Source organism: Herpailurus yagouaroundi, unplaced genomic scaffold (genome assembly GCF_014898765.1).
Source record: "Herpailurus yagouaroundi ecotype Mexico unplaced genomic scaffold, PumYag 28, whole genome shotgun sequence".
Taxonomy (NCBI): domain Eukaryota; kingdom Metazoa; phylum Chordata; class Mammalia; order Carnivora; family Felidae; genus Herpailurus; species Herpailurus yagouaroundi.
In genome coordinates this window covers 95,189,773-95,432,887 of record NW_024412376.1, presented here as the reverse complement: position 1 = coordinate 95,432,887, position 243,115 = coordinate 95,189,773, and the positions used below count along the sequence as shown (strand labels likewise).

The following is a 243,115-nucleotide window of genomic DNA, read 5'->3' as shown; positions in this document are numbered from 1 at the left end:
ATTGAAGCATATAAAGACATGTTTAATTGTTACATGCCTAAAAGTCCATCCTTTCCACCATCATCCTCCGTCTGATGATAGAGATGCCCCTTTGAAATCTCAGTTAAGTGATGCATTATCCTATCAGGGTGCCCTTTTCTGTTACCCTACTTCTTGGCCACTATTCTCCCCCAGCCCCCAGCAATCAAAAATTTGTTTGGGCTTTGTGAAGCATTTACATCAAGTCATTATCAGATCATCACTAGAATTAGTTGGCAAAATAGGGAAAAATATTTTCTGAAATATGTTATTAATATGTTTTAAACATAGAAAAAAATCCTCATTTGAATAAAAGAATGCTTAAGACATTGAAAAGAACTATATAGATATATACTGCACAAATGTTAACACGAGCAATAATAATCATCATCATCACTAACACTTTAGAAGTTATGTGTGTCAGACACAGTTCCCGGTGCTTTTCATATACAGAAGTATGTTTAATCCTCACAATAACCCTCTTAGCCACTCTTCTATTGCCTCTCAAGCTACATGCATGTGCTCTTCATAAAGAGTTTTTACTTAAAATAAGAATTCCTCCAGAATACTGTGTGGAAGCCATTCAACCTTGATGCACAATGGCTTGTGTCACATCACACAATTCCTGTAGGTAAGCTCTTGATCCCCAGATTCTCAATACATTAATAATAACAGAGTAACAAAGACATTTCGCTATTTAAGGAGGGAGGAAAGGCCATGAGACTGGAAGAATTTTTCAAAATATTTCTGTACTACATGATGGAAGAGTGCAGTCCATCTACATTGAAAACTATTCTAGAAAACAATTATTGTTTGGGACTCCAAGCTTGCAAACCCTGCTTTTTTAGTTTATATGGGTATATTTATAGTTTAGGTCATTGAGAATAATGGTAAAAGTGTGATAGTATGCTGGTTAGTGGCAGGTTTGTTTGGGTTTTAACCAAATACCTTTAATACCAACAAAAGACTAGTCAGTGGCAATGAACCTTTTTGATTATGTACACCTATACGTGAGAACTTTGACAACACACCCTAATGTATTCCATATATTTATAGCGTGTGTGTGTGTATACACTTGTACAAACATACACAACATAAAATTTGAAAGATTTGGTTAAAAATAAATACAAATAGAATTCTAGCACTTTCTTTTCACTTGGATAGAAGTTTTAATATTTTATTCCCACACCTCAGTGAATCGCCTTGTACCTGCTTTGGAGAAAATAACTGATGATGTCATGGAAATTAAGGATAGTTTCTTTGGCTCAGCAGCCACAAGATTTTGCAAGTATTTCTTTGAAAACTTGCTTCACTGTGCTATTCTTTTTTTTTTTTTTTAACTCTTAGTACTGCCAAGACAACAATTCAGACAGTGTGCTTTTGTAAAGAACAAGGAAGGGCTACTGGAATCCTACTTCTCCTTTGAAACCTTCTCTGACCTTGCAGAAATAAGGGCATGCTTTCTGCTCATCCCCAAAACAAGTCCTGTGCTCCACTGGACCTTCAACCCCATGAAAAAAGCAAAGGTGTTTTTATTTTATCTGGCCCAAATATGCTAAAGCACACCCGAAACTTGAAAAGTAATTATGTGATAAATATAATTACAACATCTTGGAACCACTCTGAAATCATTTTTTGTATTTTCCTTTTGTTTCTTCCAACAAAGACTTCTAAATCTGTAGACTTAATTTAGTCAACCATTTGACCTAAACAATGATCTTTCAAAACTAGTGGAATTACTGAAAAAAGAAGACTGTTAAAAAGTCTAAATTCAAATAATTTTGTTGATTGGTAGGTTTCAAGGGTGATAATTATTAATTTATTTATTCAACAAGGATTTTCTGAGCACCTGCTATGTGTCTGGCATTGTTCTAGGCATTGGGGATATAGGAAAGAACCAAACAGCCCAAACTCCTGCCCTTATGAAGTTTATGTTAAGGAAAGAAAGTTCTTTCGTAGATAAGGATGACAATCCCAAAGAAAACCCAGGACATAACTCAAATGCTTACAAAATCTCTTTTCTCATCTTTTCTCTCATTCTCTATTTTGAAGAAAACATCTCAAGGAAATTTAGTATATTGATATGATATTGATATTGTATAAATGACCAAAGCAACTATACCTAGTGAGAGCTGGGTAAAGGGTTATTGTTATTCAGTCAGTCAACCCTTCCCTCTCAACTAAGTCAACATAGAGAAACATTTTCAGTGTATTCAGAGAGCTCAAAGAAAATAATCCTACCACCAGCACAAAAATACAAGATTTGCTCTGGAAGTTCTTCACAGAAAACAAAAGATGGTAAAGATTGGCATCCAGGCAGGTTTCTGCTATGATAATCACCTGGAGTCATGATCAAGAAGCCATTTCAAGAAGGGCTAATGAAGTGGTCTTTGACCATCATTCATGAGAAGAGAGAAGGAATGGACAGCAAAGGTCTCAGCACCTAGGACAGCACACCTGCTGTGGATTCAGATCCCATTAGGAAGCCCAGGTTGTGATGGTTAACCCCTAGCACTTTCCATACATATACCTTAATCCAGTGATGATGGATGCACGTAGGGACCAATGTTGTCGGTCCGGAACTGAAGCAAATGTGGAAAGTTGCATGGTCGTGGGGTAAGGAACAGAAACAAGAGGGAAACCCTTGGCTCACACATATTCCCACTGCAAGCCTTCTGGAGCCCTCTCTGACCATCATTCCCACCATCCTTTAAGACCAAGCATATTCTTTTTCCTTCGACCACCCCTTTTAGAATGTCTTGTTTCACCCTTCACCTTATGTTGTACAATGCCAACTCCTTAGTAGGCTTTTGGGTTGCTTATTTTTGTGTGTGTACCTGGTCTTGAACCAGAGTGTAAGTTTCTTAAGAACAGAGTTTGTGCATTTTACTTCTGTTTGTTCCTCTTAGCCCCTGGCACAGTGCTGTATACATAGATGTCCACTACGTATTTGTTAAATAGTAGAAGGAATGGATGGCTGGCAACTGAAAAAAAAAAAAAAAAAAGCAAGATGAGGCTGAGAAAGCAGAAGGGTGGAAAGTGATTTAAATGAGAGTGGCAGAAAAAACAAGGCATCCTATTTGAATTTGATTTTGTAATACAGCAACATCTCTCATGTGTTTGTGCACATGGACACGTGCATTTATTGGGTTTCTGTTCCTAGCAAAGGGAATGCAAGCAGCTTATTGTTTTACTTGTATTATGGCTGTGCTCAGCATTTAACATTTGTATGAGTGATTTGGATAAGTAGATTGCTGAGCCCTAGGAGTAATACATGGGTAAGAAAAAATAGTCATTTTAAGGTAAGTTGCATATTTCTAAAACACTGTAATAACATATAAATCTTTTGTTTTCCAGCTGTCAGTGGTAGCTATAGGAATTAACATATATAGAACATCAAATGTGGAGGTGCTACTACAGTTTCTAGAAGATCAAAATACTTTTCCCAACTTTGAACATCTGGCATACTGGCAAATACAGTTCAACAATATAGCTGCTGTCATAGTATTTTTTGTCTGGATTAAGGTAATTTACAAACTTCATGTTCTGATTTTCAATAATATTTTTCCCTTTCTTTTTTTATTTAAAATAAATTTTAATGTTTATTTATTTTTGAGTGAGAAGGGGAGGGAGAGTGGGGGCGGGGGTAAGGCAGAGAGAATGGGAGATACAGAATCTGAAGCAGGCTCCAGGCTCCGAGCTATCAGCACAAAGCCCCACATGGGACTCGAACTCATGATCTGTGAGCTCATGACCTGAGCCAAAGTCGGACGTTTAACCGACTGAGCCATCCAGGCGCCCCTTTCCCTTCTTTTTATTAACATGAGTCACACAAAATGTTGGAGGACTTGAGTGTGCTTTTGTGGTTAAATTCAAATGCCAGCCAGAGCTGCTTCATATTTTACAAGTAAGCTAGCAGGATTCATGTGATCTTTCATCTAACTGTGTATGATGCTTCCTACTACCTGCAGTTTTGCAAAACCAGTCCCTGCAGATTTGTTTCACAAATGCAATAAGACACCTCTCAGTGTCCTTTGGGTCTGTGGCCCTCAGCTACACTAACACAGGGACAGGTTGAGTTTTACCTGATATCGGGTGACCAGGTGAAGGAAAGGGAACTAAGAACAAGTTGGGGAGGATGGAGAGGGACAGAGAGATGCACTATAAATGATCTGTGGAAGGACTGTCTCTTTCCCAGGTGGAGGCCATATAGCCATATGGCTTTACCTAGAATTGAGGTTGGGACAAATACATACACTTCTGAGTAGTACCTTTATGACTCATCTCCTTTTCCAAAACAGTGTGCATTTCCATGTGTGTGAAAGGTTAGGGCATTTCATACACAAATGAGCCTCAATTCTGGAGATGCAGAAAATTTTAGTAATAATGGGGGTAGCTCCCCAGCTGTCACTTGTCAAATTCTATGATTCTGCTATCAAGATAGTAGCTACTAGCCACAAGTGGCTATTGAAATTTAAATTTTAATTAATTAAAATTACATACAGTTAAACATTCAGTTCATCAGTCACTCTGGCCACATTTTAAGATCTCAATGTCTGTATATAGCTGATGGCTACTATATAGGGCAATGGAAATAAAGAACATTTCCATCATGTCAGAAAGTTTGATTGAACAGCACTGTTCTAAAAAGTAAAGTTATTTATTTTCCTGAATTGGTATTCACACCTGAAAGGCCTGAGATTTGTCAGAGGATATAGATCTCATCCTCTCTTCCTATTTAGTTAGTTACATGCTTGTTCAGGAAAAACCACCACTAATACACCAAACCTTTATCATAAAATAGTAATAATAGTCCAAATCTAATAGGAATTACATAAAGAAATGTGATTACCACAACCCTCAAAAAAATTTTACTGTGGCCAGAAACAATTTGTAAGAGTTCTTTAAGTAAAATTCTAGAGATTCCCTTCAATGTGTCCCTCAGGTTGAGCATTTTATTTAGTGTTTTGCTTGTAAACATTCTCCCAAAACTTTAAGAACCATTAAGTTCTTTAAGGCAGGGATGGCAACTTGACTTCTGATGTGTCCTCCCAGCGTTCTTCCCCCAAGACTTATGCCACAGGTTGTCATGCCCCTGGGCTGTGAGGAACATCCTGAACAGCCATCCTTAGTGTCTCATTTACAGAAATGCTCAATATGATTTGGCAGTCAGATAGCGCTGGGCTAGACGGCTGGATCTGAGCCCTGGCTGACACCTGGGGGTAGAATACCAGTATTTAAATCATGGCAAAGACCTGAGGCAGTGTACATTGCTCTTTCCACCGTACCTGGCACATCATTGCTAAACAATAAATGACAGTTAATAACATGCGATGAATATTTCCTGGAGGGATTTTTTTTAACTAGTTTTCACTTGTGGGGTTTTTTCCCTCTTTTAATTTATTTTCTTAAATATTTATTTATTTACTTAGAGACAGCAAGGAGGGGAGGGGCAGAGAGAGAGGGAAAGAGAGAGAAGCCCAAGTAGGCTGTGTGCTGTCAGCACAGAGCCCAATGTGGGGCTCAATCACGTGAACCTTGAGATCATGATCTGAGCTGAAATCAAGAGTCAGATGCTCAACTGACTGAGCCATCCAGGTGCCCCTCCCCATTCCTCTTTTATTTCAATCTTTCTTGGGGTAAAAATATCACTAATCATCTTAATTATGATTTAAACCTATTTTTACTGTATTGTAACCATCATGTAAAATGTAAGCAACATCAGGGGAGGAGCTTTGTTCTGTGCACTGCTGTTTGCAACTCCAAGAATAGTGCCTGGCACATGGTAGGCATTCAGCAAGTACTTTTTGAATGAGAAAATAGAAGTTGCTGGGTTTGGGGACAAAAGCAAGTCATTATTCTCTCTCTTAAAAAAATGTTGGGAAGCTTGGGATTTTCTCTTCCTCTCTCTCTGCCCATCCCCCCACTCATGCTCGTTCTCTCTTTCTCAAAATAAATAATGAACTTTTTAAAAAAATGTTGTAAAATACACATTAACATAAAATTTATCACTTTAACCATTTTTCAGTGTACAATTCAGTGGCATTAGTTACATTCACAATGTTGTGCAACCATCATATATATTTCCAGAACTTTTTCAGCATTCCAGCTGAAACTATCTAGTAAACACTAACTCCCAATTCCCGCCTCACCGCAGCCCCTGGTAACCTCTATTCTACTTTCTGTCTCTATGAATTTTCATATTCTAGCTACCCCATGTTACTGGGGTCATACAATATTTGTCTTTTTATGTCTGGCTTATTTCACTTTAGCATAATGTTTTCAAGGTTCATCCATGTTGTGGCATGGATCAAAACTTTATCCCTTTGTAAGGCTGGGTAATATTCCACTGTGTGTATATACTATATTTGTTTACCCATTCATCTGTTGATATCTTCCCTCTCTTACAGCTCTTCAAATTCATCAACTTTAACAGGACCATGAGTCAGCTCTCCACAACCATGTCTCGATGTGCCAAAGACCTCTTTGGCTTTGCAATTATGTTCTTCATCATCTTCTTAGCATATGCTCAGTTGGCATACCTTGTCTTTGGCAGTCAGGTTGATGACTTCAGTACCTTCCAAGAGTGTATGTAAGTATATATGAAATTATAAAAGAAAAATTTAATCAGAGCTGTCCTTGCCTCCTCAAGGATAAAGAAATCTTTATGGTTGCTATTTAACCACCAAGTAGTTTTAAATAGTTATTTAAAAATAAGAATTAATTATCTTTCCCAGAAGCAATTACCCACCAATGTAAAGATGACAATGTATAATACTGATAAACTTAAGGTAGCAACTCTAAAGTCATAAGAGATAGTAGAACAGCTACAGTAAACCAATATGATTACAAAGACAGAGGTCTTCTTAGCACCAAATGCCGATGGTAGCTTTTAAGAGACCATTTGCCTCGATTTTCATTCTTATTCAATATTGTTGCCACGTATTTTAAACTTCAGGTTATTTTCTAGAAAAAAAATAGTATTTCTAATATTCTACGAGAAACTCAAACTGATGTAGGAATTTTCTGTCCTTTTCCAAAGTTCTCGTATATGATATTAAGACTAAAAAAAAAAAAAATAAATAACCAATATTACATTTCCATGCCATTTGGAAAGAAGTCAGTCAGGAAAGGAGAAGAGGATTATGATAATAGAAGTTAAAAGGGCTTTTTGTGCTGGGAGATACCAAATTAATGTTGCTGATCAATGGAAGTCGGAAAGGGAAATTATTTTACTGATTAAGACCCCAGCATTGGCAACACACCGCCACTCAACACCACTTTGAGAGCGTGTGAGGATATTGGATCTTTGAATGCATACAATTTTGGCTATCTTTCAAAGTCTTTTTTTTAAAGAGGTTTTAAATTCAGACCCAGGGTGACCATGGTGAAGTTTAGAGTTAACCATCCATGTTTTAGCCAGATTATGGATTAAATTCTTGTAACCGGTTGCTTTATGAGTCATCTAATAATCATTGTATTTTCTTTTTAACCAAATGGAAATAATGTATTTAGCACAAAAGTATATGATTTTTATTCCAGAAAGCTTCAATTGCTTGAATAGTTAGCAAGAGTTTTCCAAGGAGGCTGACAATTTTCTATTATCTGGCAGCTGTGCACACTGATAAAGAGGTCCAAAAGTGTGAAATCATCTTTAGGAAATGTTACATCAATGCTGAACAGTCTTTGTTTTTGTATTGTAGTGTTTTGTTTTGTTTTGTTTTGTTTTTATAGCTTCACTCAATTCCGTATCATTTTGGGTGATATCAACTTCGCAGAGATTGAGGAAGCTAATCGAGTTTTGGGACCAATTTATTTCACTACATTTGTGTTCTTTATGTTCTTCATTCTTTTGGTATGTACACTTTTGTTTACAGTGAGGTGATTTAAACTTCATAAATCACCATCTTCCTTTTTCTCTCATGCTCTAGAGTCCTTATTTTTTAAAAGACTCAGGAAAAACTGTAGATGAGAATACATATTTTATTTTACTTCTCATTGATTCAGTTTTAAGTCGTCACCAAATAATCTTTTGCATTGTCTTTCATTTATCCATATATATGTCTATTCAATGTTAAAAAAAATTAGGTCACATGCAAATTGATAAAGTCACCTAAAATAATGCTTTGCCTAAAAAGTAGACTACTTACATATTTACAGCCTTTTTTTAACACAGATGTCAGCACTTTCATGATCACTTGCTAGCATGACTTTTCATTCCTCTTTTTCCTCTTTTCTTTAAAAAAAAAGAAATAGGAACTGACAAAGCAAGCTAGATCCAGGATGTCAAGAGTAATATATCAGTTAATTATTGCTTGTCAAGCTTAAGATACTTTGTCTTGAATTACTTATATTTAACACATCTAGAGACTGCCCACAGAGAGTATTCAAATTTTAAATTTAAAACTAGATCTAACAATGGATGGAAATTGCTTTAAAAGTCACTTTCAAAAATAACTTTTCATTCTCTTGATTTGGTACAAATGAACATTTTTAACATTTTGACCCTAAGTTAATTAATATTTTTTAAAAGGCATTTTGTTCTTCATCTTAACATTTACACATTTTACTGAGTAATTATTCATTTAAGTTAGCTTAACCTAGGCAGTGGGTGGTTTTTTTTTTAAGTTTATTTATTTGGGGCGCCTGAGTGGCTCAGTCGGTTGAGCATCCGACTTTGGCTCAGGTCATGATCCCGCCATCCGTGAGTTCGAGCCCTGCATCAGGCTCTGTGCTGACAGCACAGAACCTGAAGCCTGCTTCGGATTCTGTGCCTTCCTCTCTCTCTGCACCTCCCCTGCTTGCACTCCATCTTTCTCTCAAAAATAACCATTGAAAAAAATATTTATTTATTTATTTATTTTGAGAGACAGAGAGAGAAGGAGGGAGGGGCAGAGAGAGGGAGAGACAGAATTCCAAACAGGCTCCAGGCTATCAGCACAGAGCCTAACGCACGGCTTTGAACTCAGTAACCATGAGATCATGACCTGAGCTGAGATCAAGAGTATGGTGCTTAACCGACTGAGCCATCCAGGCACCCCAGCGGTGGGTGTTCTTTATCCAAACACTAATACTTAAGTCTTTCCTTACATTAATCATCATCATAAGAAAACAACAAAATTGTCTCCGTTTTCAATAAATTTTATAAGATCCTTTGTGTAAAGTTCAGTAATTCAGCGTAGTATTCCCAAAGTTGGTCCAAGCATTTAGTGGTTATTTACAGATTGAGTATTAGATCTACCTTGGTAGGATTGAAAGAGTCAGCAATATCACGCAAGTCCATTTGTATCTTGCATAAATGTGTTATTAGTTTTAAAGTTAAGCCTCTCTAGTTTCTTTTTTCTATCATATGTTAAAGAAAAAAATGGAACAGTAAGCCTTTTTCATCTCTAATATTGGTAGTACTTTGGATTCTGGAGCATCTGAATCCCCGAATCTCTACTAGGAAAACAAAAACCAGGAATTGAGAGCTCTGCAGTGGACCCTTTAGTTAACTGCTGGCCACCTAAGTTTTCTTTGTGTGTCCTTCTGCCAAATGAGGAACATACCTGTGGCAATTTGAAATGGTCAAGTGTGGACTTGTTTGAATGTTGTCTTCAGGTAGGCGGTGCCCTGCAATTTTTCAGTCATTTCGTCAAATCAGTCACTAGAACATGAAAAGAAGCGTTCAGCTTCTGTCTTTATACTAATTTTTTGTGCTGTTACACAAAAAGGAATTGCTCTCCCTGAACTCCACTCCTCTACCCCTCACTCCCCCAGAGAGAGGTGGGGAGTTACAGTCAATACAGATCTTTCTTTAAAGAAATGACAAGCTGAGTGCAGGGTCGGCCATTTTTCTGTGATGACTGCCGGGTGTTAATTTATTGCCCTGGCTGTAAAAGAAGCTACCGTGGTGAGAGGTGGCCCAAATGAGCCAGGAAGCAAAATCCTGTCATCACCAGGAAAAGACCTCTGATTGCACAATTAAGCAAACCTTCTGAGACAGGGTGGAGAGGAGGGGGGCTTCCTCTCCCCACACTTTCAGTAGTCTTTCTCAGCCACTTTCAGTTTTTTAAAAATCTCTTCAGAGGACCCACCCTTTAACCCTACACCTAAGATATTTGCAGGCATTAGCTAACAGCCATTTGGAAACTTTTAAAAAGAGAACATTAGTTGCCTGGGTTGGGAGGGAGAAGGTGGGAATGTTGCTCCAACTGCAACAGTCTGTACTCGGAATTAAACATTAAGCCACGAACTTACATGCATTTTATATTTTATTCTCATTTCTGCTACAGAATCTTAAGTAGTGTTCCTGCTTAACTTGCAATGATTTAGTAGCCCATTAAAATAATAGAGCTCCCATTTGTTCATTCATCCATTATTCAATAAATATTTGCTGAGGCACTATTTCCAGGCAAGCTGCTATGTACTGGGGGTACAGTGGTAAGGAAAATAAGAGACCAGCTCTGCCCTCATGAAAATTCCACAGATTTGTGGGGAAAACAGACATAATCAAATACACAACTCTGAGTTCAAACCATAGTTATGTGTCAAAACGGAAAAGTGAAGGAAGAGCGTGTTAAAGAAGGACTGGATCAGTTGGGTGTGGTGCTTCAAGAAAAACCTGTTGGAAATACAAACCATTATCCTGGGGAGAGGAAAAGTTAGGAAAATGAACTAACCGTCACTGAATAATAATAGCTATAAATATGTAGCACTTACCATGCGTTAGGTCCTGTCCTAAGTACTTTTACATAGATTATCTCATTAATTCTTATAAAAATCTGTACTATTATTTCTTCCACTTTATTAATGCAAGAACAAATAAATTTTAAAATAAAGATTAGAAAAAAATTTTTAATGTTTTTATTCATTTTTGAGAGACAGAGAGAGACAGAGCATGAGCAGGGGAGGGGCAGACAAAAGAGGGAGTCACAGAATCAGAAGCAGGCTCCAGGCTCGGAGCTGTCAGCACAGAGCCCGAGGCAGGGCTCAAACTCACAAACCAGGAGATCATGACCTGAGCTGAAGTTGGTCGCTTAACTGACTGAGCCACCCAGGCACCCCTAAAGATTAGAAAATTTGAACAATATCGTCTTGGCAGTGCTAAGACTGAAACCCTAATGTGCTTGACTCCAAAGTCTTTGTCTTTTTCACTAAGCTTTTCTTAAAGCCTCTTCTGTGAAGCCTACTGTATTTCTATTTGGAGAGATCTTTTTTTAACTCTTCAAAACATGGTCTGTAAATCTCAAGTAATATATAACAACATTTGGAATAAGCATAGGATTCCACTTGTCTGTATTGACAGACTATGTAGAGTTCTAGATTTCTAATAATTCATGTCAAATGAAAAAAATGTAGAGAACATAGACAAGCAAAAATAATAAAATAGAGTAATACCACCATCCATAAGTAAATACATCAATATTTTGTTGTATTTCGTTCTTATCTTTTTTTGCAAAATGTATCACAATATATGGTTTGTAAGTAAGAAAATATATTGTATTTTCCTCTGGCATGACTTAATGGAAAAAATAATTTTCCCAAAGAATATAACAGCAAAACTATTAATTTATGACTTCTTAAGACATCAGATTACTTAAAAAAAAAACTGAACAAAAATACATATGTCAAATTTTGGATTGATGTTTAGAAACTATATTTAGGTTTCTTCTTTAATCTCAACTTTCCTTCGATTTACAAACAGAATATGTTTTTGGCCATCATCAATGATACTTACTCCGAAGTTAAATCTGATTTGGCCCAGCAGAAAGCTGAAATGGAACTCTCAGATCTTATCAGAAAGGTATGACAAGCCCTAAGTCTCAGAATTGTTTTCATCCCCTACATATAATGAGCATTGTTTCAGCCAGATTTCCACAGCAACACTGATCCATTGTCATTGTTAACATAAAGAGTAGATTGCTACATTTCAGGAATAATTTAAAAGTTCTCTGTCTCAGAGCTAGAGATGGGTATGCTGTTAACTTGGACTTAAATTCTGGGAACCCGTAAATGCCCTAGAATTAAATTCTCAACAATCTCTTTCGACTCTTGAGAGCTGAGCTGCTGGCTTCATCACCTTCACTTATTTTGACAATACCTCCAGGTGGCTCTCACTTGCAGTTCCAGAATTCAGAATAAATTGGAAGAGAAAAATATAAAGACATCTCTGCTTTTTTCTATCTCAAATGCAATTTAAAAGGAGAAAGAAAAAGTTTAGAAACAAATATTTTGTAGTCCACCCTTTACCCTTGATCTTCCAGAGAAGTTTTTAAATAGTCAAAGGAAAACTGTCCATGGCATCAGGCCACAGCCTAAGGGTCTGAGGACTTTCACTTAAGCACGCACCCTCTCAGGAAGTTAATTGTTAAATGGAAGGGCAGGACAGGAAAGCTGGGTAACTTTGTTCTTTTCAATGTGACTTCTTTATTTGGTCTAAAGTATAAAACTTAAGCAACAACAAATAACTACATCTGAAGTACACAGCTTGTTCCCTAACATCATTTTGCTAAGATACCAGTGGCTCCTTGACTGATCTTTTTCTGTTGGTTCAAGTCATAGGACTATGTTGTCTGTCCTGTTTGAACAGAGAACTTCCAGTTCTTAAAACAAAGTCCCTTCCATGGGACCTAAGATGTGTGTTATCCTGAATTTTGCAATGACAGCTTATTACACGTTAGCAAATCTCCAACGTATATACAAGAAGTCCTTACTTTGCGCTCTGGTTCTGGTATGCACAGATTTCAATTAGTTCAGTTAAATAACACCAGCCTCTCAACGCAGTTCATATATCAGTTATCACAGTATATTGACTGTGAATAATAGTATAGAAGTACAAACTTGCAATTCTCACAGAATATCTTAGTTATCACAGTATATTAACTGTAATAGCATGACTATAAACTTCACTGCTGGCTCTTCAGTCTACAAATCATTACATAAGTAACAGATGTGTATCATAACCGGTGAGCATAACATCACTTCTTACAAAGTCTAGGATTGGTCCCTGAGCATCTGCTGTTCAGTTCAGGCACAGAACATGTGGTTGTGTTGCTTCTGTATCTCCCTGTGAAAAACCCATGTGACATTTTGCAAGAATGTGTGATGGAAAAGGAGAATGGGCCCGCAAAGATGAAAGCATAGCAAAGAAACAAAGAATGACAACACTGAAAGTGAAATTCAAAGCCAGTGTAACAGATTTCTAGGCTACATAGCTGGGCGTGGAAATGTTGACATTACTACCCTTCAAGGTCTTGAATATCAATGGATAGACAGATATACAGTCAAAGAGCTTAGTGAAGCACATTTATCAACATGAATGAGGGCAGTGGTTATGAGGAAAAGGCTGACAATGTCTTCAAGGAAGTGACACTGACAAACAACTTCACATTAAAGGAATTCTTGGAGATATGTTATGACATGGAAAATGCAAAGGATAAAATGTTGGGAGCTGACCCATATTAAGAAAAGATTATGAAAGCTCCCCAAGACATGGAAAAGATGCTTACTCCATATCCTACATTACACAGGAAGAAAGCAAGCGCTGTTCAGACTACTCTGGATAAATTTTTTACAAAGAAATAAAACATTTTAATTTTCAGTGTTTCTGAGGTTTTAAATTTCAGTGTACCAAATAAATATTCACCTTACTGTTTTTAAATTTTTCCTAATGAGTTTATAACCAACACCAAGAAAATTTTAATGCTTTGATAAAAAGTTGTTTTTTTAAGTTTGTTTGTTTAATTAATCCCCACACCCAACACAGGGCTTAAACACATGACCCCACAATCAAAAGTTGCAAGCTCTTCTGACTGAGACAGCAAGGTGCCCCTCATAAAAGGTTTTAAGGGTCACGGAGCAATCATAATTTTTCCTGTTGATTATTAACATCACTTCACATAGTTCAGGCTTGCATGGTCATTTTTATAATCCTGCAACTACCATGCAAAGCAAGGTCTGCACAGGTAGTTAGTTACTACTGTAAATGGATGGTAAAGCGCATGTAAAAAGAGAATAATCTAAACCAAATCTTTTCAACAGGGCTACCATAAAGCCTTGGTCAAACTAAAACTGAAAAAAAATACTGTGGATGACATTTCTGAGAGTCTGAGGCAAGGCGGAGGCAAGTTAAACTTTGATGAACTTCGACAAGATCTCAAAGGGTAAGAATCACTCTTTCTGAGGCCCAGGGAAATTCTTAATGGAAAGATAAGTTCTTGGTGATAAGGATATTTTTGGCCCAACCACTTACTCATAGAGATGCTCTTTTTTCAGAGTAGGTGTCTTTCTGGCACATATTAATAAGAGAAGGGCTGGCCCTGATTCAGCAATTTCTCCTTTATTCCTGCATTTTGGTGTCCCTTTGTTTTCACTGTACTATGTACACAAGTGACTTCATCTGTAACCTCTCAATAATTTCAGGAAGGGCCATACTGATGCAGAGATTGAGGCAATATTCACAAAATATGACCAAGATGGAGACCAAGAACTGACCGAACATGAACATCAACAGATGAGAGACGACTTGGAAAAAGAGAGGGTGGGTCTCATTTAGGAGAACATGATTTGATTCAGTACCCACAGTGTTTCAGACACCATGCTAAGTCATGGATTACTGAGAGCCTGTCTTTCTCCTCTCTCTGTCTCAATTTATGTTGTAATACCCAGCTTGTTCCAAAAAGGATATGTAACATAATAATACGTAAAAATGCAGTAAGTTGGCATCAGTGTAAAACAATCAAAATGAAAAAATGAAGTAAAACAAAAGTGAAATATAAAACTAGACTAGGAGGCTAAAAATGCTTCCATAAAAATACACGTATGTTGATTAAAGATTGGGCTATAAATCTGGCCCTAAGTTTTCTGGCCATCAGCTTCAAAAGGGAAACCTGAATAGTCACACACCTCACTGTGTCCATGAGAGTGGAGGAAAAAAGATTCCTCAGGAGATGTAAAGCTAATTGTTCTTTAACATTTATAATGGAACAAAAAATAACTACTGCCTTCCATTTGAATACTTCTTATGAAACTGTTAGAAGTAAATTCCCATGGTCTTTTATAATCAGAAAGGATAACTAAAAGCTTTAACATTAACATTAAAAATAAATGGTTAAACGAACCAAAAAATATCCATTGTAATTGAGGTACAGAGAATGCAGGTGAATACTATATACCAAAGTTCCTTCTCTATGAGGAGTAGTTTCTAAACTCTGCCTCACCGAATGGTGCCAGCAAGTGAAAAACTTCCCCAGGCATAGTGAAATCACCTTTCACAAGGCTGCATTTAGTCAAAATTTTTACTGTAAGATTATATCCTTCCAACTTTGTAGCTATTAAATGTGTTATCTTTTATGAAAAGGTGATAATATATTTCTTCCTCTACCTTTTTTTCTCTGCTTTGTTCTATTTTTAATGTTCTTTCTTGTCCAAACAAGTTAGCAGTCCCTTGCTGGTCATTAAGACCTGTTTTGAAAATTTGCCAATCCATGAAATTTACAAGTGTGGGAATCACAGTCTGGTGTTAGCCACAAAGAAATCCTAGGTAATTGGTACATATCCATTTGCCATTTGCCCAAGCCCTCAGTGAAGCTCTGTGGGAACTGGGTGTTCTTGCTCCTCACCCAGTGATCCAATGTTTCTTCAGGAGGATCTGGATCTGGATCACAGCTCTTTACCACGTCCCATGAGCAGCCGAAGTTTCCCAAGAAGCCTGGATGACTCTGAGGAGGATGATGATGAAGACAGTGGGCATAGTTCCAGAAGGAGGGGAAGCATCTCCAGTGGGGTTTCTTATGAAGAGTTTCAAGTGTAAGTATAAAGGAATTGGCAGGATTTGTGTTGACAAGAGTTTAAATGAGATAAAGCAGTTTCTCCCACCTCTCTCAGTTTAATTCTTTCCATTACTAATCATCAGTTCTTTTTTTTTTTTATAACCTTTAATGTTTTTTTTTCAATAGAAGTAATATATTTAAGTTAGCAAATAAATAGAAGAAAACATTACGATCTCTCCTATTCCCGCTAACCCAAAATGTAATTTTGGTGTTTGTATCTCCATTTACATGTTTTTTGTTTTTCATGTGTTTTTTGTTTTTATGGCGTAGCACAAGGTATATCCCAAAGAATGTTCCATGAGCACCTGAGAAGAATGTATGTACTACTGTTGTTAAGTGGAGTGTTCTATAGGCGTTTTTTAGGTCTAGTTGGTTTGTAGTGTTACTTAAATCTCCTATTTCCTGTTGTTCTGCCTAGTTTCATCTACTTTTTGAAAGTGGGGTATTAAAGTCTCCAACTATTATTATTAAATTGTTCCTTCATTTCTGTAAGGTTTTGCTTTGTGTATTTTGGAACTCTGTTGTTAGGTGTATAAATGTTTATAACTGGTATATCTTTCTAATAGATTGACCCCGTTTTCATTAAAAAATGTCCTACTTTATCTCTAGTAATTTTTTTTTGTTTTAAAGTCTTTTTTGTCTGATATTACTATAGCAACTCCAATTTTCTTATCATCGCTTTTTGCATGATACACCTTTTTCTGTTCTCATTTCCAGTCTGTTTGTATCTTTGAATCTTAGGTGTGTCACCTGTAGACAGCATATAGTTGGACCTGGTCTTTTCATCCAGTCTGGTAATCTTTGCCTTTTGATTAGAATATTTACTTCATTTACATTTAATGTTATCATTAATATAGTTGGACTTACAACTACCATTTTTCTTCTTCTTGTTTTTTAAATGTTTATTTTTGAGAGACAGGATGTGTACACACACGTGAGCAGAGGAGGGTTAGAGAGAGAGGGGAACCAAGGATCCAAAGTGGGCTCTGTGCTTACAGCAGACAGCTGGATGCAGGGCTTGAACCCATGAACTGTGAGATCATGACCTGAGCCAGAGTTGGATGCCCAACGGACTGAGCCCACTCAGGGGTCCCTTATTTTTCATTTTCTGTAGGTGTCATATCTTTTTTTGTCCCTCTTTTTCTCCTTTGTTGCTTTCTTTTACATAAAGTAATATTTTCTAGAGCAACAGTTTAATTCCTTTAATAATTTTTTTCCTACATTTTTTAGTTATTTTTTTAGTAGTTTCTCTAGGACGTAATATATACAAATTGATTTATCAGGATCTACTTCAGATTTATATTAACTTAATCCAAGGCGATATAGAAATATCATTCCTATATAACTCCTCCCCTGTTTTGTGCCATATTATACATATTAATCTATGTTACAAATCCAATACAACATTGTCATAATGATCTCTTAAAGGAGACAAGAAAGAAGAGAAAGTATGTATTTATAGAGTTTGTTATATTCTTTTTCCTACTTACCATTTCTGGTTCCCTTCATTCGTTCCTGTGGGTTCAAGTTACCATCTGGTGTTATTTCCATATTCCAGTACAACTTTGCTCTTACCCCCCTTTTGTTCTGCTACTGTCAAATATATTATTATATTTCTGTATGTTATGGGCCCAACAATACAATTGTGTACATATTGTCTTACACAATTGCTTTTTAAAATTTTTTTTTTTCAACATTTATTTATTTTTGGGACAGAGAGAGACAGAGCATGAACGGGGGAGGGGCAGAGAGAGAGGGAGACACAGAATCGGAAACAGGCTCCAGGCTCTGAGCCGTCAGCTCAGAGCCTGACGCGGGGCTCGAACTCACGGACCGCGAGATCGTGACCTGGCTGAAGTCGGACGCTCAACCGACTGCGCCACCCAGGCGCCCCACACAATTGCTTTTTAAATCAGTTAAGAGGGAAAAAAGGAAAAGAAATATGAATTTATACTGCCTTTTATAGTCACATAATTACCTGTAGCCAGTGCTCTTCGTTTTTTCATGTGGCTTCTGATTACTATCTGGATCACTTAATGTCAGCCTAAAGAACTTCCTTTAGTATCTATTCTAAAGCAGGCCTGCTAGCATGAATTCCCTCAGTTTTTTTTTTAATCTGGGAATATTTTTATTTCCCCTTCATTTTGTTCTGGTCTCCATTGTTTCTGATGAGAAGATAGCTGTTAATCTTACTGCTAAGATTAGCAGTAAGATCTTAGCAGTCTTAACCTCAGCAATCTAACCTTAGCAATCTTACCTCAGTGTTATACATAATGAGTCACTTTTCTCTGATACTTTCAAGATTTTTTCTTTGTCTTTGTCTTTCAGTATTTTGACTGATCCGAGTGTGGATCTCTTTGCAGTTCTCCTATTTGGCGTTCATTAAGCTGCTACAATGTGTAATATTTTCATCACATTTAGGAAGTTTTCAACCATTATGTCTTAAAATAGTTTTTTGCTGTTTTCTCTCCTTTCCTTCTGGGATTCCTACCCTGTGTTTGTTGGGGTGCTTACAGGTATCCTACATTTTTCTTCACTTTTTGCCTCTTCGGCCCTTCAGATTACATAGTTTCTATCCATCTATCTTCAAGTGTGCTGATTCTTTCTACTGCCAGCTCAGATCTACTGTGGAGACCCTTAAGTGACTTTTTCATCTCATTTATTGTACTTTTCAACTCCAGAATTTATATTTGGTTCCTTAAAATAATCTGTATCTCTTTGTTGATATTTTCCAGAGCAGACCAGCCTCATCTTAACTGTTTATCACCATAATCTCCATTGTTTTCAAAAGCACTCTTAGGCTTAGCACTTTGTTCCAAATAAAGCCAGTTCTCTTGGGGGGAAGCTTTGGAGCTCTCTGTTCTGTGGCCTGACTATCCCCTGGGCAAAACCCCTGTGCTACTGCTTCAGAGAGAGGAGCAGGAACAGTGGTCTACTTCCCAGAGTGATACCCCTGTTTCATGAATCAAGCACTGGGCTGGGATGGCAGCCTTCGGTCTTCTCAGCTTGCCTCTCCGGGCGTGGAAACTCCACCCTATAGTTGACAGATGAGTGGAGGAAGAGAGCCTCATAGCTCGCTGCCACTCTTGTCTGGATTAGATCCTCTGCAATATGGATTCGGGGATGGAGGCACAGGGATGAGAACTGTGCAGCCCACCCCTTCCTGTGAGATACCAGAGCCCCCCACTGGGAGTAGAAGGGAGTGGGAGCCCTGTGTTCATTGCCTAACCCAACTGGAGTGGCACTTCTGTCACACTGAACTGGGGGAGAAAGAGAGGGAGCAGACTCTCTGAAATTCAGTGGATTTTCTTAAATAAATGCTTCTTCATTTGCTGTGTACCCTTAAGAAAATGTCCAGAGTTTTGAAAAAAAAATTTTTTTTGATAATTTTCAACAGTTGCAGTTGTTTCACTGGGAGAGGGCTTACAAAGCCCTCCTGTCACCATTCCAGAAGTTGTCTCCTATTTCTATGTTTTTAAAGCATTTACATAATTTTTTTTATTCAAAATAATGGGATCACTAGTGAACAGTGTTTTCTAACTGCTTTATTTACTTAATATATTGTGAATACCACTATTCCGTTAAATATTCTATCACCATACAATTTCTGGTATCTCCATAGAATTCCATTGTATAGATGAAAATAACATATTTGAAAATTTTTCTATTAATTATTTAATGTAACCATTTTTCAGTGAACCACTATTAATAAGCAGAACTCTAATGAATATGCTGGTAGCCCAAAAAATCACACATATACTTACTTCCTTCCTTCGGAAAATTTTCAAGAAATGGAATACCTGAATAAAAGCTAAACATACATTTATAAGACTTCTAATACAATGTTGACTTGCAGAGAAGTTGTGCCAGTTAGCATTCCCATCAGCAATATATGAGTTTATAGCTAAAGTTTGAGACTGCTGATTATCGTCTTGTTTAAGAAAAATATCTTAGCACTTCCATTTGAAAAGCCAGCTGGAGAGCACCTGGGTGGCTCAGTTGGTTAAGTGTCCAACTCAGCTCAGGTCACGATCTCACGGTTTGTGGGTTTGAGCCCCGTGTTGGACTCTGTGCTGGCAGCTCAGAGCCTGGACTCTGCTTCAGATTCTGTGTCTCCTCTCTCTGCCCCTCCCCCACTCATGCACTGTCTCACTGTGTCTCTCAAAAATAAATAAATGTAAAAAAAATTGTTTAAAAAAAATTTTTTTTAAATGAAAAGCCAGCTGGGCTGAAAAGGCAGCCCACCACACGAGGTGGCTTTCCCCCTCTCACCTGTGGTTTCCTGCAGCCTGGTGAGACGAGTGGATCGAATGGAGCATTCCATCGGCAGCATCGTGTCCAAGATTGATGCTGTGATCGTGAAGCTGGAGATCATGGAGCGGGCCAAACTGAAGAGAAGGGAGGTTCTGGGAAGGCTTCTGGATGGGGTGGCGGAGGTAAGTGGTCATCTGACACAGAAACACTGATTCTAGGAAATATCAGGGTAGTCATATTTTGTAGTGTTTCATCTGAGAGGGTTTCTGAGATGTCTGTAACTGCAGATCAGTGCAGATCAGATGATAGTCTGGAGGTGTTACTTTCTTAATACCGTTCTGATGGTTCTGCCTTCACTGAATGGTAGAATTAAGTCAAAAAGTCACTCCAGTAGCTCAGAGAATTGCTATATATGCTATACATCGCCAGTGTTATTTAATGTTATTTAATGTTGACAGATTATTTGGCCCCCTGATTTCCTAAGGCAATTTCTAAGTACAAAAGTGTGCATCCCCAACCCCCAACATCCTGATCGCTTTTTCCTTTGTTAGGATGAAAGACTGGGTCGTGACAGTGAAATCCACAGGGAGCAGATGGAACGACTAGTGCGGGAAGAGTTGGAACGCTGGGAGTCTGACGATGCAGCTTCCCAGATAAGTCATGGCTTAGGCACGCCAGTGGGACTGAATGGTCAGCCGCGCCCCAGAAGCTCCCGCCCTTCTTCCTCCCAGTCTGCAGATGGAATAGAAGGCGCAGGTGCAAATGGGAGTTCCAATATCCAAGTCTAAGATGTGTGTTAGTGTGTGTTCCTAATAGGGGAGAAAGGGCTGTCCTGAATGGCCAGAGCAAGTACACTATTTATATGCCCTGACCACCATATGATGCTGGTCTTTGTGACCAAATGTTAATTCTTCTGCACTTTAATTTATTTTAGATAAACTTTGCCCATGGATCAAAGAAGATTTTTTTTTTCTCATATAAGAAACCTAGGTGTAAATATTGAGTACAGAAAAAAAAAATCTTTGTAAAGTACATGGAGTGGTCTGCCCACTTGCCACCATGGATGAGTCTTCTCAGTGGACAACAATGTAGCCTTTAAAGCTAGGAGAGAATTGTCAAAAGCCTTCTGAGTTTTATTTCCAGTCACAAAAATCAGTATTGTCATTTTTGCCCAGTGCGTGAAGGGAAAGTAGGGGCATTCTTTCCCACTCGGGCTTGGTTTATGGACGTAAAACATAGCTTGCTTTAAAGAAAGGAACCCTTTGTTTCAACTACCTTCCTGGGGCAAACATTTCCAAAAGATGAGCTGGAAAAGAACTATGAACCATGGAATGGGTATGTAGTCATTATGCTAGAATGTGTATGAATGGTGAAGATACCTGTTGAATACTGTGCTTTTTTATCATTGTATTATATAGTTCATGTCCGTGGGAATAACTGTTTCATTTATTCATACTGTTTTCACTCTCATTTAAAATGAGCTGTGTGAAACCACCAGATTGATTGTAGGTTAAAATGTCATCTCTAGGGCGCCTGGATGGCGCAGTCAGTTAAGCGTCCTACTTCAGCCAGGTCATGATCTCGCGGTCCGTGAGTTCGAGCCCCGCGTCGGGCTCTGGGCTGATGGCTCAGAGCCTGGAGCCTGTTTCCAATTCTGTGTCTCCCTCTCTCTCTGCCCCTCCCCCGTTCATGCTCTGTCTCTCTCTGTCCCAAAAATGAATAAACGTTGAAAAAAAATTAAAAAAAAAAATGTCATCTCTAGCCATGACATAGGAAAATTAGAAGGAGCCCTGTCACTCAGTTTGACTTTTTCTTTCTTTCTTTCTTTCTTTCTTTCTTTCTTTCTTTCTTTTTATGTTTATTTTTGAGAGAGAGAGACAGACAATGAGCGGGGGAGGGGCAGAGAGAGAGAGAGAGAGAGAGAGAGACAGAATCTGAAGCAAGTTCTAGGCTCCGAGCTATTAGCACAGGAGCAAGTTCCAGGCTCTGAGCTGTTGTTAGCACAGAGCCTGACATGGGTCTTGAACCCACAAACCCTGAGATCATGACCTGAGCCGAAGTCAGACGCTTAACTGACTGAGCCACCCAGGTGCCCCATCAGTTTGACTTTTTCTTATAATTAGTTTAGTATAAAGATTCGTCCATATATTCTCTTCCCGCATGGCTCAACTTACTTGCAACTGAAAGGAACGTTGTAACTAATCTGGGAAAGCCGACTTCCTAAATGTTTTCATTATGTACTGAGGGTTTTAACTCAGCAGATATGTTCGTTTGAAACAAAAATTTACAGGAGTTTAGAAATTCATATGCAAACATTATAAAACTGAAGTTTGAGTTTTATGCTGTTTTAAGAATATGGAACTCAAATAGTCTGATTCAGCGGTTCAAAACTAGAATGTATAATCTAAATGGAGCTCAATTTTAATGAGAAGGAATTTCTGGTATTGAAAATTCATTCATGATCAGAACATATCAGCCACAGTTTGAGTTTGCAGCAGTTTTTGGTTTGTTTGTTTGTGTTTTCATTAGGAGAGGGTCCCACCAAATTTATAGAGAAGAGATTATTTCTCAATGAAAAATAAAAAAATCTTATTTTTCAAAAGTGTTGAATGAGGTGACCTTTTGAGAGAGCTAATGGGACAAGCAAGAGAGAATGCGTTGCTGGTGAATTAACTCTGACTTGGAGAACAACAGAAGGGAGGTCTGTGTTTGAATGCCTGGCTTTAAGTCGTTTACGTGATTGATAGAATAGGTCAGTCAAATCTTCAGTGAAAACCTGAGCAAACAAACCTGCCTAAGCTGGCTTCTATAGAAGTGATACACATCGGGTTTCTTTAATAGTTATTTCTCATGCTTTATTTCCATCTTTACTTTCTTTTGAATATGCTACATGAAGTTCTTTATTACTAGGTACTGAAGTTTGCATTCCAGGGATATTGAGTGTACGTATTTATGTGTGTGTACCATGTTGTTACATGTAAACAAACTTCAATTTGAAGTGCAGCCATTATGTGGTATCCATGTGTATTGACCACGTGCCATATATTAATTATGGTCACTAGAAAATCTTTTTATGTACTTATTATCATCTTGTTTCTCATTTCACCTGTACGATTTTACAAAATTCTTTCTTTTTACCCATAAGTTACATACTTTTTTTCTCTTTAGTCATGGAGAATTCCCTCCTTTTCCCTCTCCTATCATCTTCCCCTCTATATCTGTGATTTTAAGAAGATGTTACATCTGCAAGTCTCTCAACAATTGAGAATTTCATTAATGTGTAATATTGAGCACTTTACTTCTTAATAAAGACTTGGTATAATAACAGATGTAATAGTTGTCTGTTTCCTAAGTAGAAGCAGCTGGGTAATTTGCCTTGTATCATGAGACTAATTACCAAACGTTTAGACTTTGAAACAGGCATCTTCTCTTTTATGTCCAAAAAATGATTGACACATTACTTCTTCAGCAGTATGTACCTTCATTAAGTTATTCTGATGACCGTATAGTATTCCCTAATGTGCAACCACATTTTACTTATGCATTTCTGTAGTGAATAGTTGGTTTTAATATTTCTGTTATTTCAAAATCTTTGAACGTCAATGTTAATTCCCTCGTTGACTTTTCATGAGTTCCCCCATGGGTATATAACAGGAGTCAGACTGCTGAGTGCCAGGCCTATAAATATTTAATTTTATTCGGAACTCTCAGGTTGCCCTCTGGAATGACTGCATCCGTCCATGATTCCACTACATGCATGAGATTCCCAGTTTTATACATCCCCTCACCAGCATCGGTCCCATCCAGCTTCCTGCTTTTTGTTAATGGCATGGTTTTAAAGTGAGGTCTCATTTTATTTTTTATTTCTCTGATTCCTAATTCCTAAAGAACATCCCCTCATATAAATGTTCAACATTTGGATTTCCCTTTTGCTAAGCTGCCAATTCAAACCTTGAAACTCTTACACTTTGATCTGATGGGAAACAAGTATGTTTTTGTTCATTGCTTATTTTTCTACTGGGTCATGGTCTTTTTTTGTTGATTTGCAGAAGTTCCTTGCATGGTTTAAATATTAATACCTTATCAGTATTGGACTCTTGTTAATATTTGCTTGTTAGTGTCTCTCAACTGACAACTTTGTCAATATTTCCTTAATTTTTATATAGTAAAATCAATTTTTTTTTTTGCTTTATTGTGTTTGGGGTTTTAAAGAGACCTTTGTAAGATCAAAAACTTTTATTTATTAAACTTAGTTTTATCTTTCACATTTAATACATCCCAAGAGTAAATTTGTATAAGGCCCACAGGTATTTTTCTCCAAATAATGAGCCAGTTTTTTATTAAATAAGTCACTTTACCTTACTGGCTCATGATGTCATTTCAGGGTCATGTATAAACTCTTTAGCCTTTTGCAAACTGATCTATGGATATTCTTGCACAACAAGTTTTTTTTTTTTTTTTTTTGGTAAGGTCTTTTTTTTATTATGAAATTGACTGAGCTACTTTTGTGAAACTTTATTTTTCCATGCAAGTGTTCGAGCAAGTTTGGTGGGCTCCTATTAGAGGGCGGACAGAGAAAAAGTTCCCACTGGAATTTAATTCGAATTGCATTGAATTTATTGTTTAGTTTGGGGACAGCTGACATCTTAACACTATCAGAAACAATTCTTCACTTATTCGGAACTTCTTTAATGTCCTTTAAGTGTTTCTTAAAATTTCTTAATGATCCTATGTATTTATAATATGGTTTTATTGGTACTGTGAACAGAATCTTCTATTATATTTTCTAGTTGGTTACTGCTGATATAAAGGGAAATTACTAATGTTCTATAAATTAATCTTACATGTAGCACATGTGTTGAACTCCTTCACTAGTTCTAATAGATTCTGTATTGATTCTTTGGGTTTTCTGGGGGGTAAGGCTAGCTCATTTGTAAGGACAGTATTATGTTGGAGAATAGCAGTAAGACTACACATGCTTGTTTTGTTTCTGGTATTAATGGGAATGTGTTTTAGTGTCCTAAAATAAAAGTCAAGACAAGGACTTGAGTCCACGTAGTTTATTTGGGAGGTGATACTAGGAAACAGGAGCAGGAAACAGAATGAGCCAGGAAAGGAGGAGATGCAAGCGTACTGGTATGTTAATGAGGTAGGCAGCAGAAGCTCAGTTCCGCCTCTGGGAACCCTACAGAATGCCTCTCATAATTCCCCGTCTGAAGAACACTGGGCTGGGGCTTTGTCCTGATCCCTACTGGTGGAGGGGTGAACACCCCACACTTTTAGGCTACACTTGCACTGGGGCTGAAGAGTTTCTTTCAGCTTTGGAGGCCTCACAGCAGGAAAGTGAAGAGATTTGTAGTGCAGGTTTGAGGTGGGATGCTATCGACGTGATCTGAGCTCACTTGAGCTGTCCACTACAGCTGCAGCTGAAATCAGAGGTGCCAAGGAGGTATGCCACAGAGCACCAAAAACATCTCCTTCATCCACCCCTTGCACCACTCAGATCCACTTGTGTTCACGTAAAGTCCACTCTGGACTTTTTGAGGGAGCCCAGCTATGATCTCTAGAAAACATACTACAGGAGGGTTAGTGGAACTGACTCGTCCCCATTGTTGCTCACAAGGCCATAGTTACTCCTTATCTCCTCTACCACCCTTCCTAGAGTTCCTCATTCTTGGCCAACACTTCAGCTCTACAGCATTGCTTGTTTGGTGCAGTGATCCACACCCTCATTGCTGAGGGCTCAAAGTCCTTGTCCTTTACCAGGCTGTTATTGCCTGTTTAGCATACCAGGTTACCTCTGTGAATTCTCTGCCCCATTATACAGCAGTAAAGTCTAGCTTCTCCTAACAGAGTTGACCAATGTGATACCTGCTTTCTTTGCCTACTGATGACCAGTGTACAAATCTCAAAGTGTCTAAGTGGCAGACAGTTTGAGGTTCAGTGGAACCCTCACTGTATTCCCAGGTGAAAGTGTGCTCGCTTCATGAGGATTTAGGAGCTCCAAAAGAGCAGAGCCTCCAGCTGCAGACAGGGAAGCACAAATCCTGCAAATGGGCTGAAGGAAATGATACTGAGAGAGGCCAATATCACTAGTATGTAGACCCGTATAGTGTGACTATACTATAAATGCTGGGAACAGGAACTCTTGGTCTAATACAGGGACCAGCAAACTTTCCATAAAGAGCCAGATAGTAAATATTTTAGGCATTATGGGCCACAATAGTCTCTGTCATAACTCCTGTGCCATCATAGTGCAAAAGCAGCCATGGACAATACTAATACAAATGAGCGTGACTGTGTTTCAATGAAGTTTTATTTACAAAAACAGGCAGTGGGCGGGATTTGGCCTGCAGGCCATAGTTTGCCAACTCCTGGTTTAGTGCATAGAACATGTCCTGGAGAATGGTGCTCTTGTCCCTGTGCAGGGTGTCATCCATGAACTGGCACTAGCATGACGCTAATAACCAGTGTGATGTCCTATGGGATGTAGCACTAATAGCAAAAATGTATTGAGGACATCCTATGAGCCAAGTACTTCTAGGCACTTTACATGCATTACCTTATTTGATCTTCATACCTCTAGAGAGATAGAAACTATTAGAATCCCTATTTTATGGATAGGAAAGATACAGACTGGGGCACCTGGGTGGCTCAGTCAGTTTAGCACCGATTTCAGCTCAGGTCATGATCTCACAGTTTGTGGGTTCAAGCTCCACGTCAGGCTCCATGCTGACAGCTCAGAGCCCAGAGGCTACAGCCTGCTTCAGATTCTGTGTGTGTGTGTGTGTGTGTGTGTCTGTCCCTCTCCTGCTCACACTCTGTCTCTCAAAAATGAAAACATTAAAAAAAAATAAAAAGAGAAAGATACACATTAAGCTAAATAAGTCCATCAAGGTCACAAACCTGGGTGACACATGAGTAACTGTAGAGAGGCGGCCAAATCATCACCAGCTGTCACTTATGAGAGTCCCATAGGTGCTGTTCTTGGGGGATTTTCCAGGTGCAAGAATGATTCCTCAGCTTAAAAAAAGTTTGAAGATCAGGTGATGTTAATGAGCTCACTTAGTTCTAGATGTGAGTCCAGTATTTAGGTGGATACAAAATATATGCCTTTAAAGGCAATTGCCACACCGATTAGATCAAGATCAAATTATAATGAATGTAGGGTTAAATGACCTTAACTGGTTATTACAATCCTAAATCAGTATAATCCCAAAGAATCACCTGGAATTCCTATGCTCACTCCTCAGAGATTTCTCAACAGATGGGGAAAAAATACCTTTTTATTTCTTTCCTTCCTTCCATAAGCATCCGGATGACCATTGATTCTTACCAGGCAAGCTTGGGAAACCCTGGGTAACCACAAAGAAATGTGGACTCTCACAGTCAAAGAGTTACTCCAATTTAGAATAGAGGTATCTTATAGTCATATTGTTCAATGGGGACAGAAAGTAGGCTGCAACATGTGAGTCAACCATTTTTTTAAATGTGTATAACAAGAGACAGAAGGCCAGCAGGTATAGCAAGACAGTAGCTATGTTTGGTGGGGTTCCAGGTTTTCTTTGGGATCTTTATTCCACTGAGAATAAGCACAAACCTCGGACGGTGAGGCAGTTACGGATTACCTCCTGCATGGACTTGGTGAGGATGAGCTCTTGCAATGATTCAGGTTTGCTTGACACACAAATTCCTATGGATGTAGTGGACATTGTCTAAATTAGCCTTAAATCCTAAGCCCAAAGAATCCTCTGATTTCAGTTTCACACCTGAGAGAAGAATGTCACAGGTAAATGACTATGTAACATTTTACTGTTTAAATCAGTAAACTGGTGCTCTGGTTTACCAATCCCCTTCTGAGGATGGCTCATGTGAATTAATTCCTCAGAGCATAATGCCCCTTGCATACACTGAAAAAAAAAGTCCCAATTCCTAAACATGCAAAACAGAGTTTCCCACAAACCCAGTGAGGCCTCCCTCATCTCACTGGTAGCCAAATCTCTTATGGAAGAGTAAATTATTAGGAGGCAACATATTTGTTCTGTAATACAGAAACAAGGTTTCAATAGAATATCTTGAAAAGTATCTTAGTAAAATTACCAGCAGCTGAGGCATCAGGAGTGGCCATCAGGACATCAGCATTGGCGAGAGCCCAAGCTTTTGGACCCAGGAATGGCATCTGTCCCAGCTCTGCTAGTCTGATCTGGGGCACACTGAGCAGGCACTGGGGAGGCCTAAAGATTTCATATAAATATGAGTAATGCTGCTTTTCAAATATATGTAAACATTGAGGTATTGAGGTTAATATAATTCAAATCTAAAAACCATGAAGAATGGCTTTCAAGACGAAGAAACAGAGGAGTATGTCCACTGCCCCTTCAACAACTCTTTTCAAGCCACCCATTTTCCTTTCCTTTGTTGCTGCCTCACCTAACACACCATGGAGCCTTGCACAATGAGTCTTCCTGCACTCTTTTGTAAAAGCCCCACGACAGCAATGGAAAGAGTATAAACAGTAGCTAACACTTTTCATTTATTCCTGAGATTTCTTTTCCTTTCTTTTTTTAAAATTTTTAACATTTTATTTTTTGAGAGACAGAGAGAGACAGACTGTGAACAGGGGAGGGGAAGAGAGAGAAGAGACACAGAATCTGAAGCAGGCTCCAGGCTCCAAGCTGTCAGCACAGAGCCCAACTTTGGGCTTGAACCAAAGAACCACGAGATCATGACCTGAGACAAAGTCAGATGCCCCATCAACGGAGCTACCCAGGTGCCCCAGGTTCCTTTTATTTTAAACCAAATTAATATATCTTCTCCCATTACAGATTAGTTCTTCTGACATCCAAGAAAATAAAAACAAAATTCAAAAGGATATAGACATAGTCTGATTTCTAAATTTCTATAAATTAGTATGTTCTTTTATACTTTATAGGATATACGCTTTTATGTTACTTTTAAAAATGGTCCTTAATTTAAAAACCGTTAAGATGGCAAATTTTATGTTATAGGTTTACCATAATAATTAAAAACAGAATTATATAAAAAGGATATAAGAAAATTGCACTACAAAAGGATGATAGGTATAAGAGGATACATTTAAATTCTTTTTTATTTCATTTTTTAAATGTTTGTTTATTTTTGACAGAATACCAGTGGGGGAGGGGCAGACAGAGGCGGACAGAAGATCCAATGTGGGCTCTGCTCTGACAGGCTGACAGCAGCAAGCTGGATGTGGGGCTCGAACTCAATAACCACGAGATCATGACCTGAGCTGATGTCAGACACTGAACCATGACCCTCTTTCTTATTTAAAAAAAAATTTTTTTTTAACGCTTATTTATTTTTGAGACAGAAAGAGACAGAGCATGAACGGGGGAGGGTCAGAGAGAGAGGGAGACACGGAATCTGAAACAGGCTCCAGGCTCTGAGCGGTCAGCACAGAGCCCGACGCGGGGCTCGAACTCATGGAGTGTGAGATCGTGACCTGAGCCGAAGTCGGCCGCCCAACCGACTGAGCCACCCAGGCGCCCCTACCCTCTTTCTTATTTTAAAAGTGAGTGTTAATATATTGGGCTGTTTTGTTTCTTCTGTTAAGTGTATTTTGTGTGTGAAGCACAGATATTACTCTCTGTATAATGGGAGAAGAGTGTATACAGAGAACTATGAGGAAGCCAGAGTTATACACCAAGAACAGGAAAAACTGATTAACCCTAATGGTCACATAATAGGGTAAAAAGAGTGTGTGACAACATGTTACAAGACAGTGCATTAATGAAACATCATTTAAAAAAGTTTCTGATGGGGCGCCTGGGTGGTGCAGTCGGTTAAGCGTCCAACTTCAGCCAGGTCACGATCTCACGGTCCGTGAGTTCGAGCCCCGCGTCAGGCTCTGGGCTGATGGCTCAGAGCCTGGAGCCTGTTTCCGATTCTGTGTCTCCCTCTCTCTCTGCCCCTCCCCCGTTCATGCTCTGTCTCTCTCTGTCCCAAAAATAAATGTTGAAAAAAAAATTAAAAAAAAAAGTTTCTGAAAAATACAATGTTATGAAATATATATATATATATATATATATATATATATATATATATATAATGTTATGTGCCTCCCTGGACTGATATTGTGACAATATGGCAGGGCACCCAATGACAGTGATACTCCAAGATGACCAGTTGCAAAGGGTCCACACTGGTGATCCTCAACCTCACTTAATTCTGAAAAATGTTTACTTTCATAAAAAGGAGGATTCATTGCAATCCGATCCCCTGAAGTGGATCCTGGAATGACTAAGCATGTTAGTGTAATCTGAATAAAGTGTGTAGTTTAATAATAATGTACCAATGTTAACTTCTTCTGACATGTACCATGATATATAAAATGTTAGTAAGGAAAGTTGGGTAAAGTGTATCTGGGAATTTTTCCATACTATCTTTGCAACTCTTCTGTTAAATCTAAAATTATTCCAAAATTAATACTTCATTAAAAGGGGGAGGAAAGGACTTAAGTAAGGCTGGACCTATGCACACAGGAACACAAAACATGAGAACAGCAACAAAGAGGAGTATACAAGCATCATTTCAGAAATAGCACAGAGAGAAGGAAGTAGTGATCAGGAGGGGGCACGCAGGGGGCATCCATGTGCTGCTAACATCCTGTTTCTTTGCCTAGATTGGTAGTTCCACCAGCATGTTCCTTTTTTGAAACTTCACTGGATTATACTTTTCCCCACATAACCCCTCAATAAAAAAGAAGTTAAGGGGCGCCTGGGTGGCTCACTAGGTTAAGCGTCCGACTTCAGCTCAAGTCATGATCTCACAGCTCATGAGTTTGAGCCCCATGTCGTACTCTGTGCTGACAGCTCAGAGCCTGAAGCCTGCTTCAGATTCTGTGTCTCCCTCTCTCTCTGCCCCTCTCCTGCTCCCGTGCTCTGTCTCAAAAATAAATAAACATTAAAAAAAATTATATATAAAAAAAAGAAGTTAAGAAATAGTTCCCTATTACTGATAAGGGTTAGAACAAAGAGAAGATCCACGAATAAGAGATGTATATGTAGGAATGAAAAAGTCTATACGGGGGCAGTTATGACAGGTAGTGTATCATAACTAAGTTTTCAGAGGCAGAGAGGATCTTGGAAATGACCAGGTCCTGGCATGGGCGGGGCTTTCTGGAGTAACCCTGGAGATGCTGATGCATGGCTCACAGGGCCTGGCCATCTGTATTTGAGCAAAGTGCCCCAGGAGGCTCTGATCCTTGCGCTGATCACAGGCCACTGAACTGCCCCAGCAAGGGTCACAACTCCCAGTCCGCCACACCTACAAAGGCCAGCAGAGACCCCTGAGGTGCTCTGATTCCACTAGAGAAATCTCAATATGTTCTAATAATCTTAAAAGGCTCATCAAAGCTTTTTCTATCACAGTGGGGGTTTTTTTGCCTTGTAAATAACACTGGGTTTTTCCAACATAGATTAGATTTCGTACTTCCACCACTGCATCTGTACATTTGTTATTATGATTTATTAAATAATGGCAAATCACAGATTCATCTAATACTGGAGCTGGAGGGCAATGAACCCTCTATTCATTTTAAAGATGAGGAAACTAATACCAGAAATATTAATAACTTGTCACAAGTTCCCAGTATTCAATTCTGTTTTAGGTTGATAAACTAGATGTCTTCCCCATGGTTACTGTATGACCAGATGAACTAATACACAGTCCATAATATCACTAGTTTATGACTTGAGTTCTTTCATGTATAAATCAGTTCGCTGTGGTTTCTGGAAAAATAATTCTTGCTGAACAGTATGATGCCAAATGAAGAGACGACAAAAACACTTCATTGAATGCTTAAAATAAATCAAGACACTCCCTATTTAATGTGCACATAAATCATGTAAATTCAAGAAGAATTTAAGAAAAAAAATTTTTTTAATTTTTTTTTTCAACGTTTATTTATTTTTGGGACAGAGAGAGACAGAGCATGAACGGGGGAGGGGCAGAGAGAGAGGGAGACACAGAATCGGAAACAGGCTCCAGGTTCTGAGCCATCAGCCCAGAGCCTGACGCGGGGCTCGAACTCACGGACCGCGAGATCGTGACCTGGCTGAAGTCGGACGCTTAACTGACTGCGCCACCCAGGCGCCCCTAAGAAAATTTTTTAAGAAATAACAATTTTAGGTAGGCAATTATAAGGAAGATAACAATCATGCATGCCAAGGCTACGTGATTCTTCCACAGGCCCCAAGGGGAGATATCGATGCCCTGGTTTACCAAAAATTCTTCGCCAGTACATCTGAAATTCAACAGAAAAAGAATATAACTTTATCCTTAGTTATCTGTCAAGTTTTACTCTCAATGTATTCACAGTTCCCATAGGTTCCAAGTCTTAAAGAACTATGCCTTTACATATAATGGGTAACAATGAGGGCTTACAATTCTGCTGGATACTATGCTAAGCAGTCCATATGTAACAGTTTAGTTAATCCCTGAAACAACCCAGTGAAGTAAATATTATACCCATTTAAAAAGATGAAGAGACTAAGGTTTAAGGAACTTGGCCAAGTCCACCGATTCACACTTTGAACCCAGTCGCTAATCTCTCCAAATTCATTTGTTTTCAGATTTCTGATGCTGCTCTCACTCCTGACAGGGAAAACCTCAGTTTTAACAGATGACATCTAAGGCCCCTACCAAGTTGATCAAAGCTCTTTACAGAGCTCACTACCCACCAGCCAGATGTACAAAGAAACACACGCTAAGAATTCTAAAGCTAGGAAAAGAGGTGAGCGAGGGCTTCCTGCCCCCACTGCTCTCGCAGCAGGGCTGGAATGAGCACTGCAGATACTCAGCAGCAGGACATCACCAGCAGGCCCACCTAATCAGGTGTAAGCCTCGGTGGGGGCTGAGCTAGAGCAGGATGGAGCGGCCCTGCCACAGTTTAGAAAAGCGCCTGGTCCTAAAACTACCTGGTGCAGCCATACTGACTACCTGGTACGCCATGTGTGTGCAGCTCCTCCAAAAATGTTATACCCAGACAAAAGAGAGTGGGCAGAAAACTTCTCTTCATACAAGTTTTTCAGAAATACTTCAAAATAACAATTTGCCCTATTACTAAGAATTATTTCTATTCTACTTGAGAATAGTTCATGAGATTCTGGATACCAGCATTCTCTTTTCTTTCATTGATCGATGTAGCAAAATCAAACCATTAACAACAATCATCGACAAGAAAAGGGTTATTCAATTTTTAAAACAACATCCTCTGATTTTGTCAAAATCTGCATTTCTGTTTGACATTATGCAAAAAAATGGGACTTCTTTCTCAGCTTACTGAAAGGTGTTTCCTCCTTTGGAGGCTACATCCCTCAAAAAGGATGTTCTGGGTCGGTTCAAAAGAAAAAAAGATAGTCATGTAGACCTGGATTTCATAATGTCTCCTAGTAAATGCAGGAGGAAGAGGCAAGTGCCAACAGCACGGCAGGACAATGATCCTCCCCTCTGCTGCCCTCTTAGCTCTTGCTCCTGGCCTTGGGTTGGGCTTACAGGAAGCCATAAATTTATGGATCCGTACACTTCACACACTCCATACAACTCCAATATTCCAAGGCTTTGGTAAAATATCAAAGCAGCTCATTTCAAACTCAAGTGTTCAGAAAGTCAAAACTAAAACTCACAATCAAAACAGCCAATGAATCTTTTTTAAAGGCCCCCAATGAACGTATCAGAAACATTTCTCCATCTGAAGTACAATTTTCACTGAAGCAAATGCCAAGGAGATGGGCACTGGTGTACAACCCAGAGAAGTCAGTGAAAGGACTTACACCAGCCAAGCGGCCCAGTGGGCTTTCTACATACACCACAATAGTAAACAAATCCACTACGACACTGAATATGAACTTACGTCGCATAACTACAGGTATTATTTGTTGTTATGTTGAGTCCTGGGCAGAAGTTTTGTCCCAAAAATTCATTATGCTGCAAAGCCTATAACACAAGGGGAATGGGGCAAGGTAAACAGTTTTAAATTTCAAAAAACTTCAAAGAATTATCATGTCCTCCTAGTTTAATCTTTATTGCTATTTCTACAAACAAACCAAGCTTCACGTTCACAGTCTCTGCCACACCAGAGCAACTAAAATTCTTTTCCTTGGCAACTGAGTAGTCTAAGGTTGAGATTTTAGCTTCCAAAACAAAGGGAAGTAAAGTAGTTGGCAAAGAGGGGAGACCTCTGGCTCCTTCCTTCTTCTCTCCCCAATTTTATAATCCCACAGTGTACTCAAAATCATACAGCAGTACTCAGTGACTATCGTTCATTTATGGTGAGAATCTTTTGTATTATTCTTGTTTATTTTCATCAAAACCAGTGCTAATTCTTGGGAGTTAGAAACCCAATTATACTATATTAAGACAGTTTTCTTTGGAGTTGATTAGCTTTCTAAAACCAAGATAGTGGCTGTATTATATGCTCTTTGTTTTGGGGGTTTTTTTGTTTGTTTGTTTTTTTCTGAATTCAATATAAAATACGTATTCTAGGCCCCCCATCCTCTATTTTCATAGTGAACTGAAACACAACTATATTTCTTTATACCAATTAGTCAATCTTTCTCCCTCATGAGGAGTTATCTCCCCACCCTTCACCTCCTTCAGACAACTGGGTAACTGGGGAAACCTCAGGTGATTATCAAGGTGATCTAAGGCTTAATAGAAAACTCTCCTTCATTGCTCCTAAAAAAGAAACCCCTGGAGACCTTCACAGTTCACAGCGGGAGACAAGGTTGTTAGGCTTTATTCTGGTTGTCCCTAGCTTGGGAATTCTAATCCTAGAATTAATCCTGTGCTAGGATCACAGAGACAGATGAGGAAAACTCACCGCAAAGCCATATCGAGGAATGCTGAAGTACTGAAGCCATGATAGCCAAGGCTGGATGGTTGTGAGATTTACCAACAGCCCTGAAAATATCTACAAAAAGAAAGTACCAAGAATCAGACCTGGTGAGGGGATTTCATGAAGAATTACAGAGAATACCTCCTTTAAGTGCCCTACAACCTTTATAAACATTTCTGTTAAGACCAACTCTGGACATTCCTTCCATTCCTCTTTGCATGAGTATGCCCCTCTATCACTGAGGCTGTTTATGGTTCTCAGGGAATGACAATATATAATATATGTGCCATTTAATTGGAAGACCCTTAAATTTCAAGGCTTTTACTTTCTTTCTGTAACTGCACACAATGAAAGGTCAAGAAGTACTGACTGTTCTCACGATACAGACACTGTATGTTCCCACCAATACATACACCAGATCATATCCTGAACATCTCATTCCTCTATTTCCAAAACACAGTATGATTTGTCATTTAAAAACGTTTGCATTCTATCTCTGCATGACTATAGAAATAGTTTGGGGGTCAGGATGCATACTTAACCTACAGCCTGGAACTGGTATATAGCACAATGTGGTGAAGTGAGGCATAAAATATGGTGAATACCTTCATTTAAAGCTACCAAAAACCAGGTGACGGGGTGGCTCAGTTAAGCATCCAATTTCAGCTCAGCTCATGATCTCATGGTTCATGAGTTCAAGCCCTGCATTGGGCTCTATGCTGACAGCCTGCTCTAGATTCTGTGTCTCCCTCCCTCTCTGCCCCACCCCTGCTCTGTCTCTCTCTCAAAAATAAACAAACATTAAAAAAAAAAATTTAAAGCTACCGTAAAACAGTATGACAATGAAGATCCCAGGAAGGATTACTCCAGCAACAGATGGCTACATGAGAAGAGGTTCATATAAAATTTCTAACTGGCCCTAGGAATGCTGGGATAGACATTAACCTGATGTCACTGAGGGACTACATATTTTTGAACTCCACCTAACCAGGTGCTTAATATACCACACACTGCGTCTCTAAGCAACATGGTTTTATGACTGGTTTTAAAAGTTCTATATACAAACATTTAAATAATAAGACGAAGCATCTAATATAAAACACAAGACATTTTTATATATTGATGACATGTTATTTATTGGATAATATAGAAAATATATGCAAGGTTTATCAATTTCTCAATAATGTTTAGATTTCAAACTCACAAAGTTTGCCAAAGTTTGTGCTGATTATTTTCCTTTTTTTTTTTAATTTTTTTAACATTTTTATTTTATTTTTGAGAGAGAGACAGACAGAGCATGAACAGGGGAGGAGCAGAGAGAGAGGGAGACACAGAATCTGAAACAGGCTCCAGGCTCTGAGCTGTCAGCACAGAGCCCGACGCGGGGCTCGAACTCACGGACCGCGAGATCATGACCTGAGCCGAAGTCGGACGCTTAACCGACCAAGCCACCCAGGCACCCCATGATTATTTTCCTTTTAAAGACATCTATTCCTATTCTAGCAGAAAGAACATGTATATTAATAGACTAAGCATTCCTGTTTACTTCATGTCGTAGGGGGCAATGTGGTAACTAGTTGATTCATGTATTGATTCATCTATGTGCATGTAAAATTAAGGGACATGTAAGATTAGGATTCAGTAACTACTTAAAAAAAAAAAAAAGGTAAGTAGAAATATATTCATATAAGGGAATGTCAAGAACCCAGAAAGGCAGAGACACAGTAACTAATTAACTAACATACACTGTAATATTAGTTTCAGGTATGCAATTTAGTGATGCAACACTTGCATATACCTGGTCCTCATCACAAGTACACTCCATAATTGCCATCACCTATTTAACCCATCTGCCCACCCACCTCCCCTCTGGTAACCATCACATTTTCTATGGTTAAGAGTCTGTTTCTCTGATTGCCTCTCTCTCTTTCGTTTCCCTTTCCTTGTTCATTCTGTTTCTTAAATTCCACATATAAGTGAAATCATATGGAATTTGTCTTTCTCTAACTTCTTTCACTTAACGCTCTCTAGCTCCATCCATGTCATTAAAAATGGCAAGATTTTATTCTTTTTTATGACTGAGTAATATTCCATTGTGTATATATACCACCTCCTCTTTATCCATTCATCAGTTGATAGACATTTGGGATCTTTCCATAATTTGGCTATTGTTGATAATGTGGCTATAAACACAGAGGTGCATGTATCCCTTCAAATCTGTATTTTTATATCCTTTGGGTAAATACCTAGGAGTACAATTATTGGATCATAGAGTAGTTCCATTCTTAACTTTCTGAGAACCTCCATACTGTTTTCCAAGTGGCTGCACCAGTTTGCATTCCCACCAACAATCTAAGAGGGGTCCCCTTTCTCCACATCCCTACCAATAACTGTTGTTTCTTTCGTTGTTAATTTTAGCCATTCTGACAGCCATTTAGACATTCTTCACAAGATGAAAAGGAAAATTCATTTTGAATTTGTTTTTGTGTATGGTGTACGAAAAAGGTCCAGTTTCATTCTTTTGCATGCAGCTGTCCAGTTTTCCCAGCACCATTTGTTGAAGAGACGGTCTTTTTTCCATTGGATATTCTTTCCTGCTTTGCCAAAGATTAATTGGCCATATACTTGTGGGTTCATTTCTGGATTTTCTATTCTGTTCCATTAACCTTTGTGTCTGTTTTTGTGCCAGTACTATGCTGTCTTGATCACTACCGTTTTGTATTATAACTTGAAGTCCAGAATTGTGATGCCTCCAGCTTTGCTTTGCTTTTTCAAGATTGCTTTGGCTATTCGGGGTCTTTTGTGGTCCCACACAAATTTTAAGATTGTTAGTTTTAGCTCTGTGAAAAATGTTGGTGGCATTTTGATGGGGATTGCATTAAATGTGTAGATTGCTTTGGGTAGTATAGACAGTTTAACAATATGTATTCTTCAAATTGATGAGCATGGGATGTTTTTCCATTTCTTTGTGTCCTCTTCAATTTCTTTCATCAGCGTTCTATAGTTTTCAGAGTACAGATGTTTTTACCTTTTTGGTTAAGTTTATTCCTACATATCTCATGGTTTTTGGTGCAATTTTAAATGGGATTGGTTGCTTGATTTCTCTTTCTGCTGCTTCATTATTGGTGTATAGAAATGCAACAGATTTCTGTATGATGATTTTGTATCCTGTGACTTTACTGAATTCATGTATCAGTTCTAGTAAAATTTTTTGGAGTCTTTCAAACTTCCTATATAGAGTATCATGTCATCTGCAAATAGTGACACTTTTACTTCTTCCTTATCAATTTGGATGACTTTTATTTCTTTTTGTTGTCTGATTGCTGTGGCTGGGACTTCCAGTACTATGTTGAAAAAAAAGTGGTGAGAGTGGACATCCCTGTCTAATTTCTGACCTTAGAGGAAAACCTCTGTTTCCCCCATTGAGGATGTGGGGTTTATGTGGCCTTTATTATGTTGAAGTATATTCTCTCCAACCCTACTTTGTTGAGAATTTTTATCATGAATGGATGTAATACTTTGTCAAATGCTTTTTCTGCATCAATTGAAAGGATATGGTTCTTATCCATTCTTTTATTAATGTGGTGCATCATGTTGATTGATTTGCAAATACTGAACCACCCTTGCAACCTAGGAATAAATCCCACTTGATTGTGGTGAATGATTCTTTTAATGCACTGTTGGATTCAGTTTGCTAGTATTTTATTGAGAATTTTTGCATCCATGTTCATCAGGGATATTGGCCTATAGTTGTCTTTTTTAGTGGAGTCTTTGTCTGGTTTTGGAATCAGGGTAATGCTAGTCTCTTGGAATGAGACTCTTAGAAGTTTTCTTTCCTTTTCTATTTTTTAGAATAGTTTAATAAGAATAGATATTAACTCTTCTTTAAGTGTTTGGTAGATTTCTCCTAGGAAACTATCTGGCCCTGGACTTTTGTTTGTTGGGAGACTTTTTATAACTGATTTAATTTCTTTGCTGGTTATTGATCTGTTCAAGTCTTCTATTTCTTCCTTTTTAAGTTTTGGTAGTGTATATGTTTCTAGAAATTTATCCATTTCTTCCAGGTTGTCCAATTTGTTAGTATATAGTTTTTCATAATGTTCTCTTATAATTGTTATTTCTGTGCTGTTGGTTGTGACCTCTCCACTCTTTTTAAATTTTATTTATTTGGGCCCTTTCTCTTTTCTTTTTGATAAGTCTGGCTAGATGTTTATCAATTTTATTCTTTGAAAGATTCAGCCCCTGGTTTCATTTATCTGCTATATGGTTCTTTCTTTCTTTCTTTCTTTCTTTCTTTCTTTCTTTCTTTCTTTCTTTCTTTCTTCTGTATCATTTATTTCTGCTCTAATCTTTATTATTTCTCTCCTTCTGCTGGCTTTAGGCTTCATTTGTTGTTCTTCTACCTCCTTTAGTATAAAGTTAGGTAGTTTATTTGAGATTTTTCTTGCTTCTTGAGGTAATATACTTTCCTCTTAGAATTACTTTTGCTTCATCCCAAAGGTTTTGGACCATTGTGTTTTCATTTTCATTTGTTTCCATGTATTTTTTTTAACTTGTTCTTTGGTTTATTGGTTGACCCATTCATTGTTTAGTAGCATGTTATTTAACTTCCATGTATTTGTGGTCTTTCCAAATTTTTTTTTGTAGCTGACTTTCAAGTTTCATAGGGTTGTGATATGAAAATATCCATGGTATGATCTTAATCTTTTTTATTTGTTGACCCATTTGTGATCTATTCTGGAGAATGGCCCATGGGCACTTGAAAAGAAAGTGCATTCTGCTGCTCTAAGATGGAATGTTCTGAATATATCTGTTAAGTCTATCTGGTCCAGTGTGTCATTCAAAGCCATTGCTTCCTTGTTGATTTTCTGCTTGGATGATCTGTCCATTGCTGTAAGTGAGGTGTTAAAGTTCCCTACTATTATTGTATTATTATCAATGGGTTCCTTTATGTCTCATTAATAGTTATATATTTTTGGGTACTTTCATGTTGGGGGCATAAATATCTACAATTGTTAGATCTTCTTGTTGGATTGTCCCCTTTATTATGATATAGTGCCCTTCTGCATCTTAGTCTTTTGTTTAAAGTCTAGTTTGGTTTTTGAAGTTCCAGTTTATCAAGGTTTCACTATACGTCACCAAGAAGAATCTTTTAAAAACTCATTTGCAACAAAATGCTAACTAAATTTATAGCAATAATATTAGAACAGTAGCCAAAAAGGCTAGGGAATGTCAAGAAAAAGCTGTACATTCTCTAATATAAGCTATCCTTCAATACATGGCCTCCTTAAAGCAGAGAATCTAATTTACAGAATCCTCCAAGCTGGTTTTAGGTAACAGGTAAATTTTCAGGAAAGAATAAGGGGAAATAATTTATTCTTAGCGAAGCACAGTTTCTACTCACCATCATAAACACAAAGGAGATGGTCATGAGAAGTGTTGCTATGGATACCACACTCTGGCCTGCTGCTATGGCCAGTGCCATAGAACTGGCTGAATAAGCCACCATCATAAGGGTAAACATCATGATGAAGAAAGCCTCCACAACTGGTTTCAATCCTTGGTTGGGAAGAAAAGAGGGGGTTGAATCCAACCACCTAGATAACAGTGTATTTGAGATTGCTTTGTGCAAATGGCACTATAATATTTTGAGAAACAAATATCAGAATGAAGAAAATTCATCCTCTATCCGACCACCCCATCCTACTGTATAAAGTTATCATACACTTTCTTTTTATACTTACTGTATAAGTACATTTCTATGTAACATCTATGCTTCTTTATGTGTAATTATTAACAATTTCTGAGTGCCTGAGATGGATAGCTGTAGGCAACACAAGTGGTCACAATTCTACAGCCATTTCTTCTAAGAAGGAAACTTGTCAAGAGCACATTCGTTCTACCCAGACATCACCACATGACTACTGGCTATAACTGCGTTGTGTGAAGAAACTGGGAAGATGAAGATTATGTGACCTTCCAGTGGTTTCACTATCTGGGGTAGTGTCTTCAAAAGCCAAGTCTCCCAAGACAAATCACCATATAACTCTGGGATTGAGGGTGGGGCTAAATAAATTTCATAAGACTACTTTACAAATCATAATGGACTAATATTATGGGTCATACAATCTGAAGATTTTGGAAGGAGCCTGAGGATCTAGGTTCTATGCCTAAATACTTGACACACCTCTTATTTGTAAAATGGAAGTTTAATTCAATCAGTGAATCTTCTTAGTGCTTTAGTTATATATATATATTTTTTTTTAATTAAAATATATATTTCTGATGTGTATGTGTTTATGTGTATCAGTAAAATACATGGAAATTCTGATGCAGTGAGCCTGGGGTAAAGCCTAAACACAATGCACAAATGAATCTAATAACCACACCTATCAAACAAGTATTTGTATTAAACTAAGAAGCCTCAAAAGTCACATCTTTCACTATCTTCACACACAAACACATGCATACACACAAAAATATAAATGGTACTAAATATTCCAGCTCCTCCAGCATAGTGTCAAATACTCTTGTGACTTCTTTCCATGTTTGTAAATGATACATAGCATCTCACAGTAAAATACAGTTTTATAAAAAGTTTTAAAAGTTAGTTTGGGACAAGTCTTGAAAAAATGTCCTCAGAGAAATTATTGAGAGTGTGCACAATGGATAGATGTCTCCTTATCTCACTGGCGTGGTTTAGAGTTTGAGAACCAAAAATATGCTGGTATAAACAAATTGGCCTCATATCCAAGACTAAAGACACACATACCTTTTGTCATGTTGCTTACCTAACAAGAAGTATATTATACAAGTAAATATAATACTTGGTAATATCCTCATGGGTAGTAAATCAGATATCAGTTTTCCAAAGAAATAAGATGACACTCTGTAGTATCCACTGATATATTCATGTCTGAAAAAGAAAAACTCATCCTACATTAGTTTAGGAAGGCAGAGAACAGATTAGATTGCTCACTGTACAGACTTCTGCTGCCACCAGGGGTCTAACAACTACAGCTTCTCACATCCTGGAGGTGAACACCCAGCCTCCATCCTTGTCAGCATCAGGCACCATCTAAGGTGGGGGCCTCTCCTGGGATGTCACCTCCATGCAGGTCTGTGCAACACCCTTCTTCTCATTATAGAACTCCCTCCGAGTGCCGCCCATTCTGCTCCCTGAGCACCTGCTCCCAGCGAGCAGATCTGTCTCTTCCCTCTCTCCCAGCACTGGAGCTCAGCTGTGGTATCAGCTTTACTTTCTCCCCACTTTTGATTATGAAGAAGGTGACACTGCTATCCTCTGAACTTCCTAATGCAGTCTTGGATCACTTCTTCCAACCTCATGATAAAAAAGAAAATGGCACTTCTTCCTTCAATGATCATATCCTCCAACCATACATCCCTGTCAGCTATGAAATCCTGTTTTCTTTCCTCTCCACTTCTAGATCCCTTCCTCTTCCTGACATCTTCCTCCTATAATTCCAAACTCCTCCACCAACATCTTTATTCTTTCCCTCTGGAAGGATTCCTTTCCTTAGCATGTAAATATGGGCAAATTTCTTCCAACTTTAAAAAACACAAGAAACAAAACAGCCCATACCTTCTTTTAAGGCTGCCCTTTGCCTTCTTCTAGTCCCCCTCCCATTGAGGGCTAAGCTGGGTTCACATTCTTTGTCAACTTTACCTCCTTACCTTATATTTACTGGCTCAATCCACTACTTTCTCTCTACCAAGCCCCTCTAACTTTTCTTGTGAAAGGCCATTAAGACTTATCATTTGCTAAAAACAAAAGCTCCTTTTCAGCCCCTTTATTGCTGGCTTTATCTGCAGCATTTGGATTTGCTGGCTCTGCCCTAATCTTGAACTCCTTTTTCCCCTGGTATCAGGTCCCACAGGTTCATGACTGCCTTTTCAGTCTCTGGATGCTTTTTCTCAACATTGGCAATCCCTAGGAACCACCCTGCAGCCCAATACAGGATATGACCAGTTTGACCAACACCCCCTGATACCAGACAGCCCCCTTCCTGGAACAGAGACCTACTCACATAAAGAGCTTCTTCTCAACCACAAAAAGCTCCACAGCTGAGATACTGCTGAAACACTGGTTGGTCGTGAGGAAGAAGAGCACCCCTGATCTGCAATGAGAGAAAGGGGAAAAAAAAGCACTGTAGTCGATTAAACATTCTTAGATCAATTTTCTACCCATGAAATTCTCTCCTCAAATGATACCTTATAACATTAAATAGAACACTGTTCTGGTTTAAACAGAGGGAACTATGAGCTCCATCAGCTCTCTCCCTACCATCTCTCTGTACACACGGTGGTACCCCTGGGACTCCACAGAGCACAGTTTGGAAGTCACAGTCCTGGATTGCTATGGATTGAATTGTGTCCTCCCCAAATTCCTATGTTGAAGCCTAAACCTTCAATGAGATGATATTTAGAGACAATTCTGTCTTTGGGAGGTAATGAGATTTAGATGAGACCATGAGGGTAGAGTCCCCATGACAGGATTAGTGTCCTTAAAAGAAAGGGAGAGACACCAGAGTGTGCTCTCTCTCTCTGCCATGTGAGGACACAGCAAAAAGGTGGCCATCTGTTAGCCAGGAAGAGAGCTCTCATCAGAACCTGACAACGGAAGCACCCTGATCTCCTCAACTGTAAGAAGTTGTTGTTTAAACTGTTGTTGAAGCCACCAGACTATGGTTCTTTCTGATGGCAGCCTGTGCTGATGAATACACAGGTCATAAAAATATTATCTTGAATTTTACCTAACAAAAACAACAAGTATCATTCCTAATGTATGAACAAAGAAATAGTGAACCAAATAAAGTCTGTAGAGCTTAAAAAAAAAGCCTCTATTAGCCACATTTTTAAAGTAAAGAAGAAACTAGGATATGAAGAGGCAAAATGATGGGGGAGGAAAACCTCAGTCGACACCTTATTATAGACCTCCACCACACAATCGTCAGTACAGCCTTGATATTATCCTTGGTAGGCCATCACCAAAATGGCTTCAAACGTGCTCAGAAAACAAAATGATGCTTATAAAGGAAAAATTTATTTTTGCATCTGTAAGAAAAGGAAGACTACTAATGCTTGTTTCTCAGTAAAATAACGAAGGCTCAAAAAGGAAAGACACTTGGATAGACCTATGCATCTTACAAAAGCATGCTAACATCCCTCAGACAGTGTTGGGCTGCCCTTCATAACCAAACCATTTAATTGACATGAGGATGTGAGCTGAAACTGAAAGAGCTGAAGTGACCCATCATTTAAATGATGCAAAAATAAGAGAGAACAAATAGAAACTCAAGTGTACATCCTCTCAAAAAAAGAAAGAAAGAAAGAAGTCCAGATACTCAGTAATTGTTTTCAATGCCAAAAATAAATAAAACAGAAGACAGAAAACAGACTGTTTTAAAAGTAAATGTTTAACTTATAATTAATAAATAGGAAATAGCCAGACCTAGTACAAAGGCAGCTATGCAACCTTCTCCACACAAATAAGCCTACTATCAGAATAAAAGCTAATTTCAGAAATATGGGACATGCAACAATTCAGCTCAATTTGTCAGATCTTATATCTAATAATACTGTTTGTTCATCAGGATTCTGAACTAGTAGATAGTGACATTACTTCTAAATCATAAGATGATTTATTTAACAGTAAATACAGCTTTTATTACTAAAAAATTTAAGGTTTTCTAATACTTTTCAATCGGGTAATCCATGTCTGTAATATCTCCTTATTATCCAAATATTTTTAAAACTATCTTTTTTCTTAATATGCATTAATTTGTTTAGCTATCACCACAACCCTGTAAGGTAACTATTAGGTCAAAGAAGCTCATACTCCGGGAGCCTAGGTGGCTCACTAAGTTAAGCATCTGGCTCTTACCTTCAGTTCAGGTCATGATCTCATGGTTCATGGGTTCGAGCCCTGCATCGGGCTGTACAGAGTGCTGGCAGTGCAGAGCCTGCTTGGGATTCTCTCTGTCTCTGCCCCTCCCCCGTTTATGTGCTCTATCTCTCAGAAAATAAATAAACATTAAAAAAAAAAAAGCTTAAACTCTATATACTAATAAAACCCAGCTTGTCAGTTACACATGTAAGAGAGCAGAGAGCGCCTCTCTGGGATAATTCATTCCCAAAGAAGAGAACCAAACCCCCAGCCTCCTGAGCAATTTCAAATGATGAAAAAGTGGCAGCAAGTTTAAGTCAAAAAACACAAATTAAGGGGTGCCTGGGTGGCTCAATCAGTTGAGCATCTGACTTCAGCTCAGATTGTGATCTTGTGGTTCACGAGTTCAAGCCCCATGTCAGGCTTGACAGCTCAGAGTCTGGAGCCTGCTTTGGATTCTGTGTCTCCCTCTCTCTTTTCCCCTCCCCTACTCATACTCTGTCTTTATCAAAAATAAATAAAATATTTTTAAAATACCACACAAATTAAAATAAATCCAATGCCCTATTTCTCCAGAATAAATTTGAAGAAACTGCTAAAGCTCTTCTTTATTTCTCTGGATTCTTCTATCAAGAATTTTAATGGTTAGATTTCCAGTTTCCCTTTAAAATGCCAGTTAAGGACAGGTTTTCCAATATTTATTCCAAAAGCTTCCAACTGCACAACACAAAAGGTCCACAGGTTCTATAGATCTTGTGACCTATACTCTGTGCTTGGTAAAAATATGGCATTTACAAAAGGTACAAATCATCAATTACTAGCAAGCCTGGAAGTGAGAGAACACTGTCTTCAGGGAAGAGGTAAAGAGAAAAACAATGACATAACTCTGTAAATGAGCTGCCATAATAATCTCAACGTAGAGTAACACTACTTAATTCCATTTATTTTGGAGATCATTTATTTTACTTGAGTGAAGAATTGACTTTTATGCTTATTCTTTCTTTCATAAACAATCAGCTTTCTCCAGACATCAAAACAGATTCAACTTAAGCTACTGCACCTTCTTCATATCCTTATGGTAAAATGGGGATAATATCACCCATCCCTCTGGGCAGAAGGGTAACCAGAGTCTGTGATTTAAAGCGTAGAGCACAATGCCTGGCACAGGACAGTTTTACACATGAAGTATAAAGAGAACTCTACAGTCCTGGACATCACTGAGCATCTACATTTGGAGCAAGCTAGACCTCATTACAAAGTCTCATTATGAAAAACTATTTTTAAGGGCACATAATGACTAAAACTCGCTAAGGTAGAGTGCTAACCATATAACAGAAAAACCTAAGTCTCATCCACCTCCTCATGGCAAACAAATCAAAAAATAGAGAAAAAAATTACTCACAAGCAACAAAAGAAAAAAACAGATGGGGTGTCTGGGTGGCTCAGTCAGTTGAGTGTCAGACTCCTGACTTCAGCTCAGGTCAGGATCTCAGGGTCATGAGATAGAGCCGTGCATTGAGCTCTGCAGTGACAGTGCAGAGGCTGCTTGAGATTCTCTCTCCCAGTCTCTCTACCCCTCTCCCGCTTGCACACATACACATCTCTCCCCTCTCTCAAAATAAATAAATAAAAATTTAAAAAAAGACAAAAAAAAACCCAGACAAACTGGACTACATCAAAATTTAAAACTCATGTGCATCAAAGGACACACTCAATAGTGAAGACAACCCACAGAATATCAGAAAATATTTGCAAATTTATACACAATAAGGGGTTAATATCCAAAATATAAAAAGAACACATACAATTCAACAATAAAAAGAATCCAAATAAAAAAAATGGGCAAAGGATTTGAATAGCCATTTCTCCAAAGAAGATACACATGGCAATAAGCATATTAAAAATGCTTAACATCACTAATCATTAGGAGAACGCTAATCAAAACCGCATGAGATATCACTCGACACCAATCAGGATGGTTATTATTATTATAAAAAAGCAAAAGAAAAAAACAGAAAATAACAAGTTTGGTGAGGTTGCAGAGGAATTGAAACCTTGGGCACTGCTGGTAGGAATGCAAAATAATACAGCTGCTGTGGAAGACAGGATACTTGATAGAATTACCAAACGATCCAGTAATTCTACTTCTGAGTATAAACCCAAAAGAATTTAAAGCAGAGACTTAAACAGATATTTACTTGTAAATCCTCACTCACAGCAGCATTACTCAATGAAGGGCAAAGGGCGGGTCACTCCAACTTGGGTTACTTTGACATGAAGACTATTTTGAGCTAAAAGCAATCAATTACCTGCAGATTCTGGAAAAGCTTTTTACCGCTCCCTCAACTGCCTAAATTTACATTGGAAAGGAGAGCCTATACCAGGAAGCAAGTTACTAAGAAAGATTGTCTTTACCTAAGAAACTTATTTGCATAAGAGGCAACTTTAGTTTTCCAAATATCATCTCTCAACTTCCTAAGATCTTTCTCCCAGTGTATCCTCAGACCTTACCCACCCCTCTCCTTAGCTCACATAGGCATCATGTTGCCTGTTTTTGGAATTTCATGTCTGTGTGGATTCACATGCTACTGAATTTGATTTTCTCCTGTTAATCTGTCTTATATCAACGTGATTCTTAGTCCTACTAGAGGAACTCTGAAGAGCAGACTATTCTTCCTCCCCAAAATTCACAACAGCCAAAAGGTAGAAATAATCCAAGTGTCCAAGACAGATAAATGCATAAACAAAATATGATATATCCATACATTGGAATATTACTCAGTCTTTAAAAGGAAGGAAATTCTGACATGTGCCACAACATGGATGAACCTTGAAGATACTATGTAAAGGAAATAAGTGAGTTACCAAAGGACAAATACTGTAGGATTCCACTTATATCAGTACCTAGAGTAATCAAATTGGGAGACAGAAAGTATAAATGTGGATTATATGGAATAATGGAAATATGCAATAATGGAAAATAATTAATGCCACTGAACTGTATACTTAAAACTGTTTAAGAAGGTAAATTTTATGTACTATGTAAATTACCACTATATATGTATACATATACACACATACACACATATATATAATTACCACTATATGTATACATATGCATGCACACACACACACACACACACACACACACACACACACATATCCCTCCAGCTTTCAATTCACTGACTTACCCTACTCTTCAGTTTACCTTGTCTCAAATTTAAATTCTTTTTTTTTTAATTTTATTTATTTTGAGAGAGAGTGTGTGTGTGTGCCCACAAGCGAGCACAAACAGGGAGGGGGCAGAGAGCCATGGAAAGAGAGAATCCCAAGCAGGCCTGCACTGTCAACACTGAGAGCCCAACATGGGGCTCAATCTCATGAACTGTGAGATCATGACCTGCCGAAATCAAGAATCAGACATTTAACTGACTGAGCCACCCAGGCACCCCTCAAATTTAAATTCTTAATGGATTTTCATAAGCTTGAAAGAAGTAACAACACTTTCTCAAAATCAAGATCCAAATTTACTTACCTATTCTGGATTCCTGCAGAATCATTTTTTAAATCATAGAAAATGGCACCTATAACCAATCCCAGGATGATTGTTACAATTATCTTTTCGAAAAGAAAAAGAAGAAAAGTCTTAATTAAAGGCAAAAACAACACGCCACTTATGATTATTATATGGCTACATAACCAAATTTCTCCATTGAGATAGATACTTCAAATCGTTCAGCCAAAGCCCTTGGGAGAATATGGAACAGTGTATGTTATTAGACCGCTTTCTAAATTAAAAAATAATTTATCTGTGTGTTGGGGAGGCTGACAGTAGAACACAGTAAACTCCTAGAACTCTAAGGATCCCCCCACTGATTCACCAGGCCAGTTCAAGGTCTAGTTCAAACTACCAGGCCTGGGAAGGCCATATAGAGTAGGGAAGCAATGCAAGTGCATGGCTAAGTCATTGAGAAATAAAATAAAGTCCAAGTGGCTCAAGAGTTCTGACCTGAACTTTCAACCTTTGTGCTAGTGAACATGCAGTTTTATATTTGAAGAGGCTCAAGTAAAAACAGGATATCTTTACTCTTTTTTTAAAATGACTTTTTAAAAAATGTTTATTTTGAGAGAATATGTGCGTGTGTGTGTGTGAGAGAGAGAGAGAGAGAGAGCGAGAGCAGGGTAGAGGGGCAGAGGGAGAGAGAGAGAAAGAGAGACAGAGAGAGAGAGAATCCCAAGCAGACTCCACACTCAGCACAGAGCCTGACACGGGGCTCAGTCTCACAACTGTGAGATCAAGGACCCGAGCCAAAATCAAGAGTTGAACACTTAACCGACAGCCACGCAGGCACCCGAGGATATTTTTACTTTTAACATTAAAAATAAATAAAATGTTTCAAGCACATATAAAACAATTCTAACAATGTTATTTCATGTGATAAGGAAGCAGCGTTAAGCTGGGGCCCGCCTATCTGACCCAGGGGACAGTCTATGCCTGCACTGGAAAAGTGCACTGTCACTGCCACCAAAGCATTCAACCAGCTCTCTCTGAGGGTACCCAAGTACTTTCACTACCCATTCTCTTGTCACTGCTTCTCCAGCCACCTCAGCCCAAGGGCCTGCAGCCAAACGAGTAGAACTAAGCTGCCAGTTTTTTGCCACTCTTACCTACCTTCACTTACTCGGTCTGTTTGAGGACTCAAGTAGACTGGATAAATATCACTTTTGTTTTTAAGATTGACAAAATATCTCTTAAAGACACTTCTATAAGCAAAGGATTAAGGGTTATACTATGACACAATTTATTTAGGAAAGTTCTACGTATTGTACTTTTATGTTGTATTAAATTTAAAAAATGTAAGAAATGGTAATCTGAAGAAAACAAAATATCCCACCATGTATCTTGGAACCTTCAAAGTTAAAAAATAAAATAAAAAAATCTCAGTACTACTACAGTACAATGGTATCAAGACTTGAAGGAATTTTTTAAAGCATATTTTGGCATGAAGCAAACCAAACGGGTAAACAGGATCATGATCTGTGGAGGCTAGTTTGTGAAAACCACAGTCTGGAAAAAGTATGATCTGAGATGTCTTTAAAATTCCCTTGTTAATAAGACAGTCAGAAATTTGGAGAAAAAAATCTATTACCCTGGTATATTTTCATTACCCTCAGAATATACTGTACTTCATGCCAACAGATAAGCTTCCAAAATAAATGATGATGGCTCCATTACCATGTGTGCATGTGTATATATACAAGTCTCTATGTTCACCCAGTATAGCTTTAAGAATGTCTGGACTTTTGGGGCGCCTGGGTGGCGCAGTCGGTTGAGCGTCCGACTTCAGCCAGGTCACGATCTCGCGGTCCCTGAGTTCGAGCCCCGCATCGGGCTCTGGGCTGATGGCTCAGAGCCTGGAGCCTGTTTCCGATTCTGTGTCTCCCTCTCTCTCTGCCCCTCCCCCATTCATACTCTGTCTCTCTCTGTCCCAAAAATAAACATTGAAAAAAAAAAAAAAAGAATGTCTGGACTTTTTAATCTGGACACTCTACATGCTTGTTTCTTTTGCATATAAAAGATACTGTCAATATTACCATTAGGATGTTCGCTAAAGGTTCGATAGTCAATATTACCAAAGGATGTTCGCTATGATCAGTCTCATAATTTTGTCATGCTTTTTACAAGGTGAATCCACGTTATTCTTTCTTGGATTACAGAAAAGAGAAAAAAAATAGCCAAACTAAGCATTGCTCAACAGAGCACACAAAGAGGAGATACTGTAAGTCTTGTGCACCTGGGCTCTGTTCTGAACAGAAGGAAAAAAAAAAAAAAAAAAGAAATTCCCTAAATATGTTATTCTGTCTTATTCAGCTGTGTTTAGCAATATATCTCAAGGTGAGTTCTGAGGGATAATTATGGCCATTACTCAAAAAACATCCCTAGTCAAATGTAAAATGTGCCAGTAGAAAAAATGAATCTTTAGGAGATACGATAGTGTTTTCCAAATTAATTTGATCAGAAAAACCCATGGCACATTAAATGAACATTAAATCCTTCTATACAGATGATCCATTCACTCCCAGATCATTCAAATACAACCTTTGGTTAAAGGGCATTATTAGAAGCAAAGTCTGAATCATGGAAGTGACTAGTTGAAATCTAGGTATGGCTGTAATACAACTGATACAGGATTTATCAGCGGGAAGCCATAAAACAGTTTAACAGCTTCATGTTCAAATACTTTAAAAAGTAAACAACATACATGAGTTTGAAACCACTAAACTGAAGGTCAGCAAGCTAGGATCTATAGGTCAAACATGGCCTGTCACCTATTTCTGTTCAGCCCTCTAGCTAAGAACAGTTTTTACCACTTTTTTAATGGTTGGTAGAAAAGAAAAGTGAGAGAAGAATATTTCTTGCCACATGAAATTTAAATGAAATTCAAGTTTCAGTATCCATCAATAAAGTTTTATTGGAACACAACTATGTTCATTTGTTTATATATTATCTATGGCTCCTTTCAAGCTAAAATGGGAAAGGCTAGAGACAAAGACCACATGGCCCACAAAGCCCAAAGTATTTACTACCTAGCCCCTTACAATAAAGGTTTGCCTGCTCCTGTTCTAAGCAAACATTCCAGTATCTACAAATCTGAACAGCAGATACTCAGAGAGATGCAATGTTCTATCTTTGTTCTAGGAGACTGCCACTACTCTGAACACTGTTGGGACTCCTTTAGTGGAACTGAGTTCATTGAGGAAGCAAGTAGGCTGAATATGCAACCTGGAGGCACTAGGCCTGGGTCTACATCTGAAGTAAGCCTAGCAACAAAAGATGCAGAGTCATGGTGTATTAGAAATAGTTCCACATTTTAGAAAAGGGAACCCTCTTACACTTTTGATGGGAATACAAACTGGTGCAGCCACACTGCAAAACAGTATGGAGATTCCTCAAAAAGTTAAAAATAGAACTACCCTATGATCCAGCAATTGCAGACCAGGTATTCACCCAAAGAATACAAAAACACGAATTCAAAGGGACACATGCACCCCTATGTTTACAGCAGCATTGCCTACCATAGCTAAATTATGGAAAGATTCCCAAATGTCCACTGACTGATGAAGGGATAAAGAAGATGTGGTATATATACATGTAATTGGATATTACTCAGCCAAAAAAATGAAATCTTTCCATTTGCAATAACGTGGATGGAGCTAGAGTACTGTGCTATGCAAAATAAGTGAGGGAGAGAAAGACATGATTTCACTCATATGTGGAATTTAAGAAACAAAACAAACAAGAAAAGGAGAAAAAAAAGAGAGAGAGAGGCAAGTCAAGAAACAGACTTTTAACTATAGAGAACAAACTGATGGTTACCAGAGCAGAGGTGGGGGGTGAGGGGTTGGGTTAAATAGGTGAGGGGGATTAAAGAGTGCAGTTGTGGTGATGAGCACCAGGTGTTGTATGGAAGTGTTGAATCACTAAATTGTACACCTGAAACTAATATTACACTAAATGTTAACTGATTGGAATTTAAATAAAAACTTTTAAAAAAATAAAAAAAGAAATACCTCCACATTCTAATCATATTCTTCTCAGACTACCATATTGTGACTTGGACAAGACACTTGTAAATCACTTTCAGAGGCAAGAGAAATTTAAGTTATTTTCCAAGTAAAAAAAAAATCTATAAATCACACTAAAGAACCAACTCCATCACATTCCAATAGTGATGTTGGAACAATGGGTAACCAGGTTGACTTTGTTTACCAGACTTGTACTCAAAAGACATCAAATATACTATAAAAGAATAAAAATTTAACCTTGATTGCTAGTACACAGAAGTGTGCATATTCTGACAGAAATGTCAAATAACAAGTAGCAAAAATGTTTGGAGCAACTGGCAGGGTATCTCAAAAAGGGATACAGATTCTTGGTATTAATACTTACAAAGCAATTGTACTGAAGTATGAAAATTATGGTGCACGTGGTAAGAAGTCAGTAATATCTTATTAGTGCCAACAGCACATCATCTTTTAGTACTTGACAGAAATTCAACGATTGACAGTAAAATCAATAACCCCCAAAATAACTAGCTAAACTGACTTCCTTGAAAAGAATGGTCCAATAAACTGGGAATACTAGAGTTTTATATGACAGAGCACCTGAGAATTACAGAAAAATAAGAGTAATAATCAACAACTCTGAACAGAGCCAGCCAAAATAGAAAAAGAACAGGATTTCATCATTATTAAAAGAAAGTCAATCTGACAGTGAATACCCTTGTTTAACAGAATTAAAGTCTGCTTACTACACTGTGGTAACTACAAACTGTTGTAGGTATCTTAGTGCTCTCCTAAGATTCAAATCCCAAAAGGAAGAAGGTCAATTATAAGGAACAACATTTGTACACAGGCTCTTCCCTCAGAAAGCAGCTGGCCCCCATGACCTTCTAAGGCATTCAGTGACTTCCAGATCCAGGCTTCCCCGGCCAACCGATTTCAAATGCAATCAACTCCTTTCCACTCTCCCTCTTTCCCCCTCCCTGTTCCTTCTACCTTTTTCTCTTCCTTTCTCTGCTTTTCTGCTTAAAAGTTCCCCACAGACACTTTTACCACCTGACTTGCTATATAGTTAATTTCTGTATGAATTTGTCATCTGTTTGCCTCATTGGAAAGTAGGCTCCATGAGAACAGAGGTTTTATTTTTGCCCATTTTGTTCACTGCTGTATATAAGCTCCCAAAATGCCATATGTGATCAGTAAGAACTTTTGTTGAGTGGATCAGGAAATGAATGCATGCAGCTATCAGAAAACTATAGATGTGGCTAAACATCTCCTTTACTTCACAATTTTGGAGAAAACAAATTTCTATAAAGATTATCCATTACAGCTTGTCTAAATCAACAAAAATTCTGAGTTAGGTAGTAAAAAAAAAAAAACCCATAAAAAAAGAAAATATTTTCCTTAAGTAAAAATTTCATTGTGTTTTACTTGTTCTGTTGGCTGTTTCTATATCCCAAATGGAGTGGGGATAAATAAATAGAATGTTGAGTAGAAGATAAGCATAATCCTAAAATAGGTTATATTACAACCTAATATTCCCACATGATATGTCTGAGCATAATCAGAAGAATCTGTCAGGTTACCTGAGCTATAGAGGCCTGAGGGTTACCCAGTAAGTTTTTGAATGAACGCTTGGAAATCCATCTGAGTTGATGACAGAAGGAGGTGGCATAGGTGATCTCCCCAAAGGCTGAGCTCTTCTTTTTCTGACCCTCTGAGAGTTGATTTAATTCATCTTTTGTTTTTCTGGAGAAGGCAGAGTTGGCATAAAACTCAGCTATTTTTTCAATGAGTGGAATATCTCTCTTGGAAGGTTCTTCAGTCTCCTTGGCTTTGGAATAAAAGTAGATAAAGAAGGGAAACTTTATTAATAGAGTAACAACTGATTTAGCCCATTTTTCGGCAACCCTTTTCTTAGATTCTTCCCTAATACCTTAATTCTAATGCTTGAGTATAAAAAATTGTTAGATCTGTCATTGCTCTACAACATTAGAAAAATAGAGTTAATTGGGGTGCCTGGGTGGCTCAGTCGGTTGAGCGTCTGACTTTGGCTCAGGTCATGATCTCATGGCTCATGAGTTAGAGCCCCACATCGGGCATCGGGCTCTGTGCTGACAGCTCGGAGCCCGAAGCCTGCTTCGGATTCTGTGTCTCCCTTTCTCTCTGTCCCTCCCCCGCTCATGCTCTGTCTCTCTCTCTCTCTCAAAAATAAACATTCAAAAAAAAATTAAAAAAAAAAGAAAAATACAGTTAATTGACTGACTACTCCCATAAACTTATGAATACAGCAAACCTACTGACCTTTTCCTAACTATAATATTTGAACCCTAATTCTTTTAAAATAGACATCTTATCGTAGCAAGTTATAATTCCTAATAGAAAAATCTTGCCTTTGTTTTCTTCTATATGCAAATACATAAATTGCCAAGTTTCTTATTTCAAAACACTATAGAATCCATGGGCATTTTTTAAATAAAAATTCCCCTTAGAACTGATACTATCATATAAATGCTTATTTATAAATTAAATCAAAAATATTCTCAACAGTCAAGGAACACAAAATCTGTGTTGACCAGTGCCATAGAGTGAATGTTTGTGATCCCTCAAGATTCATATGCTAAAACTCAATCCCCAATGTGATGATATTTGAAGGCGGGACCTCTGAGGGGTTATTAAGTCATGAGGGTGTTGTCCTCATTAATGGGATTGGTAAACTTATAAAAGAGGCCTCAGAGAGCTCCCTCCCTACTTCCACCATGTGAGGAGGCAATGAGAAGATGGTGACCCATCTCTGAACCAGGAAGCGGGTCCTCAACAATGAATCTGCAGATACCTTCATCTTGGACTTCCCACTCCAGAACTGTGAAAAATAAATGTTTATTGTTTAAGCCACCTGTCTATGGTATTGTTGTCATGGTAGCCCAAGTGGACTAAGACAACGGTTATCAGAGGACAGTATTAATATAAATTCACAAAGCCATGATTTAATGAGTTGCCACATTGCTAAACTTCAGCTAATGCAGTGAAGCAATAACCTGTGACTCTCAACAGATTTTCATACCTTCACCCGCCTGGTCCTGTCTGTTTAATACCACAGCAGAGGAGTCTCCATTAATGACATCCAGGAAGAAGTCTGCAGGGTTATTATAGGGCTCACACTGGTAACCTACAAAAGAAGGCAACTCAGGTACACAAACTTGATGGTCTTGGAAAACAGAAACTCACTTACAGGGGTGAGAGAGGTGAGGGAGAGGGAGAGAATCTGACAACTTCTCCCTCACTTTTTTTTTTCTCTTCTCCCTTCACTAATTTACCTTTTCTTTTTATACATTCAATCACACAACATTTCAGCAATGCTCTGTCTCCCAGAAAAATACACACTTAAAACCAACCTAGGACTCTCAGAAAGTTCATACTAGGTCCTTACCCATCTTAGTTCATGAGACCTGAAACAGCTATCCTCAGTATGCTCTGAGGCTTATCAGAACTTCTTCAAAAATAGAAATATAGGTGCAAATAAAAATAAGTTAAAAAAAAAAGCTGTAGCTGGAACTAATGCTCTTCAAAGCAAGGCCACAAGAAAAGAATGCTACAGCACAGCAGGACTGTCCTTGGGAGAGGCCAGGGGTGTGTTCTGCTCTCCAAGTTCACCTGGGGATGGCCAAATATGCATTCATTGTGCTGTCATAATTCCAATAGGGAGAACAAATCACCAGAGCAGCACTCCCAAGAGAATGTGACTGGCACAACACAGCTGAATGCTTATCTCAGCTTCTGTGGCACAATCCTCTGGACTCAACTTGGCCTCCAGTTTGACTCTAGGTTCATCTCCCCTAAACTCCTTAGACCTGTGTGTGCTTATTAACTTTAAATGATGGACATTAAATGGAAATTTTTAAAACTGGCTAGTGAATATTTAAAACTATATTTGGAGTCATGGAGCATCATCTATAATCGTATCCAAATATCTCTAAAATGAAGCAGCGGCGCCTGGGTGGCTCGGTTGGTTGAGTGTACGACTTCGGCTCAGGTCCTAATCTCACGGTTTGTGAGTTCGAGCCACATGTCAGGCTTTGTGCAGATAGCATGGAGCCTGCTTCAGATTCTCTGTCTCCCTCTCTCTCTGCCCCTCCCTGGCTCATATGTGCACTATCTCTCTAAAAAATAAACATTTAAAAATGTTTAATAAAATAAAGCAGACAACGTGAGTCGTAAAAAAACAATTACATACTTCCATTCTAAATAGAACCAAGCAGTCCAAAACTGTCAGAAATGTCGGTCCCTCAAAGACAACTAGTCATTCTATTAACTGGCAAGTCACTCACACCCCCTCAAGGCCTAAATCTGCAATCTAACGTTACTAGAAAATTTTAAGTAGCATCTTATGAACCTCCACCAAAGGAGACTAACATCTTCTACGAGGGAATACAGTGATAAAGCCTGATCCATAATACAGTCAAGAAGATAATTGGAGGATACTATTAGGCCTTTCCCAAAATGTTCAACAGACATAACTGGCTATGAAGCCAACATATATCCTGAACTGAAGTGGGAAGCAGATCAGGTAAGGCCCAGTAGAAATACTCCTGCACACGCATGCAGACATACTCAACCAGGTCAGGAAAAAGACCCAAAGAACAGGCTAGTGCTACAAAGTGAAGAAAAATTCTAGCACCAAACTACCAAAGTTGTGTTGGAATGGGGGAAGCCATGGTATGTCTACTCAAAAATCAACAGCATTCCTATAGATCCCTTTTACTCTCTTTAGGATTCTCTTAATAAAGGATCTTACTACATGAAAAAGTCAAGCATACCCATTAATGCAAAGTAACCCAAGGCCTCCTGGGCAGGCCCATGGAACATTAGTCTTCCTGAGGCCAACAAGGTGAGGCTATCAAACAACTTGAAGATAGAGTAACGAGGCTGATGAATGGAGAAAATGATTGTTCGTCCCTGTTCAGACATCCTAAATTAAAAGTGAAAAAAATAAAAGTCATTAAATGTCTGAGTCATTAAACATGTGAAATGTGAACATCGTGGCAACTTTATTCCTGCCTCTAGGTTATCTATTCTTAGTTCGACTTGATTTTCTCTTACTAACTTCTCATTTCATATTATCTATCTGATAGTTAGGAGACCTCAATTTGGTGCTTCTATGAAGCACTAGGGTTTCTAAAGTGTGTTCCATGGGCAGTCTACATCAACCAGAAGAGTAATTAAAAATACAAATCTCCAGGGTCACCTGGGAGGCTCAGTCAGTTAAGCGACCTACTTCAGCTCAGGTCATGATCTCATGGCTCATGAGTTCATGCCCCGCATTGGGCTCTCTGCTGTTAGGACAGAGCCCGCTTGAGATCCTCTGTCCCCCTCTTTCTGCCCCTCCCCAACTAGTGCATGCACACTCTCTCTTTCTCTCTCTCTCAAAAATAAAGAACCATTTAAAAATGCAGATCCCTGAACATTCTCAGACCTATCGGGCCTAGTGAATCCATACATCTAACAAGCACCCAGGTAGTCCTGTAAGTACACTCAAGTTTGAAAACATATTATAGACTAAATATTAAAACAATGACTGCATGCCCCATTCTCACTGATCATTTAAATCTCTTGGCTCTTTAGGAATTGGGTTTCATTCTTTTCCCTTAATGATACAATTAACATTACTGAGTACTTACTATGTCTTTGCTACTACATACTTTATAGATAGCCTTATCTAAATTTTCACAATATTGTTACAAGGCAGTACCAATATTACCATTACCTTTATTTACAGGTAAGACTTAAGAGAGCTGAGCAACTGGCCCTAAGTGTCACAGTTACTTAAGGGGTGGGGTTGGGAATTGATCTAATTCCATGGCCAAAACATTGTTAAACTACCTTTACACAGGAGTTACTACTTACGGGTAGAAAAAAAAAAAACAAAGGCCAAATAACTGTTAAAAATCTGTCATTATTGGAAATATTTTATGGGAGGTATCATGTCAATTTAGGCATTTTCTAAGTACCTACCTACTATATGCTAGCAGTGTCTATAAGTTCCTTCCGCCCCAAATAGGAACGGGCCAGTAGATCAATCATTTCAATACAGTGTGGAATAAAAGAAGCTGAGGGTTTCTTATAAGCAAAATAGAAGACTATAACCCAGTCTGAAGATAATATAAGTAGTGTATCAAAGGGGCCAACCAGAGTAAGCCAAGAAGAGAAAGTGTAGTCAGGTGGAAGGAACATGACAAAAAAAGTATGCAATAACAAGGTCTACTAAGGAAACTACAAGTAGTTCAATGCCATTGCAGAGCCCAGAGGTATGTGCAGGAGTTGGGACTGGGGGAGGGGAAAAAGTTAGTAAGAGAGACTGCATCAAAAAATAAGCCCATGATGAATCCCTTCACTCAGAAGCTGCAGCTTTAGTCAGACGGTAAGAAAGGGCTGGTGAAGCACTGGAAGCAGGAAAGTGGATTGGTGTGAAAGCCTTGTGGTCTGAGGCCCAATGACATCAATATCTGTATCTCCTATTAGACATGTAGACTCTTGGACTCTATGCTGTAGAAACAGAATCTGATTTTAACATGACCCTAGTGATTAGTGTGCACAGTGGAGTATGAAAAGGACCAGGTTAGAGCCCTCCAACAGGGGGAACGATGCTTGTGTGCTAACTAGAACAAAACATGATAAAACATAACACAGTCAAGTATGCCACATCAATTCACCATTCTCTAATGAATGCTGTTAACATACTTACAGATGACAAAAATATCATGCATTCTCTAACTGAACCCGAACCCCAGACCCATTAGTTGGCATCTTCACTTATATGTGCAACTGACATCTCAAACTTAAGATATCTAAGATCTTCCTGTTGCTTCTTATCCTAGCATAGAGACTTGCTTATGAGGGCATGGGCATCAGAGGAAGCAAGGTAATGACAAGGAGGGGATGTCATTAAAGGTGATGTGTTTGGTAGCTTTTAAAAAAGTGGGGGTTAGGGAGCAGTCCCAGAGGTAGTGGGCAGAGGAAATGGCCAGAGTGACTAAGAGATTAGTAATATTTAACAGTTAAGTTACTTGGCTGAGCAAGTAAGTAAATATATTGAGATAATGACAGCTAAGACTTTGTCTGTCTAAAAAATCATTTACAAACATGGAAAGGGTAGGGCACCTGGGTGGTTCAGTCAGTTAAGTGTCTGACTCTTGATCTCAGCTCAGTCATGATCTCACAGTTCCTGAGTTCAAGTGCTACACCAGGTTCTGCGCTGACAGCACGAAGCCTGCTTGGGATTCTCTCTCTCCTGCTCTCTCTGCCCCTTCCCCACTCATGTGCTCACTCTCGCTTTCTATCTCAAAATAAATAAACATTTTAAAAAACAAACAAACATGAAAAGGGAAAAGACTAAAAAGAGGACTCATGTTAGACGAGATTGGAAATTTTACACATTCTTGAGTTTTTTAATACACACATACTAACAGAGCAATAGTTACAGATGTATGTTTGTATCTATCATTCTATTCAAAATATATACATGTATACACATATGTAATTAATATTCCATATATTTTCCAAATAGAAATAGGTGCCTGGCTGGCTCAGTCAGTGGAGCATATAACTCTGGATCTCAGGGTTATGAGTTTGAGGGCCATGATGAGCGTAGAGATTACTTAAAAATAAAATCTTTGATAAAAACAATATAAAAATATATTTCTGTGTTATATATATACACATACATAACGCACATGTGCACAAATATTTCCTAGGTATGTCTGCTAAGTGGGTCTGGAAGCAATGAAACTTCCAGTGTAGTAGCAGCAAGCACACTACACTAAGTAAGCAGATCTTGGTTTCTAAATTCTGACTATACCAGAAGGTACCGGGGCTCCTTAGAGAAACATCTGACACAGGAAAAGGACAAGACAAGCCTGGATCATCTTGTTGACCAGGAAGTAGAGAAATGCTTGAAGAATGATTAGGGAGCATGTCAAAAGGACACAAAGCCAGACTGAAGGGGCTTCCAATGGCCAAATCAGGGCTAATTGAATCACAGAAAATAAGTAATAGCAGATTATAATCTATTGACTAAAATAATATGAGTAAAATGAATAGAGAAGGAGGAAAAGTTCTTGGTAGTAGAATGCCAACTAATATATGTAGAAAGAATGATGTAAATAGAAGATCACTTGGCAACCATAACACCAATAATTGATCGAGGCAGAAGTTGTGAGTACATGCTAAAACTGGTGGGTAGAGATTTGATGAGAAACAGGATATGGACATAATAACCAGTTATCTCCCCTGACAAAATATTAATCAATTACAAAGGGAAAAATAATTACTTCACAGCAGGTACACCCAGCAGACACCAACATGACCAGCTGATGGTCGTGAACATCACCCATGGAAAAGTCAAAACCATGCAGCCCCTCTCCTCGTTAGGGAAATACAAATCAAAACCACACTGAGACACCACCCCACACTGGTCAGAGTGGCTAAAATGAACAAATCAGGAGACTACAGATGCTGGTGAGGATGTGGAGAAATGGGAACCCTTTTGCCCTGTTGGTGAGAATGCAAACTGATGCATCCACTCTGGACCACAGTGTGGAGGTTCCTCAAAAAAATTAAAAATAGAACTACCCTATGACCTAGCAATAGCACTACTAGGAATTTACCCAAGGGATACAGGAGTGCTAATGTATAGGGGCACATGTACCACAATGTTTATAGCAGTGCTTTCAACAATACCAAATTATGGAAAGAGCCTAAATGTCCAACAACTGATGAATGGATAAGGAAGATGTGGTTTATAGATACAATGGAATACTACTTAGCAATGAGAAGGAATGAAATCTGGCCATTTGCAGCAACGTGGATGGACCTGGAGGGTATTATGCTAAGTGAAATGAGTCAGAGAAAGACAGATACCTTATATTTTCACCCATATGTAGATCTTGAGAAACTTAACAGAAGACTATGGGGGAGTGGAAGGGGGAGAAAAAGCTATAGAGAGGAAGGGAGGCAAATCATAAGAGACTCTTGGATACTGAGAACAAACTGAGGGTTGATGGGGGGTGGGGGAGAGGGGAAAATGGGTGATGGGCACTAAGGAGGGCACTTGTTGGGATGAGCACTGGGTGTTGTATGGAAACCAATTTGACAATAAATATACAATAAAATAAATATAAAATGAAATAAAATAAAATAAAATAAAATAAAATAAAATAAAATAAAATAAAATAAAATAAATCACACAGCCCCTGATTTTTGCACAAGAATACAACATCATTTCTGTGGTATCCCTACCAAGAATTCATGGCCTGAGTCTAGTCATAGAGAAACACTGGATGCATCCAGGTTGAGGGCCACTCTACAAAATGTACTCTTGAAGACAGATAAGGACATGAGAGCCAGAAAAGACTAAAGAACTGTTCAGAATTAGAAAATATTTTAAAAATCATTCCTGGAGAAAATTCTAAGCCAGAAAGGAGAAAGAGACACTTTTGGGACAACTGGTGAAGTCCAGCTGGAGTTCATGGGTTGGATGGTGGTGCTGGCAGCAATGTGGACTCCTTGGATGGGAGGTGTGTAAGATGGAATTGTAGGAGGAGTGTCCTTGTTTCTTAGAGATATACTCCAGAGTATCTAGGGGTGATGGTACATGATGTCAGAAAAAGACGATGTGGGGTGGAGGGACGGAGGGAGAGCAAATGCACATAAATGGTAATAGTTGGGGAATCTAGGTAAGAGGACATGAGATTTCTTTGTACTACTCTCGTAACTTTTCTGTTAGGTTAAAATTTATTTTTAATTTTTTTTAATGTCCAAAACTTACTTTTGAAATTTCTCCTACAAACATATTCTTCCCACTGGAGGAATAAATATAAATGCAATTCTTTTCTCCATTCTTCCATTTTTCAGGTCCCAAATTTTAGAAACTCATTCTTTCAATAATCACTTCCCATGTCCAATTCATGAACTAATTCTGTTGGTTCTACCTTTAAAATTGATCCAGAATCCATGACTTCTCACCAACTCACCACTACCATCCTAGTCAAAACCAGCATCATATCTCCACTGAGCTAATACAGCCTCCTGACTGCTTTCCTTATACTCACCTTGCACTACAGTCTTTTCTCTACACAGCTGCCACTCTTCTGTTCTAGAACTTTCTAAAAGTTTCCCATGTAACCTAGAGACAATAAAAGCCACAGTTCTTACAGTGGCCTACAAAGCCTTTGTAATCTGCCACCCACTCAATTCCATCTCATGTCCTATTCTGTTGTGGACTGAATTATGTCCCCCACCCAAAATTCATGTTGAAGTTCTAACCCCTATGACCTCAGAATATACCTGTATTTGCAGACAGGGTCTTTACAGAGGGACTTATGGTTAAACAAGGTCATATGTGGGCCTTAATCTAAGGACGCAGATTGAAGATGACTACGGACAAGCCAAGCCAGGGAGAAAGGCCTCAGAAAAAACAACTCTACTGACCCTCTTATCTTGGGCTTTTAGATTCCCAAGAATATGAAAAACTAAACTTCTGTTGTTTAAGTCACCCAGTCCATTCATACCACGTTATGGCAGCCCTAGCAAACTAATCGATAAGCAATCCCCATTCTACCTAGTTCACCAGCATCCAGTCCCTCTGGCCTCCTTGATATTCTAAACACATCAGGCACACTCTGCCTCAGGACCCACTGGCTCTTCCCTCCAAGGAGGACTCTCTTCTCCCAGACATCCAGGTCCTGCTTACTTGCTCGCAGCTCACATATCACATCATTGAGGTCTTCTCTGACCATCCTGATGTTTAACATAGCACCCCCACCCCCACTACAGCCATCTTTTGCTATGCTTTTACCGTGCTTCATTTTTCTTGAAACGCTTATATTTGTCGATCAACTGTTTCCCTTGAACAAAGACAGAAGAAATTGCGCTCACTGCTGAATTCCCTATACCAAGAAGAACACCTGATATACAGCAGGTGATCAGATATTCTCTCAACATGGATGAGAGAATAATGTTCCTATAGCATTTACCTCTTCAGGAGCAAAAGGACAGCATTTGCTGTGCTTGAGTCTAAGCCAGTTGTGGGCTCATCTAGGAACAGGATGGCTGGATCAGTAATAAGCTCCATTCCTATACTAGTCCTTTTTCTTTCTCCTCCAGACACACCACGGATAAACTGAGTTCCAACCTAAAACACAAATATCATTATTAACAATTACAACCACAGCCACTATTGTTTGTGGAGGTCCTACAATGAGCTGACCCTGTAAGAGGCAATATCTCATCCCTTGCTTATTCAAAATAGTAAGTAAATAAAAATATGGGAAAAGAGGTAGGTTTCTCTTTAACAAAATGAGTAAACTGAGGCTCAAATCAGCTAAGTGGCCAAGCCTGATGTGAAAGCCATGCTTAACAGTACTATATATTCCTTACCAAGTCAAATTAGAATAGTAAAAGATTTGGCCCTGGCATACTGCAATCACAAACCAAAAGGGAGATAAAGGTAGGAAAGGAGAAGGGGAAAGCATCTATAATTTATTAATCTTCTTACACTCTCCCTCCTCACCCCTCCAAAAGTCCTCAGTGTGGTTTGGGAAACAGAAAGTTCACTTTCTATTATACCACATTAGCACCTCTTAAATCACCATAAGGCTTCCCAAATTGACCCTGCATATATCCCAACTCACTGCAGAATTCCTCACTCATTCTTTCAGACAAATCCAGAAGACAGAACATTCTACAGGGCAACTGTAGTCTTTTCTTTTGGCTCAGTCTTTTCAACTAGTCGATGTCATTGTATGTAGTGGGGTTGGAGAGGACAAGAAGGTTTGGGGGGAGGTAGGAAGCATTTCCTACATTAAGAGTCTTCAAAGAGATAATCAAGTGCTACTGATGCCCTTGGCTGGATCTTGTAACAATTGAGCCATAACAGACATTTTGGAGACAATTGGGAAAATGTGAATGAATAGGGGCTTAACGTAACTGATATTAAGACACTGTTAATTTTGTTAGTTTATAATGGTATTGTGGTAATGTAGGCAAATGTCTTTTTTTTAAGATGCATAATCAGTTTTCAGGAGTGAAATATGATATTTATAACTTTCTCTAAAATACTTCAAAAAAATACTTCAGAAGAAAAGCTGAAGCACATATGGGATAAGATGTCAACAACTGGGAGATCTAGGTGAATGTTATTAGTATCATACCATTATATTAATTATACTATAATCATACAATTAGGATAGTAATCAGACTATTCTATGTTTAAAATTTCATAAAAAGTAAAAGAATGTTGAAAGTATTTTCAATCAATTAGATAAATAAATTCTAAGAAGTGAACAACTACCTTCAGCTCATTTCCCAGGAATTCTATGCAAATAAGTTAGGGCAATGGCTGTCTATTTGTAAAGAAGTTTTACCTAAAAATAAAGATTGGAAAGCACCTTACTAAAAAGACAAAATGAAAAACAGAGCCAAAGCAAAGGAAACCCAAACCCATAAACTCATAAAACAAAAGTAGTAAATGGTGGCATCCCAGAGTGCTGCTTCCAAGCAAAATACACTTAACCTTTTTTTTTAAATGTCAGTATCACATGAAGCAGCAGCCAGCAGAATGCCCCCTTTCTTCATTATCTCTAAGTCGAGGATAGATTTCACAGGGGGATTAAACTATTGCCACCACAGGCTCAGTTAGTAGAGGGTACAATTCTCGATCCCAGGGTTGTAAGTTCGAGCCCAAAATTGGGTGTAGAGATTACTTAAAAATAAAATCTTTAAAATAATAAAGAATGCTAAACTACAGCCACCACAATCTAAAAAGCTCCTCTTCACCCAAAGCTTCAAATGTCTTCCCAGCAAATCTTTCATCTCTAGTCATCAACTGTAAAGTTCTCTCATTCATTTCATTTCTTCCTCCTGACTCTGCACAACCACAAAAGGAGTTATTTTTGTCTCTCTGGCCCCAAACTGTTATCTCTAAAACCTAAGAACCCAGCACATAACAGACAATATGTAAGTAAATATTGGCAGAAGAAAGGAAGATATGAAGAGGAGAGGGGAATAAGAGACAAAAGTACCAAAAGAGAGGCTATAGAAAAACGACTGGGATGCTACACAAATTAGAAATAAACCCTAAGTTAGGGGTGCCTGGATGGCTCAATTAGTTAAGCATCTGGCTCTTGATTTCAGCTCAGGTCATGGTCTCACGGGTTCGTGAGTTTGAGCCTCACATTGGGCTCCTTGCACTGACAGTGTGGAGCCTGCTTGGGATTCTCTTTCTCCCTCTCTCTCTGCCCCTCCCGTGCACACGCTCTCTCTCAAAATAAATAAGCTTAAAAAACAGGAAGAAAACTCTACTTTGACTAAATATAATTTTGAAAGCCAAATTATATGGGGCGCCTGGGTGGCTCAGTCGGTTAAGCGTCCGACTTCAGCCAGGTCACGATCTCGCGGTCCGTGAGTTCGAGCCCCGCGTCAGGCTCTGGGCTGATGGCTCAGAGCCTGGAGCCTGCTTCCGATTCTGTGTCTCCCTCTCTCTCTGCCCCTCCCCATTCATGCTCTGTCTCTCTCTGTCGCAAAAATAAATAAAAACGTTAAAAAAAATTTTTTTAAATGAAAGCCAAATTATAGCAAAGTGAAACGTAGAGCCAGAACCCTTGGATTTTTGCCATTTAAGAATTCCAGAAATATACCTCAAAAGCAATGGAACAAAGTCTCCTGGAGGAAGAGGAAGAAGAGCTAAAAGGGGAAAGAAAACAGGAAGAAGGAAAGTTAGTGTAAAGACAGTGGATGACCCATGACAAACGGTGTGGGAAAGCGTCAAGAGCTATCATCACATGGAAAGGGCCTCATGCTCTTTGCAAAGACACTTCTATATACTAGAGCACACTGCCACACTTCATTTGCAGGGTTCAAACACTTTTAGTTTTTTTCTGGCTAATTTCCATCTCCATATTATGTTTTTCTCATCTTTACACAAAGCAGTCACTTTTGACCACACATATTATAGAAAACTTCTGAATAAGAGTTACTACTGTCTACACAGGTAAGATCCTATTTGCCAGCTACGATCCTGTCTGTTTTTTCCACATTACCTTGGAATCCGCCACTTTATCCAGACCTAACTCCTGAATGACCCTGTTAATCCGCATATTTTTTTCATTAGTCGTCATAGTTGTTGGAAGCCGTAGAGCTGCTGAGAACTGTAAATTTTCTCTCACTGTCAGAGTGCCCATCACGACATCATCCTTAAAGCAAAATGGCATTTGAATAACACATATTAGGTCTTTTCTAATACCATCACACTTAAGTACATGTAATGTAATCCACAAGAATAACACACTCAATTTAAAGTCCTAGCTAATGATGTATTTGCAATTATAAAAATGACAACAACTTCACATATAGACAGCTGAAAAAGCCTGATGGCATAATTTTCATTCTGTATCAGTACACCCAAAGAGACACAGGTCATTATGATTATTACCAGCAGACATGTCAGACTACTTTATACAGGATTTACCAGAACATCTTTCTAAGCTCGAAGAAGGACAGGGGTGAAGGTAGGGCCAAAAGGGAATTCAGTAGTGTCTTATGGAAATGATAACTAGAATGGATACCATTGCCCTTACCATGGTTATATTCCAGATTCTCCCTGCCTTTTCATTTCACACTACTCTGAATCTTACGGGGGATTATGAAAAGCTGGTGGAAAGAAAACTGGTTCTATGAGTATGTCATATAGTCAGTTGGAAGTACACTAAACTATCAGCCAAGGTACTTGCCCACATAGAAATAGAAACAAGCTAAAAAAAAAAATGCATAAATACTTACTTGTACCACATAACCTGAATTACATTTGAAATTGGCAGGTCGAGGTGCTCCATTTATCAAAACATCCCCAGATAATCCATGTGGATCTTTCCTTGCAGCTAAGACATCTAACAACCTATGAGAGGACATATACGTTGTGATTTTTCTCCAACTCAGGCTATATCTCTCGGCTCCACTGAATCCAAATTCTGCTCAAGTTAGAAAATTAACTGATCAAGAAATTCTATAGATTACCTAAAATTATATTTTTAAATTCTTACCTTCCCTTTTTTAGTATATGCTACAATAAAGCCCAAAGACATGAAACTGAGGCACTGTTGGCTGATCCAGCACAGACTTCCGAAAGAACCTTCCAGGCTGTGACCTTGGGGGGTCTCAAGGCAAGCAATGTGCTCCTTTGTCTAAGACACAGGCCTTAACTTATGCCTTTGGCTCCATCTCCCCACTTTCTATTTTCTCCCTCCTTTCTCTCCCCATAGCTCAAATCATAGCCAATAGCTGTATGCCAATCATGTCCTGTTGTCATGTCCTGTTAGTAAGCTGACCAAATAAGATTTCCCGGTCCTTGAGACAACCACAAGCTAGCACTATTGCACGTTACCCACAGAGCCTAGAACCAGACTAGGTAGGCTGCAAATGCTCAACAAATACATGCTCACGTAAAAATAATCTTGAAAAGCACATTTAAGCTGCAAAGAAAAAGCTGACTTATATTATTATACTCACGAAGATTTGCCTCCACCTGTGGGTCCCAGAATGGCATTGAGGCCAGGTCTCATGATGCCACTGTAAACACAGAGACATACCAATTTAATGGCTTGTTTCGAAACTGGTTCTATTAATTTAGGGTCTGCATTTAATACACTCAATGAAAGTGATTAACAAAAAACAAGCACAAACCAACTCTTAAAAGAAAAAGACACCAAACTGTCAATTAACATAAGTCCCACATATAAACGATGTTAATCAATACTCAAGACATCTAAGAAAAATGGCTTGGGTCCCTCTAAATTCCTTTCACTTCTTCTCTAAATCATTTATATTTTTTGAAAAAGGACACAAGGAAGTTCAAGTTTCCTCAAAGTAGCAGAGTCTAGTGAAACATCTCTGTTAACATTTATCCCCCAAACACAGTGTAAAGAGCTTCAGTCTTAACTAATGTTCAGTGACATTAATTATCTTCAAGTCACCTCATTTGCTACTTAGTCAAGTTCTACACAATTAACGAGTCAATGGACTTCTAGAATCCCCAGTAAGAGTGTTCTCACTCTTACTTAAATCTACTCAGACTAAAAAACAATATATCTGAAGTAGAAAGTCAATGGCTAGAATAAAGCACCTCACAGGTAAAACAAAAAACACATCACCCGTTCTTAACCCTCACAAATTTTTTACTAAATTAGAAATAGTAAAATATATATTCTCAATATGTATCATTTTCTTCCTTATAAAGTTTCAGGTAATTGGACTGGGAAATTCTCAGTGTGGAAGTGATAAATGCCACTTTCTGTAGGGGACAACTTAAGTTGTCACAACTGTAAAATGGCTGGTGGATGCTAGGGTGAAATGTAGCTTTCACTCTGTTACTCAACTGTGGTGCCTCGCACAGAAACACTGCACAAATACAATGAGTTTGGTAAACTAGGAACAAGCTGTAGAACAGAAAAATCTCTTATTCTTTCAATGACCTCTTCTCCTCCCCCCATCCCCGAAAGTAAAAAGACATACTGGCTGAGTGAACTTTCAAGATGCATTTATCTGTAGCTCTTGATTCATCTTCTTTATTAATAGCTACCTAGTAACTGTTTCTAAAATGACCAGAAATAAGCTTGTCATTCACTAAGATTTCATTATCAGAAAAAATCTCCAGGTTTTTAAAACATTTACTCAAGTAAAGACCAACTAATCCTAAATGATTAGCCCAAAATTGAATGTGAATGCTCTAGGACAATTTTATAGGTCCCCAAGCTGGGCTTACTTTGGCACTAAACCCTAGCATTACAGAAAACAACAATAACATACAACCACAAATGCAAGAAAGAGTTCCAGTTGGGAGCAGTGGCTAATTCTCCCTCCATTCATTCAACACAATTATCCAGTGACTACTACGTATGTACAAGACACTCTTCTAGGACATGGGACAGAGAATAAAACAAAGTCCTAGGCCTCCTGGAGTTTACAGTCCAAGGTCCAGCAAAAGAGAGCTGGTCACCTGTTTTCTGTTTTCATAAACAAAGTATCGTTGAAACAGAGCCACACTCATTCATTTACGTCCATGGCTGCTTTCACACTACAGTGACAGAATTGACTAGTTGCAACACAGATGTGTGGCCCATAAAGATGAAAATATTTACTATAAGGCCCTTTATAGAAAGTCTGTTGACGCTTGTTCTGGTTTATGGTCTACAATCCCCTTGTTTCCCCACCCTGCCCTCCACTCTACTATCATCCCTCCAAACTCATTTCCCACCCTTATTTACTGCTTTACAGCATGTACATGCAGGAAAATCTCCCTCACTGTATTGTAAAACTTTGTCAACAAGATGGTGCAATCTTGTGTCACCCCCCACCCCACCATAGCATGCAGCACAGTGGTACAATGGGTAGATCATTGAATACATCAAATGAAACCTAGCTAAAGGATTCATGTCACATCTACCACATTTTAGTGCATAATGGTTAATCCTCTGGTCTCATTTTATGAAGAGGTCCATGCCATTCCCACTGCTTGGAGCTACCTTCCCTCCCTACCTTGTTCTACACACACACTCTTCACTCTCTCTCTCATTCCCCCGGGCCTCCAATTTAGGATTAGGGACTTCCATGGTATCTTCTAATCCCCCTATCTGTCCCTCTAAACAGTAAAGTCCTCTACTTGTATGAATCCACCATTAGACTAGAAAGTTTCTGGAACAGAGGACATAACTGTGTCACTAACATCTTATACAATGTCAAGCACCTCATAGACACTTAAAATTTATTGAATAAATGAGTCTCTACATTTTTATAAATGACAGTTACTTACAGGAAAGCTAAAAAAAAGTTTTCAATAAAAACAAATGTCAAAAGACACCTGGGAAGCTCAGTTGGTTAAGCGTCTGACTTTTGATTTCAGCTCAGGTCATGATCTCACAGTTCGTGAGACTGAGCCCCATGTCGGGCTCTGCATTGTCAGTTTGGGATTGTCTCTTTCACTCTCTTTGCCCCTCCCCCGCCCCCCACACATGTGCTCTTTCTCTTTTTTCTCTTGCAAAAATAAAAATAAACTTTAAAAAAATGTCAAGAAGTAGGAAAAACTTCTTGACAGCTGTAACAGAACACAGGCTGTGAAGGGAGATGGAAGGAACAGAGGTGACAGCTAGAGGGCAGGGTAATTACTTATATTAAGGAATAAGAAAAGTAAGCAAATCAGTAAGTATATTAAGGATAATGAGAACCAGGTTTTTTACTTTTTGAGATATTTTATAAAAATAGAAATGTAGAAAGAACCCTAGGTATAAGATTAGAATTGAAGGTATTACTGAGAAGTCATGAGTTTTAATCTATATACACAAATAGATATAGAAAGCTTTAGGTACATGTATAAGCGTGTGTGTGTGTGTGTGTGTGTGTGTGTGTGTGTGTGTGTGTATTCCCTAGGTCTACCCACTGAGAAGGCCTAGAAGCTATGACATCCCAATGGCAACGAACATTCCAAACACCCAGATCTTGGTTTATAAATACCATCCTCCATGAAAAGGAACAACAGCTAGTTCCAGGTCTGAAGCAGGGTAAGTATTCAGGGAGTCTGAAACTTCTTGCTGTGCCAAGAAAATACTCAAATGAGAAAATATATCAAAAGAACAAGGTAAAAAAAGCAAAGGTCTCCCACTGACCCAATCAGGAACAGTAAGATTATCAAGAAGAATAATGATAATAATGCAATACTATTGAATGGTATTGAATATGAAATCCATGAGTCTATACTGATATAAAGAAATGAATGAAGAAAGGAAGAATAGAGCTTTTTTTTCTTTTAGTAGACTACAATCTAATCCATCCTGAAGAGTTGGATGAAAACAGAAAAATCACCTTTTGATAACTATCATAGTGATTGTTACTGCTGACTTGGGAAGGAGGAATCAATGGGGGCTAAAGCTGGTGGGCTGAAGATTAATGAGGACTACAGTTTTGGAATAATGTCAGAGTATCTCCCCTCATAGTATTTATCAGTTACAAAGTAGAAATGGTAACATTACGGTGGAAAAGGCTGGTAGACACCAACATGACCAAGTAATCAAGGTTCAAGGGTGAGACAGAAAAATACCAGGTTGGATGAGACAAAAGAGACATGATGTGGTGGTTAGTTAAGTATGTTAAGGGCGTGGTTGACTGACAGTCCCTTAGCACCCACCACTGCATTCACTATGAGGCTGCACTTCCCCTGGGCTGCTCCAAAACAATGACTGAGTCGCTATATAAAAGAGGATCCTTATTTCTGGAAAACATACACCAAAGGAGTTAAGGATAATAAAACACCATATGGACAGCTTGCTTTTAGAAAAATACTAATGATAATGGGTATATAAAGAGTAAAAGTAACAAGCAAATGCAGTGAAATGTTGACAGGTGGGGCATCTGAGTAAAAAGTGCAAGGTTTAAGTTTAAAATTATGTCAAAATAGGGTCACCTGAGTGGCTCAGTCAGTTAAGCATCTGACTTTGGCTCAGGCCATGATCTCACAGTTCATGAGTTCAAGCCCCACATCAGTCTCTTTGTTGACAGCTCAGAGCCTGCAACCTGCTTTGGATTCTGTTTCCCTCTCTCTCCGCCTCTCCCCCACTCAAGTTCTGTCTCTCTCTGTCTCTGAAAAATAAACCTCAAAACTTTTTAAAATTATGTCAAAATAAATCATAAATTTAAAAAAATCCTGAAACAGTATAACAAATTTCCCTGGAGATTAAAAAATATCCACGGGCTCTGGGCTGATGGCTCAGAGCCTGGAGCCTGTTTCCGATTCTGTGTCTCCCTCTCTCTCTGCCCCTCCCCCGTTCATGCTCTGTCTCTCTCTGTCCCAAAAATAAATAAACGTTGAAAAAAAAAAATTAAAAAAATATCCACACATCTACTGGTATGGACCATTTTTTCCATAGATCTTCAACCTTCGTGAAGGAAAGCCCAAATACTGGGTATGGGGACAAACTAAGTGTAACAAAAAGGTTTTTCATGAGGAAGTAAAATCTTACCTTTTTCAATGCTAATAGTCAGATTTTGTTTTGTCTTCTTCCCCCGACAGAGGAAATCAGGTTCTAGTTACTTAGATCTACAAATGAGATTACAAAATGTCCAAAGGAAAAACAAAAATCAAGATTCTCATCAGATTTCTTGAAATACAGTTACTACTGTGAATGCGGGCAGTGCTATCAAACACAAATCAAAAATTAGGTTTATGGAAGCAATCTTTCCCCATCCCAGAAACTCTACTTAGTTGAAATCAACAGATAGGGGAAACATAAGAATCAGCGAAGCAAAAACAGGGATGACCCTTCTCAGTGATCCCTAAACCAGACATGTGAGTAAACAAGGAAACCAATCCCACCTGTCCTCTTAACTATAAAATTATAAAGAATTACAAGATTTGACTGAGTTTTTATGAACCTAGTTCTGCACGCAAAGATGAACTCATCCATTGCTGAAATGCATACCAGTGAACCATAAAACTTTATGAAGCCTTGAACAGATGACACTTTTACAGTACCAAGTTACTAAATCTAGTAGTTTTAAAACATAAGCAAGATAAATATATGCTTGCACAGCACGCATTTTAAATCTATTCAACTTGCACATATTCAGGTCCTTTGTTACCTTCCACTTAGCACAAAATCTGAAGTGACCAACATTTTCTTTTTTGAGTATTAATTCTTTTAAGTTTATTTATTTTTGAGAGAGAGAGAGCACAAGTGAGGGAGGGACAGAGACAGCGAGAGAGAGAATCCCAAGGAGGCTCCACATTGTCAGTGCAGAGCCGGTCATGTGGCTCAAACCCACAAACAGTGAGATCGTGGGCTGAGCTGAAATCAAGAGTTAGACACTCAACTGACTGAGCCATCCAGGCACCACATGACCAACATTTTCTTGATTATGATGTTCCACAAAAAAATTATCAGCTTTTCAGAAAGGAAACTTTGCATCTACCATTCCTCTCCTATTTTCCTACTCAGGGTTTCTCAACTAACACACAAAAGCAACAAGGAAGTAAGCTTGACAGTAGGTATTACTCCATGGACAAAGTTCTATCTAATCCTACAAAGCACCTGGCCTCCTGGTAACCCAGTCGATCTCAGATCCCCAGAGTCTCCCTGCCCACAGATAAAAGAGCCCGAAAAAGTTACTTTGTCTAGGAGTAGTTATTGCCCCTATTAAACAAACAAACAGACTATGCTGTCTGAGCATACCTAGACTCACTCCCCCCTCCACAGACAGGAAAAAATCAAGCTCACTTCTGTAGACATCAGAAAAACATTAAAACCCTGATGGCTATCATTTGTGAAAGAGTAGAGATATCTGGGACCAACTAGATTCTACATAAATGCTCATTTTTCTCTCCCCACTCTACTGCCCACTCCACAAAACATGATGCATTCGCCCTGGATGAAGAGAATGAAAACCATAGTTTTGTACTGATTTGGATTCTAAAATACAGTTAAATGTATTGATTTGGTTCCTAATTTCTCTAATCACTTTGGAATTCCACTGCATCACTTAAGCTAAGCCATAGTTGTCTTATATTTAAATAGACTCTGTCTGCCTGTGTAATGGGGAGAAGCATTAAGTAAATGGTACAAATTACTGTATAAATGGAACACTCATTTAAAACAAGTGTATTTGAAAACCAAAGTACTTTTACAATATACTGTCATTTCCACTACCTGGCTCTTGCATCTAGGACATAAAGGACATAAGTACCGAAAAGTGTCTGGCTCATAAGGTACAATAGCAGGTCTTCTCTCTGTTCCACAGATGAGAAAACTAAAGTTCAGAGATGATAATTATATCCCCACAACCAAGAACCAGTAAATTATACAGCCATTCGCATTCAGTAAACCACAGGGTGTACCCAGAAATAATTAAACGACACATTCATTGTTCAGTTTCTCAAACAAAAGTTGATGCACATAGAGCAACCACTTTCCCAATTTGGCAGTTCCTTTAAAGTTAACCACACACCTAATATGTGATCCAACCACTTCACTCCAAGTTCAGCCACAAGAAATAAAAGCACGTGTCTGTATGTCTGTATAGAGTTGTACACAAACGTAATTCCTTTATTTGCAATAAGCAAAACTGTCAAGCTCACTGTAGGTCAATAAAGCTGTTTTAATACAAGTTCATGAACATACTTGATATTTGTTAATATTTCTTTCTCAACTGTTTTTCGACCAAGAAGAAAGCCACTCGTCACTTTTACTCGATAGTTGATGTTATGAAAACTTAACACAGCTACTTCGGTAAATGTCTTCAGGTCATTGGAGGTTGTCCTGGGGAGGTCACTGGTGTTTCTTCGTGACATTGGGATAAAAACTTCGTCATTACCGGAAGACATCTGGAGAGTTTCTGCCTTTCTGTAGAGGGAAAAGCAACAATAAGTTGATAGTCCAGATAAATCAGATTGTAAATACCAGTTAATAGTACACTTAAAACAAGTCATTTTGGTACACATTTCCAATTACAAAATAAATAAATCCTGGAAATGTAATATACAGCATGGTGTCTACAGATGATAACACTGCACTGCATGTTTGAAAGTTGTTAACATGGCAGATCTTGAAAGTTCTCATCACAAGAAAAAAAATTGTGACTGTGATAGATGTTAACTAGACTTACAGTGATCATTTCACAATATAAATAAATATTAAATCAGGGGCGCCTGGGTGGCGCAGTCGGTTAAGCGTCCGACTTCAGCCAGGTCACGATCTCGCGGTCCGTGAGTTCGAGCCCCGCATCGGGCTCTGGGCTGATGGCTCAGAGCCTGGAGCCTGTTTCCGATTCTGTGTCTCCCTCTCTCTCTGCCCCTCGCCCGTTCATGCTCTGCCTCTCTCTGTCCCAAAAATAAATAAACGTTGGGAAAAAAAATTTTTTTAAAAAATAAATATTAAACCATTATATTGTACACCTGAAACTAATGTAATGGTATTTGTCAATTTTATCTCTATTCAGAAAAATTAAAAATAGAGATCTAAATTTTTTAAAAGAATGTAAAATACCCGATTAGTCCTTTTTTTACATGCTTAAGTAAAAATATTTTAGGTACAGTGGGTTCAATAAAATACACTATTAAACATGTTTTAAAAACAAGTCGATTTTAAACTACAATGCAATAAATAGTTCAATTTCCAATGAACAGGCTATATTGTGACAAGAACAACCATGGGACCTATATTAGGGGGGCATATGCATAAACTTCAATTAGTTGTTAATTAAACATCTAATAAGTAAATACAGACAATAAAAATTAATCAAAACTCATAAAACAGGAAAAAGAGAAGTGGGAGTTAAACTTGCCTGGTTTGAAAATCATATTACGATACATCTCAAGATTAGGGGCAGACCACATGATTACCATCACCTGTTTTTGTTGTTTCATTTTGGGGTTCTTGACATAGTTATTATTATAAAAAGGGAGTTAATCCAGGCAGTCAGGGATAAGAGAAATTTCTCTGAATTTATTGCTCCAGACTCTATATCCCTGACTGTTATGCTCCCTCAATCAGCCAAGAAGAGAAGCTCCAAAACCATTTGAGATGACATAATCATTTCCATGATGGGTGAACATATTTAAATTCTAGGAAGTTTTAGAATTAAGTATAAAAACTATTAATAAAATAAAACCAATAATGAAGCAGGTATAGAATTTAGAACAAAAACAGAGTATTAAGTTTATAAATGGAGTTTAGGGGCGCCTATGTGGCTCAGTTGGCTAAGCACCCAACTTTGGCCCAGGTCTTGATCTCGTGGTTTGTGGGTCTGAGCCTCACATTGGGCTCCTGTACTGACAGCTCAGAACCTGGAACCTGCTTCAGATTCTGTGTCTCCCTCTCTCTCTGCCCCTCCCCTGTTCATGCTCTGTCTCTCTCTGTCTCAAAAATAAATAAACGTTAAAAAATAAATAAATAAAAGATTTAGACTAAGAGTTAAGATGAACGTAACAGCTTGTGAACTAGGTTTGAAATGTCAAATGACCATCAACTTAGTGTTCTGTTTTGTTTTGTTAGAGTATAGTTGACATCCCGGTTTTAATTTTTAAAAATCAAAGTTATCAGGGCACCCGGGTGGCTCAGTCTCTTGAGCATCTGACTCTTGATTTCGGGTCAGGTTATGATTCTAGGGTTGTGGGACGGAGCCCCACATCAGGCTCCATGCTGAGCATAGAGCCTGCTTAGGATTCTCAATCTCTCTCTCTCTCCCCACCCCACCTGCCCCTCTCCCCTGCTCACGCGCACTCTCTCTCTAAAAGAAAAATAAATTTAATTAATTAAATTTAAAAAAAAAAAATGAAAGTTATCCATGAAGAACTTTCTCTCTGGCTATGATGGAGCAGCTGTTCCAAACCAAGCATCCTCCAAAGAGAACATTGTAAAAGTAGATAAAATGTAACATGCAACTATTTGAAGAGCTCTGTGTGATGAGAGTAACCAAAGCAGCCAGGACTTGCAGAACCAAAATCCTGGAAAGGAGAGAATGCAAAGGCAAACCCAGCATTCTGTGCCCTTTCCTCTCAAGGCAAATTGCAGACACATGGGAAACTTTCAGAAAAAAAAAAAAAAAACAACTAAAAAACAGGCAGAAAGAAACTGCTAGAGGCTAAAAACCTGAGCGAATATTTAAGCAGCCTGCTCCTGGGCTTTCAGGGGAAGTTATACTTTACATTTCCCACCAAGGTCAAAATGACTTGGCAAAACCTCAAAGTATAGGCTCTATCTTTGCCTGGAGCACACATTGCATGTCTGCTTCATTGAAAAAACAACCAAAAAGGAACATCAAACATACAGATGGGAAAAACAAAAGAAACCTCTTGGTTCCCATAAGATTAAAATCATACAGCCTTGCACATGCTGAAAACATAAAGCAAAGTCTGTAACTTTCTGGAATGCCCTTCATCATCATGATGTGTAACTCTTCATGTAAAAAAACATGTATAACACTGCACCAAATGTTCCTTCCCCAAAGCACTCTCTTCTTTGTCAAGATTATGTATCCTGGGCTATTGTGCTAACTTGGGCTCGTCTTTCCTTTTCTCTTTAAAAATTTTAAAAAGATTTGTTCATTTTGCATCAGTGTTACTTGGCATAGAAGGACAGGATATTAGAGAAACTCTCGCAAGACCTCCGAGCAACTCAGGCGCTGGGTACCAGCACAGGTACCCCTGTGAACCCCCAGCACCTCATAGATATATTGGGTGAGTTCTCCTGATATCTGCACCTCCTCAATTTGAGTTGATGATCCTAACTTTTATTCAAGCTGTTGAGAGTTACAGGAATGATCTCCAGGTGGGAATAACCTACACGGGTTGGAATTGATGGGCTGGATGTCTTAATTTGGCATTATACTAATTGCTATACCTTCAGTGTAAGGCTTGAGTAAATTTTCTGGTTAGAAATATGAGACACTGAATCACTCAGCTCTAAGCAGCAAGGGACATTTGCTACTTCTGGCCAAATGATCCTTTCAGATGACCGAAAGCCTGTAACGGAAGTGTCAGAGGATATTCCTCAAGACCTGCAGGGGTCCCACAGGAATGTTCCATCTAATAAGGTAATTAATGATTGGATGGTCCAGGGGCACAGACATAAATAAACACAGATCATCCAGTGCTCCCAGCCCCTTCGATGGTTTTTACCTCACTGAGAGAAATCCAGAGACATCAGAAGGTGTATCACGGTCCTTGGAAGTAACTCTCACAAGCAGCACCCTCTCAACCCACCACACTGGATAGCCTTAGATCTTAGTCAAGCCTTATTCTACAAATAAAACTGAAACTAAAACGAATGGGGAACCATGCTTCAAAAGCCTAACACTGCTAGAAAACCAACAACCACCCACAGGAAACTCTCGCAGGCTGTACATACAATACATGTGGAGCCTACACATGCAAGTGCTTACTAATGGGGAAATTTAAGGATAGCCTGAGTCTCAAATCCCAAATGGGGTTCTTCGACATGTCTGGATTAGTTTTCTTGTGTACACTATTAGAGAAAGCCAGCTATCAGACTAAGCAGCTAGAAACTAAGAAGCCATTTGGTGTAATCAGTGAACCCCTGGCTTTGGGGGAGGACCCAACGCTCACAAAGGTACTCTGGGCTTCATTCGGTTTGTTCGTTGCTGTAGCTTTTCATGTCTTTGGACAAAACCAAAACCATTTTGGTTTGGACAAAACCAAAACCATTTCTTACTGGAAATGGAAAATAACTAGTTAATGGATCCAGAAATTATCCTGCTGTCTTGCAATCAGATTTGTTTTAATAAAAGGAGGATATTTGGAAGTTGGGTCTTAGATGTCCTCTCCACAAATATTACTGAAACAGAGGCTAATTATGTGTGTACCTTGTTTGTGTAAATGTCTATACGCGTTACAGATGAGGTATTTTCACTACCTCCAGTTGGTATTGCTAAAATTAATCTGTAAAGGAGTTCTATTTAATTAGTTTAAAAGCAAGAGCTCTAGAAACTGGGCATTCTAAAACTCAGAAAGATAAAAATAACTCAAATGTTTTTCAAGTTCACATGATCTGGAATAAAATTCCCTACACTCTGTCTTTTACATTACTCCATAATAAAGATGCCTCACAGCAAGGAACCCAAGTGATGGGCCAAAGAAATAAGGATAGACAAAGACTTAAGACACCTGACCCACTTCTCAATAGTCAAAAAAATGAAGAAAAAGGGAGCAAGACAGGCAGACACCGCAAATCCTAAAAACACCTCTTAAACACAAACACCAGGACCAATGCCCAACCAACCCACTGCCTGCTCCTCCACCTCCTCCAGTGGCCTGAAAAGCAACCAGAGAAAAAAAGCCGGTTTTGCAGGAGGAAAATACAGGAGACGGAGATAAAGTAACGTTAGTCCAAACTTTGACTATGCGTCTGACCTTGCCAGCAGCACTCCTGCCGCCTCCGCCCCGTCCTGTTACTGTACCACCATCCGGGTCTCTCACATAGGCGGCTCCTATACCACGGCCTCGTGCGCTATCCACTCCTGCTCATCCTACCGTCACTGTCGAGGGGCACAAAGCACCGCAAGCTATTGGGCCCCCTCCTTATGAAGGTCCAAACTGGAGCAGCTCCCAAATCAGCATGAAGAGGCGCGAGGGCTCCCTTGGACTTAAACCACTCACTTGAGACTTCCCCACAGGAGCCCCAGGTAAAACTGACAGTGGGGAACAGGAACAAACTGATTGACTTTTAAGTGAACACAGGTGCAACGTATTCGGTATTAAAGCTAACTCAAGGTGGCTGCTTTAATTAAAATAGACACGTTTTTGCAGTTATCAATATAAAATGTAATAATCAGCTTTTATTCTACCTGAATTTATTCAATTCGTGTTCTATCTGTTGCAATTTGTCAGCAAAAATAACTTAAAATGCTATTGGATTTTGTCTCATGAAGTTCTCATGGGTAATTGTTAAAAGCAAATAGGTTAAATACATAAAAAGGTTTATAGCTTTCAAAATCTCTGGTAAGTTAAAACTTTTGCTAGGCTAAATGAAAAATTGGGTTGAATTCATTGGGTATCTAATTTTCCAAATAAGATAAAATCCAGAAACATTTATTACTAAACAAGGCTTTTCTGCTTTTGTATTATTACCGAGAAACTAAAAATACTTAGATCTGCTGCTAAATGATTTTATCCTTTATTGAAAATTATACTATGAAAAAAACACGTTTCCAAAAACTATGAAATGTGTTCATAAATTTGCCAATGTAAAGAATTCTAGTGTAACAGTTCAAAATCCTAACTACTTAGTTTTCACTGAAGACTAAGGTTTCTAAGAGTGAAAATTCTGCTAAATGTAATGGAGACTGCTGGAAATGACAAAGAAAGCAACTCTGTATGTAGGAAAGTAGAAGATGTGCAAGAAAGATATAAGGAATGAGAATACATTTTTGTTGAGGAAAAAAAATAATTTTGTCCTAAAATAAGACTGATTGTTTTACAGAGGGAAAGCTTACGACAAAGTCTAAAAGAAAAGGAAAGTTGGGGGCGCCTGGGTGGCGCAGTCGGTTAAGCGTCCGACTTCAGCCAGGTCACGATCTCGCGGTCCGTGAGTTCGAGCCCCGCGTCGGGCTCTGGGCTGATGGCTCACAGCCTGGAGCCTGTTTCCGATTCTGTGCCTCCCTCTCTCTCTGCCCCTCCCCCGTTCATGCTCTGTCTCTCTCTGTCCCAAAAATAAATAAACGTTGAAAAAAAAAATTAAAAAAAAAAAAGAAAAGGAAAGTTGTAGAAGGTCTGTGAAGGGGAAAAGAATTTGATGCATGGTCAGGAATGACTATGATCAGAATAAACAAGTTTAAAAGTAAACTTGTATAGAAAATGAACAACAAACAAAACCTAAAAACAGCAGAAGGAAGAACATAATAAAGATTAGAGCAGACAGAAATGATATAGAAACTAAAAAAACAATAGAATGAGCTGATTCTTTAAAAAAAATAATAAAATTGGTAAACCTCTAGCCACACTTATCAACAAAAAAAGAGAAAGGACTCAAATAAATAAAATCACAAATGAGAGAGGAGAAATAACAACCAACACCACATAAATACAATTATAAGAGAACATTATGAAAAATTGTATGCCAACAAATTGGACTACCTAGAAGAAATGGATAAATTCCTAGAAATGCATAAACTACCAAAATGGAACAGGAAGAAATAGAAAATTTGAACAGACCTGATAACCAGCAAAGAAACTGCATCAGTAATCAAAAATCTCCCAACAAACAAAAGTCCCAGATCAGGCTTCACAGGCAAATACTACCAAACATTCAAAGAAGAGTTAATACCTATTCTTCTCAAACTATTCCAAAAAATAGAAAAGGAAAGAAAACTTCCAAATTCATTCTATGAGGCCAGCATGACCCTGAAACCAAAACCAGATAAAGGCACCACACAAAAAAGAGAACTACAGGACAATTTCCCTGATGAACATAGATGCAAAAATATTCAACAAAATACTATCAAACCAAATTCAACAATACATTAAAAAAATCATTCCCACGATCAAGTGGGATTTATTCCTGGTGGTTCACTATTTGCAGATCAATCAACATGATACATCACATCAATAAAAGATAAGAACCGTATAATCATTTTAATAGGCACAGAAAAAGCATTTGGCAAAGTACAACAGCCATTCATGAGAAAAACTCCCAACAAAGTATAGGGATAGTGGGAACATACCTCAACATCGTAAAGGCAATATACAAAAAACCCACAGCTAACATACTCAATGGAGAAAAACTGAGACCTTTTCCCCTATGATCAATAACAAGACAAGGATGTCCAACTCTCACCACTTTTTTTTCAACATAGTACTGGAAATCCTTGCCACAACAGCAGACAACAAAAAGAAATAAAAGGCATCCAAATCTGTAAGGAAGAAGTTAAACTTTTACTATTGTCAGATGACATGATGCTGTATATAGAAAAACAAAAGACTCTACCAAAAAAACTGCTAGAAGTAGTACATGAATTCAGTAAAATCACAGGACACAAAACCAATGTGCAGAAATCTGTTGCATTTCTATACACCAATAATTAAGCAACAGAAAGAGAAATTTAAAAAACAATGCTATTTACAAGTATCCATTAATTGGTGAATGGATAAAGATGTTTTATACACACACACACACACACACACACACACACACACACTGGAATATTATTCAGCCATAAAAAGAATGAAATCTTACCATTTGCAATGACATGGTGAAACTAGAGAGTTTCATGCTAAGCAAAATAAGTCCAAAAAAGACAAATACCATAGGTTTTCACTCATATGTGGAATTTAAGAAACCAAACAAAGGAGCAACGGGGAAAAAGAGAGAGACAAATCAAGAAACAGACTCTTCACTAGAGAGAACAAACTGATTATTGACCAGAGGAGAGAAGGCTAGGGAGGATGGATTAAATAGGTGATGGGCACTTGTGATGAGCAGTGGGTGATGTATGGAATTGTTGAATCACTACACTGTATACTTGAAACTAATATAATACTAGATGCTTAGCTAACTGGAATTGAAATAAAAACCTAAAATGAAAAAAAGTATACCAGTATAAAATTAAAATTTGGTTTTTCTCTCTATTAAAAAGATAAGACTTACTTAGATTATTGATCTGCTCTTGATAAGAAATTACAACATTTTTTTTCTTTATCTGCTTAGAAAAACAAGGGTTTCTATATTTGTTTTTATCGGGTCTCTAATTACCTAAGAAAACTAAAACTTGTCAATACTAAAGGAGCTGAGTTTTGCTAAGAATTATATAACCTTCTATAGAATCTCTTAGTGCCATTTTGGTTAAAACTTAAAACTTAAGTTTTGTAATGATCTGTAATCCTATTTAGGCATGTGTTTTCGAACTTTTTGATATTTTTAACAAACTTCCCAAAACTTTAAATTCTAAATAAAGTTTTTCACAAAAACTTTAGCCTTGTTTATTTGGTATGTTAAGTTACATGGGAAGCACTGGCAAACAAATAATGATAAACCTTCTTAGATTGTATTATGTGGGTAAATGCTATATAACTGTTCCAGAAATTATAGAAAATTCCTAAAGTTTTAATATGTCCTGGTATAATGTCAACACTTCAAATTCCAATTATTGAAACATTAAACTGTTATGTGTCACAGAAATAACTGGATTTCCTTGTCAACTGTATTATAATGAACTTTCATCAGATCTTTAACCATCTCCATCTTTGAGTCTTTTGTCATTTATAGTTATTGTCTGATGCTCTTACAAAATTTGTTTCATCTTCAAGGAGATTCATGAAAAGGACTTTTGACAAATATAGTTTTCTGATACCCTTAAGATCACAAAACTAAACTAAGAATTTCCAGGACTAACCAAAAAAACTGCACTCAAACAAAACAGAAATTAATAACATGGGACTAAGTGAATTAAGAAAAAATGATTATAGTTTTTACAACTCTAGTTTAAAACTGCTGGTTCTTGGGGCACCTGGGTGGCGCAGTCGGTTAAGCGTCCGACTTCAGCCAGGTCACGATCTCGCGGTCCGTGAGTTCGAGCCCCGCGTCGGGCTCTGGGCTGATGGCTCAGAGCCTGGAGCCTGTTTCTGATTCTGTGTCTCCCTCTCTCTCTGCCCCTCCCCCGTTCATGCTCTGTCTCTCTCTGTCCCAAAAAAATAAATAAACGTTAAAAAAAAAAAAAATTTTAAACTGCTGGTTCTCTGCTCTTCCAGATTTAAGGAAACTTCTTCTCTTAAAATATCTATGATTTACAAAAATATGATAAAATATTCCTTTGTGAACACATAAAAACATTTATCTTTTCTCCCTACTTGAACCCTCCAGAATTTAGAAACTCTCAATAATTATTCTTGCTTTCATGGCAATTATAATTATTTGCAAAAGTACAATAAGAATCTGTTCTTCTTGTTACAGGACACCATTGGAAACACTGGTTATATTACCAAGGCTCTGACTGGAATGTCATATTTGAGAGACACATGTGTAGACTCAGATATGACCAGACAGCTTTAAGGAACTGAAATTGACTTTATGGAGCCAAAAAGCCCCTAGGAGGTGTTGGCCTGATACCGTGCTTACAGAGTTCCCAACAGCTTTACCAGGTGAGTAAAGAATATCACTTCCTGACAGAAGCACAAACCTCAGGAAATGTGGGGGACCTCAAGAAGACAGGAATTCACCCAAATCTATAGGTATTATAGTAGAATCTTACGGCAAGTATTTGGTTTCACTCTTGGCCTTAAAAAATGTTAAAGGTTCAAACTGAAATTCATTACAAAAGTTCCAACAAAACAGGTTTAAAAGAATCTATATATTCAATTACTATTCCTGCTATAAATACCTATGTAAATACTTAGGTAAATAATTAGGCCAAGTTTGTTAAAACTGGACTTACTTTACAAACAAATTAGTCTTTATTGGGCTATTTCTGACAGGAATGAAGGTGACTTTAGAGAAAAAGGTTATATTTCAAAAACACACCTTTATAGATGTTAGATTCTAGTTCTGATTAATTATCTTTGAGGGTTTGCTGTTTGCCTATAAAACTGGGCTGGATCCTGAATTCTGGTTTCTTTGACTATCTGGCTATTTGGAGCTATCTCTCCAAACTAAGGTTTCCTATCTTCTCCCATTCTTTTATCTTAAAATCATTAAGAACTAAAACTGCCCTTCTTCCTGAAGTCCTGCAAACTGAAGCTGAACAACTTATGATAAACTTTAGAGAAATTGCCATATATATATAGAGAGAGAGACAATATTAGTGCCTTTGCTCTATGGGCCACTCAAAAGGATCACCAGAGACATGTTAACTATAAAGCAGAAAAACCCATTAGGTTTCTGCTGCCTGCTTTCATTCCATTTCTGTATGTTGATTTTGTATCCTGTGACTTTATTGAATTTGTGTATCAGTTCTGGCAAATTTTTATCAGAATCTTTTGGATTTTCTATATAGTGTCATGCCATCTGCAAATAGTGACAGTTGTACTTCTTCCTTATCAATCTGGATGCCTGTTATATCTTTTTGTTGCCTGATTGATGAGACTAGGACTTCCAGGACTAAGTAACAGTGATGAGAGTGGACATCCCTGTCTTGTTCCTGACCTTAGAGGAAAAGCTCTCAGTATTTTTCCATTGAGTATGATATTAGCTGTGGGTTTTTTGTATATGGCCTTTATGATGTTAAGGTATGTTCCCTCTATCCCTACTTTGCTGAGGGTTTTTATCAAGAATGGATGCTGTACTGTATCAGATGCCTTTTCTGCATCACTTGAGAGGATCATATGGTTCTTATCCTTTCTTTTATTAATGTGGTATATCCAGTTGATTTATTTGCAAAAATTGAACCACTTTGCAACCCAGGAATAAATCCCACTTGATTGTGGTGAATGATTCTTTTAATGTACTGTCAGATTCAATTTGCTAGTATTTTGTTGAGAATTTTTGCATCCATGTTAATCAGGGATATTGGCCTGTAGTTCTCTCTTTTAGTGGACAAATTAGATTTTAAACTAAAGACTGTCACAAGAGATGAAAAAGGGCATTATATCATAATAAAGGGGACAATCCAAGAAGATCTAACAATGATAAATATTTATGCCCCCATCTTGAAAGAACCCAAATATATAAAACAATTAATAACAAACATAAAGGAATTCACTGATTATAATACAATAATAGTAGGGGACTTTCACACCCAACTTACAGCAATGGATCATCTAAGCAGAAAATCAACAAGGAAACAATGGCTTTGAATGACACACCAGACCAGATGGACTTAACAGATACATTTAGAACATTCCCTCCTAAAGCAGCAGAATACACATTCTTTTCAAAAGCACATGGGACATTCTCCAAAATAGATCATATATTAACTTCCAAATCAGGCCTCAACAAAAAGATTGAGATCATACCATAGATATTTTCTAACCATAACGCCATGAAACTTGAAGTCAACCACGTGAAAAATTTTGGAAAGACCACAAACACATACAGGTTAACAACATCCTACTAAATAATGAATGGGTTAGCCAGGAAATTAAAGAAGAAATTTTTTAAAAATGCATGGAAACAAATGAAAATGAAAACACAATGGTCCAAAACTTTTGGAATGCAGCAAAGGAGGTCATTAGAGGGAAGTACATAGCAATACAAGCCTACCTCACAAAGTAAGAAAAATCTCAAACAACCTGACCTTACATCTAAAGCTAGAAAAGAACAACAAATTAAGCCCAAAACCAGCAGAATAAGGGAAAAAATAAAGATTAGAGCATAGGTGATATTTAGAAACCAAAAACAAACAAAAAACAGTAGAACAGTTCAATGAAACCAGGAGCTGATTCTTTGAAAAAATTAATAAAATTGATAAACACATATCAAAAAGAAGAGAAAGGACCCAAATAAATAAAATCATGAATGAGAGAGAAATCACAACCAATACCACAGAAATACAAACAATTATAAGAAAATATTATGAAAATTATATGCCAACAAATTGGGCAATCTGGAAGAAATGGGTAAATTCCTAGAAACATATAAACTACCAAAACTGAAACAGGAAGAAATAGAAATATTTGAACAGACCGATAACCAGCAAAGAAATTGTATCAGTAATCAAAAATCTTCTAACAAACAAAAGTCCAGGGTCAGATGACTTCACAGAGGAATTCTACCAAGCATTTAAAAAAGAATCAATACCTATTCTTCTCAAACTAGTCCAAAAAATATAAATGGAGGAAAACTTCCAAACTCATTCTATGAGGCCAGCATTACCCTGATTCCAAAGCCAAATGAAGACTCTCTGAAATTTTTAAAAAGGTTTGTTCATTTTGTGTTAATAGCTCCCAGGGCTAAGAAGGTAAACTTTGGAGTTGCAAGTTATCAGCTGGAATCCCCAAGCTTTTCAGGTCCCAGGAAGGCTATGCCGCAGGAATACAGGCAACCCAGAAATAGACCAACTTCTCCTGATCCATTCATACTTGATTTGTCTGCAAGGAGAAAGTTAAATCCGCTCTGAAAGACATCATCATCCAAATTTTCAATAAAAAATTACCAGACATGCCAGTAAACAGAACCTAATGTTCTAACAACAAGAAAATAGAAATAGACCCACAGGTAATGCAGACTAGAATCATCAGATGGTGACATTAAAATAACTGAGTAATATGTTTGAGAAAATGAATAAAAAGATATTATCACCAAAGAACCAGAATCTATATCAAAAACAAAAAAATCAATAGATGAGTTTAATAACAGTTTAGACACAGATTAGAAATGAGAATTAGTGGAATTGGTAGACTCATGCAGCAAACATCTAGTTTGAAACATGGATGAAAATTATCAATATGGTGTGTGTGTGTGTGGAGGGGGGGGGGTCCTCCAGACTGAAAAAGATGAAACCTACATAAAAGAGTCTAAGAAATATATGGGATATGATGAAAACGGTCTGGCATACATGTAACTAGAGACCTCAAAGTGGAAAAACTGTAGTAGAATCAACATTTTAAGAAATACTAACCATGTATTTTCTAAAACTGATGAGGTTCTCAAGCCACAAACTGAAGAAGCTCGAGGAACATCAAAGCAGGATAAATAAAAGAAAACCAACCTGGGCATATCATAGTAAAGCAGCTAAAAAACAAAGGAATAGCTGAGTAATTGTTTCTGCACCCAGAATCTGCTCTACTGTCATCACATTAAAACACTCCATTCAATTTTGGTAACTGGTAAAGTAGGAAAACACCTAAAGACTGACACTCAGGAAATTAAAGGTAAATAGCTTAGTTTTAATCTATGAACACAATGAATGGTAATAATTAGCCAAAATCCTATTCTCTTAAAGCAGTGAAAGCAAAGGTATAAGGTACAAGTAATCTATAAATTTTACATCTTGACTTTATAAACTTCTTAAGCTATCTCCCCATGTCTTCAGAAGCCAAAATATGCCAGTTCTAATGCCAGCAATCACTTCTACAGTCGTCCTCATTTAATGTTTAGCACTGAGGAAGCCGCTAATCCTTTCCTAAGACTCATTAAGACAATCAAATAACATACCAAATCTAAATAGGACATTGGCTCAAGATGGAAATTTGTAAGAGATTTTTTGAGATTTTTCTACTAATAAAAGGCACCAACTGGAACTAAAGTGCCCAAGAAAGATCATCTATGCCCATACAAGGCAGATGGTTAAAACTTATCAATACAATCACATTTTAGAAGGGTGTGCATACAGAGCGCCTTCATTGTGATAGGATTAAGTTTGTGATTCACACTGTCTAGAAGCTGCTCGGTTCCTCATTAGGATTCCAACAATCTTCCTCAGAGAGACGGCTTGGCTTCAGAAATTCTCCTGAGTCACAAATCAAGAGATTAGACAGGTATAACCTAGGCATACCATCCAGCTAAAGCACATCACACACACACACACACACACACACACACACACACACACACACACACAAAACAACAAACTTTTTATTTCTAACACCATTTGGAACAATGCATTACTCCAAGATGAAACAAAAAATGTATAGTAGTGATCATAAAATAAAGAAAATACAACAACCTCAGTACCATATTAACTTCAAAGTGCTGGGTCTCCAGTTAATATCATATACTGAGTTTAGATGGGTCACCAAAAGAAACTGCTTCCAAGTAAACATTAATATTTCCCTATGTTCAGAAGCTTTCTGAGCATATGTGTTGCTACCAGTGAATTAGCCTTATCTTCTTTTATATACAAAAAACAACCTAAATCACCTCTAGATATCCTTATCACAAAAATCGTCTTCTCAACTTGCTGCTGCTTCCTTTCTTCCAGAGCATCTGCTGGTCCTAATTGGGTTCTTATCCCTTTCTGTGTCCTAGACCCACTGCAAAAACATTTATTAAGCTGCAATTTTAACAATATTTTAATTCTGTTCTGAAATTCGTCTGCAAATACCTTAACGTAACATTGAAACCAGTGATTTAATAAACAAGAGGCATGTATATATTACTGTGCAAAAAAATAAGCCTGACACATTTATGTCTATATATGATATTTGTAAAGTCAGTTTCCCAAGGCCCATAGAACTAAAGTGTGCACACAGCACATACACACACATCACCATATTCAAATCAAATGGATTTATATTAAGTGTGAAATTAGATGATATAAAATTTACAACCAGATACACAAAATATGAATTGAATTATAAATACACTGTTGATAATGGGTATAACAATATAATAAAAATAAAAGAAGTATCCAAATGGCTTAAAAATTCACCTGAACCCAGCCTACTCTGTTATCTGGCTTGATTATGTCCCTTAGCCAGGTGGAAAAGCTCTTTCACACATGACTGAGGGGCTTTAATGAGATTCTTTCCCACTTTTCAGCTGTCCCTTTTCTGGCGGTTTACCTATGTCATCTTTACTCTCTTCTTATGGTTTTCCAACTAGTGAAGCCACATTTTTACTTTTTTAAAAAGTTTAAACAGTGTCCTGCCATAGATGCTGGCATATCTATTATAAGAATGATAACCTGCATTTAAAATACCATTCTTCTCTATTTTACTCTTCACTACACTCATAATCTGATAGTCTACTATAAGCGGAATGCATATCACAATGGAAACTGCACATAGATAAGAAAAGCACACAAGTTAATTCTAAAGTTCTCAGCCAGACACCTGTCCACAGTCATAACTATTGCTCATGCTGGGAAGAGCCAGAGTAGCCTCAGGTCAAGAATTCAGTGCTGTCCTCTTACATTTTTTTCCTAGGGATAATACTAGTAAATGGAGAGTTTTCAACTCTGCCTCACAGGCATAAGGACATGCTATCTAAGCACATACCTCCTGCAAACATTTACTATAATGCCAAGAGATTAAATCCTGACAAGGAGTTAGGAGTCTCAAGTCACTGTCAGGTGAACATTACAAAACTTATGAATGGACAGAAAGCAGAAGCTAGCAGAGTATTGAGCACTGTGAGAAAAGGAACTTAAAAATCTGAATTTTAACTTCCATAAATTATCCCTTGCATTTCAAAAGTATCAATCAATGGATTTTAATGTTATCTGATTTGACACATCCACTTTGAACCATCCAATGTTGACACTATATTCAGGTCCAAAGGCTACTCAGTAACAGAGAGTTAGAATCAGATCGCTGAAGTCTTCAGGACAAGGAAACAATCCCAGTCTGGCACCCTAGGCCCCCACAGCATCACAGCGGAGTGATCTGGGAAACATGGCATGAAGGACAAGATCAGCCAGAGAGGAAGAGACCCCATCATGGAAGGTCTGTACAACCAATTAGACCCCACTGAGGCCTTAGAAGCAGGACTACAGATCTAACTATGTTTTTAAATGACCACTCTGGCAGCGCTGTGTGGCAAATGCAGCAGCAAGGGCCATTCGGTGGCTAGTGCAGAAACTAGGTAAGACATAGTTGGACAAGGAGATGAGCTGGGCAATGACAGAGGGGACATCAAAAACTCAAAGACTCGGGGCGCCTGCGTGGCTCAGTCAGTTAAGTTTCCACCTTGGGCTCAGCTCATGATCTCGTGGTTTGTGGGTTTGAGCCCCACATCAGGCTCCATGCTGGCCGCTCACAGCCTGGAGCCTGCTTCAGATTCTGTGTCTCCCTCTCTCTCTGCCCCTCCGCCACTCACACTCTGTCTCTCTCTCTCAAAAATAAATAAACATTAAAATTTTTTTTAAAAATTTAAAAAAACCTCAAAGACTCTGTTCCAATGCAGTTAAGTTTTAGGTGTCTGTGAGATATCTGAGAGAGAGATAGCTACCTTTGGTTAAAAACAGAGCCAGGAGCACCTGGCTGGGTCAGCTGGATCTCAGAGTTATGGGTTTGAGCCCCACATTGGGTATAGAGATTATTTAAAAATAAAATCTTTAAAAAAAACCCTGAGAACCATAAATAAGACTTGTGGATGACAACCCCCCACCCCCAGTGTCTTGGGGTCTTCATCATGCAATAATGTATTATTCTTTTATTTTTTAACAAAACGCTACAGACCCACATTTGACTGAGCATTCAAATATAAACTGTTTTCCAAGAGGCATTTATGCATTGACACTGTCATACACTATTGTAAAGTTTAGGATATTGGCAGCCACAGTGAATTTTTAGCCCCTTGACCTTCTCTCCCCTGATGATCTTGTCCTTCCTACTATCTTAGTCCTGCATGCTCCCAACACTGGCAGTGTCTTCACATCCACCTATCTTTCTCATCTTTTATCCATCTCCTATCTTTCTGGCGCACTGCCTTTACTTATCACAGGACAACACCCCTAGGACTCCTCTGATCCCACTGAAAGTTAACCCTCTACTCTCTTCATAATTTCTTTAAAGACATTTGCACATCACAAAGATATGACCTATGCATATCTTTAAGCTACAGAGCTAAAAAAACAAAACAAACAAACAAAAAAAAATCCTGCTTTCTTACCAGACCCTAATAAATAAAAGTTCACGTGTTCACTGTGTTTGTTTTCTAAGCACTTACAGGTCATCATTTGAGAAAAACTGGGAACTTTTAAAAAACTCTGAACCCTAAAAATTGTATGTATTTCCCATGAGACTAAACCCAAACTGGCAACTACAGTGAGGTCTTCTATAATGTTTGAAATTGAAGGCATTATTCTTTTTGTAAACATGCACTTCTAGGTCACAAATCTATTAAACTTAAAAAGCCCAGAGTAACCCCAATAACATAGCTAGTGCCCAGATGGTGGTTTCTAATAACATTCTCCAAAAAAGGAACCCATGTCTCGGAGAAATGATTGATTCCAGGGTTGAGACATGGAGAATACAAATTGAGCCTGCAGCATTCTGTAGTATCAGAAAGTAAGGATAGGGGTGCCTGGGTGACTCAGTCAGTTAAGCGTCTGACTTCAGTTCAGGGCATGATCTTGCGGTTTGTGAGTTCGAGCCCCACATTGGGCTCTCTGCTGTCAGTTTGGAGCCCACTTCAGATCTTCTGTCTCCCTCTCTCTCTGCCCCTTCTCTTCCCTTCTCTTCCTCTCTCTCTCTCTCAAAAACAAATAAACATTTTTAAAAAAAAAGTAAGGATAAAGCTTTAAAGTTGGGGCAAGGAGGCAGGGGGAATGGTGGTATGTCAAAAGGGCACATAGGCCAACCTGAAAGAAAGTTCTAGTGGCCAAGGCTGGAACAGGTTGAGCAGCAAATTAAATAATGACAATATTGAATTATAATCCATAAAATAACAAAATAGCCATGAATTTTTACTGATACAAATAGTTGAGTAACTAAATGGGTAAGAATTAGTAAACTTAGAAGGAGAAAAAAATTTTAAATCACTATTAGAACAACACAGTACAATGTACATCAAGTTCCACCAATGGATGTTAAAATTAGTGAACAAAGTTTAAAGAGAAAGAAGATATTTGCATAGTCCAAATTTAAGTCTAAGGAGAAACCGGGTATTCGCATAGTCCAGGTTTCTCTCCCAAGATACCTAATAATTACAAAGAGAAAAATAACTTTCCACTGGGGACCTGGCGAATAGCACCTTAACCAAGGTTTACGTCTGCAATAAGATGTCATGTACCTCTAACAAAATGTACTGAGATTCCTTCTGGTATTTTTTTCCCCAAAATGCATAACCTCAATCTAATCATGAGAAAACATCAAGTACTAACTGAGGAGCATTCTATAAAATATCTGACCAGTACTCTTCACAAGTTCCTGGAACTGGATCCTGAATGGAAAAAGGATAATGAAAAGCCAGTGAAATCCAAATAAGTCTATAGTTTTGTTAATAGTATTACAGTATTGTCCCAATGTTAATCTATCAGTTTTGACAATTTTACTATAGTTATACAAGATGTTACAGAAACTCTCTGTGCCATATTTTTTTGCAACTTTTCAGTAAGCCTAAAAATTATTTCAAAACAACAAATTAAAATCAATAATGAAATAACCCCCAATTTTTTCAATGTTTATAATGGAAGCATGATGTCAGGCTTAAAATCCCATCTTTGTTCTTGAAAACCTCATCAAGAGCTATGCAAACCCAATCACAGCTTTTCAATGCATTCTCAAAAGCATTGTTTTATAAAGGATAACACATCAATAACATCTTTTTCTTGTTACCCTGTCATAATTATGATTAGCTGAAATTCATGATATGAGAGTAATGAGATCCACCTAAAAACCAAGCTTTAAGGGCTATCTCTATCGCACTGAGAAGGGAAGTAAGAGCAGGAAACTTACCTTTTCTAAACTATTCTCCAGAAGTGATTTGTGCCTCTTCCTTATTTAGGTGGAAATTGTGGAGGGAGAGAAGCATAGCAATTTGCCTTTTGTGGAAAAATTCAAACCACTTCAATTTGCCTCTGGGATAGGGTAGCATTCTACCAGGTAAGATGGAATATATCTCCCTGGGGGTGGGGTGGGGTGGAGAGATATGTATCTACATCTGAGGTCAGAACACAATGAGTGGTCCGTAGCTCCAGGGAACAGCTAAGTAGCAAGACCAGATCTATACTGTAGCAACTGGAGTGGGTCAACTGGCCCTAGATTGCTGGTAATATCCGCAAAAATCAATGCTGCATGTGTCAAATGGATTCTACTCCTAACTTAGATTTGATATGGAAGTGGTGAGTGATTTGGCATGATATCAATAGTACTATTAGATTTAGGTATGAGGGAATTGATATCATTAGATTTTTAACTATAATTAGCCTACTGCTTTATGATTTCTGAAGTACACGTTTTATTTGAGGTAACTATTATGAGGTACACTGGGAAGACATACAGTATCCCCATATGATGGAACAGGATAAAGGGATCAGAAAGGTTATAAATCAAAGTCAGGTGGTAGGTTTGCAGAACCAAGACTCCAGTCTCTAGACTTCCTTGCACAGAGTACGTATGCACTAACATAATGGACAAGTATTATTTCCTGGATTCCTGCATTTCCTGCAGTTTTATTCCTTCTGTTTTTATTAGTAACAGGTAGGTGTTAGGAACAAGTTATTAGTTACTAAAAGCATTATTTTCAGAATAGAAAAGGCATCACCCAAACCAGCTTCTACCAACGTATTAATTAATGCTGCAGACTTGTGCCACCCAATATGGCAGCCACTAGCCACATGTGGCTACTAAATACTTGAAATGTGCATAGTCAGAATTGAGATGTGCTGTACATGTAGGATACCCACCAGATTTCAAAGATTTAATATGACAAAAAGAATGTAAAATATCTCAGTAAGTTTATATTGATTGCATACTGAAATTCTATCTTGAAGATATTGTTTATATAGAAAGAGAGACAGATATAGACAGTGTTTAACAGTTTCCAAATAATAGTAAGCTTTATAAGGATCATTTGACCCTCACAAATTGGGCAGTTATTCCCATTTTACAGAAGAAGCTATGCTGGGGTGACTACGTGGCTCAGTAGGTTAAGTGTCAAACTTAACTTGGTTTGGCTCTTGGTTACGGCTCAGGTCATGACATCACAGCTGTGAGTTTGAGCCCTGTGTCAGGCTCTGTGCTGACAGTGCAGAGCCAGCTTGGGATTCTCTCTTTCTCCCTCTCTCTCTCAAAATAAATAAACTTAAAAAAAAATTTTTATAAGAGGCTATGAGCTAGTATTGACGTACCAGATGCTAGGTCTTTAGACTTTTACTGAGTAATGATTCCACTGGCAGAACACTTAGGTTGTAAAATATAGCTTGAACATTATTTAAAAATAATAGGATAATAATGGGAATACCTTTAGCATTCGCAGTGATGGGCCACATAGGAATATGAAATGTCCTCAGGATGCTTGATACTCTGCACTACCACTCTGGCAATGTCAGCTGACCCCACATTCCACTTCTAGACTCCTGAAATAAAATATAGATCCCTCCCATCCCAATCCACATGTTCTCTGGTCCCATAAAGAAACTGTGGTCCAGAGAGATGAAGTGCTTTCATCAAAGGTAGAAAATGAAGGAATGACATTTATCAGACCCTAATAAGATCTGGCCTCCCTACTCCCTAACAATTTATGCCCCCACATGACTTACAGTGAGCTGCTCTGTAAACATGTAAGTAAACTGTGAAACAAATTACCAGATGAGACAGAGAGAGGAGAAAGAAAGAAAGAAAGAGAAAGAAAGAAAGAAAGAAAGAGAAAGAAAGAAAGAGAAAGAAAGAAGGAAAGAAAAAAGAAAAGAAAGATAAAAGGAGAAGAAAAAAGAAATGAAAAGAAAGAAAAGGAGGGAAACAAAAAGAAAGGGAAACAGAAGGCAGGCATGCTAAACTTTAATAAAGTTCAATATGGTCTTTTTGTCCCCACTATGAGTAACCCAGTGAACTCTCAGCTTCCTCCTCTATAAATATGGGATTGAAATATTCCCTGGAAGGTTTAGTCTGAGCATCAAATGAGAACGAATATAAAAACACTTGCACAGAGAAAGCACTCAACCACCCATTGATGGCCACTTCCTTTTATCCAGAAGATAATGATCTTGTCTTAAGGCATTCCAAATTAATACAGGATGGTTGAATAAAAGGGGCAAAATGAAGTATTTTCTTCTCCCTTTCTAAGTATTCTTTTGTCCCTCCAACTTTTCTATCCCTTCTCTCCCCTGTCCTAGGATACAGTAAGCGTGGAGCCAGGGTTGGGCTGTGCAGGTCAGGAAGCAGATAGGGCAGGACCTCCTGTGTGAAAGTATCCAAACTTTGGGTACCTGTCAGAGAGTTTTTCTTCTTACCTTGTAAGACGCTCCACTCAAATGGCCCCAGAGGGAGATCATAGGCTTATTACTTTCTAGAGGCTTCCGGTTTTGCCTTTCCAGATAACTCTAAGAACATAATACCAGAGAAATGACAGAGAGCTACCTAATGCTACCTGGCCCTAAATACTGATTTCCAGCCAGCTCTTGTCTAAAGTGTAAAATTTTTTTCTAGTTGCAAACCCAAAGAGATTGGGCTAGTGATCAGCAAAAGTGTAAGAAACTTTGTTCAATGGGGTTTCAGACACTGCCAAGATTTGACTGTACCCTTCTGTCAAAATCAAAACTTCTTCATTGAAATCAGTACGTTTGCTTTACTCACATCCACTCACCTTGGGTTTCAACAACCAGTGTGCTACTAACTTTCAATGTTATGATTCTCTGAACGGGCATTTTATTTATCTCTATAAATAAGCTAACTGTGTGGCTCAAAAAATAGATAGCCACTTTGTAACAGTCACTGAGTGAAACAGAATATCTTGCTTCAAAAAACAAAAAAAAACTATGCTGGGGGGTATCATGAGAAGGGGGAGTAACTGCTAATGGGTTTCTAGGGGAGGGGATGATGAAAATGATTCCACACACTGTGCACTTTAAATAGGTGAACTGTGTAGGATATGTGAATTATTTCTCATAAAGCTGTGGGGGGGGGTGGGAAATGAGGCTCAAACCACCAAGACAATTTATCATTACTTGTTCACAACCTACTGTGAACGGAGAATGGATATTTTGTGTGTGTGTGTGTGTGTGTGTGTGTGTGTGTGTGTGTGTTTTAATGTTTATTTATTTTTGAGACAGAGAGAGACAGAGCATGAACAGGGGAGGGTCAGAGAGAGAGGGAGACACAGAATCGGAAACAGGCTCCAGGCTCTAAGCAGTCAGCACAGAGCCTGACGCGGGGCTCGAACTCACCGACCACGAGATCATGACCTGAGCCAAAGTCAGACGCTTAACCGACTGAGCCACCCAGGCGCCCCGAGAATGGATATTTTAAAGGATAAACTTTAGCTTTCTGTAGGCAGACCCACAGATCCTATATCCTATAGAGATGACAGCCATTCGGTTTTTTAAGTTTTCACTAAAAAATCGCAACCCTATCCCATAACCCCAGAAAGCAACACAGAATAAGCCTTCCCTCTTGATATAACCTGTATCTGCTGCCAAACTTCTATCAAAAACTCCTGACATAGAAATACAGGGTACTTGAAGAACATTAGGTCCATCTATCCCTCTAAAAAGTCTAGACTCATCCCTGAATAAACCCCAAACCATCAAACAGCAGCATGTATGACCATAAGGTCTCAGCATCCAACAAGGGCTTCTCACAACACTTACGGCAAGGAAAACTGCAACTACAGCTAGGAAATGTACTACAGCATGGACTACTAGGATGGGCACACGGATGCTCTCCCACTGCTGTTCTTCAATCCCCTCTGCATCTTCTGTAACACAAGACATTTCCCTCAGAAATGAATGCCAAGAAAAGCTTTTCTAAGGAGCTGGTAGGTTTCTGCCTTTATCCTCATTGAATTGTGTGACTATTCGTCCCTTTTTATTGTGGCTCCCAGGAGGCAATTTTAATTTGCATAGCATCTGTCCAAGTCCATTTTAACCTGCTTCCCTTTACTCTTGATTGTATTTTATTTTCCACTTGTAATACTTATGCTCACCTCAAATGCTTCATGGAAGCTTAATAAAAATAAATGCAGAGACAGATTTGGGCTCTAAGTGTATTTTAATAGCATCTTAATACAAAAGAATGTGTTTCCTAATCTTGCTGAATACTCAGGGTTTGGAACAAAGATAACCAATACATATTTGTTACTATAAATCTATTTTTTTCTAAAAGTGGAACAAGCTTTTGTATTTTTACTATTAGGCAAGAAAATAAAACTAGGCAACATTACAGTTCTTGTTTTTAACTGCTATATTTACATTTTGGTCTTGAATTTTTCTGTATTGTTCTAACTTCTTCAGTACTATTTCTAATAAGTATTGTAATAAGCTGGTTAATTTTTTGAAGTTAATCATTAAAAATCAACTATCCACAGAAAGAAAATTACAAAAGGGAACTCAATAGCTCTTTAACAAGCCAGCCATCCAAAGTTAAAGTTAGGGACAAAAATTTATGCCCTGAAGATAAGAAAAATACATAAAGTATATTGGTTAATCCCTTTAAAAATACTAATATCAACAAATTTCTCTTCCCACCTTGTAGTAACTTCCATGTTCAGTAAGTTTTTATCCATCTTATATCAACTCTTGTTTCGTACATTCGGAGAAAGACAAGAGTTTCACCCACCGGCTCTTAACACACACCACTAGACACAAAATCCGTTTGCACCAAGACATGGATTTCTGAAAAACCGATGTGAATTCTCAATTGGTATTTCACACTCGTTTTTTCAAACGAAAGTGGGAGGGGCTAACTCAAACCTAGTCATCTCAACTGAACAGTTTTCTATTTTCAACCAAATATACGTGCAATACCCACGGACCACTCAAGCCACACAACATCCCCAGTAGCTTTCGCCATTTACTCACTCGGGTTAATAGTGGTTCAGCTGAACCGAGGGCTTCGATCTCAGGGTCCGTGTGCTCAGAGGAGGAGCACTAACAGTCATTTATATAAACGCCGAGCTGAGTGAGCCAGACCTTCCTGCACACCCTAGGGAAGCAGCTCCTAACAATGGCATCAAGCATCTGTCCTGCGCTTTCTAAATCCTGAAGAGCTTTTCCAAAATCTCCCCGGCTCCTTTCCAGGTTGCTTCCTTCCTGTGACTCCGAAACTCTGCGGGATGGTCCAGGACTCCCACTTCCCTCCTGCGGGCTCTCGACTCCTTGTGTAACGACGGAGGACTCAGGACACAGCTGGAGCGCGCGGCAGACCCCCTTCCCCTCCCCCCTCCCCCTCTCCGCGGGACTACTTTCCGCGCTCTCGGACCTCAGGCAGCCCACCGATGGTGTCGGCGCGCTGGCGGTGGGCCGCGCACTCACACGCGCCGCTGCTGGCCTGGAGAGGCGCCTGCCGTGAGGCACGATGCGGGTCCGGGGCTGCTGGCAGCGGGTCCGGCGAGGTGGAGGGATTGCGAAGAGGCGAGCGCAGGCTGCGCGGACGCGGGCTCTACCTCGCTATCTTTGGACTGCAGGCGGGGAGAGTGCTGGGCGGTGGCTCCCTCGGGGTAAGTGCCCGCAGGCGGGCAGGAGGAGTGGCACCGCCTGCCTGGATGTCCTAACCGCCCGGCGCCCGAGCGGAGGGCGCGAACGGGTTCCGTGTGCTCTGAGCCGGACATTGGATCGGACCGCCACCCTCCCGCAGGGCCGGGTCACGGAGATGACACTCCTGGAGAGCGCAGAGTTGAACCCAAAACTCCCCAGGGCTTGTACCAAAGGGACAGTGTCAGTTAGCCCTGGTGATCACAGGACGCTACGCAAGCTGATCAATACCTTTTCTGGATTGGGTCACTGTCTGTCCCGCGCCCCTAAGCACCAGGGGACGCTAACACCGTGGTTTTTTTCTCTCACACCCGTTGCTCACCCAGAGAGCAAGTAGGTCGCTATTGAAAGAGTTTATGAGAAATTAGGTGCCTGCGCCCCAGGACAGTAAGTTCAGGAACTGAATCTAAGGGGGAGAGGAGCAGATTTTTGAATAAAAATATTACTATGAACAGTTCAATTGTATTCTTCACACTCCTGTAATAAATACTTCTCTGCAGCAGTGTTCGTGTGGAAAAGCCGGAAAGTGTGCATATTCGAGAAAAAGTTTGGTTATCAGGCTTTATGAATGTATAAGATTATCCCAAAATTTGCCTACTGCATCTACCCTTGGAAATTAGTACTTTCATCTGTTTTCTGGTTTGTATTTAGAAACAAAAATCGTTATTGAAAGCAACACTAGGAATTACTGCTAATTCTTCACCCGTTGCTAGAAATCTTTAGCTATGGGGCACCTGGCTGGCTCTGTTGGTGGAGTGTGCGACCCTTGATCTTAAGGTTGTGAGTTCAGGCCCTGTGTTGGGTGTGGATTCTATTTTTAAAAAGACAAGTTTTAGCCAGGAAGCCTATATAAGAAATCGATTTGGGGCGCCTGGGTGGCTCAGCCAGTTGAGCCAGGACTCTTCTTTTTTTTTTTTTTTTAAATATGAAATTTATTGTCAGATTGTTTTCCATACAACACCTAGTGCTCATCCCAACAGGTGCCCTCCTCAATGCCCATCACCCACTTTGCCCTCCCTCCCATCCTCCATCAACCCTGTTTATTCTCAGTTTTTAAGAGTCTCTTATGGTTTGCCTCCCTCCCTCTCTTTTTTCCCCCCCTTTCCCTCCCCCATGGTCTTCTGTTAAGTTTCTCAGGATCCATATAGGAGTGAAAACATGGTATCTGTCTTTCTCTGTAGGACTTATTTCACTTAGCATAACACTCTCCAGTTCCATCCACGTTACTACAAATGGCCAGATTTCATTCTTTCTCATTGCCAAGTAGTATTCCATTGTATATATAAACCACAACTTCTTTATCCATTCATCAATTGATGAACATTTAGGCTCTGGACAACCTGGAAGAAATGGACGAACTCCTAAGCACCCACACACTTCCAAAACTCAAACAGGAAGAAATAGAAAATTTGAACAGACCCATAACCAGTGAAGAAATTGAATCAGTTATCAAAAATCTCCCAACAAATGAGTCCAGGACCAGATGGCTTCCCTGGGGAATTCTACCAGACATTTAAAGCAGAGATAATACCTATTCTCAAGCTGTTTCAAAAAATAGAAAGGGAAAGAAAACTTCCAGACTCATTCTATGAAGCCAGTATTACTTTGATTCCCAAACCAGAGAGAGACCCAGCAAAAAGAGAACTACAGGCCAATATCCCTGATGAATATGGATGCAAAAATTGTCAACAAGATACTAGCAAATCGAATTCAACAGCACATAAAAAGAATTATTCACCATGATCAAGTGGGATTCATTCCTGGGCTGCAGGGTTGGTTCAATATTCGCAAATCAATCAATGTGATACATCACATTAATAAAAGAAAAGATAAGAACCATATGATCCTGTCAATCGATGCAGAAAAAGCATTTGACAAAATTCAGCATCCTTTCTTAATAAAAGCCCTCGAGAAAGTCGGGATAGAAGGAACATACTTAAAATCATAAAAGCCATTTATGAAAAGCCCACAGCTAATATCCTCCTCAGTGGGGAAAAACTGAGAGCTCTCCGCCTGAGATCAGGAACACGACAGGGATGTCCACTCTCACTGCTGTTGTTTAACACAGTGTTGGAGCCAGGACTCTTAATATCAGTTCAGGTCATGATCTCTCAGTGGTGGGGCTCTGTGGGTGGAGCTGTTTAAGATTCTCTCTCCCTCTCCCGCTGTTCCTCCCCAGCTTGCTCTCTTTCTTTCAGAAGGAAAGAGAGAAAGAGAAGGAGGGAGGAATTGATTATACATAATTTTTTAGAATATTAAAAATACCATACCGTATACTTTTAAAGGATTTTAAAGTATATATCCATGATGTGCTCAAACATTTGGGTGAAATTGTTTTTTTTTTTTTTTTGATTAATTTTGAGACCGTTTAAAGATGTTTAAAGACCCATATACAAATATATTTGTCACTTTAAGCCAAGGCTGAGTAAAATTTTTCAAAGCTGGCTCTTGATAACTGCAAAATTTAAAAATGCCCTCTGAAGAATAAAGCTTTACTGGTATCAGTAAAGATTTTAAAAGTTGCCAGCAAACTCTGAAGGCAATTCCAAGAGGGGAATTATAAAAATGGAAAAAATACACATGAATCTGATTTAAAAAGCACATAAAAAAAGAATAATAAGTTGAATATAGCATTCTGCAATTACGTAAAATGAAAACAAACCAAAAACTTATACCTAGAAAATAGCTAGCAATACAAGAAAGTGTTATTTTTCTGGGTTATGACATCAGTGTTCTTTTTTTCCCTCTATTTTAGTGTAATTTTCTATATTTGTTTCATGCAGATATGCAACCTTTATATTGGGAAAAATAATTTTGTTTAAAAGTAAAATAAATCAATGAAATGTCAGTGTTTTAGTCACTAAAACGTATGTATAAAGACAATGACAATACTTACAGTCATAACCTCACCCAAAATAGAGCTAAAAAAAAAAACACGAAAAGAATTAAAACTTTCTGCCTGTTTTTAGTCTAATTTTTAGAATAGTTTGATTTTTTCATATTGATATGTCAGTGTATGTGCTAGTTAACGTTACATTAATTCCTAATCTCACTCTAATACACTCTAAAGATCCACCTAAAAACCAAGCTTTAAGGGCTATCTCTTTTGCACTCAGAAGGAAGTAAGAGCAGGAAGCTTACCTTTTCTATACTATTCTCCAGAAGTGATTTGTGCCTCTTCCTTTTCTAGGTGGAAATTGTGGAGGGAGAGAAGCATAGCAATTTGCTGATTTCTCTAAAGCTGATCATTGCCATCAATTTGATAAATTCAGACTAAAGCCAACATTTAATAAATGTATTGCATTGTTAAGAAATGAGTCATTTTAGCTTATAAGTTAGCATTTTATTTTTGGGCTAGTCATTTTTTTTAATATTTATTTTTGAGAGAAACATGCACATGTGTATGCAAGCACGAGCAGGGGAGGGGTAGAAAGAGAGGGAAACAGCGGATCTGAAGAGGTCTCTGTGCTGAGAGCAGACAGCCCAACGTGGGGCTCAAACCCGGCTGAACAATCCAGCTCAAACCCATGAATCCTGATCATGACCTGAGCATAAAACCAAGAGTCATTGGCTTAACCAACTGAACCACCCAGGTGCCCCTGCACTAATCATTTTCAAATGCCCTGTCTTCTGTTTTGCTGTTTGGGTAGTTTAGGTCACAAAATATAGGGAGAGAGGAACCTAAAGATGACCTTCCTCATTTCCAGGTGAGTCACCTGGTGAAAAGGAGACTAGTTTGCACAGGGTCAAAAGTTAGGGTAAATGGGGAACTCATAGCTTCTAAGACTGCTGCTCTCTGCCCTCCACCTCATAACCTTCCTTTTTTATATTACCAGAGAAGAGTAACTGCCCAGTATTTAGAGAGCCTGATATTGGAATTCCCACTGAATGCATTCTCATTCTGGCACTTTTTCTTTTTACCATATAACTAAACTTATTTTTCTCTCTTGTTGTAATATCAAACAAGATGAAAAAAAATGACTTGGAGGGGCGCCTGGGTGGCTCAGCACAGAGCCCACTTCAGATCTTCTGTCCCCCTCTCTCTGCCTCTCCACTGGCACACTCAATCTCTCAAAAAGAAACATAAAAAAAAAATTACTTTAACCCAGCAAGCCCATACCATCTGCTTTTAGTCTTTTTCTATGCATACACATTTTCTTAAAAAACAAAATGAGCTTACATACAATAGGTACAGAGATGAAAGTCATCATCCCAGAAGTCAGATAGCCTGCATCTGTATCCTGGTTCACCCAAACCCTGGAGATTTCTGCTTGTACTAATTACTTGATCTTCAGGTGGTTATTGGTAATCAGTGGAAACAATCTCTTAGGGTAGTTAGAAAGAGTAAATGAGATAATGTGTGTAAAGCCCTGAACAGAATTATTATCACTGGTTAGCACTCGATAGATGGTAACTATTATTATTTTGTAACCTGCTACATTGTAAACTGCAAACATGGTTCCTTGTCATTCAATATCTTTCTACAACTTTATAATTAATAGCTGCATGGTATTCATTTGTTTGTTATATACCATAATTAACTAATCTTCCTATTAGTCACAAAACATTCTTGTAGCTATTTCATCGCACACATCCAGATAAATTCCAGAAGGCGCCTTGCTCAGGCAAAAGGTGTTGCTTGTTTTAAAATTTTTAATGCAAAAAAATTTTTCTAATGTATATAGCCATATTTCCCACAAAATTATTTGTGCCAAATTCACAGTCTCCCAAAATTTAAAAGGTTGTTTGTTCCTCTAAGCTCTCACAAATACTGGATGGAATAATAATTTCAATCTTTTAAAATTTGATACATGACAAATGTCAGTGTTTTAATGTACATTTCTCTGACTTAGAGTAAATTTTTTTAATGTTTAATGATCATTTGTGGTTTATTCATGAATATTCTATGTAAGACCTTTGCCCATTTCTCTCTATTGATTTCTTAGGCTGAAGAGCAAGTAAACAGAAGGACACTGGATCTCTGATGAACATTGATCTCCTGAACTCTCTCCAAGCTAGTTGAAGTCACTGTTTGTCATATTTTATGAGCCTTATAATCAAACCACAGAATTATCAAAATTAAGATTTCTTTACAATCCTAATTGAAAGCTTTGGGGCCATCTGGAGTCCACACCCATTAAACACACATTGAAGATCTAAGTGGGCATTGGCAGGGGTGGGGTGTCACCTTATGTTTTTGTAGGCAGTATGCATGGACACGAACAGATAGATAAGGAAGGTGACCTCAGGTGAAGGGAGCAAACAAACTCATTCATGAAATCACTTGAGCCTCACTTTTTTTTTTTTTTAACATTTATTTTTTGAGAGAGAGACAGAGACAGAGTGTCAGTGAGGGAGAGGCAGAGAGGGAGATGTAGAAGCTGAAGCAGGCTCCAGGCTCTGAGCTGTCAGCACGGAGCCTGATGTGGGGTTCAAACTCACGAACCACGAGATCATGACCTGAGCCAAAGTCAGATGCTTAACAGACTGACCCACTCCTGAGTGCCCCTTGCTTTTTGAAAACTCCAAAAATAACTGGAAGTTTTTCTTTTTTTGTGGCGGGCAGGTGGTAATACTCCTTTTCAATAATCACACCAGTGAGGGACTTGTCTGTATGGTTTTCACAAGGGTATCAGTGCTTAATGGAATGTCAGCAACAGACACAGGCAAAGGATATAAATTTGTTTAATGTTGATTAAGGGTATGGCTTATTATACAGAATGGCAAACCAAAGCAAAATCAACAACAGTATTCTCTTTAAAGGATCAAACTTTCTGGGCCTGTAATTCCATGAATCAGTCACCCTACTATCAAAGCTCCCATATAGACGTCTACTATGAGAAGCTCTGCTCATCCTTCTCACAGGACTTTTAATGCCTTCTTCGCCTTTCCCAGCTGTCCTGAGCTCTCAGTCTAATTTCCAGCCTGGCCACCAAGTGCAAGGAGCTAGTGAGGGCTCAGTATATTCCTTAATGCTCACTCCAAGGAGTGAGCTTCTCAGAGTCAATTTTCCCCTATCGAGTCCAGGTTTCATACAGGACTTATTTTATGGACATGGGGCATTTGGGTTATGTATATAACATCTGTAATGTGTCCAAGGTATATTTATTTTCACTACTTCCAAGATAAAGCAAGTAAAAAACAGTGCAAGCAGCTATGTACACCATGCTCCCCCGTGAGGTCCGTGATAGGAAGGTCAGTCTGTAATGACTTGAACACCCATGAGTAAGTGAAGGAATGGAAACAGAGTACAGATAACTCCTCCCAAAGTTTTCACTATAACAAGAAGGTGAGAGAAAGGAGTATCCCTTAAGGCCATCTTGGGTTCAAAGAATATTTCTTACTTGATTGGACAGGCTGGAATGTGTGTGCATGCCAAGATGACAAGTCATAAAGAAGAAAAGGTGGTTAACTGGTATAATCAGGTCCCTTAAGAAGGGAGTGGAAATGAAATCTAGAGGAATTCACATTACAAAAGAAAAGGAAAAAAGAGGTTAGAGTGGGAGAGAGCCAAAGCCTAAGACACTCTTAAAAACTGAGAACCAAGTGAGGGTTGATGGGGGGTGGGAGGGAGGGGAGGGTGGGTGATGAGTATTGAAGAGGGCATTTTTTGGGATGAGCACTGGGTGTTGTATGGAAACCAATTTGACAATAAATTTCATTAAAAAATAAAAATAAATAAAAATAAAAATACATTAAAAAAAGAAAAGGAAACTTTTTTTTTTTAATTGTGGTGGAAGGAAAGGGAGTCAGGATGAGTCATGCAGATTCATGCAGATAAATATTTTCATTAGGGAAAAGAAAGAAAATGGAAAGAAATGTACTTTCTCTCCTACGCTGGAGGATCTGCTGAAGGTACAGTGTGAGGAGACCAGGGATTTGAGAAAATGATAAGCCCTGGAATAGAGCTATATTCGTTTCCTATGGCTGCCATAACAAAATACCACAGACTTAATGGCTTAAGACAACAAAAATTTATTATCCTACATTTCCATAGGTCAGAAGTCCAAATGGGCCTGACTGGGCTAAAATCAAAGATGTCAGCAGGTCTGCACTCCTTTCTGGAACTTTTCCAGCTTCCAAAGGCCACCTGCATTCCTTGGCCTATGGTCCCATTCCTGTAGCTTCCAAGCCAACAACAGAGCATCACTCTGCCCCTGCTTCTGTTATCATATCTCTTTCTCTCTTATCTTCTGCCTCCCACTTCCACTTTGAAGGACCCTTGTGATTGCATTAGACACATGGGATAAGCCATGATAATCTTTCTATTTTAAAGTCATCTGATTAGCAACCTTAATTTCATAGGCAACCCTAATTCTCCTTTGGCAGGCAACCTAACACACCCACATTCTGGGTATTAGGACATGACATCTTTGGGGCTCCTGGGTGGCACAGTCGGTTAAGCGTCCGACTTCAGACAGGTCACGATCTCGCGGTCCATGAGTTCGAGCCCCGCGTCAGGCTCTGGGCTGATGGCTCAGAGCCTGGAGCCTGTTTCCAATTCTGTGTCTCCTTCTCTCTCTGCCCCTCCCCCGTTCATGCTCTGTCTCTCTCTGTCCCAAAAAAAAAAAAAAAAAAAAAAAAAAAAAGGACATGACATCTTTGGGAGGCCACTATTCTGCCTACCACAAGGGCCTAAGGAAACAAATTGGATACTAATGTAGGGACCCACCCAGCCCCATGGAGTTGGTCTAAAGATGATTTTAAACTGAAGATATTTGAGATGCAGTCAGTGGATGCTGAAAGAAGCCTTCTCGCAGCTTCCCTTATCTGACCAAAGACAAAATCTTCAGAAAGTAAAACAGCCATAAAGCCCCTCTCAAGGGAACTTCACTGCCAGGAAAAGGATCAAGCACTCCCACATGGATAAGAAATTGCATTAACAAACATTATCACAAATGGTCATACTTTCATTTGTTTCCCTAAAAACCCATTTGTCTTTCCTAAAAGTCCTTTGTTCTCCCATGGAAGCCCTTTCTCCTGCCCCCCCCACCATGTGCCCCTATTAAGTTGGTATATAAACCCCATAAACCCTATCTTTTCTCCTTTAATCTGTTGTCAGTTAACTTTCAGCTCCTTCCCCACCCCACTGGACCTAAATCGGTAGAGGGAACATTTGTCCTCCCAGTAGTAATAAGGGACCTAGAGAGAGACTGCACAGCAACACTAAGGACCCCTAAGAGTGGATTCTACAAATATAGCAGCATCAAAGCCACAAGTGGGCATGGCTTTCCCATTCACAAAGAATTCTTGCTTATGAATTCCCATTAATAAAGATAGAGAAGTTAGAAGGTTGAATAAATTCTAGAATGTGGTTTTGCTAGGTGGATAAAGCAATAGAAAATGGAGCAAGGAGTTGAGTGGGTGACGTGATTCATCAGAAGAAAGTGAAACCAGGGGGATGCCTGGATGGCTCAGTAGGTTAAGCGCCCGAATTTGGCTCAGGCCACGAACTTGCAGTCTGTGAGTCTGAGCCCTGTGTCAAGCTCTGTGCTGACAGCTCAAAACCTGGAGCCTGCTTCGAATTCTGTGTCTCCGTCTCTCTCTGCTGGCACTCTGTTTGTCTTTCTCTCTCTCTCTCTCTCTCTCTCTCTCTCTCAAAAATAAATTTAAAAAAAATAAAAGAAAGAAAGAGAAAGAAAGAAAGAAAGAAAGAGAAAGAAAGAAAGAAAGAAAGAAAGAAAGAAAGAAAGAAAGCCAGGAAAAGACAGGTAGAAAGGGAACCCATGGAGGCATCACTTGGAGGCTGAGGAGTGGAAACAGGAGGATGAGATCACTGCACAGGAAATTGGCATTTAAGACTAGAATTCCAGGTTTTGACAAGGTTGCATGGTTTGGACATGACAATAGGATTATGGAGGTGGAAGGGAGGTTTTCTATCAGTTTAACATCTTAAAACAACACTCATTTATTATAGTTCTGGAGGTCAGGAATCTAGGGCAGCTAGGCTCGGCTCTGCTCTGTATATCATGGGGCCAAATCAAAGTGTCAGCCAGCTGGGCTCTTACCTGAAGGAAGGCTCTTATCTGAATAACCTGCTTCTAAGTTCACGTTGTTGGCAGAACCCAATTTTTTGCAGGACTGAAGTCCCTGTTTCCTTGCTGACTGTCAACCAGCGCCTCCAGGCTGCCCACATTCCTCCTTATGTGATTCCCTGCATCTTCAAAGCAGGTCCTTCTCAAACACTGAATCTCTCAGACTTCCCCTTCTGCCTTTTAAAGGGCTGGTGTAATGAAATCAGGCCCATCTTGATAATCTCACCATTTAACGGTCAACTGATTTGGGACTGTAATTATAACTGCAAAATTCTAAATAAATAAATAAATAAATAAATAAATAAATAAATAAATAACTGCAAAATTCCTCAGAGCCATACCTAGATTCACATCTGGGTAAATAACCAGTGAATGAACTGGAATCTTGGGGTTTGGGGAAAAGAGGATCTTTAAAATTGTGCCTACCCTTGGGGAAGTTGAGATCAAAGAGCACAAAAGCCAGGGTGGTGGGTTGATCATCTAAATAAACAGACTTTGCCAAGGTAGTGACCATCTTGGAGAGAAGGGAAATGCCAAAAACCAGTGGTCAAAGTCTTAAAATCATAGAGAAGACAGAAGGTGGCATTAATACAGAAAAAGACAGTGTGTGTGTGTGTGTGTGTGTGTGTGTTTGTGTCTATGTGTGAGTAGCGGTGGGGGCCAGGGGGTGTTAAGAGCCCAGATGTGGAGCCATACTACCTTGGTTCATGTAATTTGTTTCATACAGCAGACTAGAGACCCAGTAAGAAATAATTCATTTGGGGGCGCCTGGGTGGCTCAGTCGGTTAAGCCACCAACTCTTGCTTTTGGCTCAGGTCATGATCTCATGGTTAGTGGTTTCAAGCCCCACTTCAGGCTCTATGCTGACAGCATGGAGCCTGCTTGGGATTCTCTCTTTCCCTCTCTCTCTCTGCCCCTCCCTCATTCTCCCCCTCCCACCCCCACTCTCTCTCACACGCTTTCTCTTTCTCTCCCTCTCTTCAAAATAAATGAACTTTAAAAAAAAGAAAGAAAGAAAGAAAAGAAATAATTCATTTGGTTATAAAGTTCACAGAGGTAGCCAAGCCCTAAAAAATGAGCACAGCAAGAAAAAAAATATGATTAGGTACCGATAATTGACCTCCAGAGTCAGAAAGTGGGATAATAACATTTCCTGCAAAATAGGCTAAAAGGTTAAATGTTGAGAGTTCAACAAACTAAATTCCACATATCCATAAAGTCTTTTAAGTAATCTTTTTAACTGAAATATAACATACGTCCAAAATAAGTACAGAAAATCTCAGTAAACAGCTATATGTATATTTACAAAGTGAAAACACCTGTGTTTCTGCAACCCCGATCAAATATATGTTTGTTATATGTCCATTATATCTCCATAGAAACAAACAAAAACCACATAAAACTCATGTATAATGATAAAAGTCAAAACAGTACCTTTGGAAGGGACAATGACCAGGGTGGAGCATGGAGACTTGGCAGTGTTGATAATGAACAAATGCATATACATATATATGTGTGTGTGTTTGATCTGGGTGGCAGATATACAAGTGTGTTCACTTTATAACTATACATTAAGCTGTTTACTTAGATGGTCTGTACTTATTCTGGATCTATGTTATACGTCAATTAAGAAGTTTACTTAAACAGGGGGCGCCTGGCTGGCTCAGTCAGAGGACCATGTGATTATATATATATATATATATATACACACACACACACACATATATATATATATATACACATATATATATACATATATATGTGTATATATATATACATATTTCTTAATGTTTATTTATTTATTTTTTTTTAATTTTTTTTTTTCCAACGTTTATTTATTTTTGGGACAGAGAGAGACAGAGCATGAACGGGGGAGGGGCAGAGAGAGAAGGAGACACAGAATCGGAAACAGGCTCCAGGCTCTGAGCCATCAGCCCAGAGCCTGATGCGGGGCTCGAACTCACGGACCGCGAGATCGTGACCTGGCTGAAGTCGGACGCTTAACCGACTGCGCCACCCAGGCGCCCCCTGAAAAAAATGCCATTGGGATTTTGATAATGATTACACTCAATCTGTAAATAATTTTAGGTAGCACTGTCATCTTAACAATATTAAATATTCCAATCCATGGGCACAGGGTATCTTTCCATTTGTTTATGTTTTCTTCAATTTCTTTCAGCAATCTTTTGCAGTTTTCAGTGTATAAGTCTTTCACCTTCTTAGTTAATTTTATTCCTAAGTATTTTATTGTTTTTTATATTATTGTAAATGAAATTGTTTTCTTAATTTTCTTTTCAGATTGTTTATTGCCGCAGTACAGGAAAGCAAGTGATTTCTGCATGTTGATTTTGTAGCCTGCAACTTTGCTGAATTTGCCTATCAGCTCTAACAATTTTTTGTGTGTGTGGAATCTTTTGGGTTTCCTATGTATAAGATCATATACCATCTGTGAACAGAGATAATTTTACTTCCTTTCCAATTTGGATACTTTTCTTTTTCTTGCCTAATTGCTCTGGCTAAAATGTTGAATAGATGTGGGAAAAGCAGGCATCTTTGTTTTGTTCCTGATGATAGGGGAAAAGTTTTCAGTATTTCACCACTGACTATGATGTTAGCTATGAATTTTTTTTATATGGCCTCTATCATGTTGAGGAAGTTTCCTTCTATTCCCAGTTTATTGAGTGATTTTTTTTATCATAAAAGCATGTTAATTTTGTAAAATATCTTTTCTGCAAATATGTTTGCTATATGAGATGATCACACAGTTTTTTGTTTGTTTGTTTGTTTGTTCTAATAATGTGGTATAGTACATTGATTGTTTTTCATGTGTTGAACCATCTTCACATTCCATGGTTAAATCCCACCTGGTCATGGTTTATAATCCTTTTAATAAGTTTTGAATTTGATGTGCTATTATTAAGTTAAGAATTTTTGTGTCTATATTCACAAAGGATAATAGTCTATAGTTCTTTCTTTCTATTGTGTCTGTGTGTGGCTTTGGTACCAGGGAATGCTGACTCCACAGAGTAACTTAGGAATTTTTTAGAAGAGTTTGAGAAGGATTTGTGTTAGTTCTGAAAAGATTTGGTAGAATCTATCTGTAAGCTAATTGGTCCATTGTTTTTCTTTGTTGGGAGGTTTTTACTACCAATTCCATCTCCTTGCTGGTTGTAGATCTATTCAACTTTTCTTTTTTTTTTTTTTTTTAAGATTTTATTTTTAAGTAGTCTCTACACCCAACATGAGGCATGAAGTCACAACCCAGAGATCAAGAGTCACACACTCCACAAACTAAGCCAGCCAGGAGCCCCTCAGCTCTTCTATTTCTTCATGAGTTGGTTTGGCTGATTATATGTTTCTGGGAATTTGTCCCTCTTATCTAAGTTATCTGATTTGTTGTTGGACAATTGTTCATCGTTTTCTTTTATAATATGTTTTATTTCTATAAAATCAGTAGCAATGTCCCAACTGACGTTAATAATTTGTCTTCTCTCTTTTTCCTTAGTCAATCTAGCTAAAGGTTTGTTTGTTTTATACTTATAAATATACCTATAAAACTTGTTTTAGTACTTAGTCCATGACTTTATGACTGCTTAGTTAAATATTTGCCTTAAAAGAGTGTGAACTACATTTTAAGGCCAGTTTCTAGCTTTATAAGAGGTACTCAACAAATTCATTGTTAAATGAACAAAAGAGGTAAGTTTAAAGGAGTGTACAAAAAGAAATGTACACAAATCATATGTGCAAAGGAGGCATGGGGTGGTTTGAGGTAAATGTGCAAAGTTGGCCCTTCTATACTGATCACAATACAATTTCCTTAACAGCATGAGTTTTTTTATTGTTGTTGTTATTTAAACAACAGCCAATGAGGTGGACTTCTATTATGAAAGCCTGGTTCCTACAGAGTTCTTCCTCACTTCTCTTTAATGTCTAAATTTCTTTATCATGAGCCAGCAAATAAAACCCCAATCTTAACAGGAAATACTGACTCTCTCTTTTTGTACTCCTGCCTTAGCTAAACTCAGTGACTCCTGATGTTTTTGTTTATCTTCAATTTAAGCTCCGCCTCCAGTGTTCCATAAAACCTTGCATACAGGCATTGCAATTAAGCTATTGAGTTTATTTACAAAGTTAGAAGGGCATTCGGTTAATTGTAAGATCCCTTTCAACTCCACCAGTCAGTGATTCTGCCGGAGAGGAGTTATTCAGCTTGCTGAGTTTAAAATGCCACTGAAGGGGCGCCTGGATGGCGCAGTCGGTTAAGCGTCCGACTTCAGCCAGGTCACGATCTCGCGGTCCGTGAGTTCGAGCCCCGCGTCGGGCTCTGGGCTGATGGCTCAGAGCCTGGAGCCTGTTTCCGATTCTGTGTCTCCCTCTCTCTCTGCCCCTCCCCCGTTCATGCTCTGTCTCTCTGTGTCCCAAAAATAAATAAATGTTGAAAAAAAAAAAATTAAAATGCCACTGAAATGCTCACTAGCAGTGGGTTTCAAATTGTGGTCTGACAATCCTAGGATACCACAGAGAGGCTTCAGGAACTCCACAAACCATTTATGTAAATGTTGTTTTTAAAATATTTTAGCCATTTAGAGAAAATATTTGCAAATCATATTTCTGATAACTTGTATCCATAGCATGGATTTTTTCTTCCCAAATAAATAAATAAATAAATAACATGCATACATTTTCATTCCATTCTGTAGTGAAACTAAAAATGTAAATGGGGAACCTAAGTGTCTGACCATTGTTTTTGGCTCGGGTCATGAATTCACCATTTGTGAAATCCAGCCCACTGTTGGGCTCTGTGCTAACAGCATGCAGCCTACTTGGGATTCTCTCTGTCCCTCTCTCTCTTTGCTCCTTCCCTGCTCTCTCTCTCAAAATAAATAAATAAACTTTTTTTTAAATGTAAATACTGCATATGTCTTTTTTTAAAACACGTGTACTATAGAACAACTTGTATCCAGAATTTATAACACAACTCAATATCAAAAAATTAACCTAGTTTTAAAAATAGGCAAAAGATTTAAGTAGAAATTTCAGCAAAGATATATGAATGGTCAATAAGCACATGAAAATATGCTCAACATCATTAGTCATTATGAAAATACAAATTAAAGTCACAGTGAGATACCACTTCCTACCCTAAAATGGCTATAACCAAAGACAGACAATAACAAATGTTAGCAAGAAAATGTGGAAAAACTGGAATTCTCATACATTGCTGGTAGGAATGTAAAATGGTACAATTACTTTGGAAAATAATTTGCAGTTTCTTTTTTTTTTCTTTTAATTTTTAAATGTGTATTTATTTTTGAGAGATAGACACAGAATGTGATGGGGGAAGGGCAGAGAGAGAGGGAGACACAGAATCCAAATCAGGCTCCAGGCTCTGAGCTGTCAGCCCAGAGCCCGATGTGGGGCTTGAATTCATGGACCACAAGATCATGACCTGAGCTGCAATCAGACGCTTAACTGACTGAGCCACCCAGGCTCCCCCATTTGGCAGTTTCTTAAAAAGTGAAACATAAATTTACCATATAACTCAACAAATTCACTCCTAGGAATCTATGTGAAAGAAATAATAACACATATTCACACAAAAGCCTGTAAACAAATGTTTACAGTAGCATTATTCATAATAGCCTCAAACTGGAAACAACCTGAATGTCTATCAACTTGCTAGAAGATGAACAAAATTTGTTGTATCCATACAACAGAATCCTGTTCAGGAATAAAAATGAATGATTCATGCTACAAGATGGATGAACCTCAAAAACATGATAAGTGAAAGAAGCCAGGGTAAAAAGAGTATAGGATTCCATTTAGCAAAATGCCTAGAGAGGGCAAAGCTGTAGAGTCAGAAAGTAAGTTAGCAGTTTTCTGGGGCTTGGGGTGGAAAAGGGGAATGACTGCAAATCAGCTTCAGGAATTTTTTTTTAAGTTTATTTACTTATTTTGAGAGAGAGAGAGAGCAGGGGAGGGACAGAGAGAGACAGAGAATCCCAAGCAGGCTCTGAGTTATCAGTGCAGAGCCCGACACGGGGCTCCATCTCACAAGCGTGATCCATGAGATCACGACCTGAGCAGATATCAAGAGTTAGAGACTTAACCAACAGAGCCATCCAGGCACCCCAAGGAAGTTTTTTGGTTTTTGTTTTTTTGTTTTTTAAATATACTTCCTATAATGCATTTGGCATTCTCAGTTACATCTTCTGTATATTGGCTCAAAAGAGCCCAGCCATAAACCTGCGTCAGTCCATATTTGAGATTTGTTTCCACATCCAAAGTAGATTTTGACTGTGCCAATGGGGGACTCTAAGAATCATGGCAACCTGTGCCCCACTGTCATCAAGTTCCCAACACACTTTGATCAGTGCATAAATCCTTCAGTTCCAGCTAGAGAAGGGGGGCTGGACTCCTGCCCTAGGCCTGTTCATTCTTTTTTCTTTTCTTTCTTTCTTTTTGTTTTTAAGCATTTTGTTAGCATTAAGAACCTCCCTCCACATACTTTCCCCACACATACCCTTAGTCTTCTCCTCAGCTCTTCTGCTGAAGAATTTGGCCTTCATGATGACAGGCTGTTTTGGGAGCTTTCCTGTCCCCAGAATAGCCTGATTGCATCACCTCGATGATGGCAGCAGCTCCAGTCTTGTTTTTGGCAGCATTTACATGTGTCTGCTCACTCAACAATGTCCACCATTTATCAAGGTTGACAGTTAGGCAGAAGCTCTGCTTCCTCTTTAAGTGGTGATGCCTCATATCAACTTTCCCAAAGTAACCTGGGTGGTAGCTGTCTCAGTCGATCTGGTGGTGATGCATGCCACCGGCATTACACAGGCCTCTTGGTGAGTCCCAGTGCTTGCAGGTACGGCAATGGCAGCGGCTCATGTGGCTCTGAAGTTTCTGGGTCTTCCTCTGTCTGAATGGCTGTGTGGAAAACGGTGCTTAGTGAGAAGGCCAGAGGGAGGTGGGGCAGGGGATGAAGCCTGATGGTGTTCAAGGGGCCTGTAGACCTGGGGAGGGAGGATCTGCCCTGTGGCCCACTCAGCAAAGCTGATATTAGGGATTGGCCCCAGGGCTGTTTGGCCTCATCAGGGCTGTGCCAGAGTGCACTAGCCTGCCAGTCTCTGAGGTCTGACAGGGTCTGAACATGCAGCCTCAGGCTCCCAAGCCCAGGCCAGCCCCCTGCCCTGAGGCCCACTGTGGGAGATAGGCAGGGAGGTGGGGGGGCGATGGTTGGGGTGCAACCTGAGGAGTAGAGCTTGTGGCCACACCAGCAACCAAGCAGGAGCACATTTAGAATCCAGGCCTGTTTGTTCCTGAAAGGATAAAAGTATGGGTAGGGAGGTGGTACTGAACGCATTAGGTGAACATCAATCCACACTGCACTGCAAGGGGGCCTTTCCTCTTGGCCCCCATTTCAGCAATACGGTCTTGCAACATGGGGTCAGCCACAGAGAACTTTGTGATCTCCACTGCTGGCTCTCCCGGACAACTGGCAGGGCTCCCTCATTTGCTAGTCAAGGAAGAAGCCTCTGTAGTCTCACTGGGCTTTTGACCTTTATATGACTTCTCCAACCTACCATACTAGTAGGCCATGGTACAGGTCATATAACCCACTGCCCATGGCCACTAAACACTTTATGAATGAGGTCTGTTTCTCTTCCCTAGGGCCTGTTCCCTACTTGCTTAGTCAGCCTACCAGATAAGTGTCACCTGAATTTTTTTTTGAAAGAGCATTGTCACTTTAACACCTCCAGGAAAAGGGAATTTTAAATCCCATGGAGTCAATCTGCCAAAAAGTACTAGGCGGTGTTGCCTCTTTTACCAAGAGACAAATAGGCTGACTTCTGTAGCAGTTTTACAGGAGCAACAAGTGTTCTCTCAGAAACAAACATTACTAGAGTTTGTGAAAGACAGCAATTATTCTTTGACTACATATGGGATTCTGTGTGTGAACCCACTAACAGAAGTTTAAGCATCATAACTGGTGGGGTGCCTGGGTGGCTCAGTCAGTTGTGCCTGTGACTTTGGCTCAAGTCATGATCTCGTGGTTAGTGGGATCAAGCCCCACATTGGGCTCTTTGTTGATCATGTGGAGCCAGCTTGGGATTCTCTGTCTCTCTCTCTCTCTCTCTCTGCTCTTCTCTGACTTGTACTCTCTCTCAAAAATAAATAAATAAACTTAAAAAAAAAAAGTATCATAACTGGCAAGTACATCCTCAATTTTGTTGGGATTGTAAATCTCCCTTCTGGTGGGTGTCAAAGGCCATGGAGAATGTCACCTGCAACTTGCCAATCCATAAGATATCATTAAACTAAAAACATTGGACATCAGAAGAATTATCCTCTGATACCATAGGAACATTCCAGTTCAACATGTAGTATATAAATATATAGAGAAGTATTTCCTTATTTATTTAAAACATTTTAAGGGGCACCTGGGTGGCTCAGTCGGTTAACTGTCTGACTTCGGCTCAGGTCATGATCTTATGGTTCATGGGTTTGAACCCCACATCAGGCTCTGTGCTGTCAGCTCAGAGCCTGGAGCCTGCTTCAGATTTTGTGTCTCCCTCTCTCTCTGCCCCTTCCTACTCGTGCTTTGTCTCTCTCTTCCTCTCTCAAAAATAAATAAACATTAAAAAATTTTTTTAAACATTTTAAGAAATTATACAAAAACATATAGTGCCCTTTCACATACTATCTTTCACATACTAAACTTTGGTAAGTTTAACATATTGGAAGCATACAAGCTAATTTATGTATGTTTATATGTATTTCAGAATAAGTCTTCTCTTGTCATCTCTGTTTAATCAAAGAAAATCATAAAATTATTAAGATGATGAACGCAATACAAAAACCTGAAACCATGTCCAACTACTAGTCTGTAAATCAGATTTTTCTCAATAATGTACAACCAAAACAAAATCAAAAATAAGTTTATTTCAGAGGCTTCCTGCAACTATAATAAACTCTCTTTACAACAGCCTTGTGTTCATCAAAAATACTGTTTTCACTGACTCCATAATAAGTAAATTCTATAAATTTTAACATATAAATAACAATAAATATATTTTTATATACTGGAGTTTATTTTACAATTACTATATGGACTCTCAACAATTCTTGGACTGTTTTATCACCCCATTTGTGTTAAATACATTATTTATTCTGATAGGTTATTATAAAACTAGTTACAAATGATTTAGTTTTAGTTTTGACCTGTTAATACAGGTGATTGTAAAAAAAAAATTTTTATAGCATTTATTTTTAATTTTTAAAAAGGTTTCTAGGGGCGCCTGGGTGGCGCAGTCGGTTAAGCGTCCGACTTCATCCAGGTCACGATCTCGCGGTCCGTGAGTTCGAGCCTCGCGTCAGGCTCTGGGCTGATGGCTCAGAGCCTGGAGCCTGTTTCCGATTCTGCGTCTCCCTCTCTCTCTGCCCCTCCCCCGTTCATGCTCTGTGTCTCTCTGTCCCAAAAATGAATAAACGTTGGAAAAAAAAAATTTTTTTTTTTAATAAAAAGGTTTCTATTGTAAAATAAAAGAAATCTGAATTCTCCTGGGCCATAGGTGGTACAGAAAGATCAAGCTCAACTACATTTTTACTAGAAGGGTGAATAGAAACAAGTTCAGTTTGAAAGGACACCTTATTATTGTCCTCTGAGGCTGCCATGAAGGTAGATAGGATCGTACTTAGACAACAAAGGTTTAACTTCAAAAAAACATTTAAAAAAAACGAGGTATTCCATTTCCTCCTTGATCCAACATTTCATAGTAACCTAGAGTATTCTTACTGTTTTCCTCTTTCCTTTTAGTTAGAATTCAAACATGATGAGTGGAATCCCTGTGGCTAGCTTGGACTGTGAAATGACTTTGAGAGTAGAACCCATATATGACAAAGAAAAAATGTGGGTTCTTTGAAACCATGGACTTTTTTTTTAAGCTTTTTTTTTTTTTTATGTTTGTTTTTGAGAGAGAGAATGTGAGCAGGGGAGAGGCAGACAGAGAGGGAGACAGAGGATCCAAAGCAGGCTCTGAGCTGACAGTAGAGAGCCCAACACAGGGTTCAAACTCACGAACTGGGAGACCATGACCTGAGCTCAAGTCAGATCCTTAACCAACTGAGCCACCCAGGTGCCCCTGAAACCATGAACATTATACTATTTCTGGAATGCCTACCTCAAGATGTCTTCAACATGAGAGATAAATAAGTGTCTATATTGTTTATACCACTATCTTTCAGTTAAACTTAATCCTATGAGTATACTGATATCAGAGTGTTGCAGATAGAGGGGGAGGTCTGCACGAAAGTTCTGAGACAGGAAATGCTTGGCATCTTCAAGGCATAGCAAGGTTAGAGTGTCAATAATGAGAGGGAAAATGGTAAAAGATTGTGTAGGGCTTAGTGGCTTATTGGTACTTTGAGGTTGTATTTAGATGTGGAAACGCATCAGAGGTTTTAAAAAAGAAAAGTGACCTGATTGATTTTTATTTTAAAAGAATCTCTTTGTAAAGAAGAGAATGATGCTAACATATAAGAATCCTCATGGTGGTGCATAAGCATTTATTACAATATTCTCTACACTTCTTTTATATACGTAATATATTCTAGTTTATAAAATTTCATAGAAAACTTTTCACAATCATCTTTGTTAACTGGCCAAAGCTAAAACTGAATTATATATAACTTTTTACAATAACTTACCAGAATAAAGAATGTGTTTAACACAAAGAGTTTCTTCTTTATAGAAACTAAAAAACAGATAGTCCAAGAATTGTTGAGAGTCCATATAGTATATGCTGGGCTCAGAGAGCTCTGCTTTTGAATCCTGCTTCAGGGTTTTACTATCTGGGTGGGTAATCTTGATTAAATCACATGACCTTCCTAATCTACCAAAGTATAATCATCTTTATCTCTGAGGATTAAGTGTTTAGCATAGTTCCTGACACAGAAGAATCATCCCATAAATGGTGTCTTTATTAGTAGTAATCACAATTATTAGACTAATAATAACATTGGATCAGAACAGTGTGAAATTTCCAGTCCCTAGAGAGGTTTTTCTTTATTATGGGTAGAGACAGCTCACACAATATTTTCCATTACTTGGATGACAAAGCTCTTAAATGTGCCCCATTTTCTCTACTCTGATATCTAGAAGGGCCCACTTGGAGATTTGAGTTTCTAAATCATACAGAAGAATGTCCATAATAAAATCAATTGTCATTCTAATTCATACCTCAATTTCTTGTGAACTTATTATGAATCAGCAACTTGAGCCCATCAGCACAAACACACCGAGAAGATCCAGTTTCTAGACCCAAGTAGGTGAGGCCCAGCCTCTTAACTAGGTTGATGTTATGTCAGTAAGACATAAGCACTTGAGCAGCAATTGATCATTTGAGAACTAATTCACACATAGAAACAAACATGGCTGTTGAGGACAGAATTTGGTAGTTAAAACCATTCAAGCAGACTTCCAATGGCCAGTCAGGCACGTAAGGACCTTGGAAGTCACCACACTCCTTTAACACCAAATAAAAAGTTGAACAAACTGAAAAATCAATAGCTTTTCTTAGCTCTGTCAGAGAAGTGAGGACACAGAGCAAATTGCTTCCCCTAAAATGGGAGACAGACAGGTGAATAGAGAATCACAACTTAATAGGACAAAAACTCACAAACAAAAACTCTGGGAAACCAGTGTCAAGGTAAGAAAACCTGAATTGCAATTGATAAATTGCTGGTGGACAGGTCTATGAGTTAAAAACTCCAAGAGGATCACCTCATTTTTGTGGGTTTTAGCTCCTGAAGTTCTACCAGGTGCTCACAGTAAAGATCAGAGAAAAATCCCCCTCAGCTTCCCGTAGGAAGAGGAGCAATTTTGAAACAAACCAGAGCATTCTGTTCTTAACAAAGCCTGTCTTCAAGAGATACTATTTTATCAGACCCTAACCACCTATTAGGGTTTTAGCAAAGTTTAAAATTACCTAGTAAGAGATAAATAACCAACTCCAGACCCCTCTAGCCATCTTGTCTTCTCTAAGGTTGGGTGGTAGGGACTGAGAAGCACTTGTGAAGTTCAAACTAAGAGACAGGCTCACTAAAAGACAATCGTAGGACTACAGGATGCTACCCCTCATCCCACACCTTACCAACAATGCTGTTTACCAGCATTCCTTTTATCCAGGATATAATGTCTGGCTTTCAACAAAAAATTAAAAGGCACACAAAAAGGCAAAAAAACACTGTTCGAAGAGACAGAGCAAGAATCAGAACCAGTCTTAGATATGTTAGGGAGGTTGGAATTATCAGATCATGAATTTAAAACAACTATGATCAATATGACAAGTGTTCTAATGAAAAAAGTAAAGCTGAAAAAACAAGTAGGTAATGTAAACAGAGACAAATATTCTAGAAATTAAAAAAAATATTAGGGAATAAAAACACTATAATAGAAATGAAGAATGCCATTACTGGGCTTATTGGTAGACTGACCACAACTGAGGAAAGAATCTCTTGATCTTGAGGATATGTCAACAGAAACTGAAAGCAAAGAGAAGAAAGAGAAAAAAAGGAACAGAATATCCAAAAACTGCGGTGTAACTATAAAAAGCATAGCATACACATAATGGGAATACCAAAAGGAAAAGGAAGAGACAATGACACAAAAGCAATACTTGGAGCAATAATGACTGAGAATTTCCCCCAAATTAAGGTCAGACAGCAAACCATATGTCTTAGCTGTCTGCTACAACAAATTGCTATAGACTGGGTGACTTAAACAGCAAAAATTTCTCTCTCAAAGTTCTGGAGGCAGAGAAATACAAGATTAAGGTGCTGGCAGATTTGGTTCTGGTGAGAGCCAGCATCCCAGTGTGTAAATGGCTGTCTTCTTACTGTATCCTCATATGGCGGAGAGTAAGAGCAATCTCTCATGTCCCTTTTTATAAAAGCACTAATCCTCATTCATAAGGGCTCTACTCCCATGACCTAATTACCTCCCCAAAACCCCACCTCTTAATGTAATCACATGTGGGTTAAGATTTCAACATATGAGTTCTAGGGGAAACACTAACATTCAGCTTATAACACCACAAAGCCATAAGAAATGAAGAGAACACCAGGCAGGATAAATACCAAATAAAATATGCCTAAGCATATCATATTCAAGTTGCAGAAAACAAAAGGCAAAGAAAGAATCTTGTAAGAAGCCAGAAGGAAAAAGCATCTTTTCTACAGAGAAGCAAAGATAAAATTTGTGTACAACTTCTCTGAAACCATGCAAACAAGAAGGAGGTAGGGTGAAATATGTGAGGTACTGAAAAAGAAAAAACACAAAACAGTAACCTAGAACGCTGTACCCCGTAAAATCATCCTTTAAAAGTGAAGAAGTGGGGCGCCTGGGTGGCGCAGTCGGTTAAGCGTCCGACTTCAGCCAGGTCACGATCTCGCAGTCCGTGAGTTCGAGCCCCGCGTCAGGCTCTGGGCTGATGGCTCAGAGCCTGGAGCCTGTTTCCGATTCTGTGTCTTCCTCTCTCTCTGCCCCTCCCCCGTTCATGCTCTGTCTCTCTCTGTCCCAAAAATAAAAATAAACGTTGAAAAAAAAAAAAAGTGAAGAAGAAACAATTTCTCAAACAAACATTGAGGGAATTTGTTTCCAGTTTACCTGTCTTGCAAAAAAAAAAAATGTTAAAAGAAGTCCTTTAGAGCGGCACCTGGGTGGCTCAGTCGGTTAAGCACCTGACTCTCCATTTCAGCTCAGATTTGATCTTGGGGTTGTGAGTTCAAGCCCTGCATTGGGCTCCAAGCTGGGCATGAAGCCTACTTAAAAAAAGAAGAATTTCTTTAGAGAGAAGAAATTTATATAGATCACAAATTTGAAGGTGACCACTAAAAAAAGTTGTTTAAAAAGATATAATTTATATACTAACAAAGGAGAGAAAATATAATTATATAAAATGTTCAATTAAAGCCATAAATGACATAAATGGCAGGGGAAAAAAGTGAAAGACAAAAATGGGAACAAAGAACAGGGCAATAAAAAGAAAACAATAACAAGGTACATACTAATCCAAATACAGCAATAATCATTTTAAGATATCAATGGTCCAAATGCAAAAATTAAAAGATAGAAACAGTCAAAGTGGTTAAAAAAAAAAAAAAAAACAAGCCCCAACTACATGTTGTCTAAAAGAAAAATCCCCACTTGAAATATAAAGACACATAGAGATGAAAAATAAATGGATAAATAAAGATATATCATGCTAACACTAATCAAAAGAAAGTCAGATTACTTATATTGATTTCAGACAGAGCAGATTTCAAAGCAGGAAAAATTATCAAGGATAAAGAGGGACATTAGATAATGATAAAGGGGTCAATTCTCCAAGAAGACATACAATCTTTAATGTGTACACACGTAAAAACAGAGCACCAAAATACATGAGGAAAAACTGATAAAACTGCAAGGAGAAATTGATGAATCCAGAATTATACTTAGAGACTGTAATACCCTTTTGTCAGAAATGCACATATCCACAAGGTAGAAAATAAGTAAGAATGTAGTTAACAGCACCATCAATCAACTGGGTATAATTGACATCTACAAACTACTTCTTCCAACAACAGCAGATTACACATTCTTCTTAAACTCATAGGGAACAACCACCAAGATAGACCACATTCTGGGTCACAAAACACATCATTAAAATTTTTCAAGAAAAGGGGCACCTGGATGGCTCAGTCAGTTGAGCATCCGACTCTTGATTTTGTCGCAGGTCATGATCTCATGGTTGAGATCAATCCCTGTGTTGGGCTCCACACTGAGCATGGAGTCTGCTTGGGATTCCCTCTCTCCCTCTCTCTTTTCCCCTCCCCTGCTCATGCTCTCTTTCTCTCAAAATACATAAATAAACAAACATTAAAAAAAAAATGGTTTTTTTTTGTGGTGTCTAGGTGGCTCAGTTGGTTAAGCGACCAACTTCAGCTCAGGTCATGATCTCGCAGTCCTTGAGTTCAAGCCCCATTTGGGCTCTGTGCTGACAGCTCAGAGCCTTGAGCCTGCTTCAGATTCTGTGTCTCCCTCTCTCTCTGCTCCTCCTTTGCTCACACTCTGTCTCTGTCTCTCTCTCAAAAATAAATAAACATTAAAAAAAATTTTTAATAGTTTCTTTTTTCCACAAAAACAAATCATACAATGTATGCTCTCAGATCATAATGGATTTGAACTAGAAATTAATAAAGAAAGACAACTGGAAAATCCCAAAATATTTGAAGACTAAATAACACTTTTAAATTACATGTGGGTCAAAGAAGAAATCTCAAGAGAAATTTAAAAACATTTTGAGCTAAATGAAAATGAAAATACAACTTATCAAAACTTATGGAATGGGGCGCCTGGGTGGCGCAGTCGGTTAAGCGTCTGACTTCAGCCAGGTCACGATCTCGTGGTCCGCGAGTTCGAGCCCCACGTCAGGCTCTGGGCTAATGGCTCAGAGCCTGGAGCCTGTTTCCAATTCTGTGTCTCCCTCTCTCTCTGCCCCTCCCCCGTTCATGCTCTGTCTCTCTCTGTCCCAAAAATAAATAAATGTTGAAAAAAAAATTAAAAAAAAAAAAACTTATGGAATGAAGCAAAAAGTGCTTAGATGAAAATTTACAGCATTAAATGCATATATTAAAAAGGAAAAAAGATATAAATTCAGTCATCTGTTTCAACCTTAAGAAATTAGAAAAAGAAGAGAAAATTAAATACAAAGTAAGCAAAAAAGAAAACTAATACAATTAGAGCAGAAATAATGAAATTGAAAATAGGAAATTGACAGAAAATTAATGAAGGACAAAAAAGCTGGTTCTTTTAAAAGAACAAAAGGGTTTAAAATCCTTTAGATAAGCTAACTAAGAAATAAAAATAAACAGAAACGACACAAAGCATTAACATCAGAAAGGAAAGTGTGAACATTACTACAGAACCCATGGATATTATGTAAATAATAAAAGATACTTTAAACAACTCTCTGCCCACAATTTGATAATCTAAATGAAATGGACAAATTCCATAAAAGACACAATCTACCAAAACTTACCCAAGAAGAAATAGACAATCTCAACAGGCCTATATCTTTAGAGACACTGAATCAATAACTAATAATTTTCAAAAGCAGAAAGCCCCAGGCCCAGGTGGGTTCATTGGGTAATTGCACAAAACATTTAAGGAGAAAACATACCCATTCCCTACAATCTCTTTCAGAAGATAGAAGCCAAGAGTATAGAACTGACCCTTGACCTTCAAACATGGGTTTGAACTGCAGGGGTCCACTTGTACATGGATCTTTTTTCAATAAATACAGTATTATAAGTGTATTTTCTTTTCTTTATGATTTTCTTAATATTTTCTTCTCTAGCTTACTTTATTGTAAGAATACAATATATAATGTTATCAGTAAGGCTTCTAGTCAACAGTAGGCTATAAACAGCCTTAAAAGTAAGTTTTTTAGGGGCGCCTGGGTGGCGCAGTCGGTTAAGCGTCCGACTTCAGCCAGGTCACGATCTCACGGTCCGTGAGTTCGAGCCCCGCGTCAGGCTCTGAGCTGTCAGCACAGAGCCCGATGTGGGGCTTGAACCCACAAACCGTGAGATCATGACCTGAGCCGAAGTCGGATGCTTAACCGACTGAGCCACCCAGGCGCCCCCAGTAATTAAGTTTTTTAAGGAGTCAAAAGTTATACGTAGATTTTCAACTGTGCAGTGAGTTGGTGCCCATAGCCTGCACATTGTTCAAGGGTCGACTGTCCTTCCAAACTCGATCTATGAGGCCAACATTACCCTAACACCAAAACCAGACAAAGATATTACAGGAAAAGAAAATAAAACATTACAAGAAAATACAAAACAAGGAAAAAGACCAATATGTCTCATGAATATAGAGGCAAACATCTTCAACAAAATATTAACTGAATCTAACAATGTATAAAAAGAATTATACACATTTGGATCACGTAATATACATATGATCCAAAAACAAAACAAAACAAAACTTACTACAAGTCTATAGTAATCAGGACACTGGTAGTGGAGAAAAAAATAGTCAAATAAATTGTTCATGGAACAGAACAGAGAGTCCAGAAAGAGACCCATACAGTCAACTTATCTTTGACAAAAGAGCAGCAGCAGTACAATGGAGCAAAACTAGTCTTCAACAAATGGTGCAAGAACAAATGGACATCAACATGCAAAAAAATGAATCTAGACACAGACCTACACTCTTCACAAAAATCAGCTCAAAATGGATAACAGACCTAAACAGAAAGGACAAAACTAAAAAACTCTTGGAAGATAACATAGGAGAAAATGTAGGTGACCATCAGTATGGTGATGACTTTCTAGACATAACACCAAAAACATGACCCATGGAAGAAATCACTGATAAGTTGGACTCCATTAAACATTAAAAAACATCTATTCTGCAAAAGATACTGTGAAGGGAATGAGAAGACAGGCCACAGACTGGGAGAAAATATTTGCAAAAGATCTGAAAAAGCATCAGAATATACAAAAAACTCTTAAAACTCAACAATAAGAAAATAACCTAATTAGAAAATGGGCCACAGATCTAACATCTCACAAAAGATATACAGATAGCAAATAAGCCTATGAAAAGATGCTCCACGTCATATGTCATTATGGAATTGCAAATTATTTTTTTTTTTTAATTTTTTTTTCAACGTTTATTTTTATTTTTGGGACAGAGAGAGACAGAGCATGAACAGGGGAGGGGCAGAGAGAGAGGGAGACACAGAATCGGAAACAGGCTCCAGGCTCTGAGCCATCAGCCCAGAGCCCGACGCTGGGCTCGAACTCACGGACCGTGACATCGTGACCTGGCTGAAGTCGGACGCCCAACCGACTGCGCCACCCAGGCGCCCCTGGAATTGCAAATTAAAACAATAATAAGATACCACCACACACCTGTTAGAAAGGCCAAAATTTAAAATACAGATGACACCAAATTGTCTCTGGTGAGAATGCAAATACACATAGCCACTTTGGAAGACAGTTTGGTGGTTTCCCACAAAACTAAACATCCTTAGGGTGCCTGGGTGGCTCAGTTGGTTAAGCATCCAATTTTGGCTCAGGTCATAATCTCATGGTTTGTGAGTGTAAGCCCCATGTTGGGCTCTGTGTTGGGTTCTGTGCTGACAGCTGGGAGCCTGGAGCCTGCTTTGGATTCTGTGTCTTCCTCTCTCTCTGCCCTTCCCCCACTCATGCTCTGTCTCTGTCTCTCAAAAATGAACAAACGTTAAAAAAAATTTTTTTTAAAGAAAAGTAAATATCCTCTTGCTACAGGATCCAGTAATCGTGTTCATTTACCTAAATGAGTTGAAAACTTAGGTCCTTACAAAAATCTGAACACGGATATTTATAGCAGCTCTATTCATAATGCCTAAACTTAGAAGCATCCCCCAAAATGTCCCTCAGTAGGTTAATAGATAAATAAACTGTGGTACATCCAGATAATGGCATATTATTTGGCACTAAAAAGAAATGAGCTATAAGGGTGACTGGGTAGCTCTGTTGGTTAAGCATTCGACTCTTGGTTCAGGCTCAGGTCATGATCTCACTATGATCTCACTGTGGGTTCAAGCCCCATATCAGGCTCCATGCTGACAGTGCAGAGCCTACTTAGGATTCTCTCTCTCTCTCCCTCTCTCTTTGCCCCTCCCCCACTCATTAATTCTCTCTCTCTCTCAAAAATAAATACACTTAAAAGAAAGAGAAAAAAAGAAGAAAGAAAGAAAGAAAGAAAGAAAGAAAGAAAGAAAGAAAGCTACCAAGCCATGAAAAGACATGGAGGAAACTTAAATGCCTATTAAAAGAAGCCAATCTGATTCCAAATATATGACATTCAGCAAAAGGCAAAACTGTGCAGACAGTTAAAAGATCAGTAGTTGGAAAGGTAGGAGGTAGGAGAGAGTGAAGGATAAACAGTTAAGTTACAGAGGATTTTTAGGGCAAGGAAACTATTCTGTATGATACTATAATAGTAGATAGACATCACTGTATACTTGTCAAAATCCATAGAACTTTCAACAGTGGGAGTGAACCCTAATATAAAACTGAGGACTTTGGGTGATAAGTGATAATGCTGTGCCAAGGTATGTTCATCACTTGTAAGAAATGTACCACTCTTTTTTTTTTAAATGTTTATTTATTTTTGAGAGAGACAGACAGAACAGAGTGTGAGCAGGGGAGGGGCAGAGGGAGAGAGAGAGGGAGACACAGAATCTGAAGCAGGCTCCAGGCTCTGAGCTGTCAGCACAGAGCCTGATGTGGGGCTCAAACTCAAGAACTGCGAAATCATGACCAGAGCTGAAGTCAGATGCTTAACTGACTGAGCCACCCAGGCGCCCCAGAAATGTACCACTCTTAATCGGTATATTGGTAGTGTGGGAGGCTGTGCATGTGTGGGGGCAGAGGTTATGTGGAAACTCTCTGCGTTCTCCGTCCCATTTTGCTGTGAATCTAAAACTGCTCCAAAGAAATAGAGCCTATTCAAAGGGAAAGGAAGACATACAAGCATTTAATGAAGAGACATGTACAGGTAAACAATAACACTAAAACGAGTGTGATGCAGAAATCATGCAGCAAGACTGCCAGGCTTTAGCTACCCGTCTTGCTCATCATGGTTTGCGACCTTGGCCAAATTCTTGCTTTCCTCATCTGTCAAAAAAAAAAGGTCATTTATCTCCTAAGTTGCTGGGAGGAAACAATGAGTTAAACCACCAAGTGTGTGGCAGTTAGTAAGTATACAATAAATGTTAGCTATTATTAATATTAAAAGAACAAAATATCAACACAATATTTTATAAAGTCTATCATGCCAGGAGATGTATCTGTCTGCTGAGGGGGGAAATGTTTAGATTTTCTCAATATAAGACAAGTACGGGCCCTAAGATATGACTGAAAATAGCATACAGGAGCACTTGGGTGGCTCAGTTGGTTAAGCATCAGACACTTGGTTTTGGCTCAGGTCATGATATCATGACTTGTGAGTTTGAGCCCTGCATCAGGCTCTGTGCTGACAGAATGGAGGCCTGCTTGGGATTCTCTGTCTCCCTCACTCTCTGCCCTTCCCCCACTCACTCTCTGTATCTCTCTTTCAAAATAAATAAATAAATAAATAAATAAATAAACAAACAAACAAACATTTAAAAAAAGAAAATAGCATATAATGACAAAATATGATCTATAGACCAGATAATCTCTTTTGATATACTTAATTAAATAAGGCTATTTGGTGATATTGTTATAGTTTTAAGTAGAGTCATCCTTAAAATATGGAAAAATACCGTATATAACTATAAGCTTCAGGTTGAGGAGATATAAGACTGAAAATTGAGGGAGATAAAGATTACTGCATAACATGAGGCAAAATGAGATTTTTGCAAATAAGATGTCAAACATCCTTGGATGTTTGGCAGGACATATCTGCCACATGACCCATTCTTTCTTTTTGAAATTGAGTAATGCATTTTGTATACCCAATGTTAGATTGCATTAAAATCCATTATTCTGATTTTTTAGTTTCTTCTGGTATTTTTTTCTAGAATTTCAGAAGGTACAAAAAAGGAAACAAGAGAGGCCACAAGAAAGTTACAACAGGCAGGGCAGTCAGACAGCAGAATCCACAATAGACCAGGGGTTCTTATATCTTGACCTGCATCAGAATCACCTGGAAGCTAACAAGAATCACAGAGTCCCAGCTTCTTTGAAGCAGGAAGAGGCCTAGGCCTTTGTAGTTTTACCAAATTCCCCAGGTGATTGTGATAGGGACCCAAGTTTGATCTAGACCCTGTGACCTCTCCCTTGCTACTCAGGGACCAGAGAGAAGTGGCAGGAATATCACCTGGAAAGCTGGTTAGAACTGCAGAGTTTTGTGCTCCACCCTAGATCTACAGGGTTAGAATATGCATTTTTATCAAGATCCTTAGGTGATTTATATGCACATTAAGGATTGAGAAGAACTGGTTCTCAACCTGTCTGCACTTTGGAATCTCCTGGAATAAAACTCTCCTTGTTTTCCCTTTTCTCTTTCACTACCACCCAAATTCCTTAACCCTCAGAGGGTAGTTTCCACTTAAATGTCACTTTCATGAAACTGGTGTTCAGCCAAGTACCAATACAGTGAGATTCCATTCATAACCAATGAAAATTTGATTTAAGAGATTGTATAGCAGGTTATTCAAGAACTAGAGAGGTGAGAACAGAAGGAGGGATGGAACTGACTAGAAGATGAAGATGTGAAAGAACTGAGGGGTGGGGCACCTGGGTGACTCAGTTGGTTAAGCTACCGATTCTTGGTTTCAGCTCAGGTCATGATCTCACAGTTTGTGAGTTCAAGCCCTGCAATGAGCCCTGCATTGGGTTCCTCGCTGACAGTTTGGAGCCTGCTTGGTATTCTGTCTCCAATTCCCTCTCTCTCTGCCCCTCTCCTGTTTGTGCTCTCTCTCTTTTTATCTCTCTCTCTCAAAATAAATAAATAAGCAACAAAAAAAATTTTTAAAAAGAAAGAAAGAAAGAAAGAAAGAAAGAAAGAAAGAAAGAAAGAAAGAACTAAGGGTAAGACTAGAGAAAGGCAGCATTCTCCTGTTCTTGTAGGTTTTGTGAAGTTAACAACTGCATTCTAGCAACCAGAGTCAATGATCCAAGGCTATAGCTAAGTGATAACCATGGCTGGTTTCCAAAGAAAGCTGTAGTTAACAAACTGTAGGACTGTTGCTTCAGAGTGGTTTCATTAGAGCATTTCAAAACTGGAGCTCCAAAATAACTCGAGAGCTACACCTAAGAAACGAGGTTTTCTTTAAATTTGAGAAAGAAGAGTAACTAAATGTTATTGATGGTATCAAAATAAAATTTGATATCATCGGCACAAGGATCATGTCTACAGATGACTCTGAGATACTTATTCTCTATTTTCACACAAGAAAGTCTTAAAATAGCGCTGGACCAAAGGTTTTAGTTCCAAACCTGAAGAGGTTTGGTTCCAAACCCTCTAAATACAATGATTTCCTTTCAATCACTTTGCAAATCTTCTCGTTCCTCTTCTCTATTTCTCTAGTTTTCTTCTTCTTCAAGTAAGAAAGAATTTTGTTTCTTCTAAAAAACCCCACATCCCCCACCTAGAAAAGAATTTAAGCAAAGTAGTCCCCTGCTGCAAGAATAACAGGTATGTAAAATTGACTTTATTTGGTTAGCGTAGCATTTGGACACAGAGAATAATTTTGCTACAGATGTTCAACAGTCAACAGCCTGGGCATAAATTTGCTCACCCACAGTTGCCACATGGGTCCAGGTGTTTGTAAAAGTTTTGTACATATTCAGTATATTTTGGGTTTTGCATCATTTGGCCTCGCTTGGCTAAGCAAGAAAGCATCATTTTATTTTATGTGTTCTGTTGCCTACAGATAAAGGGGATAGTTGACAGTGCTTTGAAGGAATAAAGGGCTTCGGCTGCTTTTTGTAAAAGGGGATTCATTACTCCTCCATTAGAGGGATTCATTGCATTGTTTTAGAGGCATTGGCTGTGAGGGTTAGGATGCTAACAGGAGTACTTGATTTCAGAATCAGAGGAGTGGGTTCTGCATGGAAATAGACTTGAAATCCAGGCCCTAAGGTGCTACAATATTTGTCAGTTAAAATAAAAAAATGTTTGAGAAGCCCACAAAACAGGAAGCCCAGGCTGGCCTGAACAAAGCTACCCAGCCTCTTAAGAGTACTGCCAATTCTTTGTTTTGGCTTTGCTTTCTTTAAAGCAGCTTCCTCCTTGGCCAGGAGCTGTTCATCCTTTCCTGAAGCATATTTACCAGCAGTGACACATTAAAAAACATGCAAAAAATTCCTGTAATTGTGTTTCCCTTCACTTGCACTGGCAGAGTATTTGACAACCTGTCCTCTGTCCTGAAGGACAATGTTTATGTCTTGAGCTCTTCTCTACAAAATGGTTGAAACGTCTTCCAAAGCCCCCAGCCGACTGCAACATTCCTGTTCATCAGCACACTCATTATCCCTCTAGGTATGGGTTGCTTAACTCTCACGAGGTTTATTTGGAAAAGCCAAGATTCTAATCTTAAAATACATAAGAGTTAAACCCCCAGGAATAACGTGTTCCAAAAACATTGTGAGTTGCAAATATTCTTTTCTGTCTTTGGAAAAGTACACTTTTGTCCACACTACCTTCTGATGTAGACACTGATTCCAGCTCACTTGGTGTAAAAAAAAAAAAAAAAAAAAAAAAAAATTACAACAAAACAAAACTAAAAATATAAACAACCTATAGATGTATACTTCATTCTGAAAATTGACCCTCCTCTCTTACTTTCATAAAGACACTCTTAGCCCTCCTTATGTAGTCACCATCCTATGACTTCTTCCTTTACAATGTCTAAGGAATCTCTTTCCATAACCTCTGATCTTGTGGCTTAGCCCTTTCTTATGTTGTATCTGTTTTCTAACTATTTTCTGCCAACAACACTTACTCCTCCAATCCAACCTAAACCATCCTACTAGCCCTTGTCCCCAGTATAATCTTTATTCTAGAATCACCGAAGTCTTTCTTTATAACACTGCCTGTTGAAAAACCATTCATTCTTTTCCTTACTAAAAGAATCAAGTCCAGGGGCGCCTTGGGTGGCTCAGTCGATTAAGCATCCAACTCATGATTTCGGCTCTGGTCATGATCTTGTAGTTCATGAGTTTGAGCCCCACATTGGGCTCTGTGCTGGCAGCATGGAGCCTGCTTGGGATTCTGCCTCTGACCCTCCCTTGCTCTCTCTCACTCTCTCTCAAAATAAATAAATAAACTTAAAAGAAAAAAATTCTAAAGACATTTTTTAAAATAAAAGAATCAAGTCCAAACTCCTGAGCCTGAGAAGCAGGACCACCACAACCTGGTGTTAGGAGGCTTCTCCCTGCTCTTCTTTTTTAAGAGGGTGAGGTGGCCATGCTAGAGGGTCAACATGATCTCAAACTCATGCATCTTATTTTCTGACTTCCCTTCCTTGGCTCATACTCTTGCTTCTCATGCCTTTCCCCACCCATCTTCAAATTCTAAATATTTTTAAAGCCAAGACTTTCTAAGACTAACCTTCTCCACGAAGCTTTATTTGACCAGTATAGCCTACAGTGGTCTCCCCCTACTTTGAGTTCTTAACACTTTTCTCACTTCCATTCATTTGGCAATTTATCACTTACTGCTTCTTATGTCTCCAGAACCACTGCCTCATATTATCATTTAACTTTGAGATGTTTACATCTTAATGCCCTAAGTAAATCAATAGTTCCTCTGTTACAGGAGGGTGGGAGAGATGCTGGTCCTTGTCTTGTGGAGTCAAAGACTGAATCTCTCAAATAGAGAGTGAGCAAAGTGATAGAGTTTGTTGAGGGAAAGTATACAGCTCTCAAGAGTGAGAGGGGTCCCAACTGGGTTGCTGCTGAAGATTGTTGTCTCTGACTTTTTACTGGGAATATATAAGAAAGTTTGTGAGACTCCACTCAAGGCACCTTGCCCAGGCAGGTCTGGAATGCGTTTATCCTTCTGCTTCTCCCCAAGCCCCACTCCTGATTTAGCTTTCCACTTGCAGCTGAAGCCTTATCTATCCCTGCCTAATGTTAACCCTTTCCCCATTCGCCTCCATTCATTCAACAAATATATAGTAGGTTTACTAAATGCCAGGTACTATGCTAGGTATGGGGGGAAAATCTCTATTTTCTCCTTATACCGTAGTGTTGTTTTTTTATGTTTATTTATTTTTGAGAGAGAGAGAGAGAAAGAGAGAGAGAGAGAGAAAGAGAGAGAGAGAGAGAGAGCACGAGCACACAAGTCGGAGAGGGGCAGAGAGAGAGAGGAGAGAGAAAGGGAGACACAGAATCTGAAGCACCAGGCTCTGAGCTGTCAGCATAGAGCCTCACATGGGGCTCAAACCCAGGAACCATAAGACCATGACCTGAGCTGCAATCAGCCGGTTAATTGACTGAGCCACCCTGTTGCCCCTATAGTGTTGTTTTTTTAATGCATAACAAGTAGGTTTCAGGCATGACTGTTCTACTAGAGACCCCTGCCACACTCTTCATCATCCAATGGAGAAATATGTCAAGGGTATTAAAGAATATTAAAGGACTAGTCTTTATTAGCTTTTCCTGGGTCTTTAACACCATAGAGTTACCAGCTGTTACATGAATTCAACTTGACGCCCTACCTACTTGATGCTTTTATAGATCAATTTTATTTTAATTTATTTTATTTTGAAGTTCATTTATTTATTTTGAGGGGGGGAGGGGCAGAGAGAGAGGGAGAGGGAAAAACCCAAGCAGGTTCCACATTATCAGTGTGAAGACCAACTCGGGGCTCAATTTCAGGAACCACGAGACCATCACCTGAGCTGAAATCAAGAATGAGGCGCTTAACAGACTGAGCCACCCAGGCGTCCCTAGAAATCACATTTCAATATCACCATCAGAAGCAGATTCTGCAAGATGATGTGATACGGTATACTATCAAATGGTATACATAGGGCTGGATCCTAGGCTCCTTCTTTTTAACTGAAATCTTAATGATATGGAGCTATGGACTGTTTGAACAGATGCCTTTCTGCCATTGAGACTAGGAAGGCAAGCAATCTGCTTCAGGCTGATGAGATATATTAAATTTGAGAGTTTTTTGAATCCTGCTGAGGGACATCTTTGTGAGCTGCAAAGCGTATTCAGGTTCACCTGGGTTTTAGAAATTAGTATTTGACGATTAAAGTTACAAATTTCAGACTCTAGTTTTCCTCAAGCCCTTAAATTCAGGTTACAAATACTATTTCTCTATTTCTAAATCTAGCACATTATATTATTCACTTCTAAGAGATCTTTCAATATTTGATCTACTTTATAAACTTAGTTAATTAAAATACTTCCAAACATTTAAAACTGCACTTGGAAGAAAAATATACCCTTTCCTTAGTGTTTTGGGGGGGTCCCCTATATTCAGAGATTCATGGAAGGATTCTGTATTCATGGAAGGATTTACAGAACTCAGTATATAGTTCTACTCACAGCTAAGATTAATCATAGCAACATAGCATGGATATACACTTAGGTAGATCATAAGGAAAAGACAGAGTCTGCAAATATTTTCTCCCAGTCTGTGGTCTGTCTTCTCATCCATTTGATATTGTCTTGTGCAGGACAGACATTTTTAATTTTTATGAATCCCATCTTATCAATGATTTTTCTCATGAGTCATGCCTTTGGTGTTATATCTAAAAGATTATTGCTATATCCAAGGTCACCTACCTTTTCTTCTGTTATCTTCTAGGAATTTTTTGTTTTTCATTTAGATCTATGATCCACTTTGTTAATTTTTGTGTACGGTGTACAGACTTTATCTAGATTATTATTTTTGTGTGTGTGTGAAGGTCCATTGGTTCCAGCACCGCACTGTTTACTAAAGACTATCTTTGTTTGTTCCATTGTATTGCCTTTGTTCTTTTGTCAAAGATCAATTGACTATATTTATTTGGTTCTCTTTCTGGGCCTTCTATTCTGTTCCATGATCTATTTGTCTATTCATTCACTAATAATACCACACTGTCCTGATTACTGTAGCTTCATAGTAAATCTTGAAATCAGGAGTATCAATCCTCTTACTTGTTCTTTTTCTTCAATGCTATGTCAGCTATTCCGGGTCTTTTGTCTCTATACAAACTTGAGAATCAGTTTGTCAATAACCATAAAATAACTTGCTTGGATTTTGATTGCAATTGTATTGAATCTATAGCTCAAGTTGGGAAGAACTGACATCTTGATAATATTGGATCTTTCCATCCATAAATGTGGAATATTTCTCCATTTATTTAGTTATTCTTAGATTTCATTCATCAGACTTCTATAGTTTTCCTCATGCACATTTTATTTATATTTTGTTAGACTTATACCTAAGGACTTCATTTTGAGGTTGCTAATGTAAATTGCATTTTGTTTTTAATTTCAAATTCCACTTGGCTGTTGCTGGTAAGTAGGAAAGTGGTTGATTTTTGTAGATTAACCTTGTATCCTGCAACTTTGCTATATCACTTATTAGCCCTATGAGTTTTTGTTGTTGATTCTTTGGATGTTTTGCGTAGACAATCATATCACATGCAAACAAAGACAGTTTTATTTCTTCCTTCCCAATTGGCATAACTTTTAGTCTTTTTCTTGTCTTATTGAATCATTAGAACTTCCAGTATGATGTTGTAAAGGAGTGGTGAGAAGGGACATCCTTGCCTAGTTCCTGATCCTATTGGGATCTTATTCTAGTTTCTCATGATTAAGTATGAAGTTTTCTGTAGGCTTTTTGTAGATGTTCTTTATTAAGCTGAGGAAATTCTCTTCTTCTTTATTTATTTATTTTTAACTTTATTTTTTATTTTTTAAGATTTACATCCAAATTAGTTAGTATATAGTGAAGCAATGATTTCAGTAGATTCCTTAATGCCCCTTACCCATTTAGCCCCTCCCCCCTCCTACAACCCCTCCAGCAACCCTCAGTTTGTTCTCCATATTTATGCGTCTCTTTTGTTTTGTCCCCCTCCCTGTTTTTATATTATTTTTGTTTCCCTTCCCTTATGTTCATCTGTTTTGTCTCTTAAAGTCCTCATATGAGTGAATTCATATGATTTTTGTTTTTCTCTGACTAATTTCACTTAGCATAATACCCTCCAGTTCCATCCACATAGTTGCGAATGGCAAGATTTCATTCTTTTTGATTGCCGAGTAATACTCCGTTGTATATATATACCACATCTTCTTTATCCATTCATCCATCGATGGACATTTGGGCTCTTTCCATACTTTGGCTATTGTTGATAGCACTGCTATAAACATGGGGGTGCATGTGTCCCTTCAAAACAGCACACCTGTATCCCGTGGATAAATGCCTAGTAGTGCAATTGCTGGGTCTAGGGTAGTTCTATTTTTAGTTTTTTGAGAAACCTCCATACTGTTTTCCAGAGTGGCTGCACCAGCTTGCATTCCCACCAACAATGCAAAAGAGACCCTCTTTCTCCGCATCCTCGCCAACATCTGTTGTTGCCTGAGTTGTTAATGTTAGCCATTGTGACAGGTGTAAGGTGGTCTCTCATTGTGGTTTTGATTTGTATTTCCCTGGTGATGAGTAATGTTGAGCATTTTTTCATGTGTTGGTTGGCCATCTGGATGTCTCCTTTGGAGAAATGTCTATTCATGTCTTTTGCCCATTTCTTCACTAGATTATTTGTTTTTTGGGTGTTGAGTTTGATATGTTCTTTGTAGATTTTGGATACTAACCCTTTATCTTATATGTCATTTTCAAATATCTTCTCCCATTCTGTCGGTTGCCTTTTAGTTTTGCTGATTGTTTCCTTCGTTGTGCAGAAGCTTTTTATTTTGATGAGGTCCCAGTAGTTCATTTTTGCTTTTGTTTCCGTTGCCTCCAGAGACATGTTGAGTAAGAAATTGCTGCGGGCAAGATCAAAGAGGTTTTTGCCTGCTTTCTCCCCAAGGATTTTGATGGCTTCCTGTCTTACATTGAGGTCTTTCATCCATTTTGAGTTTATTTTTGTGTATGGTGTAACAAAGTGGTCCAGGTTCATTATTCTGCATGTCGCCATCCAGTTTTCCCAGCACCACTTGCTGATGAGACTGTCTTTATTCCATTGGATATTCTTTCCTGCTTTGTCAAAGATTAGTTGCCCATACATTTGTGGGTACATTTCTGGGTTCTCTATTCTATTCCATTGATCTGAGTGTCTGTTCTTGTGCCAGTACCATACTGTCTTGATGATTACAGCTTTGTAGTATAGCTTGAAGTCTGGGATTGTGATGTCTTCTGCTTTGGTTTTCTTTTTCAAGATCGCTTTGGCTATTCAGGGTCTTTTCTGGTTCCATACAAATTTTAGGATTATTTGTTCTAGCTCTGTGAAGAATGCTGGTGTTACTTTGATAAGGATCACGTTGAATATGTAGATTGCTTTGGGTAGTATTGACATTTTAACAATATTTGTTCTTCCTATCCAGGAGCATGGAATCTTTTTCCATTTCTTTGTGTCTTCTTCAAGGAAATTATCTTCTATTCCTATACTGAGAGTTTGTGATCATGAATGAGTGTTGGATTTTGTCAAATGTTTTTTGTGCCTCTATTGATATGATCATGTGATTTTTCTTCTTTAGATGTGATGTGATGGGTGACATTAATTTATTCCAAATGTTAAACTAGCCTTTGCATATCTGGGATAAATCCCAGCTGGGTATAATTTTTGGTGTATAATCCCAAGTGATGTAATTTCTTTCTACACATTGTTGGATTCAACTTACTATTATTTTGTTGATAATTTTTACATTTATATCATGAGAGATATTAATCTATGGTTTTCTTTTCTTGCAATATCTTTGTCTGGGTTTGGCATTAGGATAATGCTGATCTTATAGACTGAATTAGGAAGTATTCCTTTGGCTTCTATCTACAAGATATTGTAAATCATTGGTATAATCTTCCCTTAAATGTTTGGTGAAATTCCCCAGTAAACCCATCTGGGCCATGTACTCTGTGTTGTGGAAGGTTATTAATTACTGAGTCAATTTCTTTCAGATATAGTCTTTTCAAATTGTTGACTAGGTCCTTGTTTTTCCTAAAGGGAAGACAGTTTTATTGTTTTGGGTGGTTTCAATATGTAGTCTTGCTATCTACTTGTTATCAAGAAGAATTCTCAATATCAAATATTCTAAAATTAAAATTGTTATCTTGGGCATACTTAAAAAATTAATTGATTTATGTCTAATAACTAGATAATCTATATTTAGTGACTAATTATAGTTAATATGTAGACATTTTAATTAACAATGTATTCATTATTTATTCACTTTGCTATTCCTTCAAGCTTATAATTTCATTAGCAAGCAGCAATATTTTATAAGTTAAAACAAAAAAAAATTATAAGTTAAAACTGATATGATCCTAGCAGTTAACACAGCCTGCTTGGAAGAAAAAAGTTGCTGGGTCAAATTCTCCTAGAATGTGCTCTTTGCCCCTTTTAGGAGATGTTTTTATTACAATATTCTTTTTTTTTTTTAATGTTTATTTATTTTTGAGACAGAGAGAGACAGAGCATGAATGGGGGAGGGTCAGAGAGAGGGAGACACAGAATCTGAAACAGGCTCCAGGCTCTGAGCTGTCAGCACAGAGCCTGATGCGGGGCTCGAACTCAAGGACCACAAGATCATGACCTGAGCCGAAGTTAACCGACTGAGCGACCCAGGCGCCCCCCCCCTTTTTTTTAAGTTTATTTATTTTGAGAGACAGAGAAAGTGAGCAGGGGAGGGGCAAAGAGAGAGAAGGAGGGAGAGAGAATCCCAAGCAAGTTCTGCACTGCCAGCATGGAGCCTGATGTAGGGCTTGAACCCACAAACCATGAGATCATGACCTGAGTGGAAATCAAGAGTTGGCCGCTTAACCAACTGGGCCACCCAGGTGCCCCTCATTTGGCAGATTCTTAAATATAACTGCTGACACACTAACTAAACTTAAACTGATACAACTAATTATAAAACCATAACAGTTGAGCTTAGGCTACATCAGAATCACTTGCAGGTGCTTTTAAAAAATTAAGACTCTTAAGAAACACACACATCCCCAAACATGATTCATATTCAGTAGATAATAAGTCAGAATCTAGATTTAAACAGGGCACCTGTCTTGGCTCAGTTGGTAGAATATGCAATTCTTGATCTTGGGGTTGTGAGTTTGAGCTCCACATTGGTTGTACAGCCTGCTTTAAAAGAGGGAGAGAGAGAGAGAGATGGGGTGCCTGGGTGACGCAGTCAGTTAACCATCTGACTCTTGATCTCATCTCAGGTCATGATCTCACAATTCATGAGTTTGAGCCCGACATCAAGCTCGGCACTGATGGTGTGGAGCCTGCTTGGGATTCTCTCTCTCCTTCTCTCTGTCCCTCCCCCTCTTGTGTGTTCTCTCTCTCTCAAAATATAAATAAATAAATAAATAAATAAATAAATAAATAAATAAATAAATAATAAAAAACAGACAGAGAAATCTAGATTTAAACAAATACTTCCAGGTGTCCCAGGAGAAACAATGTATAGGGGTAAGACAAGGTAGACTTGATCAATATTTCCCCCCTCTTTAGTGTACTAAAAGGGACCCCAAACTGATTCCTAAGAAAATAACTGGCTTTGCCTTATACAGCCTGGTTTCCTTAACATCCATAAAAAAATTTCAGTACTAAATGGTGAATATGTGTGGGCTACATAGAGAAAAAACCTTAAATACACTCTTAATTGGAATGAATGAAAAGAAAAAAAAATATCTGTGTTGGTCAGGAAAGAGTAGAGGTGGGAAACAGAAATAATGTAGTATGTCATGCCTGAAGCTATAGAGGAATGCCAACTGTCATCATTTTGTAAATGAGTCATATTCATTTAAGCTTATTAAGTGTGTGCATGGCTTGGTCAAAATACAGGTGCAATTTTCCAAAGCATTTGCCAACATGAAATGAAAATGCATCTATTTTTTACTAGCAATTCTCAGAGTCAAGCCTTTCCGAAGGTACCCTCTAGAGAAGAAACCCTAATGAATGATTGTATCTGATGATTAACTACAACTTTTTTTTCAGTAATTTTATATAAATTTTAACTATATTAAGAATAAAATGCCCCCATAACTTTGTATTTTATTTCCAACATCATTCACTGTTTTCTGGGTTGTGTCTTTGATATTCTATGGAAACTATAGTCCAGATTAAACTCCTTTAATTTAACAAGGCAAAACCACTATACTGGAAAGAAGTATAATTAGTCTGGTATGACTGATTCTTACAATCTTTGTCCTAGTCCTCATTCTTTCTGTGGCCCATATACCCATGTACTATCTCTTCAGGAACTGCTTCAGCATTCTGGCAAGCCAAGCTTATCAGCTATGTTGCTGGGACTGTGTACTCTTGGCTATTGGCATAACTTGAAATTTCACCAAGAAGTACCAGTGTTAGGGTACAAATAAGGACACATGAATGGTGATTATTTGAATATCACTCATTTATGCCCCTATCTCCATGATGCTTCCAATATTGTCAAGCTAAGGTTGTTTTTCCCTCTAACAAAGCATTAAGACAGTAAGGAGTTCCTGGGGAAATGTTATACTCCACCTGTCTCAACTATTTGTCAATGGGCTACAGGGTTTAAGGAAACTTAACGTTATCTGCCATTTCCTTCTGCCTTTGTTTCCCACATCACTACTGCTTACATTAAGCCCCATTAAGTGATGATGAAGGATGCATCTCCAAAACAAAAAGAATGGTAGAAATAAGTTCCATAATGTTAATACTGCATTACTGACAGCTAGAGATGATTGATAGATAGATAGATAGATAGATAGATAGACAGACAGACAGACAATAGATAGAAAAACATACACAAGAGTTAATTTTTTTTTTGAACTAAGAATAAAGAACAGTTTGGCTTATTAAGAAACGAGAGAATGTGATAAACAGAGCTCTTAAGAAGAACCATTTTTAGCATCAATTTCTTAATGTTTTCAGCCTGTAAATCATGTTTAAAAGAAGAAATAAACAAGTACAGAAATAATTACTGCTGCTAAAGAATAAATATTCAACCAAGTACATTTTAAAGACTCTAATTGGTTTTATTAATGGATTCATGAACTAGGCAGCATCCCACCCAGAAAAGAGAGGGCAGTCCCACTGAGCTGCAGAAAAGGAAAGGTTTTTAAAGGCAGAAAAGGAGGAGGAAAGGGAAAAATATTAGTAAAGAAGCACTGTTCCTCCAAAAGAGAACGGAGGGATCTATGAGTAAATTTCCTAGGACCGACCAGGAAAATGTATGTTGACTGGTTAAAGATCATATTACTGGTGGAGCTGAAACTACAGTTAGGTTGGGTATTAAGTCTTGGTTTACTGCCCTGGGGCTCTTAACATAAGTGACTCCATTTTGGGCCTGTGGTTTTCTTTTCAAAACTATGTAATATAGAAGATAAGTGATATATAAAAAAGAACTATAGGAATTTTTTATAAGTTTTTTAAAAATTTTTAATGTTTATTTATTTTTGAGAGAGAAAGACAGAGCATGAGCAGGGGAGGGGCAGAGAGAGAGGGAGATACAGAATCTGAAGCAGGCTCCAAGCAGTGAGCAGTGAGCACAGAGCCCGACGCGGGACTCAAGCCCACAAGCCCACAAGCCCACAAACCGTGAGATCATGACCTGAGCCAAAGTCAGATGCTTAACCAAAGGAGCCACCCAGGAACCCCAAGCACTACAGGAATTTAAAGAACACTTTGGATTACTTTCAAATGCCTGAGATTCTTTGGGGGACTACAGCAATTGGCTTACTTTAAAGTCAAACTCAGATGCCCTGAGGGGAAAAGTGGGAGAGGCAATAAACATCATTAGGGAGGTGGGGTGGAGAAGAAAGTCTTTCTTGATCTCCTCTTCAAGATAAAAGTAGGTTTGGTAATTTTTGTCTTTCTAATCTCTGTGTCAAAAATGTTTACAGCGATTTTTGGAATTAGAGCTCTTAGTGTAGACTTAGCTCATAATTAAACTGGCCCTGCTTATATAGTGCAGTGCAGAGTGTGAGCATACATGCCAGTTTGCATAGGAAAGTCCCAGTTTGCATGTAGTGCCCCAAGTAATTATTAATTGTGTCCGCTTTCACTCTCAAAAGTAACTGTTGTCCTGGCTTTGGCAGGAGGAAAGGCAAAAATAATCCTAGCCTTGCTAGACTCTGGCGCCCTCTTGTGTTTAAAGCATGAACAGGCTTTATGGAAACCTTTTCCTTGAGGTTACATTGGGGAATTTCACATTCTGGTATCGCATGTTCACACCACAAACCACCACAAAATGTGAACATCCCAAAGTAGATCATCTACTACTAATTTCCACACAAAGATCTCAGCTTCGAATTTCATGTCATCAGACTTTATCACTGACTGCCTCTCATAGTTGCTGCTATCTTTAGACTCCAGGACTCGCCTGCCCCATTTATCAGTAACTTTAGTCCCTGGTACATGCCCACTGTCTCTAATGCTACGTCTGTCTTGCTTCATGGTAAATTCAATACATACATAGGTAATCTTCCCACCACGCTGACCTCTGACTACCTTAACCTCTCCTCCAACGTCCTTGCTCTCCACCTTGCTTCAGTCAGACACTCCCAGGTCACACCATAGACACTGTCATTACCGGTGCCATCTTATCTGTCTTGCTCTCTGACCACCAAATCCCATATTTCCACCTAACTCCTAGTAACCCCACTCCAACAAACCTTTGACCACCACAAAATGTACAATCCATTAATTTTGCTAATACTTCACTGTGCCTCATCCCTCACTGTTCACTTTAGTCTCCATACCAGATGAAATTCCATGATCATTCATTATAATAATACCCTAGCAAACACCCTCAAACTCCCTTGTTCTTCTTTTGCATTGCCATTTGTGTGGCCAAACCACAAACTCTCCTTAAATCCAGATCTCCCCCACTCTTCGCCTATATCCTTGCTGCCGAATGTGGGGGGAGAAAAACACATAAGAATAACAATTCATCTAATTTTTTAAAAATTTTTTTAAGTTTATTTATTTTGAGAGAGAGTGTGCACACATGTGTGAGTTGGGGAGGGGCAGAAGAGGAGGGGGAGAGAGAGAGAATCCCAAGCAGGCTCTGCACTGGCAGCGTGGTGCCCAATGTGGGGCTTGAACTCATGAACTGTGAGACCATGATCTGAGCTAAAACCAAGAGCTGGATGCCTAACCAACTGAGCTATCCAGGTAGCTCAGCTGATAACTTTATTTCCTACTTCACTGAGAAAACTGAAGCAAGCAAAAGAGACTTCTAGATTCTACCATATCTCCCTATTGACCAGCATACTCTGCCTTCCCTCTTATCACTCTGGCCTAGATGACTGTCCATGTTCCTGTCTAAGGCCTGAGACAATGTCTCCACTTGTCAGTAAATCCCATCTCCTTTCTCTTATACATCATCACATACCGATATTGATATGGATACAGCCAATAGGTATATATACTATCTATATCTATACACTATATACTGATGTATCTATCTCTTACTACTATATCTATCTCTTACTAATGGATCATTCCCAGTAGCATACAACCAAGCTGTTTTTTTCTTTCATCTTCAACAACATATTTCTTCATCTCACATCTTATGACCACTGCTATATTGCTCTGCTCTCTTTTACAACAAAACTCTTCAGAAGAATTCTCTATATTCCCTTCTCCAATCAATCCCTCTCCCATTCTCTCTCACATCCATTTAATCAGAACCATGAGACATAACAACAACTTGCTGTTTAGGCCTCTAGGTTTTAGAGAGTTTGGTCATGCAGCAAAAGAAATTGGAACGATACCTCCAAGAGAGCAGTGGGAACCTGGCCTAGGCGGGGGCAGCCTATTCCCTAACAGAGTTACATGATTTTGCCAACATGTTATCAGCAGAAGTCTGGGGAGCAGCTGGGCATATAGATTCTAAAAGTGTTAAGCCAATGGGGATAAAATATATTCAGTTAAGCCAAGATCATTGATGTAAGTGCACTCCTCCAGGGTTAGGAATATAACATTTTGACTGGAATACTGGGGATAGTGCTACCTGTTTGAAACTGTCGGCCAATGAAAGCCTGGATTCAACAATAACACAGAGTTAATGAGGTTGAAATGCCAGATATTCTCTAGCATACTCTTGGCAAAGGAATGCCAAGTTACGGGAAAATAAGAATGATCCATTATATGCAACCTCCTCAAACACCCCCTGACTACACCCCTCTGGGAAGGTCTAAAAGACACCAAGACATTAGGAAATGCATTAGTGAGGCAAGCACCAGCATCCCTGCAGAGCTCTGCAGTTCAGAGATATGGGCAGATGAGGCTGCAGTGCAAATGTACCCTTATATCAATAGGGATAGAGGGATTCGGTGTGGTAAAGGCCTGGCAGAGTGCTGGACTATTAGAAACAATATGGGGCAATGACTTCAACAAGCCACAGATGGGGCATATAATAAGTGTTTTGGGGCACCTGGGTGGCTCAGACAGCTGAGTGTCTGACTCTTGATTTTGGCTCAGGTCATGATCCCAAGGTTGTAGAATTGAGCCCCAAGTTGGGCTCCAGGCTCAGCGTGGAGCCTGCTTGTGATTCTCTATCTCTGTCTCTCTCTGCCCCTCCCTGACTCATACAAATTAAAAAATTCTCTCTCAAATTAAAGAAAAAAAAATTTAGTAAAAAAATAAGTTTAAAAAATCAGTGTTTTGACCTTCTGTGCTTTGTGCCAATGGCTAACTGATTTTGGAGTCCCAAAAGTTCATAAACTGACAGCATGCTAAGATGCTGCTTGAGATACATATGTGGAAAAAAAGACCTAAGTCTGTTAGGTGAAACCTAACCCAAGTTGCCAAAGTATGCCTTGTGCCCAATATCCAGACCTAAGTCATTTTGGAGACTAAGAGCTTCAATGAAGGGGAAAATCTGTATACTTCTGAGAAAAGATCCTGCAACACAGCCATAGGTGTATGCCACAAATCTTCTGCCAAGCTAGCATTTCTCAACCTCTGTACCACTGACAGTTTGGCCTGGGTATTTCTTTGTTGTAGGGGGTTATCTTGTACATTATAGGATGTTTGGTAGCATATCTAGTCTCTACCCACAAGATGCCGGTAGCACACGTACCTACCCTCTTCCCCAGATGTGACAACCAAAATGTTTGCCAAAACATTACCAAATATCCTCTGGAGAGTAGGGTTACCAGATTTAGCAAATAAAAACACAGATTAAATTTGATTTTCAGATTCAAACTATTGCATGGAGATATCTATACTAAAAAAAAAAAATACTTGTTCTTTATCTGAAATTCAAATTTAATCGGGATCCCTATATGTTATTTGTCAACCCTACCTGAGGGGTAAAATCATTTTGTAGAGAACTACTGATCTAAGACACTGCCTCTTTAAATGTGCTGGGAACTCATTACAACACTGATTCTTAAAGGCCCATTCCCAGGGATTCTGACTTACTGGGGCTGGTGCAGTGCCTCTGAATTTTCATTTTTAATGAGTTTCTAAGTGGTGCTAATGGTCGCTGGTCCAGGAAGAAGCCTTAAAGAGTATTGCCCCAGAGATTTTTGCTGGGTGACTATACACTAGAGGAAAGGAAATATGCAATGGTTCTGGGAATTATTAGATATTGCTTCCTAAATGACATTGACTCCCAGGGACACAATGTGCCACCAGGTTCAAAAATTCAGAGTAGCAACTTATGGAGATGAGCAGATAGATGGTATCTTGGCCTAAGTTAGTCTAAACTTGGACCCCACATGGAGTGACAACAATTATGGCAGGAAGCATCAAAGAATCCCCTGGGGCTGCCCTCCCACTCCTGCCTCCTCTGTACCAAGACATGGATCTAAAAGTAACACCACATCCTGAGAGAATTGCAGGGATTAATACCAACAACAAAAATTTCTGATAATGGGGTGGTGATTCCTCCACCCTTGCTAGGTAACTCACCTGTTTAGCTGGTACAAAAGTCAGATGGATCATACTGAATGACATTAGATGATTGTGGTCTTAATCAGGTAGTAATCCCAATTTCAGCAGCCACTCAAGATGTTTTTTCTCTAGTGAAGACAATCAACACAGCACCTGGTACCTGGTATACAACTCTTGACTTATCAAATGTTTTATTTTCCTTTCTAATCAATAAGGAAAATTAAACATAATTTGCATTTATTTCCATATCAGGAAAAACAGTATACATTTATGTTCATTTCCCAGGGCTATAGCCTCTCTCCCACCATCATAATTTAGTTGAGAGGAACCTTGATTGTCTTGATATCCCAGAGGACATCAGGCCAATTCTGTATATTAATGTCATTATGCCAATTGGATCTGGCCAACAGGAAGAAACAAGTATCAAAAATACCTTATTTACATATACGTCAAAGGATGGGAGTTAAATTCCATAAAATTTAATAGGTCTACTATACCAGTGATATTTGTAGAGGCTCCATCATTTGGGTAATGTTAGGATAGCCCTCTATAAAATGAGACGTAAGCTTCTGTACCTTGCACTTCACACCATGAAGTAGAAACAAAACAAAAACCCACCATACTTGCTTCTTTCAAATTTGGAAGCAACACATGTCACATGTAGCATGTTGCTCCGAACCATTTCATTTGATAATTTGTAGAGCTACCATTTTTGAATGGAGTCAGGTATAAGAAACTTCTTGAAGTTTCAAAAGAAGCTGTCTTGCTACTTGAGCCCTAGGACATGGAGTGACAACAATTTGGTAGACCAAATGGTAGAAGTATATTGTTGTAGAGAAAGACTGTATATATGGCTTGAGGCAGGCTCCAGTGGGATTGTCACAGCACAGACCTCTAGGTGTTTAGTAAGACCACACCTCCTCTGATGACAAATATTCTCCCCTTGAAAAGGAGCTCCTGGCTTGCTACTGGCCCAAGTTTTTGAGACTGAACACATTACCACGCACTACCACATGGCTGCATACACTGAACTTCCCATGATGAGCCACAAAGCTGGATGTGCACAGCAACTTTTCCACTGTCATATGGAAGTAGTATATAGGAGACCAGGTCCTAGCAGGTCCAGGAGCACAAGGAATGTGCATAACCACTTGGCTACAACTACTAAGATATCTTTTTCTACCACTTTCTTGCCTTTTCCTCAACCTATGTGGGAGTCCTCTTGGGGACTTCCCAGTGAGCATTTCACAGAAGGGAATGAAGCATGGGCCTAGTCTTCAGATGGATCTTTACCTGATACTGCACTGACAAAAAGTGAATGTTCACTGTACTATGACCCATTTAGGCATGACCACAGAAAACCATGATGGAGAGAAATCCTCCAAGCAGACAGAACTTTGAGGAGTACATCTGGTTGATTGTTTTATGGCCTGAGGTACAAAGACCTATAATTATTTATGGGCAGTGGCTGTTGGATTGGACAGACAGCTAGGAGCTAGATGACAAGATGGACTGCATATGGGCCTCTTGGAATGTGAGAATATTTAAGTGTCAAGTATATATCCAACAGAGGGTATCCATGATTGCAAGGCTGTCAAAAATCAGATAATCAAGAGGATCTATTTTGCGAATGTAAGGAAGCCTCTTTCTCCAGGCATCCCAATGCTTGCTTAACACATCCACACACAAATTGGCCATAGCAGCATGGAAGGAAGTGTGAGATAACAACATGGTTTTTAGCTCCCCAAGACCATTTTGCCTTTAACTACTGCTGAGTGCCCAATCTGTCAACAGCAGAAGCCAATACTAAGGTACTGATACAGTACCAATGTCCAGGGTGGCAGGTGACTACCTAGTAGCAGTTGATTATGATGAACTCTCTTCATCATAAAGGGAACCATTATTTATGTTCTCAGGGATAGCTTCATATTCTGGGTAAAAATTTACTTTCCCTGCCTACAGAGCTTCTGCCAACCCTAGTATCCTGAAGTTACAGGATGTCTAATCCATTGCCATGGTATCCCATATAACTGTCTCTGACTATGGTCATAGGTTATGAAAAAACAGGTTTAGAGATAGGTTCATGCTTTCAAAGTCCTCCATCTTGCAGAAGCTTGATAGAACAGTGATCTGGCCTGTTGAATTTTCAATTGTAGGGCCAGCTGGTACCCTATGTAATGCTAGGATATTGTCCTACAGCACAGGATGCATGCTATAAACCAGCAGCCAATATTGCACAGAGCCAGAGTGCATAGGTGTGGGGACCATGGAAAAGAACGGTTCTTCTATCCACACTGACTTCCTAAGGTGTTTCTCTACCATGCTAGACATTCTCCTGCCTCCATTTCCTCTACCTAAATTCTTTCCTCCACTCTATTTTTTATTTTTATGTTTTGTTTATTTATTTTGAGAGAGAGAGAGGGCATGAGAAGGGGAGGGGCAGAGTGAGAGGGAGAGCAAGAATCCCAAGCAGGCTCTGTGCTGCCAGCACGTAGCCTGAGGCAGGGCTTGATCCCACAAACTGAGAGATCATGACCTGAGCCAATATCAAGAGTCAGATGCTTAACTGACTGAGCCACCCAGGCATCCCGCCTCCACTCTATTTAAAATTGCAAAATCTCCCTCTGTCTTCCTGATTACCTCTTCCCTTACAATGCTTTTCTCTCTAGCCCTTCTCACCTTCTAACATACTATATTATTGATTTCATTATTGTTTATTATCTGTCTTCTCCCAGTAGAAGGTGAACTTTACAAGAGCAGGGCTCTCTATTTCATTTGCTCTTCTACCCTTGGTGCCTAGGACAGTGCCTGAAACATAGTAGGCACTCAAAAAATATTTATAAATTGATTTGAATGAATATCATGAAAGTTCTTGGGGAATAGTAAATAAATATATCCAGTCTATTATCTTTCTCTACATTAGGGATTAGTTGGCAAGCTTTTTCTGTAAAAGGCCAGAGAGTAAACACTTGAGGACTGTGGGCCATGCAGTTGCTGTAGCAACCACTCCATTTTGGCACTGTAGCATGAAAGCAGCCATAGACAGGAAGTAAATGAATAGAGGATACATGCAGAAGAAGGAGAGGAATTGCTGAAGGTCTAGGAATTGGGAGACTGAGAAGGGAGTTAATATGGAAAGAAGGGACTTCATACGGAAATACTTCACAGAAATACGTTTGGTTCATTTCTTTCTCAGGCCCTTTCATGCCACCATCACAACTAATACTACTGAAGTTAGATTTTCAGTTTGGCTTTGATTTTTGAATATTGTACTTTTTTTTTTTAATTTTTTTAACGTTTATTTATTTTTGAGACAGAGAGAGACAGAGCATGAACAGGGGAGGGGCAGAGAGAGAGGGAGACACAGAATCAGAAGCAGGCTCCAGGCTCTGAGCCATCAGCCCAGAGCCAGACGCGGGGCTCGAACTCACAGACCGCAAGATCGTGACCTGAGCTGAAGTCGGTCGCTTAACCGACTGAGCCACCCAGGCGCCCCTGAATATTGTACTTTTAAAACTCCCACAGAATCCACTTACTAATACGACCTCCAGGTGGAGCCCTTTCTCTTTTTCTCATTAAGCTGTTTTTATTATAATGGACCCCTGAACATCTTGGGGTTGGGGGTACCCACCGCCACTGCAGATGAAAATACCACTTTTGACTCCCCCAAAACTTAACTACTAATAGCCTGCTGTTTACCAGAAGCCTTACTGATAACATAAACATTTGATTAACACATATTTCATACATTATATACAACAAAGTGAGCTAGAGAAAATGCTATTAAAATCATAAGGAAGAGAGAATACATTTATAGTACTGTACTGTATTTATTGATACTCTAAGTTTACATTGTTTATAAGATGAAAAATCTCTCAGTGTCTACATCAATATTGCCTTTTCTTGAAAGTTTTTATTGATTCATTTATTTACTGAGGCAGGGGGAAAGGCAGAAGGAGAAAGAGAATTCCAAGCAGGCTCCACACCCAGCACAGAGGCTGACATGGAGCTCGATCACACGAACCATGAGATCATGACCAGAGCCAAAATCAAGAGTTGGACCCTTAACTAACTGAGCCACCCAGGTGCCTCTTAAGTTCTTATTTAAATTCCAGTTAGTTAACATACAGTGTAATATTAATTTAAGTTGTACAATACAGTGACTCAAACTTCCCAACAGCACCCAGTGCTCATCACAAGTGCACTCCTTAATCCCCATCACCTATTTCACACACACACACACACACACACACACACACACACACACACACACCCTCCCTCTGGAGTGATCATTTTGTTTTCTATAGTTAACAGTCTGTTTCCTGGTTTGTCTCTCTGTCTGTTTCCATTGCTCATTTCTTTGTTTCTTAAATTTCACACATGAGTGAAATCATGTGGTATTTGTCTTTCTCTGACTTAGCATTATTCTTTCTAGCTCCATCCACATCATGGCAAATGGCAAGATTTAATTGTTTTTTATGGCTGAGTAATATTCCACTGCATTTATATACAGTGGAATATTTTATGGATATCTTCTTTATCCATTCATCCGTTGATGGCCATCTGAGTTCTTTCCATAATTTGGCTATTGTTGATAATGCTGCTATAAACATCAGGGTACATGTATCCCTTTGAATCAGTATTTTTGTATCCTTTGGGTAAATATCTAGAGTGCAATTGGTGGGTCACAGGGTAGCTCTATTTTTAACTTTTTGAGGAACCCCCATACTGTTTTCCAGAGTGGCTGTACCTCAATATTATCTTATATGATACAAAACACTACAGATGTTATATATATCACTAAAACTAGACTTTAAAAATGCAAAGATAGGGGCGCCTGGGTGGCTCAGTCCATTGAGTGTCTGACTTGAACTCAGGTCTTGATCTCACCATTTGTGAGTTTGAGCCCCATGTCAGGCTCTGTGCTGACAGCTCAGAGCCTGGAGCCTGCTTCGGATTCTGTGTCTCCCTCTCTCTCTGTCCCTCCCCCATCTGTGCTCTGTCTTTCTCTCTCTCTCAAAAATAAATGAACATTTCAAAAATTAACAAAAATGAAAAGATAATATGAAAAAGAAATTATTTTTATTTATTGATATAATCATGCATTGATAATGAAGAAGCAGCAGTATGATTGCTCTGTGGTAGCCTAGTGTAACCAATATGATTGCTTCGTGAAAGCCTAGCTAATATACTAATGAATCAATCACTATAAAATTTTTATGGCATATAGCATTATAGTCATATTCATAATACAGTATTGTCCCCTTTTTTATTTTTTTTGTCCCCTTTTTAAAAAGTAAGCTCTAGGCCCAATGTGGGGCTTGAACTCATGACCCCAAGATCAAGAATCACATGCTCCACCTACTGAGCAGGTGTCCCCCCCATAACACAGTATTGAAAACAGTGTTACATTTTTTTTTAAAAAAAACACTTACTTGTAATGATAGGCTGATATATACTTATTCTGACTGAGAGACACAGACAGAGACAGAGAAGCATCCAGTAGAGTAATGTAATTTGCTGAAGGCAAAGTTGTAAAACAGTAAGAAAGCCAGCACAATATTAATTTTATGTTAAATATCACTCATGTTATGCCTGTGTAAGGATAGGCTAACCACTTCCATACAATTCTTGCACACAATGTTCTACATGATGAATGATGAACGCTCAGGCAATGATGATAATGACACGAAATGTCTCAATACAGCTCTTGTTATACAGTTACTAGATTTTCACACAAAGACACACACAGACATACACAACAGATATTTAGTAACTGTACATCATGATGATTATTTCTATTCATTAAGTGGATGTGGATCATCACAGAGGTCTTCCTTATCTTCACGAAGAGGAGGAAAGAGAGGTCGGTTGGTCTTGTTGTGTCAGGGGAGACACAGATGGGGGAGGTGGAAGGGAAGGCAGGAGAGGCAGGCACACTAGGTGCAACTTTATGGAAACACATGTAATTTCTGTCTGACTTTTATGCTTCTTCCTTTCTCTAAAAATGTTTCTATATACTACCAGTCCTCTTCCACCATTTGTTTTAGTTTCAGTGCCCATATCACAGAGGTTCCATGCTGTAAAAGAACTCCAAAGCAGTCTTGAATAGTCAGAACTTTCTGCCCGATTGTTTAATACCAGCTTGTTTTCTGGCACTGCTTTTTTTACATCTTCCTCCTCGTCATCTGGCACTGGTTTGGAAGCACTCATGTCCATTGAGTCATCTTCTGTTAATTCCTCTGGTGTGATGTCTGTTAGCTCTTAAATTTCCCAAGATCCAGATCTTGAGACCCTTCACCACAACCACCCTCCACCTTTTTTGCCATATCTACAATCTCTCTCATGATTTCCTTGGCTCTGTTGTAAACTCTGTGAAGTCAGGCACAGCATCTGGGCAGTTTCTGTAGCAGGAATTTATTGTTTGGGGCTTGATGGCTTTTGTGGCTTTTTCTGTTGAACAACAATGGCATTTCCAATGATGTAATCCTTCTAGACTTTCATGATATTCTCTCTATTGTAGTTCTATTCCACAGTATTGACAATCCTTTCCCTAAAGTACTGTGTGTAATGAACTTTAATGATCCTTATGACTCCATGACCTAGAGGTTGAATTAGAGCCATTGTGTTTGAGGGCAAGTAGACCGCTTCAACATCTCATGGGGTTCTGAGTAGACAGGGCATTGTCCAAAATCAAAAGAATGTTAAAAGGCAGTCCCTTGCTGGCAAGGTACTTCCGGACTTTAAGAACAAAGTATTGATGGAACCAATCCAGAAAAAGGAACCAAATCTTGTCCAGGCTTTCTTGTAGTACAACCAAAACAGTAGCGGCTGGTGTTTACCTTTCCCCTTCAAGGCTTGGGGATTATCAGCTTTATAGATAAGGCAGTTCTGATCATAAACCCAACTGCATTTGCACAAAATAGAATTAGCCTATCCCTTCCTGGCTCAAATCCTGGTGCTTGCTTCTCTTCCTTACTAATAAATGTCCTTTGTGACACTTTTTTCAGAATAGGGCACTTTGGTCTGCATTAAAAACCTGTTAAGGCAGATGTCCTTTCTCCTCAATGACTTTTTTTTTTAAGTTTTATTTTATTTATTTGAGAGAGACAGAGACAGAGTGAGTGGGGGAGGGGTAGAAGACAGAGAGAGAATCCTAAGCAGGTTCCACACTGCCAGTGCAGAGCCCAGCACGGGGCTTGAACTCACAAACTGTGAGACCACAACCTGAGCTGAAACCAAGAGTTGGATGCTCAGCCGACTGAGCCACCCAGGCACCCCCTCAGTGATTTTTTAAACTGTGTCTGAGAATGCATCTGGCTGCCTCTTGGTTGGTGCTTCTCCTGTTTTCTTGACATTTTTCAAGCCAAACTTCTTGTTCAAATGATCAAATCATCCTTTGCTGGCATTAAATCCTCCAGCTTTAGATCTTTCTTCTTCCTTTTGCTTCAAGTTTTCATATAATGACCTCACTTTTTCTCAAATCATATTTGAGTCTATAGGTATGCCTTTCTTATACTAATCCTGTACCCAAATAAGAGCTGTGTTTCAATAGGAAATAAAAAGGTATTTTGCAACAAGTACAAAGTTTTCACCCCCGTTGGTGTAGCTCCAGTGACAGCTTCATGAATTTCCTTTTTTTTTTTTTTTTTTTTTTTTTTACTATGTTCCTTACACTGGATTCATTTATCTTGAAATGCAGGCAACCACACTGCAGACCTCAATCTACATGTAGTACATATCAAGCAGCTCAACTTTTTCTTGTCATGTCATGACTTTCCTCTGCTTCTTAGAAGCACTTTGAGCATCACTAGTGGCACTTTGCATGGGTCCCATGGCACTATTCAAGGTTTATAGTGTGGCACTTAGCGTGGTGAAAAACATGCAAGAACCTCGAGAGAAAACATTTTACTGTGATTCACAATATACTGGAGAGAAAACCCAGTCATATGAAGACCATCATCACCAACAGCATTCGAAGTGGATACTGGCAACACTTAAGCTCACCATCACAGCTAGGAGAGATGGATACAAAATTCTTGCATAGTATAGTATGTGCTACAGTTAATTTTACATAGTTATGATTTAATCCTGCATCTTCGCATTTGGTTACATTTCTTTTGACTGCAAACGGCACCATGTATGGTCTGCATTTGTGTGCATCAGTTTTGATAAATTTTAACCTTTTATAATACATTTGTGTATATTTTATGGTAGTGACAAAATAGTATCTACATATATTTTATGCTTTCATGACATATCTAACTTCTTTATTTTTTGATATATATAGGCAATACAGTTCATCTATGAGTTTTTTTCGAATTGTTACAAATCTCCAAAAATTTTCCAATATATTTATCTAAAAAATCTATGTATAAGTAGACTCCCACAGTTCAAACTCATGTTGTTCAAGAATATACTGTAGTTTATTCCACAAATATTTACTGGGCATCTATGATGTGCCAAGAACTAAGTGTTAGGATATAGCTTTGACTTAGACAAAGACCCTATCCTCAGGAAGCTTACATTCTATGAAGACAGATAATCAAACATATATACAGTCACTTCAGAGAGTGATACGTGATACAAGGAAGTTACAAAGAGTAATGGGAGTCCTCCTTGAAGAAATACCAGTTTTTAAGCTGAAAACCGAAGAATAAGAACCAACCATGCACTGTGGTAAAATATCTATAACATAAATTTTACCATTTTTAAAGTTTATTTTATTTTGACAGAGAGCACAAGTAGGGGAGGGGCAGAGAGACAGGGAAAGGGAGAGAATCCCAAGTAGGCTCCACACTCTCAATGAGGAGCCCGATGTGGGGCTTGAACTCACAAACTGTGAGATCATGACCTGAGCTGAAGTCGGACGCTTAACTGACTGAGCCACCCAGGCACCCCCAAATTTACCATTTTTTAGGAGTAGAGTTTTGTGACATTAAGTACATTAACATTGTTGTGCATCCATTACCACCACCCATCTCCAGAACTTCTCTCATTTCCCCAAACTGAAACTCTGCACATGCTAATCAATAACTCCTCACTCCCCAGTGGCCCCAATGGCAACCACTATTCTCTTTTCTGTTTCTATGAATTCAACTCCTATTAGGTACCTCATATAAGTATAATCAAAGTGTTTGTCCTTTGATGACCAGCATATTTCACTTAGCATAATATCACCAAGTTTCATCCATGTGTCAGAACTTTTAAGATGACTCTTCCATTGTAAATTTATACCACATTTGTGGTATTCTTCTGGTGTTCATCTTTGTGCTTTTGTGAATAATGTTGCTATGAATAGAAGTATAAAATGTCTATTTGAGTGCCTGCTTTTTTTTTTTTTATATATGAAATTTATTGTCAAATTGGTTTCCATACAACACCCAGTGCTCATCCCAAAAGGTGCCCTCCTCAATACCCATCACCCACCCTCTCCTCCCTCCCACCCCCCATCAACCCTCAGTTTGCTCTCAGTTCTCAACAGTCTCTTATGCTTTGGCTCTCTCCCACTCTAACCTCTTTTTTTTTCCTTCCCCTCCCCCATGGGTTTCTGTTAAGTTTCTCAGGATCCACATAAGAGTGAAACCATATGGTATCTGTCTTTCTCTGTATGGCTTATTTCACTTAGCATCACACTCTCCAGTTCCATCCACGTTGCTACAAAAGGCCATATTTCATTTTTTCTCATTGCCACGTAGTATTCCATAGTGTATATAAACCACAATTTCTTTATCCATTCATCAGTTGATGGACATTTAGGCTCTTTCCATAATTTGGCTATTGTTGAGAGCGCTGCTATGAACATTGGGGTACAAGTGCCCCTATGCATCAGTACTCCTGTGTCCCTTGGATAAATTCCTAGCAGTGCTATTGCTGGGTCATAGGGTAGGTCTATTTTTAATTTTCTGAGGAACCTCCACACTGCTTTCCAGAGCGGCTGCACCAATTTGCATTCCCACCAACAGTACAAGAGGGTTCCCGGTTCTCCACATCCTCTCCAGCATCTATATTCTCCTGATTTGTTCATTTTGGCCACTCTGACTGGCGTGAGGTGATACCTGAGTGTGGTTTTGATTTGTATTTCCCTGATAAGGAGCAACGCTGAACATCTTTTCATGTTTGAGTGCCTGCTTTTAATTCTTTTAGTGTATACCCAGAAGTGATCATATGGTAATTGCATGTTTAATTTTTTGAGGAACTGCTAAACTGTTTTCCATAGCGGCTAACACTGTTTTACATTCCTTCCAGCAAAGCACAAAGGTTGCAGTTTCTTCAGATCCATACCAGCTCTTGTTTTGTGCCTTTTATTATATTATTATTATTATGGCTATCTATTGAGTATGAAGTGGTATCTCACTGTGGTTTTGATTTATATTTCCTTAGTGATTACTAACGCTAAGCATCTTTTCATGTGCTTGTTGGCCATTTGTATATCGTCTTTGGAGAAATGTCTGTTCAAGTCCTTCGCCCTTTTTTAATTGGGTTGTTTGGCTTTTGTTGTTAAGTTGTAGGAATTCTTTATATATTCTACATATTAACTCCTTATTAGATGATTTGCAAATATTTTCTGCCATTATGTGGGTTGTCTTTTTACTTTAGTAATGTCCTTTGATACACAGAAGTTTTTAATTTTGAAGAAGTCCAATTTATCTAGTTTTTCTTTTGTTGCCCGTGTTTTGGTATCATTTCCAAGAAATCGCTGCCAAATCCAGCATCATGAAGCTTTTCTCCTAAGTTTTCATCTAAGAGTTTTGTACTCTTCACTTTCATGTCTAGGCATGTGGTTCATTTTGACTTAATTTTTGTCTATGGTGCAAGATAAGGGTCTGACAGTCCTTTTGCATGTGGATGTCCAATTTTCTTAGCACCATTTTTTCCAAAAGACTGTCTTTTCCACATTGAATGGTCTTGACACCCTTGTCAGAAATCGTTTGAGCACACACATTAGAGCTTATCTGGGGGGCTCTCCACTCTATTTCATTGGTCTGTATGTTCTTCTTTATGTCAGTACCACAGTTTTTTGATTAATGCCGTTTTGTCGAGGTTAGAGTTTTAAATCAGAGGTCACAGCAATTTCAAAGAACTAGGGTAGGGATCAGCAAACTTTTTCTGTAAAGGGCCAGATAGCAAATATCTGGGGCTTCACAGGCCATGTGGTCTCTGTCATAATTACTCTACCCTGCTATTATAACACTAAAGTAGCCATAAACAAGACACACTCAAATGGTCGCAAGTGTGTTCCAATAAAATTTTATCTATAGTAACAGGTGGCAGGACAGATTTGCCCCAAAGGCAGCAGTTTGACACTCTGGGCTGGAGGCCACAGTTGGACCATTTTCAAAAGTCCAAAGGAAGGCAAGTGTGACCAGAATAAAGGTGAGAGAGGAGAAAGGTGAGATTGGAGAGATAAGTAAGAGCCAGATCACAGAAACCTATAAACCACAAGAGGGTTTGATTGTTCTCCCTCACCCATTCACTCACCAAACATCTATCAGGGGCCTACTGGGAGCCAGAGGCTGGGACTACATAGGAGTTAGGCTCAGTCCTCAACCTCAAGGGATTTCAATATAGGGAAGAGGTGTAAGCTAAGGAGTTTTAGTACAGATCAAATTTCCTTTCTGATTCATGACATATGCTCCATTCCATCACCTGAACCATGGGAGCTGCTCTGAGTTTACCCTACTGCTTTGGTTCAAGCCTTTATTAATTCTCTCCAGGATGATCACAAACAGTCCATTCAAACAGCCTCTGCCTGTAGCCTCACCGTCTTCCAAACTACCCTCCAAACTGCAGCATTAAACTCCTAAAATGTAATTATGATTGTACTCCCCACCTTCAAACTATATTGATGGCTTTCATCACTGTTAGAGTTAAGTCCAAATCCTGAGGATGACACAAAAGGCCCTGAATGACCAAGCTCTTCCCAACTTCTCAGCATCGTCTGCTCTCTCTCCCCTTGGTGCGAAGTGCTAACTGACAGCCTGGGACATCGACTCACACAAATAACACAAGAGCACGTTTGGCTCATGATTAAGTCATGGGTAACATCTACGTCAAAGAACATCTGATATGTGTGTGAATTCTTGTTGCTCGTGTTTCCATTGTAAAGTATAATTATGAATTGAGCAAGACTTAGTAATAAAAGAGCAAATTTGTATAGAGAGCCTAGCACTGCTAAGCCATTTAATCCTCACAACTCTCTTCTAAGGTAGTAGTGTCATTGTCTCCATTTTACAGATTAGGAAACTGAGGCACAGAAGGGTTAACCTCCCCAGAATTACACAGCTTGTATAAGTGAGGGCATCAATATTCAGACTCAGGAATTCTGGCTCTATAATCTGTGCTATTAAGCACATTAAGCTCCCTCACTAAACCAGGAAGATGTTATTTTAAAATACTGACTGCGTCACCTGGGTGGCTCAGTCTTTTGAACATCCGACTTCGGCTCAGGTCATGATCTCACGGTTTGTGGGCTCGAGTCCCGCATCAGGCTCTGTGCTGACAGCTCAGAGCCTGGAGCCTGCCTTGGACTCTGTGTCTCCCTCTCTCTCTGCTCCTCCCCCACTCACTCTCTGTCTCTCTCTCCTTCAAAAATAAATACACATTAAAAAATATATATTAAAATACCTACTGCAGGGGTGCCTGGCTGGTTCAGTCAGTAGAGCATGTAACTCTTGATATTGGCGTTGTGAGTTTGAGCCCCATGATGGGTGTAGAGATTACTTAAAAACAGAATCTTAAAAAAAATTAAAAGATAAAATAAAATAAAATAAAATAAAATAAAATAAAATAAAATAAAATAAAAAAATACTGAAGCTGTGCCCATAGTCTAAAAGCATGGTCTCTGGCTAGCAGCATTAGGTTCATCTGGAAGCTTATTAGAAGTGCAAATTCTCAGGCCTGACCCCCGACCCACTGAGTCAGAGTCTCTGGAGGTAGGGCCCAGGAATCTGAGTTTTAGCAGGCTCCCCAGGTGATTTTTAAGCATGACAAAGTTTGAGATTCATTGCTCTAAAACATTTATTCCTGTGCAGTAAAGGCCTTAATGGAGGTAAAGCTTAAGACAAACATGAGAATAATTTTGACAAAAGAAGTAGAAATCGAATTCTTTTTAATTTACAAAGCTTTCAAACTATGTCATAAAAAAACGATCCTACTACAGAACAATACAGGTTGTCAAAGGTCCTGAGAGGATGCTTGAAAGGATGAATAAAAGTACATGATAAACCTGAACTTCAAGCAATCAGGCCCAGGTCAAATCCACACACCTACTAACCTGCTGTGTGTCTTTCAGCAATTGCTTAACCAGAGCCTCAATTTTTTAACTGACAGGGTAAAATAGTAATCCCCTTGACCTATACCCCACGATGTTTGTGAAAATCAAGTGAGATAATGTATGTGACAATGCTTTGTATGGAAGGATAACATGGTTCATTTTCTGCTGCAACTCGTTACAATAGAATAGATGCATCTTCCCTGCTACTCAGGAAGTGGATAGGAGTTCGAGTCTTGCAGTGACTTAAGAGAATTCTCTTTAGTGTAGGTTGTAGGAGATACACAGCTGGAATGAGGGGTTGCTCTGGCCTTGACAAGACAGGAAAAGAGGGAAGTGTCCTCACTGAGAAAATGGGGCCAGAGCATTGGCAGATGGTGGTAGGAATACCATTATATATCTCTGAACTCATCGGTAGCTTTATAATTTCTCCTCCCCTAAATATTTCATTAAAACCTGTAATAGCTTAGGCCAATATTCAGTCCTGTGCATTCTTACGGCCTAGCATTTGCTATTATATGGGCTGTTTACAGTAGCTTCTGTTCTGATTGGTCAATGTTTGTGCCTCTCAGGTTGTTAAAATTTTAAATATCACCTCTGGTTATACTCCATAATAGAAAGAAATGTTATTTGAAGTTTATTTCAAACAGAAGCAATTCTCCCCTTTCTGAATGGTTTAATGGGTTCATCCTGGGCTTCACCAGGCCTGTCTATTCCTCTGAACTTTGATTCCATTGCATAATCCTCAACTTAATGACAAATAGTTTCAGCATGTTCATTCATCAAAACAACAAAATGTATATTTACTTATTCTGTTTCTAGCACATTTCTCTGGCTGAGGAAGACACAAGCTACCATTCTAGAAGGACTCTCATGCATGTGTGGGTAAGAATTTGATATCTAGGGTGGGTTTCTTTTATTCATTTTGCAAAGCTAGGATATCGCAGGCCACCACTCTCTTTTCTTTCCCCCTTCTTTTCTCCCATTGCTATTTTCTCCCTTCAACTAGGGACAGAATAGGTACACTTCCAATCTATTCATTTTTTTCCTTTTGGATTGTCTCTTGGATGAAAAGTGACTTTCAGATAAATGTGAATCACTTAAGATGGAGCTACTATTGGGAGAATTTAAAGGCCTCTCATAAGAAAACAAAACCTATTAATTATATTCCTTACTCGAACTGACTTTAAACCATGTAATAGATTCCTGTATCTTACAATATTCACCTCGAAATGGTAGGTGGTAGGGACACCAGTTATTTTTCAAGCATGCATAATTTTTTTTTTAATTTTTTTTTTCAATGTTTATTTATTTTTGGGACAGAGAGAGACAGAGCATGAACGGGGGAGGGGCAGAGAGAGAGGGAGACACAGAATCGGAAACAGGCTCCAGGCTCTGAGCCATCCGCCCAGAGCCTGACGCGGGGCTCGAACTCACGGACCGCGAGATCGTGACCTGGCTGAAGTCGGACGCTTAACCGACTGCGCCACCCAGGCGCCCCGCATGCATAATTTTTAATTGAAGGTGAGATATTCAAAGTGACCAGTAGCTATACTGGTTGAGGCATGACATGGACACTTAATCCCCAAAATTATAACACTTAAAGATTTCTGGCTCTGCTGAATGTGACCCATGCAGTGTAAGGAGCAGCCCAACATTCTCTCTCACTTGGGGTGACTTAGCTTCCCACATCTAGAACCTGTTTAACAGAAACCCCAAATTCTAGAGGTAGTCTGCTAAAGCAGGTACAACCAGGTCAGGGAAAGTGACTGATTTTCTTTTCAGGTGCTCTACATGAATCATGTACTGGGTTAAGTCCCTTCATTCCACCAGCATCCCCCAATCCTTTTCCCCCGAAAAGCAAAAAGCCTAGAGGATTTAAGGCCTTGTTACTCAAGGCATGGTCCACGAACCAGCAGATCTGAGGTTGCCTGCAAGCCTGCAGAAATGCAGGGTCTCAGGCCCAAACCAGACCCACAGAACTCTGCTTTTTAACTAAATGTCCAGGTGATTCATATTCACGTTAAAGTATGAGAAGTACTGGTTTATGTGATGCATTTGTTAAAGCCCATACCAAAATAGAACCAAGATTCTCTACTTAGTTTGAACACTTGAAAAATTAAAAACAGATGACTCACTTCACTTTTGATGTGTGATGCTCGAAGGAAAGCAGCCCGAGCCTTGGTAGAGAGGAAGTGGTGATACTGAGAAGACTTCTCTCCTTACAGGTTCTCCCTTAGACACTGCAGCTCTTTAAAGTTCCAGGACCTTTCCTTTGCCAGTCCTCAGGAGGTAAGAGAAAGAATCAGAGAGGAAATGGAACAGCTCCTCAGCCAGGTCCTGCAACAACCAGGAAGACGGAGGCTTTCCAGAAAAACTAGCCTTGAGGAAATGTCCAGGGTAAAATGAACGGTTCTCATACCTCCTTGAGTTCCTTTCTTCTCCACCATCAGCTAGTTATTACCCACATTTCTTTCTCGACCACTGGGATTCAAACTGACGACCTAATGCCTCCAATCAGCCTGGGATCCATTTCCAGCGTTCCTGGCAAGAGGATGGGAAAGGGAGAAAAATGCACGAGTCAGAAAGATATTTTTATCTTTCTCTTTGCACGACAGAATCCTGACAACAGTATCTCTGACACAAGCAACAACTTGAGGAAGGGTCAAAACCAATCCTAGCAAATAGTTTTGCTCTGTGTAAACTTCCTGTCTTTTGCCAGCTCTGACGAAATCGGGGGGTCTCCTCTCATAGGCCCTGCCTTCTGGCAAAAAAGTACAAGCAGGAAGACAACAGATTTGAAAGGAAGTGAAAGAAAACAAAGCAAAGTGTTAGGTTTCAGGGCAAAGACCCACCAGAGATCCGAAGAGGAGACAGAGGCTATATTTAGAACACGCTAGCCTGCTAATGTTCTCCTTTTCTAAGCCAGAAATAGAATAGGAAGGTAAGACCATATTAGATAGGCATTTTGTATTCTGAAAACATGATGATGTCAAGTGAAATAATAGGACATTTGCACAGTTGACCATTTTGCTGTGCTGTAAGCATGGCAAAGCAGAGGTATCTTGTCTGGAATATAATTAAGCAAAGCACGTGTGCATTATACTAGTAATGCGATTGTATACGGGCAAGGCCTAAAGGTAAAAAGTAGTGCAAAATTACAAACTTCCTCATCAATGGTACGTTTAAAAGAAATGCTGATAAATCCACAGACATGGCTGAAATTTTATTGCAAGGTTTATTCTAAACCAAATAGAGCTAACTTTGCAAATACAATTTGAAGGATAATTTAAATACATGTTAAAAATAAGTAATGATGGGGCGCCTGGGTGGCACAGTCGGTTAATCGTCCGACTTCAGCCAGGTCACGATCTCGCGGTCCGTGAGTTCGAGCCCCGCGTCAGACTCTGGGCTGATGGCTCGGAGCCTGGAGCCTGTTTCCGATTCTGTGTCTCCCTCTCTCTCTGCCCCTCCCCCGTTCATGCTCTGTCTCTCTCTGTCCCAAAAATAAATAAACGTTGAAAAAAAAATTAAAATAAATAAATAAATAAATAAAATAAAAAAATAAGTAATGATGATTCTAAAAATCAGCTAGGCACTGTTGGGGAAAAAAAATGGAATGTAAGACATGGTCCCTGTACTCCAGGAGCTGACATCAAGTTTGTGTAGAAAAGACTAACACACATGACCTATAACAGCCAAGCTGGCTGAATTCCATATTGGTTCAGGTGGTATTGAGGGGGAGAAGAGACAACCCAGCATAGACTGTGGACCCTGGATCCTCACTTCCCACTGATACAGACCTCTGGTCAACTTGGCTAAGGTGACCCAGTGACCTCTTAGCAAGGCTCAGAGTAACTGGACTCAAGCTCTCATGATTTCCCCTTATTACAGAGCAATAACCATTAGATAAATCCTTGCTTAAGAAAGAAGTCACTGAAGCTTCTTTTCCACTGAGGCAGATCTAAGTGATCCCAACTTAGGAAATTCATATGGCTTTTTTGACAAAAGGGAACACAAATTTTCATTTTAAAGTTTTCTACCATGTTTCATGTAATGTAATTTTATGTTATTAAATATACTATGAAGACAATAGTAATTCAATAAGGAAAGGAGAAAAAGAAAAGGAAGGAAGGTAGCAAGGAAGAGAGAGGTCAAAAGAGGAAGGGAGGGAGGAAAGAAGGAAAGAAGGAAAGAAATTAGCATCAAGTTGTTTACCAGAAAGGATATGGTTAAATAAAATGTAGCGCAGGCATACAATGGAGTATTCAACAGTTTAAAAGAATGAGGTAGAAATATATGTATTGTCTTGACAAAGAAAGACCTCCAAAATAAATTAATTGTAAAAAGCAAATTGCTAATTAACACAAGACATACAAAATGTTAAAACACATGCACATCCTCACAAAACAAAATTACATGTTTTTATAGGTACCCATATAAAAAAACTTATATGGGTTTGTTTTTTTTTAATGTTTATTTTTGAGAGAGAGAGACAGAGTGCGAGCAAGGGAGGGGCAAAGAGAGAGAGGGAGACACAGAATCCGAAGCAGACTCCAGGCTCTGAGCTTGTTGCACAGAGCCTGATGTGGAGTTCCAACCCACAAACCGTGAGACCTGAGCCGAAGTCTGGCGTTTAACTGACTGAGCCACCCAGGCACGCTTATGTGGGTTTTTTATTAAAAAAAAACAAAAACAAAAACAAAAAACAAAAACAAAAAAACAACTTCTAGAGAATCATGACCCAAAATGGCAGCAATCTCTGGGCAGTATGGGATTAGGAGGTGGGGATGCTTTGTTGACAACATACATCTCTGTTGTTTAATGTGTATTCATACTTTCCTATTTCTCTTAGAGTAAAAGCCAAAGACCTTTACAATCTGTATCTCCCACCCCTACTTTTCTGATCTCATTTTCCCTTTGCTAGCTGTAATATAGCCAGACCTATCTCCTTGCTGTACCTCAAATACACATACACTGACCCATCTCAGAGTCTTTGCATTACCTGTTCCCTTTGCCCAGGATGCTCTTCCCCTATTTATATATATATGGCTCATTCCTTCATTCCCTTCAAGTTTTTCTTCAAATGGTAACTTCTCAATTAGGCCTGCCCTGACCTCCTAACTTAAAATTGCAATTCCTTTTTTTTTTTCTTTAATTTATTTTGAAAAAGAGAGAGAATCTCAAGAAGGTTCCACACTGTCAGCAAGGAGCCTGATATAGGGCTCAATTTTATGAACCATGAGATCATGACCTGAGCCGAAATCAAGAGTCAGTCAGAAGCTTAACTGACTGAGCCACTCAGGCACCCCTACTAACATTCTTGATCTGCCTCATCTTATTTTTGATGATAGCACTTACCACCTTTTAACATGTAATTTCCCTATTAATTATGTTTGCTTTTCTCCTTCCACTAGCATGCAAGCTCTATGAGGGCATGGATTTTTATTTGCTTTGTTCATAAAAAAAATCCTTAGTCCCCAGAATTGTGCCAAGTATACCACTGGACAGAGGCTTGATAAAGTGTACTTAATAAAGTCACAAATTTTCACAAGAATATATTCATGTATTATTTGTATATGCTTAAGAATCAAAGATAAACACCAATCTCAAACAAAGAAACCAACTTCTAAAAACTTAGAATAAAATGCCTGAGGCCCTCCTGGGTTCTGTGGAATAAGATTTGAAAATCGCTGGCTCCAAGCTAAATAAGATAGAACACAGGAGACAGAAACTTACTGAATGGAAGTCCTTCCATTGACTTACCACACTATCTAACTATGTGTATTATTTTGCAGTCAACTAGGAGTAAACTGACCATTCCTGGAACCTCTGTGAAATCACCAGCTATTTCTTTACGGAGACAGAGGGTAAGTATTTCTTATAAGGGCAACACTGTGCCAAAGGTGACAAGTTGTGGCAAAAATCATGTTTATTAATTCTTCATTTCTTTCAAAAAGTGTATAAGAATGTAGGTGCAATTTAATCCCTAATCTTCTTTAAGCAGGTTGACCGAAGTCCTTAGAACTGGAAAGAGGGAAAGGTTGAAAGCAGCCAGCACCATCCCTGCTTCAAAGAACAGAAGTCTTTTACATACACAGGTGATTCTTATCAGAATCAGTAGCCTGGTGGTGGAGAGGAATCCGCTCCAAGTTACCAAGGGACGGAAGTAAGGAAGGCGGTCCCAGATAAATACTTTGCCAGTCCTATTTTTTCTTGTCTTTAATCATTTCTCAGGGGTCTGAGAGGCAGTAACAGAGACCACTTCTTAGCTTAGCCATTGGAAATTAGGAAAGGGCCTTTTCTAGTATCCCAAACTTTTTGTTTTCTAGCTACTGGTTTGTAATGGAGTCTTCAGAATTCTGTAGAATGAATCCAGAGAAATTTGTGATAATCTATCCCTATGTTCCAGGGTATGGAACAGTTGCTCCAAATTTCCTTTAAGGCTTACAAGTAAACCAAGACTTAGCAACTGTTTATTAAGAGTCAAAAATTCTACGTTCCATATCTTTATTATCAAGCCTCAAAATGATTATTTACAAGTTCCTCAGAACTTACAGCTTTGGTTTCTCATTTTGTCAATTATAAGCTTCTGAGAGTTAAGGACCTCATTTGGGGCTTTTGTAGTCTAACAGCATGATTCTGTGCACACAGTAATTATTTAACTAAGGCTTTATAATCAGCATTATAAAACAAATGACAATATAAACTGAGCCTATAAACATCACCGAAAATAAAATCATACTTGGGGCACCTGGGTGGCTCAGTCGGTTAAGTGTCCAACTACAGCTCAGGTCATGATCTTGCGGTTGGTGAGTTCAAGTCCCGCATCGGGTTCTGTGCTGACCGCTCGGAGCCTGGAGCCTGCTTCGGATTCTGTGTCTCCCTCTCTCTCTGTCCCTCCTCTACTTGTCCAAGCGCTCTCTCTCTCTCTCTCTCTCTCTCTCTCTCTCTATCTCTCTCTCTAAAATAAATATATAAACATTAGAAAAAATAAAATTACACTTGTAGCAGAATCTCAAAATGCCAAATCTGCCTCGGTGGCTGCTTCCAAATTTTAAAAGCCAAACAGCACACTAGAAAATTAGTAACTATGACCAATTGTCCTTGTTAACTCTTCATACTTGTTATGTACTGAACTGGTGACACAAGAAGCTCTAAGAGAGGAAAGCTCACATCAAAGGAAGTATTTTTATTTGGCAGACTGACCCCACCTCTCTTTATTGCCTGGTACATTTGTGCTGTTAATAAACATTCAGAATCTGAGAATTCGAGGTACAATAAAGTTTATGATTGGTGTCTAGATCAGTTCCCTAGAGAAGAGAGACTCTCTAGATGGCAACACTGCCTGGTTCTTCCTTTTCTTCACAAGGCTGAAGATCTAGACATGAAATATAGTACATTTTATATATATTTTACATAATCATGCATTTGTGTGTTTGTATAGATCTGCTGTGGCAGAGGAGGCAAGGGAAAGTGGCATAAGGGAAGGAGAGTTTGAAACAGCAAAAATTAGAAACAATGTGCCCCACAAGAGGGGAACGCAGCATAAACTATAGTATATGATATCACAATCAACAAAAGTTAACAAGTAGATGGTCTACATTAACGCATGGCATATGAACTGTCTGGGGAAGAAAACCTTTTGCTTCCCTCTAAGCTATAGTTCCTGGGGACCTGCAAACTATACTGACAAATGACAGATTAACAGGAGAAAAAAGGTTATTCATATGGAAGTAACTAGAAGCTAAATGGTTAAAGTTAGAAATTTTTCTATTGCACTTGGTAGGGGAATGAGGAGAGTGGAAAAAAGACCTCTTTGGGAAGAAAAAATAAGTTTCTTTAGGAAAGACAAATGGGTTTTTAGAAGAACAAACTGGAGATTAAAAAGTTTGTGATAATATTTGTCTATGAATGTGTGAGTGGTCATTTCCATCTTCTTCATGGCCACAAAGGATTTGATTTATGGCAGGATTACTCTTGGTCTCTCTTCTAGGAGTAGACCCATCCTGGAGAGGGATTTATGACAGCCTCATTTCTAAGAAGTTTCTGCTTTTAATGCGATACAGGAGGCACCAAGAAGGCTTCTTTCTACATCTGTTGATTTTCAGTTTTCTTCAACTCAAAATAATCCTTATGTCAAAGTGGCATATCCTGATCCCCTTCCACATAAAGTTATGTGAGGTGAAGAAAAACAGAACTAAAATAACGTAAATGTATTCACTGACTTTAAAATGTTAAAAAAAAAAAGAAAAGATGCATGATCATGGCAGATATCAAAAATTCGTTTGGAAAAAAGAAAACAGGGTTTTAACAGTTATTATTAAGTTTCTTGTTCTGTAGATATACTAAAGTTCATAGCCATCAGTATTTTTTAAGTGAGGAAGAGGTATTAGAATATTAAGGATAGGGGCCCTTGGGTGGCTCAGTTGGTTGAGTGTCCAACTCTTGATTTTGGCTCACATCATGATCTCGCGGTTCATGGCCCTCACGCTGAGAGTGCAGAGACTACTTAGGATTCTCTCTCTCCTTCTCTCTGCCCCTCCTCTGCACTCTCTCTCTCTCTCTCTCTCTCTTAAAATAAATAAACATTTTTTTGTAAAAAAGAATATGAAGAAGAAATTCAGTCAGGCAGAGACAGAAATAAATGAAAAGAGAGAAAAAGTAGAAGGTTAGTGAAAGGAAAAGAAAGGCACACAAGGGGAAGGGGAAAAAACCATAGAAAGAAAACATTTACCAAAAGCAAAACTAACATCTAGAGAGACAGGAACTAGTGGCAGAAAATGGGCATATGACTGTGTAGGTTGTGTGTATCTCACTGTTTCATGACAACCTGATGTGCTGTTATTAGCCCCATTTTGCAAATGAGGAAACTGATTCATAGCATGGGTTAAATAACCTGCTCAGTTATGTAGGTGAAGAGGGCAGGATTCAGGCAACTGGGACTTCACACTCAAGCATTTTGCCCCTATGCTTCTTATGCAGACATGTCAACATTTCAGAAGATGATTTTTCCATCATCTTTTTTTTTTTTTTAATGTTTACTTATTTTTGACAGAGAGAGAGAGAGAGAGAGAGAGACAGAGCATGAGCAGGGGAGGGGCAGAGAGAAAGGGAGACACAGAATCTGAAGCAGGCTCCAGGCTCCGAGCTGTCAGCACAGAGCCCGATGCGGGGCTTGAACTCATAGACTGTGAGATCATGACCTGGGCCGAAGTCGGACACCCAACCGACTGAGCCACCGAGGCGCCCCTCCATCATCCTTTGAAATTAGTGACAAATTATTCAGCAACTTAACATAGACCTTTTTGACATCCAAAATATTTTTCATCCTTTGTTTTTATAAAGTTTACTTTTGAAATAAATATTTGTGTCCCCCTAAAATTCTAAATTTTCCCATCTTTGGAGAAATGACAGTGCCCTTCCCTTACATCTACACCACTATAATAGAGCACATTCATTCATTCCCTCCTTCATTCAACAGATTGAGTACCCACTGTGTGTCTGTCTATGCCTGAGTAAAATTACCTGTCCCCTGTCCCCAAAGAACTACACAGCAACCTCTGGGGTACGGCCTGGAAGCCAGTTCCTGGTTTGGCATCTAACAAACTGTGTAATCTTGAAAACAAGAGGGTTAGATTAAAAAACAAAACAAAACAAAACAAAACAAAAATGGATTCTTGGGGCACCTGGGTGGCTCAGTCAGTTCAGCATCTGACTCTTGATTTTGGCTCAGGTCATGGTCTCACAGTTCGTGGGATTGAGCCCCATGTCTGGCTGTGTGCTGACAGCATGGAGCCAGCTTGGGATTCTCTCTCTCCCTCTCTCTCTCTGCCCCCTCCCCACCCCCCTTGCTCATGTTCTTCCTCTCTCTCTCTCTCAAAATAAATAAATAAACATTAAAAAAACTTTATAAGAAAACAGATTCTTATTTTCTCTCAGTTTCTAAATAAGAACTTTGGGGCAGGAATTCCCTCATGAGTTGGGCTTTAAGCTTTGGCATTAGAAATGTGTCTCACATTTATCTGATCTCTAAAAGCAGGTTTAGCATCAGAGAAACATCACAGTGGAAAGATGTTCTTCGCAGCACCTAAGAAGACTCTTAGATTGGGATCTTCTTACATCATAATTGTTTCTCACTTTAAGCACTGTAGTCATGCTTTCTCAGCTATGCCAGCATAACTTGCCAACACCGACTGAACAGGATCTTAAAACAATGGTGCTCAGCCCACCTATCCAATTGGGTTGTAACTGAAGAAATTGAGGACTTCACTCCTCTTAGTAATACAGTGATCCTGCTTCTTTCCATGATTCATCTTTTGGGAAGGGGAAGGTACTCTCAAGTTTTAAAATAAGGCTCAGGAGGGAGATAATAACTCTCCCCTATTTGAATTATGTCATTCATGCATTCCAAACTTCTTTGAAGGCCTATTATGTTCCACTCTGTGATAACCGTTAGGGCTATATAGGAAGGCCAAGTCCTTGCCCTTGAGGAATCCACAAACTAAAGGTGAAGAAAGGGAAGGAAACACAGTATTATAATATTGGGTAGTAAGTGTTAGGATAGAAGTTAAGTATTGGATGTCATGGGAATAAACAGAAGGGGAACTTAACTCACACGGGAGGAGTCCCAGAACAAACATCCTAGAGGAAATGATGTCTGAATTTTGAACTTTGCCTGTGAAAGAAGTAGGGGGATGTGTTACAGAGAGAGAGAAAAATAGACCTACACTTGCATAAAGCTTAACATAGGAAGGAGATTGGAAGTGGAACAAATTACACTGGAGCAGTAGCAGAGAACAGACCACAAAGAAAGGGTCTTTTATGCAATGCTGAAGAGTTTTAATTTATCCAGGAGGGGAGACTTGTCCTGCAGGACATTTTGCAGGAAAACCACAAAAGAGGCGATAAGAAAGCTAAGAGAGGAGACTGAATGCCAGGGGAGTAGCCAGGAACACTGAATGCTGAAGAGAGGTCAAATAAAATAAAAACAAGGGAGCACCTGGGTGGCTTAGTCGGTTAAGCATCTGACTTGGTTTCAGCTCAGCACAGGTCATAATCTTGTGGTTGTTGAGTTCAAGGCCCACATTGGGCTCCATGCTGACAGTGCGGAGCCTGCTTGGGATTCTCCCCCTCTCTCTCTGCCCCTCCCCCACTTGCATGCTCCCTCTCAAAATAAGTAAACTTAAAAAAAAAAAAAAAAGCTACAAGGAATCGGTGTATTTATCCAAGGAGGTCATTGTGGAACTTTGAAATGAACGTTTCATTGGTGTGGTGGAGTCAGATAGTAGAATGCAGTAAATGAGAAATGGGGAAGTAGGAGCCTCAAATGCAGTCAGGCATGTAGCATAGGAGTTTGGTTAACTTTTGTCTTGGTCTGGTGTGCTTTTACTATGTCCTCTCTTTCTTGCCCTGACACATTTTCCCATTATTCTATTCTTCCTGGCTTCCAGTAAGCAGCTGTGGCATTCTCAGGTTCCCTATGAATTTTTTCCCCCATCTAATTACTAATATATACATGCTGATTATTTCTGCAGTGCAAAATAATGGACTCTGGGATGAAATAGGGTTGGATTTGAATCCCCAGCCAGCACCCTCAAGTAGTTACTTTTTGTATTTTGTCATGCAGGAGTTTTGGTCTGTATAGCAATTCTCTCAGATTAGCCATGGGTTTGGAATGGAAGCTCTGTGGGGATGGAGGCAGCTCCTCCCTCCACTTTCCTGTGCACCTTTGGGGAAGTATCTTCTCTCTGCATACTCACATTATCTAAAAAAAAAAAAAAACAGCCTGCTCAGCTTGATCCTAGCTCCTCCCCTTACACAGTCAGAGAGCCCGCCCATCCCTTAATCGGATTTTAAAGACACAATCTGATTGGTTGTTGACTAGCTAAGATTGACTCTATTCGGAATGTTGTCCAAACCGCAAACATAGCCACCCAGGCCATACATTTTAACAAATTATGAATCGGGCACAGTTCCTGGGAATGAGGGTTTGAGCTGGCCAGAAATCCCCGTGGGACCCTGAGCAAATCCCTCGATCTTTTCAGCCTTATCTTAGTGTTGCTGACACTTAGTGGATGCTGCCTTATGCTTCCAGAACCTACCTTCAGGACTGAAGAACCTATTCCCCCAGCCGCTGGGCGCCCTGCCAGACCACAGCTCTCATCTGCCATCCTCTCCGAGTAGCCCCGTAGGCAGGGGACCGCCTCCCCGCCGACAGCTGACAGTCGTGTCCTCTTTCCGAACAGTCCGCATCTGCTGACCGCTCGGTGCTGGGCTGTAGAGGCCTGGTGCCCAAAGCGGGGCTTTGGAGCGGATGCGGGGCGGTTCTCTCCACTTCAGTTAGAGGTCTGAGGCGGAGGTTTCGTCCCAGCCGCCTCCCAGGAAAGAAAGAGAGGAAGGAAAGAACTAGGAAAGGAAATAAAAGAGAAAAGAGGAGTCGAAAAGCCACTGTCTGTCCGGCAAATGCCAAAGGAATTAAGGAAATGAGGCTCGGGCGCCGCAGGGCCGGGGAGCGGCCGCGGGGCGCAGTGCCCCAGCCCTGGGAGCGCGGGGAGAGCAGGGAGCCGGCTCAGCGCGCAGCCCGCCGCCCTGGCTGCCGTCGGGTGCGGCTCCCCGCTGCCTGCTCGGCCTGCTCGGCCTGCGCGGCCCGGCGCCCGGCGGGGTGGGAGATACCGCCAATCCTCGCGGCGGCTCCACCTCAGCAGCCCCTCAGAGCCAGGCGCCAGAGGGCGTGCATCTTCCGCGCTGCAGAAACTGTCGTGGAAAAACGACCTCTGTGCCCCGGAGCCAAAATAGAACACGAAGACAGCGTTTGGGGTACAAAGGAACAATAGTTTCTGTTTCCTTGGCAGGCAAAGGAGGCTGCAGCAGACTAATGCCTTCAAAGCTGCAGACCCGTCGGGGTAAAAGGCTGAGCGGTTTTAGAGGAAAATATGGGATCTGGGCGGTTTCGATAGTAATCTGGTCCCAGCTGCCAGCCCTACGTCTTCAAGGTGGTCTCATGACTAGCGCTGTCATGGACCGTCTAAGTCTCATCACTAAGTATACATTAAGGTCAGCGAGACGTCAACATTCATGCAAAGTTCTTGGAACAAAGGAGTCTACAGAAAAACAAAATGGAGGGGAGAGGGGGGCTCCAAGAATGAGGAATAGGGGGAAAAGAGTGTTCAAAGTCAGGTCTTAGTAAAGCATTAGCGTGTGCATCTTAATTTCCATCCATTTTTACATTTTTTTAGTGGTTTCAAAAGGTTTTAGAAGTGCAATGAATGTAGGAAAGCCTTCCCTGGAAGATTGAACCTCTTTAAGCTTCAGAAACCCACACCAGAGAAAAAAGCCTTATAAATGCAACCAGTGTGGAAAATTCTTCACCCACATCTTCATTTTCCTTTAACACCAGAGAATTCACACTGAAGCAAAGCCTTGTAAGTGCAGCAAATATGAGAAACTCTTTGGCCAAAGCTCTAGCCTTATTGTACAAAAGAGTTCACACTGGAGCAAGGCATAATGAGTGCAGAGTATATGGGAAACTCTGTACCGGTAATGGTGACTTCATTCAACACAAAAGACTTCACATGGCAGAGAAGCGTCATGAGTGTAGGGAATGTGGGAAATCCTTTAGAGCCAGATTTGCTAAGCACCAAAAAATTCCCATCAGAGAAAGGCCTCACAAGTGCAACAAATGGAGGAAGCTTTCAGCTGAAGGTCTAACATCATTCGGCACCAGAAAGTTCACCACCACACAGAAAGGCCTCATGTGCATGGCAAATATAGGAAAGTCTTCAGCCAATGGTCTACTCTGATCCAGCACTAGAAAGTTCACAAAGCAGATAGGCTTTATGAGTGCAGTGAATTTGAGAAAGCCTTCAGCTGAAGGTCTCACCTCGCTGGGCACAGGAAAGTTCACATGAAGCAAAGCCATAGACATACAGGAAACATGGGAACATGCTATGTCCTTGTTCAATATAATGACACTGAAGGAGAACCTTTATGAGGGAGACATGTTCCTGAAGTTGAAACTCATACATCTGAATATACACAGTGGGGAGATCTCCCTATAAATTCTAGATATGTGGGAAGCTTCCAGCAGTTGTATTGTACTTCCTAACTTGCCTGGGGCCCTTGCCAAAATTGTCACTGCCAGTTTGTGTGACACAAGTCATCTCAGCTCTACCTGCCACATCTTGGTGGTCACCCTCAACCTATTTAGGGAAGTAGACATCTGTGCTCTCTCTAGAGAATGTAATGAGCAGCCTGAGGCTTTATGGGGACCTGTACCTTTCTCTCTAATGAGGGCAGATGCCTAACCCAGTTGTGTCCTAAAGGACCTTATCTCAGTTCTGCTGGCCACTTGCAGAAGAGTCACTTTCATAGACATTGTTGTTCTCCAATGATGCTCATGATGTCACCAACCTGTCACCTACCTCACCTTGCTTTGGTTTGTGAAATAATAAAGGCCTCATTAGTTAAGCCAAAATCAAACAAAACAAAGCAACACTAAAGGGACATCCCAATTTCAGAGTTCCCTGTGAAGGGCCAAGGGTCTCCCCATCACAGCCCAACTTCTCCCCTGCCTCTTTCCCATCCCTGCTACATATGCTGTTGCCAAGAGCATTCCCTAATAAACTCCGAATCTGAACTCTGTCTCAGAGCCTGCTTCCTAGGGAACCCAATATGTAGCATAGCTTAGTCTCACCTTTCAGTATTTTAGAAAGGAATAAATAAGACAATGTAAGTAAAGGTGTCTTGGACAACTCCTGGGCACCTTTACTGAAAGTTAGTCCTTTTGGCTCTCATCATGAAAAGTTTTCTATCAAGACTTTGTGCTGTCCTAGCTGGTATACATTTTTGTGTTGTAGGGTACTCTTCTTGCTTTGCTGATGTGCTCCTTTCTTTTCTGTGCTCTGCATTAACTTGCAAATGTTGCTCTTAGAGTATTTTCACTCAGGTCAGGGCCAGCTTCATGGTGCACAACCTTAGAAGGGTTCCACACTCAGTTTAGTGTTCTGTGTTGTTGTCTTTGAAATTCTTAATACATTTTGAATAAGGGCCTAGCATTTTCATTTTGTACAAAATATATAACTGGTTCTGCCTTTGTCCACTTGCCTTGTTAAGACATGACATAGGTCTCCTGGTCTTTGAAAGAACCTACCCTTGACATGTGACCAAAGGCTTAACAACTTCATTGGTTAGATCTCTTTTGGCTCCAAACATCTTTGCTTTACCTGTCCAGGTGAACACTAGCTTTCTGGTATAACTCACTTCTCTCACTTCTCTGCCTTCTGACAAAGTTCTTCTAGGGAGATAAGCAAGCAGCTACCTTCCCCAAGCCCTGGTAGGCCCACCCTGCTGTCATACAGATACATGAAGTAGGTTCTCAGTAAGTAGTCATCTAAATCCTGTACTGATTAAAGCAGAAATTCCGTTCATTCACTCAAAGTTACTCCCCAGTTATACTTACTTGGCTTAGACATAATTTAGTTCTCTACCCTAATTTATCTTTGTGGTATATGCTCAGTTACTAACTCTAATGTATTCATCCATCCACTAAGTTAGAATTTCTGGATCATTTCTTGTAATTCTTTTTCATGTCCACCAGAGAGCCTTCTGCAAAAATGGATGTTGGATAGTAGTGAATTGGTTTTGTTTTTGCTAATGTATAAAAGGAGGTTAGGGTAGAAAAGAAGGAACACAGATTTTGAAGTCAAAGAGGTCTGAATTAGATCTTGCCATTATTAGCTACTCAAATGCTCCATTTCCTCATCTATAAAAAGGATAGTTAGAAAGGCTTCCCTGTGTGATTGTTGTGGAGAATAAGTGACATAATATATTCGAAAGAGACCCTTAATATTCATTTCCCCTCTCAGTCTCCAAAAAAAAAAAAAAAAGCAAGGTTAGAGTCGTTCACGCAGCACTGCTCTTTTAGGTTTTTGTTCGGAACAAGCCTCTGAACCATATATATACAAATGCATAACTGACTATCGCCTAAGGACACACCAAAAGAGGTGAGATATCATTCCTTCATCATTAAATACTATGTTTTGTGGGGCGCCTGGGTGGCTCAGTTGGCTGAGCGTCTGACTTCGGCTCAGGTCATGATGTCACGGTTTGTGGGTTCAAGCCCTGTGTTGGGCTCTGTGCTGACAGCTCAGAGCCTGGACCCTGCTTTGGATTCTCTCTCTCTCTGTCCCCCCCCACCCCCCGCCCCCACACTCTGTCTCTCTCTCCTTCAGAAATAAATAAATATTAAAAAAATTTTTTTAAATACTATGTTTCGCTTAATATTTAACATATCTAATGACTATTTCCCCACTAACGTAAAATTAATGGAAGTATAATCCAGTGCACTACATTAGCTTATTCAACAAACATTAATGATCAGTGATTCAACAAACATTTTCTCCTCATTGCAAGACCTATAAAGAGCGCTAGGTATGGAGTTTGAACAGAACAGGACAAATAGATCTCTAATGCCATGGAGTTTACCAAGTTACCTTCAGGGAATACCACCTAGAAGAAATTCTTGTGCCTATGGAGTGCAACTATTCAGTCAACAACAGGGTATGGAAAATTGCTTATGTCGGAGTGCCTGGGTGGCTCAGTTGGGTAAGTGTCTGACTTCTGCTCAGGTCATGATCTCACAGTTCCTGAATTTGAGCCCCACATCAGGATCTCTGCTGTCAGCACAGAGCCCGCTTCAGATCCTCTGTCCCCCTCTCTTTCTGTACCTCCCCTCCTCTCTCTCTTAAAATAAATAAACATTGGGGCGCCTGGGTGGCGCAGTCGGTTAATCGTCCGACTGATCTCGCGGTCCGTGAGTTCGAGCCCCGCGTCAGGCTCTGGGCTGATGGCTCGGAGCCTGGAGCCTGTTTCCGATTCTGTGTCTCCCTCTCTCTCTGCCCCTCCCCCGTTCATGCTCTGTCTCTCTCTGTCCCAAAAATAAATAAACGTTGAAAAAAAAATTTTTTTTTTAAAATAAATAAACATTAAAAAAAGAAAAAAGAAAATTGCTTATGTTAAATGCATAATGCTGAGGTCTGCAGTATCACTGCCAAACACCTATTTCTATTTTTTTAATACAAAGAAATGCTACAGTGAAATATACCACATGCAAAATATTAAAAAATGATCATGACCATTTTCCTCTGATGTACCAACAAATATTTTGGAAGAAGGAACTAAAAAGCCATATTTTGTTTCAGGTCAAATAAAAAAGATTTGAACAGATAAATGTATATATACACTTTTTTCAAAGATTCTTCAAGTTAATTTTGCAAACATCCTCATTTTGTCTACTAAATTTCCAACCATTCATTGACTCTTGTATATCAGTGTCACAGGAGCACATAATAAATATTGGAACGTCTGGATTCCAAATAAACACACTTGGATTTTAAAAAGGGCTTAATGGATATACTTTATTAAAATGGTGTTTTGAACACTGAGATATATGATTTAAGTCTGCTCACAATTATTCTAATACATACATTTAAAAGAATGGTCAAAGCAGCAATCATATCAACTCACTGGGAAAAGCACAAAGTACACCCAAGCAGCACTTTGGTTAAATTATAAAACAATGTACACAAGAGCACTTCAGCAGAAATTAAATTAATTCAGAACACATTAAGCTGCTAAATTTTGTACTGGCATCCAGTGGTAGAACCATGGTAGAATTCCATGGTTTCACAGCCCGGAACACTCAGTTGACCATCACTGGACCATTTCAACCATCTAACAACCAGTGGGAGCTGCCAGAGTCAGTCAGTCTCATTCCAGATGCCAAAAGCAACAGGCAGGTCATCACATTTGGCTTCTAAAGACATGACATTTTATTTCTGCTGAGGTCATCCAGATAAGTGAATCTCATGAATACAATAAAATGTAATCCAACCAAAATTTTATGTCGCTTTCCACAGACAAGGGTATGTGAACAACTGAAATGCTAAATTCAAACCCATGTTTATATTTAACTGTTTGATGCTAAACTTTAACCATTCCTTCCCCTCACCCTGCCTTGGCTCATTTTCTTACTATCATATTACCATGAAATAAATCCTTGTCCTTTCTTAGAAAGGAAACTAAATGTCCTTTCTGATATTGAGGAGTTCACATAGGCCTAATCATTCTCTGCCAGGATTCTTAGACAAAAAAGAATCAAATTCCACTTTGAAAACATAATTTCTATTTAGATTATATGCTAATAATTCTTCAATGCAAGTAATTTTTTTTTATTTTGGAACTTGAGAAAAGTTCACATAGTAGAGTACAGAGATTCTAAACTGATCCCTTCAAAACTAATTTTTTTCAGAAAAAAATGCATAAGACTTTGAAGCACTTCAGAAACACAAAAATCTACAACAAATGAACAGTTGATAGAGAGCAGGACTGCATTTACTTGTGAATATACAAGGTACTTAAGAACTTATACTTGTGAAAAATCACAATGATTTTAAGCATATTTTGCCAAATAAATGTTGGCAAATAGTTTGGCAACACGTTTTATAAAGATGATTTATGTACTACACATAAATGAAAGGCAAACATAAATTACAATGGATTTAAATTTAATTACATTAATATAATCTGCATTATACCTATACCCACATGTTAATAACCACATAGCAAATTCACAGTTATAACTAAAAGACTATATTTAGAACAGTTCTTTTTTTTCACTACTGTTTGCATAATTCCTTGTAATAGGCCTAGAAGCTGAAAACATGTAAGCTTATTATCTTTTGTGGATTATAATAATCTACAAATGATACTTTAACATTGTGGCTTGAAAAACAAACATCAATATGTTTTTATGCTTAAGAAAAGTTGACTGATTTCTGCTTTTTGGGTAAAGCAGAGCAAAGCCCACCCCAGACCAAGGCCGACACAGCCCTACAAATTTGTCTTTGTAAACCTGGCAATCCACCTCAGTGAATCAGTGACTTCTGAGCTTGACGACATCACTCCCACTCTCAGTTTTTAAAGTAAAAGAGAGAAATAGTAATGTGAAGAATTCAAATCAGAAATGAAACCTACATTTTCAGAATGTCATTTTGTGCTTTAGAGTTTTCGTCTGCTTGTTACTTCATAAGTTCTCCATACTCCTAAATGACGCTTCTACATTTAGGTTCCGGGACCTAACTCAGCAAGAACAAGAAAGTTTTCCAGCTTTCTTAGCCTACTTTTGGTTCCTCACTTCCAGACAATGAACAGAAGACTGTTTTCTTTCCTGTAATGTTCTTTACTTTTCACTAAGCTTCCTTGAAAATAAAAAAAAAATTCAAATATTTCTTTGTCACCTTTTTTATCAAAAGAAAATTCCTGATTAATATATGCAGGAAAACTCAAGATTTATTTTCTTCCATTCCCAAAAAGGTGAGAAGATGTGAATATTTATATTGGGCCCTCTTCCTTCTAACAAACCTTTAAATAAAACATAAAGACAGAAAAAAAACTCAACCATGAAAACCCAAAGTGGAAGGAATAGACTATATCAACTTGACCTTCTTGGTTTCTTTTTTTGTTGTTAGTTTCTACAACAAAACTCCACGCCATTCTTAACACTCAGCATTTTTCTCACATCCTATTATTTTATTTGCACATTACCTAGAGCAATGTAGCTTCAACATGCTAGTCTGCTTCTGTGTTTTCTGCATAATTTACCTGCCATAAAATATCTCTGCCATTTTCAATCTATTTCTTCACCTGCCAATAACCATTTGTTCTCCACTATAAAGCTGTCCTCTGTCAAGAGCCCTTGCGATAAACATATTAATAATTTAAATCTCACTGGTGAAGGAGCTATGCAGGATTGTTCCCTTTATCTCTATTACTCCAAAATTTACATATGTACATACCCCCACACATATAACAAACTTACATTGTCTGCAAAATAAACTGCAGATATAATTTCAAACACGCATGTAGAGATTCACATTTTAACAGCAAACTTACATGCAGATATAAAGTAGAGTTTTACATTCCTAAATTACATTAGCAAGCTGAAATATAGAATGCTTTAACGTTTTAGATTTATTCTTTGCTTTGAATCTTAGAAAGAAGCAAAAAGGAGACATAAACCTTACGCTATGTCTCTCATATTATCAGACAATGTGGTATTATTTTTACTGACAAATTATCCAACTTGCTTATTCTATACAAAAGGTGATATAAACATACTACATATAAAACACAAAACACAGAGTTAAAGATAACAAATGGAAACTTCATACAAAATACTGGATACCATCAGTATTTAAGTTTGTATGGCTTTGACCAAAAGATTCGGCCTGTGCATACTCTTCTGATATAAAGAAGTAGTCTATGTATCTATATACCATTCTTAGCTACAGAAAAAGAGGCAATGAAGGGGGTTGGGGGGGAAGGGGGAAGACCAAGTGACACAGCTGACATTCATAACTGCACTGTTGTAAATATGCATACAATTTAGCAGCGCCATATTATCTGAATTAATGTCTTTTGCATTGTGAAATTTACCAGTAAGTGGTCCAGAATACAAAATATAGTCACACAGAACTCTGTTTTCACACTTACTCCTTGGTAGAACTATTGAAAATAAACACTTGCAGCTAACACATTGCAGAGCCGTCAAAATATCTACTAGTTTTGAAGAACTTGAAGGCAAGAATCTGTTCAAATGAAGAAAGAACAGAAATGATCAGACGAAACTCGTAGCTGCCTAAGAGTTTTAAAAATTAGAAATTTAACATTCAGCAAGTGCGTCAGAACCACTTTTCATTTGCTCACTCAACTTAAAGATTCACCACAGTTGAATTACACATATATTTATACTGAGTACGTACAGTTGAACATAAATATGAGTTATTAATGAAAAACTACTATGTAAATGGTTACTTAGTTTACACTGACTTGTGTACTGATCTAGTGAGTCACAGAGGCATCCAGGCACAGCTGACTTGTTTGATCTAGTAAGTTTCTCGACATACTCAGTGAAAAACTGTTTCACAGAAATTCAAAGTCCCAGCAAGCAGTCACGCCCATCGTCCACTGGAGGCAAAGCTTCTGCTGAATGAGAAGTTGATTTTAGAGCTCTTGTATTTCCCCCAGGCACCAAAAGGCACTACTACTGCAGTACTGTTATCTTCAGTACCAAACTGTATTGCCTGCAAGGTTTGGCAGGAAGGAAGAGAAAAACACAGGAAATCAAAGTCTGTACAAAGAGAAATAATTGTTCCTCTAGAAGGCTATAAACTCATTCAAAATACAGTTACTGGGGCGCCTGGTGGCTCAGTTGGTTACTCATCTGACTTTGGCTCAGGTCATGCTCTCACAGTTCGTGAGTTCAAGCCCTGCATCAGGCTCCATGCTGTCAGTGCAAAGCCTGCTTCAGATCTCTCTACCCCTCCCCTGCTGTTTCTCTCTCTCTGTTAAATTTTTTAAAAATGTGGTAACTAACCCAGATTCTTCACAATGGTTTATGATTCATTCAACATGTATCAAGGTCCACACAGTTTATTAGATTGCACATAAAATAACAGATGATCCTTGCCCCCCTAAACAACCATATTAACTATATCCCACTGTAGCAATTTTAGCAACAGAAATACCAAAAGGACTAAGGTACAAGATATACAGCTCTTGAAGAAAAATATAAAACATTTAGCACAAAGACTAATACAAGGTAAGAATTCAGTGTTAGCTTTTACCTGGCAATTCTGCTTCTAGGAATTTAGCCTAAAAATTAATACCCTAAGGAAATGGATGTGTATAAGATATAATGACAATAAAGTTTATTATGCTCCCTACAAAATGGAAAAGTGGCATAAACTAAATTTTCCTACAGTAGGAGAATTATAAATCAATTTTAGGGACTAATTCAAACAGGAAATGACATAGTCAGCATTGTAAGAAGTGCTTGGGATTATATTCAACAGCAAATGTATTTTAAAAGAATTCACAGCCTGAGGCCAAAACTGTTAAGGAAAGGGTTGATTAAAAATATCTGATATAAAAAGCATCAAAATATAAAAAAGTTTTACAAACAAATTGAAAGACAAAAATATATATACTTAACATATAGGAGGTTTTTAGAATAACGATGACAAAGACAAACATGTCTATAAAAGAATGGAAAACAGCTATCCACAGACAAGAAATACAATGGCTAACAAACCTGTGCAAATGGTTAGTTTCACTAACAAAGAAAAAAGATGCAAACCAAAAACATTAAAATTTGATTTTTTTTTTACCTATCAAATTGGCAAAAAACTATGACAAGAATTTGGAGAAACAAACTTTATAAACATGCTAGAGAAAAGTATAAATTGGAATATCATTTCTGGAGGGCAATTTGGCAAACTTAGTAAAAGTTTTAGATGGAGCGCCGGGGTGGCTCGGTGGGTTAAGCATTCGATTCCTGATTTCGACTCAGGTCATGATCTCACGGTTTGTGGGTTTGAGCCCCAAGTCAGGCTCTCCACTGCTGTGGAGTCTGCTTGGGGTTCTTTCTCTCCCCGTCTCCATCTTTCTCTGCCCCCTCCCTCTCAAAATAAATAAATAAACTTAAAAAAAAAGCTTTAGAATACATTGTATTCTTTTTGCCTAGCAATTTTAAGAACTTCACCTGAGAAAATAATACATGAAGGAAGCAGATATGCACAGAGATACAATAAGGTTTAGACGGTGCTTCCCCCCCCCCCCCCATAAGATGGAAAAGTGAACATAAACTAAATTTGCTGATTAGGGGAACTAGTAAATGAATTATGGCACACAAATATAGTGGAATACCACGGAGTCATTAAAATATCACTACCTATGTGAATGAGAACACATGTATCTCAAAACAGGTAGGTGAAATTAGGAGAGAAGTGATCATCCATGGAATTGGGCTCATTTCTTTAATCTCATGAACACACATAGTAACCAAGAGAATAATTCATGCTTACCCGTCTATTTTCATGCAAATAAAAGTAAGGTATTTTTAAGTAAGGTTTCATGTCTTAATTACAAATATTAGCACATAAAAGTTTGGGCTAAATATGCCTTCCTGGTTGCAAATGTAAGAATTGGGAAATGTAAAAAATAGCTGTTAAATTAAAGCATATCTCTAATGATTAAGCAATGGCTATAACTTAAAAGAGCTATTGATCCAAACAGAATATTAAACAGCACATGGAAATTTTGCATTTTCTTCATTGGGTATTACTGGATATTCCCAGTTTTAGCTCTGACACACTAACACATAACCTATCCATATACCTTTTTAAATTTGTTTGTTTTTTTTTTTTTTCACACACCCATTTTTAAAAACCAGAAGTTGCCTATGCAATAGTGTTCTTATATTGGATATTTATTTGGAACAGTTTAGTTTGGTCCAGTGGTTGAATTCAGAAGCTTAACTGGCTGGGTTTGAAGCCCAGTTCCACAACTTGATGATTTTGTGATCTTGAATAAGTTACTTAACTTCTCAGCTTCTGTGCCTCAGTTTTCCTCATCTGTGATATAAGGGATAATACTAGCTCTAGCCTCAGAAGGTTACTGTGAAGATTGCATGAGTTAAATATGTATGAACAGAAGAGTGTCTGACACATACTGATATTACTGTTAACTATTATAATAATTTACTGCTGCTATTACTATCTTTTCCAGATGTGTACAAATCCAAAAAATAAACATAGCACATTCCTTGGCATACTAGTTTTACTTAACTATTTGGGAGAATTGTAAAAAAAAAATTTAAATTGGAAATATTATGGAGTCAAGTGTAACATTCATTGTAATACTCAGGCTAAAACACGAAATTTCAAAGAAATCTCAAGCCTGTGGCAGCCCCTCCAGGCTGCACCAAGACCTGCATCTGGGTTGTTCTCTCCTCCTCTCCCCCACCACCCACAATTGGGACTTTCTAGCAGAAGCTTTGCTGTGTCACCTGTTCAATCACTGCATGGGCTGCTTCGTTGGGATCATGGCACTGATTGACAAAGTCACAAATCTCTTGACTGTTCACCATGAAGTTAATTCCATCTGTAGTGAGGACCAGGAAGCTGTCATCAGCGTGATGGAGCTGCAATCAGAACCAAATGCATAGACTCAGTCTTTGAATAACCTTCAAAATCCAAAAAAATTTTTTTTTGTTTGCTGAGTGGTCATCTGTGTTTAAAAGCTTCACATCCAGGCGAAGGGGCGCCTGGATGGCTCAGCTGGTTAAGCATCCGACTCTTGGTTTGGGTGCAGGTCATGATCTCACGCCTGGGGGGCCGTTCAAGCCCCGCATCGTGATCTGCGCCAACAGCGCAGAGTCTGCTTGGGACTCTCTGTCTCCCTCTCTCTCTGTCCCTCCCTTGCTCAGGCGCTCTTTCTCTGTCCAAAAAATAAACATTTTTTTTTAAAAAGCTTCACAGTGAAAATGGAAGGCCTATAATTTGGACAAAATTAGCAACATTTAGCATCAACCACCAGGGACAAACCTAACGTTTACTTAGTATCACCACAAAGGAAGAAGCTAGATAGCCAAACGATGAGAGACAGCACATTGTAATCGTTGGGAGCACTATCTCTGGAGCCAGGCTCCCTGGATTTGAAATCTGCCTCTACTTTTTGGCCGGGCAAACACAGGTAAATTCACCCATGCTCTAGAGTTGTTTTCTCTGTAAAATGGGGTGGGGTAGCTATCCTGAACAGAGCCTGGCACAGAGTAAACCCTATGTAAGTATCTGTTTGACAAAATGAATACAAGTGAACTAACTAGAAGACAAGGAATCATTCAATTAACAATCATTCGCTGCCATTATTGGGAGCCTACACCATCCTGTGCTAGGTACTAGCACATGCAGAGAGGGAAGTGTCAGCTCACAACTGGGTGTGTGTTAGGGGAAGTGTAGTGTAATGGAGGCACTGATTAGTAGCATACAAAAGATGTCAGAGAAACAGAGGTGGGGCGATTATTTCGTTTGGTGGAAAAGGGAAGTGAGGGTCACATTCCAAGTGGTGGTGACTGGATGATCACGTGTAGGGGAGGAAGGGCAGTAGAGCCATTCTACCAGGTGAATTCCAGTGCAGAGTGAAGCAAAACCAAACCTCACTTCATCGTACAGTAGGCCAGTATCTTATTTTATTTGAAAAGTTCATCTATCCTTCCATAAACTGTTCCTTTTAAAAGCCATGTTGGGGGAGGGGGGGTGCCTGGTGGCTCAGTTGGTTAAGCCTCCGACTTCGGCTCAGGTCATGATCTGGCGGTTCATAAGATTGGGCCCCACATTGGGTTCTGTGCTGACAGCATGACAATCCTGCTTCAGATTCTGTGTCTCTGTCTCTCTGCCCCTCCCCTGCTCATGCTCTGTCTCTCTCTCTCTCTCTCTCTTTCTCTCAAAAATAAATAAACATTGGGGCGCCTGGGTGGCTCAGTCAGTTAAGCGTCCGACTTCGGTTCAGGTCATGATCTCACGGTCCGTGGGTTCGAGCCCCACGTCAGGCTCTATGCTGACAGCTCAGAGCCTGGAGCCTGTTTCAGATTCTGTGTCTCCCTCTTTCTCTGACCCTCCCCTGTTCATGCTCTCTCTCTGTCTCAAAAATAAATAAATGTTAAAAATAAAATAAAGAAAGAAAGAAAGAAAGAAAGAAAGAAAGAAAGAAAGAAAGAAATATTAAAACAATTAAGAATAAATAAATTAATTAAAATAAAACAAAAGTCATGTTGGTCAGCGGGCACCTGGTGGCTCAGTTGATTAAGTGTCTCACTCTTGATTTCAGCTCAGGTCACAATCTCATGGTTTGTGAGATGGAGCCCTAGCTGGGGTTCTGAGCTGACAGCACAGCACTAAGCCTGCTTGGGATTCTCTCTCTCCCTCTCTCTCTGCCCCTCCTCCCCCCACACACTTGCTCTCTCTCTCTCTCTCAAAATAAATGAATAAGTTTAAAAAAAAAAAAGTCATGTGGCTGCAATTAACAGCCACATGACTATGGCTTTCTTTCTTTCTAAGAAAGCCTGTAGCTGGGAACAATCCTGCATCCATTCTTTGCATACGTAGCAAATGTTTGCAGGTTCTTCGTTACCTTGACCCTCTTTGTTTCTGGTTCTGCTATCACACCGCTGGTTTTAAGATCCAAATCTCCAAGACTCCTTGTCATTGCAAGTCTGCCATTCACATGAGGCTGTCCCAAACTATTCCAAGCCACAAAGCCACCACATTTCTTGATCCTGGTCCAAGAAAAAAAAAGGCTATGACATGATACCCCAGGAACGAAGTCATGGTTAAACTTAAGATGAAATCAGTTTAAAATTCGAGGTTACATTTCTATCTTGAACTATATAAATATGATCTTCACAGAATGATCAGTGGAGATGGTACCTTTCTTTTTCATCTTTTCTTTCTGGAGTATGGTCAATGGTCAGCTTCATGGATTTTCCTTTTCTACACAAAATAGCCCTGCTGTCCCCAACACTGGCTACAACCAGCTCAATACCATCTCTCAACAGGGCTACCGTTGCAGTAGTCCCAGAGGTCAGAAGGGTTGCTGCAAACAGTATTAAAAAGAGGGTAAGTCAGTGACAGTCAAATGATTGGATATGGAATTTTTATTACAAAATAAAACACAGGCATGTTAAACTAACACTGAAATGTATCATTCTAACTTAACTAGAGGTATGCAAATAAAATGCAAATGAACTATGTAAGTAAGAGCATGCAGAGAAAGAAGTATTTAATTCAGTAACAAGGCTCCATGCAAACAGAAAAAGTTGCTAACCTAATTTGGTAAAAAGTGCATCACTGTCTCCAAATGGCCTCTATATAAAGTAAAACTGACTTGAACATATAATTATGACAGCCTGTGTCTACGTCAGCTGTCAGGATTAATAGTATTTTAATGAGACTGGTTAATACAGCAGGATGACTTTTAGGTATGAGCCCATTCAGGCAAGCTGACTTTTCTATAATCTATGCACTCAGAAGATTTTCTCTTCCATTTCTTACTCCTATCTTGTGAAAGTATTACCGGTTAATAAGCTAAGCAAGAATGCCAAGGGCATACCATCTGCTCTTAAAGTGCTGTATTTTATATTCTTTCCTTTTACAATGGTTCTAATGTTATAAATGTTCACCAAAAAATCCTAAAACAGTTAAAGGTTCATATTCTTTTCTACTTATCTTTGTCCTTCCCACACATGAAACAAAGTTACAGCCATCATTATATTAGGAAAGTATGGGAGGGTGGAGAATGAAGTTCATTCTAGCTTCCCATATGCTTCCTTGGAGTTCACATTTAATTTTCCCTGACCAAAATCAAAATTAAATGTTAGTTGGCCTGAGGTCGTCATTGTTTCCTTCATCCAGTCCAAACTGCATTTTTGCATCTTTCTTTGATTTATTCGAACAGTGTCTGCCCTACTTTCTTTATCATTTGTTACAAATTTTGAAGGTGCATTGAGCCTTGCCAAAAGTGAGAATAAGGGAAAAGTGAAATTAAGGGCTAAAAAGTAAAGCAAACTGGAAGAAACTGAAAAAGACAACTTATTTAAAGCAGGTATTATCTTCAATAACATGGTTAATTCTTTAAAGCATCTACATAAAATACTTAGGTGATCATCCAAAGATGTCTTCTACAAAAGTAGGATTAGGAAAAATGAAGTGCTACTGATTTGACTGAATAAGGCTCAATCTTACCAATTTTTTTTTCAAAAAGATAATTTAAAAAATTTCATCAGTAATGCATTTTCGAAGGATATATATACTTATATACATATATATTTATTCCAATTGGTATATTAAAATGCCTGCTTTAATCAGAGAAGTAAAATGGAAAAAACATTAATAAACCCTACTTAATCTTTTATATCCATGCTCAATCTACTTTCTCGAGAAACAGCATTTATAGTTGCACTATCTTCCCATTTATCTTTTGATTTTGGAACTGTTGTGCAAGGTAATATCTCTGCAATGCTAAAACATATTACATATTTGTCACTGTATAACGTAAATGTCTTAGCATAAGTATCAGTGATGTTTACATTATAAAAGTTAACTTTTGAGTTTCCGAAAACATTATGTGATGGAATCTTCACAGTTTCACTACTGTGATTTTTTTTCCAATGATGGGAAGAGCCAGGAAGAGAACACAGGCATTTACTTAGATGCTACCTGTCCAGGGAACTTAGTATTCCTCTCCTTTGTCTAAATGGTCAGCAGCAGCTGTTTTAAAAAGTGGTTTTTAATTAGTTACATCAAAAGAGTTAAAATTTCATAAATAAAAACTTCCACGTTTAGCTGTTTAGGATTCTATTGTAATTCATGGCTCTGCCCCCTAGGAATTTAAAAGAGCTTGATTTTAAGGGTACGTGGGTGGCTCAGTTGATTGAGCATGCTCAGGTCACGATCTCACAGCTCGTGAGTTCGAGCCCTACATCGGGCTGTCTGCTGTCCACACGGAGCCACCTTCAGATCCTCTGTCCCCCTCTCTTTCCGTCCCTCCACTGCTCTCTCTCTCTCTCTCTCTCACACACACACACAAATAAAAGAGCTTGAGTTTTTACCATCCCATCTTTACAGTTCCAAAATCCCAGATTTATGGGAAAGTTTTCAAAACTGACTGTTGATTCTGGCTTGCTAAGCATCTAAGAAGTAAATATTAAATAAGCATTTATTTCATTTAACATTTAACATGGAAGTAAAAAGTCTCACTTTTGCCCTAACAACAGAACTATGAAACTAAGACATCTGTCAATAAGGTCTTAACACTCACTGGACATTTCCTACTGCAAGTCATCTCAACTAATGGGACAGAGAGGATGTGGGAACCTTCCAGTAGTCCAGGCTAGGAACCGCTGGACTCCTTCACCTGGGACAAAATTAAGCAGATCTCTCTTTCCACTGAAGCCCAGCATATAGTGTCCACGGGCTCCAGGTCTAGAGCTGCTGACCGGGCACAGTTCTCTGCCACAAATAACACGCACAGAGGCAAATAGGAAATTCACCCAGGAATTGTGCTCAAACATTACAAACCTGCAACACAGGGGAGGACAGAGAAAGAGCTGCAAAATAAGGGCAAGGGTTTTTATTTTGGTAGAAATTTCACTAGCAAATTATATAATATTCCAGGAGATGCCAAATCAGCGATTCCAAGACTCAGTTTACCTAAATTGATGGTATTTTGTAGTTGAGTCTATTTTTTCATCAGAGAAAAACTTCTCAGTTTTACAGCTTCCCAAGGCAGGAAAAACTATATACAAACACATATATGCAAAACACATATGTTGTATAACACAGTCACACATCTATATACTCATTTTCTCTCTCTCTCTCTCTCTCTCTCTCTCTCTCTCTCTCTCTCACACACACACACACACACACACACGCATGCATACACACACACACTTCAACAGTCCTGAAAAGTAAATCAGTACCTTTACTGAGTTGAAAAAAAAAAAACAAAAAACAAAAAACCTGTCAATTTGTTTTGTGCTAATATCAGAACGGTCCCAATAACTAACAGGAAAATTCATGGGAATAGCAGTGAATAATTTGATTCTGACAATTTAGAGAGGATGTGAACTACAGTATACCACCAAATTAACTGGGATTTAAATTTGTATCAGTAAGGAATCAAAGCACCTCCTATACCAAGATACAAGAAGTACCATATTTGTTAATGAGGCTTGATGCATTGTTTTGGAATAGAATGATTAATTAAAATTCATTGTTTAAATATAGGCTAGTGAGGCTCTTGAGTGCTAATGCATGTTTATAAGTTTATGTAATTCATAAAATGGGTATTTCTGCAGCTCTCTCTTTTCCCCGGTGTTGCAGGTCGACATATCAAAAGAAAAATGATCAAGATTTTGAATGGCAACATAAGAATAAAAGCTGTACTTTTCAAAGTATAACCCCCCTGGCAATTACTGTTTACTGTGTAAACAATTATCTGTATAAACCAATACGCTTTCAATATTTATTAAACATGGGTGTTCTGGACATGTATGACTCACGAACACCAAAATCAAAGTAATGAGCTGAAGCAGTAACAGCACAGTAAGTATCTCTTCCACATTGTCCCTATTGTTTTTCCTTTTGGCTGCCCTCAGTGTGAGAAGGGTAGTCAAAAAACCGCCTTTCTAACACTGGTTATTTTGTAGAGATCAGATAATGTGAAGAGCATGGAAGTTTCCAGTGGAACTCATGATGCTATCACCAACATCTCACACTCTGAAATCAGAGCAAGACTTCTCTTTCTGATTCATTTGTCTCTTGGGGAGCTTTGCGGCTTTCAAACCTTATGCAATCTAGAAACCCTTGGGAGAGTTTATAGGACATACAATATATAATCTTAGTTTTCTACCATCCCATTTGTTTTAAGTGATAGTTTGTTCATAAACAGTAGAGTAATGGGATATCATTTGAATTTACTGCCTGGTTTCATTAATTGTAATAATATATATAACTGGCATGAATTACAAAACATTTAAAGACGATGATGAAATTAGCTTCATAAATAAGGGTGATTTCAAAATGTGTCAACAACAAATCAATAAAAAGAGCCAGCAATTTTGTAAGGTCAAGATTCTTGCAGTTTCTTCATAGGTGGCACTCTGATTTTATTCTCCTCAAACCACCCCACTTTAAACTGAAATAGTAACTATTTTTTTTTAATTTTTTTAATGTTTATTATTTTTGAGATAGAGACAGAGACCAAGCAGGGAAGGGGCAGAGAGAGAGGGAGACACAGAATCAGAAGCAGGCTCCAGGTTCTGAGCTGTCAGCACAGAGCCCGATGCGGGGCTCGAACTCACAGACTACGAGATCATGACCTGAGCCGTAGTCAGCCGCCCAATCGACTGAGCCACCCAGGCGCCCCGAAATAGTAACTATTTTAAATGCTAATGGGATAATTGGAAGCACTTTATGCAGATGTGACAGCTTTGGACCAAAGTCTTGAAAAGAGGAAAATGTTTTACGTTCACTTTATTTCTTTTACTTCCCCTCAAGAACGCTAATATAGTACAATTGAGGGGTACTTCTCCCATTTATACCCCCAAATTCCACCATTAGTGATTCATTCCTAGGTTTTAACCTGTCTCTTTTCAGGCTCCCCCTACTTAAAATTCAAATCCACCCAGGAGTGATAATTCATTAAAACATATATGTTATATTAATAATTTGGTTAAATCGGCTCCAGGATAATCAAAGAATAAATTATAATAACTTTGGTGAGTGGGGTGCCTGAATGGCTCAGTTGCTTAAGCATCTGACTTGGGCTCAGGTCACGATCTCATGGTTGGTGACTTCAAGACCTGCATTGGGCTCTGTGCTGACAGGTCAGAGACTGGAGCCTGCTTGTGATTCTGTATCTCCCTCTCTCTCTGCCCCTTCCCCTCACACTCTGTCTTTGTCAAAAAAAAAAAAAAAAAAAGAATAAACATTAAAAAATACTTTAAAACATAACTTTGGTGAGAAAGAGCAGGCAGGAAGATCAGTTCAGTCCAAATAATCATTGAGCACCTTCCAGATTCTGTACAGGGTGTTTGTTGAGCACTGGAGATTCAAAATGAGTAAGCCATGGTCCCTACCTTTAAGCTGCTCACTGGAAGGGTTCAAGGACAGGAAATGGGACTGATGCTGATAGAAAAGGTAAAAGCAACTGGAGGGGGCAAACTGCACTTACTTCACCATTTTATTTAACTAGCCCTGGGTCCTAATGTAACTTTGCTAAAAGGAATATTATCCACTCTTATAATACTGGTACCGCTTCAGTTCTTACTAAAAACCAAAACTAAAGTGTTTTAAAGTTAAAGAATAACTTTGAAATCTGAAACGAGGTATGTTCTTTTAATACACAAATTGAAAAGTTAAACAACTTACAGCGTTCTTTCAGTGGTTTTAACATATTTGATAAAACGGGCCCCAACTATCAAAAGGCAATTTTTAGCAAGGTTGAAAGCCTTGACAACTTACTACGAATAAATCTCAAAGTTGTTTTCAAAATACTTATTTAAACACACACACACACACACACCAAGTGATCTATATGAATACATATAAAACGAGATTTAAGAACAACAATGTCACAGTAGACCCCTTTCTTTTAGCAGCACACTAGGTATCATTCTGTTGTGCCCCATTATACTGGCAAACAAATAAATGGCTATTAAACAAAAGTAAATTTTAAAATATCTTATGAAAGGTCTGAGATCATTAACTCAAAGCATAGGATGGATGAACTCAGTTAAATAAATACAGTTTAAATTTCTTATTCAAAATTAATTATATTTTTATGATTAATTTCTTTGCACAACTGTTTATTTTTTAAAATTTTTTTTTCAACGTTTATTTATTTTTGGGACAGAGAGAGACAGAGCATGAACGGGGGAGGGGCAGAGAGAGAGGGAGACACAGAATCGGAAACAGGCTCCAGGCTCTGAGCCATCAGCCCAGAGCCCGACTCGGGGCTCGAACTCACGGACCGCGAGATCGTGACCTGGCTGAAGTCGGACGCTTAACCGACTGCGCCACCCAGGCGCCCCATGCACAACTGTTTATGAGTAAGGCACCTTTAGAAAGTTTCTTTTAAGGTAGGCAAGTTAAACAAATTCTTTCCCTAAGTTCAAAATGCTCTTTAATTATATTTATTATTTAATAAATGAGAGGGCTCCTCTCATCTTTTGCACCGAATCTATCAGTTTTAAGCATCTTTGTCAATTAGATCCTTCATAGAAGGGCTGACTGCACCCATAAAGGGTTAATGTTTTGACTGTGGGCCACATTCCCAGGATAAACTTGTCTGCCTCTGAAAACCTTGCCCAGCAGGCTACCTGTTTACAGAACAGCCAGGATACCCACTTGCACTACAGCCAGCAAACATTGTGGTATGAGATAGAGCCAACCTGGTAATGGATGAAACAAAGGCATACCAATATTCAGAGTTATAAAGATAAAACTATAACTGTTTTAATGTTCTCTTACACGTTGTTATCCATCAGGGACAAGAGCTAAATCTTCTACCTAAAATGTACCTTCTCTCAACCTCTCTTTTCAAAAGTAAGGAGCCAGCTGGAAGGGAAAAAGTCCAAAGGCATGAAGAAGAGAAAATGAGCCAAGTCAATCTATCAATGAGAAAATAAATCCCTGAACAAAGAGAGTGGAATCTAATGCTTTTCCAAGAAGTACGATGATGGTAAGGTTCTCAAAAAAGGGCAGGAAAAATCTCGTAAGATGGCAAATAGAGCCATCCTAGTCATCTTCTGTATGCTTTATCAATAAACATGCCCATGAGAGAGGCCACTGTGGGTGCCAGGAAAATCCCAGCCCTCACTCTGCAACTGGCCTTATCTGCAATTTGAGGAGAATTTCCATCCCTATGCTCTCTCACTGAAAATTGTGAAATGTTATTTCTGTGATGCTTTGACTTCCTTTAAATAAAAAGATGAACCAAACACTGATTAATATTGCATGATTCGCTTTCAAATCAGTTATGAGGTCTGTATGTGTACATTTACATGATCACTGCAGAAGTTTTCAAGATTATCTTTATGAGCAAAAGATTTTAGGGCCAGCTAACTAGAAAACACTAGCTACATTTTTCTGAATGCTTTTGATAAATTTAGTCAAAATCAGAAACATTTTACTTTCCAAATTTAAGGATAGCACACAAACTTTAAATTGAGCTGACATGCCCTTGTGTTTAACAAATAAAAACAAAAATATCACTATTTACCACAAAGCTGCAAGAGCAGGCTTTTTCAGAAGTGGGAGAGGGGCACCTGGGTGGCTCAGTTGGCTAAGCATCTGACTTTGGCTCAGGTCATAGTCTTGCAGTTCGTGAGTTCGAGCCCTGTGTCCAGCTTTGTGCTGACAGCTCAGAACCTGAAGCCTGCTTCAGATTCTGTGTCTCCTCTCTCTCTGCCCCTCCCTGCTCATGTTCTGTTTCTCTCTCTCTCTCAAAAAATGAATAAGCATTAAAATAAAAAAGTGGGAGAACACAGATCTTTCTTCTAATTAAAGAAAGTAGTGCATATTAGCCATTGTCTTTTCTTATTTAGGACCAGTTAGTAATTTTTTCTTATCTTCTACCTGGCTAAACAAGACTACCCAATAGTGTATTTCAGTACTTGCTCATCAGATTCATCTAGAAAAACAAAAACAGTAAACCCTCTCATAGTATGGACCTTTTATCCATAAAAAGAGCAAATTTTAAAAATCTTAAATCTTTTAAAAATTTAAATTCAATATCAGAACCATTTTAGAGCTTCAATTTTTGAAAATGTCTCCAATATACTTCATTTAAAAGTGAGGTGCTAACATTACCTTGGATTCCAAACAGCATTTAAATTTATCCCTTATATAAAATCACTTTCAACATAAGCATCCTTACAAATAAATTTACATTAAAATTCCCACCCCTAAAGGGCTTAAGTTGTTTCCTCTGTACTAGATATTCCCCAGGCCCCTACAGAATGTGATTGTTTTACTTACCATCAGCAGACAGGTGGGCATGCCTTGCAAAGGCTTTATCTATTTCTAGAAAAGCCAAGGTCAACACAGTTTCCAAGTTCTTCTCCTTAGGAAGCAAATCCCTTGGTGGGGAGAAAAAAAGAGTCCCAAAGAATCATTTTTTAATAGCTTTCTCTTCTTCCTCTAGCTAGCTGACTAGCTATTATTCCATATAAGGGACCTTCATGGTTCACCTTTCAGATGGACTCTTAAAATCCACAGATTAACAAATCAAATTAGGAAATAACTAAGCACAGACATAAGCCTTTAAGAACGGTAAAACGTAAGTCCAAGTCTTAATCCTTAAAAGATTAATCTAATCCTCTCTATCCACAACCCTGAGAGGTCAAGAGTTCTTTCATATTAAATTAAGCCACGGAGTTCAACATATGAATAAATCAACTGATGAGCAGCATGAATAACTAAACACAGGAAGACAAGAAATAGTCACATGTTCTCCCCCTTTTAATTCAAGCAGTAGTGTGATCCCCTAAAATACATTAATAATAACTGCAATAAATAAACTATTTAAAGACCTCCAAAACAGCCTCGTTAAATGCATTTTCCTCATACTAATGCCAATCATTTAAAGCTATTCTTAACAAATATTCAAAGCTATTCATACCATTTGCAAGAATAATTACCATTTATTGAAGTACTATATGCCATGCACTGGTAGGAGTTAAGTGCTTCTCATGGCACATGAGAGCATGTACTTTATGCTAACTCACTTGAAATGATCACAAATCAAGGGCTGTTGATTCTGGTCAATGGCCTCACCAGAGGAGTTGTTAAAACATACATTGCCTAGGGGCACCTGGGGGGCTCAGTTTAAGCATTCGACTTCAGCTCAGGTCATGATCTCACGGTCCATGAGTTCAAGCCCCCCATTGGGCTCTCTGCTGTCAGTGTGGAGGCTGCCTCCGATCCCCTGTCCCCCTCTCTTCGGGCCTCTCTCTCTCTCAAAAATAAATAAACTTTAAAAAAAGAAACATACACTGCCGAAATGGTAATAGCCATCAACCGTCAGTAATAAGTGGCATGCTTAAGCTACTGTTTGTTCTTAAAACAACACAATGGAACCACTCAAATAACTAGGTTAATAGTGAATGTTTCAGCCAAAAGCTTAAAGTTTAAACATGAAGTACAAAGCAAACTGCAAAGTGAAGAATTGAGTCATTGTACGTACATGATGCATTTCTCCATGTGGGTGTGACAGAAATCAGCGGCGGCAGGTCCTCCGTGTCCATCGTACACGGCAAAGTACAGGACCTCATCGGTCAGCTGAGCGCTGTCAAACCGGTCTTCGTTCTCTTTCCGCCTGCCAATATGCGAGGCGCAGCCTACATTTTCCAAGCTGATTTTGGGAATCGGCTTGCCATACTTAATGCTGGGCGGCAGCAGAATCGGCTCATCAATGCGGTTATCCCAGATCCCAAAATTGTCCCAGGTGGCTGGACGCCCACTGCCATCTGGGTCAAACCGCGAACACCTAGGCTCTGAAGTGGAGCTGTGGCACGTGGGCATCACCCGCCGGTCGTCCTGCAGAAGGCGGGAGCTCAGCAGCACTCTCCTCCTCACGTGGTTCCCGCCACTTCTGACAAAAGTAATTAAGGCAGCTGTTGACATAACTCAACTCCAGAGGACTCGGGAATGAGGGAAAGGTCGGTAGAACAATAATGGAATGTCTTCAAGAAAAATGATGCGACTGAGGACACACAGAGAGAGAGAGAGAGAGATGCAATAGAGAGACAGAGACTCCATCAGTAACTTCATATATAACTGATATATCATTGGATATTACCAACATGTAAGGCCATAAAGAATATGGCACCTAACAGCCTGCTCCTAAGAATAGCAGATCAAAAACGAACTGATTTGCCTACCCCTTTCACAGTGTTTAAATTCTATTAAAATGTGCCAATGTATATATATCATATAGAACCTGTTTCTCAAACTTTAACCTACAGTCACCTGGGGAACTTGTTCAAATGCAGGTTCTGGGGGTGCCTGGGTGGCTCAGTCAGTTACCAGTCCGACTCTTGACTTTGGCTCCAGCCGTGATCTCACCTTTTTGGGTGTTTGAGCCCCACATAGGGCTCTGTACTGACCGCATGGAGCCTGCTCGGGATTCTCTTTCTCCCTCTCTCTCTGCCCCTCCCCCACTTGTGCACAGCCGCACACAAATATATAAACTTAAAAAAAAGTAAATAAAATGCAGATTCTGATTTAGTCTGTCCAGGGCGGAGCCTGAGATTCTGCATTTCAAGACAGTAAACTGCTGACCCAGCAGGCCCATACTTTGAGTAGCAACAATATAGAACACGGGTGTGAGTGAATAGTCTTCCTTCATTAACTCCATTGCTCTGAAGAAAAGGTAGGGGCAAATGTTTACAACAACAAAGTCTCTTAAGGGGGAAAGAAATAAGAAAAGTAACTGGTTAATAGAATAGTTATGACAGCTCTGTACTCAGAATGCCCAAGTTTTAGCAAAGACACAATTTAGGATCTAAATTCCTTTTTCTTTGAAGATTTGTCAACTTACTAAATTTCACATACTTTATTACTACGGTTAATGTAGAATGGTTCATGCAAACACTCCCAGAGGCTCCAGGATAAGCCATTTCTGATGTGTGTGATCGCTGGGACTGAAGGGAACCACGTTTGTGACTTAAAAGCAACTGATTTATGCATTTACACTACAGCTGCAGGTTTCCTCTCTACAAGCCCAGCAGCCCAGCCCTTCCAAGTACCGCCTGCCGACTGCTGCAGCAGGAGACAGCACCTGACACTAGACTATGTTTCTTTGAAACTATTACTCTGCACCCCATTTCTGGACTCTGTCCCAAAGTTGAATCCAAAGGCCTCCCCTGGGTGTTGTCAGGGGGAATTCCTACACTCCTGAAGGAAGGGCAGTGTTTCTGGCAGTTTTCCATACAAATAAGGTCCTAAGTAAGAATTCAACTCCACAGTACTTTGTTCTGTTCCTTTACGTATTAGAAACCAACTTGAAAAGATTTTATAATGCTGGTGCAGGGTATACAGGTATTCTACTATTCTCAGTTGTATGTTTGAATTATTTCACAATAAAAAGTGAACTTGAAAAACTGTATCTCAGCAAAAGCACAAACAAAAACACACTCACAAAGTCCAATTTGAGTGAACCCATAAGTAAATGCATTAGAGATTTCAAACAATCATTTTCAAATACATTTTTGGAAATCAGTCTAGCTCTGTATAAGAACAGCCATTACTCCTTTCATTAAATAAAACAGTAGAAGGAAAGTATGAGTTTCCAAAGAGCGCCCTTGATATCTAGGGCCCAGTGAACAATATATGAGCCCTGTCTCCACAGAATTTAGAATAAAGATGGCCTCCCAAAGAATTAACGTATCATGAAAGACTTAGGAGACCATTCCTTCTTGGCCTTTTAGTTAATATCTTTTAGTACAAAAGACCAAAACTCACTTTTTTATGACAATATTAGGGGTGGAATAGACATAGTATCCCTGGTTATTAAGTATCAAAGAGAAACAACACATTATATTACCAAAAAGAAGTGTTTATAAAGATAATGACTTGTGAAGAAATTTCAGGCTGTATTACCATCTACGCTAGAGAACTAAGTACTGATTACTGATAGAGATAACTCACAAAGCAGCTTTATACCATATAGAAAAAAATAAAACTTTTAAAAAATAAACTTTTAAAATAAAAATTTTAATAAAAATGTATTAGAAACCATTCACATTTGAAGAGTGCACCAGAAATTAGTGAAGTACTATTCTTTTTTCTTTCAAACTGAGGTATAACTGACAACACAACATTATATTAGTTCCAGGTGCACAATATAAGGAGTCTATTTTTGTATAAGCAAAGTACTATTCTTTTGGCTTCAATCTGAAATCATGCGTGCCATATTCGGCCTTGGGCTATTTTGTAGTTGTTCACCTACTTTAAACAAGAGTTCTAGATTTAGAAACAAATACTGAATAAATTTTTTTTACAGCTTTTCTAGGTTGCTCTTGTCTTTCTTCTCTCTCTCTCCTCCAAAACTCAAAAAATAAAACAGAGCTGCATTTTAGCAGGAAACAAATATCAACTAGAAACACTTAAGAGTGAAGTAAAACGCAAGTTGGGCAGTTTCTTTAGGCCTGCATGGACTAAAATCAATCATCAACCTGGCCTCCTTCCTCATTTATTCTTTGCACAATCATCTCAGAAAGTAAGCAGAATAGTCATAAGAAAACATTTATTTTATAAGGAATACTATTAGCAGCGATGACATGTGAACCAGATATATAGCTGGTTTACAAAACTAGGTCAGCACCACTTATGCAAGCAGGTGACATTGCATATTTCCAATGCAATAGAACTAAATCATTTAATCTCTATATTCCTTGGGAAACAATTCAAAGAAGACCTGTGTTCCCAAGCTAAATAATGACTTTGAATTAAACCAGCACATCAGGAAAAGTTTCCTCCAGAAATTCAAAAAGTAATCAGCCATTAGCTGCCCCCAGTTCCCCAGATGCCCATGGAAATGACTACACCTTGACTAGCAGACAAAAGAGTATAATTTATGATGTGAGAAAAAAAAAAAAAAAAAACCCAAAATCTGAAAAAAAAAAAAAAAGCAAAAGTTTTTTTAAAAAAAAAAAAAATGGAAAAATTACAAAAACAAAAAAAATATTTTTTTTTTTTTTAAAAAAAAAAAAAAAAAAAACCCCAAAATCTAAAAAAAAAAAAAAAGGCATCAGTGTTCTTCATAACAAAAAGAATGGAGAACTGACAAACACCTAAGAGATATTTTTATTATTTGTCAGCTCAACAATTATAAATTCGCATGCATTTATCATTCTGCAAACTAAAAAAGTTTTTTAGGAATCCTTTATGTCAATCTCTCAGTCAGAAGTCAGGACTAGCTTATATTTTTATAAACCATTTTAACATTCATATTCAAGCTTTGAAAGTAAAAGTCATCCAAAAGAGTCAAAGGGCAGAAGTAATTCTGCTTGAAAGCCATCTAAAGACAAAAATGTCAGAGCAAAAGTTAAAGAGCACAAGAACACATTACCCACACATCATATTCTACTAGCCAAAATAAAATGTAAAAACTATGCTAAGCAAGAAAATAAATAACTTGACTGGAATTCTAGTGACAGAACAGGTTATACATATCAGCAACCTGAACTATATTGATAGTCATATACCAAAAGGAAAAAGAAAATGGATAATCTTCCTTCTAGACCAAACTTTGCCATAATTCCTTTTTATTTCCCAATCAAAACAAAAATGCATGACCCACAGATTTACTTTAATCACATAAATTTTTTAAGAGTGTGAGTATGCACACACACAGAAACCCAATATAGTCTACATATTGTCAATAAAGAAATGCCAAAAAGTTTTCTGTTTTCATCATTTTCACATTGACTTTTGTGACCGAGACTTCTCCATCTTCCTCTTTAATGCTTTAATGGCTTAATCTGATACTTTAAAGTCCTGACATACGGGGGCGACTGGGTTGCTCAATCAGTTAAGCATCCGACTTTGGCTCAGGTCATGATCTCCCAGTTCATGGGTTTGAACCCCACGTTGGGCTCTGTGCTGACAGCTCAGAGCCTGGAGCCTGCTTCAGATTCTATGTCTTCTTCTCTCACTGCCCCTCCCTTGCTCACACTCTGTCTCTCTCATTGAATAAACATTAAAAAAAAATTTTTTTTAAGTCCTGACATAGAACTCTTTGCCCAGTGAAAAATGTTGGCACTTGGTTTAACAATTCTCACTAGCAGGAGGGATTCTCAGCAAAGAGGGTTAAGTTGGAAATTCACTGTGAGACCATGACAGTAGACAGAGATTCTGCATGAGCACACTGCTGAAAACCCACACCCTGAAAGTAGGAAATCTCAGGTGAAATGCATCAGGAAGGAAAAAAAAAATGCATTTGGTTTGTAGTAAACTTTTGAAGTACATACTTGATTTAAAGATAAAAGGTGGTGAAGAAAAGCCACATATACAGCTATAAAATTGCTATGCCAATTGTACATTTTCATCTCACTCCCATTTTATTATCCCTCAATGGTTTAAACACCTCAGAGCTGTCCAAATTTATTTTTGGAAAAAGAGAGGCATTCACTATCTCTGGCAGGAGGGTGCATTTGGGAGTTCAAACAGTTTAAACTGTTGACTGCTGAAAGCAGGTCAAAAGGGCAATTTATGGTTGTAGCTTTAAGCACATGCCAAAATTATTCAGGTCTTCTAAGGTTCAGTTTGCAGAAAGGTGTTTAGATCTATCCCTCCAGCAAAAATATTTTAGAAAGTATTCATATTTGTCCATTATAAAGCAGCATTCAGGTATCTTTACATCAGTAACTTCCACAAATGAAACACAAGGTAATTTTAGCATTCTCAAAGCCAGTATTTCTTTTGTCTACTTTTTTAAAGACAACCACTGCCACCCAATACATTCAAATGGTATGGAAACTTCCAGAAAGTATTTCAGAAAATGTGGACTCCAATACCTTCTTTATCAGTACTCTGCTAGGAGAAAGGAAAAGAAACTGTAATAGTTTACATGAGGGAAACAACAACAACAAAAAACCCCAAAGGATTCCCCTTAGGTTTGATGTGAACATGTTTGGATGTGTGAATAGAGGAAAGAACGTGGGAGTAGTGAAAAGTATTCAATGTTCTAATTCCATATATCTTTTAAAACATCTTAGTTAATGTGGATACAACTCACAGACCACATTCCAAACCTGTACCTTTACACTTCATTTAAGAATTTTCCTTTATATTCTATACTACATCATCAGCACCTCTCCTCTCGTCTTTCCTATTCTTTAAGATTCCAGTCAAGGGAGGTGCCTGTGTTGATCGTCAACAGAAAGTGACTAAGGTTGCAAGAAAAAAAATTAGTACTCACTACTCAAAAATTATAACTGTTTTATTACCCAGTGGTGCATCTGTTCTTCTCCTCTAATACCACGACACCACTACTCTTTTTTCAAGGTCATTATAATTTGTCACTTTAGTCACTCCTTCTGAAACCGACGACAATCTCATTCCTCCTCCGCACTGGAGGAGGATGGGTGCAAAGGGCTGAAGAGGCCTTGTTGCTCATTTTCAGTCTGAAGCTCAGAAAAGCCGGTGGAGCTTTAGAGACTCCAAATTCCCCCTCTATTTTCACCGGAGTCTGGTCTTTGTCGCCTCCTATGAAATCTCTAATCTACAATAAAGCGGCTGCTAAAAAAGACACCACCAGCCACAAGGCCTCTCCTGGCAAAGCAAAACCCACATCCTCAGATCGACAGCAACCAGTTGTCTACATCCTGCTCTATTCTGGTCTCCTGAAACGCTCACCCTTGGACAGTTCAGAATCCTGGGCTCGCCAGTAGCCAGTGTGATACACCTCAGGAAGCACACCCTCCCGCCCGCGCAGCTTTGCAGATGGTTGCGCTCACCCCAGCACCTTCCGCCGCCCGGTCTCCGCCTCCCTATCACCCTCGCCCCGCACAGAGCCTGGATGTCTCCACGTCACCCTCACCCCGGCAGCATGTGCGGTGACGATGCGGGGCTGACCCCTGCAGCATCCTAGAATCCGGGGTTCGAGCAGGGTGACTGGGAGCTTAGCTACTGGGAAACGCGAACGCGCAGCCTCCGCCCTTTCCACCATCCAGTCCATGGTCTCTCCTTCCTCCCAACCTTGTCCCACTCCACTCGCTTGGGTGGCGCCTGCAGCTTGCAGTCAAGTTCAAGGCCGAGCGCGGGTTTCTCAGCAGGAAACGCCTGCTGCCCGCGGTGAAGCTCGAGTGGGCCCAGCCGGGACATGCTACTCATGACCTCCAAAGGGAAGAACGTGGTGCACAGAGAACCCAGACACTGCTTGTCAGACTGGGGGATTTAAATCTACATTTCCCCTCCCCTCCCTGACGAACCCTTCGTTTAGTCTCCATTCCACGGACCAGGAGCGGTGGAATGTGACCCTGCCCATAAATAATATCATAAACTGTTAGAAATAAATGAAGTGCACTCTCTAGGCTCTTACCTCGCGATGGCAATGTCCCTGGAAATTTTCTAATTAGGTTAACGGAGGGCGGGGAAGGGGCTTTCCTGGTAGGAAAATGAGATTGCCTTCCCCGATGTTTCTGATTTCTGGAGCAAGCAGCTAGAACAGCCACTGGCCCTCCTGCTGGAAAATCTCGAGAATTTTTCTCCTGCAGGGAGCCAGATGGAGAGGGGGAAGTCTGTTCTCGCTGACTGACGGCAAGCTCTGGCCAATCCGCGTTCGGAGAGGCGGTTCGCCGGCCACGGCCCTTGATCTCAACCAATCATAGATTCCAACGGGAACGAGCCTCTCCGCAACTACAATTTGGTTTGGCTGACTTTTAGCAGTGCTCGGTTGAGCGACGTCGACTTGGGCCAGTAGGGCTCGCAATGACATCCCGCCCTCTCGAAGGCCTTGACACTCGGGCCAATGAGGGGGCGCCTGGGCCTTGGGTGGGATCCGGAGATGGGGTAAGTCAGTCAGCTGGTCGAGGAGGGGTGCGTGTCTCTTGTGGCAAGGCAGCGGTAGTTGTGACAACTGGAAACCGAGAACGAATGCCAACAGTTTGTCTGGGCAAGGAGGCTTGAAAGGCATCTGGTTATACTGCTATTCTTTGGAAAACTCACAGAGCAATGTTCTTCATGACTGAACAGGCGTCTTGTGATCCCTTGGGAATGTCGATTCATTCATTTGACAAGTATTTCCATGTTTATGGAGGACCTTTTGTTTGCCAAGCACTGTGCAAGGCATTGGCGCTACAATCCTGACACAAATAGACATGATTTCTGCCTTCACAGAATTTACAGTCTAATGAGGAAAAGGAAAAACAACAACAACAACAGGTAAACAAGCAAATAAAACAATAATCACGTCAAGGACGGAAATAGACAAAGTGTGGATATAGAGAATAAATACGAGGTTGATATTAGATAGGGTTGTTAGGGGCGCCTGGGTGGCGCAGTCGGTTAAGCGTCCGACTTCAGCCAGGTCACGATCTCGCGGTCCGTGAGTTCGAGCCCCGCGTCAGGCTCTGGGCTGATGGCTCAGAGCCTGGAGCCTGTTTCCGATTCTGTGTCTCCCTCTCTCTCTGCCCCTCCCCCGTTCATGCTCTGTCTCTCTCTGTCCCAAAAATAAATAAACGTTGAAAAAAAAAATTAGATAGGGTTGTTATAGGAGAACTTTATAAGAAGCCATCTAAACAGAGACTTGAAGGGTGAGAAGGAAATCAATCAACCAAGGAATCTGAAAAGTGATGATTGTTCTGGGCAGAGAAGAGAGCAGCACAAAGATGTGAGGTCTTACATTTTGACGTTTTGGAAGAACAGAAAGAAGGCCAGTGTGGCTCTAGGAAGAGGGAGGGGGAGAGCAGCATGACATGAGTTGGGTGATATAAGCCACAGGCCAGACCATGCGCCTTAGAGTTGTCATTACATTTTCAATTTACTGGGATTCTATTGAGGCCTTTTAAGCAGAAGTAAAAGGATCTAGTTTAGACTTTACATCACGTTCCTTAATGTGTAGAGAACAAGCAGAATAGGCTTTTGGGGAAACTGTTTAGGGGACCGTCTCAGATGAGATTCATCTGGCTTACACTATGGTGATATCACTGAAGATAGAGAAAAGCAGAGAGATCAGAGATTTCAAAGGTAAACTATTAGCTTTTTTTGACATATCAGGTATCCTGCTCCTGGGCAATTGTTCTTAATCCAGTTCATTGAATACTCTGTTTACAGAGTGATTCATTGGTGGCCCACAAATTCTAGTAATGACATTGAGGATTATTATGTTGGGCCGAAATTCACTTTTCATGGGCTTCCTGGAATTTTCTTTCTTTTGTTAACTTTTTAACAGAAAGTACACACACTCCAAGCTGTGTATACAATTCTATGAATTTTCACAATCTGAACACAACTTGGTATGCTATCCAACAAAGATAAAAGAAGAGAACATTATTAACATGCAGGGACCCTATCATACTGCCTTCTAGTCATTGTCTATCCTGCCAACAACATAGACTTAGTTTTGCCTGTCTTTGTACTTGACATATAAAATCATAAAGTTTGCATTCTCTTGTGTTTGGCTTCTTTATTAAACTTTATATTTATGAGATTCTTCCATATTATTGCATGTAGTTGTAGATTATTCATTTTATGCCATTCTGTGAATATACCACAATTGATGAATTCATTCTTTTGACAGATGTTAGGGTAGTTTCCAGTTTGGAGCTATTACAGATAGCACTACTATGTACATTCTAGTGCATGTCTTTTGATGATGGCCTTTTATGGCGATGGAGCATTTTGGTGGCTGAGGTTTAATTTTTTTTAATGTTTATTTTTGAGAGAGAGAGTGCGCGTGGATGCGCGAGAGGCAGGAAGGGGAGGGGCAGAGAGAGGGGGACAGAGGATCCAAAGCGGGCTCTGCGCTGAAAACAGTGAGCCAATGCAAGGCTCAAACTCAAGAACGGTGAGATCGTGACCTGAGCTGAAGTCCACCGCTAAACTGACTGAGCCACCCAGGTGCCCCAGGGGTGGCTGAGGTTTAAATACAATGAAGTTACTTTGACTGTTCAGCAATAAATGTAGTATCATGTATTGCAATATCTCAAACATTTGGACCAGATAATGAAAGACTTCACACTCACAAATGTGAACATTTTGGGCAACCACAAGAACTGTCGACTTGGGAAATTTTAAGTTTGGAAGTCTAACACGTTTTGAATTTGCTTGGCTTTTTGACCTTCTTTTTAAGCTCTTGCAGACTGCATGCCCAGCATTTGAGAACATCATGACTTTGCTATATCCTTTTTACTGTAATACTCTATAATCCACAGTCATGTGATAAACAAGATCAGTTAGGCGGCCCTGAAGAATATGCATATGTTTGATGTTATTGCAGTCCTTGGAATTACATTTGAAAACCATACCATTCCATATCTTACCACAATTGATGACAAATAAAGCCAGTAGTTCCTTTGAATTATAAACTTCTGCTGTTTGAATCTCCGAAGCATAGCTAAATGTAGTACAGATGTACATGTACTCGGCATGAGGGATCATTTCATAATGTCCAAAAGAATCAAGTTGAGTTCCTTTGTATTTCACTTTATATTTTAAAGAAGTGAACTGGTTGATAGTAGCAACTATCAGGAAATTAGACCCAAGATGGGTCATGAGGCTTTGGGTAAGTGGGTGGCAAGGGGGCTTATAAAATATCAAGTGAGGACGGATGAGTCTTGAGTAAGCCTTTTGAGATTTGGGCTAATGAACCACCAACGTGGAACTGTTAAAAGGTAAACTGATACATATTAAGCATTTTAAGAGTTTATTTGAGCAAAAATCAATTGGAATTCTGGAGCTCCGGACAAGAAGTGGTTAGGAGTGCTCCAACAATAGGAGCTAGAGACAAGATTTCATAGATAAGAGAGGAAAGCAAAGCAAGAAAATTATTTGGCTCTAGCTTAAGCAACTACTTTACTTGGGGGAGTTTAATTTGCTGTTTGTGATTGGTTGTCCTTAGGTTTTTATTTCTTAACCTTCAGGCAGTACAGACTTAAGTTTTGATTTGCTAGAGTTGCTAAGGAATTAAAACCACCTCAATCAGAAAAACAAAACAAAACAACTTTTTTTTTCCTTGTAATTTATCTTTGCCAGTTTAATTTTTAGGTCCCCAGCCAGAGAACCTAGGACAGTAAAGGGAAAACACTATTCTTCTCCTACTTCAGAATCAGCAATTTTTCAGCTAAGTATCTGTATGCTACTTTTGGCCTCATGCCTAAAAGGGGCCAGGAGTACTGGGATGTATTTTTCCACAGTGCAGCCTGTTCAATCCAGAATTGCTAGCCCAGATGTCCCTTCTCTGTATCACCAGAATGATATCCAAAACACTGACATAAAGAATTTTTAAGTTTTGTCTTTGGACCCAATTAAAACTTGCAGCAATGATTTCATTTTGGAATAAAATATAACTGTTGCTTTTTTTTCCCCATGTGTAATTTATCTCCACAGATATGGAATAAGTAAGCTTCATCTAGTACCAGTTGTATCGAGGGGTGCCTGGGTGGCTCAGTCAGTTAAGCGTCCAACTTTGGCTCAGGTCATGATCTTGTGTTTCATGACTGATCTTGTGTTTCGTGAGTTTGAGCCCCACGTCCGGCTCTGTGCTAACAGCTCAGAGCCTGGAGCCTGCTTTGGATTCTGGGTCTCCCTCCCTCTCTGCCCCTTCCCTGCTCACACTCTTTCTCTCTCTCTCAAAAATAAATAAACATTTAAAAATTTTAAATTAAAATTAAAATTAAAAATAGTACCAGTGGTATAGAGATTTGAATTATCTTTCTATTTCCACCTCTGACTTTTCTATTGACCTTATTTAAGTATTTAATTTCACTATGCATCTTTCTTATAAAGGGCTGTTATGAGGAAAAGTATATTTTATAAATGTAGGAAAGCTTATAAACAAAATTGTACTTTATTATTTCAATCACAAAAGCTCAGAATCAAGGAAATGAAATCTGGTAGTTGTTAGCACCATTTGCCAAGTATTTCCTGCTCTCCACCACCTAGGCAGCTTCTGGCCCCTAAGTAGGTGATGCTATGGGAAGCTGGGGTACCTGTGACTAGTCCAGGTCAATGAATATTTAAGTGGAGGTGATGGTGTTTCTTAGTTGGAACATTTGATATTCTTCTGCAAGACCCTCCAGGGCCACTTCTGTCTGTCTTTGCCACCAACACTGTTCTAGATCATGTCTGCTCCTTCAAGCTGGATCCCTGAGTGACTATGAAGAGCATAATTCTGCTCCATGATGGCCAAAGAGCATGAGCGTGAAACAAACCTTCATCATTTTAAGCCACTGATATTATTGTTACTGCATCTGGAGCTAATTGAACGTATCAGCCTATCCCAACTGATACAGATAGCAGCTCTGATTTAAAATCATTTGGTTCTGTTTTTCTTGGGCAATTTTTAGTGTTAAGCTTTTTAATAACTATTTGTGAAATTCCTTCTGTACATCAAGTACTATGTATGTTAGGATTATACCAAGGACTGAACAATGTGAACATGATCTCTCCTCTTATGAAAATTGGGAGGAAGGAGAGTAGACAGTACACATGCACCTAAGTATAATGAATGCTACAATTAGAAAGTATGTCGTTTTCTAAATATTATCCTAGGACTCTTGTGGCTCACATTCTCCTTTCTGTCTCTGTCTCTCTTTTAAGTCAGGAATTATTCAGTTGCTGAATGTTATACAAGTCTACCTAGAAATAATAAGAAAGAAAAAACAAATTTCTGACTCCTGAGAGGTGTTTTGGAATCAAAGAAAATGTACCTTGCTTAGGTCTGGAGCCTGGACTCCAACATTGCTTTTGACTAGTGTGTGGCCTCAGATAAGTAGCTAACTTCACTGTGCCTCTGTTTAATCAGATATAAAATAGCACTAAATATAACCTTTCCTGGCCAACTTACATAATTGCTGCAAGAATTAAATTAGGTAGAGAATGTAAGTGTCCCATAAAAATAAACACTGTTATTACTCTGAAGATTTTACAGTGCATTGGAGGAGTCTATAAACAGCTAGGCTAAATATTAATAATAATAATAATAATAACAATGAAAACACTTGGTCCACCTACTAAGCAACATATAAACAAAGTAATATGACACCCTTCTAGCTGTGGGAAATGGTACAGAATAACACAGTGAAAATTATAACTTCAAGAATCTAAAACTCAGTGTTTACTGGTAAGTAACATCTGCTAATGTACTGTCATTCAGATATGTCTGAAACGGGCCAAAAATCCCCTTGTAATCTTCATAAAGAATATTCAATACATTTCTTGTCAGTGGCATGGACTGAATGTGCAAATAACCAGCTTTATACAAGTGGATAAACAGAAAAATGCATGCAGTATTAAGAAAAACTGCCATTGTCTTCAAAATCTGTAATCAGAAGTGTGTATGCCTATAACCTATAGAAATGGTATCTGATTTTCTAAGCTCATTCCTCTTTTCTGAGTCTCATTTAGATTAAAGTTCAGAATCTCAAGGTAACATTGTAAGAGATGATGAAAGGCACACTTGTCACTGGTTGTCAGGCAACCAAAAGCATGAGTTATTGGCATGAACAAACACACCTCCTTACTTGCTACAGAGTGGGTGTAGGTGCTGAACTGCTCTTCTATTGGTCAGTTTCTCTACCAATAGCAGAAAGGAAAGTATTCTTTTTTCAGCTCATTAGCATACCCTGGGAAAGTACCCAACTGTGTTTCTTTCTCTGGCAGTGTTAAATATAGACTTTAAAACCAGGGTTAGCATTTACGACTTAAAAAGTTACTTTGGCTTTGGGTGATCTAGATTTTATATACAAAGACCCTCCAGAAGAAGTTTTTAAAACTCAAATAAACTAAGAGCATATAATGGTTATGCTATAGAAAGAAAGCAAAAGACATTTGTTTTCTTGAAGATGCTTTAATATAAAGAAAATAGGAATTGACACTCCAGCTCCCAGGTTGAAACCAGGAAAGCTCTCCCCAGGTCACAAAGAAAAACAAAAATGGGGTTCCCTATCCCTACCTTTGCATAGACTAGGGAACAGTCAGGAAGATGGGACCTGGGAAGAGAGCAGAGTTACAGCACAGGAATAAAAGGAAGGGGATCAAGAGAGGGACATCAGCCTGCTCACATGAGGGACTACCATATGACTGAAAATGTGACTCAATGAAAACAGTAAGGAAACAGATGCTTAATGCTCTTTGGTGATAAACTGTAGATAACTGCATAATGCAAGGTTACATAATATTTTCTACCTGTTCTCTCTTTCCCTGATTGCTCCCTCCTCCTAAATAATCCTACACCATTGGTATGTATTTTTATCTAATTGCCATTTTCACAAAGCTTCAGTAGCTCCCCATTGCCAGTAGGGGGAAAAATCCTAAGCTTCTAAGGCTGGTATTCAGGCTTTCCTTCCTCAAACTTATGACCCACTAATTCCTTAAGTGGACCCTTAGTCCACCCAAACACATCATTTTCTAAACTGGCATGAACAATCTTGCCTCCTTGCTTCCTTGCCTTTTATATTTAAAGGGCAAACCTTTTCTCCTCCTACTTTTCTTAAATCTTCAGAACTGGGAGGATTAAAGTGAAGATTTGCCATTTGATTATTGATTGCTGTGCTCTTATTGAAGGACCAGTATAGAGTATCACTTCCTGCTGCAAACAAAAATAATAATTGCTAACTGTATTAGGGCTCTCCAAAGAAACAGAACCAATAAGGTGCATGTGTGTGCTATGTATGTGTGTGTATGTGGTGTGTGTGGGGAGGGAGCAAGCGAGAGCGAGAGCGAGAGCGAGAGAGAGAGAGAGAGAGAGAGAGAGACTGAGATTTAAGAAACTGGCTCACCATATGAGGGCTGGCAAGTCCAAATCTGAAGGGAGGGAGCAGACCATGGATATATTTGAAGGAAAAGTATTCAAGGCAGAAGAAAAGGCAAGTACAGAGGTCCTGCAGCAGAGTGCAGAGACCCAGGGAAGAAATAATCTTGTAGCACAAGTCCCAGGGCAGTCTGGAGGCAGAATTCCTGCTTCCTTAGGTGATGTCAGTCTTTTTTTCTTAAGACCTTTAACTGATTGGATGAGGCCCACCCACCTTATGGAGAAGAATCTGCTTTACTCAGTCTACCAATTAAATGTTAATCCCATCTATAAGTACCTCCGCAGAGACATCTAGACAGATGTTTGGTCAAATATCTGGGTACCCTGGCCAAGTCACACTGACATAAAATTAACCATCACACTAATACGTATAAATGTTTATTCTGTCCAGGCACTGTTTTAAATACTTTACATGTATTAACTCTCTTAATCTTAACAACTCTATGAGGTAGGGTTACTATTATCATCCCCATTTTACAGATGAGGCACAGAGAGATTAAATAACTTGCCTGAGATCATATAGCTTATAAGTGACAGTGCTGGAACTTGAATCCTGACAACATAGTTCCAAAGTGTGTTCATTTTTTTTGTTTGTTTTTTTTTAATCTTTATTTATTTTTGAGAGAGAAAGAAACAGAGTACGAGCAGGGGAGGGACAGAAAGAGAGGGAGACACAGAATCCAAAGCAGGCTCCAGGCTCTGAGTGATCAGCATAGAGCCAGTGTGGGGCTCGAACCCACGAAATGTGAGTTCATGACCTGAACCAAAGTCAGACGCTTAACCCACTGAGCCACCCAGGCACCCGAACAGCTTGTTCTTAACTACTGTGGGATTTTCCTGTCAAGGAAAAGAAAGTGAAAGCTGAACTCATTGATGCCTTATCTGTTCTTCCCACTGTCCCCATAGACATCTTTGTTTCTCTACCATTAACATCTATCTGTTAGATGTCAACTTTTTCCAGGACACTTAGGTATGTCCACACAACAGCCCTTTGATGTAAGTAATATTGTCCCTACTTTACAGATAAGTAAAATTTGAGGCACTGAGAGGCAAGTGGCTTGCCCTAGGTCACACAATATCGAGTGGAATAGCTGGGATTTGAACCCTCAGTCTTCAAATCATATCACCTTCCCACACTGTCTGTTTATAGTTCATCGATATGTTAAATATGTTCCTACTCATCTCTGTTTTGAAATCTTTAAATTGTTTTATCAAAAATTGGCTTTGCGATTACTCAACACAAATTAGTTTTCTGTTTTGACATGCTCCACAAGTGAAATACACTGTACCTATGAACATAAATTTGTGACTACTTCATGCACTAGGAAAGAACATAGATTACAGCTAAAGTAAATGGAAAGAAAAGGGAACAAAAGCATTTTCTGTTTCACCAGGTACAGATTATATAGTATCATCCACTGGGGGCCTTCTGTGTTTAGAGAAAGTACAAGGGGAGAACACATCACTTTGAGGGACCGAAGTGGGAGAAAATGAGCAGTTAAAGCAGAATATAAATTGAATCTGAGGGAGGAATTTACCTAAGACTAGCCAGCTGGCACGGGCTTTGACTGGGAAGGAAAACAGAAAACAGAAATCATCCATTTTGCAGTGTTGGCTTGCTTCCCTGGAATTAGGTAAATTTACTTTCCATCTGCTTTTAAGCAACTGACGTAGAAAGTTCTATTCCAAAAGGAGGTTGATTTCCTAACAGGGCCCACGAGAAGGCAGAGCAACCTGCAGGTTTACTGTAGATAAGGATCATCATAGAGTGGTGTTGCCAACCGAGGACCTTTCACCTTTGTGTTTTTTTATTTGTTTGTTTGTTTTTTTAAAGTAGGCTTCCTTGGGAGCCTGGGTGGCTCAGTCGGTAAAGCAAGCATAAAGTGTCTGACTTTGGCTCAAGTCATGATCTCATGGTTTCTGAGTTCAAGCCCTGCATCTGGCTCTGTGCTGACAGCTTGGAGCCCGGAGCCTGCTTCAGATTTTGTGTCTCCCTCTCTCTTTGCCCCTCCCCCGCTCATGCTCTGTCTCTGTCTCTGTCTCTCTGTCTGTCTCTCTCTCTTACACAAAAATAAATAAACATTAAACTTAAACATTAAAAAAACCTTATAAAGTAGGCTTCATGCCCAGCATGGAGCCCATCGTGGGGCTCAAGAGATCAAGACTTAGGGGCACCCGGGTGGCTCAGTTAGTTAAGCATCTGACTCTTGATTTCAGCTCAGGTCATGATCTTATGGTTCATGGGATCAAGCCCTGTATGGGAGACGTGTCTTGGGGTTCTCTACCTGTCTCTCTGCCCCTCCCCTGCTTGTTTTCTCTCTTTGTCTCTCTTTCTCTCTCTCTCTCATCTCCAAATAAATAAATAAACTTAAAAGAGAGAGAGAGAGAGAGAGAGAGAGAGAGAGATGTCAAGACCTGAATGCTTAACCAACTGAGCCACCTCAGTTGGATAGCTTTGGAGGGAAAAGGCCCAGAAATCTTTTTGCCTGACTGGAAGTCAATGTGATCAGGATTTTAGAGCTGAGAGGTATCATTGAATTTATTTCCTCCTCGTCCTCTCCCCTTCATTTTTCAGAGAATTAAATGCAAACTCTGAGAGGTGATAGGAGTATTCTCAAACTCACAGAGCTACTATAACTACAGACTGGAGGTAATTATAGGCCAAATTTCCAGCATCCCTGTCAAGTACTAATTGAATCTCTTCATATCATATGCAATCACAACTCCTATGAACAGGCAACAAAGTCAGAGATTCTAGCAAGGACATGCCAATCGGCAGAGAGTTTTGCAAAATTAGATGTATTTCTTCTGCAATACCTGTAGGAAAGACACCAAGACACCAAGAGTAGGATTAACTCTGGGCAATTTTGTGAAGGAAGAGAAATGTAAATTCAGTGACCTCATACTTGCCTCTTCTGAGAGGCTGTGTAATATAGTGGTGGAGAGTAAGACTCTGGAGATACCCAGCCTGTTTGAATTCTGGTTCTACCATTTATGAACTGTGACTTTAGGCTAGTTTCTTAACCTTCCTATGCTTACTTTCCTCATGTGTAAATGGAGATGGTAGTATTTCTCAAATCATTCTTTCTGGGGGAATTAAATAAACTAACATGTGCAAAGTCTCTAGAGTCATTCTTGACTTAAAATTTTTTTTTAATGCTTATTTATTTTCGAGTGAGAGAGAGAGACAGAGCATGAGCAAGAGGGGCAGAGAGAGAGGGAGACAGAATCTGAACCAGGCTCCAGGCTCTGAGCTGTCAAAACAGAGCCTGACACGGGGCTCAAAGTCATAAACCATAGATCATAACCTGAGCCAAATTTGGACGCTTAACCGACTGAGCCACCCAGGCATCCCCATTCTTGGCTTTTGATAACCTAGTAAATGTCAGGAATTTGTATTATTCCTGCCATTGCCTAAAACACCTTATCTTATTCTGGGCTTGCTTGTCTCTGGCATTGTCCCCTGCTCACAGAATGTCTCTGTTCTTCCTCCTCTTCTCCTTTAAAACTCTCTCTCCTCATTTGTTCAATAAGTGGCTGTTCACTCACTCATATAATACTTATGTAGTACATCCCTCTACGTACCAGAAACTTCGGAGAGCTGAAGATACAGCAGTGAATGAAACAGACAAAATTTCTGTCCTCATGGAACATACACTCTAGAAAAAGGAACAGAAGATAAAAGTAATATATTCTTTGCTTTCTGTAACAATGAATGGTCTGTAGAAAAAATAATAATGAATAATGGGATAGAGCAGGGAAAATGTGCTATTTCAGGTGCGAAAGCCAGGGAAAACCCTCTTAGAGCCAGAAGTACTTGGGAGCAGAAACCACAATAGAAGGGAGGGAACAGACCCTGCATGTATTTGAAGAAAAAGTATTCCAGGTAGAGGAATGGACAAGAGCAAAGACCTTGCAGCAGAGTGACAGGGAAGCCAACATGACAGGCGCATAGTTAATGAATGAAATTAAGCAGGAATGAGGCTGGAGAAAGGCTGGAATCTGTAAGGCATTATACACCAAGATAAGAAATTTGGATGTTATTCTCATAAATGAGAAGACCCAAGGAGAGAGAGCAGAGGAGTGTCAGGAATGTGTTTGTGATTGAAAGGGATACTCATGTTGCTGTGCAGAGAATAAACTGAAGGGGCATCAGGAGTAGCAACAAAGAAACTAGGTAGAAAATTCTTGAGGTGGAGCTGAAGAAGAATCAAGAGTTTCACCTTGGGGATGTTAAATTTCTGACACCCAGTAAGCATACAATGAAGATTTTGCTTAGGCACTTAAATGTATTACCTGTTGTTCTAGGGAGATGTCGAGTTGAGAGACACAAATTTTGGAGTCATCGGTCTGTGCATGGAACTGAAAGCCGTCAGGATGAGATCACCTAAGGAGTAAGTAAAGATGGAGAAGAGAGGAGGCTGGAGGCCAAAGCTTGTGATTTTGCAGAATGTAGAAGTTGGAAAAAGAAAGATGATTGAGCAAGGAGACTAAGAAGGAATAGCAATGAGAGGCACCTGGGTGGCTCAGTCAGTTAAGAGTCGGTGTCTTGATCTTTTCTGAGGTCATGATCTCACAGTTTGGGAGCCCAAGACCCACATTGGGCTCTGCGCTGGCAGTACAGAGCCTGCTTGAGATTCTCTGTCTCTCTTTCTTTCTCTTTCTGCCCCTCTCCCACTTGCACATGTGTGCTCGCTCTCTCTCTCAAAAAATAAAATAAAATAAAATAAAATAAAATAAAATAAAATAAAATAAACAATAAATAAACTTTAAAAAATTTGTTTAAAAAGGAGTAGCAATGAAGTCGGAGGGAAACCAATAGAAAGCAGAGAAAGGCAATAAAGAAAATTTCAAGAAGGGAGGTGTAAGCAGCTCTTTCAAATGTAGTTAGTGATTAAATGAGATGAGGCCTTTGGCATGCAACAATAGATAAATAATAGATATGCCTAAGCCCAAAGTCAAGAGACATAAGTACACTCTGCATCACATAAGTATGTGCATGACTGTAGTGTATATTACCTGAATTTAACTGTAGGTTAACTTTAAACTATTAAATGTAAGTTGCTCTTTAGTTGTTGGTGGCTTCTGACATTTTACATCTGTTTCCTAGTTCCCAACCAATTCTATCTTTATGATAGCTTATCTCCAATTCTTCTCTTCCTGGACTCACATGCTGTTGCACTACCAAGGGCAGAGCCTATTTCTTGACCCTTGAATCTGGGCTGGCCTGTGACTGCTTTGACCAATAAAATACAGGGAAGCAACAGTCTCAATTTCCAGGCCTTTAGAAGACTGGCAGCTTGTATGTCCTGCCTCTTGGAAGTCTGCCATCAGGTAAAGAAGTACATTAATCAGAGACTACTCTGCTGCCAGAAAACAGGTTTTTGGTATATCTTGCAGATAACGGATCACTTTCATATGTTTTGTAGAGTTCATATGTCTGCATTTTCAATTTTTTTAAGATAGTAGATGCAAGATTTTGTTTATCCTTTCATCAGTTGATGGACATTTAGGTTGTTTCCACTTTGGGGCTATTATAAAGAATGCCGCTATGAACGTTCGTGTGCAAGTTTTTATGTGGATTCGTGTTTTCATTATTTTGAATATACACCTACAAGTAAAATTGCCAGGCTATATTGTATGGTAGCTACTACACATCTTTGAGTCTCTTTCCCTAAGATAATTTTTTTTTTTTTTTTTGACATCTGAATCTGTGACACAAAATTTAGAGGACCAGACTTCCCTGGAAAATACAAGTCATCCATCTATTCAGAACACTGCATGTTGGGAGACCGCAAACATAGAATTCCACGATTGGAAAGCTCATACCTATCATAGAAAGCATAAAAACAAAAAACAAAACAAAACAAAAACCAGAAAGGAAGCTAGGAATAGAAAATGTGGGTCCAGGGGAGCCTGGGTGGCTCAGTCGATTAAGCCTCCAACTTCGACTCAGGTCATGATCTCAGTGTTCTTGAGTTAGAGCCCTGCATCGGGCTCTGGGCTGACAGCTCAGAGCCTGGAGCCTGCTTCAGATTCTGTCTCCCTCTGTCTCTGCCCCTCCCCCACCTCTTAAAAATAAAGTAAAACTTAAAAAAATAAAAAAAAAAAAAAAGAAAATGTGGGTCCACCTCTCTGGAAGCAGAAAAGAAAATAGAAGTGAAAATTACCTAAATACTTCGGTTCTCACTTTGCCGCATGGTTTCTGTTGCCTTCCTCAGCAGCTCTTCTGGCCTGTTACACCCCTCGTGTTCGCTATTCTTGACTCTCTTGACTCTACTTCACACATCGTGTGGCACAGAACAGTGGGGCTGATGTAAAAATCTCAGATCTACTGAAGCCTTTTAAGTGTTGGTGCAGAAAGAGCTCAACCTGATTAGCTCTAGGGGAATGCTTTTAAAAATTCCAAATTCCTAGGGCAGGTAACCACAGGCTTTCCCCTCCAGGGTTTCTTTATCTTACCACTGGTCTCCTTGATCTTTTCTTAAAGCCTTTTTTCTCAACTCCCTTCATTTCCTTCACATTTATCTTCACTTGTTCCATCTTCTGCCCCAGTAGAAACTGAAGGACTAATGCTGACAGCTGTAGCAGGAGACGTCTGGACTTTTGTGTCACTTTCTATCTTCTGCCGTATCTTTTAGATATGAACTTACCTCAGTTCAGTTATATTGAGCAAATGTTTGTGGAGCAACTCCTGTGCCGGACACTTGCTACAGTGGAGCCTGAAGACACTGAAATGAATAGTTTCTGCTTCTAGTATTTCACAATTTTGGCAGTCTCCATTCCATTCATTTATGTTGTGACTCTAGCTGCTTAAAGTTTCTCTATACACTTAGAACAGCTTGCGCAGAGATAGTAGTTACAGGTGTGGGAAGTAAACTGAATTGATAATCAACCTGGAATCTGTTTTCTTCCTTCCACCCCTCTTCCATCCACCCCTCTGATACAATAAGAATTATATATTTGGTCTTTGCCCCCAGCTCCTGACACAGAGTTCCTAAATCCCTTGGAGCTTCCTGAGTGGTAAGAGTCACTTCCTTTGTCTAGTGAAATGACTCTTGGTGGGCCCCTAGATAGATAGCGTCAGGCCAAGACTTGATTTGAGGATTGGAACTTTCATTGAAACTCCCAACCTCCAAGAGGGGGAGAGAGGCTGGGGATTGAGGTAATCACCAATAGCCAATTATCTAGTCAATCATGCCTAGATAATGAAGACTCCATAAAAACCCAAAATGTTGGAGTTTGGAGAGTTTCCAGGTTTTGAACACATGGAGATTCAAGAAGAGTGATATACTCCATTAGGGATTGGAAGCCCTATGCTCTTTCTTCATACTTTGCCCGGTGGATCTCTCTTCCATCTGGTTGTTCCTGAGCTATATCCTATTATAATAAACCAGTGATCTAGTAAGTAAAATGTTTCTCTGAGTTCTGTGAGCTGCCCTAGCAAATTAACTGAGCTTGAGGAACGGGTCACTGGAACCTCCCATCTATAGCTGATTAGTCAGAAGTACAGGTGACAAGCTAAAGTAGGGGCAGACTTGTTGGACTGAGTCCTTAACCTGTGGGGTCTGTGCTAACTCTGGGTGGCTTGTGTCAGAATTGAACTGACTGGTAGGACACCTACTTGGTGTCCAGAGAGTTGGAGAATTAGTTGGTATGGGGGAAAAAACCCCACACATTTGGTGTCAGAGTGTTGTGAGAAAAGACTCACAGATTACCTCAGAAATGTGTGACTAGTGATAGCAGCTATTACATTTGTAACATTGAAACTAAGCTAATAGGAAATTAGCCCCCCCAAAATATCTTAAATCACATATCTCATAAGAGACTTGTAGTCAATGTATATAAAGAATTCTTGTAATTCAATTATTATTAAAATTACTATTATTTACTAATTATTAATAATTTTTAAATAATTCTTGTTATGAAACATTATAAACATTATAGGCATTCCCCTAAAGAAAATATACAAACCACCCATGAAAATCTATCATGAAAAGATGCCCAACAGCATTAGTCATGAGGAAAACTCAAATCAAAACCACCGTAAGATACCACTTCACACCCATGAGGATGACTATAACAAACAAACAAAATGGACAATGACAAGTGTAGACAAGAATGTGGAGAAATTGGAACCTTAGTACATTGCTGGCAAGAATATAAAATTGTGCAGCCACTGTGGAAAACAGTTTGACAGTTGCTCAAAATATTAAACATAGAGTTACCCTCCTTAGCAGTTCTTAGGTATATACACAAGGGAAATTAAAATAGATCCATACAAAAGCATGTACATGAATGTACATAGTAGCATTCTTTGTAACAGTCAAAAAGTGGGAACAACCCCAAATCCGTCATCCGTCAACTGGTGAATAGGTAAAGAAAATGTGGTACAGCCATACAATGAAGTATTATTCAGCAAAAAAAAAAAAAAAAAAAAAAGGAATGAAGTACTGAAGGACTACTACATGGATGAACCTCAAAAACAAATCTTATTAAAGAATCCAGTCTCAAAAGACCACATATTGTGTGATTCTTTTTATATAAAATATCCAGAATAGGCAAATCTTCATAGACAGAAGGTAGATTCATGGTTTCCTAGGGCTGTGGGGGAATTTGGGGGGTAAAGGGGAATAAATGCAAGTGGGTGCAGTGTTTCTTTCTGAGGTGATAAAAATGTTCTACAATTGATTGTGGTGATGGTTGTACAACCATGTGAATATGCTAAAAACCATTGAATTGTGGACTTTATATGGGTGAATTATATGGTATGTAAATTATATTTCCATGAAGCTGCTTAAAAAATTATATTCGGGGTGCCTGGGTGGCTCAGTTGGTTGAGATCAGTTGGTTGACTCTTGATTTCAGCTTAGGTTACAATCCCAGGGTCATGGGATCGAGACCCAAGTCAAGCTCTGTGCTGACAGCACAGAGCCTGCATGGGATTTCTCTCTCTCTCTCTCTCTCTCTCTCTCTCTCTCTCTCTCCTTTTGCTCTCCCCCTCTTGCACTTTCTCTCTCTCTCTCTCTCTCTCTCTCTCTAAGCAAATAAACAAACAAAAAAGATATTGGCCTAACCCAGGGAACAGAACAAGGTGTGCAAGAGGAACCTGAAACAAGGTCAACCTGACCCTTCTCAGCATATCAATTTCACTATGGGCTAGTCAGTTATATAAACATGAATCAGTAGTAATCAGAGAGATGCAAGCTAAAACATTCACAAAGGTATTAGTTTACACCTCTCAGACTCACAAAAAATCAGGAATTTGGATCTTGCCAAAGGTTGGAGAGGTGGGGGAAAGGGAACATACTGTTCTCCACTGTTGGTGGGCATCTACCTGGTGCAGCCATTCTGGGGAGTGATCTGGCATAATTTAGTATAATGAAAATGTATTCTGTGACATAGCAATTCTGCTCCTAGTAAATATCCCAAAGAAATTTTCACATGGGTCTGTATGGGATCATGGACAACGCTGTTTCCTCTATCATAGCCAAAGATGGAAGGGAATTAAGTCTACATCTTAGGTGCATCTCACAGGTGCTCATCCCTATGAGAGTAGACAGGTAAAATGTGATCCACACACTGGAGTCTAAAGCCTCTGTGAGTAGCATCAGGTTAGATGTAGGCACAGCTTCCTTGACAATTCTTAAATACACAGAGCTGAGTGGAAAAATATAAACACCAGAAGGAGATATATGATGTGATACTGTTTCCATAAATTAAAAAATTTGCACACGGGGCACCTGGGTGGCTCAGTCAGTTAAGTGACTGACTCTTGATTTCGGCTCAGGTCATGATCTCACAGTTGGTGAGATTGTGCCTCTGTGCTGACAGGGCAGAGCCTACATGGGATTCTCTCTATCCCTCCATCTCTCTCTCTCCCTCTCTCTCTCCCTCTCCCCGCCGCCTTGCACCCTCTCTCTCTGCCCTCCCACACTCCCACACTTGCGTGCTCTCTCTCTCTCAAAATAAATAAATAAACAAAAAAGTGCACACAGAAAACAATATATTTTGCAATAGTACATTTAAAAAGATAGCCCACTCAAATAAAAGTAGCAATTAGTTCTGTGCCTGCAGTCTCTTCCTCCTAGAAGTTCTAAAAGGTCACAATTTATTGAGCTAGAAATGATTTAAAAATATCCAGAGTTAAGTTTCTTAGGATCCACATAAGAGTGAAACCATATGGTATCTGTCTTTCTCTGTATGGCTTATTTCAAGAAACTTAACAGAAACCCATGGGGGAAGGGAAGGAAAAAAAAAAAGAGGTTAGAGTGGGAGAGAGCCAAAACATAAGAGACTGTTAAAAACTGAGAACAAACTGAGGGTTGATGGGGGGTGGGAGGGAGGGGAGGGTGGGTGATGGGTATTGAGGAGGGCACCCTTTGGGATGAGCACTGGGTGTTGTATGGAAACCAATTTGACAATAAATTTCATATATTAAAAAAAAAATATATCCAGAGTAAGACTGTAGGAGAGATTCCTGCCTTGTATAGATTTTATCAGATGACCTAAAGCTACATAGGCCCAAACACTCTTTCCATAGGATAACAGAGGTTGCAACATTATGGCCACATCCTGAGATGATCTAGTTCCTTTACTATTTTAAGGATCAGTAGTCAGGGGAGATTTCTCCAAGACAGGATTCATACTTTGGTTCTCTGAAATTGAAAATGTTTGGTTTTGCTCTGAACTGAGGTTGAACCATCGATTCCACAAGTGCAGCAATGTACCATAGCTCAGTTTCCTTAAAACGAATGTTTTAAGGAACATTCACCTTGCTCACCCCACACCCCCAGTTTTTGCATCTTTCTGCCAGTGGCTCCTAGCATTCCCTCACAGACCTTGTCTGCCTAATGTTAAAGTGGACTAAGCCAGGTTTCATGCCAGACAAATTTGGTTTCATCTCCTGGCTATTCATCATTTATAGCCGATTGTTCTTGACTAAGTCATTTAACTTCTCAGAGCTGTTTTCCCACATGAATTAGGGAAATAATAAAACAAGTCAGTGATCTTTTCTAAGTATTTTCTATGCAACTACAAACATCCATGTTACAGCTCAAATCGTATCCTGGTTATTATGTATATTCTTCTGTTAATTTTCTTTTTACCCAAAATATATTATGCATAGCTTTCAATGTCAATATAGATAAATAATAGGTGTCGGGCATGTGTCGGGGCAGAAAATCTCTACTTCACACTCAATTTTGTGGTACACAGAAATCTGCTCCAAAAATAATCTATCTTTTAAAAAAAATGAAAGTTAGGGGCACCTGGGTGGCTCAGTCGGTTGAGCATCTGACTTGGGCTGGGATCATGACCTCGCAGTCTGTGATTTTGAGCCCCGCATTGGGCTCTGTGCTGACAGCTCAGAGCCTGGAGCCTGATTCGGATTCTGTGTTGCCCTCTTTCTCTGCCCCTCCCCTGTTCACGCTGTCTCTCTCTCTCAAAAATAAATAAACATTAAAAAAAGATTTTTTAAAAATAAATAAACAAATAAAAGTTGATTCAACAATATGATGAATAAAATACATGTTTTTTTGGGGGGCTCCTGGGTGGCTCAGTCGGTTAAGCGTCTGACTTCAGCTAAGGTCATGATCCCACAATTTGTGAGTTCGAGCCCCATGTCATAGGGCTCTCTGCTGACAGCTTGGAGCCTGGGGCCTGCTTCAGATTCTGTCTCTCCTTCTCTCTGCTCCTTCCCCACTCATGCGCGTGCACTCTCTCTCTCTCTCTCTCTTTCTCTCTCAAATAAATAAAATCTTCTTTAAGAATTAAAATACATTTTTTTTAAAGTTTATTTATTGACTTTGAGAGAGAGAAAGAGCAAGTGGAGAAGGGGCAGAGAGAGGGAAAGACAGAATCCCAAGCAGACTCTGCAAGGGACAGCCTGATGTGGGGCTCAAAAAAGGTAAAATCATGACCTGAGCCAAAGTCAGATCCTTAATCCACTGAGTCACCCAGGTGCCTCTGAAATACATGTTAAAGAGTTTCACAATATAATCATTGTTATTGACTCTAGGATTGTACTATGTTAGATTGTATTACCAACATATTGTTTTCGTATTTAAATAGTACACTCAATGAGAGAAATTATCTTAATATGAACATTTAATAAATAATTTAAAAAATCCATTTTATTTTATTGATTCTTTTTTAGTACTCTGCACACACAACATGGGGCTTGAACTCATGACGCCATCGAGAGTTGCATGCTCTTCTGATTGTGCCAGCCAGGTGCCCGTAATAAATAATTTTAAATTAATAAACAATAGCTACCCATGTCAGTATATCCTTTAAAAAATAGTCATTAGGGGCGCCTGGGTGGCTCAGTCGGTTAAGCATCCAACTTCGGCTCAGGTCATGATCTCACAGTCCGTGAGTTCGAGCCCCGCGTTGGGCTCTGTGCTGACAGCTCAGAGCCTGGAGCCTGTTTCAGATTCTGTGTCTCCCTCTCTCTGACCCTCCCCCATTCGTGCTCTTTCTCTATCTCAAAAATAAATAAAAATTTAAAAAAAAATAGACATTACTTTTGAGAGTACTTTTAGGTTCACAACAAAATTGCATGTAATATACAAAGAGTTCTAGTGTATATCATGCCCACCTCACACCTCACACATGAACAAGTCTTCCCCACTACCAACATCTCCCATTAAAGTGGCATGTTTGTGGGGCGCCAGGGTGGCTCACTCAGTTAAGTGTCCGACTTCAGCTCAGGTCATGATCTCACGGCTTGTGAGTTTGAGGCCTGCATCAGGCTCTGTACAAATACATACTTCTTTTTTTTAGTATATTTGACACACAGTGTTGCATTCATTTCAGGCATACAACAGAGTGACTTTTCAAGTTTATACATTATGCTATGCTCACAGCACTATTACAACATCATTGACTATATTCCTTATGCTGTGCCTTTGATTACCATGACTTACTCATTCCATAAATGGAAGCCTGTACCTCCAACTGCCCTTCACCCATTCTGCCCATCTCCCCACCCCCTCCCCTGTGGCAACCATCAGCTTCTTCTCTGTATTTATAGGTCTGGTTCTGGTTTCTGTTTTTGTTTATTCATTTGTTTTTTTTAAATTCCACACAAGTGAAGTCATATGGTATTTTTCTTTTCTGACTTATTTCACATAGTATAATACCCTCTAGGTTCATCCATGTTGTCTCAAATGACACAATCTCATTCTTTTTTATAGCTATGTCACATTCCATTATATATATGTATGTGTGTGTATATATATATATATATATATATATCATACACACACACACACACACACACACCATTATCTTCCTTACACATTTGTCTATTGATGGATACTTTGGTTGTTTCCATATCTTGGCTATTGTAAATAGTTCTGCAATAAACATGGGGGTGCATATATCTATTTGTTTTCTTTGGGTACATGCCCAGTAGTAGAATTGTAGAATTACTGGATCATTTACAAAAATGTCTATTCAAGTCCTCTGCTCATTTTTAACTGGCTTGGGTTTTTTGGTGTTGAGTTGTGTAACTATATATATAATTTATTGTGAAATTGGCTAACATACAGTGTGTAAAGTGTGCTATTGGTTTTTGGGGTAGATTCCCATGGTTCATTGCTTATACAGCACCCAGTACTCATCCCAATAAGTGCCCTCCTCAATGCCTATCACCCATTTTGTCTTCTACCCATCCCCCACCCAGTTTGTTCTCTGTATTTCAGAGTCTCTTATGGTTTGCCTCCCTCTTTCTTTGTTTGTAACTATTTTTCCCCCTTCCCTTCCCCTGGTCTTCTGTTAAATTTCTCAAGATCCACATAAGTGAAAACATATGATATCTGTTTTTCTCTGACTGACTTATTTCACTTAGCATAATATCTTCTAGTTCCATCCACGTTGCTGCAGTTTTTATATATTTGGGGTATAACTCCTTATCAGATATATCATTTACAAATATCTTCTCCCATTTAGTAGGTTGTCTTTTTGCTTTTTGAGAGTTTCCTTCGCTGTGCAAAAGTTTTTTATTTTGATGTAATCCCAATAGTTTATTTTTGCTTTTGTTTCCCTTGACTTACTTATGAGACATCTAGAAAAATGTTATAACTGATGTCAAAGAAATTACTGCCTGTGTTCTCTTCTAGGATTTTTATGGTTTCAGGTCTCACATTCAGGATTTAATCCACTTTGAGTTTATTTTTATGTATGGTGTTAGAAAATAGTCCAGTTTAATTCTTCTGCATGTAGCTATTCAGTTTTCCTAGCACCATTTATTGAAATGACTATCTTCTCCCCCATTCTATATTCTTGCCTCTTTTTCCATAGACTAATTGACATATAAGCATGGGTTTATATCTGGGCTCTTTATTCTGTTCCATTGATCTATGTGTTTAATTTGCTTTGATACTGCTTTGATTACTACTTTGTATTTTATTTTGTAGTATATACTTTGTAGTATATGTTGCAATCTAGAATTATGATACCTCCAGCTTTGTTTTTCTTTCTCAAGATTGTGTTGGCTATTCTGGATCTTTTGTGGTTCCATGCATATTTTAGTATTCTTTGTTCTAGTTTTGTAAAAAATTATGTTGGTATTTTGATAAGGTTTGCACTGAATCTGTAGATTTCTTTGGGTAGTAATAAGTATATACTTTTTCATAGCTGCATGGAGTACCATGTTATGGATTTTCCATGAATACCTTAAACAACTGTTTGAAAATAAAGTTCATTTTCAGTTTTTTCCCATTGTATACCATACAGATGATGCAATATTTGTTAAAACTCTTGCTATTTTAACTTACCCATCAACATGAAAATAAGACTGATGCATAGAAAAATCAACAGAGGAATGAAGAGGCAAATTATAGAAGATAAAACATAAATGGCCAGTATGAAATGAGAATTGCTCAACCTCATTAATAATCAAAGAAATGGGAATTAGAACAAGACACAAGAGACACAAATTGGTGAAGATGAAAAAGATTGATAATATCAGGACTGTAAACTGGGGGTGGGAGGGTTAATTATTACACCCTTGTAGGAGAGCAATTTAGCAATATGTTGCAACAGTCAAAATGAACAAGTCTTTTTGATTATTTTGAATTTTTAAAATCTGTGATAATAATATTGTTACATTAAGCGGTCCTTATCTTTTAGAGATAAATATCAAAATATTATGAATGAAATTTTCTGATTACTTGGATTACTTCAAAATAGTCTCGTTAGGGGATGGGGCAGCTTTGTGAGACTGTGAGGTCTGTGCTAACTCCAAGTGGTTAGTGTCAAAATTGAGTTAAATTGTAGGGCACTCATTTGGTGTCAGAAGTGTTGTGAGAGGGGTGCTTGGCTGGCCCAGTTTGTGGAGCATAGGACTCTGGATCTCAGGGTGGTAAGTTTGAGCCCCATGTGGGGTATAGAGATTACTTAAAAAAAAGAAGAAATGTCTGAAAACAGTTCAGGCTGGATGACGGGTACATTGAAATTCATTTTACTATTTTCTTTCCTTCTATGTTTTAAAAAACTTTTCCAAAAGGAAAAAGTTTAGAAAAAAGAAAAAAGGTGTGCTTAAATCTTTTTTTAAGATTTTTTAAAAAATGTTTATCTGATTGAGATGGGGAACAGGGGATCTGTGTTGACAGAACAGAGCCTGATGCAGGGCTTGGACTCACAAACCACAGGATCATGACCTGAGCTGAAATCGGACCCTTAACCGACTGAACCACCCAGACACCCCTGGTGTGGTTAAATCTTAACATAACATTTATTTTTGAGAAAATTTATGCTAAGGAAATGATAAAAACTAGTGGGAAAAGGATGTAACTTCAAAAATATTCAATATAACTTTCTAATGGAAACCTCAGTCTGGGTATTGAACTTTTTTTTGTTTTTTTTTTAATCTGAGCCAAGAGCTACTTTGACAGTATCCTGAAAGGTGAGCAAACTAGTAACTCTAGCTCAGGAGAAGAAATGCATTTCACCCAATCACTTTCTGGTAAATGATATCTAGCAAATGACATTGAGCTTAGCTGTCTAAAAAGCTAAAACTCAAGTGGTTGCTAAAGAAAGATAGCGAGTGAAAACCATAAACAAACAATTTCATACAACAAAATTATGGACGTAAGTACAGAAAATTGGCTCAGTTTTGCTGTGTGAGTATACTCAGTGGTCTTCATGTGTATGACTGCTCAGTCCTGAATCTTCTCTTTATGATGCACAGTTGAAGCTCTTAGTGAATTGGTTGCAAATAGCTCCCAAAGCCATTGCTCATGTAGGCTTTAATGGGTCAGGAAAATATTCAGATTTTTAGATAATGCATAATGTACATATATGCTTTAGGAAAGCTTGCAATAATGGCACATGTCCTAGTGATTTGGGGACAGAACATAAATAGCTTTTATCTGTAAGATTTCAATGAAGATATAATGAATAATGCATAGAAGTTAGTGAGGGTTAACTGTGCCGATATATTACTGTCTTGGTCAGAGTTCTCTAGAGAAACCCTTTATATATGTATAAAGAGATTTATTATGAGGCATTGGCTCATGTAATTGGAGTCTGAGAAGTCCCACAAATCTGCCTTCTTCAAGCTAGACATTTTGGAAAGCCAGGGATATAGTTCGAAGGCCTGAGAGCCACAAGACGCAATGGTGTAGATTCCAGCCCAGGTCTGAGAGCCTGAGAACCAGGAGTGCTGAGGGCAGGAGAGGATTGTTGTCTCAGCTCAAGTAGCAAAGCCTTGCTCGGCCTTTTGGTTCTATTCAGGCCTCAACAGATTGGATGATACCCACCCACACTGGCAAGAGTCACCAATTCAAAAGCTAATCTCTTCAAGGAACACTCTCACACAAACACCCAGAAGTAATGTTTCACCAGCTATCTGAGTATCCCATGGCCCAATCAAATTGACATCTAAATTAACAGTCACAATTAGTTATCTATTGCTACACAGAAAATTACTCCAAAACTTTGTTGTGAAGAACAGTAAACATTTATTGGTGCACATAATTCTGAGAGTCAGGAATTTGGGAGCAGCTTTGCTGGGCAGTTCTGTTTGGGGTCTCTCGTGAGGTTGTAGTCAAGATGTCGGGCAGAGTTGCCATCATATGATGGCTTGACTGGGGCGAGAGGTCCTCTTCTGAGAAGCTTGTCTCTCATGGGTGGTAAGTGGTTGCTATAGGAGGCTTCAGCTCCACAACACATGTAGTATGTAAGAATCCTCATGACCTGAGAGCCAGTATCCTCCAGAATAAGTAATCCAAGGCAGAAGGCAGAAGCCTCGATGCGAACCAGCTTTAGAAGTCACCCTCCATCATTTCTGCAGCCGGAATATCAAGAGCTATCAATAGCAAGAACTATTGGAGGCTACTTTGGAGGCTGGCTACCACAGATAATGACAGAATGAATGTAAAAAGAGTGCCAATGGGGGTGACTTGGTGGCTCAGTTGGTTAAACATCCAGCTCTTGATCTCAGCTCAGGTCTTGCTCTCAGGGTCATTAGTTCAAGCCCCGCATTGGGCTTCACTCTCAGAGTGGAGCCAACAACAACAACAAAAAAGGGGGCCACTGAAAGGGATTTTATTCTACTCCTCTATTTGCAGTTTAATTTCAATATTCTTGCTTTTATATCTTCTGTTTGTCCCTCCAAATCTACTCTTCACCATTCCCTGTCCCAGGAGGCTCACCTGTATGAACCACACCAAAGGTTGTGGTCCTCTGGCTTCATAGGAAGGAAGAGAACAGGAACATTAACTATCTTTGTTCCTTTCCTCAGACTCTGTCTCTTGCCCAAATGTGAGAGTTCATTTGGCGGCCCTTGCATTCCTTTCAATAATCACTCCCTCCTCTCATCCCTTCAGGCCTAGGGGTGTTAACTGCCCTGCTGCTACTGACCCCAGGTTAAGTCATTGTCTTGTGGTTATGCTACACCCTACAACTTTGTGAACAGTTCACTTGCAAAAAAAAAAAAAAAAAAAAAAATTCTTTCCTCAGATGATCTAACTTGAGTGAAACCCAGTTTTCTGTTGAGATTCTGATACAGTACTAAAGAGGCAAATGGCAAATTTATGTACAGCTCTTACACCCAGATAGCCTCCAAAAACAGTGTCTCTGTTTGGGGTTATTTCTGCTGCTTCTTAGAATTTTGCTTTCTTTCTTCCTCCTTCCTTCTCCAGCTCACATCCAATATTCACTTGACCTTTCGCTTGCCTGGTGGCTCAGATTGGTCTTCAATAGTCAGTCTCAGAGGGTTTAAAGAAAAAGGAAGGTAAGATTCCTATCTACAGTAGGATGCCCCTAGCCCCACTGCTGTTTACTTACTACCTTCCACGCTTTGGGTAAGCCCAGGAAAATCTGTGATTGGGTATTCTCTACGACTTGGACACCTAGGTGATTTTAAGGTTGGTATTCATGTGCTGGGATGGTGGGGCAGAAAAAATAGAAAGAGCCTGGCTCTCTGATGACTGTGGAGCCTCAACACAAGCACTGCCTACCTCCAGATTTCTTTGATGCACAAGAGAAATGAACTTCTCTCCTAAATAAGCCACTATCATTTCAGGTTTTTTGTTACAGGCAGGTGAACTTAATGCAAATCAATAGGATGTCCTTCAGATGAGATATCCTGGGTAGAAAATATCTGGCTACTCCAGTCACTGCAGCAAATCCACAGAATGGTTACACTCAATCTGCACATGCACCTTTTTAAAAGTCTTCCATAGGACTGTATGTGTCCTGTATGTGTCAGGGACAGGCAAAGCTGTAAGACTTCATTCTGTCCTCCAGTGGCCTATAGAGGAGAGAGACTCTAGTCAGAACACAAGATGGTGGTAATAAAAGAAAAGTAGGCAAGTCCATTTTAGAATTTATAGAAGAAAAGTAAAGTGGTAAAACCTCAGACTGAGAGCAATCCTGGGGGTTATACCACCAGAGTTTCAGAGCCCAGAGCACCTCATCTCCAACCTAAGACCATCAAGTCCCTGCTTCTTCTTTTCTTTAACTACAGCCTGCTCCAGGCTGTACTCAAAGCACCCAGTACTGCTGCTGGGAATTCCTGATACCACTGCCCAGCAATAGAGACCTTGAAAGAGAACAAGTCCTGAGGTGGGGACCAGTAAATGGAATCAAAGGGATGTAAGTGTGGAGATGGAGAGAAGATGTGGCCGTGGTTCTGTGTTTTAAATAGATGGATGCATTTCTCATAAAAAACATTCCTGCCCTTGTTTGCCAGGCTTTCTTGGTTAAACTGCAGGTTGGAAAGATATGTCTGACCAAAGAACTACCTACCATAATTTCTAACATCACTTTGAAGAGAAATGCATTCCAGTTATAAACACCAATTAACAAAATCTTTCTTAAAACATAACCATTCATTCATTCAGTAACTATTCCTTAAGAGCCTACTAGTTGCAAGTACTGTTCTAGGTGCCAGTAGTAATGCAGCAGTGAAGAAAATAAAGTGAAATCCTTTCTGTTAAGAAACATTCTTGTGGCGCCTGGCTGACTCAGTCAGTAAAGCATGCAATTCTCAATCTCAGGGTTATAAGTTCAGGCCCCATGTTGGGCATGAAGCCTACTTAAAAAAAAATTCTTTAAAACTTGTAAATAAAACAAAAACAAGGGTGGCAGTTCCTTCTAATGTCATGGGATGGCATTGTTTATCAGGATCACCCAAGGATGATTTAATATTCTAGGGGGAATACACTTTGTTCAAATCACTGTTCTGATTAAAGGTCCCAGTCTTAGTGAAGTTACATGCTCCCCCCCCATAAAGATGCAAATAATTTCTGTCCAGTATAAAAGACAAACATAAAGGTTACAATTAATTGCCTTGAAGAACATTAACCAGTTTTGTATCTAACCTAGCAATTTTACTCTAACATTTCTTTATTAAATTGGAGCCAACGTTACCAATTTCCTGGGTCCCTACTAATTACTTAGTTGAACAAAATCTTTGGTATGTGTTCATTATATATTTGTATGACAGCCATTTTTTTTAACTTTTTGAAAAATTATACTTCAATAATCTTTTCATGGAGTTTATAATGCAGTTACATAGCTTCTCTCTTTGCTCTTTTCCCTCTCATTTGGAGTTCAAACTAGTGGGCTACCATGTCATAATGCTTCCTATTCAATTTTTTTCCTTCCTTAGGCTTTTTTGGATAGCAAGTGGAGGAGACTAGAATATGTCACCCTTAAATATTCCTCTTTGACATAAAAATTGTTTCAAGCTTAAGGCAATGAAGAAGCAGCAAACTCTTCTCTCTACTTGCCCTCTTTCTGCCTATAGGAAATTCTCCTGTAGGAAATTCTCCTTTTTCTGCAAACAGATGTATCAGCTCAAGAGCAATAAAAAAGAAATCTGCAAACAAACCTTACTCCATTAGCTTCCTCCCACATATTTACCTTCCCTCAGTTTGCCACCTTGGAAGCCTGGAATGACTTTCCTTTGTCCTGTCATTTCTCTATAAATTTACTGTTCTTTGTCGAAGATACTACACAAGCAAGAGTTCTAAGCCACTACTTTGAGTTACTCTTCAAGTTTCTCCTGTGTGATGTGCACTGCACACATTAAATTGTTTGCTTTTCTCTCATTAATTTGTTTTTTTGTAAAAAGCCCAGCTAAAAACCTAAGATGGGAAGACATAAAATTTTGCCTCCCCTACATAAAGAAACAGATCACTTTCTGAATGTTTGTGACTCCAGGGCACCTGGGTGGCTCAGTTGAGCATCCAACTCTTGGTTTCCACCTCAGGTCATGATCCCAAGGTCGTGGGATTAAGCCCTGCCTCAAGCTCTGCGCTGAGGGTGGAGCTGCTTGGGATTCTCTCTCTCTCCCTCTGCTCCTCTCCCCTGCTTATACTCTCTCTCTCTCTCTCTCAAAAATAAATAATTAATTAATTAAAAAAATAATGTTTGTGTCTCCACTCCCCTAATTCATATGCTGAAACTCTAATCATAATGTGATGGTATCTGGACTTGGGGCCTTTGGGAGGTAATTAAGTCATGAGGGTGGAACCTTCATGATAAGATTAATGCCCACATAAGAAGAGGCCAGAAGAGCTGGCTCTCTTCTTCTACCATGTAAGGATACAAAAAGTCAGGAATCTGCAGCCTGGAAGAAGACCTTCACCAGAGCCCAAACCTGCTGGCACCCTGATCTCATATTTCCAGCCTCCAAAACTGTGAGAAATGTATCTCTATTGTTGATACATCACCCAGTCTATGGTAATTTGTTATAGCAACCTGAACTAAGACATCCCCCTTACAAGTTTCATTTTGACTCTGTCTTTGCAAAGCAAATGGCAAACAATTATTGAAGCCACCATCATCTAGTCTGGTTGCAAGTAAGCATGCAAGTATTTAAGGTTTTATTTTTACAGATCAAGCAGAGGACCAAAAAAGGTGGTTTCAGCAGCAGGTAATGAATACATTGGCTACAAAAGAAAAAACAGGCTTTCCTGGCTCTCAGTGTATTATTAAATCACTCCTTTTATATGACATCCCTTCCCCCCCCTCACTGTCTTTAGAGAGAACACTGTAACTGAGGTGGGCAAAGTCAAAGTTCTTATGAGGGTGAAATGAAAGATTCAGAAACTCCAGGTGCACTTTGTCATGCAGCCCAGTAGTGAGGACCTGAGGTGACTTAGCAATATCTTTGCACTTTGTGCCAAATGCACCCGTATTTACCTTTTGTGGGTTTTTTTTTTTAACTCTCTTCTCTTTTGTTCTCTTTTTTATCATCATTTTTTTAAGTTTATTAATTTATTCTGAGAGAGACAGAGATAGTGACAGTGGAAGAAAGGCAGAGAGAGAAAGAGACAGAGAATCCCAAGCAGGCTCTGGACTGTCAGTACAGAGCCTGGAGCCCAATGTTTAAGACACTGTGAGATCATGACCTGAGCCAAAACCAGGAGTTGGGTGCTCAAGCGACTGAGCCACCCAGGTGGCCCTTATCATTATATTTTAAATGTTTATTTATTTTTGTGAGGGTGGAAGGGGCAGAGAGAGGGAGACAGAGGATCTGAAGCAGGCTCTGTGAGCCTGATTCTCTTCTTTATTATTTTGATATTTATTCAAGAAATCTTTATTGAGTGCTTATTCTATATGAAGCAGTGTGGCAGTTAGGAATTAAATGGTAAGTCAAACCATAATCCCTACTTCTCACAGAGTTTACAGTGATTCTCCATGAATAATATGACAACAATAACTAATACACATAAAATGATTATTATATGCTAGGCATGCTTCTAAGAACTTTAAATTTATTGTTTAATTCACACAACTAGAAAGGTATTGTCATCACCATTTTATAGATGAGGAAACCAAGGCACAGAAAGTAAGAAATTTGCCCAAAGTCACATGGCTACAGTGGTTGAGCTTGTATCCTACTTGCCACCCTTTTATTGTCTTTACTAATGCAGATGTCACCTGAGGGGTTATACTAATTCATTTATTTATTAATTCACCCACTCTTCACCCTGTTATTAAGCATCTTTGATGATTTAGGAATGTGGCCATGGTTTCCAGCAAACAAGGAATTAGGAAGTCCTTGTCATGGAGTCAATCACAGTTTCCTGAGAGGAAAGGCCCATAAACACATAATTCCAGCACAACCTGTTAGGTACAAAGGCAGGGCTATGTACCAAGTGAAACGTAAACAAAGAAGCAGGAGTGACTAACTTTTGTCTGGGGTTGTTGAGAAAGACTTTACAGAGGAGAGAAATTTTTATTAGTGTCTTAAAGGCTAAATAGCAACTCATTAAAGACTAATAGGGAGATCAATCCAGAGAAAGGAAAGAACACAAGGAGAAGCCTGGAGTCATGCCAGGGCCAGGTGTGTGGGCGATGATGGTGCAGGTGGGTGAGGAGCAAGACTTAAGGATCAGAAGTCGAGTTAGGGTTGGCACTGCAGTCCCAGAGACAGCCACCACCCAGCCTGACGCCACTGACCCTGAGCCAGAGATGGCTGTGCCTCCCACGTGTGCTCATTTTGGCAAATCTGCGAGAGATGTCTTCACCAAGGGCTAGGAATTTGGCTTAATAAAACCTGATTTGAAAACAAAACCTGAAAATGGACTTCAGTGTACAAGCTTAGGTTCAGCCAAAACTGAGACCAACCACTAAAGTCAGCATCAGCCTAGAAACCCAGTATAGATGCATCAAGCACGGTCTGACGTCTTTGGAGAAATACAACACAGACAACACTCTAGACATGGAGATATTTGTGGAAGACCAGCTTGCATGTATACTGAAGCTGACCTTTGATTCATCTTCTCACCAAGCACAGGGTGGGAAGGTGGGAGGAGGATGCTAAAATCAAGACAGGGCGTAAGCAGGAGGCATCAACCTGGATGTGGATTTCCACATGGCGGGGCCTTCAGACCAGGTCGCTCAGGTGCCACATCAAAACGACTGGCTCGCTGGCTCCCAGATGAATTCTGAGACCACAAAGTCTGGAGGGACCCAGAGCAACTCTCCGGTTGGCTACAAGACTGATGAATTGTAGCTTTACACTAATGTAAATGACAGGATGGAGGCTAGTGGCTCCTTTTATCAGAAGGTGAACAAGAAATTGGAGACCAATGTTAATCTGGCCTGGACAGCAGGAGCTAGTAACACTGACTTCGCAATAGCAGCCAAGTATCAGATGGACCCTGATGCCTATTTCTCCACCACAGTGAACAGCTCCAGCCTGATAGGTTTAGAACACATTCAGACCGTAAAGCTAGTCGTCAAACTGACTGTGTCAGAGTGATGCTGTCAGCTCTGCTGGATGGCAAGGATGTCACTGCTGGTGGCCACAAGCTTGGTCTATGACTGGAAGGCAAGCATAATGAAAGGCTATACAATCATTTCATTTTAGACTATATTACAGCATAGCTACCCTCAGAATTTAGTGTACCTTTTAATGTTTGTCTGGAATGCAATAATGCTAAACATCATGTTGAACCTCCATATTAAATGATTCCACTTTAAGGTGTTACTCTTTCAGAGGTACAGAAGAAACCCAATTCCAAACGAGATCCTTTCAGCTGTGGACTTGGGGGGAACTTGGTGGCCTCTAGAAATGTCAGGGTTTTTTTTTTAATCTAGAAACAGCTGCTAGTGGAAGTTGATAATTACAAACTGTCATTAAGTAAATGAACGAAATTGTGACTTCCTGAGAAGTGAACCTTAGTTTCCTACCCCATGAAAGAGAGGCTTGTTGTTTGATGGTGTGTACAAACTCATCTGAAAGAGACTTTTTTAGACAGATTTTCGTGACCTGTTTCCACCCCAGTCCATCACCTCTTTTACACCAAAAATAGTCTGCAATGCATGGTAGCTGAGCTTTTTGTTTTGTGAGTGTGTGTGTGTGTGTGTGTGCACACGAATGCCATTTTGAGATAGAGGTGGATGAAGCCAGTAATTCAGGACTTTATCTCCTTTCATGTTGTGTTTTTTTGCCCTTGCACCAGATGAAACAGCTTCTAAGAGTTCTAGCTGCAAGCGGAGAAGAGTCTCTGTGACTGTAATCACATGGTGACATCATTCAGAATCTAAATTGGACTTCTGTTATATTCTTGCCACTCAGTTTATTTTTTAGCAGTTTAACCGGTGATTTTAGAGTCTTCCATTTTGGGTAGAATAAGATCCTCCTTTAAAATGCTATAATTGGGGCGCCTGGGTGGCGCAGTCGGTTAAGCGTCCGACTTCAGCCAGGTCACGATCTCACGGTCCGTGAGTTCGAGCCCCGCGTCGGGCTCTGGGCTGATGGCTCAGAGCCTGGAGCCTGTTTCCGATTCTGTGTCTCCCTCTCTCTCTGCCCCTCGCCCGTTCATGCTCTGTCTCTCTCTGTCCCAAAAATAAATAAACGTTGAAAAAAAATTTAAAAATAAAATAAAATAAAATGCTATAATTAACATAACTGAAAGTGAAACTTGAACAAAATATTAGAACCTCAAAAAAAAAAAAAAGAAATTGAGTTGGAAACAAAGAGTGATTATTGATGATACTCAAAGGGGTTTAAACTGGGGATTAATGCATACAGATCTGTATTGTAGAGATTCTTTGGCACCATTTTGAAGAAGATTAATGCTAGAAGATCCCAAGGAAAGTTAGAACAAATTGGTAGCTATTGCAGCCATCTAAACATTATTTCAGTTATGGAACAGTGTTAATTCAGAATTAATTCAATTTCTTCACACAACCCCCATAAAGTAGGTGTGACCATATGCCATTTTACAGATGAAGAACTCAGTGAATAGAGAGTTGCCAAATGGTATACAGCCAGTAAGTGGAGTCATGTTTCACATCCAGGCAATCTGTGTTAATACTGCATTTTTAGAGCCTTCGGGAATAGGGGTGGAGTGCTGTACTGGAGATGGGGTTAGGGGATACAGCCCATTACCAGGGCAAACTTTCTTACAAATCCCCTTTAAATATCTTTCTCTCTTTCTAGAGTTTACACTCACTCTGGCTGCTAATCTCTCTGCTCTAAGGGCTATTGCTGTCACACTGCTTTTCTTGAGAACTTCTTCCTTCTCCTGCCTGGCCGTTTATATTCCACTTAGCTCTGAGAATGTGACCCCCCTACTCCCCTTGGCCTAAGCACCCTCCTAGGCTAAGTGAAATCTCCAGATTTGACGTTTTTTTTTCGGAAGTGAATCAAACCCTGCTTTCAATTCTGGAGAAAGTGGATAGGAGAAGTCTAGGAACTTGAAGGCATTAAGATGTTGGATTTGATTTCGGGTTTGTTTATTTTTGTGGTGTCTCAGAGAGATTCAAGTAGAGATGAGAAAAGAAACCACAGGGAGAGAAGCCAGAGGTTTGAATTTTTTCTTTTGAAAATACTTATTAAGTATTTGTTTGCAGACACTTAACAGGAGTTTTTAAATACCATCTCCCTGGCCATTACCTCTAGTATTTTGGAAGGCAGCCTTTGTACACAGCTAGATATTTTTTCTAAATAACTTCGAAAAGGAAACTAAACCAGTGAGTCAATGGCCAAGTTCTAACGGTCTATTATTTTTAATACAGGATTTTTTCCAAAGATAGTTTATAATACATGTTCTGAAATTTGCAATTTCCTCAAGTTTAAAGACCCACATAGGGACAGATGTCATAATATTTGTACAAAAAATTTGATAAATACATGTAGGTAAAGGTTGTATTTTTTTATTTTTAATGTTCCCAATAAAGAAAGTTGCATGTTTACTAAAGAGAATATAGAATACAGAAGTTAAAAAATGTATCATACCGTCATATATAGCTTTACGAACATTTGTGCATATTCTCTTCCATATTACTTCCTTCTTTTTCTTTCTTTTTGATTACTGCATTTCTTTTATTTTATAATTTCAGTGTTTCTGGTGTTCCACTTCAAACATAGCCATTTCTTCCTCATAGTATATAAATTGCTACTTAAAAAATATGTATCTGTCGGAGCACCTGGCTGGCTCAGTCAGGGGAACATGTGACTCTTGATGTCAGGATGGTAGGTTCAAGCCCCATGTTGGGTGTAGAGATCACTTAAAAGTAAAATCTTGGGGGGCCTAGGTGGCTCACTCAGTTGGGTGTTTGACTCTTGGTTTCAGTTCAAGTCATGATTTCATGGTATGTGGGTTTCGAGCACCTGCATTGGGCTCTGTGCTGATAGTGTGGAGCCTGCTTGGGATTCTCTTTCTCCCCTTTATCTCTTTACCCCTCCCCTGCTCCCACACATGCATGTGCTCTCTCTTTCTCAAAATAAATAAACATAAATAAATAAATAAATAAATTATTTTAAAATATATATATACAGGTACCTGGATGGCTCAGTCAGTTAAGTGTCCAACTCTTGGTTTCGGCCCAGATCATGATCTCATGGTTCATGGGTTCAGACCCCTGCGTTGGGCTCTGCACTGACAGCCTGCCTGGGATACTCTCTCTCTCCCTCTCTCTTTTCCCTTCCCACGCCCATGCTCTCTTTCTCTCTCTAAAAATAAATAAATAAACTTTTAAAAATTAGGGGTGCCTGGGTGGCGCAGTCGGTTAAGCGTCCGACTTCAGCCAGGTCACGATCTTGCGGTCCTTGAGTTCGAGCCCCGCGTCAGGCTCTGGGCTGATGGCTCAGAGCCTGGAGCCTGTTTCGGATTCTGTGTCTCCCTCTCTCTCTGCCCCTCCCCCGTTCATGCTCTGTCTCTCTCTGTCCCAAAAAATAAAAATAAAACGTTGAAAAAAAAAATTTAAAAAAAAATTTAATAAAAAATAGATATGCTTTAAAAATTGTAAAGGTAATACATTCTCATTACTTTTTAAGAAGTCATGTGATACAAAAGTATATAAAGTCAAAAACATAAGTCACCCTGCCTTTTCCCAGACCTATTTCCTAAGGAGGTACCTCAAATGATGTTTTGATTAAATACTCAAGCTTTTACAAAAGTAATTCTTGGGGTTAATTTTTCCCCTCATATCTGTAATCTAAGTTAATAAAAATATTTTTTCTCTAAAGTGTTGTTATTGATTTCTTTTCTAACTTTTTTCAGATTACTTTTTTGTGCTATGTTTTAAATAATTATGTATGATGAAATGTTGCTAAAACACTGGAATGTCAGTTCACCTTGCTGTGAATGAGTTGGAGGAAGATTTTATACCAAGGACATTGTTGGATTATAGTCATTCTTTGAATAGAGGCTAATTATGGCTTAGATTCTCTTCTTTCTTCACCTTTCTGAAAAATAAATGTTTTATTATGGGATAATTTTAGATCTACAGAAAGATACAAAGATAGTACAGATGATTCCTATATACACTTCACCCAGTTTTCCCTAATGTTAGTATCTTTTATAACCATGGTACATTTGCCAAAGCTAAGAAATTAACACTGGAACAACACTATTAACTACAGACTCCATTTGGATTTTATTAGTTTTTCCATTAATATCCTTTTTCTATTCCAGGAACCAATTCAGGATACCTTACTGCATTTAATTACTTCATCTTTTTAATCCCATTGCTCTCCAAGAAAGCTTGTGGGAAGAGAAAAAGGGGTTAGAGATAGCACATACTGACACATTTGAGATCATCTTAGCAAAATGAAGCTATAATCATTGGGGTTTTGAGATTCTTGGTGGATGTTATTTTACTTAGTTATCCTGCCTTCTTCAGGCAGAAGTATTTGAGCTGTACCAAATGTCATGCATGAGTGGAAATCTTCATGGCATAATTTGAGAGATGATGTCAGACATGACTCCATTCTCAAAAATATCTCCTACCCCACCAACCTTTGCATGGAAATTACAGCAACAGGGATTTGATTACCACTCTGGACCACAGATACCTCCATATATCTTTATTAAAAGTGCAAATCCTCTGGGGCGCCTGGTTGGCTCAATCAGTGGAGCGTGTGACTCTTGATCTCAGGGTTGTGAGTTCCAGCCCCTCTCTGGATATAGAGCTTACTTAAAGAAAAAAAAACTTTTTAAAAAAGTGTATATCATCTTCACATTAATTTATCAGGTCAGTTTCTTTGGTGGGTTGTCGGGTAAACTGATATAAGCGAACAAGCTTGGGTAGGTATGTAAAGGAGATGCTCGAAGACTGCTTTGGCCACATAGGGAACAACGAAGAACACATTCGAGTTACGGTGTCAAAGGAAATCAGAGTATACTTGTGGGCACTGAGAGCCTAGCGGTGTGTATATAGGGGTAGTTGAAAGGCAGGAAACTTGGAGAGAAGGAAAAGTGAAACTTTAGAGGAGAAAATAAATTTCCTCCTGATGTGTGAGATGTGATAGGAAAAGACAAATCCAGCCTTCTTCATACCTTTCCTGCAGCTGAATCGGTACTATGCAGAATGTAATACAGGGAACACCTGCATTAGAAATCACCCGCTTTATGGGGCGCCTGGGTGGCGCAGTCGGTTAAGCGTCCGACTTCAGCCAGGTCATGATCTCGCGGTCCGTGAGTTTGAGCCCCGCGTCGGGCTCTGGGTGATGGCTCAGAGCCTGGAGCCTGTTTCTGATTCTGTGTCTCCCTTTCTCTCTGCCCCTCCCCCGTTCATGCTCTGTCTCTCTCTGTCCCAAAAAAATAAATAAACGTTAAAAAAAAAAAATTTAGAAATCACCCGCTTTAAAACAATGGTGATTCTCAGACCCCAGTACCAAAAATTCATTTAGTAAGTCTGGAAGAGGGCCCAGAATCTGCATTTTAAACAAGTTCCCCCAGGGATCTTATGCATTCTAAAGCTTGAGAGCTAAATTCTAGGCAATTTCTCTTAAAGGATAAGGACTATATCCGGCTTATTTTATTAACATCTTTTTTAGCACCTAGTGCTCAATACTCAGTAAACCTTGAATTGAACAGCTCAAGTGACTGTATACCAGAAATGTGAATGTGTTTTCTCTTAATCTCCATGGATTTGGACAACTGGTTTTTTGAGTCTTTGCTTTTGTATGGCCAGTGTCTAGTCCCACTTCAGCTAAAAAGCATCTTAATCCTTTTCTTTGTTTCCCTGAAGAAACTACTTCCCTCCAAGCATTACATTATGTGGTTTAGATAGAGTTAAATCTAATCCCCAGTTCCAGAAGTGGGAATGTTATCCAGGCCAGCCTTCAAAGTATAAGGAATTCTCCTGGCCACAATGATTTGCTCAGAGGTGTGCATACAACTGAAGCTGAGACAGGGAGTCAATCCTAGCACTATGGTAAACTCTTTCTTCTGGGATTGTTAAACTGTAATCATATAGCTTGAAGTCAACACAGAGCTAGCTGCCTGAGAATGAAGCCACCAAAGAAGAAAATGGAGCCAGGGATGCCTGGGTGGCTCACTCGGTTAAGCCTCTCTTGATTTTGACTCAGGTCATGATCTCACAATTAGTGAGATTGAGCCCTGCATGGGGATCCCTTGCTGACAGCCTGGAGCCTGCTTGGGATTCTCTCTCTCCTCTCTCTTTGCCCCTCCACCACTCATGCTCACTCTCTCTCTCTCTCCCAAAATAAATACACTTTTAAAAAGAAAAAAAGAAAAGAAAATGGAACCTAAAGATTGATGAGAAAGACAGTATGCTGAGGACATCATTTGAGTGCCTTGATCAAGCCTTGCCTGAAGTTTACAACTTGAACTTCCAGGTACTGGGTCAATTAATCCTCTTTCTAATTTAAACTAAATTGAATTGGCTTTCTCTTGCTTACAGCAGGAGTCCTGACACATAGCTTTTATATTGCCCTCCACCACTTGACATCGTGAGTGAACAACTTTGAGTCTTGGGCTTTCCCTAACACTCTGCCAATGCTAAATATAATAAATATAATTTCACAACGTGGCTCAGGCGTGTCAGACTTCTGTATTTCATTTGCATGGGTGTGATTTATTTATTTACCTTTTGCATTGGTGTGATTTAAATCCCATCAGAGCAGCCTTTATATAGTTCTGAGCATGAAATGAGTGCTCTATCAAGTTAGATGGGGATATTCTAGATGTCATCTTTCCCGGAAAATTTCCCGGACTCCCACACTTCCGTATATTCTAGGTTAAGAAGATCTCTTTTAGTTTCTATGCTTACCCTTATTCCAGCCCCCTTTCTTCTGTTGTAATTGTTTCTTACCTGCTTTCCCAAGTGGAGTTCCTCTTGTCTTTTTTTTTTTTTGTAATCTCCAACACCCAGCCCAGTGCTTTTGCACAGAGTAGGTACTTGACATACAAGTATTGAATGAATGGATGAATAATGAATGATGACAATTACACAAATCAGGGGAAACTTATTCCTTTCCCCATACTTTCACTAAGAAAGCTGCAGCAAATCAGTAACTACATTTAAGGCTTCTGCTTATCGATCTTTTTGCCTTATCTTCCATTCTATGACGCATGCAGAGAAGGACATTGATCAATTATTCAAAAGCTGGCCACCAGGTATGAAGGGTTGAAAATATGGAAAATAAAGAACAATTGAAGAGGCCTGGAAGTTATCTCGGGAAAGGAAGATTTGGAGTAGAAAACAAAACTGTCTTCAAATACTTGAAGTGGGTGGGAACCAGGGCAATAATCAGGCCAATAAATTCTGAATGAAGTTCTTCTACAGTAAAGAATTCTAACGATCAGGGCCTCAGGACTTCCTTGAGCTTCCCATTCCTGAGGGTAATCCTGTAGAGCCTAAATATCATTTGGTGGAGAATCTATAGAACAGTAGACAGTGTGTGTGTGGGGGGGGGGGTCAGGAATTCAAATACCTGCCTTTACAAAGGTCTCCTGCCACCCAGAGAACATTACGTTTTAGAATCTTTTTTAAGAATTCTAAGAATATTAGGGGCACCAGCATGGCTCACTCAGTTGAGCGTCTGAATTCAGCTCAGGTCATGGTCTCACGATTTGTGAGTTAGAGCCCCACATCTGGCTGGCTGCTGTCAGCACAGAGGTAGCTTGGGATTCTCTGTCCCCCTCTCTGTCCCTCCGCAATACATGCACTCCCTCCCCAAAATAAATAAACACTTAAAAAATAAATGAACTCTAAGAATCTTGGAATCTTTTAAGACTCTTTTTTAATGTATATATAATTCCACTAAACCTTTGCTTCTTGTATAATGGAACATTTGCAGATGAAGAATTGTATCTTCCTTCTGTTCCAGTGCTACACTGATGGACAAAGCGTTTTTGTAGCCCAAATGCATGGCTTTGCATTTGGTTAGAAATGGGCTCAGAAGCATGGGATTATCCTACATATGTCCTGCATTCTAGTCAACCCTAATCTTAGGTCTTTATCAGTGTAAACTTTGCTCAAGTATGTGTGCATGTTTGTGTGTCTTTGGGTAATTTTTGCTTATTATCCTAGGTGGTGACTGATTAATTAAGGACGCAAGCTCTCCTGTAAGAACCAAAGGCTTGGAAAAGGGTAAAGACCACCAGCATCAGGATCTCTCAGGATGTTTCAAGAATGCATATTCCTAGGTTCCACCCAGACTTACTAAATGAGATTCTTTGAGGGTTAGGCCCAGGAATCTGCATTATAACAAGTATGGGGGAGGAAAATGAATTTCCCCCTACCCTTCTGAGTTCTTAGCTGAGATCACTGTAATAAAAGATGGATTGACAAGACAAGACCAAACAGGAGGTTGTTAACATGCATATTTCACATATACCCTTGGGAGATTCCAGGGAAAAAGGAATAACTCACAGAGGTAGCTTTAGAATTTAGACTTACATACCATTTTAATAGGGAAAGGGAGAGGGAGATGCAGACCTTAGAGGAGAGAGCAAATTATTTTTAGCAAAGATGAGTGGGCGTTTAGAAGATGGAAAGTAGGATACTTTATGACCAAGTATGTCTGGGTGTGCTATCAAATTTAATCTATCCTCTCCTGTGAGCAGAGTCAATCCTCCCTGGGTGATGAAACTTCCAGGAAGGAGATTTATAACAACTGAACCCCTTTTGGAGGTGCTGTCTTTAGGCAGATAAGGGGAGTGGAGAAAAAGTGTTTCCATACATCTCCCTGCATTTGCTGTTTGCAAGTGCTTACAGCCCAAAAGAATCAACATGCCAAAGTGGCATAATTTGTGGTGACCTGTCCCAAATTCCTACAGACATATTTTGGGGTGGCATATTGTTACCCTTCACAGGCAACCCCAGGTACTAACTGTGAATGCTGAAGTTTGAGGCGCATGACTTTAGGAGGTAGCGGGACAGTGAGAGGAACTTCTTTCTCCTGAAGACGAAAGTTCTCTTTTTGGGTAAAACTACTCTGTTCTCAAATGTCAAATGACAGACTGTCCATTAGGGAATAGGTCAATTGAATTTTTTCATTGCTAATTCTCAAAAAATATATGACTTTAATTAAAATTATAGATTCCCAATTATATTTTAACTATTCATGTGTTGAAAAGATATTTAAAATTATATAATCATACAGTTCCATACATGTTAAATAATGCCTTTGGTTTAAAAAGAAATCAGGGACCACACACCATACAAAAGGTAATTATGTGAAGGTGTGGAAGTATTATCTGACATTATTTTGCAATATATATATATATATATATATATATATCAAAGCATCATATTGTACACCTTAAACTTACATAGGTTATATGTCAATAATATCTCAATAAAGCTGGGGGAAAAAATCAGAGGAAAAAATCAGCCTTGACCTATTTAGAGTCTTCAAATAATATTATTAATTAATATTTTCTTTTTTTAATGTTTATTTATTTTTGAGAGAGAGAGTACATGCTTGGGGTCGGAGGGGGAGGGGCAAAGGGAGAGGGAGACAGAGAATCTGAAGCGGGCTCTGCGTAGGACAGCAGAGAGTCCTACGCAGGTCTTGAACTCACAGTCCACAAGATCATGACCTGAGCCAAAGTTGGACGCTTAACCAACTGAGCCACCCAGGCTCCCCACATTAATTAATATTTTCAAACATTTGTATGATAATCATGAAGAATGAGAAGTATGGAAAAGTAAATGATTTGCTTTATAAGCTCATGATAAAAAAAAAAAGTCTTATACCTACACTGGAAACCAGGCCAAAGGTTATTGGCCAGGAAAAGATATATTACTTCTCATTTTATGCAGACACATTGCATCTCCAAATGGGCTCTATTCCAGGTCATAGAAAATAAGTTATGCTAGGAGCATCTGGCTTGCTCTGGCTTCAGTGGAGCATGAGACTCTTGATCTCTGGATTGTGAGTTTGAGCCCCATGTTGAGTGTAGAGATTTCTTAAAAATCATTTAAAAATCTTTCAAAAAAAATAAAAGAAAAGAAGTTATGCTGTACTCAAAAACAATTCCTGAAATTTACATTTTGTTTGATTTGAGACATACCTACTCACCTGGAAATATCTCCAGGTAAGTGGCCTTTGGAAAAGATTGCTACCCATAAACTGAGACATCAGATATACACTCTCTAGTAATGAATACAAATTTTTTTTTTAAATTTTTTTCAACGTTTTTTATTTATTTTTGGGACAGAGAGAGACAGAGCATGAATGGGGGAGGGGCAGAGAGAGAGGGAGACACAGAATCGGAAACAGGCTCCAGGCTCCGAGCCATCAGCCCAGAGCCTGACGCGAGGCTCGAACTCACAGACCGCGAGATGGTGACCTGGCTGAAGTCGGACGCTTAACCGACTGCGCCACCCAGGCGCCCCATGAATACAAAATTTAAAATGAACACCAAAAGCCTTCTGGAACTTTAAATGAAAAGACAACTTTTATTAACCACAGTGACATTCATGAGACCTAGCATTTTATTTTTTTTTTTATTTTTTTTTTTTTAATTTTTTTTTTTCAACGTTTATTCATTTTTGGGACAGAGAGAGACAGAGCATGAACGGGCGAGGAGCAGAGAGAGAGGGAGACACAGAATCGGAAACAGGCTCCAGG

General features: G+C 39.1%; 3 protein-coding genes and 1 pseudogene across 8 annotated transcripts in view; 2 read left to right on the top strand and 2 right to left on the bottom strand.

The window, feature by feature from the left end:
- Window positions 1–21,599, top strand: part of PKD2 (polycystin 2, transient receptor potential cation channel) — a 51,598-nt gene extending 29,999 nt beyond the window's left edge. The window contains exons 7-15 of the mRNA XM_040478625.1: window positions 3,376–3,543; window positions 6,429–6,610; window positions 7,753–7,873; window positions 11,705–11,803; window positions 14,041–14,162; window positions 14,422–14,539; window positions 15,644–15,807; window positions 20,119–20,266; window positions 20,636–21,599. Of these exons, the coding sequence (XP_040334559.1) occupies window positions 3,376–3,543; window positions 6,429–6,610; window positions 7,753–7,873; window positions 11,705–11,803; window positions 14,041–14,162; window positions 14,422–14,539; window positions 15,644–15,807; window positions 20,119–20,266; window positions 20,636–20,872 (1,359 nt within the window). The 3' untranslated portion in view covers window positions 20,873–21,599. The remainder of the gene's footprint in view (window positions 1–3,375; window positions 3,544–6,428; window positions 6,611–7,752; window positions 7,874–11,704; window positions 11,804–14,040; window positions 14,163–14,421; window positions 14,540–15,643; window positions 15,808–20,118; window positions 20,267–20,635) is intronic.
- Window positions 21,600–31,573: 9,974 nt separating this feature from the next.
- ABCG2 (ATP binding cassette subfamily G member 2 (JR blood group)) lies at window positions 31,574–161,554 on the bottom strand. Of its 6 annotated transcripts, none has more exons than XM_040478591.1 (17): window positions 161,007–161,554; window positions 74,644–74,865; window positions 67,991–68,050; window positions 67,265–67,379; window positions 66,526–66,678; window positions 63,463–63,620; window positions 57,250–57,401; window positions 55,497–55,601; window positions 54,019–54,266; window positions 48,405–48,487; window positions 43,011–43,100; window positions 41,754–41,878; window positions 40,367–40,521; window positions 34,948–35,037; window positions 33,979–34,061; window positions 32,232–32,370; window positions 31,574–31,997 (listed from the first exon to the last, which is right to left on the bottom strand). In XM_040478591.1, the coding sequence occupies exons 2-17, from the start codon at window positions 74,844–74,846 to the stop codon at window positions 31,989–31,991; spliced, it is 1,968 nt and encodes a 655-aa protein (XP_040334525.1). In that variant the 5' UTR covers window positions 74,847–74,865; window positions 161,007–161,554; the 3' UTR covers window positions 31,574–31,988. The 6 variants fall into 6 exon arrangements, 5 of the variants coding, with proteins under 5 accessions (XP_040334525.1, XP_040334517.1, XP_040334536.1 ...); XM_040478583.1 differs by lacking the exon at window positions 161,007–161,554 and adding an exon at window positions 98,762–99,162; XM_040478602.1 differs by lacking the exon at window positions 161,007–161,554 and adding an exon at window positions 98,709–98,810.
- A 14,704-nt stretch (window positions 161,555–176,258) lies between these two features.
- On the bottom strand, window positions 176,259–201,565 carry PPM1K (protein phosphatase, Mg2+/Mn2+ dependent 1K). Its single transcript, XM_040478571.1, has 7 exons — window positions 201,376–201,565; window positions 194,515–195,033; window positions 193,308–193,408; window positions 185,196–185,361; window positions 184,900–185,044; window positions 182,777–182,911; window positions 176,259–180,011 (listed from the first exon to the last, which is right to left on the bottom strand). The coding sequence occupies exons 2-7, from the start codon at window positions 194,952–194,954 to the stop codon at window positions 179,880–179,882; spliced, it is 1,119 nt and encodes a 372-aa protein (XP_040334505.1). The 5' UTR covers window positions 194,955–195,033; window positions 201,376–201,565; the 3' UTR covers window positions 176,259–179,879.
- Window positions 201,566–231,639: 30,074 nt separating this feature from the next.
- LOC121038741 (voltage-dependent anion-selective channel protein 1-like) lies at window positions 231,640–232,662 on the top strand (annotated as a pseudogene).
- Window positions 232,663–243,115: the final 10,453 nt, after the last annotated feature.

Excerpts from the sequence above, each read along its gene's own strand:
- ABCG2 (XM_040478583.1), bottom strand. The coding sequence starts at position 99,057 with ATGTCCGGCTCAGAGCACACGGAACCCGTTCGCGCCCTCCGCTCGGGC. Across the intron at positions 68,051-74,643 it reads GAAATATTAACAAATATCAA|TGGCATCATGAGACCTGGCC; the intron begins GTATGTTCATGA and ends CTGTGTTTACAG. Across the intron at positions 48,488-54,018 it reads CTCAGGCCTCTATAGCTCAG|ATAATTGTAACAATCATCCT; the intron begins GTAACCTGACAG and ends CTTTTCGAAAAG.
- PPM1K (XM_040478571.1), bottom strand. The coding sequence starts at position 194,954 with ATGTCAACAGCTGCCTTAATTACTTTTGTCAGAAGTGGCGGGAACCAC. Across the intron at positions 185,045-185,195 it reads AGAAAAGATGAAAAAGAAAG|GATCAAGAAATGTGGTGGCT; the intron begins GTACCATCTCCA and ends TTCTTGGACCAG. Across the intron at positions 180,012-182,776 it reads CCCATGCAGTGATTGAACAG|GCAATACAGTTTGGTACTGA; the intron begins GTGACACAGCAA and ends CAAACCTTGCAG.